The 227842-nt window shown below is 41.8% G+C and overlaps 1 long non-coding RNA gene across 2 annotated transcripts; it reads right to left on the bottom strand.

Moving 5' to 3' along the window:
• Positions 1-74170: 74170 nt before the first annotated feature.
• On the bottom strand, positions 74171-226122 carry LOC308195606. 2 transcript variants are annotated; one of them, XR_013951664.1, is made up of 6 exons: positions 224397-226122; positions 219381-219521; positions 170813-170886; positions 100447-100594; positions 89795-89889; positions 74171-75101 (listed from the first exon to the last, which is right to left on the bottom strand). It is a non-coding gene; the product is annotated as an uncharacterized lncRNA (long non-coding RNA). The 2 variants fall into 2 exon arrangements; XR_013951665.1 differs by lacking the exon at positions 100447-100594.
• Positions 226123-227842: the final 1720 nt, after the last annotated feature.

The raw sequence follows: 227842 nt of genomic DNA, 5'->3' as shown, positions 1-227842 counted from the left end.
GCTCGCAAAGTGTTTGGCATGGATCCGCTCGCTCGCTTTGTTTTCCATGGCCGGACACAGGGGGAAGCCACATTCAGCACATTAACAGCTGCCACCTGTTGCTCTGTGCTACATCAGAGGAACCCTGAGGCTGGGGAGTCACACTGTGCTCTGGCCCTTGATCTCCAAGGAAGTTTGAGATACCAGGGGTGGTCACTTGTTCCCATGTTTTTCTTACTTTGCAGGCTTTTCCAGGACGTGAAGCAGATAGGTTTAGGAGTCCAAATGCTCCAAATCTTTGGAGCAACTTGAGCACCACTTTGGTGCAGGTTACTATGAGGGATTTTCAAATTCCACTTGGTGTGGCTTGCCTTTAAGACAGACTTTGCTTGGTTTATCACTGTGGTCAGAATTTTTGCTGCCATGGACTACTCTGTTTAGAAACTTATGTAACTCAAACACCAGCACAAGGAATAGCAAGAGATCACAAACAGAAAGATTTTACTAACCTTCTCAATGAGGTTTGTAGGACATCGACCAGATTTCTCCCCTCCTCTGTGCAGTAGAGGTTAAATCGATCTCCATTCGTATGCACTTTCCTGTACATATGTGAAGAAAAAAAGAAGGGTATCACTAATGCAGCTAATTCTCAGTATCTTGAAGCAATCGACACAAGTACATGAATTAACTCATCACTTTATATCACTTGAGGCAAATGTGCTATTTGGAGTACCTCTTGGTAAGAATAAGCAATTTAAGATCCATTAGTATTTGGAATATTCTGCCTTGTTAAAACCACAGTCATCCCTAAATGTAAATGAGTGGAGAAAAAGGGCTATCAACCTCTTGGCTGTACTAGACAAATTAAAAAACTCTCTATATTGCAAAGTACTGTAAAAAGGTTCTCATACAAATACAAAAGAGGACTTAGGTTTCCCCAAAAGAGGGCTTCCTACCTTGGCTTCAAGTCTTTCATAGACTTATTAAGTTTGAAAACTACAATGCAGATTGAGGGGAAGAAAGTTGTTCCGGCAAATAGCACTTAAGTTTCAAGTTTTTAATATCATTCCAGGGTGGTTTCATAAGACATCGTATCTATATTGCATTCTGCTACTAACAAAACCAAATTCTTTCTCCTGATAATGACCACAGTGCCTAAGATTATGGGAGACCTGGAATTATTATTTTTAATAATAAATGCTTATCTTTTGTTTTCGTTCAAAATTTCCAAATCATTCAGGGCCCCCTTGCCCTGGGCTTGACCAGAGGAACCTTTAGACTAAATCTTTTTTTTTTTTTTTAATTTATGATAATTATGTCCTTATATGGTATTATAAATCAAATATAAAACCATTAGTTTCAGATTTTAATCAGACTTGTGATACATCTATAGTGCACTAAACAAAATATAGTATTACACTGATTTGCTCAATAATTATGGTAACAGAACAAGGAAAGAATCCTGAAATACTTCTAGAAAAAATGTTCTTTTTGTCCTTAGCTCAGTTAAATTCAAGTCTCAAGAAGTTCCTCAACTTTAAAAAGCTATTTTTGTCTAAGCAGTAAAGGTAGGGATGTTACAGGAGTCACAGCGATTTCTGGAAAAACGAAGTCCTTTCACAGTGGTGCCTAATTTAGTCTTAAGTCTTTTCCAAAAGTTGAAATACACTTTCAGGGCACCAGACCTTACAATTCAAAACTGGAATGCCTGCAGGTAACGGCTAAAGATTGAACAAGAGATGGGTGCTGTTTCATGACTGAAGAGTGAATATTTTGATCCATGCTAACACAGTACAACCTGCCTTTCCCTCTTCACCAAAGGACCAGTCCAACTTTCCCTGAAGCCACAGACTTAAGTGAAACAGCCCCCTGCAGAGTAACTGGTACCAAATGTGTCCCTGATGGGACACGGTGCTACTGGAAGGGACATACAAGGTGACTGTGTCCATGCAACGCTCTTCCCTCTCTTCCCTTGAAAGAACATCCCCTTGCTTCCTGCCTGACACAATTCAGGTGCATGTCTTGAGAGGACTTGTGCCCTGTTGAAGCAGAAACGCAGTGCAGAGCTGAACTCACCAGCTGGTAGGCTTCTAGGCAGGTACAGCAAAAATAAAAGGTGTGCTGAGCATGCATCGTAAGAGCACAAAACATGTACCAAGAGTACTGTATGGCCCCATATGTCTTAGACCAGAGTTAGATTAACTCTGAAAAATCCAAAAATAGTTTCCATAACCAAACAAAGACTGGACTCTGGTGAATCAGGATTAGTGTTCTGCAGCTGTAGGGAAGATACATTATAATTAAGCCTGCACCCTCCAGCAGATCTCTGTTGGAGGTACCAGCAGTCTTTGGCAAAAACTGGTTTGAAATCAGCCCAGCTTCCGGCTGAATAGCTCGGCTGGTGAGGAAGAAAAGCCTGTGTGTTTCTACGGCTCCCACATAGCAAAAGCTCACTTAGAATATCTGAAAATGTAGACCCAATACATCTTTATTATCTTGCTTTTTAATTTCTCGGCAAGATTTATGATTCTGTAAAAAAGAGGCTTATTTACAAGAACAGTAGCAAATTAACCATTATTTTTCTGTTCAAATGGATATGATGGCCACAATGCAAAATGATCCCTAAATAACAGAGTGGAAATGAGGGTAAATCTGAAATTCCTGTGCTTTTTGCTTACTGATAGGTGCACAGATGCAATGGTGGGCTGGAGCCACAAGTCAGAAAGAAGGCCTGGGCTGGCTGGATTGCAAGAACAGAGGTGCAAAGGCTGTTGGCCTAAAGTTGGAGGCTACGTAAGTAGGACCCTGCACCTGACTCATAAGTATTCCATATCAATATCTCTGATAAATGTCTGAAGCATTTGAATGCAGAAATAATATCAAGGGTACTTCCCTCATAGCTGAGTCAAGCTGTGACAACAGGTCCTGAAAGAGGATATTTTTATAATACTTTATCATGTCCTCATCCTTTTTTTCATTGTCTAGTTGTTCAGGGAAGAATAGCACAGTCCTTTCATGTTGAATGGGTTTAAGGGCAGCTGGTTGTTTATTTCCCTGAAGGTACGCAGTGCCTCATGTCTCCGCATCAGAGTGAGACCAAGGTTTGTGTCAGGCAAATTTCACAGTAACGTTATTTTTAAAATCACTTTCAGTATTGGTCTATCCTCACTGCTAGAAATGCCCTTCTTTCCATCTCCCCCTTACTACACAATCTGGCAAACAATAGCTCAAATTTGATAGCACTCAAAGCTATAAATTTAGTCAACTGTGGGTAAAAGCTGGCTCGTTACCGTGTCCTCAAGGCGGCCCATCTCCACAAGCCTTCGCTTTGGTAAGGCAGGGCACAGCTGGCTTAGGGCCACCTTCCCTCCTGACCTGCACCCGCTCCTTGGCTATCAGCGTCACATTCCTATAGGTCCCAGCTCTCCCTGCTTGCAAACTGGCCCGTAGCTCCCAAATCCCAGAGCCTGTGGTGCTGTGTTAGAGGTGTGCTGCTGGGAAAAGCTACCGGACGAGAGGCTGTTGCAGGGGGCTCCTGGACAGGGGGTGACAAGCGGGGCTGGAGCAGCGCTGTCAGGGCCACCCGTGTTAGCACAGGCAGAAGAGCCACGTGTCCGTGCTGCGAGGCATTAAGGTGTCACAGCACCAGGCACTGGACTCCTCACCTCCCATCACACCACCATATTTGGTGCCAGGCCCAGCGACAGCAAATTCCAAAAGAAAAACTCCCACCAGTGTCTGCTGGGGCTTTTGGGCATTTGGGCAGCGTCTGCTGGGGCATTTGGGCAGTTTCTTGCACACAGACTTATGCAGTCCAGGTCCTGAAATAAGACCTAATAGAACAGTTTGCAATTCTTAGAGCTCTTATTTTAGACTCTCTCCAAACTCAAGTGGACCTTCTTACTTCATTGCTTCACACTCAGTTCATATTTGAAAGAGATCTTGGCAACTCCAAGAGCAAGAAACATCTTTAAGTGACAGATAAGACTGCACACTTAGAGCAAAGGATGACTCCTGCAGGATGCTGCCCACATTTCCTGTTAATGTCAGATAGCAATTCATCCAAGCAAAGTAGGTAACAAGTGGATTTTTTCATATACATCGATAACAAAGCCCAAACAACATGAACAACAACAAAGTGCTTAATACACAGTCATTTCAGACTAAAACAGATTTAAAAACACTCTCTGAAAGAAAACAAAGCTATTCATATTATAAGTTCTCCACCTAGGTCTCAAAGACACACTTTTATCTACTTAAATACATACAACATTCAGCTCACTTTTCATTTTCCCAACAACTCTACAGCTGCCTCTGTGACCCGTACTATTCCTACCCGCCCTCGGACCGGACAGACCATCTCCTGCATGTCTTGGTGCTGCTGATATGTGGGACTGTGCTTCTTCAGACGAACTTCTGGGGCTCTGGATATCAAAGTACCAAAGCCAAATCTCACAGCAGCCTCTTGAGCTGTAACCCCTGCCCTCCTGGAGCTGACTGGGACCCAGCTCACGGTCTGGCAGAGTCCCCAGCAGTGTCACTGCCGCTGCCCAGGCACGGGAGGGGGATCCTGCTCTCTCCAGATGGCCCGCATTTGCTGTGCGCAGCCAAGGGACGTGTACCGCTAAATGGCAGGCTGTCTGGCTGGAGGCTTGCAGGCTGGTACAACCTAATGGGACTGGGTACTGCCATGCATCCGCACACTGCTTCCATGGATTGCAACAGTGATCCTCAAAGGCAGGCCAACTATTCACTGCTGTGACCAGGTACAGCTGTATTTGCAAGCTGCTTTTTCTACTTTTGTTATTGGCATTTTTAATGAGAAAACCCTGTCATTGCTTTCTTCACTGCCTGTGTAGATACCCACTCCTCCTTCCCCCCAACAACCCCCCCCCCCCCCCCCCCAAGGATTAGGCATTTCTTTGCTATGATTTTGGATACACTTTTTTTTTCCCAGCAACATGGTGGCAAAAAATTCTCTAGCCACTTCACAGTAATAATTGCAAAGCTCTCCCTTGTTTCCTTATAGCAAAAAGCTGTCTGTGCTCACACTGGTAAAGACCATATGCTAAGAAATCCACTGTTGCTTTTGTGCCCCATATAGCATTTCTCTTTCTTCCCTTAGGGAGGAGCAGTCACAAAGAGTCCCCTTACTTTGTGTTAGGAGGTGGAAGCACTAATAGTATCACCTTTCCCAAATATGCTAAGATACAAAGAACTCCAAGCTAGTCCAACTGTAGAGGTTGAAATGGATTTATAAAAATATCTAACTGTCTTTATTTATTTATTTGTATATACATTTCTCATTCTCATATTTTTTTCTCCCTCTGGTAACCTGATATTCCTGCAAGTCTATTCCTTTGTTGCACTTTGGCTTCACTTCCTGTCAAATTATTTCATCTTATTTAGCTTCACCTGTCAAAATACATGAGCTAATTCTCTTTGTGATGACCTGCCACTGCTTCTTAGTCTCCAGTGACAGGATGCAGCAACTGCATCCCTGCAAAGCCTGTGCCATGAAAATCACCTGAGCACCTTTACATACACATAAGCAGAGAAGACAGGCCCAGACTGAAATGCCTTGACCGGCTTAGCTCTGCTCTCAGGTGCTGCCAAACAAGCAACCTCTGCTCACGAGCATGGCCCTCTCACAGCTTTCGACTCCAGGCTGCAAAACATTGGATATATAAGTATGACACAATGGACACCACCGTCTATCTGAATTCATCCCTCACCAGTTCTAACACATCCTCTAGGGAAAGTTAACTATGGATTTTGGGGAGATGATAGGAGATTTGTGCATAATGGGTATCCTGAAATAATTTCTTATTCTATGAATCAACTGCATACTACCTGACTAAAGATAACGGCAAAGGAATAAACTCTTTATAATACTATGATATTTATTTTTGTCATTTGTCCTGCTATGATGCTGGGTGTTACAAGTTATCTGACTCAGCGTGCAGAGCTGTGATAGCTCCACGCCACCTTGCAGCACAGAAAGTCCTTGCCTGGCTAGCCTGATGGTCATCCAACAAGTCATTGTTTGCACTTGGAGTGGTGAAACACAAAGCCAGAGCATCGTTTTAGACCTCTTCGGTAAACAGATACCTCTTTCATCTCCCCCACAGAACCGAGTGAGTGAGAATTGGTATTACACAAGACTTTGTGTTGATGCTGTTCAAAGTGGTGAGTTTTATCCTTAATGTTATACTGAGGGAACACATGTGGTGACCGGTGATTGATTATCTTCACAAAGCTCATTTTCACTCAGCAGTGGTGAGTTTCAGAAGGGTGATAATAATGGATATCACTGGCTAAGTTCTCTCTCACATGTTGCCCACCATCCCATGGAAATCAAAAAGTGATTAACTCCTCTAACAGCTTTTAGAGTACACTGGAAACATCAACATGAAGTGGTAGATATTGCAAATATACCTATAGGAGCAAAAGTCCATGATAGGCCCCCTTTAACAACAAAAACTGAGGATAATACATCTGTAAAAGAACTGGAAGAATATCTGTAAGGAAATAAGATTACTGATAGAAACAAAACTCTCAGCAGGGATTCAGGACTTCAACAGACCAGGGATGAACAAGGAAGCTACATATAACCTGTGTGCTTGGAGCTTGTGTGCTTGAAGAAACAGAATTGAAGCTGGAGGCTTTGAAGGGATGCTTGACTGACCTTCCAGATGCAGGTTACACAGCCTGAATAAGGAGAAAATAGATGGCTCATGTTATCTTTTAAAATGAAGAAATACTCCTCTTTGGGAGACTTTAGTTGAGATGCTTCCAAGCATGCACCTTTCTTTAAAAGGACACAAATATAGGGATCACCAGGGATCCAAAAACGTGTGAAGGTAGCACCTGGGGATGGTTTGCCAGTGTCAGTCTGTCAGGAGTGCACCAGGACACCATCCTCTATGGCAAAAAGTGCAGTAGAGGAGTAGATTGCAGTGGCAGAGGCAGGTGCACCCTCCTGTCTAAGGGGGACAAATTAGCAGCTTGCTCTCGTAAACGGTACCAACTGCAGAGGCAACAGTGCTGGGTTAGGGCACTGTTGTAGCTCATCCTCTCCTGCTTCCATGGAAAAGGCTGCTGCTCGACCCCCTGCCCCTGATGCATGCCTGAGCAGCGCCTCACAGGGTGCACAGTGTCAGTAGGAAATTGGAGTAATGAGGCTCAATTAAGCAGCTCCCCATACAGTTGTGGATGAACTTGTCCCAGCAAGAGTACCTAGATCCAGTGGCTCACTGGGGTGGTCGTGTGATGTGCATCTGGTTCAAAGCCATTTGTAGGACGCTGAATATTCCTCCCAGTGGGACACACTTGCCCTTTTGAGTACCACACACATAGGGTGTAGCCAGGGGTCCACAAAGACAGAAGATTTTAATGCCACCCCTTCCATTTTTATGCATACCTGTTTACCAAGAAGCAAGAATAGACAAAGCAGGAGAATGTCTCCACCACCAAAAAACTGGAGAGACTTTGGCTGATGTAACTTTGGTTCACTTCATCAATTAAATTTATGTATCACTTAGCTTTGCTCTCATCAGTGTGTATATAGGACAACACTCACCTTTACAATGAGAGCCAGCACAAAATTCTGTGTCTTTTCTTCTTCTGAAGTAAGTCTTCAGTGTAGGATGTAAACATGGTCACCAGAATTTTTGCTGCCTTTTCCCAGCAGTATATTTCTGCAGAAATATACAGATCTGAAAAGAGAAACCATTTATTCCTATTAAGAGTACTTAGGGAAGAAAAAAAAAAAAGTCTTGTTTAAATCTAGTATCATTACTTTTTTTTTTTTTTGCCAGGGCTTTTTTCTCCAGCTACTTTCTTCTAAACTGTGCTCCTAAACTTCCAGCCACAACAGAAATGAGAAGTCAGCCTCTGATCTCTCTGAGATTAGGCCACAGAAGCTGCACCTCCTTCAGGGAAGAGATGCTGCTCACAGTAGACTTCCTACCTTTGCAACGGCACGCAGGTCACTTGGTTTATTTTTGTTATAGCACATACAAAGTTTGCAGACTTGTACATATATAAGCTTGCACCCAGTAACTAGAGAAGCAATACTGCTCATTGCAGAACACCACGCAGATGGACAGCCGTGTAGCAAGGTGACCTTGGTGGACAGTGGTGGAGCCCTTTGGACAGGGAGGGAACTGAGGTGGCCCACTTGCAAGTTGGCATTCAAAGGAGGAGATGACAAGTCTAATTAATTCAAGGGTCCCAGGTATTCCGGGAAAGGTTTTATTGACTGACAGGAAGACAATGTTTGCATAATTGCCCAAACATGTAGCTTTTGAATAATAATAACATTGTAATTCTCTGCGATATACTTTATTTTCAGGAGTGACCTGATAACAGCAGAAGCAAAACACTCAATTTCACAGTTACAATGAAAAAAAAATAATTACAGCACACATACAGAAATTAAAATCTCTTACAGGCAATTTGTGCTAGGAAACTAAACATCCCCTAAAGCCAGACAACCTCAACCATTCCAGTTTGGTTTTGCTGTGATTGGTTATCCTCTCTGCGTCTCCATTTAGGAATGAGTTCCATTCTTCATGTGTCTTCTAATCCCATTCTTTTGATGTTTTCCATCATGCTAGAGATATTACAAGTCCTAGACAATGTAGATATTCAACTCAGATAATGAAAATGTTACTACAACTGTCCTTTTCATTTTCCTCATCACAGAAAAAAAAACCCTCACATTTTAAATCCTAACAAACTTAACAGACTTATTTTCCATTTTGTGCCTTATTCATTACCTACTGGAGACAAATGGGACAATTTCCAAGAATTAGGCAAGCACTGATACAAATAGTACAGTAACAACAACAACAACAAAATATCATAAAAATAACTTGTAAAAATTACAAGAACACAAGAATCTCCTTGACTGAAAAGAAACGCAACCCCAGAATAACTGAGGAACCTATTCATTAGTTTACAGCCTTCCTGATAGCACCACACAAAGAAAAATAAGCTTTTCTCCTCTAACCATATTTTAAGCTGCCCAGAAAATCATAACTACGGCTTATTTTTCCATACACACGTCCCCTCCAAAAAAAGCACCACAGCAAACAACCAAACAAGTCATTGTTAAACCACGTTAAGCCATTTGAGGGATCCTTTTCACACATTCCTGAGATTATTTTCTGTTCACCCTTCAGATCTGTAGAACTTTTGCCACCAGTGCCAGAAACATGATCAGCTCGTCCTTTCTGGTACTCTGACTGACCCTGTTGGGTTCATAGCCAGAGTATTTCTGAAAGGACAAGAGAGCATTCGTTCCAATACCGTATGTGGAAAGGCAAACCTGGGCACCGATACGCTGCATCCATCCTCGTTCCTTTAACAGGCAGGCAGAGTACCATGACTGGGACAGCACTATCACGTCCTGACAGAGCTGGAGAGAGTGGCACCAAGCTGTCCGTCAGGCAGCGGAGAAGGGTCTTACAGTGATTTAGAGCTGAAGGGAGTGAGATAGAGAACATTTGCCTCAAGTGCTGAGCAATCAGAGAAGATAACTACTGTAATTTGTGGCTCCGCATAGCGACCTCCTTGGCTACACACAGTTCTTACTGACACTAAAGTGGCTGCAGTTAATGGGCTTTCACCACTGCCACCAAAGGGAGAACCTGCACATCCTCTCTTCCTATAAACTACTGCAGATGATCCTGTCCTCATTCTCACGGCCGAGGGCCAGTTTGCAGATTCCACTTATGCTATCAACACCATCAGAGAGTAACAAGTTGCAGCAGGGCTGACCTAGTGCTTAGTACGAGGTACGACATCAGTCAGCTCCTCGGCTTGGTGGCACTGAGAATCAGCTAGTGGGAAGTGTGGGGCTGAAAGAAAGTATTTAGCAATGAATCTAAACATTTGTTTCTCTCCTCTGCATTTCCCCCCACTTCACTTGATAGGTTTGCTGCCAAGGGCTGTGGAGGAAAAAAAAAATGGTGCAAGTCTAAAAATCCATTTTTGGTAATGAATTTTGGTACCAAATTCCCAGCCTGTGCTTTTCCAGGTGCCTTGCTTCCAATTGCACACACCATAACCTAGAGGTATCCTACAGTTCCTCTCCTGACAGAGTGAATATTTAAATGCACAGCCATTTATACTTTCAAGAATTCAAATCTGCAGTTTCAAAATGGAATTATGCCAATCACGTAGGCCATCTGGCTAAGTCCATTGTTAGGAAGTCGTAAATAAAGATGACGTGGGGTCACTTAATGGAAAAGCGCTGACATTTCATCCATGGTTTATTACTATCCTCTGGTCCAAAGTGAAGTGAACTTATGGTCTCAGCTTAGTTTCAGTGGACAAACCACCTCTGTCACAACTTCACTGCCCCTACTGCAAAGAATCCATAGGCTGCAGAACGGATTTTATGGACTCCGTTCTGTGGCCCGTACCCTAGCGGCATGCTTACCGACTTAAGCAGCACATTTCCCACATCCAGAAGAGCGCCACAGATATTTATTCTGTACAAGTGCAATGCTCAAGGAGGGAACATTCACAGACACTTGCCATTACAAAATCATAGGATTCAACACAAAGTTAAAGAAAAAGAATTCCCCTTGCAAAGCAAGAGTAGGTCACTACTCTTGGGCTGTAAGAGTAGGGCTTAAGACATTTGGACTCAGCAAGACGATGCTGCTCACACAAGCCTGCATGCAATGTCCATATTTTCAATTACCTCTAGGCACAAAGAGTAGCTTTGATTTAGGAAAAGGCTCAGAACTGGTATAAGAATCTCACTGTATTCCTCCTAGGAAATGTGTTCTCTTCTGGTCTCCTCAGAGGGATGGGCCTTTGTAGCCAGGGTCCGCACTGCCAGGGGGCAGAAGAAACCATCTGAGGATTGGTGTAGTTTCGGGACTCTCCTTGGCTGCGCACTAGTGCTCGTCTATTTGCGTGTGTGTCTGGGGGAAAGGAGGGTCTCAAAACATGCGAAAGGTGAGAAGTAAAGGAAGAGAGTAATCTCTTCTGCTCCCTTACACACAGGACAAGAAAGGGGCTTATCTGCAGCCAGAGATTCGGGTTAGGCCTTCAGAAACAGGCACGCTGGAGAAGCCCTGAGAAAGCCTGCCTGAGGAGGTGTGGAGTGCCTGCTGGTGGAGGTGCTTGAATGGAGACTCCTCCTGGAGGTATGGCTGGAGACAGGACAAATAACCTCTTGCTAGACCTCCCAGTCCTATGATTCCATGACTGACAAAAGTGGTTTACTCCCATCCACCAGTTTACTGGTTTTGGAGATCTCTGAGCCTGCTCCACCGAGAGCAGTGACAAAATACCTTGGTCCTTGCTATCTGATCTCACAGGAGAGCACGCCAGGAGCAGCAAGGAAAACAGACGTGGAAAACGTAACCTCAGAGTGTGGATCCTGGGACCTCAGGACGTGCCGAGAGCGTGTGAGGCACCGGCAGGCTGCGGGTGCGGCGGTGCAGGCGTGCAGACAGCCCGCGCCTGCTGCCGCGGGCACAGCTGGCAGCACAACCAGCCTGCGGTCAGCCCCGCAACTCGGCACTCTCATAACCTTTGTGAGTAATTATTCAGCAACATCCAATAATTAAAAACAAATATGCTGCAGGTAACACGGAGAACAGCTGACAGATTCCTGGAGTAAAGACGCCGCATAAAAAATAAACACACCAGGCTGCCATTAAAATGAGACAGACTCCCCGCGAACCCCTCGCGGCCAGAGTCACAGGCGTACAGCTAGAACTCTTCTTTTTTGGTGGCCTTTAAAAGCAGCTGAAAATATCCGCTAACCCTGCGAACAAACATATCATTTTAAAGCAGAATAGGCCTGTAAGACTTTTTAACACTTGTTCGTTGATTATATTAATGCCAGAATATATTAAAGAAGTGCAATATAAATTTGATTTTAATTGTTTTGTACACACGCCAGTGAAAAGGAACTGATTGGATACAGTTCACAGGCGGTATGTTAATACGCTATTTTCATATGATGATAGCTTTGCATAATCTTTCTTTTTCCAAGATTTAGAAGAACCTGTTGTTAACCAAAGCACAGGAGAGAGGAAGAATACAATTTACATAAAATCGGCTACCCTACACATTAATTAGTAATGTGGCTGAGCGGAAGGTGTGTTCACTTAGTAGAAAGTACACTTTATAATTTATACACCAGCTGTTTCAGTGCTTTCTAGTCCATTTTCCTCCCTGCCTGCCTCTAATGAAATCGTGTTACTGGAGAATTGACTGGGGTGAATTGAGATTTTAATCCCATTGACGCTTCTCTATGGAAAGGCACACTGGTGGGAACTTTTAATGGAAGGTCTGTAATCAGAAGACACTTGTATTCAGTCCCCCACTATAATGACTCTCATCAAATGTTAAAGCCCAGGCAGTGTGCAGAAGGCTAGAATTTCAAGGTTTTTGACCAACCCCATTTGAGGCATTCCTCTGGGAGTGTGTGATTACTCAAGTTTAGCAGTTTATTGCCTCATCTTTCAATATCCAGTGAAGCACAAAATTCTCATCTAGGTTGCTCTTTTTACTTAAAGAACAGGCCAAAATAGACTGCAGAGCTACTAGCACTGTCATTGAGGTTAATTCTTGCTTCTCAGTTAACAGGAGATCAATGGAAAGGCTTTAAAATATTAGAACACAAATGCTGCTTAGTCTCTAAGTGTTCGGCAGCCTTTGTAAAAATTCTGGTTTGCACCACACTTCTCCAATGCGCAACTCACATTTATTTATCACTAAGTGTTCCTTTAAGGCTGGGAGTAACATTAATTGAGAGGTGGTGCTGTTCTGCAAAGAAGGATGTAAACATGTATTAAAATCCAGCAGAGCGAACAGTTTTCCTATTCCCCAAACTTTGCAGTCAAGAAAAGTACAGTCATTAAAAGAGAGGTGGTCAAAAAGCAAGCTGAATTGGGAGTTAATGGGACTCATTATGTCGGCTGCATGTTAGTAATGTCTCCTTCTCTACCAGAAAAACAAGCAGAAATAGACACAGAAAAGCAAAACCCACTTAAACAAATGCCTGTTAAAATCCCTGTGAGGAGAATGCATTTGCTCTGAACAGACACAAACACATCAATTAATACAGTGGAAGCCACTTAAACAAATACATGTTAAAGAAATAAACTGGAAAAATGAAGGAACTTCTGACAAAAGATGTCAAATGCTGTTAAAAGGAATAAATCTATTTAAAAGACAACGTATTTTTCAAATGCAGCAAGTCAAAATAGAAGGAATAATAGGAAGAATGCCTCTAAAGAATTAGTGTTAGACAAAAAAAAAAGTCTTTCCCTTCCTTCTCCTTTTCCCTCCTCCCCCCCAAAAAGGATCAAGATGAGGGTTTCTTTAATAAGCATTTCTCTGGCAACTTAATGAATACGTTTGAATGACTTTCCTTATTCCCTGTTCCTTTCTTATTGAATCGGTCAGACAAAGGTCTAATTTAGGAGTGTTTTTACTTGAAGGAGTTCTTTCTTTCTGACACTTCTTCTGGGCCAGCATGGGTTCAAAATTTTCTCCTCTTTATGTGATTCATTCCCTCTGTTCCTTTTCCTATTTTACTTATTTCAATAAATGCTAGGATCCACTTGTTATTAGAGGTTACTCTTTTGTGGCTTCCAATCTGAATAGGCACTTCCATTCTCACACATTTCCTAGCAGAACTCATTGCAATTATTGTATATGTACTATAATTCATACAGGAGAGAGTATAATGCAGCTTTTCATTGGATTATTTGTGTGCATTTTTCATGGCTTATTTAATGTCGATATATGTGTATATATTTTTCTGTGTGCCTGAGTGACTTTCAGGAGGCCTTCTTTTCGGCTTCTCCTACTCAACTTTGATGGGATTATTTGAGAACTGTGAGTCTCCAGATTCAAAGGGAACATCCAAACTTCAGATTTCTTTGCAATTTCCATAACAGCTTATGAATGCCTTTTGTTACATCAGCCCCAATTCACTTTTTCCACGCTCTCTCCCACTTCTTTTACCAGCCTCCTGTCCACTTCTTGGACGGTTTTCCCACTCTCAGCCTGGCAAGCCAACCTCCTTCCTCAGCAAGCTTGCTGCTGGTGGCTCTCAGAAGTACCGATCCTTGCATCAGTGATCTGCATGCTTCACAGACATCCATTAATTTATTTTCTCAACACCTATATTAGTCATGTAATATTACATCAGTCTGGCAGAGAGGGAGCTGAAGAGACAAAGCAACTGATTCACCCAAGGGCGAATCACCACTCAGAAAACCTGCTCTAGAGCCAGAAAACTCATCCAGACTCTCCATTTTTAAACCCAGACTTTACCACTCCACGCACTTAATCCACCAAAAAGAGCAAGATGCAAATTCAGACATTCTGAAGTTGTGCCTAACCACATGATACTAACATCTTACTATGGGAGCTAACAGGTGATCTTCCCTAGCTCTCCAGAAGTAAACAACAACTAATAAGAAAGGCCATTAAGAGCTGCTTTAATTTGCACATATTTGTCAGGTTCTTCCTGTAAAGGGAAGGAGCACAGACTAGCACTCCACTGACTCCTTGCTCACCTTCCTTACCGTTGCTGTATTTATCAACTCTCATTTCTAAGAGGATGCATCAAAGAAAATACGGAGGCTGCTGTGAGATAAGTGTTGATCAAAGAGAGAAGGAAAAAAAAAAAAAGAAGATACATCAACACAATAAAATAATTGGTGGGGCTGTAGCATTTCTGGAAAGGGGTCCTGGACCATGAAGGGATCAAGGCACGGGTGATATTTTTATCCAAACTAAAGACAGAAGTAGGTTTAATAAGTAACAGCTGCCATATAAGAAAGGAAGAGGAGAAAATATGCTCCAGTGAAAAACCCAGGGATAAAAAGTACATCTGATCTTTCAGGCCTTCAGAGCATCATTTTTCTAGAATGTTTATAGGGCCTTTTGCCCTTAGGTATTCAAAGAGCCATGTGCTGGTTGGGGGCTTTCTGTATCCCTAAACTAAAACTGCAGAAAGAGTAAACAACTTGGTTTTCTAATTAGAATACAATTATAGACATCTCTCGATTCCAGCATTGCAGTAGTGCCTTCTACATAAGCCATTCACAGGATAATCTGACCCTATACTTAGCCTAAAAGATGAAAAGCTCCAGATCCAACTATTTTTTTTTTTTTTTATATAAGACAACCTCAGTGTTTTCTTCAGATCTATTCAGGTTCATTTGCTCCATTTTCTTCAGGTGGGTACTTTTTGAAAATGTAGTCAGCAGCACGGCAAACTGCCCGGCAATAAAGATAGCAAATTTCTGAATGTGGCAGAGACAGAAGATACAGAGTAGCACAACCATGACAAAAATGGGCCTGTTTTTAAAACTGGGTTGTTCTTACCTCTACTAAGGCATGAATGCCCACGTGCTATTCAAGCTGTGAAATACAGCAAAGAGGGTCATGGGACCAACAAGACCTTCTAACAAAAATATTGCTGTTCATAGCAGGGAAGCCCTCTTAAAGACATCCGTACAGCACTTAGCACAATGAGCCTTGGTCTTTGGTGACACAACTGTAATATTTGTCAATAATGCTGTTTATGGACATTTTCACTTTTCAACAACATAAGGATTTTTTTTTCTTTATCCACAAGGCTATAAACTTGAACTATTGCACTATACCTAAGGGCAGAAGTGAGACCAGAGATCATGCAGATGAAGCGTGTCTTTTATAATTTATCTGCTCACTGCCACCACCTTCTTTCCGCAATGAAACCATAAGGAGGCAATGATCAGTGCTTGACCCAAATGTAAATAAGCATAACATATTCTGGGGGCCAAAGCAATAACCCCATTCAGACAGATATAAAATTGATATGACTGGGAAGTATAAGCCATCTACACTTCCTGTATAAGGTAGCTATAAGGTAATTTTACAGGAAAGGTACAACCTTTATTCTGTGAAAAATCAAGTTAAACTACGCTAGACAAAAATGCAGGACATCTATGGTAGGAAACAATCCCCTGTAGGCCCTAGGGGATAGAGTAGCCAGCTCAATATGCCATAGGTTTTTCAGTTCCCCAGACTAGTGCTATAGAGTCCATGGCATTCATGAATTTCTCAACCTTTGTTAATCTCTAATAGTTTAACACACCATATGTTCTCCTCAGGACAGGCTGTCTTCCCTGACAACTTCCTAAGGAGAAAGTAAAAAAAAACAAACCTCCAAACCTAGTACTACTGTTCAGAGAGAAAAGTCAGCAGACACAGAAAGAAGAGATGTAATTGAAATTTTGTTGTGTTGAATCACTGAAATGAGATCATAAGCTACTATAATATATTGATTTTTGTGCATTTCCTGGGAGGATGCCATTTGAAGGAGACAAGGTCCTGTGCATTTACTTCAGCTTTAAGACCAAGTTTTACTCTTTTATGTAGAGATTCAGTTGTGCCAGTCAAACTTGATAAGCATGATTTTGTCACATTTGCACGGGTAGGACAAGGCCACACAGCTCAGAGCTCTCTAATATGCAGCAAGTTTTTATAAATTCCTGTGACTTACAAAGAACTTTCATGTGTATGTATCTTCAATAGATTGATCTAGTTTCCCTTAGTATTTTATGGCTGTACGCGTTTAACTTGGAAGACACTTATAGTGACAGTATTTTATAACCCATTTTCTTTAATTACTTGGTAATTATTCAAAATGCAATTCCATGGTTTCTTACAGGAAACAGTAATAGCAGCAGTAGTTATATATGTGAACGAAGCAAGGAATAGTCTATTCATGTCCTTCACAGAGCAGAAGGAAGAGCACAAAAAGAAATAGTTGTCTTAGATCTTTCAATTAAAAAGATATCTGTGCAAGTCAAATACATAACACAGCATGTTTCTACGATTGAGGCAACACCATGCTCTTTCTCAGGAGTTTCAGTACCACAAACATCCCTCTTCTGTAATAGCATTAGCTCAGACCTTCATGGTTTGGTTTGCTTTCTACAAAGGGTAGTCATTTACCTGAGCAAGCCATCCAAAAGAGGAAGAAATGCACGTGTTGCTATTTTCCACATGAATCACTGACAGGGTGACTCAATTTTCAAAGAGGGTGGAATACAACACTACAGAATTGATGTAAACCTAGCAAGATGGGCAAAGGGAAAGGAATTTGCAAAGACCTAGTAAACAGCTCTTCTGCAGATAGTGACGAACAGCATAGGATATATCTGACGTCTAATATTTTGAACCAAATGCTCTACAATCATGAATTCACAACATTATATTCCCTGGAGACTTCTGCAGCACTCAGCTAATTGACTTCAGGGCAGATAACTTGCAGGAAGGGGTATTTGTCCTGCAGATACTCCATACTCCAAAATATCTTCAAATTCCAGCTTCAATTTCTTGATTTAGGACAGAACAACTGAAATAGACTACTCACTTAGAAAACTTAATCCAAACTATAGGCAGAACTTGCTCTCTCAAAGACAAATGTACCCCCAAAAACAATAAATGAAAAAAAGACTAGAAAAATACACAAATTACCCAAAGGTAATATAGAGCATTTTTTTTTTAAAAAAAAAAAAAAGGAAAGATTGCATAGAGCATGTCGTATCACCCAAAGAGGCCCCACTGTTTTTTGAGGTACCTGTACTCAGTTGATATCAAGATCAGCTGAGGGTACAATGCAATTGCTGATAGAGTCATTTGCATTTAAGCCCCTCAGTATAGCATCTGCTAGAGCAAGTCCCACCTGCAGGACGGCTGTGGCAGTGTCTGTCACAGCAAATCTGTGCCCATTTCTCTGTAGATGCTTTCTGTGCTTGTTCCAACTGCCCGATTGCTGACAAACCTCAGCGGACACCAGAGATGACAGATCAGCAGCACCCCTCTTGTGGCTTCCACAGGTAGCTATCGATGGTGCCCAGGCAGTTCCTGCTGGGCTCGGCCCTCTTAACAGCCTCCTCCAGCAGGTGCTCAGCTAGGGAAGGCAGCTCCTGGGAGAAGGACTAGCTGCAGCTCAAAAGGAGTGCGCTGCTGGGGAAGCAAAGGGTCTGGTGGAGCACAGGCAGCTGGCCCCAGGTACCTACAGCTCACCGGGACGACCAGACAGCAGGGGGGCTGAGAGACCACTGAGCTGACAGGTCCCAGCCGTGTCTCAAGGCAACAGCAGGGAGCAAGTGCTGCTGCTGCAGGGGCTTAGAAAGAAAGGCCTTGATGGGCACCTACCCGTTACCTCAGTCAGGTCACTTCTCCCACTTCTCTCTGGCAGTGCCAGACCTCTCCTAAAAGGGGAAGCAGTCCCAGGTGTGCCACGGCATAAATGAGCCCCAGCAAGCACCCCCATGCCGCTGGCTGCGTGCTACGTGCAGCACGGCCATGGCCTGTGCTGAGACATGGGACCACAACTGTGGCTCAGGAACCAAGCCACTGCTACGTGTTTGCACCAAGTAGGAAGTGAATCCATGAAGCAGCACATCTGTTTGTCTGGTAGTCGAACGGGGATCTGACTGCAGATCTTCTGGGGAAAGTCTAGCAGGGAGGAGCTGAGTCTCTGCCTCAGTCCTGGCATGCAGTAGTGCAGCTCCATTGTCATTAGGGATTTGGCATATGTCTGGAATTAGGCACACTGGCAATCAAGTCACATCTTTACAAATAACTAAAAAAAGTGAACAAACTGTTTGTTATCAAATTGATTCAGGCATCTGGGACACAGTGGGTGAATAGTATTGATTATATTCATTCAGGTTTTAAAGTGAATTTACTTTGGCCGACTGCTCTCCTTTCATATTTACTTGCCATGAACGTTTGAGTGATCAAGTTTTACTAACACAGATGTGACCTTGACCAAATCCTTTTACCCCTTCATGCTTCCATTTCCTTGTTCTCTCTTACCTGTCTCAGTTGTAAACTCGAAGGGAAAAGGACTGCATCTCGTTAGGTGTCTGTACATTAATTACATAGGATATGGGACCCTGTCTTGTTTGAGATGCACAACTCCATTGAAAATTAGAATAATAATGAACTGTGCAAAATGCACTTTGAAGTCTCATATATAGTGGGTGTGGGTGAGGAAAAAAATGGAAATTCAGGGGCGATATCTGTGCCAGATGCACTTGCTTTCTTGCTCATCCAAACCTGTAATTCATCTGACCAATCACGGTGAGGCCACGCAGCCCAAATCATGAATACTGAGCGTGGGCTGTTTGCATCAAATTGCTTCCCTGTGAAGTTGAAAAATACATGAAAAAATTTGAGAAAAATGGTTGAGCAGAAAGCCAACATAAAATCAAATTCTGATCTGCTCAGAGAAATTTCAAGAGCAGAAAAGAGCAACTACTTTTGTCCAATATATTGCAACTAATTTGTTCTGTTGCTCCCAGTGCTTTTTTAAAGGCCAGTAATCTGCTCAAGTCGCCTGATAATCAGGCAGTTTATAAAGAGTAAAATAGAAACAAAAATGGTAATTAAAAAGCTTTTTTAACTTATGTGGGACCAGACACATATGCGGCCTTTAGCTTCCTCAGCTCCAAAGAGCTGTTGCTCAAAGAGCAGATCTCGCATAAAGCCCCCTTTGTAGGTCCCTCGTGCTCCACCACAGTGCCCCTAGCTCAGTCCATGGCCTCTGCAGTCGTAGAACACTCCAGCTCCTTCCAGATTGCCTGGTTTCTTTCTTTTGCTGGCTGGAGAGAAGCCAGCACATAGAGTAGCTGGTTTAGGTATCTACCTGTTTACCTGCCTGTACTTAGCAGGCAGCTGGCCATGACCCAGCAGCAGGGATAATGGCTGTTCCACGTCTCAGCAAGGGGGAGATGGATTTTGCCTCCAGTTTTCTGTGACTCCACATTGTCCACGCAATTGCAGGTGCTAAATAACTCGGAGACCTCTCCCTCAACCAGTTTTGCTGAGACTGTGCACCAGGTTCAGGAATTAGCAGTAAGGCACACAAGCAGGGACGGCCCTGTGTAATCCCGACTCCCATAGGAGCTCCGGCCTCGTGGAAGCTGCTTTGCCACGGGCTGAGCATGGCTCTGTTTCCATAGGCGTGGGCTATAATGCCCAGAAACCTGCCATACAGCACAGCCACCACCTGCAACATCCCTTCCTTACCACAGAACAAGACAGAAAACTAAGATAACTCCTGCTTCACAGGGATCAACACCAAAATTGTGTTTTTCAGTAGCCCAAAGAGTAAAACCCCTTCTGAACTGCAGCTTCTTAGCAGAGAAAGCCCTGAGCACCCAGTCCTTGCAATTTATCACCCACAATGGTGAGCCGCTTCAGCCTTCCAGACCACTAATCTCCATCACTGAAATAGGGCACAGTCCCAAAGGCTAGCTGATCTTATATTATTTAAACCCTTTAATAATGAGGGCCAAATTCTCAGCTGCTGTAAATTGAGACAACTTTACTGAACTCACTCAGGCTAGGTAAACTTAAACCAGCTGAGGATCTGGTTTAACCAATATAACTTCTAAGTGCATTTGCTAAATAATGAAAAAGAGAGAGGAATGTACTTCTTATTGGGGATATCAGGTTTGTATGTCTGGGTTTTGTGTTGGCTTTTTATTTTTTAAGGAAGGATTGAGGTGAGAGGGACTGGTTTTGGCCTGCTCAGGAGTTGCGGAGCTGAAGCTGGGAAGCAATGCAGAAGAACACTTTAATAAGTAGAGAGTGCCAAATGAAACACTGGCTTTACTTCTGTGGATGGAGAAAGCTAAATACAATATTCATGTTACCTCAGTTTCTTCCATTGCTCCAGACAAAACCATTGCCAAGACAAAATAACCCCCTCTGCTAATTGCATAAACTCTTCATGTGCAGTTATTTGTACTAGCCAAACAGAAAGAAATTAATCCCCTTTTGAGCGATGAATGTGTGGCCAAAGATTTCATTATATCGTTAGCATTTGGGGCAAACATGCAGGAAGAAAGGAAAACTCTCTGCCAGCATTTCAGACTGAAACGTACGTTTAAAACTTAGCTCATGACTTCCTGGGGCCGTCGTGTGTTTTTTTCTAATGTTTCACCCTGGAGGCATCATGTTGTGAGTTCAACAGGCAAGATGTTGCCATGACATATACCTCGTGAGATCAAAGGCATTGCATAAAGTGCCAGGGAGGGATATGATTCTTTGGACTAATTTTATTATTGTAACTCCACTGACTTCAGGGCGTTACACTGATGATGAATTTGGCTCATCGTATCCCAAATGAAGCTTAACATCTTTTGTTCTAAGCCTTCCTTTCTATCCCCCTCCTCTGCTACCACCTGCTATTGCTCTTTGGGTATGTTTATACCACATATTGGAAACAGCCACGAGCAAGCTCTGCCCACGCTCCAAGCTGACAGAAGCCATGTGACTGCGCTGGCACCAAGCCTGGGCTAATAATCCCTCCTGAGAAGGATTTTTTTTCAGTGAATAGCATGGGCAGGATGAGCATACATTTACCCATGCTATATGGTATCAACATGCCCGAAGAGTGATCTATCCTGGGAATCTCTGCGCAGGTCTGGAATCTTCTCCTGTCTTTCTTTCTGCAGACAGACTTTTTCCCATGCCCTGTAAAGAAATCTCGTACCCACATTCATAATCCTCACGGTCAGCAAAATCCTCCTGAGTGGCATGGAGGATTGCTGGTTTCGTTACAGCCACTCATTGGCACAGAGCTATCCAGAGATGGTCTGTCACAGCTATGTTTTCTGCTCTACCAGTTTAAACAAGTTTTTTACCCAAAAAGTTGATAAAATGATCCCATCATTCAAATAAAACCCTGTCTCTCCCTCTTTCTACTGTTCCATTAGTTTCCTTTGTCTTTCACATCACTATGGCTTGCTGAATGCCATGCATGGCACCATTCCTGCGTATAGTTCATCACTCTTCTTTGCACTAATACCTATTATATTTCCTGGGTTGATGCCCAGCAGCTTCATCTTTGGCTTCCAAAGACCTGACAGAGCACTCTCCCGGGGTCTCGCTGCTCCACCACATCCCTGACCGGCACCCAGGGGAAGACAAGCCTGTAAATATCACACTGACTGCAAAGGTAAATGGAGGCTCCCTGGGCCCCTACAGCAGGAGGGGAGCAGTGAGATCCAAGGCCTGATGGTGGCTGAGGAGGTATCACGTATTGCTTGAAATTTATTTTCTCTGCTTTAGGGAGAAGCTGGGGGGTTTCTATCACATTTGCAAACAATTTAAAGCTACCTCAACTCAGTGGGTTCTACTTGTCAGTTTAAACGAATGACCACACACCACTTTTCTCACCTAGATGAACACCATCAGTTATCCACCCCATGACGGTTTTCTACACAACCTTCAGTCGCTCACTCCTGTATCAGAACCTTTGGGCTGCCCAGCACAGAAGCAGAACTAAGGCATATTCACATTTTCAGTACACTCTGCTACGAATTCAGGCTGAGCATTTACATTCCTATTTCTGGGGAAGGAGGCCCATTGCTCAGTAACTTGAAACTCCCTCCTCCACCCCATATACAAGGTAGAACCAGGAACAGTCTCAGAGCAGGGGGTACTAATTTTAACATTAATTATTTGCATACCTGCATGGTATTTTTACATTAATGGAAGCTGAAAGAGAAGCCTATTTTTCACTATTTTTCCAGGAGCCTTACTAATAGATTTTGAAAAAAATACCCTGTACAGAAAAGATCCCCAGTTAAACAGAAGAAGCAAAGGAATGTGGTTCAAGAAAGAAGAGACAACTAAAGAGTGTGGAAACACATCGAAATGACAGAATTAAGATAAACATTTCACCTTCTTCAGAGCTGGCAATGAAAATTCTCTGAAAATTAACATTCTGTGTTTGCATCCTCATGGCCACATTTACTATCCTTGTCAACACCATCCACAACACTGAAAGGTTTTAAGTTCAGAAGATACAGTATCACTTGATCTTCCTTCAAATCTGAGACCACTAATGAAAGACCTTGTAAAAGTTGTGTGGAGTTTGTATTGGCAAAGGATTATAGAGATACCTTTCCAGAGCTTAGCAGTAGCTCATGAATTGTCCATTGATGCAGGGAAAGTGAGCCAGAGAATCCAAATATCACTCTACAACTTTTTTTTTTTTTTCCATGGGCTGCTGTTTCAAGTGAGCAGCTCTACTGCACAATGTTAAAGGAAAATGATTTAAAAGCCACTTGATCTGTGTTGTCTCCATTCAAAAAGAATCTAAACTGATTTATTGTTCCTCAAATGGCTGAAATACTGCTTTGCTTAATGTCATTAAAAACCTGATATCGGCACCCAGCCCTAATAAAAGTATTGGGAACATGGTAGTAACCTACTCATAGAGGGAAAATGAAGCTGTCATTTTTCAATATAATTAAACCTGGTTTCAAAAATCCAAAGGTCTGTAATATGAATTACACTAATTACTTCTTGTGGTTTAAACATTGATTTCAATGTTAAATTTAATGGACTTAATGGATGTTGCTTTTCCCATCAGACTGGTGGCCAATGTTTGTCTTGTTTCTTGACCACTTATAGATTTCTTTTGACCCTTTAAACATATTACAATCGGCAGCCTGCTCATTCTTCGTGCATGAGAGTACTACTATTACTTTCCATGGATAATCCCAGCTTCCATGTAACGTGTCTCTCGGAGTTATTTTTGGCAGCCAAAGGCATACATAGGCCAGGAAATAGAAAAAGAGATCATTGGACTAAATTTTCAAAAATGTGCAGGCAATTAATTTTGCCTAGGCAGTATGTGAAATCCAAACAAACATTATGGAAATAGCAAAACGTGCAAAAATTCACAGGCCGGTCATGCTGCAGTTTGCTGCACACCAATCTCTTCCCTGCATTTGTTCATTGCTGAGCAGAGTCGAAATGCGGGAGCAGGGATGCTGGGCCTCATTCTGAATCCAACTGGCGTAAATCGTGAGCCACATAAATTTTATCCACAGAAAACACGCCGGGACTGGAATCTTGAACTTCGTGCTTACCCAGAAAACACTCAAAACAGTGCTGGGGTTGAACAAATAAGAAATATGTTACAAATAATAAATCATGGGCTTACTGTTGACTTAATGACAGGACTCCCATGGCTTTCAAGGAGAGTCAGATGAGATACACTTCATGTGTGATCCATGGGAAAAAAAAAGGCCATCTCTGTGTTTGAGCTCACACCCAAAAGACACGGAGTGTAATGGTTGATAACACCTTGATTCTCTTCAGGTGTTAAAACTAGGCGATGTTTTCTCCAGGCCCATGTGACTAGTTTCACTGTGAAGAACACAAAGCCCAATGCCTGCAGATCACAGGGCATGCCTCCATATGAATTTACAAGTACTGCTTGGGAGAGGAGCTCTAATCCCAAAGGTCTGTGTGAAAACAGGGAGGAGTGCTGATTGCTTGGCATTCTTGGAAACGAGACTGCTTACAAGTACCTAAATAAAGAACTTAGGAGAGGATTTTTAACATACCTCATGTTGCAAATCTTGTTCTCCTAGTACATCACAGTTGCTGAAGGCAGTACAGGCATCCCTTAATACAACAGCAGAATGCCTGTTTTCCCACCAGACTGTTTTTTCATTTGTTGTCCACAGACAAGGGAACATTGATACCAAAAAGGAATCGATACTTGAGATATTTGTACCATTTCTTTTTCTGCAGGAGAAACTCTAGTTACTACATAAAAGGCAATTGGTAGGAATGGAAGAGAAGCCTACAAATATTCATTTTTCACTTTACCAGGAAAACTACAACTGCAATGAAGTCAAATAGAAGACTGCTACGACCACAGAACTGCTAGTGGTGGTGAAGGACAACAGAATTATTACACATAAATCTATGGCAGGCTCATTACAGTGACGATGCCAAGTGGGAACTCTCATTCAACAAAATGGTTTTCCCTCTGTTTATGGCATGTTCCTGAGCAAAGTTAGGCTGCTGGATCTGTCACTGGCTGTGGCTGAAAGAGTAACTGGTATGACCTATCAGAGAGTAACATTCTCACAGGGAAATTCTGCCAGCACCCGGTCTGTCCGGGGACCAAAACATTTGTGCGCAAGTAATACACATATATATATTATCCATATGTGGATTGAAAAATTCAAGAGAGTCAAAACACACAACTCTGGGAAAACCTTGCTGTGTTAAGGGCCAAGTAATCAGCATGTATAAACTAGCAGCATTTCACTGACACCGGTGAAGCTCTGCTGATTCACATCAGCAAAGGATCCTCATCTCCTAACCGTGTTTTTCTTTCTGTCTGGGAGCTCGGTCAGCCCAGAATTAAAGAGTACGTCATAATCCTCAAAGTAAAGGGAGAAGATTTTGGAAAGGCGGCTTTATCCTTTCCATTTAAGGAATTCAAGCCAAATAAGAACACACTGTGGATTTCTGAACTGGATCCTCCTGAGGGGGACCCTCTTTTCTAGAAGTTAGAAAAGCTGACGCCTCTGGACTGACCTGCCTGTACCAGCCTCCCAGCCAGCAACTCCTGAGGGGTGACAGAGCATGGCCTGTTGTAGCTGCAACTCTGAACAGAGAGTTTTGGTGGATTTTTATACTGGCGTGTGCAGATCCTATGTAAACTCTGCAGTATTACAATTTGCATAAAGCTTTTTCATAGCTAGAAAATATTTTGCTTCATAACGCAAGCCTTCCTAGACTAGACAATAATGGCATTCTTGATTATTTTCTGTCTTAAGATCAAGCTGCAGAGATGACAGGTTAATAAGCACTTCTCCCTCCAAAGGTAACTTTGTAAGAAAAATAATTCAGAAATGGAAGAAGTTGCAGAAAATGGCTCTCTAGTCACCACTAATGGTTACAGTCCAAAGACAAGCATATATCCAGCCATCAAAACTCAAATTGGTTTCGACACTGGATGATGAAGATACGTTGGTCTCATTACTTGCTCAACTTTCATCCCCTCCTCTTTAGTAACTATTGACTCCAGACACCATGTTCCTTCTAAGTACTACTCAGACATTTTTCTGGGCCAATAACTGCATTTCCATAGACTTGCACTTCCCCTTTTCCCCGCCGAGTTCCATATTTTAAAAGGCACACCCACCTGCTGTCTTTTATCCCCAGGGAGATGGCAGGTCCTCGTGCCTGCAGGCTTCCAGCAGGGTCGCACGCAGCCCCTGCACCAGGCAGCAGTGCAGATGCTCATCACCATCCCTTCTTGGGTGCATCCAATTTCCGTATCACTTCTTCCCCACAATGAGTATTGCACTAAACCAGAGACAGGTGCCCTGGAGAGAGATGCTCATGCACCTACTTTAACCTGCCACTCAAGTAAAATGCATCCAGTGGAACACCACTGGCTCTGAGAGCATTGCTTTGGAAGGGCAGAGAAAGAAATCACGTGTGCTTGTGACTCAGGAATAGGGTCCAGGCAGCCGAGCTTCAGACCAGCAGCTCTGAAATGTGGTGGCAGGACTCCTAGTCCTGTCACTAACGTGGAAATACTTGGGGTCAGAGCTGTGCCACCATTCCTCGCTTTCGCCTTACAAAAATGAAGTAACAAATACCATGTTTTCTCATGTCCTTGGGCATGAGGGGGGACAGATTCTTTAAAATAATGATTTTAATTCACAGTACATAAAAATAAGCACTTAACTCTATATGCTGGCATCTAAATAAAAGCAGCCTGACTTTGAGAGGTGCTAAGCATTTGCACTTCTCAGCAATGTGCACACGAGCTGTTTTAAAGATCTCCAAAGATACAGATTTTCTTCCCTGCCAATACCATTTCTCTCTCCTTCAATCTAATTTTATAGGCCATCCATTTTGACATTACATCAAATTTACACTAAAAACACACCTACCATTTTGGATAGAGGTTTTAAGAACCCACTCCGCAAAAACACAAGGCAGGAAGCCTATTTTGTGTTACATACAAGTTCACATTTAACTTTGAACATGTGCAGAAGTCGTGAAGAATTCATTTTGACTTCTGTGTTGTCCTGAACAATGACATTTTCCTGAATCGGGGACAAAGAAAGTCATTGGAAAAGCAGTGACAGCAGAATGGAATATGCAATATGCAGTTTAGCAGGGGCATCTGTTTCTCTAAATGAAAGACCCCAACAGACAAGTAATAATAAAGAATTAAATTTGTTCAGTAAGATTTGAAAACTAAACAAAACATTTCCTCTAGCTCCTCTGGATGAATTGACGAATTAGCCCATAGAGACAGAAATGCTGAAAAAAAGGGAGAATGCATTGCTGTGAACTTATCTGAGCTTTTGTATCTCTTTCATTAGGTAACTTTCAAGTAATGTTGATTTAGCAGTTTCAATTTCATTCAGAGGAGGCCAAACAATGTTAGATGTTAAAGTCTTCCTTTCAGGTTTGCTTTACAATTCACTGTTGCTCTTTCTACTCTTAAGTCTGTGCTCCGATATACAACCAGTTATATATTCCTTATTAAAAATGTACAATGTTTCAGAAAATTGAAATAGTTTTCAAAATTGTCCCCCACTGGTAATTCTGCATTTGATTGTCAAAAATGTTAATCTTTTCTCAGGCCTGAAATTATGAGCCAGCTTTATTGGTCAAAGGCCATAATAATTTGAGCTCTTATTTTATAAACTCATTTCTGCCGAGTGATATCCTGATAGGAGCAAGAATAATAAATCACAAACATGTCCCCCAAGATTGCATTGTAAATGTCAAACTAGACAGGAAATTGTAATTAAAGAAAGGAAATTGCTACAAAGAAGCACTTGATTTTAAAATGAGCTAAGCACAGAATTTTCTAAGCATTTAATTATAGACCAATTTCAACTGACTGCTTTGCTTTTGCAGTCATATTTCTTATTATAACTCTTCTACATAATAACCAAATCTCCATGCTTACGCTGGTCAGGAGTATTACTACATAACACTGCATAAGCACGAGGATTACTAACTTTACGGGAACTATTATCGCATTTTAGTATGACGGACAGCAATATCAGAATTTTAACTTGGTGACAATCTGACTTTAACTAAGTGACTGAGAGGATATCTTTTCATAACAGCTACTGCACCTCTTGGCACCTCACTCTTAAGCAAGCAGCAGGACCAGTTCTGAGCCCCTGAACTGACGAATGCCTGGACGAGAGAATAATTTGGCCAGGGACACTCTGCCATCACAAAAAAATCCCCATTATCCATGAAGACTGCTGCAGTTCCTATCACTCTAGACAGAGCCTTTAAGTGCCATAAAAAGGGTGCTATTCACATCCTCTCCCATGCACCTAAGTCAGACAGGAAAGGATTTGGGGAAGAAAACAGTATGTTCTAGCAACACTGGACCTGCAAACCACTTGAACGTATAGGTTGTTGTATGTTGAGCAATTCAGAACAGCCTTTTGGAGCCCTAAACTCTGCTATTTACCCTTTATTTCTTACTGATCATCTGGTTCAAGAGAGTTTACAGGCCTTAAAAATCCCTCTTGCCATCTTCTGACCTGAGACTCAGCCAGGCCCAGGGGTTAGTCCTCAATCGCCCAACCACCTCTTTCTACTTCTCAATACCGCAGTGGTATTAGTGGTGAGGCTGAACCACACAGTTCTTTTCTTCTTCAGCATAGCCTGAAACTTTATTGGATGTAAAATATACTATGTACCAGCACACTATATCTTTTTTGATTTGAAAAGACAGATATGCAGAAAAACTTTTCTACAAGACTGAAGCTGGAGAAAATCATGATATACTGAATCCTCATTAGGACCTAGCAAAATTCACTGAATACTTGACACTGCATATTTCCAACTAGTGAGGAATAAATCAAGATGCAGATGTGATCATTTGCACCCATAAGCTGACTGCAATGGAAATATTATGCTGCTGCAGGCGCAGGATGGAAATGGATAAAGCCTAGTCAACTGGCAGATACCTACCAACCAAGGAATTTACTTGTTGCCTTGTGAATCAATATACTGACCTAAAATTTAACTACTCAAGCATTCAGGAGAAACAGGTTAATAGAAGCATTCTGATCTTTTACTTTCCTGGGGAATAAAAAACCATCAGAGTGGATGAAAACAGTGTCACAGTAGAAACAGCATTTTCTTCAAAGTGCAGACATGCAACTGTAATTAATGTAGTCATTATTTGGCACAGCTTCTAAAGACCTCTTAAGCAGAATGGGGTTACATTTTTAAGAATAACATGCAAAGGAATACAGTCTAATAGGTGTGTTGATAAAATATATGTCCTATAGTCTAGCATAGTTTACTTGCAGATGTCATCAGTAACCAGTGTTCTGGGGGAATGAGTGGACACAGAGAAGCTGGTAATTTCACGGGGAAAAATGTACTAAGTTGATTGGAAGGAGGTGTAAAGAAATACGGGCGGTCAAAGAGATGCGTCTTGGCAAGGGAACACACAAAAATGGTGTGAAAAAAGCAGAAAATGTTTTGAGGTTGCTTTTATTAGAAAGAACTGTTGAATTCAAATTAAATAAAGATGCTGTAGGTCAAGTACTGTGCATCATCTTTGAGACATGTTTGTACGAAAAGGACAGAGAGAGAGCATGCAGGATGATGTAGGTGCTAAAAGAGTAGGAAAAAACTAAGAGGAACCAAGAAATGAAGAGATGAGTAATTAAAAGTAAGTAAGAGGGAGGGGGAATCCTATGTGGACAACGATATGGATGGAGAAGACAAAAGGATCTTATAAGGAAGCGGAGCCTTTGAAGGAACGATTCCACCGAGAGGTGTAAAACCAGGCACAGAACAGAAATGCCAGAAGGAAGCAGTGGGCGTAAGGCAAGAACAATGAGGACAAGTTGCATTCTTTGGTAAGGTTTGTAGCAAAAAGGCTGTCATTGTGCCAGCCAGGAGGGCACATGAACGACAGAAACATGACTGAACAAAAGCCCTGTTTGCTGAAGTTGGTATACTGGTTGTTCGCTGCATCTGAAATTTGGTATAATGCATTGAACAAGAACAAATCGATGCAGCTGACTAAAATTTACTTTTTGGGTCATGGTGAATACATATATACCTAGTTCTATTGAGCATGTGAAGGAACAGGGGCTGCAGAGATGAGGAAAAGGGGGATGGAGATGATACTGTGATTGAGTAAACAGCACAGAAAAATAATCATGTCCAATAAAACATGCTTTTACCAGTGTACCTGGAGAATTCTCCTGCTTTACACAGAATTTTCCTCATTATTTCCTATTTCTATTTCTCGACATGGTTATGGCTTTGCCACAGAAGTGGCATTACTAACACTCAACTTAAATCCTCTCAAGTTAGTTTCACACCCAGAAGAGAGTGGCAATTTTTACAAAATCATAAATTAAGCTTCTCAGAAGGACTGGATTATCTTGTAGAGCATGTTATTACTAGCAGAGAGGCTGCTCTGGCCAGGCTGTAGCCTGTGTCCAACAAGGTTCTGCCACACTGTGGGGATGCTGCCAGCATTAGGGTCTGGCTGTTGATGAGATTAGGGCCAACACAATTAGGATGTAGCTTCACATAAGGCTTACTTCAGCCTAACCTGGCATTTTTATCAATTCATCTAACTGCCATTACTTTATTTCTTGCGTATTTTTCATCTCCCTTCTACTTGCATTCACTTATTTGTTCCCAAGGTAATTTCAACCAGATCCTGCTTTCCTAACTCTTTTCAGAAAGACCACTACCTGTGCTTAACTCCAGCAGTACTGTGAACACGAGTTTCCCTGTGTCTTCTACCAGCAGTGACAGTGGGCTTCAAGTGGCACTTGGGGGTGATGGCACCAGGGACCGGTGGTAGCCAAAAGGGGCTCGGTGCAGGACAGAGCTTCCCTAGCCGCTCTCTGCTCTCACGCTCCATCTGCAACTCTGCCACATGAGAAGGAGCTCCATTCCTCCTGCCCTCCGCAGCACTCGGTCTTTCCAATCACCAGCAACCTGGAACATGCTGGGATCACCACACAAACGCATATTTATATTTCAGCTTAATAAAATGGCTTTTTTATAACCTGCAGTCTTATGTACTCGCCATCAGGTATGCACGCTCACAGGGGACAAATCCCGAATTAGTTGGCTGGTATCGCTAACACAGCACAAGGAGTCATTAGTAGCAGCAGACTGTTGTGAATGTGCAGAATCAACACGAAGGCTCAGCGACATATAAAATGTGTACGTACACACACACACTTGGACCGAGTGCATTTAAAAAACCTATGCGACAGAAAAGCTTCTTCCAACGTAGAGGAAAGGGAATTGCTTTGCTTATTGCCACCACTGCCCCCATGCACCACAACCCATGGTGTTGGGGCACATCAAAGGCCACAGCTCTAATTCCTCAGGGAAGTCCCGCACCAGAATGGTCCAAAATTTCATGTCGGGCAAAAATTCCAGCAAATGAAAATATCTGCCTGACTATACCAAAGTCACTTTTTAGGACATAGTTCCAGCGCTTCCTTTCAATTGAAGCCGTTCCACCCCATGAAAGACTTCAGCTTTATCAGAAGGAAACATTAGCATTATTTCTCAAACATCTTGATCAAAATCAGCTTGCTCCCACAAATTTTTTGAGGCTGCTAAATCTCTATTTCCCATCGTGAAGGCTGGAGTGCTCTGTCACTTGTCAAATGCTGTCATGCAAATATTTTAGAATAAAAAACATTTTATCTTTCCTGCACTCCTTTTTTTCCCTAATCAGTAACAGAAATAATCAAATTAGTGAACAAAGTCTGGCCCTGTGTAATAGCTCCGTTATGTCTGCACCAGGGGTACAAGAAATCGGTGTAAAATTGTCTATTAAAGCCGTAGCTCAAATTGTAGAGACAAGACACCTGGTGTAGACATGTCGGATAACAGATCCATGGATTTGGTGGACTAAATGCTGAAATCATGCTGAAGGAAAGGCTGGCCTGTGTTTGTAGATTTCTCCAGGATTCCCCAAGAAGTTAGTGGAGAACTAGGAGACTCATTAATGCCAACTATGTTCATCAATAGGCCTCACTGGTGCATTTTTAACTATTTTTTTTCCAGGATGTGGCTTTATTCTGTGAGTTAAAATCTCCAGATCCACAGATTGGAGTCACATCATTGTGGTCAGAGGGGCATGGACATATTTACCATCTGGGCATGCACCCGTGGAAGAGGTGTCTGTGAGTCTGCTTGCTTAGGCAGGGCTAGTTGAGTTTCATTTCTGTCCTACTTGAGCATAAAATCCAGATCCAGAGGATCCCAAGCTGCTCTGGGGAACTAGCAGTCAGAATGAGGGCACAGTGAAGCAAGCTCAGGTCTTGCGAGTTCCTTTTCCCAAAGCTACTGAGCTCAACAAGACACGAAAAAAAAATCTTGGAGATGGTGCTGCCTACATATGCCATAAACAGATGTAGAGTTGGATTTTGTCCACATAGCATGAACATTTAAAACTCAGCAGAGGCAAGATATGCAAACAAAGAGAGAAACTTTGTGTATTCACTCATATATTGACTTATAAAACTCAAACTGATGGGTCATAAAAATATTTGAAGATGTTTACATGAAAATTTCACTTTGCTTGCAGCAGGAGCTGTTTCAGCAGCTTATTCTCCCAATAGACTGTATATATTAAGGCAACCTTTTTTTCATTACAAGTTGCAGAATGATATTGCCCAATTCCAGAAGATCTAAGCCAGTTATACAGTGTGTTGTGTAAGGCTGCACAATTATTTCTCAGCGGTGCTTTCTGCAAAGAGGGCAGAAGCACTCAGTGCCCTCTCTCACCACAGAAACACGAAAGGACGGCCTGGCCAAAGCTTCCCACCTGTGCCGGGCACCTCGGGGCAGCCCAACCGTGCTGTGCAGACAGATCCTGTGGGTGCTGCAGGAAAGGGCTCAGCTCGCTCCCAGGGGCCGGGTTTAACCTCGGCTGCCCTTTTGTACCGCTGCAGCCCCCCGGCACAGCCCCACTGCACGCAGGGCTATGGCTGTGCCACTGCTCTGCACAGAAGCAGGCGCCTTTCTGTGCAGCCTTTCTGGCTGGTGTAATTTCTGCACTGCAATGTTTTGTGCCAGGACAAGGCTTTGGATCCGTATGGAGAAATCCAAGCGGGAGCGAGGCTGGATGAGGTGGTGAGGGGCGTGCACCTGGCTTTGGGGTACCAAATGAACTAAAGGGAACCCATGTTTCAGAGCTAGAGGCAACCCCAGGACTTGCCGTGAGGTACCTGAGTTGCTCAGAGAGGACAAAAGTGCAGCTAAGCCTGAATCAAAGCGATCATTTTGAGGAAAATCTCCAGCTCCCATTTCTTACTCATTCCAAACATGAACGACGAGTCGGAAACGTGAACTTTCCCCAGACCAGGTATCCACAGAGAACTGCTCGCTTGGCGAGCGCCCCGGGGAGCCTGCCGGGACAGAGGCAGAGCGGGCAGCTGCCCAGACCGCACGGGGGCTCGGAAGCCTAGGCCGCTCCCGGTGGCCGGGCCATGGGGACGTGCGGCGAGGCCAAGTGCCAGCCTCCCTGTGGCCAGGGGAGGCCAGGAGCCTCCCAGCACCTGCAGCTTTGTAGTTTAGAAGCGCCAGGTCTAGCAAACTCCAGTGAAAGCCCAACCGTTCCAAAAATGCACCTCTGGCTCACGTGTAAAAATGTGAAATAAAGCCTCTACCACATGAGAGCCGGCAGCATCCATATCGCTAGATACGAACCAGACGATTCCTACAATTAATGAACTGGGAAAATTACAGGTAAAAGAAAAACGGCTGTGTGAAAAAGACCTTGAAAGGCATGAAACAGACAATGAGTTTTTTCTACTTTTTATTTCTCCTTTCCTCCCTTCTCTCACTCCAATTTTATGCATAATTGTTTGGTCAGTTTGTTCTTCCCTGAAACTTTTACTGAAATGGATTAGATAAACCATGCTCTGAAACAGATTGAAAATGGAAAATATGTAAATATATAGCATATAACTTATAAAATTGTATATATATGTGTGTGGGTGGGTGCTGGAATAAAAAAGCTACTGTTACTTGCTGGTAGAACAACATATCAACAACTGTTAGAGCTGACTTGAAGGTTAAATATTAGGAAGGAATCCAATTTCTCTTGTCTATTCAGCTCAGCGGTGTGTTAGATTGCGGTTGGAGTGTGCTTATGGAGTGTGGGATATGAAGTAGGCTAATCAATCCCTGCTGCTTCATTCTCAGGTTCTTCTTATATCAGGTCCCTGCCCTCAGGCAGCCTTCAGCTTTCCAAAAGCCAATTCCATACAAATAAAAATTGCGACCTGCAGCTAGAGGGTGAAGCTGAGTTTCCCCCTCGTGATTAATCTCTTCTTGGGTGGCTTTCAGGGAAAAAAAAAAAAAAAAAAAAGGGAAAAAAAAGGGAAGAGAAAAACCATGCGTGCTGCAGCCCTGTGAAAGAGTTTTCCTATTGAATGAGCCCAGTGCTCTGGAGCCAGCTTATCAAATGAAAGAATTCATTTTTTTAACAGTGCCTCGTGTTGACATTGAGAAAATGAGCTATCAAACACTATGATTAAACTTCAGCTGCCATAATTGTCGTCCGAACAACTGCATGGTGGAACTGAAAAGCATTTTTTTTAACCAGCTCTATATGGTTCACCAGTAATACTCAGTTTAAAAGGTTGTTGCTGCTAGCAAGAGAAACAAGGCTTGAAATTAACTTTTTCCAATCCATAGACAAAATTAAACATAGGTATTTGAGTCACACAAACAACAGGTAAATCAGATGTGCTTTAAATTTCATTTTCGTCATTTTATCTGCCAAGGGTAGCTCTGGGGTATTAAAATATCTGAGCATTTTCTTGTCTCACTGCATTTGACTGGATAGATCCTTCTTTTTATTTTTAGAGAGACAGACAGATAGACAGACAGACGAACAGAAATAAAAAGAAAGGTGGCTTAAATACTCAACCTGGTGCAAGTGGGGGTGGAAGGAAGGGAATCTAGAGATTTGTGGAGCATTTTCCCTGCAGCTGAAATTAAAGATTTGCTATGAGCAGGGGACAGCCTCAAATGCAATGGCCAGGTTGCATGCAAGGACTCCTCAGCATCCTTTATGGCACAGACTAGTGCATTCATTCAGACGAGGCTTACAGAGACACTAAGGATTTTGTTTTAATTCTCAGTCACCATTTGACACACGTTCTTTCAGAGACTGTGGCTTAGCAAGCAGGCTGGGGAAGTCCTGCAGGAAGGGTGGTTCCAGGCACGGCATCCCAGGAGCACGACACCCCCAGGGACAGCAGCCCTCTGGCCAAACGTCACACTTTTGGAAACGAGCTGTTGCACAATTAAATCTCTGCTTAAGGTTGCCAAAGAAATTCAAACACTACCAGACAGATGACAGCGCAGCGAACGTGAAGGAAATCACTGTGGGGAATGACCATGGGCCAGGTTAGAACTGAAATGGGAAGGTAACCCCAACCCCCCCAGGGTGCCTGCCCCCGTTCTGCTGCTCCCGGCGTTGCGAGCCCTGCCACCGCGACTGCCCTGTGCCAGCTCACCCTGCTTCCGCCCGTCCTGCCATCAAATTAATGTCACATTCCTTTTTGAACCTAAAAGCTTTTATTTTCCCCCATTTCCACCTTAATTTACCAGCTCAAGAAGTTTTTTTTTTTGCAAAGTCAATTACATAACCTGACCATCTTTCTGCTTCCTGACCATATGGAAATACCATTCAGAAATAACAATAACATTTTCTTCATTTTTAGTCTCTCTCACACTCTGAGCTTTACTTTACCTCTTTCCAAGAGGAAAGCTGATAATAACTAGGGCTTGCTCAGGATACTCGGGGGTGGAGGCTATTCCTTATGAACAGACTTCATCATGTGGGCCGAGCTGCTGAAGGAGCAGTAAGGTGCAAGAGGACTTAGGCATGGCTAAGAGCTGGGAGCAGAGCTGCAGAGAAAGGGAGAGGTTCCAGAAAAGCAAGTTTAGCAACAGATTGGATGCTGTTGATGAAAAACAACACAGGTCTGCAAATCTAGGGAATGGTATTTACTCAATAAAAATAAAAAAGAAAAAAAAAAAAACAAAAACAACCGGTATTTGCACATGTAAAACTAAGAAAACTGAAGTCATTCAAATCTGCTGCTTCCATCACACACTCAACAGCCTATTTAGCTATGCAGCAATAGGATTGTTCCCACCTGCTGGACTGCACACACCAAGTTATTATTGGAGGGTTGTTTATACATGTCGGGCCACATTCAGATGTTTGCTATTTGTAGGGTCACTCAGTCACGCTGGCTGGATCATGACTATTTTCAAGCATCCTGAGCTGCTGGAAATTATTCATTTATCAGAAGCAACAGCAAAGATATTTGTGTGAGAAACAAAGATATGAGAAAGGCACTCTAAGCCAAATTTTGGGACAAGCTGCTAAGGCACTGGGCAACATAGCATTCATTCATCATAAGCTTTGCAATATGAGGATGGCAAAAGTTACAATCAATTAAGAAAACAGAGTCTGACATTGCAATACTCTTAGCTTAAGGAAACCAAATAAAATATCACAGCTTGTTCAAAAAGCTTATTTTGAAACCTTGGTATAAATAGGAGGTATAAACACACATTCATCCAGCTAGTTTTGGGGTGAACTGTATGATACATTTGCTGCTGTGCAGGAAGCTATATTAGTTTTTCAGATAAGTCTTTCATAAAAGGCCTCAAAGTTCTCTCTTATTCTTTGTCTCCTACATTCAAAATGTCTTGATTTAAAGACCCCAGCCTTATTGTTCCTGTAATAAACTCAACATTTACAAAGAGATGTGTCTAATACAGTCACCTTTAGGAAGGGACACAATTTTGATCTCATTTTCAGGAAATCTTATTGAGCACCATTGCAAATGAATTCCAGATATTACTGGAGATGTGGGAAAACACCAGAGCCGCGCGCCTGCAGGCTGCTCCTTTGGCTGGGATGAAAATCTGTGTTTGGGCTAGCTGGCTAGGAACAAAGGGAACCCCTCTGCAATTGCAAACTGCTCCGAGGACATCAGCCCACCAGGTTTCTCTCCGGGTGCCAGAAGTGCCGGGCTTTAACTTGCACGCGCTGTGCTAAAGTAGCAATAAAACTGTGACAAACTGACAAAAGCAGGTCAATTCACAGCTTAGGCTGACACCACTTTTTCAGCTTGTATTGGTCGATTACCAAGGCAAACTACAGGTACCAGAGCGGCAGCGGAAGACAAAGGCAGCACGGTCTGATAGGGCTGTCACGGCTCCCTGAGGCACCCAGGCACCCACCTCTCCTGGCCTGGTTTTTGGCAGCCCTCACCGCTGTAGGTACACATGTGAAGCCCTTGGATGCCCACAAACTGGACATTTTACTGCCCCCCGAAGCAGATGGAAGTGTGTTCCTGCAGAGGAGAGCCCAGGCTGACAGTGCGTGATGGGAATGCTTGCAACAGGTTTCTGGGACGATTGGACTGGTCTCACTAAGGACTACGGGCTTATTCCCATGCACATCAGTGCCTGAGGGTCTCTGGTATGGGGGGTTTCTTTGCCCCCAGACTCCTTGTGACTGGCATAGCCCTGGACAAGGTCTAGAGGTTACCACCCAATATCTGCCTGTCAGTTGGCATGCCATCGCTGAGGATTCTTTATTCACTGTGTCCAAACATTGGTTAAATTAATACTTTACAGAAAAACATAGCTAATCATACACTGCTGCATGAGGATGGCTGTGACTGATAACCCTTCTAAAAACACAAGCCCGTGACTCAGTGTACATGACACAATTTGTGAACAGCAAAATGAAAATTACTTGTCAAATAACTTCAAAGAAGGAGAGGAAAAATAATACACAGAATAAGAGTATAAGAGACAAGCAAAAGACTTGCTAACCTCCCAGATATTATCAACTTTCCTGTTACAGGTTGTTCAGAGGAAAGGACACTACATCCTCACGCTGATGCTTAACTACATTGCTATCTATATTTTTACCTTTATGTGCAACTTGGTTTGCCCCACTTTTGCCATATTGCTTATAGAGAAAGTAATTGTATTCATAAAGTATTTTATTCTGTCTCTTATGTTGCACTACCACACCCAACTGTCCATCCCTGGCTTTTGAGCTCCTCTTTCCCAAAGCTGTAGGAGTGAGGGCTGGACTTCAAAACCGTTCAAAACCAGTTTGGGATCTTTGAGTCCAACCTGGGTATTGCAGGCTTAACATCACATAACCCCTTTCATAAACTTACTTTCTAACTGGGAAAAAAGTCTCACACTATGGCTGCTGCTGTAAAGTAATAACAAGTAAATCCAAGGAATATTTTGCCTTTTTAAGGGAAAAATATAACAGAAGTAAACCAACTCCCCTCAATTAAACAATGACTAAAACACATAGTAGCTTCCTTTAGACAAGCCCAAGGCAAAGTTCAGAAAAGTAGTTTGCTTCATCCAAAGGCCAAGAAATACTTACTCCTTCCCTGACTCATCCATTAACTCAGTCATCAAACCTCTTTCTTTCACAATTAATGGGAATCAGGAGGTGGTGGTGGTGGGAAATAAACCTTTGTTTTGTTTAACCTGGTTTCTATACCAAATATCTACACAGAGCAACAACAGTAAGAGAAACAGTTAACCCATTTCCCACCAAGCTTCCAGTGGTGCTTATGATTATGTTTCTGCCAAAATACAAAGTAAATTCATCTCATCACAACAAAGAAAAGAGATGATCAGCACTTACATTGTCTTCAATCAGTTTCAGGAAAGCTGAAGCAGGCTGAGTCACAGTCCCAGCAGAAGAGTCCAAGGTATCTGTGAAGTACCTGAAATATAACAGATGGAAAGTTCTCAGAAAGTCAGCTCGGGCTGCTTGCTGTCATCAGGAACTTCTGGAGCTCCAGTGGCTGAGCAGGGAATGCAGAACAGAGAGGTGCATGCTTCTTGTGAAAGAACAGCGATGGAGACATCGAGAGCTGGACACACAATTGATTTGGTGACATTTACACTGAGTTCTGGTGATAAATTGTGATTACAAAGAATCCCTTGCATCCTACTCAGCAATTCCAAATGTAAATCATTTTTTATCTCATAGCTGAAAAAAATAGCTGAAGCAAAGAAGACTACTAAAGGCTGTTGGCATCCAAGCACTCTGGTGGTGTATGTAATTGCAGCTGTGCTGGTTTTAACAGAATTCACCTATTTACATCAGCTGTTGTGTATAGCTGTGCTTCTCCAAGATGAGGAGCACAGCAGCCACTTGTACTAACTGCAGTTGGTAGCATCACCAGCTCCTGAAGCTGCCTGACACTTCCCTGTGATTGCAGTTGCCCTTACCTTTGCCAGGTATCACTGACGCTGGCTAGAATCGGTATGCTGGCTATGTGCCACCTTGTAGAAATTATCACCAAAACCAGGTGCCCCTTCCGAGGGCGAAATTAGCGAAAAAATATACTGCTTTGTCTTTGTTATATATATATATGTATATATATATATCAGTATGTTTTCCAGTTTGGTTTCTGCCATCTAATTGCAGTGCTATACTGTTTCCACTACAGCAATTTTGAGTTTTAGCAGGAGAAAAGGAGGGGACATCCCACAGTAAAACTGTGGGTCTTGCTGCCCACTGAAGAGGATCATGTATCGACCAGCTCCTTATCAGTTCTCCTCACACTGGAAGGAGGCTGTCTTATCTTTCCAGTTGGGCTGGGCTCCCTCGCATGTGATCACTGGAGGGAACCTAAACATGGCCAAGGAGTGGGACACGAACATCTCCTGGTCCAGGTTTATCGAGGACTGTGCAGTAAGGCACATCTCACCAGGAACAGGGTGTCAGGTTATGGCCCTTAGTAAATTACTCATCAGCCATGATTGAGTGAGCTGTGTTAATCAAGAGAAATGACACTATGGCCATAAAAAGATCCTTTCCAGACTTGTGATCGGTTATATTATTATTTGGGAGCATTCTGCCAGCTTTACCAAAGTGTTTAAAGACTCCTGTGTGTTTGATTTCAACTTCAAGAGAAGGAGAGGGTAAAATAGTCTGCTAAAATAGATTTTATTCTATATCGGGTATTATTCTATAAAGTAATTGGTGAGATTATAGAGACAATGATTACCTTGTGATTCTACCTAGAGAAATTACACTCAAGACCTGCCAGCCTGTTTGACAGGACTGCATTTATTCTCTTTTTGGGAACCACCCAGCACCGTGGCTATTTCAAGCCCAGAGGAGGGTAAGAAGACATGTACCCCACTAGCAATAAGAACAATCTGACCACCTTTTTATTTTGGACCGGAGTGTCACTGCTGTGAATTGACATAGCTCCACCAATACAAAGCTTTATGCAGATTGGAAAATGAAGTGCCAGTCCCTGCCCCTTCACTCCGAGGCGGCTGTGCTAAAATCCACTGAAGATGTAGGGATTTGCTTGTAAACATGCACAAAGCATCATTTCCTGAAAATCATTCCCTTTGACTTTAGGCCTTTCAGAACAAAATAAAAACAATAAAACCTCCAAAGGCAAAGAAAATAGAAAGGTTGAAGAAAAAATGACTTAATTTAGCGATATTAGAGATACACAGAGTGATAAAAAAAACTTCAAAAGGGCTTCGGTGGAATTTAAGATAAATACATTAATTAAGATATAGTTAACAAAGTAATCTAAAATTTCCTGGATACTTAATGAGTTTGGAGCCACTAAAGCTGCACTGAGCACAGGAGACATAATCAGAATCAGAACTGACACACAGCTCAAAATCATTTCAATTATCTCTTTCACTTACATTAGCCAGAAAAACAGTAAACAGCCATTGGGTTATAAGAAACATAGTCAGGCAACATCAATGGGCTGGAGACAAAGACTAGGTCATACAGTATACTGAGAAGAGAGCTTGACCTTTGGAATTGAAATATAGGCATTTTAAGCTCCAGTGGAATGTATCAGAATGGCCTTTTTCAACTTAAATGCATAAAAGGTCAAGGGGAGGTCATATTTGGCTTTGGGTTCATCAGCACAGAGCATATCCCAGCCCTTTCTTTATTCATTCTCATTTAAAAAAAAATAAGGGTGGGGGGGAGAAGGGGGGGGGCGTTCAAACCTCCCTGGCATGGCATAAATATTCATTCTCCAGGGCCAGACTTCCAGTTGGTGTAAAGCAGGGTAACCGCACTGATGTAAGGAACCGCTGCCAATTTCTGCCATCTCCGAACCTGGCCATCCTGCTCACATTCACCTAAGACACAGGACTGCAATTTTGAAACTTTTCCTGGAGCATAATGCCTCCAACAATAATGATGCATGTTAAAATCTGAGACTTTGACATTTAAATTGTCTCAGGTTTCCTTTGAAAGGCCTGGCAGGAGGCATCCTCCAGAAGAACCAAAGAGAGAGTAAATACTGCAACAATCTAGTTTACTCTTCTCTGCATGTTTGCCCTCCAATAGTAGTTTTATGTCTTCTATAATATTCCCACAATTCTTTTTAGACAGGAAAGAACTTTTCCCTTCCCTTATAAACTGCTTTGAGAGAAAGCAGAAAGACAGAAAGGCCACTCACAAATGATATTGCCACAGAAGCACTGCGAGGAGACCCAGAAGCCTGCAGCAGGACTGTGCATCCAGAGCAGGCACCATTTGGCCTCCCAAACCCAACTGCACAAGTATATAGAAATTGGAGGAATACAGGCGATCGGCCAAAATCAAAAGAGTGGCCACCTTAACGAAACAAGTACCCACAGCTACTTAATTTGGGTATCAGTTACTCTTCTTTCCGAGGGAAAGGATGAAATCAAACCCGACACTGTTCAGGGACTACTTCCAAAGGGTCACATTCTAAGTAAATTTCTAAGGTATTGGGAAAGAAAAAGTGCCTCTTTTTTAGGACAGAGAATTCATTTGAACAAATAATATCAGACTTTTGGTGCCTTGGATAACTATTTTTATCCTAAAATGGATAATAGATAGGAGTTTTTCTTTTTTTCTTTTTTCTTTTTTTTTTTTTCTTTCTGAAGAGTTTCAGATGACACTATTCAACTATTTTCAGAGACTCTTGGGAAAAACAGCTCACCCCAGGTAGCATTGGTTTTCATATGGCATTTCTTAGTCTTTATCCAATTTCACTTCTGTCCCTCAGCATGCAGGAGAATCAACACAGAACAGTCAATATTCCTCCCCATTGATAGCCACTTCCAAGGAGGAGAATCTCATTTTATTTTTTATTTTGTCTGTAATATGCTCATTCTTAAATGAACATTTTAGACACAGATTCCAAATTATGCATTCATTGGAAAGATTAACTCTGATTAACAAATTCATGCTAAACAACTGTGTTTAATTGGATTTTTTTAAGTAGCTAAATGTGACTGCCTCACTCAGTTCTTCTATGTGCAAAACAAAACAAAACAAAAAAAGTAATTTTAAAATATTTAATGGGGAGCAAACTCTGTACTGGTGACCTGCCTTCACTGGTGATGTACCCTTTTCCCCTGCATTCCCATGCATATAAAGTTCCCATAATCTAGTCCTAATAATGGTTAAAGTTATCTGTCTAATCAAACTAATTAGCACTGGTGAACGGAGACATAATCATAATAGAAAGCAAATGCCAGTTTTACAAAACGAAAACGCCATATGTGCAGTAATTAGTGAACCACAGGCATTTTTTATAAATCATATTTATTAGTTCGTAAACAAATCAAATCCTAAATGAAATGAAAGTTACCGTTAACAAACACCAATGAATAAACAGATACAATGACTAGTCCTGCTGCGTACACTGAGCAAGGAGCTGCGTAAGGTTAGCCCCCCTCTTCTGAAAGTACCCTTAGAGGTGCTCAAGGGTTTTTCCTGAGTACGGCTGTGTCATCTTCTTTAAGTCACAGCATGGATGTATTAGCTGATCTAGGGAAGCTGCAGCTCGATCATATGGGCTGTTCTTGTCTGCAGACCAGATGGCCATAAATTAGGGTATGCAGGTTACGTCCACGATCAAAAATGAAGTCCTAATAAGTACTCTAATAGTGCTCTGCAGCAGACCAGGATTCACCCGAAACTTAATGTGGATTGTGTCACCTCACATAAATGACGATACAGTGTGAAATATATTTAATAGCTGCCTGTCCTGCCCCTCCTCGCCCCCCTGCCAAAAAAATAAAAATGTTGAAATGCATGAACCTCTGTGCGTGGCTTTAAAACCCAAATCTTCCTCCTTTCATTGATGGCAGTCAGGTCATTCCTTACAGGCGATTATTAAAAAAAAAAAAGACAAAAAAGGATTTGTAATGAGAACATTTCTGCAGGTTATAAATTCTCCTAAAAACTCAGCTTAAAGGAGTTTCAATTACACATTGATCACTTCTTTCTCACTAAGCAGCTCAGCATCTCATTGATAAAACCTAGCCAGCAGAGGCACACTTTCAGGCAGCCTCGGACTGAACATACAAAGGGCTATCTTACACCTCAGACACACAGCTTAAATATACAGTACTGGAGAGACACACGGGCAAAACTTATAGTACTAGAGGCTCAAGCTGAAAAATCTGACTCAATACTCACAAGAAGACTTAGTTAAAATTAAAAAGGTTTGTAATAGCACATATCATTACATATTTGATCAGAGTTTTCACCGCTTCCCTCTCCCCACAGGAAATACTGGCAGCAGGAAAATAATGAATAGAGATATTTTTGGAGGTACAAAACCAACTTCATTCCTCCAGCCACTTAAATAGTCTATAGACTGAGACCTCTTCTTTACATTAAGTGTTCTTGGATTTAATATATCCTGGCTCTTTCCAAGCTTCTGGGCAGCGACCAGGTTTCCTTTCTACACTTCTGCTTGAAACTGCAGAACTTGGACTTTTGGATTCTTGAACCCTACTGCTCTTGACAAAATGAAGCCTTCCATTTTTCAAGCTTCTGGAGTCCAGATCTGATAATGAACTTTGCTAAGTCTGCAGACATTCAGACTTAGTCTTAGTCACACCCTCCTTTCTAAGATGAGTGTAGGACGTGGTGAGGTACAGTTTGTGAATGGGCTGCGTGCATTTGTTCCATGGGGCCCTGGTACAGGGCGTGCTCAAATCCCTACCTTTGGAGGTGAGAGCACAGCACAAACTTGGGAAGCAGAAGTACAAACCAACTTCACTCTGAGTGGTAAGTCATACTATTCCCTCTGGTGTTCATTCTGAAAACATTAATTAGAGTATGTATTTAATGTGACTCTCCTGTAGTATGTACACGAATAGCTCCAACTAATCTCACCCCGCCCCGGCAATTCCAATGTATGCTGTAACAATGTCTGAAACATTAACAGTGAATTAATTATAATTGTGCAGTGGCGCCTGGCCACTTTGCTTTCTGTCTAGTTTATCTTTATTTTAGACTAAAGAAAACAACAATGAAAGAACAAACACGCAATAAAATCTGTGCAAGAGATAGAAAGCAGAGTATCCCCATTTTGGTTCCCCTCTTGGCTATACCCCCGTCTGGGCGGGAAGCATGCTTTTTACATTTAGAAGTGCAACACAGAGAAAACAGACCCAAAGCTGCAAGCATGCTGTGCATTTAAATTTGATCCTTTTTTTGTTTGTTTATTTTCCTGTACTTCTTTGGATTGGACAGGAAGCATAAGCATTGCAATACAAAAACAAAGGCCATTTTCATTGTATATTTGGCCTGGCAAAGATTAAGAGGTAATATGAATATTGTGAAAAAGCCTAAGCAGGCAGGGTTGATTTTTTTTTCTTTTTTTATTTTTTTTTCCCAAAAATAACTGAAATGGATCCACACAATCATCTGAATACTTGTGGATTTTCCAAAACAGCATTACCAACCACATATGGTCCAAAATAGCCACTCCGACTCCATGGAAATCATGAAATTGCCTTTAAAATTATTATATTTAAAAATAACAATAACACAACAGTTGTCTTCCCTTATTTTCGGTCCTCTGATCTCCTTGGGCACTTTTATTTATTTACATGTTCAAGCCAAAGCTCTCACGAAACCTCTTGTTTCCCAGACGTGGAGCTGCAGGACCCTTCCCCAGCCTCCAGCACAGGCCCCAGGACAAAATCCAGAGAGGCTCAGCACTGCGATGTGCCCCAAAGCCTCCCAGCTCTTACAGACCACTGAAGCTGGCAGAAATGCCACGAGAGGAAGCCTGAAGGGCCCCTGGGGTGGGATTGTTACACTCACACCATCAGGAGCTAAGGTTAGTCCTGGCTGCATTGGAAGAACACACTTTTTGAATCTTGTTGTCTCTTAAATAGGTGTGTTGAAGCTGTTTGCCGACGCGGTACCGGTAAGGAGAGGGAGGAAGACCTACGATATGCCTGGGAATCGGAGGCGAGGGGAACCTTCGTGGCAGAGGCAGAAACCAAAGACGAGTCACGCACAAATATCCACAGGTTCCAGCTGGTCAAGCCCCTCCAGAGCGCTCAGATGCTATCAGCTTTCAATTCTGTTGTTTCTGGAGAGCAGGGTTAGCCTCATCACCATGTGGAAGGTATGAAGCAACCTGAACTCCCACGAGAAATGCCATTCCAGAAAAAATGACGGGACACTCGCCCCGTGCTGTGGTGCTTCAGCAGGACCAGCCCCATTCCTGTTGAAGGCCCAAGGGGAGTTTGCCAGCATCTGCCGTGAGCTGGAGCAGAGGAAATACCTGATGCTGCCACGGGCCGGTGAGCAACCACGAGAGGCAACGAGCAGACCCCCATCGATTTAAATAGCCATTAAGTGTTTAACTGACTACCTAAATGGGGTTTGTGGCTGCTTCGCATTAAAGCTGGTAGATATCAGCGATCTGACCCCGGCATTGTAAACAGCAAGACAGAACTTTAATTTGCTTATCCTTTGAAGAGCGGCCTTTTAGCGTTCTAATAAAGCAGGATTCTAATCTGCACAGGATAAACTACAGCATGTTTTAAATAATTATACTGCATGGTTAAACAGTCATTACTGTAGGAGGACAAAGACCAAAAAGATTAGTTCATACTAAATATTTCTCTTAAACGATGTTCTTTTCCCCTCCTAATTTGGTTTCCTTACAACAAACTTTGCCTTCACAATTATTCCCTTGATTACTGTAACGGTGCCAACATAATTTAGTATTTGGGGCTGGTACACAGAGCCTGGCAAAAACCTGACTCAAGCAAGTTTTGCTGCAGATTGGAGTTTCGGCTTACTGCACAGAAAGCAGTTTTCTATATGAAAACTATTAAAGTATATGAAGAGTAATTAAAAGCATCAATTACAAATATGAAATACAAATAATTTTATATTAGCCAGGAAACTTAGCCTGAACATACTAAAATGGGTGCTTAAAAGAAACTGAGATGTGGGCTGCCACTGATTCAGAGCTTTAAAATACTGCCAAGTGGTGTCTAAATGTATCATTTGATGTGGTATTTATAGGGAAATAATTTATTCTTACAATTTAAATTAGTCTAATACACTGTCACTGTGTTCATCTGTATGAAGATACCCACAGGTCCCGCTGCTGTGCTGACAGTTACACCCAGTTCTGCAAGCAGACTCGTCTTCTTGCGTGTTGCAAAGCCGCAACCCGATACACTTTACACTCCCGCTTCACCCTGCCAGGAAAAAGGGCAACAGCTCTATCTGCTGCCCCCCTCCTTTGTCATATTTTGCTGAAAACATTCATTTTCACTGGGAAATAGTAACCACATAACTGATATTTCATCTAAAAATCAACCCATGAGAATTATGAACGCATATAATGATCCTGTGGCAGGAATTTCCTGTTTTACATATGGCTGTACAGCTTTTCCTATGGAGATTAAGTGCAAAAGGATGGACTCACTGCTTCTGCAGAGAAGAACGGCCAAAACACTTTCCAAGAACGGCCGAAACACTTTGCACCAGCCCTTGGCAGAGAACAGCAAAGCAGGCCGTTATCCACCATCTCACACACAATGCTCAAAAAGGTTGTGACTGAGATTTTTATGGAAAACAAGAGTTCCAACAAACTTCAGTTACCTTGCTATTGCTAAACCTTGCTACTGCTTGGGAGATTACTGCTATTAGTCTCCACAATCGGATGCTGCTTGTCTAGATGCTATCTACTTATCAGGTTGCTGGCAGCAAGACACAATCCTGCGGGAGAGAAGGCACAAAAGAAAATTCTGGATCACTTCATGCCAAAGTGAGAATAATCTCTCTTAGCATGTGTGCACACAAACACACGTGCAGTATTGAGAGAAAGACAGAGGAAGCTGCTGCTGGAAAATGCACGACACCATTTGCCTGCTGGCATTCACGCTTTGCTAAGGTTCTGCTCAACAAAACGAGCACTCTTCTGCTTGTCTCACTTTTACTTCAACTTCACAAAAACAAAGAATTCTTCATGGAGATGAAGCAGAGCAACTTTTTTGTGTAACACCCTCCATCTGAACTGAAAGACAAAATGGCAGTAGCCTGACATAAACACCAAAAAGGGAAGGTTTCAGAGAAAAAAAAAAAAAAAAAGCTGTCCTGAGGGATTGGCCCTACAATGTATGGCATCATGTCCATTGAATAGTTTATGGATTTATTACCAATCCATGTATAAAAAGGGACTGTGAAACTTTCCCTAAACCTGTTAGCAGTTTCTCAGGATAGGCTTTTTGGGGCTTCACGAACCGAGAAGTTAAAAGAGAAGGAAATAGATATATGAAGTATTCACTCATATTGATGTGGGAGAACAAACACTTGGGACCGCCTACCTCACCTACTGACATTTAATACCGTAGAAGAAACAAACAAAGTTTTGTCTTGGTTTTTCAGGTAAATGGATGGTGTTTCAAGAACCAGAAGATCCAGTAACTGCACGCTGGCATCCTGTCCCAAGAAGAGCTCAGGAACTGAGTTTGAACTGGCAGATTGTTCGTCAGGTCCTTTCAGGATACCACCCCCCACACATCCCCTCACCACGTGCTATGGTCTGCCCTCTACTCACAATCAACTCAGAAGCTGAGAGGCCCTTACCCGGGAGTGCAATTCTCAAATGCCAGGAACAAAATAAACATGAGCAAGCAGCTGGGATGCATTCACTAGTGACACACTACATCCAAGCAGGGGCATGAAAAGAGGAATTAAGGGTAAGAATGGCCTGAGAAAGGGGCTGTCTGCTTTGGAAATTACACCTGCAGCAGAAGTGAGGAGAACAGCTTACTCAGAAGGCTGCATCACCAGCATGGAAGAAGAATAAAACCAGCAGCTGCCTTCAAATTTCATATTTTCTGCACGTGTAAACATGGAGAATCAAATAAAGAATAGATCAGCAGTGGCATCTCAGCTATTACATTTTGGGCACCAAGGGATTTTGGGTCTTCACGAAACAGAAAAAAATACTCCACTGCATCTAGCCAGACCAAAAATTTCAGGTGAGCTACAGCAAACACGACCCGAAAAGCCAACTGGATGGTTTCAATGCAAATAATGTAACATGCCTCTATATGGTTTGCTGTCCCTCTGCACCTACCTGTGCAGGTGGGCACCTACCTGCTCCTCATTTTTGACTACATAACCTTGAAAAAAAGCCTCATTCTCACCTCCTGAGTTTAACCATTTACAGGTCTTGCTGTAGCTTTAATGAGGTGTCATTAGAAGAAAACGGAGCTACAAAAATGGATGGTTTATTTCGTCAGCTCATCAAGGGAACCATCCAGACTGTGAACTCATGTCCTAACCTAGCCCTCCTCAAAGCATGGTAGCAGCAGGCAACTACTTCTCTTGCAAATCACAGTCAATCCATTAAAATATGTTTTAGAAACGCATATGCTGGATCACCTGAAGAACAGAAGTCTCATCTCCCTTGTATTTTTAAGCAGGACATGATGGTAAATCTTCCAACCAGAAGAGTAATGCATTAACCCACTGTGCCACCTAATCCCTAAGAGTCTCGTTTTGATTGTACAAAAATAATTTAGGGACCTAACAGTTTAAAACTGTCTTTTCTGGTGCCTAAGTGCTTCATTTTAATAGATATTAGCTGTTAAAGATACTCATTTTAACAATGACATTTACAGCTTTAACCAGTCTATCATAGAGCACAAGTGCATCACTTAGCTGGATAGTACTGTTTAAAAAATAATCTACCTGCTTTAATGCATATTGAAGTGTATTAGTTGATGTTGAATTAGGTCATTTTAACCCTTCAGCTTTTTTCAGGAGCATGAATACATTTCAGAGCCATTTAGCTCAACACTGAACTGAAAGATTCTTCCACACAATCATAATATTCACATTTACTTCTCTTCTTCCATTTAAATTCCTTTCCATTAATTCTTTTCAATTAATTAAGCCTCATAACATCACTGCAAAGAGTTTATGAGCTACCATTCCTCAGCTTTGGACTGCAGATTTAATCCATTCGAGATCAATGGAGTAATACCCCCTTTTTGAAGCAAGCCACAAAACTAGCCTTCTTTCTATCACAGAGAAGATTCCCACCTCCTTACTGGGGAACTGGGTTGAGACATAGGTGACTGAAGCAAAGCCGCACACCACCACACGGCATCGTAAACCTTCTGAGAGATCCCAGATGTTCGAATTCCAGTGTATCTGTAACCACGGCCCTACCCTTCTTTTGAAACAAAATCATGAGACAGCAGATGATGAAGAAAATGTCAGCGGTCTGTATAAACATGCACTAGAAATCTAAGAAGCTGATTCTTCCTTTGTTGCTAAAAGCAAAAAAACTGCCACGCTAGATCAAACAGCAAATCCAATTAACACAGTATCTCCTCTCTCGTAGTGGCTAGCTCTTAGGAAAGAATATGAGAATTATGTTACACCATCTCAGCTACTCAAAACCAAAAATTTAAACACTTCCTGAGCCAGACCTTGCATCCAGACCAAGTACCTTTAAACAATCCTGCAGCCTTTTCTGCTCTCTCTCTATAACTGCTCAAAACAGAGGGTTAGGAAATTAAATGAGAGTACGGCTCCCTAGGGAGATGGAGCCTTGGGCCTGCTCAGAAGTTCTCAGCTGATCCAGGGTCATCTGCCGGCCCTCCAGCATTCACAGGCACTGCCATTGTCTCTCCGGGAGCAACTGGTGGAAGGTATTTTGTGTCTGTGGGAGGCTGTGGCCCTCCATTTCTCACGGGGTTCTTGCAGGGAGGGGAGTTGTGCCCTGCCCAGCAGCACAGGGGGAGACCCTGAGGAAGCAGAAGGCAGTCCCCACGAACAGCCCGGTGCCACTCGCACGCAGAAGTAGGCTGCTGTCGAGCTGCTGACTGCAGGCACCTCCCAGGACTTCAGAGCAGCAGTTCGCAGACACTGCTGGGCAACAGTTCTCCAGACGTGTCCGTATGGGCCTGTCTGAAATAAGGAGGAGGCAGCGTGCATGGCCGCATGCACTCCTCTCAGTCTGCTTCTATCCCTTAGAGGTGGGTGATGAGAGCTACAGACAGCACCCAGAACGCGGGCATGCCACCAATTTGGACAGTGGAAAAAGTGAAGTTTTCTCGTCTGTTTTCTACTTTTTGCCTAATAATTTGTAAAATTCTCCTGGCTTTCCAGCTGCTGTTAAACAGTAAGCCACTATTTTTAGAGAGCTGACCACTGTGACTCCACAAAATTTCTCCTGAGCTGTAAAAAACTCACTTGCCCTTGATTAATCTTGCCCAGTTTACTGTGTAGGTATTGTCAGGGCTCTTATTTTCCAGCGGGCGTTACTACGACCACACTGCCATTGAATTTCTCCGCCATTTGAGTTTTTCAGTACTGGGAAAGCCATGGTCATTAGGTGACAGGACACCCTCCCACAGCTTCTTGTAAGCGAATTTATGTTTCCTTCTCTTGAATAATATTTACCCATTGTGCTATATGCTCATGTTCTACAGATGTGAACGGCCGTGGTGTTCAGAGTTGGGAGAAAGACAGCTGTCTGGATGGGGAGTATCCTTGTAGATGGAAATTTTGATAAAGGTATCTGCATTTTTTTTAATATCACATACCATGTTTGAACTAACTTATGAGGAACAGAGCAGAAGCGGTTATTTAAATACAGGTGTCTGAAAACTATTAGATTAATAGTTAAAACTGGTCTTCCATTGGTCTGTCTATACACTGAGTTTCTTCAGAGGTTATCACGCTTTTCCAGGAGAGCAACAGAAAGTAAGCAGGACCACAGAGCACATCAGATATATTATTGCTTAGTAGCTAGAGGTTAATAAAGCCATTTTCCAGATACAGAATTAAAAGGAGATTAAGAAGTCATCTTCTTATCCTGGAAATGATGTAACACTGTGTGCAAAATTCAAGGTTTGACACAAGGGTACAACAACACATGAAAAGATAATTTATCAGGCCCACTTCAGGAAAGTTTCTTGCTACAGGAGTGCAAGCTTCATTTTATCACTTGCTAAAGCTTCTCTGCTTTTCTGAATATATTTAAGTGTCTGACGTAGTCTGCTGAACAAGAAGTTCTAATGCCATTTAAGTTCAACCCACTGGGTCTAAGGCTACTTACCTGAAACAAGATACTGATACATTTGCATACAGCAAGTGACAGCTTGAGCATCTGCAGAAAAAAAGATGCCAGTCCTCTGATAAGTTGCAATTAAGACAAAAAGAACCGCAGGATACTTTTTCCTTCAATGGACCACGCAAAACTAAACAGGAAATGGGCTCACATTTCTACCAGAATGCTAAGAATAGCACCAGATAATTCATCCATTAGTATTCACAGAGTTTTAGCAAACTTAGAGCTCTCTGTGTGAAGTGCTGGGCAGCCCTGGTGGAGCTGGATAAAAGATGCAGTGTGCTCTGGTGGAGCTGGATAAAAGATGCAGTGTGCTCCCATGGAGCACAGAAGACTTGCTCATAGTAGCCACCGTTTTGTTTGTGAACTGAAATAAATCACCCAAATGGGTCATGTAAGAAAACAGTAAAAAGGAAAACAGCAATTCTGAAAGCTAAAAACGAAATTCTCTGAGTTTTTCTTGGACAACTGTCTGACACTTCTCAATACTTGTGTACTAAAACTGAAGGTCCTTTCTCAGCTTCACTAGAATAAAAATCACATAGGTCCTGCCAGACGTGCTCTAACACATAGTTAGTAGGTCAACTTTTCTAGAACTGATATGGGATAGATTTCTGAATAAACAAACTTTTTTCAACAGTTTGGAAGAACTCTTCCCTCCCCTTCGTATGACTGCACAATTTATTTAGTGAGAAAGATACTACATTCCAAATGCCGAAGCGTATAACTATCGAGGAAGAACTAATTTCATAGATTTTAATTACAAATATATTTTGAGATAAGTATACATAACGAACTATGGACAAGTGACAAAACACTGTGCAACATGGTGCCAAAAGTTTGTGTGGATGTGTGTACATGCATGTCTGTAAATACGTTATGTATGAAGTTCTAAGGAATAGATATAAAATTTGTTAGATAACCAAAAATGGGTTATAATTTGCATAATTCCTGGGGTATCACTCCAGGCATATTAAAATAATGCCAAACTGCCCGAAGTGCCAGCTTTTGGTTCAACAGCTTTGTGTAGGCTTGTTTTACATACAGGTGGTGGTTGGCTTTCAGCTGTAGCTGTCCTAAGGAGCTGGTATCAGGCAAGGCATTCTGAATTTCCATGTATTTCACCAGGGCAAGATGTGAAAAGCAAAGTATATCCTATTACCAAAATCTCAGAGGGTTTCTGAAGTGTTTAAGTTCAGGCTATGCGGTTTCTATCCATGTATGAGAGGGAATGTCCAGGGTACACAGTTGACAAATGTAACCCTCCCGACAGCCTGTAACATGTCACAAAGCAAACAGAAGATTTAAGGTGAACATGAAGCAGTCCAAACTCTACTTTTGTTTCCCATCTGGCTTTTTGCAAGAGAAATATAAACAAAGGAGCTGACAACTGCCCACAGGGGACGTCTATACAGCTCAACTACGGGAGCAGCATGGTTTCAGGGACCAGGCGTTTCACCCATCTAGCTGGCAGACTTCGGATCTCAACCTCACTAGCAATGATTTGAGGTCAATCATTCTGCTGTGTTTCTTCTCATCCCTTGTCTAACCTAAGTAACAAGACAGACGTTTGTGATTTTCTTGTGCTAAGTGTTTGGATGGTTCCTAGCCCAGTAAAACCTCAAACAAACAACACAAACAAAAGCAGTCCATGCAATTCACCCCCAGAAAACAAATAATGCCTTAGCCTGAGACATCGCTTCCTCTCAGGAACGTCTTGCCTGGGAAGCAACAACCAGGTGAGATACTTAGCTAAATTAATGCATCTCACTTCTGCTAGGACCTGTTTCTACCCAAAACACACCAAACTCTTTTCTTTTTTATACTCTCTGGAAGTGAGCCTGGGACTGCCTTCTACTGTAGTCATTCAGCTCAAGACCTTTTGGGCTCTGGGATCCTGTAGCTGACTTTTTGTCAGCAGAAGCCAGCATCAGCCGGGTACGTAGGAATCTGCAGCTCGGATTTTCAAATTCCTCGACATCAGCATCCACAGTGCTGTTGATTTGTGTCCCTCCAGTTATGACACCGAGGTTGCTACTGTGGTCATTCCTGTAGAACTCATATCCGATTAGCTGAAAGAACAGATGTGCTGCTTCTAAAATTTGCATTACCCATTTCCACCTGCGAGAATAATACCATCAGCTCGCCAATTACTCATGGAGATTTGAGTTTGAACTCCAGACCCAAATCTTTTTACAAGCAGTAAGTTTAACGAATCAGTAGTGCACTCTGCAAAAATGCAACCGAACTAGAGTTGGAGAAAACATCTGTCTCTGATGTGTGCCATTGTGATGCTTTATGTCAGTTTGCATCAGTCAAGCTTGCAGTTTAACTCTGTTTCAGGGTTTTTTTTACATGCATCAAAAGGTTTGTCATTTTTCTGTGATTTAGGTAAAGGTAGGTTAGGTAATAAAATTCTGTGGGCTGCAAGCACTGAAGCAAGCCTCAGCTTTTAGCTTTATGTTCCCAGATGCCTAAATTTCCAGTGGGTAGTGTGTCATATGTCTAAAGAAAATGAATGCTAATGAAATAGAAAGTGGTGAAAAGCTGCTATAATGGTAGAAAGTTGCTCAGCTAATAGAACAGATTCTGATAGAAGCAATTGATAGAGCTTTCCCATAACTCTAAAAAATAATTATTTAAATATTTATATGAGCAGAGTGGAGACGTGGGGGTGGAAAGGGGAGATCCATTTGAGAGTCTGCTGTTTAAGTAGTCTTCTGGCGGCCACCGAAAATGCGCTCTTGCTGCCTTGCGGGTTCCAGGGAAACACTGCTGCTCTGTTCCCTAGCTCAGAAACCAGCCTGCTGCTGAGCCACACTTCTGTATTACGTTAGGGACAGAGTAATGGATTTTGAACTGTGTGTCTTCAATGGAAATCCTCTCCCACCAGCTGGAAAGCAGAAGTCTGCTTCAGTCCAGAACTGTCATCACATAGGAACTGACCCCAGCCTTTTCAGAAAATTCATGGATTCCCTCAGCTTTTCTATTAAACTGTCAGATTCTTCTACTCTTAAACATTTCACTAAATGCAAGAGCCACAGGGGGCAAAACATTGGCCCTGGCAAAGCCAAGACAAGATTAGAACCCTAGAGTCCATTTAAATCGGTGGAAATGTTTCCATTTCACTGAAGGGATGGCAAAGGGGAGGGGAAATTGCAACTATTTGGCCAGTGCTTTTCCCAAGGACTTTTTAAAATTGAAAAGCTGGAAATCTGACGCGTTTTCATAACTGCCACATACATGAGCATACGGTTAAGAGAGAGTCAACTTTCCGATCAACCCCCTAGGGCTCCAGAGGTCTGCCACCTTCAGCCAGTAGCTTTTAGAGGATGATGTTTCACTGGTGGATCAAATCCAGACGTGAACTTGAATCCAGCTGGCACACGCAAGGCCTTCAAGCTGACAAGCTGCTCCTTGGAGCGTTAGCAATTCTTTCCTCTCCTGCCCTGGCTTTAAAGCTGAACATTGGCGGTACGGTGGACTATTTCATCATAGTATTTCACAATGATGTTATAACACCCACACTTTCTGATCAGAAGTGCATAGAGCTCCAGGAAATTCTGCACCACAGCTTAGTTCCAGCAGTTATCGATAGGCCCGTTCCCAAATGAGTCAGGCCCTCCTGCCCTCTGAGAGTAGGGAGCTCAGGTCAACCACCCTGTCCATCCCTGCCAAGCTGTTACAGGGCCTTCCCGAACCCCCTGCCAACACCAGCTCAGGCTCTTTTCTCAGCTCCTTGTCCGGTTTTACTCTAAACAGCCCCGGCGATCTGGTGCCAAAGATCATGTGCAGATAGTGCCCCAGGCTGCTAACAGCTGTACCTGCCTTCTCACACCCTCCTCAAGTACTCATTTATGACCAAGCAAGTCTTATTTTCAGGAGAGAAATGTCTTACCTTATTGCTTGCGTTGCTTCCCACCAGTGCCTTCATTGGAATGTAATGGGATAGGTAAACAGAAAAAAAAATGTTTCTTCCATATGGTTTGTAAGCCACCAAAATCTTTGCTTTCAAGCATAGCTCATTATACAAAGAAGCAGGTGGTGATGGCCTGTGCTCAAATAGCAGTACTCCGTATGTATCAGTGACAAAGCAGGGCTTATTCTAACAGAAAATGACCCCTCGAATGCTTGCATCTTTTTTTGCCTTAAAATGGTGGCACAGCACTTCTCGCACACTGCTAACTAAAACGATGGACTAGAGCTGAGATTCAGTTTCTGGTGATAATTGCCTAGTGCCAACTGCCTTCTGGGTCAGCATCTGCCTTCACACTCAAAAACCAATTCACACAAACACTGGATTGCTTGCTGGTGGTGAAGAAGCATTTCATGAACTTTGAAAGTAAAGACAGAGCTTCAGGGTTTCAGTCCAGGTCCAAAATTTATGATGTTTTCTGTGCATCACAGTGCAAGGGTGTGTAAGCCAGTCTTAATGGAAAAGCTTTGGTGGCATTCTAGTTAGCTTTGATTTAAAGCTTAATTTAGGTCCTGAAAAGGGTTAGTGCATCTTTACAGCCATCTTGTAATTCTCCAAGAGTCCTGCCATGAAGTTAGCCAAGTCCACATTTCAACACGGCAGGGTCACTTTCAGATCAAAGAGGTACTTAGACAACTACCAAAATCCACTGAGAAAAGGCTTACACCTTGTCCAAAAATCTAACAAAAATGGAGGCAGGCAATTCACGCTACTATTCAAGTGTATTCAAAGGAGATGTAATGAAAATAACGTGTCATATATACATACATATATATAGTCACTCATGATGTTAAATGAAAACTGAAATCCTAGGCTGAAAGTGGATCTAACTAAATATTTAAAGCCGAGTATTAAAGCTGAGAATAATTGGCAGCAAATAATTCACTGGGTGAATTCAGCTTCTTTTTCTGCTTGTGGAATGTCTGCATACAGATTGCCACTTCCTTAGATTTGATCATTAGTTTAAATGAGTCTCAATTTTATAGTGCAATTCTTTCCCTACATAGGTGGATGGTGAAGAGTCTCCGCTGCTTTCTTGGCACTTTGTATCTGAAGTCTGATCTGTGATTGTTAGCTGTGAGCAGCTGCACACATAACACAGCATTGCTTGGACCCACAGTTTGATGTGCATGTCCTGTTTGAACATTTGAGCATGCCAGCTCAGCACTTAGTTTTTACAAGCACTTGTGTGGGTGAGAGTTGACTGCTAAAGTATCAGGAGAAAGAAAATAATAAGCAGAAAGTACTGCTGAAAGATGCTCACTTTAAATACTAGCAAATCCTCAACATTAACTCAAAGGGTGGAAGAAGGCTTTTCACCTCTCTTTAGTATAAGCACTTCTAACAATAGCCCCTAATTAGTTAAAAGTAGAGAATACAGTGTTCCTGAAATCAACGCCGAAACCCCAAGCATTTCTGCAGCTGGGATGGAGTAAGCCCACAGGCTAGGGGCCAACAGGATGGAAAGCAGCTTTGCAGAAAAGCAGCTGGAGGGCTGGTGCAGGACACGCTCAGCACCAAGGCAGCAGTGTCCCCTGCAGCCAGGGCGGCCAGCTGCACACAGGGCTATGCTTACGGCCAGGGCAGCCAGCTGCAAAATGGGCTGCATTTGCAAGGGCATGGCCAGTAGGTCGAGGGAGGTGGTGATTCCCCCTCTTTCAGCGCTGATAAGGCTGCATCTGGAGCATGGTGTCCAGCTGAAGGAACTGGGTTTGCTCAGCCTAAAGAAGAGGAAGTGAAGGAGAGACATTACTGCTTCCTAGTGCTACCTACTAAGAAGGTACAAAGAACACGTGGTCAGACTTTTCTTGGAGGTGCACAGCGATGAGACAATACGCAGTGGACACAAGTTACAACTTGGGAAGATGCAATTAGGTATCAGGAAAAGCTTTTTTAGCTCAAGGGTGGACAATTCCGGTACAGATTGTGTGGAGAGGCTGTGGAGTCTCCATCCTTGGAGATGGAAGCCCGACTGGAAACAGCCCTGAGCAACCTGTTCTAACCAGACATGCTCAGAGCAGAAGGAAGGACTGGATGACCTCTGGAGGTCCCTTCCAACCTACAAATTTCTATGATCCCTTGATTCTTTAATAAATATTTCTTTAACAGATATTTTTCCAGTGCTTGGAGCAACTACAAAACATTTTTATGTCCTTGATCTGTACTTCTATAAGAATTGAAAGACTTTAACAGCAATTTCTGCCTATGGAGAGATTTTAAATGTTAGAATCCACCCCACTAGAGCTGCATCAGTGGCCAAATGCAAGTAATGAAACCAAAGGTGTGAAATTCCTTCAGAGGCACATTCCCTGTGAGCATCTCAGCTCAACACAGCTGACTTACAGCTACCTGGATTTACACCAGCCAAGAATTCTGCATTGGATCTTGAGACTGCATAAATGAATGTGCTTCACAGTTAACATAACCTCATATATAGTACAGCTATTTTTAAAACCCCTGGAAAGCGCTGTCTTTCTAGGCGTTGTACCATAGTAGGGTCCTAAATGCAGCTTCTGTGATCTCCGGCTTGCAGTATTATTGTGTCTGATGCAGAATTATTAGGTACTGAAATAAACTTCAGCTTTTAATGACTAAATGTCATGCAAGTAGATGCTGGACTTGAAAGCCAGCAGAAAAGCCCTAGGCTATTTCAGAATTCAGATTCAAATTATTCAGTTATCTGTACTCCTCCTAGATATCTATAAATATCTACACTCCACAGGGTGCTCATGCAATTTCTGATGGTTTACCAGACTGAAGCCACCTCCTCAACTGTAGGTTAGAGTTGTAACTCTTTGATATCGATGAAAAGGCAAGGGACTTAGTTATGAAGGTCATTTTTCAACCGAACAGTTAACTGGAGGGCACCACAGAATGAGTTTAGCTCTCTTTTGTCTCACAAATTTTGCAATCAAAGAATATAAACATGAACAAAGCCGTTAAGAAGACCTCTTCTTGCTGAATGCTCCGGAAAAAAATTTAACTAACTTAATAAGGTAAAAAATTAGAACATTTTCATTAACACAAAATGTTCTTTTTAATTAGGATTTTGCAAGCTAAGTCTCCTAATGAATGAAGGAATGGAACTTCAAAATGATTTGAATTGCTTATTTTTTTTCCTCTCACTGAGAAGAACAAATGTAACTTTTTTTTGCAAAATAAATTCAGTTGGTAACTGGAGATTTTCTAATTAACTATTTCATGCACTGAGTTTGCATAGGCCTATACCAACGAGTCACTATGAGATGGCTGTTCTCCTACCCGATCCCCAGGAGCTCCGAGCATGGTAAGAACGCTGCCGGTGCACACCATGCTGATGCACCCACAGTGGGCAGAGGCATCAGTGATTTGCTCTTGCACAAAGCGGGTGCAAACCACTTCCAGAGGATGACTCCTCTCTTTTTAAGGAAGCGGCTACCTGGCAGAGGTGTGAATGACCCCAGGGACAGGCTTACGGGCAGGACCAACGGCACTGCAGCCCCCCAGTAGCACCAGCTCCGTGTGCTGTGGCAGGAGGCACCTGGCGGGGCTGCTCGGCCACCATCAGCACTGGGCCCACGCCTCTGCTCCGAGCAGTGCTGAGGAGAGGGCAGGTGGCTTTCGCAGGAGGGCCCTGCATGAAGAAGGCTCCCCTGTGACAAGGTGCAGCAGCCCCAGTGCCACCACATGCTGGCCGTGCCATGCGATAAAGCCCCTCCTGGCACCACACAACTGGTACCGGCATGCCGGGCCTGTCAGTAAATGTGAAGCAAACGAAGCCAGCTGAACACCTCACCTCTGGATGTGAGACGTGAGGCTGGTAGGACCAGGCCGCTACAGGGCAAGTGTGGAGGGTGCAGTCAGAGTCTGTGCCTGCCATATAGCAACTGCAAACACCCCTGCATGGAGCCAAGCTGGCGGCTCTGGAGGCACGGTGCGGCCAGCTCTGCTGGGTAGGAGCCGTGCGCAGTGCCACCGGCCCCAGGGGCTGGGCCCGCTCCTCCCAGCCCCAGCGGCACAGGCAGCCCTCGCTGTCCGTGATGCACCTGCACCCAGCAGGCTGTCTTCCCCAGGGAACACCCAAGGGAGCAGACACTGCTAGGAAATGTCACCATCCAACGCCAAGAGCAAAATGGGTCTTCAGTTACAAGCCTAAAGCTGGCAGTTCGGCAGAACCCTATGTAGCAGGTAGGGGATGCTGCTTTTGACCTAGAGCTCTGCAGCAGATACGGAACCTTTCATATGGGGCAATATGCCCACAGTACCACACGCTGTCCCAGAAGATGCTATAAACCAATTGCCAGATGACACCATTAACCAGAGAAATGCACTTGATCACAGAGATCAGATGGGCTTGAACAGGTGGGCTAAGGCAGACAGAACCCTTTGTGAGATACAAGCCAGGTCAAAGCAAAGTGGAGGGGATGGGCCTGGATATTTGCAGAATTAGTGAAAAGAAAAGAAAAGAAAAGAAAAGAAAAGAAAAGAAAAGAAAAGAAAAGAGAAGAGAAGAGAAGAGAAGAGAAGAGAAGAGAAGAGAAGAGAAGAGAAGAGAAGAGAAGAGAAGAGAAGAGAAGAGAAGAGAAGAGAAGAGAAGAGAAGAGAAGAGAAGAGAAGAGAAGAGAAGAGAAGAGAAGAGAAGAGAAGAGAAGAGAAGAGAAGAGAAGAGAAGAGAAGAGAAGAGAAGAGAAGAGAAGAGAAGAGAAGAGAAGAGAAGAGAAGAGAAGAGAAGAGAAGAGAAGAGAGAAAAGAAAAGAAAAGAAAAGAAAAGAAAAGAAAAGAAAAGAAAAGAAAAGAAAAGAAAAGAAAAGAAAAGAAAAGAAAAGAAAAGAAAAGAAAAGAAAAGAAAAGAAAAGAAAAGAAAAGAAAAGAAAAGAAAAGAAAAGAAAAGAAAAGAAAAGAAAAGAAAAGAAAAGAAAAGAAAAGAAAAGAAAAGAAAAGAAAAGAAAAGAAAAGAAAAGAAAAGAAAAGAAAAGAAAAGAAAAGAAAAGAAAAGAAAAGAAAACAGTAAGAGGATGAGGTGCAGGTAATTATGAACATAATACATGTATCTCTGCTTGCTATCCCAACTCCACACCTTTCAGGTTTCTAGCGCTCATTGAGTTTTTAATATTCATTAAAATCTCAGTGGTAGTCTTCAGGATATGGAGAAACCTGGACTTTGGGACTGGGAGACTAGGGTAATACTTCCATTAATGCCCATCAAAAAACAAGAGAGGTTTGTCTAACCTTTTTATTCTTCCCTGAAAAATGATCAGATGAGCATGCAGTACGTGTGGAAGCACTCCTGCATCCAGCAGAGGATAAGAGGGCAGTGCTTATCCCTTTACTAGATGGGTCTTCCTAAGCACTGTGTATGAGGTGGAGGAAAAAGAAAAACAAAACAACAGAACAAAGCATGCTGATAAACAGAATACTGGAAAAGCAAAGGTATAGTGAAGGGAAAGGTCGTGATAAAACAGAGATTCTGGTCAAATGTCTTGATGTATTTACACAGCAGGATGTTTCCAACAAATTGCATTGCAACATTAGAAACTAATTAGCATGTTCTGAAAACAGTCACTGAAGTGCAGGAACACAGAGCAAACACACAGCATTCATACCAAGCACCCAGCAACAAAATCAAAACCTAAGCGTTATTTGATGCATGGGATGGGAAAGCCCATATATTGTCTGTCTGAAAAGGAAAATACAGGTGTTTCAAAATGCTGTCAAACTTATCAAATAAACACAATACAATAGATATTAAATAACCTAATGAGATATTTAACATATTAGAATTAAAGATACATCATGCTGAGACACATTCTAGTATTCAGCCAAAAATACATGCACATGCAGAAGATTTTGTTAGACAGTTAGAAAGGACGTTACATTTGGACTTTCCTGGAAGATGAAGTTAGAGAATTCTCAGCACTTGCAAATTGCATCTCTTTAAGTTAAGAATACAATCACTTAAATAAGGGCTTGAAGAAGCACAAGATTCAGAACGGGAAGACTGTAATGCAGAGTGCAGTCCCAGAAAAACAATCACTCTACTTTCCTGCAGACAAGAAGACTAGGCAGATCCTAACACCAGACGTACATCCAGAAAAAAATACCTGCAAGTATTTTTTCAGACAGTTTTTTTTCCTCAATGCCCACAGTTTTTATGGTCAGCTTCAGACAAGAAGCAAATGAGATCCTGTCACACATGGGGTGCTTCGGATGCGATCACATTATCCCAGATGGATTTTTTTCTACTTGTCTGGAGCCATTGTGGCAAAAAGAACAGGGAGAGTGGATCACAGGGCGCGGTTACAAAAGCAGCTGCAAACAAGCCGGAGGGAGCGCAGCGGGTCCACCAGGGAGCAGAGGTGCCAGGGGCTCCTCAAGGCCAGCTTGGGTGACATCGCGCAGAGGCCTGCTGGAGCAGGGCCCGGCCAGCGGGGAGGCCCCGGCAGGCACTTTCCCGGCCACGAGGCCAACCCTGGCCACCACCAGCTGCCACCACGCCTGCTGAGAAGCAAGCGGGCGTTTTGAGCAAAGGGACGTGCCAGCGGTACCTGGTGGGCTGGGGAATGACGCAGGAGGCCAATGCTCGGCAGAGTTGGCCCCGCTCCCTTTTTGCTCCACAAAGACGCGAGTAGCTGGAATTGGCTTCAGTGGGTCTTTATGTCAGCTGAAAGTCTGGGCCGGCATCTCTGCCCGGGAAGGAGAACCTGCCCCACGCGTGCAGGATTCACGCAGCTCTGCCCCGCTGGAGAGCCAGCTGCAGGAAACAGCACCGGCCTTATGCTGGGGACGCTTCTGGGTGGTGGTGGGTATTTGTATGTTTTCTCTCATTTTGTCCTTTGTTTGCTTTTGTGCGTAGGCTGATGGCTGGGTGCCTTTCAAAAATACAAATATCTCTCCCTAGAGAGCGCGCATCCCATAGCGCAGCACAGCACAGTGCTGGCTGCACAACCCTTTCTGTATTCCTTGTGCACTGGGCAGGGATTTTTTCATTTCATGCATCATCCATAACTTGCCGCAGCGATTCCAAAAATCTCTACCATGCTCACATGAATACGAATAATTTAAATTCACATTTTTGCTTTTGGAAATTTATCATCATAGAAGTTGGGCTCATAAAGCAACTGTATTTCTGAAATTTCTCACAGAATAATCAAGTGATGGCACTGCCAACAGAACAGCCTAACCGCACTGGTATCATGCAGGCACTGTGAGCTACAACTCCATCTCACAAGAAGGTCGGCTACCCACATAAATCTGTCACTGGTATTACTTACTGGTGGACACTTTACTGCTTTGATGCCGCTTCATACAGGCTAATTTAAAAAGCGACTAAAAAACAAAGGAACTGTCACTCAGGGTACAGGTAGGTATCTTTTCTCTGCCAGTGACCCACAGCAGATGTTTCAGAGGAATTTACACAAAATGTTGCCGTGGACAGTTACAGAACTCCTGGCTCAGAGCAGACACTCCTTAGCCCCCCCCCCCCCCCCATAATGTCCACTGGGTTTTGGCCAAAGAACAAGATACTGCTTTTCTTAAACATAATTGTGAATACAGCTGTTTAACCCTCCCTGACCTCAGAGAAACTCCTGGCTTTCAGAAAAAGCAAATCACATTCTAACTTTGACATGAGCAATGAGTTCCACAGCTTCTCGATTTTAAGTGAAAAACCCTTAAGTTTTTCCAACAAACGTGTGCTGTGCTGTCACCGACCTGCTGGTGGAAGCGGCGGGGAGCCCTGGGGTACGGGTCTGGAGCTGAAGGGCTTTTGTCACAAAGCACACTGTAACCCCCGCCTGCCAGACACCAACGCTGCCCGCTGGCACAAGGAGCCTTACCTAAAAATAGAAGCCGCTTAAGAAAAATGACCACTTCTTTAGAAGAACAGTCAGTTTCTCTCTGAATCAATTTAAGCCTGAGCACATCAGTGAGATAGAGCTTGACCTAAAGAGCTCCACAGAAATCAAGACCTAAGGTAAAGGTGTGCCAGTAATATGGAAGAAGATAAGGAGACTATGGGCCTGATCCAGAGGCCAGGAGGTCAGTGGCGAGCTTTAACACTGATGTAAATGGGCACTGGAACAGGCCATACTAGAAAAAAGAGCACTCCTTACTACAAAAATAAGCTGTTAGAGTGGAAGGTAAGGGGCATTTTTTTTGCAGACAAAACTTCCTTCCATTTTTCCAGCATCCCAGCAAAGGACAGGGCTGTTTGGCCCCATGAGTGAGCAGACACCAGCATGCTGCACCTCGCCCAGAGCAAGCACCCAGAGCTGCAAAGACGCCGGCTGTGCACCAGGAGTGGCTTGCACAGCAGCACACGGGGGCAGTTTGCACAAGCCATTCCCACAGCCGAAAACGTGCTCAGAATTGGCGACACCCTGGTCTGGCTGGGCTCGCAGCACCTTTAGGTGCTTCATTAGCACCGCTGCGCACCCAATCAGTAACACCGCACGCCTGAGTTATTGCATGCATCCATTTTGCATGAGCGGCGGCGGGAATCCATTCCCAGCTCCCCAGGGAGCGGTGATGGCTGCAATAACGAGAAAGGAGCTGGGTGGTGGCAGCGAATGCTAAACCCTCACCCAGCCCACCCCACGCCGAGCTGCTGGTTACCAGTGGGCACAATGGCAGTTTTTGCCTCAGTTGTAATAGGCACTAAGTTGGGGAGAGAAAGCGAACGTTTACTCCTTACTGACGAGACAAAAAAGTACAGCCTTGATTTTTACCCTCGCTGGCCCACACTGAATATTCTTTGCTGAAGCCTTTAAACTGACAAGGTTGTTCCACTGACAAGGTATAAAAGAGCCAACGTTCTGTAATTCAATACCTTGTGCCTTACCCCAAAGAAAAATAATACAATTCTCTCAGAGAGAAAATGAAGGCTATACGAAGATAGTAGTGTTAAACTAGCTTACTAAGCTAAAACAATGAAGAGAGAGAATTTCCAAGTCACCCTGTTGGCTATAATATAATTGGCTTGTTAGGGAAACGTGTACACGTGGACACACGCGAAAGAAACAGGAGATTACAAAACACAGCGACCTGCAAAACAGCAAGAATTCAGGCACATCTTACAAACGCTGCCGCTAAATATGGGAGCCGATGATGGGACGGAAAGTGCATTTGCAAGCCTTGCTAACCAGCACACCAAGCTGCACCCAGCTGGCCGTGCTGTTTGTACACCAGGTTCTGCAGCGCACGTGCCACTGATGGGTGCCGCTCCTCTGTGACCCCCCAGGCAGGAGCCATCCCTCGCCAGGAGAGAGCTGCTCTCTGCTCAGGAGCTGCTAGTTTGCCTGAAAGTATTAGAGCAGCATTATATTGATTACTGCTTGATATTTGCAGGTCTACAAAATGTCCAAGGAGACACAGGGAAGTTTAGAGACTTTTAATTTGTTGTACCAAAGCTTTTCTGATGGTCCCAGAAGATTACACATTTATGAAGAAGGGCAGCAACAATAAAAGCTTATTGTTTGCACTCAGCCAAACTTCATGGATTTTTTAAGTATGACAAAAGAGAAAATGAGTTACACAGATTTTCAATAACTTGAACACCAATCTCTGCTGTCCAAAGGGAATTACTCCGGTGTTCTTTCTTTGTCTACCTTGGCCTGGCTTTAAGGGTTTATCCTTGTAAACGACATCAGTAGTTACAGTTAACAGGTCCAAAATGAAGCTGTGGGGCTGAGATCCCTCTTGTCCTGATGTGCTAGATGCCCCAGGGAGAAGAACTAAAGATAGCAAGAGAAACTTTGTCAAGATAGACTCACCGTGGAAGATAGGAGCAAGTAGTGTGCATAGCCCTTCCCTTCGCTCCAATGACAAATCACAGGTACCAGGAGGATTCTCTCATCGGAGGGCAATGGCACGAAGTAAGATTAAGGCAGCAAGCCATTTTGCTTTTATGTGTTCAACTAAAGAACAAGGTCAAAGACATAAAGTCTTAAAACTTTTAATTAAGTGACAGTGGAATTATTCACTTGCTTCTGGATTACATTGATGCAATCCAGCATGAAAACTGCTCTTTGACGTTTCCCATGACTTCCGCTCCCCTTCGGTGGGGGGACACAGTAAATTGCTTTTGGATGCAAACAAGGGTACAAGGTGCTTCTAAAACTGTCTACACACCCAGCTTTACTGAGATGGCAGAAAGGTGCCTAGGCAAGAAAAAGAAGCGTTTCTGCACTACAGACTAGAGTGGTTACAGAAAAGTACACTGCAAACTGGGGGTGGGGGACAAACATCAGGCAAGTACAGATATTTTCTTTAAGAGCTATGTGTGAGAAGTCTCGTGACACTGCAAAACAATGGTTCCTAAAATGCCCCTTCTGCTTCCCATGGTCGATGGACATTGAGCAGCCCTTTGGCTGGCAACACTGATGTGCCCACGAGTGCAGCAGATGGCTCGGAAGGGTCAGCCTGGGCCCTGGGTGAGCAGCCCTGCGAGCACCCAGCCTCCAAACGGGTAGGGTGCAGCAGAGTGGGCCCCACAGCCAGGAAACAGAGCATAAAACGCATGGCTGTGGTAAGAATCAAACTAAAACGTGATTCTAAAAAAGAGTAGTGTTTTGGTTTCTGAGCCCTTTATTTTTATTTGTTTTTATGCTCCTGTAAGTAAAATCAACAACTTCTTTTTCCCCAATAAACTGAAATTTTGCAGACCATTAATCCATAATATGGACAAAAGCCTTTGGGTGCGTGCGAAACACAATGAAAAATGGTCACTCCAGTTCTTCCAGGAAAGCTGATACTTCACAAGAGCAGTAAAGATTTTCCAGCAAGCAGCAGTACACACATTTCAGTGCAGACCCACAGTGACTGCGTTAGCATGGTAGAGGGTAATGGCTCTGAATATCATTTATGCACACTTAACTACCATTTAGTTAATGTTTATGCAGCATTTTGAAAATGTAAAGTGCTATAAAAATGCCAAATGTTATTATTATTAATAATCCAAGTGATAAATACAACTCAAAATTCTATACTCTATCCTTGTCCTTCAAGTCAAAGGGATGTTTGCACATATAATAAGGACTGCAATTCAGCGAGACACAGTGTATGTGTTACTTAGAGTTCATGAGTTTTACACATAAGGGAATAAAGGACTAACTGGTTTTCCCCCCAAGTTTACTGAGTGTTACAAAAATACAAATGAAGATGAAAGATTACATTAAAATCCTGCTTTTAAAAATGCTGGGTCAGAGCTCTGCTGTAACATTTAAAAGCCTATTTAGCAAGCCATGGAGGTCAACATGTTTTAATAAAAAATTTTTCTCTTTCAAATGGATGTAAAAGAGGGCACAGAAAAGCACTCGAAGCCAGAAATATATGGGAGCCTGCTGTGTTTCCACTGCACCTACCATCAGAGCCTGTCCATACCTGGACCATGCAAACCCCCAAACCTTTCCCTCCTCATATCATCATTTCATCCCTGCCAGCCACTGAGCTGGCAGTCACAGAAAGAACGACTCCCTCAGTGACTGCCCTGTTTCTCTAAAACACTTTTCGATTCTTTGCAGCCGAAGCGCGGCACCAAAAAGGCGGATATGAACCACCCGTGGGTCATGAGGGCTCCAAGACATGGGTCCACCATGAGTGCTTGCCATGGCAGTGGATTATGCTTACTGCATTAAACTTCACCAGGGAAAATAATCTTTGAGAGAAGGCCTTTGGTCTCTCCTTTTGTATTCACAAGGAAAACTGTTGCTTTCAGAGAAGTGGCTATTATTTCAAGGGGGTGATTGGCTTGTGAAGGAGTACTAAGTAAATACATGGATTTTTTATTTTTGTTTTACACGGGTTTTTCTCAGGTTTGGAGTGGCCTTTGCAATCACAGTGGCTTCACCACTGCAACTGAATGTGAAATTACTTCTGAAAGAAACATCTGCCATTCACCTTACTGGATAACCAAAAGGAATAACAGTTTTCTAAAACAAGATCTTTGAAATATCTTCACTTGCTTCATCAAACTGGATTTTCCAGAGAGTTCAGCTTCCATTCCAGTTTTCTGTGTTTCTGTTTTCCAGTTTTCTGTGTGAAGTGTTTGGATGCTGAGCTCTTGGACGTTTGGTCCAGCCCTTGAGACTGGGGACACAGGTATAGAACACGTGGCTAAATCCCCCTCTTTGAAGGCTTTCTCCAAGACTTTAAAGAAAACTATCTTAGTTTAAAAAACGGAAAGTGAGAAAAAAAAAATCCCACAGAGCCAGCCTGATCTTCTACTTGCTCACACTGGTATAAATCAAGAATAACCCCACAGACTTTGTGGGTCTTGCACAAGTATAAAACTGCTAGAAATGAAAGGTTCACATTTCCCAACTTCAGCAGTTGGCTCAGTTTTCTTTAAATAGCTTCATTAATAAATACTTTTAAAAAAAGAAAGAAAAAAAGCACTCTCCCTCCCCCAGTACTAATTGCTAGTGCTCAGATTTAATCTTCAGCATTTATTGTGCTTCACCAAATCCCTAATAATCACCCCAGAAGACTCCTTAACATTGTTGTATAATGGGAAACAAGGGCAGGGTATTACTTTTTCATGTACAAAGATGTTTCATCAGGAGGCCGGATTTCTTCTATGCAGCTAAAGTACATAGAGCCTGACACTTTTAATTTCTTCCGTAATTGTGTCACGAGAGGGGGTTATGTCACTGTGCCTCTTTGCTGAATTCCAAGAGGCTCAATGCTATTCCCATGGTCATCACCTCCTGCCTCTACTTTAAAATAATGAAGATTTGGGCTGAAATAAATTTGAAGATATCAAATAAGGACCCCTTGAGTTTCAGGGAAAGAAAATAAAGCAGCTTTTATTAAACTTGTTATGAGACCTTTCATGACCACTATTCTCGCTGTTCTCTTTGCTCAAAGCCTTTAGAGAATGGTCTCACTTTAGCCTAAACTCAGCTCTTTCTCAGCTCTCTAAGCCTCTGTGAAATTGAAGGACATTCACTCCAACACACGTCTTTAATAACTCAGTATGATTTAAACTTTCAATCTGCATTCCTGATTTCTGTAATAATTGAAAGGAATGCATTAGCAGCAGAAAAAAAAAAGCCACTTTTGCTTCATAAACTTTACCTTCATTGCCTCAGATTTTCAGTAGTTCTCAATATGTAAGTTTAATGGCGTGACCCTAACAAGAAACGATCAGCAAATGAAACGAACCAGTGTGTAGCTGCTCCACACGGCTACAAGTGTCAGCTGTGGCCTGCCTGCCATTAATTTTATTGTAACTCATTTCTTCAGGTTGAGTACAGCACGATTTAATGTTCCCATTCTCCCATTCCTGTTCTGCATGACAAATTGTTTTAATAAACATAAACCGGGTAATAATAAAGTAATAATAAGCCTAGCACTCACCTTATATCACTGCAGTTAAATTCTCCCATAAGCCAGCACTGGTTACAATGACAATTACAATCGAACCAATCCGCAGCCAGGCAAGCACAATGGACAGATTTAATATAGTTTGTAAATATGATTAGTGTGCTGTCATGTTATTGCAGCCTGGTATTTACATTTCTCTCCGGGGTTATTCACTACACCAAATCAACATTAAATAGTGCTCCCTCCCTTTCCTCTTAAATCAAACATACCTTTCTTTGTGTTCCACTCAGAAGTTAATGAAGAAAATGGCATCGATTGTTAATATTCAGGGATCAATCAGTGCTTTACATATTTATTTTTTGAACAGATGTCTGTCTGTCTGCATAACCCTGGAAGATTTCTTTTGAAATTCATAATCTCCCTCACTTCCACCTCCCCCTCCACACGCACCCTTTAACATCAACACTCGTCTGCTTACTCTCTTATGAAAAATGTTCAAATAATGAATGGCTGTTGTTTACAGAAGTAATTTCATGCTACATTTCCATTATTGCCTGGATTTGTTTAGCTTCTCAAGCTTCCCTATTTCCCTGCAATGAACTTTTAAGGAAATATAACCAGCTTTCACTGTTTATGCCATTATGTTTATAATAGAAGCCGCTCTCATTTGTGACATATTGCAACACTTCATAACTGTGTGCAAATAAGCATCCTTAAACTTGTTAAGGTCAATTAATCATCGTACAAAAGCTTTTTTAGCTGGGCCTTCCACCAGCGCGAGCCCAGCCGCGCAGCAGGGTGACGCGAGGGCTGCAGCGCGGAGGAGGGCCCGGCAGTGCCGCAGGTGGTGTGAGCGCTGCCCACGGAGTCCGCAGGCCTCTCCTCCGCAGCTACTCGACCCCCTGCTGCTAGGGGAGGTGAGGACGGTACCGACCACCTGAGGAGCGCCGGGCCCAAGCACTGGTGACAGAAGGAAGGGGCTGTCGTGAATTAGTAGCGACCTCCTCCGTACCCAGGCATGGCGCACGCGAAGCCTCGCTCCTGCTCTCTGTGCAGCCCAGAGGAAATACTCGTGTTGTTTATAGCCACGCTTCCGCTCCCGGCAAACAGGTTCTCATCTCCTGCACTTTGGATTGAATCAAGGCCTATGTTTGAAATTTAAGATATGCCTTAATCAGACTAAATAGCTTTTCTGCATGCCCCAGGCTTGCCAATGTCATGGTGCCTTGGCGCGTGTAAAATAAGCCTGGTCTGTGTCACTGGACTTTGCCTCATGTTTTTAAAACAATGGCAGTAAACCACCGCTGCCACCTCAAAACGACTGCAATAGCAAAATTCAGCGAAACCTTTAATACTAAAGGAAAATTAAAATCTATGGGACACTCCCATTTCTGAGGATGTACATGTGCACGCACGCGCTTCAAGCATTCACTAACATTTCACTTACACTGATTTTTTCATGCAAATTGGAATATAAAGAGATGCCCCCCCCTGTGAGAAGTCAAGCCCCTAAGCAAGGCCAAAGCCTGTGGCAAAGACCAATAATTAGGTACTTGTAATAATTAAAAAGCTGACGCATGCTTTGTCATTTACTGCAAGTAACTTTCCCATAATATGAGTTTAAGTTAGAAGAAGGGGAAAGAAACACGATTTAAAGAAAGCACGAACAGTCAATCAGAGAGCAGAGATATTTTGTGGGGGATGTAGATAATCTGGAGACAAAATGGGACATTTTAAAAACCTAGCTCTAGTTTTGGCTTTATTGAAAATGATAGATTTAAGAATGTGACTCATATGGTCACCCACGGGCATGGATCAGACTTGCTGAGACTTACTGATATTATTTATTTTAAAAAGTCAAATGTCACAGCAAAATATTTCTGCTAAAATGTGTATTTACTGAATTTTCCTTTTAGAGCTCGGCAAGGTGACAGCTGGAGAGGGGTGTCTGTGCACGTGTGGAAAAAGAAGAGGGGGAAGAAGTGGGGTGTTACCAAACACAAGATCACAGTACTTGAAACATCCTACTGAGATCAGAAGAATTGTGAAGCATACCGAGGTGGTACTCCAGCTATTCATTAACCGCCTGTATCAGCCAGCCCGGAGATTAGAGCTTAATGCAATGGTGAAGTAAGTGTCCATATCACAGTAGCCATGGAGGAATAGCGAGATGTAATGAAACTGAATAGCTAGCCATTGAAAGTTGAAAAATATATTGATTTTTCAGTGCTTGATCACCCAGGAGACTTTATCAGGTATGAATACTTGGGAGCCATCTGCTAACTCTGTAATGGTATTTTAGGATTTGTGACAGACACCAGCAAAAATAAAACTGCATGTTAGAAAATAGCACAAAGTGAAGCCTGCTCCTCTGCAATACATTTGACTGCTTCACATCTGGTTTTCTCATTCCTGCCTTTTAACTATTTTCAAATTAGGTATAGCTAATGTGCAAATACAAATGAAAATTAGCACAAGATTCAATTTCTCCCCACCTTCCATACCAAAGAGAGCTCAGACATTTAGAGTAGCATTTATCTCTACATCAGATTGCATTACTTATGTGGTAAAGATTTCTCCCCTCCCCAAAGGAAGTCAGCAGGACCCCCCTTATTGTGTTTAGCTATTGAACCTCGTTGTCAACATTTCTTAGCATTCATTTGTGTAAGTCACAGAACAAAAACGAACAGGAACAGGCTTGGAGGCACAATATCTACATATTGTCTGATGTAAATAACACTCCTAGACATGATTGGCATTCTCCAAACAACAATCATTGTTATTGAAATGTGCCTCTATTCCCCTTGTTTTAATACTGAGAATGATTATGAAATCTCTTTGGGTACGATAAATCAGCTGAAAGATGTAATAACATGTTTCAGCTGTTGGAATGGATGTTTGATTACAGCTCTGAGGGTTTTTTCCTCATCTTGTTTCTAGTTTAATTCTTAATCCATTCTGTGATTTGAAAAAAAAATATATTCTACACATCAACAGCAAGTACTCATTCTTGTTTACAGACTGGGGGGAGCTGAGCAGGAATCAAGTTGCATTTTAACAATGTAGAGAAAATATTTTTCTATTACAGTTTTGGTTAAAATTGTAAGTTAAACTGTCATTTGAAATTATATTCGGTAAATACTTAACTTCAGCACCTACGTAAAAATAGAAAAGATAAAATAAGGAGGGAAAAAAAAAAGGAAAAAAATGAGAGAGGAAAGGAGACTTTGGTCAGACTGTGTTTGATTTCCAGACAAAAAAGGAATCTGCCTTTCCTCCCCCGCCTCCCCCAACGATCCTGCACGCCTCTCTGCAAGTACATGGTAGTAGGAGAATTAATTTGCCCCAAGATGCTCAAGTGTAAATGGAGGCAAATTAATTCCCCCTGATTTTACACCGTAGCAGCAACACACAAAAGCTGAAGAAAGTCAGACCACGGCACAGAGCGAGACAGCTGGACAGAGGCTTTTGAAGGATCTGAGCGCCTGTATAGAGCAAAGGAACCACGGCTTCTCCAGTTCACTCTCCCAGAAAAGACTCTGGCAAATTATTTCTTTTGCTTAATGTATTTTTAGAGGAAAAAAGTGAAGGAAAAATAACTAAGGGAAACAAAAGATTAGCGTGTGGGTGGTTTCGTACTCCGACCAGCTTTCGCTCCCGTCCCAAGGGGCTGACCCTGGGTAGATGGGCACACTGCGGCGGCTGCAAGCGCATCCCTTGATGTTCTCTCAAAGTCTGCAAGGCCAAAGAGACAACTTACATTCAAGGCTGGTGGTGGGAAAATTCAGAGAAATTTGGGGCTTCCTGAAGTCTTTAGAACTGCTCAGTGATGTGTTGCCAACATTTCAACAAGAGGCTCCTGAGAGAATTCCCCCTTTGGCCTGTGATAAACCCAGTGCCCCAACAGTGTGTTTGCTTGCCAAGAGGAGGGGCGAGGGATGAGAAAACCATTCAAGCATTTTCCTCTTTAAATGAAAACACTTTCTCATCATCATAATCAAGAAAAGAGGCTATCCTATGGGAGAGCAATCTTACACCATCCATGTGGGTAGGACTGCGTACGCTCCATCTCCCTGCCAGGAACAGAATACGCATTTGCATTGGATAAATCATACTCTGGGTGGCGAGAAGTCCGCCCGGGAAGGAGTACGCAAGCACCCCACCATTTTTCCCAGGGGTCTGCAAACACTTCTGGTGACCAGGAAAACAGTCAGGGAGAGACATTAAGGGCAACTCCAAGGTAGCACTCCTGTGCAGAGCTCCCCGGGGCCTGATCCATGGCATGCTACAGTCAGAGGCCCCCTCCAGAGCCCCGCTCTTACCTACACAGCAGTACAGGGAGTTTTCCCACCCACCTTTACTCCTCCGTTTAGTGTGTAGCCAGTCTCTACTCTTTGGATAGGTGGGGTTTTAGATCAGGACACAGACCTCTCCCCTCCCCAGAGCCACCTGTGCAACAAAGAAAACGTTACTACCGCTCAGCGGCGTTACAGAATACCTTTGAACAGGTATGCATTGGTTAATTCACTCCCCTCTTTTTGACCTTTTTTCAAGGGGAAAAATGCCAACTGCACAAAATCCTGCCAACTCCAAGAGGCTTAATTGTGCAGATTATGGTCTGTTTGTAACACAGATTATTAAAAGCACACTTAGACCCTTCACATCCCTCCGTTTGATTCAGTAATAGGTTCTGCGTTAGATAAAGGAGATTTGTTTTGATCCCCTCCTCGCAGGTGCAGAGTGCCCCACACCTTCTGTGTTCCCAGCTCCATCAGCCACGACCTCTGCGTAAGCGACCGAGTCGCTCCAGGATGCTCTGTACCGTAACTGTGACCGAACCGCGCCGGGGGGAGACCAGGCAGGAGGTTTCACTCAGTCTTTTATCTGGTGTTCTTAAATAAAACACGAAATACACTTCTCTTATGCTATAAAGAGCACACTGTCCGAGATGCTCTGAGACTGTGTGGCACAAAAGCCAAACACAGCCATTTTGAAAGCACAGGACATCGTATTTTCAAAACAATGTGAAAAATGCCATACAGATTTCAGAGAATAAGGTGAAACACAGAGTCAGAATGGAAAAATTATTCTAGAAACAACTGAAGTGAAATAGTTTCCTTAGGTTCAATACTTTTCTCTCTCTCTCTTTCCCAGTTTACTGAGAAAGTAAGCTCCTCCCCACCAAATTAAAAAATAAAAAAATTGAAGAATTTACTCTTGTAACCTGCCTACAGAAGCACAGCTATCACCTTTTATTCCTAGCTATCATACGGTAGCTGCAGACCAATCTTCTCTGCCCCTCAATTAAGGCCTGCCCCGTAGACCACCATCACAGGATGCCAGAATCATTTAGGGTGGAAAAGACCCCGTAGACCAAGTCCAGCTATCATCAGGGCAGCGACTCGGCGGGAAATTTCAGGCCCCTGGTGCTGGCTGCCCCTGCTCCTCTCCGTGGGTGCTCTCCCACAAAGAAATTCAAAGGTGGCAACAGCTTTCCTGGTGCTCACGTGCTCCTGGCTGTTTGATAAAAATATTTTCTTCCATAATCATCGCACAAAGCAAGCATAAGTGCAGAATACATTTTTAATTTGAATACACACTTGTAGCTGCGCGCCAGTTCCTTGCTGGTGTACTGTTGATGAGCAGCTGTATGTGGAACAAATTGAAGGAAGCCACAAAACTAATTTCCTAAATGTGTTTTTTTCTCCAATGGTAAGGAAGTGATGAGTTTTAGATGAGAAAGAACATCTATCTGCAGCTCAATGAACTGAAAACTCAGAAAGAAAGCTCTTACAGTCTTCAGAAGTACCCAAGAGTGACATGAAAGTACAAGTCTCTTCAAATTTGATGATGAAACTAAATGGAGTCAGCAAATCGAGAGGATGACAAGGACGGAGGAAGATTGAGACACACCTGAAATACTGTAATAAACAAAATCAACAATTTCTTGTCTTTAACAAAATAGTGCTATCCCTGTGATACATACTGTAAGCTGTCATACCACTTTTATTATACTTCAGCAAAAATTGTGCATAAGTGACAGCTCCTACACGTCCGGTTCCCTGGTTGTGCTTCACTTAGTGAAAAACCAAGAGGACAGCAGCAGTGATTAATCCTTTTACTGTGTTGTACTTGAATCTCCTTCTGCTATGAGACACAAATGAACTCATACTGGGCACTCATTTAAGAAAATTAACTCCTATAAATGTGATTTTCAGCCACAAAGAATATTACAGTCACCTGAGAGCCCACAAAGCTCTTCTTTTGGAGCATGGGCTGCCAGCACTTATAAATTAGCTGCAGCGGAACAAGCTCACGGCCACACAGGGGACCTTTTGGTCAGCGCACCTCTTGCCCACAGGTCCAAAGGGACGTCCACGCCTGGTGGCACCGGACGCGGGGCACTTGCCCCTCCTTGTTTTGGCTGGCACGTTACACAGGTGTGACAGCATCAGCTGTTTTTCTGGGTAGGTAACTGTTGTCTTAGAGGTCTTCCAGTGCTGCAAGACAAAAAAGTGGCCTCTATGAATGTTAATTAAGAGGGCAGGACGGGTTAGTCCCATTGAAGCAAGGATGAAGTATATTGTCCTTCAAATTCAGATCAAATCAACCTCTCTTTAACCATCCCTTGACATTAACATTACGCAGACAAACCTGTTCTCTATCTGCTGTGCTTAGCGCCCTGGTAAACCACCTGAGTTTAGGCCTCTGAATAAATGCTGAGTACCATCCGCGACGAGACCCTGGTGGGAAGAGACTGGCCTCAAAGGGAAGGATACCCACTGTCCCTGCCGCCTCATCCAAACTCCTTCTGGTGAGGCACACAAACTGCCTCATTCAAAAGCACGATGTTTCAGATGGGTGCCATCTAAAGGTATCAGGGCTCTTAGGCAATGACTTATTTGGGACCTTTGTGGAGCGTGGGGCCGTGTGAGGGTCCTGAAGCTACAAACTTTGCAACGCAAGATGATGTGATTACTGTCACGATGAGCTACCAGGGAGATGCTGAGAAGATCATGATCATTAAACCATAAAATCAAAATCAAGAATTTTAAAATAAATTGCCTGAAATTTAAAATCACCATCTGCAATAGAATATTTTTCCAAGTTTTCTTGTAAGGTATCAGCATTTGGAAAGATATTTTAAACAACATATTTCAAAGTTGAAGGAGTGAATGTCAATCCCTGCTGATAGCAGAACAGTTATTTTCACTGCATAAGTGGTACGCCAGTGGCAAAAAGGGTTCCTAAAAGACAGACTTTCAACGTGTCTCCATATTTCATGTGTAAATAAATATTTTTTCTTTAAAATGTTCAATAGTGCTAATTTTTATGTGTTGCAAAAATTCTGGGTTAGTTGCCAGTTCCTGAAAGCAACCCAGAATGACTCCCTGGTTTTAAAAAGAATTTTATGGATTCAGATAGAGCAAAAAGTATTTCTTACGTGAATTTAGATGATCATGTGACTCCTACTCAGTCCAAGAAAAACAGACAACTATCAAATATTGAAAAATAAATAAAAGCATTACTTTTCTCCTTCGTTATTCCCTCTGAAATCATTTGGGTCCCGATTCATCAGAACAGGTTCCACATCCTCATTTTTATTTATAAGTCCATGCTTGCTTTATTGCTATGCAAAGTAGGTATAAAATGCTACTAATTTGAACAGTAGTATTTATAAGCACCTCGCAGCAGTATAAATAATGAAAACTCATAGGGAAACATTTTTTCACTCCTTCAGATTTTATTTTTTTTTCAGATTCTATATTTTTCTAGCCCCAAATCTGGATTAAAAGTACTTTACAAATCCTGAACATGTTCATAAACTAAAAATCCGAAGACTGAACACTATGTAAAGCTGCTGAAGTAGGCAGGGAAGCCATGCTACAGCAACACCACAACCAACAGGTAGACAGTCATAATAACCGCAAAGGAAACCAGTGCAACATAACGCAGCTCCATCTTCCCCCGAAGTCAAAACAATCCATCCTGTTGACAGTCACATTTAAACTATCTGCAGCTAAGATATACCATCAAACCATTAACAATTGCTAAAAATGACATGATTTCAAAGCTATGCTATGTTCCAATGCTTAGCACACTCCCTGTTCTGATTGTTGGCATACCCATCGTCCCTATCTTTAAGTGATTTGCTAGCAGAAATAGCCTTCTACTGAATAAAACAGACACTATTCTACAAAAATACAAACTGTGAGCCTAAGTAATGGACATCATACCATACAAGCCAACTATGTTAAATTTATTACGAGACCTCAGTTTTTGAAGAACCATAAAAAGGTACTATGAGAATAAACTCTCTAAAGTAAATAGCCTGTCTAAAGTTTGGAGCAGCATCTACAGTAAATATACAAATTTACTTGAACTTCTTACATTCAATGGGAGATACTCAGAAATTCTTTATTTTTTACCATTTTTGACTGGTTTTAGTTGCAAGTTCTTTATTACAATGCAGAAAGAAATTAATTTCTGTTAGCCCATGAACTCTTACATTGGTATTTCTCTCCATCTTCTTCTCTTTTTCTTCTGTGTTAAAATTACATTCAGTTTTTTACATAAAATCCATTTTCTGTTTGTATGGAGAAAGTACATATCCTCCAAGTATTTAGGTTAAGTAATCTGTGAAGAAAGATTTAGTTATCTAGAGGGCTCCTTAAAAAAAAATCCATAGCCTAGAAGTACATTAAAAAAAAAAAATTGAATTTTTTCAGCATCTACCTCTTCTTTCATGGTTGTTTAATTTCTGGCTGGATATCCATTGTGAACTTCTTGGAACTACTTGCCTACTTCTTTTGAAGAAATTAGCTTTCTAATTATTAAAGAAAGCTGTTTCCCTAGTTTTTCCTCTACTACCAAAGCTTTTCTTATTTAAGCATATTATTTCCTGTATCTACAGTTCAAATTGTTTTGCCCTATGAGACTACAGCAGTTATAGCCTCAACATCCTCTAGCAAAGACAGCTGCTGTTTCCCATCACGTCTTAATAACATGGGCATCATTAAGATCAAAATGTAAACTAAAATATAAAGCAATGGAGAACAATAAACAAACTATTTGATAATTACAAATTTCTCCAGATGAGGGATGTGCACCTTGGAAGCACTGGAAGGCAGGGTTTGTTCCCTGCCTGCCCACGGCCTCCCCTCCTGCCCTGGAGGCACGGCTCTGGTGGCTCACGTCCCAGGTTTGGGCTTCGCTCAGCTGGGAGGACACAGAGCTGTGGGGCTGGGTACAACCTTCCTTTGGTGGCCTAAGGAAAGGATTGTTTCCCCTCCTGGTCGGGGCTACACCTCATTCAGTAAGGAAAAAGATCTTGTTTCTAAAGATGACAGCACCTAACCTAACAAGAGCGAGGAAATACAGAGATACAAAAAGTCACTGCCTCCCACTGCAGAGGCCACAGTGGGACAAAGAACAACCTCTTAACCTACCCCATCTATGGATGCCCAAGGTACTTCACATTTCAATTAGCCACGTCCATGCACAACTGACAAAGCTGAAGTGTTATTTCTATAATTATTTTATTCCCTTTCTCTCCATTTTCCAGCCTTCCCCACCCCTGGGCTCTTTAAAGAAAGACTCCCAGGAGCTTCCATTCAAGTGGAGTGAAAACAGTGTCAGTGGGGGCTAACTTCTGCAGCACAGGTTGTTGTCACTGATGACCTATTCGACAGCAGCGGCACCAACCAGGCTTTGTCTTCTGCACCACTAAACAAACCAGTGGAAGACTCAGTCCTACTGCAGAAATACTGAGAATTAAAGAAAGCACAAAGGGAGCAGGCAGCAGGGTTGAAGCATTTAGCAAAAAAAGGGGAGCTGGTCAATAAAAGGGGATGGAGACTGGATCAAAAGGGGCTGATTTACAATGGGACATAGGCTAAAAAGTGGTGTGCACTATCTCACAGGTCAAAAATGACAAAACATTGTGCTCCCGAAGCCGTCACCTTCTGCACAGTAGGGAAGGATCCAGAGCAAGAAGAAACGCAAAGCTAGCAACTCAATATATGGGCAACATACAAAGAAAAAACAAAACAAAACAAAAGAAAATAAAGGGTGAAATTCTGTGGTGCTTGCAACAAGCTGAGACCATGACCCTCAATGAACCAAACAAAAGAAATGTTTAGAGAAGATATCGGAAAGGAAGTATGATAAGGAAGAGTGGGATTTTGGTTAAGGCCTTCATCTGGGACTTGGGAGAGCTACATTTCAGGACTCTGCCGTGTATTTCCTGTGGGACTGTAACTGGGGTATTTAATCTCTCTGCAATTCAGTCCTCATCAGGGAATAAAAACTCAGGGAGAGGATATGACATACTTCGGGTGTGTACAGTGCCAAGCGCTGGGGTCCCCTAAGCTTAGCCATACCTCACTTGTGTAAAGGAAAAAAAAAGGTTGTTGACACAGGGAGCTCTGAAAAATCCCAGTTTGAATTTTTCTGTTTTGCAGGAGTTTAAATGGGACATGTTTATTCTTAACTAAGTTTTCAAAGCATTAAATTTCCAATCACACCTTTCTATCATTTTCTACTTTTGAGCCACTGAATGCAAATATCTGACTGGAGTCCAGTGAATACAGATATGTGAATGCTACCCAGAGATTTTTCCCTCTGCTCTTTTTACATGTTTCCTATTTTACTGTTTGCTCTTCTGCCATGTTCCACCCCCCCTCTCTTCTGAAGAGATTAGAGTAGAAGAGAAAGAGTGAAATTGTAAAGTTGCTGATTTACCAAAATTGTGGGAAAATGAAGCTAAAACATTAATGACATTTGAGAAAAGCAATTTCCTTATTTTGAAAGGTTTGGGACCATTTTCAGGGAAAGGGAGATTTTCTCCTCCTTTCTCCTTTCATGCAGTTTTATTTAATTTAAATATTTTTCCCTCCTCAACATTTGCTGAAAGAAAAGAAGCCCAGAAAACAGCTAGAAAAATAGATATGAAAAGACCCCTGCACATTTCAGTAACGTTTTTGAAATTAAATCCTGCCCCCAACTCAAATAATGAGGAAATGCTTCCAGTTATACTCTGTTCTAAACGAGCATCCCTACCAAGAGTAACAGAGGCTTCTGGACCTTGTCAACAGCCTCCTGCACCAGTCACTGAGGGTAGCTGCAGCCAGAGGGGAAGACAACAGAGAATCATCCAGGTTGGAAAAGACCTCTAAGATCACCTAGTCCAACCTTTAACCTAGTACTAAAGTCCACCACTAAACCATGCTACTGAGTTCTACATCTACACGTTTTTTGAAGACCTCCAGGGATGGTGACTCAACCCATTCCCTGAGCAGCCTATTCTGATGCTGCACAACCCTTTCAGTAAATAAATTGCTCCTAATATCCAACCTAGGAGAAATTTCTTTACTGAAAGGCTTTACTCAAGGCACATCGCACCTGCCTTGAGGCAATGGCAGCACTGCTTTCCTCTGTCACAGGAGAAAATGAGGGTGGCAGGTCCTTATGCCCAGACTTGTAGAGCTATCACGTGTCCTGGACAGCATGGAAGATCTGCCTGCGTCCTTCATGCGTGTGTGGAGATGCACCAAGATCGCTGCCCCCACGGATGAGCCGCTCTTTGTCAGACCGCGCGCCTAAAACCTACCTGAGCTGCTTAATCATCAGCTGCTCCTTCCTATGGTGGTTCCACAGAAATCAATTCCCAGATCTGTCTTTGGAGTTTAAATGCCAGCCACCTGGCTGATAGTCTCACAAGTAACAAAAAAAATTCAAACAGGCCAAGTTACTAACTCAGAAGCAGGGTTTTGCTTCCTGCCACAGAGAGGAGAATTTCCAGTCTCCATTTACAATTGGTTGTCATTATTAAATGCACACATGGATGGGCTTTTTGGACGTGATATAAATGACTTAAAGCTGTGATTCAAATAGGTCTATAAAGAGCTTCTGTGATGTTCCTCTCCCTTTTTTTTCCCCCTTTTTTGAAACTGTCTCTGCTCCACTGTTCTTTGTAGAGATAAGCCCTTGAAAATCACCCTTCTTAAGGTGTAAACTTGGTGACTGTACGTTATGGTTAAACATTTGATTTGTTATAGGCTAGAAAAATAGAGAACTTGAAATCTCTTCATGGTGTATTAAAGGTCACACAATTATAATAAAATCCTGCTCCAGCAGCTCCAGTCACAGACAAAATCAGCCTCAAATTTCCAGCGAACAATGAAGTCCCCACAGAGCTTCTGCTTCCCCGGGAAATCAGGGTATCTCAGCCTGTGTTGACTTTAAGGATGTCCTGAATGCCCATCGCAAAAAACGTGTTCCTCAACACAGTCATAGCTCTTGTGGGGTCCTCCAATTGAAAATGTGCTTTTTATTTCATAGCCATTTGGGGCATCACATTTTTCTGGCTTCAGAGATTTAAAAAGCATGCAGCCATACTCTGGTCGGGTGAGACACTACCACTCTGAATGTCATTTTGTAGTATTCCACACATCCAAATAAAATAAGAGTAGTACAGAAAAAAATCTACATCCTCACAATACAAACTAATCTTCAGGCTTCTCATCAAGCGAAACATATTGACAACTGACAATAGGCAATTAATAGATTAATGAGCATAGCTCTTATCTGTCTACATTATGAGTTTATCTGGTTGTAACAGGATGAACACAACACGGGCCTGTGCTCACAGGAGTGCTGTCCCAATAGGAATGAGATCATTGCAGCGAGATACGAATGCAGGATTCTGATTACTAGGTATTGCTCAACAGAACAGCCCCCCCACCCCGCACGCTATATTCTATACATTTTAAAATTATTCAAGGGCAAAGAACAGAATATAATTTACTAGAGAGAGAATTAGAGGAAAAGGTTTTACAAAAGCAGGAGAGATTAGGTTTTGATCCAGGGTTAAGAAGACTGCCTCTGGCACGCAGAGACTCTGTCAAGATAGATGATGGAACATGAAAAAACTTTCCACCTAAAACGGAGCCTAAAACTGGCGATGGCTGCAGTGCTAAACAATAAAATTAGCTTTAGAAATCCTTTGATAACCCAAATACAAAAATCAGACATAAAGTAGTTTTTCAGGGGGTCTAACTCCTGAACATGGGGCGCTGTACCTGATAGGGGCAGACTCACTCACACCATGGACAAATTTAATCTGCAGGACCACCGAAGCGCAGTGGGGGATGCTGTGCTTTGAATGAAACCTGACGAAAGGCAGCCTTCCCAAATGACGGTGCTAAGAAGGCGAAGAAGCTATGAATTTGGAGAGCCAGAATACCAGTATCTCAACTGCAGCCTGACGTCTGTGCCCTGGTCCTGCCGCTATGCCTCCAGTAGTGCCTCCGTGGCTCTGTACCTCCACTCACCCCATTTCCACAGAGGGGGAGGCGAGCTTTGCTCTGCTGGTGCGCAGAGCCAAGTCCCGTCTGCTTCTGCTCGCGTGCGCAATATCTAAGTTGTCTCGACGGGGCTATTTGTACAAGTAAAGTGAATTTGCCCTTGATAGCATTATAAAGTTTCAGAATAAATATTGTGATGTTTTGTGGGTTGGCAAACACAATCTGCAATTTGCTGTGTGGAAATTGTTGTTCTGCTCCAGAATTATGCGGGCTTTCATAATGACTAACGACATGAGACAAATGCAGCATGACAGTTGCATGTTGATCATTCTATATAATTTTGTTCATAGGCCATTTATTGGGTTTCTTTCAGAGCCCAGCGCAGCAAGAAGAAAAACACCAGTACAGGGAACTTTGGATCAGACTTGACATTATTCTGTTGTAATGCACTGCACAATAAGAACCCAGGGACTTCTTCTGGTTTGGAGCAAGGCTCCGGAGGTGCCAGGGAGCGTGCCATGCTCCAGCCACAGCCACAGGGCTGCTGGCCCCAGTGGCGGGACAGGGGAAAGCCACCAGCAGGAGCACTGAAAGCACCTGAGGACATCTCAAACCTTCATCGCCCTCACTACACCTGGCCCACTGCCGCACTGAACAACTTCTGTGTTCAGCAGCAGGAGGGAACGCGGAGGCTCCTCTGCACATATCAGGTTGGGTGACAGAAGGAGCTACACAAGCAAAGAGACACACAGCGTTATTATATACTGCACTGGGAAGAGAATTCAGTTTGTGCCTCGTTTTTAAGAGCTAATATTCTTTTATCTGATCAAATGGTAAACAGCATTGATAAATCAAGTTTTGATGGAATATGTATTTGCAAACAAAACTTTATATTCAACCTTTTCTGAGACGATCCTGCAAATCTGTGTTGATATCCTCTGGGCTCATTCTTTAAGAGCCCAGAAAACAGAAGAGCCTCCCGTGTACTGCTTTAAACTGTGTACAGGCACTTCTGCACTTCCTAATTGAATGGGACCTTCTAGGCATGCAGTGGAAAGCAGCTTTGGAAAATCAGCATAGAGAGGGACAGAATGTTTTCCAAATGCTGATTTTATTACGTTCTCGGGTATTCTATTCCACAGGAATCCAAACAAAAACTGTGCCACTGGGAACCACAGCGTGTCATTCAAACCCATCCCTCACAGCAAGGCACTCTGCCTCGGGGATGACGTGCTCATGGATGGCCCTGAGGGGAAGGGTACAGACAGCATGCCACAAAGGCTGTGAGATATTACTGTTCTTGTAAATCTTCTTTTGGCACTGCCAGCCATTGTTTTAAGCTGGATGCCTCAGGAATAGTCCAGTATAACAGCCTCATCACTCCTCTTCCCAGGACTGGAGACACCTGGCACCCTGTAAGGCAGCACAAAAGCACCTGTACCTTCTCCTGGCGAAACCACAGCAGCAGTGTCTGATGCAGCTCTGTGAGCTTGCTCCCTATGTCCATGGTAAAGGCATGAAAGAGTCCCAGGTGTTCACTCTGAGGGGGTCTCTAGGATCCATCTCTTGCTGTCTCTGGGAGAACTGCTGACAGAACCATTAAGAAAAATCCCTGCCTGTTGGGCTGGGAGATATATCCCAGATCAGTGTGTAGGAAATGCGTTCAAGTAGACCAGTTGTGACTTGCTTGCTTCTTTGACACTGTAAAATGTAGTATACCAAGGAGAGCACTTATGAACTTTGGTGTTTATGAAAAATAACGGTAGCACTTCTATAGAAGAAGATGAACAGCCCTTTGGTCACAAACTTATTTTTGTTCTTTAAGCAGGTGATGTTCACTTGTTAAATTTTTCCTAAGGAGAATTAAAAATCATCCTCCTGAGACTATGTTTGAATACAAGGACACAAACAGCCTCATTAGAGAAAAGAGGGAAGAAAAGCACTGTCTGAGTGCTGCCATCACTGACTGGGGTAGAACTGTTAAGAGACAACTGCCTTGGTTGACATAAAATGGCGCTGCTCTGCCAAGGTCCGTGGAAGCAGCAATGTTTTATACTAGCTAAGAGCATCTGGACACACTTGTTCCTCACTTTAATATTATACTGAATACTTAAAGATGTATATATTTACAACGTGAAACATTTTCATGTGGAGGAGTTAATGAAGCCAAGCTTAGATCTGTGGACACATCTACCATCCTTTATTAGAATACCGGGAAAAATAAGGTCCTTTAAAAGATCAACTAAATGAAACACCAGGAGCCACTATCCAAAACAGACAGAGAGCAAGACATTTTAAGCAGCTGCTGAACGAAATGGCTACCTTCAAATCTGATATTCCACCTGAAACAGGCAAGACAAAGGATTTCAGACACACTTAAGCATAAAGCTGGAGGGGAAAAAACAAAACCAAAAGTACCAGGCAAGAGCAGATAAGAGTGTTGGCTCAGGGATGCCTTAGACCTAATAGGAAGCACAATAACCATGGTAGAATCTTTTCTATGCTCAGGAAAGGTAACGGGAGTTTGTACCTTCTTGGCAAATAAATAGGACTACACTAAAGGAAGAATTGATTTTGCTATTAATTTCTCCTTTCACTATTGATCTCTGCACCTCCCTGCCACTACACCTGGAAAACCAACTAGCAACTCGACTCAAAAGGAGAGTGCAACACAAAAGAATCAAATGCCAGTTGAAAAGAGCTATCTGCACACTCTCCTCTCACCATCAAAGCACAGCCCTGTTCTCTCAACCTTTTTGGCCCTCTGTTTCGGTCTGCAAAATGGAAATCGCATTCCAGAAGAGAGGGAGAGTCACAGATCGTGAGCTCAGTCGGTGAACTCTGGATGAGCAGGCTGCCCTTCTGGCCTTCAGCATTTTTATGTCTGCAATACCTACCCGTATGGCAAGTGTACCTACATGGGGAATATCTTAGCTCTATGCACTGTAGAAGCTACTTAAAATATTTGTGGAAAAACACCAGTTTCAGATACGTGACTGACAAGCCTCAATTAAAATAGAGGAGGTTTCAATACAAATATAAAGCTCACTATAGATCTGTGTGACATGACATCAGCTGTGAATGTAAAATAGTATATAGAAGTCATTTTTGCAACAGCAACAACTTAAAGACAAAATATCTTTTCCTATTAGATCTCCCATACTGCTTTCTGAGGAACTAATAAAACACAAACTATGTTTGCAATGGAGGATGTTTGCATATGCTTCATTAATTACTTTGGCAAGGCGTTTGATACCAAACTCGCACATATTTTTACATAGGCTTAGGCAATCCAGTTCCGATTTTTTCACTACTTATGTTTCTGCACTAGTTGTGCTCTGCATCATTTCACCAAAAAAAAAAAAAAAAAGAAAAAAAAAAAAAGACATCACCGAGCTTGGAATTTGAAGTTCTGCTGAGATTTCTAAAAATATTCTTTCAAGTTCCACTGAACTTAGCTGGAATGGGAGAAGTGGTGCATACTTATCTTCATGTTGGAGCCCCATAAAAGTCCTACAGTAATGTTGTCCTTGCAACCTTGGCATCACACGTAACACTAGGCTTATGATGTGCTAAATTTTCTGTAGAACTGACTGTGAATTTTCAGATGAAACGACTTCTGATTGGAATAAATCAGCTTGTTTAAACAGAATTTTGGGGGCTTTGACAACCTCACATCTCAACAGAGATCTCTTACAAAACTGTCTGTGGGATCCTAAATCACCATCCTTTGGCAAGGAGATGATGGACTTCCTATGCTGCCATTTCGAACAGAAACAGGAATAAGAAACGCTCATTTTTCTAAGGCAGTATTTCTGAATTTTCTTGCCATCTCCAACTCTCTTGTTGCATCCCAGCCCACAGCAAAACTTCCCACAGAAGGTCTCCCAGCAACACGGAAATGTCAAATATCACCTCCTCTGGTCACCCAGAGGAACAAGACGGCCACGGGGAGGCACAGAGCAGCACTGAGAGAAGCAACGCAGCAGAAGGCTCATTGAGTCTTCTCGCGGGGTTTCCCAGCTGCTGAGGCACTGGACAAACTCAATAGTTTTTTCCATGTAGGTCTAGACCAGCTTTCACTTTGGGTTCAATGCCAGTTACTTGTGGCTGGCAGTGCTTAGCATTATCTAACAGCTCACAAAGGTTCTCTGCAACACCCCAAAGAAATAGATGGAGAAACCCCTATTAAGTAACTGCAATGCACCAACCCCCCAAATCAAAGGGCACGTCCTCATGCAGAGCAGGTCCTATCACTCCACCGCCAATGACTGAAGAATCTGCTACGTTAAAGAGGCGCAGAGAGCATTTGGAAGGGAACTGCAGAAGGGAAGAGGGTTGGGGAAGTTATTTTTATGTATTTATTTTCACCTTCTCACAAACATAAGCGTACATTCATATACCTTTGTGTGGTATTCCAATCCCTAGTAAATATCAAATACCCAAAAAGAGTTTCAGAAATGAGGAAGAACTTGCTCAGGGCTCACATGCTCCCCCTAAGAGCACCACATCATTTCACTGAAGAGAGAGGCAGGGTCCCAACAATACCCCGAAGTGTAGCATGGTCTACCTCACCAAATACATTACTCCTACTGAAAACCAAATACCTGTCAGCCTCAAGGCCGCAGACCTGGGCACCATGTGCAGCCATTAATTACAGCCCCCAGCATTTCACCGAGCCTGGACAATCACACTGAACAACATACCGGGATCAATGCGGGAGATGAGGATAAAGACCAAACAGTGCTGGAGATGTCCTGGAGAAGACTGGTAAACAACAGGCCTCCATAGCAAAAGGCAATAGAAAAATCAAATCACACTGAAATTTATTGAAGCTTAAAGCTGCTTACGAAAATGGCTTAAAGGTGAACGATTAATTTCAAACCAGGCCAAATTGAGGAAAAGATTCTTGATGCACACACCAATTTCGTCCCTCAAAGTCAAGAATTGCCTAATCAATAGCAGTGCTAAAAGGAGATGGGCACTCTCAGGGGTACCATTACAAAGAATTGCACTGGGTTTTAGCCACCTGGCTCCCAATTGCTTTAATAGATGTCACATGGCTAAAACCCAGTCCAAAGCTTTAAAAACTTAGCCCTTGGTCTTCCTGAGCATCAGTTCCTGTCAGGTGGCAAATGCAAAACAGCAGGAGAGACTGGGAGATTTGCTCCTGTACTGAGCAGTACTAGAACATGCCCAGGAATTTGCAGTGCTGTCACAAGTGTCGGTTACTGGGCGAAGCAAGGGAAAGCAGGAGAGGGGGAAAGGGGTGAGTGAGAGAAAGTGGAAGAAACTGCACTTAACCCTTCCTCTGTTGGTATGTTGATAGCAGTCTGCATCAGGTGCTCACATTGTTGGGCTAATCCAATCAGCCTTCGTCTTCCATTAGCTAGAAATAAACTAGGACTTTTTAGGTAATGCTCTGACTGCTCCCCCCATTCCAAATTGTGCTCAACATCTTAATGGAAAAGCTTCAAGGGGTTTAAGGTTTTAAATCAAATAAAGAAGCAGACAAAAGGAGAAAAATCCAATCAGAGCAGAAAGGGCTGGCTTATAGAGGAACTGATTTTCTTTCCATTTTCACCAGCACTGAACTCCACAGGAGCAGCAGCTGGAGAGTTGGAAGGAGGCTGACAAAATGGTAGAGGAAGGAAGATTTTCTTTCACGCTCATATTATACTTAATTTTACACAAGGAGAGGTGGCATCCTGTGAATAAGATCCAGGTTTGACTTGGTTCCTGGTCCTGCTAGGGGTCAGCTATGGGACAGTGAGCACTTTGCTCCCTTCCTCAGGCAGCTTGTTCAGCTCCAGAGACCTCTGCGGACAGGAGTGTGCGTGGCAGACAACAACAGGAGCTGCCTCTGGTCAGCCGTCTCCTCACACGAGGTCGCCTTCTGGTGCTCCCACAGACTGCATGACTGCCAAGTGATAGCAAGTACTTTTTAAAAGGAGGTGGGGAAATATTGTTACAGAGAGCAAATCAAAATGCACACGTGGAAGTGGGTGGGGAAAGGAAACAGAGAAACTAAGTAAACAAAGAAACTAAAAAAAAAAAAAAAAAAAGAAAAACAAAGGAAAGAAACAAGTCCAGAACAATACTCGAGCTTCCAGTTATGACAAGGTAAAAAAAAAAAATAAAGACCCGTGCTGCCTAGCTTCCTGCCAGCCTAGAGAAACCTGCACACCTAAAGTTTGCAAGTGTAATGATTAGATGCTGGTTACAAGAGAAGGAAAGGAAGGGAAAAACCTTCCCCCAAATAGCAGGTACTTGTTATGAGCATACAAAAGCTACAAAGTGATCTCTTTTGTAGGGGAGCCTGAACATACTTCACAATATGGCCCCTTTCCATCGAACCCTGCAAACACTGTATGTGCTTTAGAAGAATAAAAAAACAAAAAGCAAAACAGAATGCTCTTAGCTAAAGTAAAACTGTATACTGAAGAAACTGAGAGCAATGAGATTTCTATTCAAATAAAGGACAGAAGTCTGATAAGATGTAAGAGTGTAGAAGATATTGCTTGCGGGTCTGATTCAGATCCCATTAATTTGATAAGCTTTGAATCCAACCATGAGTGTAGACCTGGTTCATGAGCCACAGAATATTTGTGAGTGCTACTGTTACGCTGGCTTTTCCAGTATCTCACTTCATAGACATTGGAGCCAAACCACATCAGTTCCCCTTAGTTGAGCTGGATTGGCACTTTGGAAATCCTAGTACACAGGAAAGGTTTAAATCCTCACATCTGAGGAGTAAGAGAAACATGGAGTTCAGCTATTGGCTAGAAATGGCTCAAAAAAAAATGAAGGGAGAAGTGGCAGAAAAAGGAGAAACAAAGGGCAGAAAAATGTAGACGTAAATGAAAAGGAAAAAAGGTTCAACAGGGAAGGCTGAATACGGGAGAGTATGGAAAACAGCAGGGGAAAATTGAAATAACCAAAAATAAGGAAAAGAATTAAGGAAACAGAAAATGAGAAACAGAGGAGGGCACTAGAACTCACAAAGGAAAAATGACCAAAAGGTTAGAGGTAAATTGGAGGCAAGAAAAGGAAATGGTGAGGCAATGAGTGAGAGAAGGAAGAGGGAGGGGGAAAGGTGTGAGGAGCTGCAAATGGCAAGGCAAGGAGAAAAAATGGGAGAGAGAGAAAAAGAGAAGTAAAGAGAAGGAGCTGTGCAGGGAAAGGACCAGAAAGAGGAGAACAATCCTAGGGAGCCTGCTGTGGTGGGTCGCAGAGGAGTTCACAAGCCCATGCACTCCAACTATTTCTTTTTGATTCTGTGTCATTGTCAGGCTTCAGACTGCAGCTGCAAATTGTTTGTCTGGCAGTTCTGGTAGGTTTGATTCAATAACTCCTATAAGAGGGCAGGCAGGATATCAATGCTGCTTTATTGCCTTTTTCTCTGCCTACAATAGCAATCCTCCAGTTATACAGTATTATAAAGTGCCATCACTGGGGGTTGTATCTCAGCATAGTCACGTCTCATCTTCCTAGGCTATAATAAGCTGGCAAAGGTAAAAGTCTGAAACTATGTGAGCCTCATGAAATGATTAATATTGAGATTGGCATGAGGGACTGGCACTGAGCAAACAACAGACCCTCGCTTCCCAAGTACCACACTGAGGGTACAGCTCCATCCTACAGGATCAGCCCCACCAGAATGTGCTTGGTAATCTGTGTCAAGTCTCACTTCAGCCTCTAGCGGACAAAGCATTAACGCTCCAGAAAGCTGCAAGCACTACTGGGAAAAGAAAAAAACAAGCTCCACAGCCCTGTCAGTAAGGTAACTTCTCACACCTCTCTCAAAATCCTTCGGATGCGAGCTCTTTAAAACTAATCACTGAGTGACATTTAACATAAGACCGGACGGACCGACATGGTCTTACCATTTTTCCTCCTGGAAGCTGGTCTCCTCAGGCTGCATGGCTGTCCCTCACCAGGCTGACACGGAGAAATTTCCCCAGCCTTGACTGTGCATGATCTGTCAATAATAAGAGGCTTTCAGTTACACAATGCTGTCAAATAGCACCTTTTACAAACGCTAAATTCAAGTTAAAAATGTCACAGCAAAACAGGAAAATCACCACAGAGAAAACCGCCTGTGAAGCATTTTATTGGAGTGTCTTTTAAAAAAGAAAAATTCCTGGCACATTGTTCTGGTTAAAGCCACACAAATCAGAAGAGAACTTCTCATCCAGGCCAGGTCATCACAAATCTTGGGAGTAGCTGAATAGAAAGAGGCCCATTTTGTCTGCTTAAACTTTGTCTCATATATGGGTAAACAGAAAAAAAATCCCTGCTTCATTGGAAAAATCGTAGGCGGATGTCTTTAAGGATGCGTTTAAAAATCATCATGACTTTATGCTGCGGTTTATTCCGTATATTTCCATCCTTTTGAGTCACACTGTTCAACCTCCTACTTATTCTTAATAGATTAATTTGCGATTGCTCCCTCGACATTTCAGCCTTTCATGATGGAGAGCAGTTCCTCTCATTTCACTCATCAAGGCTCCATACAATAATGAAAGTTCTCATAGGTCACCTCTATTGCGTCTTATTTCCTTAACCCCTTTAGCCTTCCCTCCCGATGAGCGTTCTTAAACCTGGAGCTGTCTGGGCTAAGGGAAAATAAAATTTCTCCTGTAGAAGCTACTATGATTGAATCCATATTGCATCAGTTCTACAGAAAATTTGGGTATAGCCATGTGATTTCAGTTCTCTGACACCTTTGCAATGTCATAATAACCTGTTTGTTTCTTTTCCAACCAGTCATACACACAGAATTGCTGGGATTTTTCTCCAATAACCCCAGGTCTCTTTTTTCTTTGGTACACTGAATAATATGAACTCTGCTGTGGTTCACTAGCTCTAGACTTACTGTTATAGCCAAATAAAAGATCCAAATCCTCCTCGGTTTGCTAAGCATTGCTTCTTACTGTTTGCTTAATCTTTACATTTGGCAGAATAATCAATGCCTGTTATTTTACTTGTTACAATCTTTCAGAATAAAACTGTTAGGCAAGATTCTGAGCTGCTCTAAGTTGGCATGTCTCTAGCATCACTTCAGCAGTCCAGCCTCACACATTAAACAGATGCTTCAAAACAAACCTGGAGGGCAAGCCGCCAATTTGAATTTTCCAGTTGTTACTTATGACCAATAGCTGTTTCCTAAGTTGTGGCCCAGCTTCATGATTTACATTCATGCAGGGGAAAGTCCCGATACAGCCTACAGGCAGGTAGGCGAGCTCCCGCAGTGCACAAGAGGTGCAGCTCAGCGTGCAAGAGAGGGGTAGCTAGAGGTGTCCAAAGGCAGCCCTCTTCTCCAGGAAATCTCCATTAAAAAAAACAAACCATCGTGTTTTTTTTTCAAAGAACATTTTTACATTGGATCCTATTCCAGTATCTACTTCTTTAGTGCAATCTATCCATTCCATAGAAAACAAGATGGTTCCTACCAGCAACACAGCACCATATGAAAAAATGCCATTCACAGGCACAGCCGCGAAGGTTGTGCATCTTTAGGGGAAGGAGACAACAATTAGTTCAAAGTAATTCAGTGCTGATTGGGTTGGGGATAATTTCCCGGCAACTAAGGATGGGATTGAGACCAAAAAAATCATTTCAAATAACTACGAAGGAGTCACTGGATAGCAACACCTTTCAGTCTCTGGAGACCTAGAATTGATTTGAACTGGTCTACCACTTAAATGCAGAAAAGCTATTATTCCATCACTAATCTCTTGAGCCATTCAGTCCCCCTTGAACCAATCTTTTCTTCAACAAGCTATTTTACATATTTCACTCATCATCTTAGCCCACAATCTTCATGGGAGAAGCTTATCAAATGATTTGTGTGAAAAGGTGAGTACATCTCCCTTTTGCATTTCTGTTTATTCTCGCGTTTGTTACTAACATGACCGAACTTTAAATGTGTTCCTCTTCTCCTCGCCTTATGGTACCCCGCTTTTCTTGCTACCATTCACATAATATAACAATTTCTTAGTAGTTTATCAAAGAAGAACTAGCCTAGAAGCACCTGCTCTAGAGACTTTTTTCCTGGATAAATATAAATTTATTGCCCTCAAATGTCCTAGCAATCACCAGAATAATGCTGATGCCTCCTTAATAGCTCTGCAGCCCAAGAAGGGTCAGATCCAGGATTTGTAGAGGAAGAACTGAAGCACAGAATTGCTAAGGGCTGAATTTGCAAAAGTAGTCTTCATTTTTATGTGTCTTCGTGGCCACCAAAATGTGGACGCAGCACCCACAAGTATACAAAGAGGGTGTAATTAATAATTAAGAATGCCTGAAAAATTGAGCCCTTGGTATCTAATAGCAGGCTTGCAAAAAAAATAGGGCATTTACAAATGGGGGGCTGCAAATGAGGCCATCCAGTCAGTGGGAGAGAAAAGCTCAGAGCTGGGAGCTACAGTTAGTTGCAGGACCTCACCAGCTCCGCGAGAGAATTAGGAGAGAAAGCAAGCAGGCATCCGCACCCAAACCTTACCAGTTCTCTTGCTGGTTTTCCACTATTTCATGCACTCGAGCCACCTGTTTCATCTGCTTTATGCTTTCTCTTCCTTAAGCATTTTCCTTGTAGTTTCTCACACCGCTGAATTTCCTCCGCCGCCTCCACCACTCCCGGAATTAGAATCCATGCCTTAGAAAAAGATGCGACTTCTTCATCTCAGGCAGCTAATCCCCCTCCCGCTCACCCTGCAGGTTACACGGCCGGCGCAGCACCACTTTGATACTGCTCCTCTGGCAGCAATTAGAATCAAATCAGCACCAGGCTGTTTATAAAAAGGGATGTTGCTATAATGACACTATCAATTCTTCCAAACATTGTAGCTATTTATCAAGTGATTAAAGTAGAGTAACTTACTCCGGTTTTACTAGCCTATTTTCCATTGGAACTTAAAAGGTTTTACTGCCTCAAGTATGGCACTTGGACTGCTAATAATTTCGATTTTATTACATTATCATATTTTTTAGATTTATTTCTAGGTTTTGCATAAGATTCAAATTGTTACCCAGTTTATAAAATAAGATAAATTTATCTTGGTCAAAAATCACATTAAGATAATTATCTTGCCCTTTTGGCAGATAATTTTGTTTGTAATATATTGAAAATGCTTATTTTTTGTTTTTCTAACCACTCATTCTTGCAAAAGTGGCTATTTTTTTTCCCGTTGCAGGCACCTCTATCTCCCTCTCACTGTCAAGGGCTGTCACAACTCTTCCTGTTTCCCCTTCCTACTGGGGAAAAACCAAACCAAACACACCTGCTCCTGGCTTGGCAGTGAGGAACTGCAGGCACCTGTGTTTCTGCAGGCGGGCAGGGCTGGCTGTCCTCCGGTCATGCTACGCTGCGGCGCTGGGCCTGTGGGGAGGGTTCCTCCAGACTCTCGAAGGGCTTCAGGAAAAACACTTGTGCGGCAGGGCGCAAGTCAGCCTCCCAGTGCGCTGTGATATGCAGGGCGCTTCGCTGTGCTCCTGGCCAGCTCCCTACCCCCCGCCCCACCCCATTAATGAAATACCATCTCAGATGGCTGGCCGAAAAGACCCTTTCTTAAAGAATGAGCTGAGGTCACTGCCTGATTTCTTCTCTGCTTGCCCTCTCATCGAGCTCGGTGTCCCTGAAACTGTTGTACAGCCTCCTCTCACAGGGCTGCACTTCTCTTTCCACTCCTGAAAGCAGCAGGCTGAAGATAACACTGGAGGCTGCCAACGCAATTAAGTCAGAGCTAATTTAGTCAGGTACTGAGTAGCTCCTAAAACTCCCAAATCATCAGAAAGATACTAATCATCAGCTGTCAGAAGAAAGTTGCAGCTCCTAACCCCAGAGTAAGTTGAAGTTTCAAATATTTATTTGGAACGTATGGAGTTTCCTTTGCAGCAATACGATAAAATACTAATTTTCACTGATGTCCTAACCTGACATCAATAACTAGTTAAAACAAAATAGCTAGGTTAAAAATTATTAAGAGCGGGTGCTGCTTAGTATTGATGGAAATAACTCTGTCACGTAATAGGCTGAGGGGCATGCTGGTGGTATAGAAAAAGCGGGGTGATGCCCTGAGTTTTCATGAGGACAAACAAGGTTATTTCAATTATCCTAATATGCTAGCACATCAAGTACTGATGACAGAAGTACCAACAAACAGACACTGGCTAATATCGAAAGGTTTTGAGGTATGATGATGAAAGATGTACGTTTTTTTGAGTGAAAGTCTTCGTGTTTCTCAATATCTAATTCAGCTTTGCAAAAGCAATTCTCTCCCTGCATTTTCCCCACTGCTTGAGGGCCCAGGAAGGTATGCCCTGCCCAATCTTCTCCTGCTTTAATGCAGGAGGAGAAAAAAGAAGCAAGACAAAATGTGAGAATGTCTAAGAGAAGTCCCAGAATAGAGTTCAAAAATATTTTATTTTATAAGTCCAGGCTAAATGTGAGTTTGGGGTTAAAATGAGGATCTGTTCACATGTTTATGTTATTTCTAGTGACAATCCTTTGGTATACACAGAGGCAGAAATTCACTCATTTCTAGTGAGAAAATATCTACCTTTCTACTTCAGCGCTGCTCAGAGCCCAGGCGACAGCAGCGTCCCCTTTGTGCCACCCCACGTGTAGGCGCAGCCGGGAACGCGGGGACAACAAACACACGGCAGAAGGAAGCGAAAGGGGGGCAGCTGGGACTCCCTGCAGTGAAAATGGGCTCAGTTCTACTGATTTTAGTGCAGCCATCGAGAAATCGCACCAACAATTTGTATAAATCACAATCCAGATGGGCTGGCAACAAAAGTTTGGCTGTTTTGCATACTCCATATCTCTGAACATTTTTCTCTTGTAATGACATGGTGAAGAAGCTGATGATCATAAATATGGAGTGCATCACCCTGTCCTTTAGCTCCCTCCTCATTGCTTTAGCAAAGTAATACATGCGTCTCAAATAAATTAAACATGTGACATATAAAATCAGTCCGTGTTTTTTGGGGGTTTGTCAAAAGCCTGAGAAACCAAAACGTTGAAAAACACTTGTCAAAATGTTCTGGGATTAAGTAGTTAAGCTGTCATCGACAGCTTAAACACTGTTTATTTGAATATGTAAAGCAACTTTTCGAAAACCTGAAAGTACAGAGTCTGTTGATCAGAGCTCTTTCTCCATACATCTTAATTTTGCTTGCCCGATCTCTTGGGAAATAAAACTTCACATGAAGTGTGAGGCCATATACCCAGGCAGTGAAGTACCCTGCTCTAGTGACACAGCTGACGAGACCAAGTATGGCCCTGGCATTACCACGGTACTACGGGACTATTACTCGGCAGTGTCCATTATTTGAAATGGAGTTACTCTGCGCTTACCACAAAGCACAAGTAGCATTTTGCAGTAACACAATAAATAACCCGTGTCATCTCTGTATCTACACCTTTTGCAAGAACAGATACAGACCCAATCTAAAAGCAAATCTAAAAGTGCTATAATAATGCTGGAATGACATGCCTCTTAAGCTGTTTACAGCTGACAGACTAAGTGAAACGGTCTGACAAGGAGGAACATAGTATGTGTTGACAGCCTTGCATAGTTCATATTTGAAAGGCAAAATTAAAGTCATACTTTCACAAGGTGCAGAATTCTGCTCACTTGAAGGACATTCTCTTAAGCAAGGCACGATATTGAACCTCTGCCATCCTCCTCCTCCCGTCTCCCATTTTTACATGTAGGCCGTTAAGTGGCACACCTCAGAAACCAGTCCTGACTCCACACCTCCGTAATTGCCTGTGAAAACGTATCATTTAGCAGGGGACAGAGATGGAGCAACAGTGAGAGCAGCCATAAATGTTCGCCCTCTATAATTTAAGGGAGCACTACAACATATGGGCAGCATTTGGCTTTCCTTACCCAGGCAGCACCACTAGGAACGAGCAAACATCAAACAAAGGCTGAGTACAAATCCCCTCTATCCACACCGGGGCCTTCCTCTTGATTACAGGATATGAGAGCAAAACATAAAAACATGGTGAATCCTAAGGAAGAAAACAAAAAAAAAAAAAGTAAATAAGAGCTAAGATGGAAAAGAGGGAAGGGCTGGAGACAGGCTCTGGGCAAAGCAGACCGGTTTGGCAGCTGCACAGCTGTAGTGCAAGGCGAGTCCAAGCGGTGGCCAGCAGCCGCACTCTGGTTTTGGCCGTGCCCTCGCTACCCTCGGGCAGGTGGCAACCACAGGCTGTCCTCAGCCCGCGCAGCGGTCAGTGCGGGTGCGTTGGTGGGCTCTGCCCAGCGTCCTTTGAGCAGGTTTCTCTGCTGTGAAAGCTCTTCCTAATACTTGGCCCCTCGTTGTCAGAGGCCATGGGAAGCCAGGAGCGTTCCCTGCCCCTCTGCTTTTGGAGACAGCGACTCCTTCACCGGAGGGCAGAAGCAGCGAGGAGAGGAAAGCCAGCGCCTCACACCCCTTTCCTGCGGACAAGCCCAGAGATTCAGCTGCAAGCAACGCGAGTCAACCCAGCTCTTCTGATGAGCCCTATAGCTGGTGAAAACGAGGCCGAAGTTGCCAGATGAAATCAGCGCACTGGGGCGACCTACCAGGCGAGCGTTAGGACGCTGTGTGGGTAGGGCAGGACGGCGGCAGCACCTGCTGGGCAGCGAGGCGGAGGCGCGGACCCAGCGGTACCCCAGCCCGGCTCCCCGGAGCGCCGGGCGCAGCTCCATGCCCACAGCCTCCCGGCCGATCACAACTCGGGCAGCTCAGCAATCTGACCGGTGTTGAGTGGAAGCATTTTTTCAAACTAATGGAAGTTTTGCCTACATATTTCTTCCCACACATGAAGGTCATCAAATGTTTGTGTGCCAAATGCTAGAATTGATGCCATCCTAATGAACTCTGAAAACATTTTCCTGTCAAAGCAAATAGAACAACTTGACATCACTGATCCCGGCATCGACCAAAGAGGAAAAACAAACAAACCATCACTTCAAAAACCAGAGGGTTTTTTTGTGCTCTGAGTTCAAGGATGTGAGTCCAGCGGTGCAATGACAAAGGGGAGCACGGTGCAGATGACAAAAGGGTTGCGCTCACGGCAGAGGCAGTCGGTCTTGAGCAAAAGAGATTGCCTCAGCATCGGGGGCAGAAGTGCCTGGGCGCTGCCTCCTCTGGCCTTGGTACAGGAGATCCCTCGCGCTGAGCAGTGCCGGATCATTACCTGGAACACATGCCACAGGCTAGGGCCTGAGCAGAGACTAAAACCTACCAGACCCTGACAGGAGTTGCAGACTGATTACACGCTTAAAATCAAGCCAGCAGCTCTCTACTGGGCTGCCGAGAAACTTTGTCTTTCCAATTGGTGCTCCCCATTCCCATGGCTACCTCCTCCGTCTCCCAGGGGACCTCCCAAGCCACCCACCCAAGGCAGCACAACCCACGGAGTGACAACCCTGCTGTGGCCAGACGCAAGCACGGAGGAAGTGTATCTTACAGCTACACTGCTAAATTGGGTTTCAGGAGATCCAGACTCATTTCTTCCTTCTGACACAGGATTCTCGCACGTCCCTTGGCAAATCTGAAATTGTTCCACCTGGGAAATAACCGTTCCTCCTCTTCTGCCTCTCCTGCTCGTTCAGATATTTGGGACAGGGTTCAGCTTGCTGTGCATGGTTTCTAGCAAAGAAGCGCCCAGTCACAGTCTTTCTAGGTAGCTCGGTGTTCAGTACACAACTAATCAGAGCTAATTTCACTACCCACACAGCACAGAGGAAAAGACAGTTACTTTCTGCAGAGTACACAGTGGGTCCTCAAGCCTGGTGGAAGCAGGTAGGTGCTGAGTGCCGACGGATTTCCCAAACTCATGTCTCTCCCCAGCTGCCATGACCATTTTGTTAAGGAGATTTTTCACAGAAATTGCTACCGGACAGAGGTACCATTGAAAAGCACAGCACTAAAATTGGGAATAATGACAGAGGAACCAGAGCACAATTAAAATGATGAGGCATGCTTTGATGCTCCCTACATCAAATACATTTCCATTTTATTTACTGATTTAATTTCCAGTTCTCCCATGCTCCCCCTGTGCCATCACCCACGGCTTTTGAACTGGAAGGTATTACCTCAGCTCCCATTTCTCCAAAAGTCAGTTCTAATCTCAGTCGGTCTCCAGCCCTGCAGTTTTCCTTCTCCTTGACAAGCCTGACCACTTAAATTTCTATCAGCTCAGACAACGTTTACCCACTCCCCTTTCTGTTCCTATCTCATTTCTTCCCCTTCCAGTTTTTGTGACGCCACAATACATCTATGCCAGCAGGCAGAGCATGCAGAAATAGCCATATAGATCCTGACTATGTTCAAGAAAGGGGAAAGGTTGAAGTGAATAACATCCCACGTATGAATGATTCCCTTGCTCGCTATATTACAGTGAGCTGCGCTTTCATATCCTGTGATGGATGTGAGTTATGGGTCACTCCCTCAATTGTGAAAATAAATGTACGACACTCACCAATTGTTATACTGTGTATTACAAAATTCTATCACTTAAGATTTATGCACTGAGCAAACCAATCATACAGACAATACAGGTAAAGCACAACTGCTCTACTACCAATTTTTTCATTGATAGAGGCAGATGCAAAATCACCCGTAGCAATAAGGTGATGCTCCATTATCCAGAGGGGAACACTCTGTGGACAAAGACTTTATCATATCCATAGTTTGCCTTGGGTGCAGTGGACTTAGCATGTGTTAAGTGATGCATAAGTGATCTGCTGAACTGGCCTAATAGCACAAAACACTCCTGGCTCTATTTGCTTATAAATACATTTCAAGGCACTGATTGAAGTCTGTGATGCCCTAAATGGTCTGGGACCCAGTTACTTGAGAGATAGCATCTCCCCTTATAAATCTTCTGTGGTAATTCAGGCCCACCAGATTTTCTTGCTTTCATTTTCTAGGTGGATGGTGCCGTGTCTCCAACATAAGATGCACGAGCCTGGTGCCTGTCCTCATCAGCCTTTGTGCACAACAGTGCTTCAGAGGACTGTTTCAAGAAGAAGTACAAGCCTGGTCTCTTCCGTGTGACAAACATTAGCTAATCTCTTGAGCAATCTTTTACACCATGTTAGCAACAGAGGGCCTCGCCATGCCTGGCCATGTGCTCAGGAAAGCTGTTCAAGAAGCCTTTTTTCTCTTCCTATTATAACCACAGAACCAGTGCAAGGGCTGAAAAATCACACTCTGACATGCACCACCTGCCCAGGAGGTCTGAGCTCCTGGCATCCAGGTAAGATCACCAGGCTGGCAGCCCTTGCTGATCCCGGCTCCAGCAAGGTCCCCGTAAAACACGCACAGTGCCACCGGCACATCTTAGCTAATGAGAGCAGGTCCTGGCCAGTTGTACTTTATTTAAAAGTCTGTTTTCCATTTTAGGTTCATTTTAACTGGCACGAGCTGCTGAAGCACTAGATGCCCTTATCTGCTTTCCTCAAGGGAAAGAGATACATAAAATACGTAAGATTGCAGGTTTTTAAGATTAAATGTTATAAACACAGATTGAATTACATGCTTTTTATCCCTTTAAGGAACTCTTCTTGTTCACGGCATTCTGTTCCAGGTTTCCAAAATAATTTCTATTTACATTCCCATTTAAAACACAGCAAAGAGAAGATGCATTTGTGGGCATACCTGGGAACAGAAAGCCCTGGTCTGACTCCCAGCTACCTCCAAAACTCAGAAGGTAACGGGGAAAACACCCGTCTTTTGGCTGACAAAAACCTTGGGCATCAAGCCGCCCTTTCTTCAGTTACACGAGAAATAAAACAAATGGTGCTCCTGAGAAAGCCTGTTGGACATGAGAATAAAGCGTGGCTCGCTGACAAACTGAAGCAAGAAAAGGGCTGTGCTGGATAGAGGAAGAGGGCAGCTGAGCCCTGCAGGGATGCCAGAGGGGTGCCCAGTGGTGGGGAGCAGCGCCCTCGGCATGGCCTTTAATCAAAGCCAAAAAACTGATGCTCTGGGAAAACGGCAAGGAAACTGTTGCCTTAATCTCTCTGGCAGCACAGATGCCAGCAAAGACTGTCTGGTCACCTTCTTAGAGGGAGCCTGTCTTTTTGGTAAGGCTGCCCTGATGAAAAGGAAATGAGAGATACAAATAGTCACCCGCACGGTAACAGCCTCAGTGAGTTGTTTTGCTGTTTGCTTTAGTTCACTTTTATACACTGCCTTAAAAGGGTCAGCAACCTTCATCCCAAAGACCCTATTAGAGAAGTAGCTTTGAGCAAAACATATAATTAACCCTTGGAACTCACTGTAGCAGGATATCATTGTGTATGAGAGAGATTTCCATTTTTTTAAGAGGGATGGTATATAAACAGCTCTAAGAATGTACTCAAATATTATCACAGTATTTTTACTAGTGATAATTCATTGGTAACGGCCACTGTGTTTTTGGATATCAACAACAAACAAAACCAGGAACTAGTCACTGATTCTTCAGTCACCAAGTGGGAGCTGAATAAGATGGGCAAAACCAGTCGGATAAATCCAGTGTACTTACAGTCTTCAGAAACAGCCACTCCCAGAGCCAGGAATACAAGCTGCAGCAGGTGAATGGACCTCTGGCCTACTCCAGACATCGGCTTTTGTGTCCACCTCTGCTTCATGTCTGCTTACTTGCTAGATCCCATGTGATGGCCCTTCACAACCTTAGAAAGATTAACCAAAAGTACATAAAGCCCTGGCTGACCACAAAGGCTTAACAGAAAAGTTGGAAACAGTATACGTATAGAGAAGATTTCAAATGGAAAGTATCAGGAACCAACTGAAAACACTTTATTTCACCGCCCAGGAGACTCAAACGGCTTCTGCTAAGAAGCGCCCAACTGACAAACCTGTGTGACAACGACATCCTTGAAGTGACTTCTGTCACGTTCAGAAAAGACGTAAAGTCCCTGGGTCACAGGGACAGGGCAGCAGAGAGGAGACATGAGATACCTGGAATGAGCTGACATTTGGAGTACTTTGAAGCCACAAGACTCACAACTCTCCTTCAAGACAGAGAAGGTGACATCCTTTGAAATGTGCTGGGCCACCTGGTTACAGCAGCAAGAGGGTGTGCTGAAGATCTGTGCAGACAGGATGCCACAAATTCTCCCATTCTGCCATCACTACCATCAAGGAGGAGCAAGAAAATGCATCTTTAGCCCTACTGGGTGAACTTATCAGACAGGCAGAAATTGGCATAATTGTACTTATTATGCTGTGTAACTAACTGACATCCCCAGGGCTGTCCTCAGCAGCATAACTCACCCTTGATCCTTCCTCATCCAGTTTGAAACAGGGAAGCCTTTGGATTTGATCTGAAGGACCTTCACGAGTTAAAAAATATACAGCTGTGGTTTCTGCTTTAACACCTCGCTACACAAAACCAAAATGTCGTCACATGTAGTGGGGTGAAGGAAAAAAAACACATACAAAAGCCCCTGCAGCCTTGTGAAACACAGAAAGGGAAACTATGCTGTGAGCTCTGACAGTAATAAAAACATAACTGAATTGATTCTAGAGAATTTATTGAACAAAATTTAGTTAGGGTCTTTTTGTTTGGTTTTGTTTTTAACGATTGCACACCACTTAATTTTTATGAGCTCGATGATGCCTTTAAGGCACATTCTAGCAGAGGGCTGAGGTGAAAAAGCCTCTCCAGGGAGGATGCAGCAGAAAAGAAAGCCTCTGGGACATGCTGGAGTGGCGCTAATCCGTTCTAGGCATGCGTTCGGCAGGAGCTACTTGCAGCTCTCAGGCTTCCCAGTAGAAAAGCCAATCTGCAGGCCCACGGCTAGGGATTTCCTACCTCCTTTGGCACACTGTGCCCAGGAGTGTGAGGGGGCTGATCCAAACCCTCCTTCAGGTTGCAGACCGCCGCAGACCTTTTCATGAACAAGTTATCTGAGCTGGGGGCTTTGTCTTGTCACCACCACTCCATCACCAAGACCTGGCCTTTCTCAGTAAGCACAGAGATCACACAGCTTGTGTATCCTAAGGCAGACAGGGCTGGCGTGCTTGTTTTTAACAACTCTTAGAAGCCAGAGAATATCACGACCCACAGCACCAACAATATTAAACTGAGGAAGGAGCTGCTCCTCTCACCTGCCCAACAGAGCAAGCCGTAACCGGGACCGAAGGTCCCCAAGCCCCTCTGCCCCTCTCCTGCCCCAGTGACAGAGACGAGAACGATGGCTAGCACAGGAATACTTGGGTAGGGGGTGACAGAGCAATGCTCCTCAGCCCCATAGCACTCACCTCCTTACCCTGCTCCAGCTACTCTCCTTCCTGAAGCAGAGGCCAGAGCTCTGCCTTTCCGGAGGCGATTCGCAATACCAAGCCCCAGGGCTACTGTACCCAAACCTCCCTCCAAGCAGGCACCACTCACAGCACTTCACTTTTCAAATAAGAAGGTTGTACGCTTCTCTAGCAGAAGAAGCTTTTAGTGCCAGGAGAAAACACTAGAAATGGAATAAACTATTGTCTATAATATTTGGGATCCTTGGAATAACTTAAAAGCAAATTCCATCAGGAGCTAAAACCATCCCGGTTCCTCAAGTGCGGCTTTCCTCCCAGCTGCTCACCCCTGTGCACAGAAGCTGTCACGCTGTGCGTTCAGACCATCTCTTCTTTCCTTTTGCCCCTCCTCTTCCCTCTCTTTTGGGTCTCAGTCAAGTACTGCATCATAGGGACGATTTGGAGAGGCAGAACGTGACCTCTGTGCAGGTCTGTGGAAATTCAGATTGAGTTTAGGAACAAAAGACACTCCCCCACCTCCAAGAACCAGAAGGAAGACGAAATGCCCACCGTTACTAGCACCTTGCACAAGTCCCACCACCCGGACCACCACCACGACCCCTGGAGCTGGCTGTCGCATGCCTCCTCTCCTGCCAACACAGAAGGAGCAGCGCCCGGCTGCCCTCGCCTCTCCTGCAGAGCTGGCCCCGAGGGTCCCGGGCGGTGGCACGGCGCTGCCACCCAGGAGGGCTCCTGCGAGGTGCGGGATAAAGGAACAGCGGGACCGATACTGTGTCTAATGCGGCACAAGGTTCCCTCAGCACGACGTGCCCCGGCTAATGAACGGCAGTGCCCCAAGTGCAAACAAGCTGGGAAAGGTTCTGTTTTCAAAGTGAGCGTATTGCACTTCAATGAAGATTTTTTCCCCCTAAAAAGTTTTAATATGCACACTAAATTAAGCTTGAGAAAAGGGGACATTTCATCTTTAATCTATTTACTTCTGAATATTTAACATACAATTCTGGCACCAATCACCAGATTTAACTGGAAAATTACTCACTAATCTGTTTGCTTATTTGGAATAATTGGGTAGGCTGCCAGGGAAGAGGATTTCCTACCCTGTTTAATATCTCAGTTAGTAGTCCAATTTCAGCTTGGCGGCATAATTACTCTGACAGAGCTGTAGCCACAGGGCCTGTGAGTGGGGCTGCTTTTTAAACCGTAAATTATGGAGGATTAGCATTTATGAATTTTAAATCAGGGCTGTGGTAGGAGACACTAAAGCTGCTTAGAGCTTGCAAACCACTGCATTCAATCACCAGTCATTAACACATTCCTTCCCAGGACTTTCTGCAATCACGTTTAATAAAAAGGTATTTCTGATTTGCTTTAGAATATCACAGCTCTGTGTCTCCAGCCTAACACCAGGGATAAGGAGATCCCCTTTCCAGGAAAAAAAGCATCACCATTTGAGCTGACCCTGATTTACCTCCCGAGTGAGATGTTACCGGGCTACCTCCTTTGCTTCATTCCTGCCGTTTCTCCTGCCAGATGGGGAACACGTGGTTTGATCCCTCCTATACTTAAACAATTACAAAAATTAGAAACTGCTGAAAATCAGAGCTGCAACGTGGCTGATCAGCGGAGATCTGAACTCTGCCATTCCCCTAGCTCAGGAGCTTTGACTTGTGAGCTCTCCACTGTTGTGTTTGCCTGTCAGGCTCACGATGAATCATTATGGGGTAAATCCTTCCTTTGATGTAGGCATGTAACTTCTTTTAAGGCCAATGAGCGTTACGTACATGCACTGAGGGCAGAATATTTTATGCCCTGAAGAAGCAGCCTTAGAAAAAAAAAAAGAAAAAAAAAAGAAAAACCTACCAAAAATCACACTGCTTTGAACTTTGGAGTTGCTCCACTCAAGAGTCTAAAGAGCTCTGAAGCCCTAAGACATGCATCCAAATGCAAATGCTGAGCCCTTCCTCCTAAGCATGTGCATCTCTCCCCCTGTGAGCCTACAATTCAGCAAGGTATTTAACTCAGTGCTTTGCATGACTGTTTTAGACACCAAAGATACACATAAGAAACCCACAATTTGTATGCTGAGAGGGTTTTTGTATGTTATATTATACCTATATAAGTTAATAAAAATAGAGACCTTGTCTGCAAACCAGAACAAAGGAATGAATGAAACAAAATAAGAAAAGCAGAAAAACGTGGCAAATTGGTCAGAGCAATACTTGACATAAAACCTTTCACTAAAACCTGAAGAAAACAGACGTTTCAAAAAGGAGCCTGCCTGACCTCCTCCTGCTGTATCCCCAGGTAATTCTCCCAGAAACCCAGAGGAGCTCTATGGCCTCAGGACCACCTGCAGGAAGGGACAGGAAGAAGTTCCCTGCCATTGCCTGCTGACAGGGATTTGTGTCCTCCCGAGTCACTCGGCGTTGACCTCTGACATCGGCAGGGTACCAGCCGATGATGCATCACACTGCAGTCAACAGGGCTATTCACCAAAGCAGCCCGATGACTTAAGATCCCCCCAGACCTCATTGAAAATCACTGGAAATTAGGCACTTTGAAAAGACGTCACTTTTGAAAATACCTTTTAATCTCCTAAATTACTCATGCTTTTGAAAACTTTACTTATGCTAAGTACTCTGAGGGCCTCAGTCAGCAAAAGCTAAACCCATAGACGCTAGGGAAGCACTCACACAGGAGCCCGCTCAGCTCTCCTCTCCCCTCTGTCCTCCTAGCAACAACACACAGCCCTTCTGAGAGCGCAGCTCTTGGCGACACCAGCCCCATGCCAAGAATTTGGCTGACAGTGGCAGGCCCCCCACCCCTAAGACTACTCAGACAGATGGATTTGCTTCCCTATTGCACCCAGACCAGACTTTTTCTAGCTGACCTTCTTCCTCTAAGGGCTGAGTGGAGCCACCACCTCTCTGCCAAGCCACGAGGAAGCTGGTGGCACCTTCCTGCCACGGGAGGCACAGTCAGAGCGATCCTCCAACACTGCAAACTGCCCATGGCCCAGGCCCCACTGAACCATGAATGAGGTGGCAAGGCCTTGGTGTAGATGTGATGTCTGAGCCTGGGGCACATCAGGGAAGAAGAAGAAACACCGTCAGCCTCAGGAGCTTCAGCACGTCTCAGGACTCCCGTCGCCCCTCGGGAAGCGGAGCAGTGTCCAAGCCCCAAGTGCTGCTCTGTGCAGGTGAGATCAGAGCGCAGCCTGAGCCGCCCGCACCTTATCAGAAACACTTCTACACACACGTCCATTCATATCAACTATCATGCTGTGGGAGGGGAAACAGGCATGAGACAAGGAACAGTGGGGGAACAAAAAGCCATTTCAGTAGCTTTACGTTGCTTGGAAGAGCACCGAACAGCAGGATATTCCTCAAAGGGCTGTTCGAGTTGGCTTTGGGAGTGTTACTGTGATCTGCGCAAAGACAACATAAGGGCTACAACAAAGACCAGATTCAAAACCCTGACAGTCAAAGTCTGACAGGAAAAAAAATAAACAATTTGGACTGAACTCCTACACAGCATCTCTAAGCAGCTTCAATTCCTTAGCATTTGGGCAAAGACCTAGGGCACATTCTTATTCCCCCTGTACTATATAATTGCCTCAAAATGTTGGCTGCAGCCAGAAGTTATATTTTAGTCCTCATAAATCAATGGGAGAGGAACATCCTCTATATTCAGTGTTTATACTGCAATATTTCTAAATGCATCCAAATCCTTTCTCGTCCCACATGGTTTCTGTGGGGCTCTGAAAGTATCTCAAAACTTGCAAAAGAAGAAAACATTTTTCCCCCAAAGGCAAGAAGGAAGGAGGTTGCACCGTATATATAAGTGACTGATAAAACTTTGACTTAGAAATCTCTCCTTCAGTAGGCTTAATATGCTTCCTCTGCCTGAGAAATGTATAATGTATAAAGCAATCCTGCCTGCCTCCTCCTCAAAGCCACCTGAACAATCTCCTTTCATTGGCCATGGGGCTTTACATGCAGCTCCTCCATACAACCAGGTGGCTCAGCATATGGCCTTGCTTTTTTGCCACCGCAGCTAGAAGCCTTTTAGGTTTGTATAAATCTACAATTAAAAGGTTGGTTGCTAGCAAACAAGAGTCAACAGCATTTCCTCTGACACAGGAGAGATCCAGTATTGTTCTGGATTCCTTCCAAGTCTGTACAGAAATAGGATCTTTCTCCCCTTATGCCTTGATGGGGAAAATGGTCGATGAGATGCTGTGGACAAGAGCCCCTGAACTGGCTCATTTAAGAGCCTCACAGGTGGTTATACTGAGCAGTACATCAGTACTGCATCAGTACTGCATCAGTACTGCACCAGTTACATCAGTAGCAAAACTGCAAAAATACTGCAGCATACATTGTTTAGCTGGGGAGAGAAAGCTGGAAGGTAAATAATATGGTGATGGCCACTAGCAACTAAATGTTCTTCAAGCATTTCCTGAAGGAAAAAGAAAATTCTTTGCAGATGCTGCGTGAAGACTAGTAGCACGAGCTGCACTGAGTTCAATACTTGACAGACTGAAAACATGCATAACTTTACAGTTGTGCAAACTGTAACCTCTTGGCATTAGTGAGAAGGAAGCAGAGGTTTCAGCTTGCTGTTCTAAGGAAGGATGAATCCATTTTAAGTCTTGTCTTCCCCATCCAGAGCCAAAGACCTCGATAGCCGTGGAAGGCAGGTTATATCCTTCTGCAGAAAACAGTTCCAAACAACCTTGTTCAGGGCACTGTAGTGCCACCAACTCTACAGGCCAAGTGCACCAGCCTGTCTAGTCCTGCTTCATGATACCATGAAATCAAGTGTTTCACATTTGCATATATCGTGGTTTTGGCCTTATGGCACATGGTGAAATGGCTGTCTCAAAATGATGCAGCATACTGAACACTTTGCCATAACCTTTCACGTTTGTGTGTGAATTCCTCTTACTTCTGTGGAGCCAAGTACTTGATGAATGACAGCTGAGCCTATTTTCATTAGTGTTCAGGGGATGGTTAAAGAGTCAAGGCATGCAAGTCATTTCTCATGTACACCTTGATATACCTATATACTGTAGAGAGCATAATCCCATAAAGCCCAAGTTTGAAATAATTCTCTCGTTGGAAAACACAAGGGACACATCACTGAAAAATATATTGGCCAGGACTGTAGATCTGCGGAAATTCTGTGAGACAGGAGATCAATGGGCACGCCACCTAATCACACCCCAGGCAGCAAAAGCCTCAGCATTGTCCTGGAAGCAGTGGAGTCGCAGGAGAAGTTTTGCTCTGGTTTGTCCCTCACTGTTACAGACAGAAAAAGGAAGGAAAAAGGCCCTGTACACCCTGGGAGGACACCTAAGATAAGTCAGAAGTGCACCATTCAGATACCTCACAGAGGGTCAAGTCTCATGTGTTCTTTATTTAAAAGTTAAAATTCTTCAAGATATATTTGTCATGCTATAAGAGGTTGAATGATTCTCTTTGCCTCCTGGTTTAAGTTGGGGAAAAACTAGTGAGGCAGGGAGGAGAAGAGGAACCAGCACAGTGAATCTCATATGGAGAATGATGCAGTATAAGGTTTGAGGTTCATTTCCTGTAAAGGGCTTGGTGCACATAGGTAATAACGTGGTCTGTGTATGAAATTGGCAAGTTTTTACCATGTTCAGATGAAAAAACACTTCAGTTGCAAACGCAGTTTCCTCCTCCTGTATCTCCTTGTACATAACGAAGACAGTCTCTCCCACAGGCGAGCTGAGAGAAACATCGAGTCTTTGTTCCTTTGCCAATATCTGCCAGATGGTACCAAGGCAGATATGCCTAGGCATCGGAATTACACTGCTGAGGGAAATGGCCCTAAGGAAAGCAGAGTATAGCAATAGGGTCTTTGGGACGCAGCCCACTCCAGCATCACCCCCTGAGTATCAGGAGCGATGGGATGGTCCCTGTGCTCTTCCTAAAGCTTCTGCCATTAGTGTGCACAACTGTGGTTTCTATCTGGTGTAGCTCCAAAAAGCCCCCTTAGCCCTCCAGGTTTCAAAATGCAGAAAGTTTGAAGAGTAAAACTCCAAGGTTGCAGATTAAAAATGATCTCAGATTAAAAATGATCTGTTGTGCTGAATGGATCCCGAGTCAGATCCGCAGCCGGTGAGACTGACTGCAGTGCTGCTAGACTGATTTATGCTGCCTGAGGATCCACTCCTCCACAGCTAGCGACATCTCAATTTCCTTTCTAATAAGCAACAGGCCCTCTTATCATGGGAAATATGGAAGGAGAGATGTAAAAGCTTATAATGTGAAAACTGGTTATCGTGTACTTTAAACTATTTCCTGCTGTGCCCTTTGTTTTGGTATGCATATTTCATTTCATTACTCTGAGCTGTTTCACCATCTCTGGACTGCACTATGAAATACATTAATTATCTCATCAACTTTGGGGCAAAACCTTCAGTCCTTCTTAAAAACCATATTCACTAAAAACTGTCTTTGGGCTTCGTTAGGGATTCTGAGTGTGATGTGAGAGGACAGGACTAAAGCTACATCACAACATACTCCACTTAAAGTTTTGGTTCTTTTTGTGCTGCTTCAACATTAAAAACAAACAAAAAAAAAACCACAAAAACAGCTCAGTGTGGTTTTGCTTTTTTTTTTTTTTAATGTTTAAAATAAAAATTGTTCTCAGGTTCCCACCTCATATGTCAAAGTGTGAACCCATAAGAACTTTTCAAGGTTTAGTCATAAACTTCCAAAATAGAGGAGAACAGAATGGAAACGACAGGTAACTTTACTTATAGCCCTGCAAGAGGGTGCTATAGAAATATGGCAATGTCGGCATCCCGAATTAGCCTCTATATCAGATAAAAATGATCTACTACTTTTATTTCATAAATAAATCTTAATTAAGGTAGCATCTTCTCAAAGCATAATATAGAAGAAAGTAGGGAAAAAAAGCCCTCCACGGTCTGTGTTTCCCACACTCCCACTTTGAATTTAGGATCGGGTTGGGGTCATTTTATAAAGAAAATAATGTTCCAGGCCCATCACAATTTGTGAAAGTCAGGTTAGAGTAAAAGCTAAATTCCCCACCGTCCTCACAAGATTTCTTGCCCTGTTCTTTTGTGAATACGCTAGAATGGGTGATGGATGGGAGGCTGCCCCTTTCTAGAGTTCTTGCTGTGTTTTGTGATAACTCATTATATTTCTTTCTTTACAAATAGCCCCATTAACGCTCCAGAATTGAACAGAATCATAAAGCTTGAAACATCCCACTCCCATTCCAGTAGAGCTAGAGGTATTGTTTCATGAATTACAGAGCTGCCAAAACCTGATTTATCCAAGCGAAGCCTTCAAAGCCAAGTCACAGATATTTATATATTTATTTAGGATTGTAAGAGAAAATACTTTTTACTGAGATAAGGATGATATAACCTAGCTACAGATTTATTTAAATTGAATTATATGTCTTTTATATTTCTTCAACAATATGGTTGATGGAAATGTTTTAGTCCTCATTGTTTTTGGTGTTTTTTTTTTCCTTTTTTTTTTTTGGCTGAAATAAAAATCTTATTAAACCATTTACAGAAAACTTACAAAACAGAAAAGAGTCAAGCTCTTTCAAAGTCTCGGTGGCCTCAATAAAACCTTATATATTCTGAGATTAGAAGCCACTCTTAGTCAGATGATTCTAAACAAGACTACTATAATCCTCTCTGTTATGGAGATATTTATTTTTGTCTGAAAAACTTCAAAGCAGGCCGTGACAGATAATCAAAATCAAAATTTGCATTCCAATGAGAGTTTCTTTTTGACAAAAAGAAAAAATAATTCTCACAGTTCTTCCGTAAAGGAGAACTGTGCTCAGTTACTTGAAGTTTTGGGGAGTTGAAGCGTATGGGTTTTTTGCCTTTTTTGATTTCTTTGTTTTAATATACATCCCATTATTCAGTAAAGCTTTTGCCACTTTGAGGCAGAAACGCTGCACCAAAGCAAGAAACACATCATTAAACCTCAACCATTTCATTTCCCTTTAAAATCTTCGCCAGAATGAACCAAAGAGTCAGGGATCACTACCAACACACAGTCCTACAATGGCCTTCCTTGGTGGATACTACATGGAGATGTAATGGTTTCCTTGGGGAGCCAGGGTTAACTTCCAGTCTCAGCTAAAACTGCCAGGGAAGCACGTGAGCCTACTCTTCTTCAAGCGCCCAGTTCTATGAATATTTTTCCTGCTTGTGTTTGAGGCAGCAGTGGGGAGCTCTGTCAGTGGGCCAGGACCTCAGCGTGGCAAACTCCTTGTCGCAGAAAAGTACCTGATGCTCCAGAGGCATTTGTGACCTCTCTTTAGGGGCTGCGGAAGACATCCTGTGCTTGCAGGCACGCATGCACACACACACACACAGCATGTGTGCACACAGTGGGACTGGGGGGACGAATGAATGCCAAAACAGTGATACCGATCCCCTTCCCTATGCAAGGCCATTTCGGGAGTGCTGCTGAAGCACACGCACACAAAAGTGCGCGCACACATTACGTATGGGATTGCTGAGATTTTGTCTACCTGTTAACAGCTTACAGAAGTGGAGAACGTGCAGACCCCTAATCACCAAGCTTCTTCAGTTACTTATTTAAACCACAAGTTAGGAAACTCTTTCTAAAGAAGAACTTGGAAGTGGAGCAGAGCTGCAGGAGGAAGGAAGAACAGCAGCACAGTAACCAGGGTGGTCTAGCAGCTCTACAGCTCTTTTGCCAAGAGCTCGGGAAAGGACCGGGCAGAAACGCCCTCAGGCTCCCAAGTACTGTCATGGTGGCTTCCACTTTGGCCCCTGAGAACAAGTGAGGTGCCAAGAAACTAGGTCCTCTCTGGCGGGACTCTTCAGCAGCAGAACGACTGCTCGCGTTTCTTTGGAACAGCCCAGAGAGGCAACCGCTGGGCACCAGCCCGCCGGCGCTGGGTGGCCGGGGAAGCCCGGTGCCAGGCATGGCGCTCGCTGGTGGGCAGCCTCGCAGAGCAGCCCCTGCTCTCCGCGCCCCTCCTGCACCGCGCAGCCCTCGCAGACTTGGGCAGTCTCGGGTAGGCAACGCCAGTCGGTACCTCCTTTGTTATGCAGATGAGATACTAAAACACTTAGATCCTCTGAGGCAAAGGGGCTGACTATAAACTGCAAAATCCCACGCAGTGTGGCAGGCCATTCAGCTGCTCCAACCAATCCCTTTCCAGTTTGCTGGGATTATTTTTACATTTTCTTCCCAGGCAATACAGCACGGCCCATGTTGCTTTTCCTGCAGTGTAGTACGATTGCTTTTTTAGCATGTCTTTTTTAATTATTATTATTATTAATTGCTTTAATAGTGGTCATTCCACAACGAATACAAAGGAAACTTGAATAAAAAAAAATGTGACTGCACATTGCACGGACTGCTTTGATATTCTGATCTCACCCCACTTAAGTACAGTTCTTGAACGTGAAGGACAGCGGTGTAAGTCAATCTCAGTTAAATGCTAGCTTTGCTCATTTAACGATGCAATGGGCACACTTGGCAGTGTTCACTAAAATCTTGTTTGATACCAATTAAGCCCTAAAAAAATCCATTAATAGTCTGAATGCTTCTCAAACTCACTCTGCAATTTATTTTGAAAAGACTCAAACTTAGATGAAACTGCAAAAATCTGCCAAAAATTCAGTGAAAAGGGGCTGATTTGGAACAAATGGTGGTTTTAATAACGATAAACCTCTGCATACCTTTAAAGTGTGCTCTAAATCTGTCTCTATCCTCTTTACACCTTCAACTTTATCCTGAATAAAGCATTAAGCACAATTTACTTCCTGGAAGGATCTGTTATAATTGAACCTTTCTTAAAGAGCTACTGAGCAAGAACAGTGAGATTTCAGAGCATGGATTCCCTTTCCTCAGGTACACCACCGCCATTTCAGATGTTCCATCTGGGGTCTATTCAGAAAGAATATTTCCTCATCCCCCATGCTATCGTACTACCTCATTGATCAGCAAGCGCTCATTTCATGGCTTGCTGAAACATAATTTTTGAGGCCATTTACTCCTTTGGTAAGAAGGGCTGCTTGTTTTTGTCTTTTATGACAAGAAGATTGCAATCACTAGACCCAAGCCTGCAGCCTGTCTTGGTTTATTTTAAGTTTTTTTGGGTTTTGTTTCTTAAACTTCCTCAGGTCCAAATTCCTGCTGAATAAGAGCATGCTTACATCTCACTTGCAAAAGTACACCACAAGAATGGCTTGAAAAAACAACCTACGCTAAAGCAGAGCCAGCATTTTTGCTGAGGGCTGACAGAGTACACCCTTGGGACAGCAGGACCCTGATGGCGAACATGACAGACATCAAGCAGAACAACAACCACTTTTGGGGAGCTGCCCTGACAAAGCTTCAAGTGGCACCAGGGTATCTATTATGACTGCTCCTCTATTTCTAAGCAAAATGATATCAAACACACAGAAAAGACAGCCAATAATGAGAAACTTGCAGCTGTTCTCGAAGAAAGAAAGACTTTTTTTATTGTACCCCAATCCAAAATACTTTAAACCAGTTTTATCAATAGCGATAAATCAGTATGATGATATGATGTCTCTTTAATCTTTTCTAAAACAAAATTTTTTGAACTTTTGAGCATGGCCTTCCCAAATGGGTTAGGTCTTCTAAGACAGCATCAAACCTTCTTTTCCTTGCTTCCCATGTCAGCCCGAATCCCAATAGTTATGAAGCATAAAAAAAAAGTTCAAAGTAAAATATAAATTACCATCCCCTTCAAACACAAGTAGAAGTCTTATTAAGTCTCTAGTGCTTGAATCACGTCCCATGTCTGTTCTTTAGACCTTTCTTCCTTTGTGAGGCATAAATGGACACATCTTATTGATTTTCTTTCAACCTGGATCACCTCGATTGCTGTGAATATGGCAGACAAATCCAACTCATTCTCCCGCAGGGAACGAGGAAGAATGCAGACGAGAAGCTGGGGAAAGTCTTCTCACAGTGGGATACCAGGAGTCATTACGCAAAAACCCAAGTCTAACTGCTTGTAATTCCAAGACCTTTTTCTTTTCAGCTCCTTCAAAAAAATTTTTTTTTCTTTTTTAACGCTGAGAGCTCTTTCTTAAATTTTTTATGAATACCATTTTGGCTACGGTATCAATTTCTAAGGGTGTTTTCGTTTAAAAAGAGAAGTATCAAATAGGCCAGCGATGGCTGCAAACCCTGATAAATACGTATAGTTAATGATGAATGAATGTAAACAGACACTGGCCAGAAAGAGAAAGTCAGAATCAGAGAAAGCATTGTTTGAAGCTTGACAAAAAAGCTAGTTAAAACTTTTTCCTTCTAACTTGGCTACACTTTGTATTTTTTTTTCCTCATTTATAGACTTACTTTTCTAAGGACAATTGTATGAAATGAAAGGAAGTGTAAAAGTAGAAAGATTTTTGTGCCTTACACCAAACCACTTACTGTACATGAAAAAGGGATTTACTGAATCAATTTAGTTGTGTAGGGTTTTTTAAATCAAGTGAAAGATTTCAGTGAAGTGGAAAAAGGTGGCAAGAATGTGCAGCACCCCAAGCTTTGCTCCTAAAAGCAATAGAAAAGACACAATTGAAATGCAGTGGGACCTCTGTGGATGAATTAGATAGAATGTGTACAGACACTTTGCAGTGACAATCTGCTTCTGAAAGGGATATATTAAGTGCTAACTGCACCGAGGACGTAAATTGAAGACACGATATCCAAGGACTAATTTCAAAGCACTCCTTGTTAAATGAATTGCTGAAAGCGCAGGGTTTAAAAGACTTTGTTTTCTGTTAAAGGATTTGAACTACACCTACTATGAGCAGACTGCACCAGCAAACTAATGCTAACATAATAAACCCACCACTGTCTCATTACCATCCCCTCAGTTCATCACAACTGTAATGAGCTGGATTTCTCCAGTGGTTCTCAACACCCCATGCAAAGCACTCTGCCTGTGTTCAGTCTCTACCACACAAAATTAGCATCAATTTTACAGGGTAAAGGGAAAAGTCTAGATCATCCGTAGTTTAACCATATAAAACTCCAGAAAATGAGATCATCAGCAGCAGACTTTTAATGTTTTTTAATGAGACATTTAGATACCAGTAAATATATTTTCAGTTATTTAAAACTAGTTTTGAACAACGTAAAAACCGATCTCAGAAGATGCAGAAGGAATTTTCACTTTCTTGACATACAAGTTTTATATTGGCCTCTAGTTACCTCATTTCAGAAAGTAATTCTGATATCAATACGGATGGAGCTTGGAGGATATCTCGGTATAATTCTTCCCACAAATATCCATCCAAGTAAATGATGCTGTTAGTCAAAATTCACCCAGCAGGCTAGCACCAAGCCCTGCATCACCTCTGTGCTCTCCATTTCTGTGAATACTCAATATATTCACTGATCAGAAGGTCCACAGGAATACTGAGGGAAGACAAAACACTGCAAACAGCACGCATAAATATTTCAACGGCAGATAGCACGTTGTTCATAGCACGGTACTTGAATACAGGAACCAGGGATCAGTAAGAAGAACAGAAAAAGCACAGTTAGACAGGAGGCCACGTCTTCTGGATGTATGAAAACTATCAAATGAATGGCCTGTTCTGTAACTGAGAAACTTCCTCAAGAATCAAGACTATAGATGATTCCATAAGAAGAGTCAAAGGACCAGTGAGTGGGATCAAGCCCAGTAGCCACAGCACTAGCCAGAGATGCCCAGAGACACAGTCAGGCTTTCTTCCACCTCAGGCTTCTTGTATAACCTTGAGCATATCATTTATCTCTTCAGTACATCAGGTCCTCTAGGCACAAATGAATATTGTAGGGCATTATTCAAATACTACAGTAGTGGGAATTACACAATAATCTAATATAGTAATTTCAAGATTGGCTGTTCAGAAGAATTTAGGCATATTTTCCCTGTTTTAATTTTTAATATAGACAGTAAAAGCAATGCATACAGCTCATAAGATCCAGCTACAGCACCTGGTAGAAGAATCCAGATGTTCCTCCTTCCAACAGCATCATTAAACATGAGGCTGATGTGAAATATTTATAATGAAGGTGAATCATAGCCCACAGAGGAAGAATCTAGGGCTGTACCTTCCGCTAGCATCAAGCACAAAAATGCAAATACACTGAACAAATAGTGCATTAACTTTCAAATCACACATTCTATGTTTCACAGCGTAAGGCACCGTTTAGTCCTGATGCAGGTGACGGATGGTAGCAAGAGACCACCAGTTTGGAACAAAGCGTAAAGACCAAATTTCAGAGGAAACGCACCCAACGGCCCAGGATATAAGAATCCAGGACTGCCAGTGAGCTCACAGGTAAGGGAATCGCCTTCCCCCTTCCATAGCAAAGGGCATCGCAGAATCCCTTTGTCAGATCTGCCTGTTCCATCTTAAAATTATTTTGGTCATTTGTGCCAATCACTCTCACTAAGGCTGTTCTGATGATTAAAGATCTCCTTATTTACAGACCATTATCTCCATGTTCAGTTCATACCTATTCATTCCTGAGCCAGCACTGACCCCTAATTTAAACTGCTCTTATCAACTCCCAGGGTCTGCCCTCAGCACTTTACAAAAAATACTGTCTTCCTCCAAGCTTTTGTTCTGCAGAGCTAAACAAGACAAGGTGTATGGTGTCCTCTTTACCGTTAGGCTCTCCATTTCTGTTGTCATCTTCACTGCCTCTCTGCATCTCTTCCATACCCAAGTAGTCCTTAAACATGGGCAACCACAACTGTACGGTTGCTGCATGCCTTACAAGGTGATTCAATACCTTCTTCATCTCTACCAGCAAGACTTCATCATGTGCATCCAAGAGCCATTTCAGCCATTTCCACTGCCATATCATGTCGACAATTCATAACCATTGACATCGTTGCCTCTAATTCTCAGCTCATAAGCTTACAGCAGATATCTTATTATTAGTCCCAGGTTGGCAGCAGAGCAAGGCAGAGAATTTGCATGTGCTGACTGCCATTTCGGTTCTGCATTTGGTTGACTCATTTCACTCCCGAAATCATTCAACAAGCTGAATTACCATCCCATCTACATACTTTCCAAGCCGTTCAACTTTTCTTAAAGAACAGTAATTCACACTTCCTGGTGCCCCAGTGAAATATAACTCTATCAGAAGCACCTTTATGAGAAAATAATTAATACTGTTGCACATGATTCATAAACTCTCCATAAACAGAGACGAATGATTTCCACTTTCACAGGCAGATCTAAGTAGCACACCTGCCCAAGAGTAGAAATCCATACAAAACACCGACCCATTTTCCATGCTCTCATCATCCACGCTCAGAAACCAAAACTATTTAGAGGATGGACCACTGACTTGCACATTTCTGTAATCAAGTAGCATAAATCTCATTACGTAAGGAGAAGAAAATTTGTAAAGCCACCCGCATATTCACAAGCATATTCATGACTAAGAAACAAATGAACACCAATACCCACTAGGTCCCCTAGAAGCTCTGAGAAATGTTTAAGACAATCTCTGTCCTCAAAAAAATGCTTGGCAACTGTGACTAGACTTTAGTGCTAGGTCAAAATTTGCTGTCCTCAATTTTAAAGTGTGTCTACAGCCAGACATGTAGTTAGTGTTAAATACATTCAGCTGTTTTGTTGAATAAAGTGTAGCATTTACATAAAATAAGAACTTCAACTCCCGTTTTTGTATAAACTGTAATTTAAGAACTTAAATGGAGACTGGATTGAAAATCTAGCAACTATTTAAAGCATACTATCAGACAGAGCTGTTGCCCAGGAAATTCATTTAAACTACCCACTTTTTAAAAAAAATCTTGTACTTGATCAGCTGCAAAGTAAAAGTGCTGTTTAGCACAGAAGCTGGTATTGAAGAGTCCCAGGAGGCCAAGGAAATTGAAGAGACCTAGAATCCAGCCCTTCTGTTACAACAGAGGTGCACGGCGAGCAGAAATGTTAGCACTGCTCCCCTTTGGCTTTTCTATTGATATCTCCTAGGCCTTTTGCATATATCTTTCCAGCAGCTATTTATTTGCTTGTAGTGGTACCTGCTCTGGTTCTTCTGCTTCCAGATCCAGTTCGAAAACACATTCTGGATCTCATGTCGCTTTTTATCTCCATTAATACTGCTCCTTTTTCCTCTTATGCTTGACCTCAACCACGTTCACTGAAGCTGATGCAAAGACTCCAGTTGGCGTCAGTTAGTACCGAAGCACACTCCAGAAATCTGGCCTTTGATAGGAAACAGTCACAGAACAGAGGAGGTTGGAAGGCACCTCTGGAGACAGAGCAGTCTGCTCCGCCCTGCTCAAAGCCGAGCCAACTACAGCACATTAGCCAGCGCTGTGTCCAGTCAGGTTTTAAGTATCTCCAAGGACGGAGACTCAACAAGCTCTCTGGGCAACTTGTGCTAGTGTGTTTGATCACCCTCACAGTACAAAAGTTCCTGCTTATGTGAAAATGGATTTTCCTGTATTTCTGGTTGTGCACGTTGCTTCTTGTCCTGTCATTTTGCACCACTGCAGAGTCTTAATCATCCTCATGGCCCTTTGCTGAGCAAACTGCTAGGTCTGTTGGCTACTCATTGTTTCCTGCACTTGAACTTAAAATTACTAAAAAAATCATCTGATTCATAATCAATCCTAACCTTGTATAAATGGGTCTAAAAGCAACATGAGGGAGTAGCAACAGGGCTTTTGCCTCTATTTACTTGTCCATTAAACTATCCGAGACTGGCTCAGACTGTGCTAATTTAGAAACTGAAAAATTATACAAGTCGTCAACTGGCCCAACCATTAAAAAGTAACAACTATCAATACACACAGCCTGAGGATTTCAAGCACCAGCATTGTCTACAGTAACAAACTGATTATCCGTTTGGCTAACAGTGGTCCTGAAAGGACTGATATGCAGTGAAACAAATTGTATTTTCAGAGAAGTAAGTGGTTCATTAAGCCAAATGCCAATTCCTTTCTTTCCTGGCTCTGATAAAAATTGTGTTAGACATTATTAGTTATCACACACCTTTGCAATGCCTCACACACTGATGGACAGTGAAGATCTACAATCCATAATAGCAAATTGCTGTCACCCGCCTTCCAACCCTAAAAAAAATCCCTTCTGGAAATCTGTTACTGCTCTTCAGGCAGCTACTGAGTGCATCTCAGTGACATGAGACATGGGCAAGTTCTTATGCTCCAACTAAGAAACTTGCTGCTCAGTTCAGAGAAGTAGAGTCAGAATCCACCTAACCTTACTTGAGAACCTGAATAAACCTATTAACATAAGAACAGCTCATGCAGGACTTTTCAGCATAGACAGAGATACAGTGCCTCCCCCTCATGCACTCTTGTAAACTTCAAACTATAATCACTTAGCTAAACAGCTGTGAAGTAGATGCTTATGTAGAAGTTGGAGAAGAAAGACGGGTTCTAGTGAATAACTGTAACCGTAGCATGAACTGAGTACTGCCTTCAATGAAGTTGCACATGAGAAAGAGCCAATAAAAGCTGGCTGGAAAAATATTGATTAAAAAATGGTCTGAATTTGCTAACTTATCACCACTGTACTATTTCACATAATGGCATCATTTCAACAAACTTCTGGCTCCCACTTTCTCCCCAGCAGGAGGCCAGGACTTTGGGATGTGGAGCAAGACAGGGACGTGTGAAAACCTTGCAGGTGCCATTTGATATGGATGTTTCCAAGGGGTGCCATTGTTGCTTATATCCATCAGGCAGACAACTAAGGAGCCAGGAAAGCATTTTGTTCCAAAAGTTCCATTTTCCCATCTTTCCAAGAAGAATATTCCAGAAGTAAGAGTATACAGAGTGGCTAGGTGCACTGTAAGCATGCTTAACGCAATCAATACATCATTTCAAAGGCAGAAAACAGATGATTGGGCTTCTGTATAGGTAAGCATGCAGTAAGGGAGGTGAAATAAGTATAGTTATCCCTTTTCTCTTTGTATATTTTAAAAACATTTAGTGATAACTGTAGCATCTTTACTCTTATTTTTGAGATTATCTTTCTTTTCTACCATTTCTCAACTTTTTTAGAGTCTCCACAAACAGATATTTTTCAAAATCTACTCTTTATCCCATTACCCAGCCTTGAAATTGCTACAGTACATGACTGTGTTGCTCAAATAATGGCAGCTTCTAATTACTTGCCCTTTATCCCAAAGCAAGGTGTGATATTTTGTCATAATGTTTGTTAAAGCCCAGGTATTTCCACATATAGAACACCACAATCCTCCCGATTTTACGATGAAACCAAGCCCTTTATCTGCATGGACTCTTTCCTGAAGGATTATGTTATGAAACTACTGCATAACAGAAGTCCACTTCTACTTCTCTTCTATTCCAGTCAATATTTAATGAAATTCAGCAGCTTCCCAGCTCAGCTGGAACTTTATGAGCTACTTCAGATCTCTAAAGATATATGTATATACATATATGTAATTATATGCACCCTCCTGCCCATGGATGGTGCTATATTGAAGAGGGCAGTATTCATCAACTTCTGTCTTATTTTGGATGCCATAGACTGAAAATACTTGGCTGAGGCTTGTGTGTGGATGATTCTTGGATCTTAACTCCCAGGAAACAGCAGATTGTATTATTGACCTCAGTATTAATTGTGTGTCCTGTACATTGATAGACTAGGAAAGGCAAATAAGATTTCCAACTCTTTATGTTTCTCTAGAGGGTAAAGGCAGACAGAACATAAAGGACATACAGTAGGCAGTTAATTTCAATCTTAATGTCAATTTAATGTCACGTCTGTTCCTACTTATATCAAAACAAAATGATATTTTTAATACAATAATGGCAATGATAACTACCATAAAAAGTGTAACTACAACAGTATAAAATATTTTCAGGTATTCATTTTAAGGCATTTATGGCTACCCATTTTTAATATGGGTACGAGATAAAATTTCCCCCCATCTATTTGGTTATTTCCCCAGTTCTAAAAATCTTTATTAATTAGGTTGTTTGGCTAAAAAATACTCATTATATTCCCATTAGGAATAAAAGCCCTATATCTATAAGAAAAAATGAGTTGGAGTGATGTAGATCCTGGTGGATAAAGAAATGTCAAAACTTGTCATGCTTACGGAAAAAACAGAGGTCCTGCTCCCTGTCTTATACTCCAGTCTGCTTGGCTAAGGATGGCTATATCTCGATGGAATGGGCTATGTCAGGAAACATTATTTTTCTTTATCTTTCTACCATCTCTCTTATTATTGATCAATTCCATCTTGGATTTCAGAACTTCATCTGATTTCCACATTTAATTACTTCTCAAGTCATTTTGATGACTTAAATTTGTTAGTTCTCCAGAGTACAAACTATATCACCTGCTTGGAATTAATTATCAACTATCTTCCACTACCAAAAAAAAAAAAAAAAAGGAAAAAGCAAGAAAAAGTCTACATTAAGTGTCTGTTTCATAAAAATAATTTCAACTTTTTTTCCTAGTTATAAGGAACCTCCAGTTCTAAATCCACTTAACTTCATATTATTTTCTCCTTACAAGTAGGGATAGAAATCCCTAGACAAAAAAAAAAATAAAAAATAGAATTGAATGTGTGAATGTGTAAAGTTTTAGACTGTGAAGTATTTTACAAACCTAAACAAAAGGTTAAAAATAATAATAATAATAATAATAAAAAGCTAACTTACAATAAATGATAAAACTGTTTTCCCTAGCATTTGAAAGAACGAACTGTATAAATTATTTGTGTGAAAACAGCAGCATTTCTGAATGTAAGGCATAGAGCCCTTTTAAAAAAAAAAAATCTAAAAATTAAACAAAAGAAGCCATTTTTTAAAAGAGATAGGGCTCAGTGGGATTTATTAATGCACATCTTTCAGAGATATTCTTACTTGCACAATGCAAGCAGTAGGTTAGCATGGACTTCCAAATTATATTTAATTGGACAATTATTCAAAGTGAAAAACCCAACACAGTAAACTAAGGAGGTCTTTAATAAACACCTTGTCTCTTCAAGAAAAAACAGGGAAGTCATTTCCTGACCCAAGAGGCACAATTTTGTCTTTGGTAAATTTATTCTAAAGTAATTGCCGACTCCAGGAGTAACAATTTTTTAAAGAGGAACATGGTGCTCTCAGGCAGAATAATAAATTGTTCTGTGCCCTGTATGACGGCCTAATCACATTACAAAGATGTACATGTAGTTGTCTGAGGCAAATAGAGGATGTACATCACCTGGTCTATGAACCCACTAAGACTCATTTAATGACATATAGTTTCTCCTCTCTCCAGATCAGGACTGAATTAGAGGGCAAAGACAAATGATAATTTATAGGCAGGCTTTATAGCTCTGCCTTCCTGTCCCCACTTCCCATTCCAAGACGACTTTCTACAGAAGGCCCCGGCAGTCTCCTGAAGCTTTTCACTGCTCTGCCCTCTCCCAGCCAGTACTCCAACACAAGGAGCAGGCTCCTTGTTCACAGCGTTACCTTTGAAAAGCCATGGTCTCCTCATGGAACCCAAACACCATGAAGCCCACTACGAACAGTGAATTAAAAGTACAAATCAGTATTTTAGACGTTAATGTTCCTTCACCTCAGCTGGAGGAGGGCTCTACCAGGACTACTACCCTGCCTTTCCTCTGACAAGACATTCCCTTCAGATACAATGTTGCTGCTATCAAGACTTTAAGGCCTGGCCATATAAATGTGGAGGACAGACCACACCTCCACAAGTAGTTTGAATGCCTTCCGTACTAGCACAGAAGTACTAGAAACCCCTGAAGAAATAGCTCCAGGAATAATCCCTGAACTCCACAACTGACAATAGTACTTTCTTGCATGCACTGTTTCACCAGGAAGTTTCCAACTTCAAAGTCTTTTCCCCTTGTGAAGGTTATCCTAGACATTGGGACAGTGATGCTAAATAAGTATGCTTCAGTGATTCCCCCCACCATTTCTGACTAAAAAGCTGGGACTCCGCAGTGCAGATTACGATAAAAGATTTATTTGTGGGGAGTGGAAGATGGTGTCTTTAGTGAAGTTAATAAGTTGTTTTTCATTTCAGATGCTTTCATTACAAACACTGATAAATCTTAAGGCTAAGAGAGTATGTAAGAGTAATGAGGAGTTGAAGGGCTCCTCAGCCCTTCGGTGATTATCTCTCTCTTAGCGCATTACCATGGGACATCTGGCTTCCAAATTTGTGCCTCTCCTCCGCAGATCTGAGGACCAGCCTACCAATTATACATTCGCATAGGTTGTAATAAATCAACAGCAGCCAAACTCTGACAAGGTGATGGCTGTTGACAGATAAAACCGATACACATTGTCGTGCTGTTCTCCAAAAACAAACACATGCTTTTATCAGATTTTTTTTTCTTTTAATCAAAAAATTGCCTCTTTCAACATAGACTCACCTAATTTCACAGAGGACTTGTGCTACACAAGGTTCCCCTATCTAAACCTGAGCTGCATGTAAAGCCAGGTTCTAAAACAGGCCACACATTCACCCCCCACTGCAGTCAAGGAAAAAGCTGCTGTGCTGATACCGGGCCAGCCCAGGCCCAAGGTTCATTGACCTTTCACTCTGAGATGCACGTTTTGTACCCAATAAAGGACTGAGCCAAAAAATCCAAGGATACAGAAGACTTGGGTTTATTCATAAGCCAGACTCAGGCTGGAAAATATATTTTCTTCAACAAAGGACAAGTACAGCAAGGACCTACCCAGCAAGCAGAGGTGTGTGGTGAGTGCTGCCCACTCCGCAACCCTGGGGTCTTGGAGGAGGCTGGCTGGCAGTGCTGGGTCCCTGAGAGCTGTGTGCCTGCTCTAAGCTAACGCCCCACACCAAAGGCAGATCAGCTCTAAAGGGGTGCTTATACAGGCAACGTGAGTGCTGTTCCCAAAGCACCTAGCGCTCTGCAGTGGTGACACTCAGATGTCAAAGAGCTCACTTACGCAAACCCCTCAAGGCAGGTGGGAAGACTTCCACGGCCTTTTGTAAAACTGGTCACCCTCTTTGCAAAACCAGAATAAAGACCTTGTGCTGTCCCAGCCTGAAAATGTGATTTAATGACAAACTTAAATGCTTCCCTCCACAAAATGTGATATAAGTTATAACCCTTTTGTGCCAGGCATTTCCAACAGCTGTAAACTATGTGTGCTGTTACAAAGATTGGATTACCCCAGAAACATACGGGAAGCAAACGACTGTACTAATCCTGCTGGAATCTCTCAGCGGGTCCCATTCAAGGGAACAGGGTTTTACCCCAAAGCTTCTTAATTTATCCACTGTCTTATCCTCCCTTGAAGAGACCAGGACTATTTTCACACCAAATGACGTGAAATACCTTGATCTCCAGAAAAGTCAGAGAGATCATCCATTTCTGGCAGTCCCCTTGTTAATGGAAACAATTCAGCACCATACAGCCCACCAAAATACTTAATTCCACCAGAATTTCTTACACATCATGGAAAATGGCATCTATCAGATGTCTCTACAGAGCTTTGAAGCAAACACAGCCTTTTCTAGTGAGCTGACTGGACAGCAAGGTAGCATGTTACCCTCCAGCTCAGTTTTATTCTTTGACAATGTTATCTCTTAAAAAGAGTTCATCAGACGTATGCTTTGAACCCTTTCTTATTGATTCCATCTCTTTCTTTTATCTTTCTAACTTTCTTTTCCACTCCATTCCCACTAGTTAGCATCCTGCTTTGACCCTAGAACTGACAAGTCCCTCAGAAATAAAATAGGGCTATGCAAACTTACAGTTTAGGTATCTGTTCCCTTTCTGCTAAGGGAATATGATTCCCTTGACATACACGCTTCCCATTCTCATTCATAATTCTGGGGAAAAAAAAGGAAAAAAAAAAAAAACACATTAACTGGGGACAACCCAGACAGAAAATTAGTCTGCATTGTGACAAATGCCATTCACTTTCACTTATTCAATGTACAGAATAAGATACTGAAACTTCCAAGTGTATTCTTGGCCACAACTTTTTACGTCTTTTCCCATTTAAAGGTCAGTATGTGGAAATTATAGCCACTGCATGTTCTGGAGATGTTATGTAAAACAGTGTGTCCATCTTTTTAGTCTTCAGTCATACTCTTTAAAAGCCATACAGCCTAATAAAGGTGTGAGTTTTGTTTACAAAAGCTTCTTACAATATGACTCCATAAGTAAATATGCTTGTAATTAATATGATTCTAGAAACTCATGCATTGTGGATTTTTAGCTATGAAACACATGCAGCAGAGTGAATAATATTAGAATAAGAATCTGAAATTTTCAAACAAGTCCAAGGAAATTATTCAGCCAACTCACATTGTAATTCAATGAGAATTAGGTAACTCATTCCCTTAGGTACTGTCAAATCTTAAAAAATGTAAACTGAAAAAGAGATTGAAGCCAAGTTCAACTAGATGGGGTACAAGAGGTCCCTGTGGGGAACTGCACTAAAGTAAGCACTCAGGGAACCTTCACTGACTTTGGTACAGAATTTAGTGCTCCTGATGTGAAAACTAGAGCAGAGTGTCAGACAAAACTGAATGGTTCATTCAACTACTGCTGGTAAACTGGGGAACCTCAGAAGGGAGATAGCCTGAAAACTCTTAAATTGATATTAAAATTAAGTATCATTATTCAGTCAACAAAAAGAGACACTAGAAAATAAATTGCTGGGATATTACGGATTCCTTAAATTAAACTAAAACTGTTTGCGGCACTAGAATACAGAAAAGAATGACTTCTCCTAGGACGCTAGGCTTAGGTTCCAGTAGCAGCAGCAAAGCCACAAAGTCATGAAACTACTTCCGTAACTTTCAGAACAGGTTCGCCATTGTGGTGGGTTTGTGTGGCAAGGTTTTGGTAGCAGGGGGCCATAGGGCTGGCTTCTGTGAGAAGGATCTAGAAGCTGCCCCTTGTTAGGTAAGGGCCCCACTGCTGACCAGAGCTGAGCCAATAAGCAATGTTGTTTGCGCCTCTGTGAGAGCAGATTTAAGACAGGAAAAAAAAAAAAAAAAAACACTGCGCCACACAGCAGCTGGGAGAGTGAGAGGAGTGAGGAACAGCCTTGCAGGTGCCAAGATCAGTGAAGGAGGAGGGGGAGAGGTGCTCCAGGCGCCGGAGCAGAAGTCCCCGGCGGCCTGTGGTGAGGCCCATGGTGAAGCAGGCTGTCCCCCTGCAGCCCAGGGAGTACCACGGTGGAGCAGGGTTCCACGCTGCAGCCCGTGGAGGAGACCACGGTGGAGCAGGTGGACCTGCACTGACGGAGGCTGTGGCCTGTGGAAGACCCCTGCCGGAGCAGATTCCGGGCCAGACCTGTAGCCCGTGGTGAGGAGCCCACGCAGGAGCAGGTGAGCTGGCAGGAGCTGCTGCCTGTGGGGGATCCAGGTTGGAGCAGTTCGCTCCTGAGGGATGGACCCCGCGGTACGGACCCATATCTGGAGCAGTTCTTGAAGAGCTGCTGCCTGTGGGCAGCCCACGCCGGATCAGTTCAGCAAGGACTGCATCCCGTGGGAGGGACCCCACAGCACAGGGGACGAGAGTGACCAAGAAGGAGTGGCGGCGAAGAAGCGCTACAGACTGACCATAACCCCCATTCCCCCGTTCCTTTGCGCCGCTGGGGGAGAGGAGGTGAAAGAGGGTGGATGGGGGGGAAGGCGCTTTTGGTTTCTTTCCTTTGTTTCTCACTTCTCTAGCTTCTTAGTAATAAGCAATAAATCTTACTATCTCCCTATGCTGAGTCTGTTTTGCCCGTCATGATAATTACTGCATGATCTCCCTGTCCTTATCTCAACCCTTGAGCCCTTTTCATCATATTTTCTCGCCATTCCTCTTTGAGGAGGGGGAGTGAGAGAGTGGTTGTGGTGGAGCTTGGCCGCCCACCCGAGTAAAACCACCACAGCCATTTGCCATTATCATCTCCTCTGGACAAATGTAACCTTAGGCAAGGTTTTAGGCAAGATATTCAAGAAAAGTGCTCCTCTAATGGCTACATGGTTTTCTAATTTGGGCCCGCATTTATTCATAGCTACTGCCTTTACTAGTTTTTCTTCCTGCTTCCTTGATTTTAGTCACCAAAATCTTTATAGATTTTATTTTACTACGCTAAGCAAGCTGGATTCCATTATTACTTCCACCAAGAAAGGTTTTCCATTTCCCTGATCATGAGCAGGTTCCTCGCTGCATCTCTACCTTCTGTTTTAAACAGAAATGCCCAGAACTACACACCTGGGACATGTACAATGACACACTTTCTTATTGTTACTGACAATGACCAGCCATGAATTGTTCACCTGGCTCTACTCAGTGGAATGGCATTAGAGGCTTATGTCTACACATGGACATTATTAATAACCAGGCACTCTTTTTAAGAGTGGGGTGTGAACCCCATGTTTCCAACTATTTTCCATCTGTGAGAAAAACATTCCCCACTGACCACTACTTTTCCTGTGCTCCTAGCAGGTTGTGATGCTCCTTATTTCCATTCCTAGACCATTCTTCATGAAACACTTTGAGACTTTTCAGGATGTAAGACCCTGTACAAGTACAAAACAGTCACTCTTAATGTCTTAGAAATAATTAATATCAAAAGAAAGGATCATGCTGTATTAAACACTCCACGTCTCGGTCTGAAGAATACTGCAAATGCTCTGGAAATGTTATCTTCTAGTTGCAAATACCAAAATGTAAAGATATCCATGACAGTCCCTGTGAGCATATTACCACTATCTTTACAAACTTTTTCTATAGTTTCTCTAAAAACAGTCCACAAAAATCCTACAAAATATATAATGCATATATCAGTATTTCCAGACATGGCTTAGAAGAAAGATCACCTCAAGGATTGTAACAGCTGTAAAAGGTAAATGTCAAGAATCCAAGTGTAAGGTAAAACTTTTACAACTACCGAAGGGAACCAGTGTCTCATCTACGGAATAATTTAAACACTATAGCTATGTCTGTGTGGTGCTTGGCAGAGCTCTAGCCCTGAGAGGGTACATTTGTTTGGAGCTAGCTTGGATATCCATACAAAGTGGATACATGCAGTGCAGAAACCACACAGAAGCAGAAAGGCATCTTCTGAAAATACCTTCAATTCAGGAACATATATGTGCTGAAGGAGTTCTGGACCTGTGACTGAGAAAACTCTCTTCATCTGTTTGATTCTAGGTAAGTAACAAGGATTAGGACAAACCTGCAGGAGATCAGATTTTGAGCTTCTCAGTTGAATAAAATACGTGAATGACCTAAACAGTGGCTACACTTTTGGGAAGCTCCATAAATTATGTTTAAAAAATGAACAGATGAACATGCAGGAAAGGCAAAGTAGATGAGATCGGAGAAAAGAAAAAAAAGTTTATGACAGCAGTTATGAGAAAACGTCAGTATTAGCAGGACTAGTAAGAGAACAAAGGACTGGGGAGGGACTGAAGAACTGGATGAAATGAGGTGGGAAGGTTAAAATTGGGAAGGGGAGGGGAGATGACAGAACCTCTAAGATCAAAGACAACTATGGATCTAGATTTTCAGGTGCTCAGGAGACCAGACAGATTCACAAGGCTGAGGAGATCATATTACAGTTTTAGGACAGTGATGAACTGCGTGAGCTGGAATATAACAGTTCAGGAGGATTCTAAAGAAACTACGGTAACAGAATAGGCTTGGTAAAATATATATATGTATATATGGAAAATATGGAATACGGATGAGTTTATGATTAGGGCTACTGGATCTGGCTCTTTCAATAACTTGATCAACTTCTTATTCCGCCACGGATCCCTTGTATGACCTTCTTTGGCAAATTTATTTGACCTCACTTCATTGCATCCATTTCCTGTTCACAAAATGGAAGTAACATTTTCCTTTCTTTCTCCTCTTTTGAAGGCATAAGCTTTTCAGAGCAAGACTCTGGCCCTAATTATGTACGTGTACAGCTCCTAAAATAATGAGGTGCTCATCTTAGAAACAAGCAATGAACTAACTTACCAAAACCAAAGATATATTGTGATAAAAAATATTTCCTTAGGGACAGTAGCTATTTAGATGGCATGCTGTATGACTGAGTCAGTGGCATAATGATGGTGGCAGACAGTAAGTAACAACACGTTCTCTCTCAAGAATAACCTGTTAAAAAGAGTCATGTACAAGAGAGGAAAGTCAATGCGATGAGTCATGACTTGTCTCGCCTACTACGTTATCAAAGGTTATGCTACGCACAGCATGAAGGACGGTAGGAATTCCCTCAATATACAGTCAAAAGGAACAACAACTGCTCCTGCTGCGAGTTCCGAGGTCTCCTCCATAGGTGTCACTCTAGTTGCTGATGGCCACAGATAACAACAAGTTAAGGTACAGGCTAACCAGGAAATGATACCACCTGCTACCCAATATAAATTACCAACCCCTCTGGGTATAATTACTCTTGTCAACATGTCACATGGCTATTATATTCACTCTTATGCAGAAACACAGTCCAGGAGCAGATTCTGCTGAAAGAATAGGCTTTGTGGCACTTCCATGTTTTCACCAGCAAAAAACAATGAGTTTGTTCCTGAGATGGAAAAGAAATAGGGCAAAAATCCTGTAGCACAGACCACAGAATCAGTCCCTCCGCTAGCAGTCTTAGCAACTGCACAGCTGGTTCCTCCTGGCTCCCCCAAAGCACGCACCTCTTCTCACTTCCAAAGACCAGGGCTTCCAAACTGTGATTCCCCAGGAGACACTAACACGCATTATTACTCGATGCAATACCATCGCATCAAAACTCAGCAGACTTCTGCTCAGCCTGCAGCTGAAGTGACTTTCGCAGCACTTTTAGACACCTGTTTGTGAAACAAGCAGCTGTATCAGAGAGAGCTGAAGCATGAAAGTTCAGTGCTACTGCTGAAACAGCTCAGGTGTCTCTGAACTACCCCATGTTGTCTCCAGCCTAATGCTACACTTCTCGAGCAAGATTGCCTGCTATGCTGTCGGCAGTTCAGTCACTGCCGTTCTGTTTAAGTGCTCTAGAATGGAGTCTGACCCTTAAGACACTCAGAAGGCCTCAAACAGTGAAGAAGTGAGCAAGGCTTTTCCCATACTTAACTGTCTGTGGCTGAGCACGCTGACCACCTGGTTACAAAGGCCTCCTGGGTGCGCTGACAGGGAAACTGCCCCGGTTTTCTCCAAGTCTGGACTAGGTCTCTGCTTGAGTCTAGTAACTGTATGCTGGGGTATGAAGAACCTGATTTCTCCAGCTGCTCTCCAGCAGAGGTGGCATCAGAACCATCAGGCCATTCACCCCATAGTCAGCAACAAGGACAGCCTGTGATGCAAATTCACTTATAAACAATTGAGATAATTTACCCTGATTTAAGTTTTAATTCACATTTGTCCTGTGCAGAGCCACATATAAGGCCCAGAAACCATACTTCAACCAGAAAAAGGCTATTTACTGAACGATGTGAACAGCACAATATGCCAGTGCCTGCCAAGGGTCTCTCTCGAAGATTGCTTATGATTATAAAGGTAAATTATTTGCTTGTGTAAAATAATAATTAGAAAAAGTAAAGGTCATTCATCCAGATATAAACCTGGCTGCAAAAAATCATCAGCATACAGAGTTAGCAGGCATATTCACTGCTTTATAAACAGCAGGCTGGGATAACATTATATAGTTTGCAATCTGTATTTGTTCTATGTGAATCATAGCTTTGCATAATTTTATCACATTCCTGCCAGGCAAAAGCAAACATTAAAAGAAATATTAGAAGCCAGCCAGTTAAATATCCTAGAAGAAGAAAAAATCCTGCAACTATCTCCATTTTAATGACTGATGAACATTATTTTATCGGTGTGATTGGGTAGCTTGTGTGTATATTTTTCACAGTATCACTTTAAAATAATTTCTAATATGTGATTAGTTTATTTTGATTGGTCTGACATTGTTACATTGCACTAAAGCACTGATACAATAGCTCGGACTTTTTATATATCACATGATTGATTAGGTGCAGATAAAGTATTACTTCAAGAGACCTGACCTTCAGTGAATCATCTGAGATGAAGAGAATTTAAATGCTGTATTACTTGCACTCAGCACCAGAAAATGTTACAGAAAAAAAGTAAAAAAAAAAAAAAAAATAAAAAAACACTTACTGAAAATTTCTGCTATGATTAAGAACATTTTCCAGTAACATTCTTCCTCTCCATTTCCCCTGCTGGAAACATTCCTCAACCCCAAACCCTGCTGCAAGAGCAAGCATGTGCTACAAAAGCCATCCAGCGCTTCCCAGAGGCGCAGAGAAGCACCTTCTGCACCCCTCCATTTCTCCCGCAGCCCACGAGAGCGCTTTCCAGGAACGTGGGGCTCCCCGGGCTGGCTGTGAGGGTTCAGCCCATAGCACACCTCGCGCTGTGGCTTCCAAGTGAAGCCCTCCCACTGCACCAGAGGCACCGCTGGCCTCTCTCACCCCTGCCTGGCCCGCGCCCCCCGAAGCCCCGCTGCCCCCCCAGGCTCTGCGCCTCTGCTCCCCACAGGCCCCGCTGGCTGCAGCTCAGGGCAAGCTTCGTGGTCGAAGGAAAAGCCCTGCCAGAGCCGAGCACTGCCCGCCCCTTCTTCCCCGGCGTGCGGTCTGTAACTTCATCTTCCCTGCCCCATCACCCAGGGGACAGCGAGAGAGAAGGAAGGAGCGACTGGCAGTCATGGTTTAGCCAACTCCGCGGGTTTCTTTTGCCACTAGTTCTCTCCCACATACTGAAAAATCCCAAACTCCCACTCAAGCCTCTATCTAAATGCTCTGCAATATCCACGAGAGAGAAACCGGGCACAGAGATGGGAGCAGGAAGCTTAGACATATTTCGTCACACCCACTGCTTTGCTCTAAATATACCGGAATTTAAGCCTGTCCCCAGTAAAAAAAGGATTTGTCCTAGGAAACGGCTACCCGACTCTCCCCCGACTTAATCCTTGTTATGCTTTCCTTCAAAAAGAAAAAAAGTAAGAGGAAAGAAAGCACTGCGTAAAGCTAACCATTTGGCAAAACTAGTTTGCTACTTTCAAGAATTTTTCTCTGAACCATTTACCTGAAAGCGTGTCAGAGCAGGCATCAAAGGCAGCCGTGGCATTGGCGGAGCACACGCTGCGCACCCTGTCACTTACTGTGATTGAAAGGACAGTGTGTTTTCAAACAGCTCTACTTGTGTGAAGTGTCATCAGATCTGACTGCTTAATCCCGATTAAAGAGAAAAAAAAAGGGGGAAAAAAAGGGTTGTTCCACTCAGAGGTGAGACTACACTGATGACATTGTCCAAGAGTACTTTGATGGAGCCAGTGGCTAATCACAGCAGCCACCAGCGACTAGATTAGTGACAGGGTGCATCTCGGAGTCATCGCCATAGTGAACATACAGCTCAGGCAAGGAGGAAAACCAAGGAGAGGTGGTTTAGAAGTTGCATCTAGCAACAAGCAAGACGTGCCAGGAGGATTTGTGTTCTGCAGATTGTTTTCCCTTTCCCACAGGATGCTACAAAAATTCAAGATTCAGCGCTATCAGAGGAGCCTGAACCAAAAAAGAAATGGCATTTTACACAGCATCTTTAAAAAATGCCCTTGTCCTTCACGAGAACCCTGCTAAATCCCAGTAAAAATAAAATAAAATAAAATAAAATAATCAAACTCAAAAGAAAAAATCAGGAAACCATGGAAGCTGTTGCTTAAGATATTTAAATTGATGTAAGAAAAAATACAATATATACCACAAGGAATAATTTAGGGTTGGCAGGGGGGTTGAACTAAAACATTAGACAAGCTATTTTTCTGTTTATGATTTAACCTAAGGCAATTACTACTTCTACCAATTAGGGCCGAAGTACTGATCACTGCACAAAGTCACTTAAAAGTAACATCAGACTCTCGGTAGCGCCACAAAAACAGCGTTCTGCCTATGTGTGATAAGAAGGCGTTTAAATTTACTCATTTACACAAGTTCATCTGTTTGGGACCTAACCAGCAAACGTATGGCATCTTGATAATTCATCACGTTAAGGAGAGTGTGACTCCAGCAGACTTTGTTCTATTCCACTGCATGTTATCTCCCTGTGCATTCCCAGGGCTATGCTATAAAAGATTGCAAGGTGACAGAATATGTTCATACAGCCTCTAAGTGCTACTTTGCAGGATGCATTGTAGTCTGTTACCCCGAGGCACTAAAGTGTTTAATGACGTTGCTGTATGTCGTTGGTTAGTATTCTCTAAGTGGATCTTATAGGAAAGTATTCTAAATTATAAATCGGGAAGCTAAGTTAATATTAGTGAAGAGAAAATGCTAAAAGAGGCTGCTTTTGCAGGTCTCTACACAGGTGGGCACAGCTTCAAAGTTTACCAGAACCCCTCTGACCAGCAGTCAGGTCTGTAAACCTTAAAATGATCTGGCCCTGCTACTGTCCAATCCAGACAAGCAAGACTGGAAGAGTATCATGTCTCCTGACGTTTGCCTTCTGCTCTTACCTGTAGCCAAATACAAATGGACAAAAGAAAGCTTAGCTTTTTCTTTTGTATATATATACAATTTGCTTTCCAGGGCTCTCATATAAGTGAGATATCAGACATCATAACTATTCAGTTAACCAGCATTTTTATTAAGTATCTATTAATTTCTATTTGCCACGTTCTCTAATGGCCACAGTAATTTGCTTGCTTCCAGCTATTATTTGTCTCGTACTTCTCTGCATGTGCACGCATGTGTGTTAGAGAGACAGAGGAGGGAAAAGAGAGAGAGGGAAAGACGGAAAGGGAAGGAGGGAAGAAGAAGGTGTCTGGAAAGTGGGGGGTCACAATAAAAGTGGAAATGGAGCTGCAGAATTATAGGCACAGTTCACAGTGACACCTAGAGTCAATCCTGCCTAATACTTTCCCACTGCAAGTCCTTGTTACCACTCTGTCTCTCTCACCCCCAACTCTCTCAAAAAGCTTTGTTTATAGCTTTAACTGATGTTTCTGTGCTTAGGCTCTACCTCTGACTTAACTGAAAATGAAAAATTAAAAATAATTTAAAAAAACACAAACCCAAAGACATTCCATTCAGCAAAAACATCACAGCTGTTTTCAATGAGGCTAGAAAAATCTGGAGAGATTGCCAGCACAAACCACTTTCTTAAAACAAAATGGAACATTTTGGAGATTTGGAGAAGAAATGTGGGAATTCAGCACTGAGATAACCCTGAAGCAGACAGAGAATTTTTTACTTTCCCCATAAAAAGTCCTCTTACTTTAGCCGTATGCAGTCTTTTCCATGTACCATCCGCATGTGCGCACACCACACATACGAGCCCTCGAGAGGCCAGCTGTTGAAGCTGACGGCCTCCCTACATGTGGGCACCCGGAGCTGCGCGTGGCAGGCAGCAGGGCTCCTCGGCGTGCCCAGAGCACATCCCACGTCCTCACCTCTGCTCTCCTTCCTCCTGGCACTGGTGATCCGATCAGAGGTGCACGTGAAGTAGGCTATGGAGCTAATCTATCTTGATTCTGCTATTTCCCATTTTAAAGTTCAGCTTTCAAACTAACAATTCCTTAAATATTTGTGTGCAAATATGCATGATGCAAAATCCTTGCGTGGCAGCACGAAGCCCAGAAATAAACCTGCTGGGAATATTCTTGATCGTGACTGAGAAAAAAATGGAAGCAGTGATGTTCAAGACATTATTCAGAGCTATAAGAGTACAATCAAATATAAACATGAGTGACAGCAAGTAATTCGATCAACTGTTCTGACCACTGAGATGTTATTCAGGCCTTAGTGTCTAAAGAAAGGCAGTATCTTTTGTCCCTTTGACTTTGAGTATGTCTGATTAAATGAAAGAAATTCATCTAATTAAGATATCCAGAGGACCATATTCAGCTTTTTATGATTTATTGCAGAATTTTAAAAGTTAACTTTGTTTTACTGTGACTTTTATATATTAAAATTCAGGACCATCAGCACAGACTTTATCCATGCATATTTCAAACTCTGGAAGAGATCAGGTTTGAATTAGTGCTGATGTGTGGACATTGTTCATCATTAACACGCTGTATGTGTGCCCAGAAGAAAGGTCAAGGGATCCTGAAATATAAAAAAACCTCCCAATCAACACCTGCTACAGAATAACGATGTTGTGCCAAGCCAAGTCTAGATACCTGCTTGTGAAACGGGTGACTGGGAGAAAGAGGAGGTGGATGAGGGGGCAACTTTATATAATGCACTTGCCAACATTTGGTTGGTCATTTTTTTGAAAGCTGTACCAAGTAGGATGGATATAACTTGAAAAGGACAACATGTTGGGTGCGATGTTGAAAACGAAATAGATAATGGAATATCCAGAATCTGCCAGGGTGTAAAATGTCATTTTGCATGGATAGTGTGAACATTTCATTTCATAACTTGAACTCCACAATAAAGGAGAAATGAATACAAATGTTAGTAGAAAATATGATTTTTTTTTTTTCAAATCTACATGTTTTCCCTATAACTAAGTGATATTTAAACAAACCCAACCTTTGAGTTGAATGAAATCTCAGGGAAAATCACATGGTAAGCTTACTTTCCTAAGAATCTCTTAGAATGTGTCTAGTCTCAGCCCCCAAATCTGCAAGTTAAGCCTTCTAGACTTGCTTATCTTTAATTATGTGCTATTATTCCATCAAGTGGCATTTAAGGTCTCACTAGATAGTTGCTGTTAGGAGGAGAAGCTCACGCTAACAGACACTGTTTAGTGCAAACTTGCTTTTTTAAACAAAATTTATAAAAGGTCTCTCCCTGAATCACAGACGTAAGAACAGGCCATTTCCAGCTCAGCACTTCCAGAGCTCCGAAAGAGCTCTGTACCTCTGCTTCCTCCAGACCATACATATGGTTGCCCTCCTCTCCTCCATAGGCACATTCTTCTTCCTTCCTTCCTACGTCTAAGGCACAGACATATACTGCTGCCAACACCTCACGCCTCATCTGCTGCATTTGATGTCTGCTTCCGAGAAGGCAGTCAGAGTGCCATAGGTGGGCACTTACCCTGGGGTGGCTACCTCCTGTGGCATGTACTCCAAAAAACCTGTTACTGCTTTTCATAGCAGCAATGGTTAGCAGTCTTAAGCATTTATATTTTCTAGAATAAGCAACCCTTTCTGATCATCTAGGTGAATCCCCTCCCTTTTTTCCAAAAAGGGAAGCAATTGAACACAAGTTCAGTTTTAAAAGCTGGCATCTACATCTGAACAGTGTTACCAACACCAGCCCAAATCACTATCCAGTTCTGTGATGGAAATGCACAGTTTAAAAATCCCTGCACCTTACCTGCCCAGCCAAGCTGAAAGGTATTGAGCTATCAATCTCTGATCAGATGAACAGTGACAACGTCCTTATTACTCGCATATGACATTGAGGTCCCCAAAGAATGCCACTATCAGTTGTGACACAGCCCCAGACAATAAGAGTTTATTTGGAGGAAAAAAATAAATAAATCTAAAAATGAATAGTTTGTGTGGCCCCATAAAAATTTCATTTATATAGCCATTACACAGCATCTCTTTTTGTAAGCCGAACACAGTGCATGTCAACAGGAATACTGCATGAACTAGAAGACAGACAAACGCCATCCTTCAGAACAGGACATCTGGTGGAGCAGCGGTATGCAGCCAACCACTGCAAAGTTGCACACTTCTCATTTCTCCTGCCAATTCACGGCTTACAAACCGCACGCAGTAACCCTAACACAGTGGCCCCAGGCAGCACAGCCTCCATTGCAACGTCACCACTGGCCAAAGCCTCCTGCTGCCTTCCCTCTCGGTACACAGGATCATCAGAGGCAGTGGGAAGGTAGGGCAGAGCTCCACGCCCTCCCTGAACCTCAACGTGACTTCACAATGCCATCCACTTGCTTTAGAGCATGCTGTGGCCTCCCACTGCCCAAACTGGAGAGCGTGGAAAGAGAGTGAGACGGTGATAATTTGGAGCCTCTGTCCTCAGCCACGCCAACTGTACTGTATTTAGGGACGTGTGAACAGGATATAGCTAAAGAACGCTTCTGTTTTAGGTCTGACTTCAAGCAAACTTTCCAAAGTAATCAAGTAACGCATCTCATAGCATCAACAAACTTTAATTTTCTGTTCAGATTCATACCAACTCTATTTTCAATCTTCTTTCAACTGCTTCCTTACCTTCCACCTCCAAGTACTTCCCTCAATGATCACATCCAAAAACATCAAAGGAAGCACCTAGGGACCTGTACCCTCTGAGTTGTCTGTAATAAGAGACATAACGGGTCTTTCTGGACTGCACCCAGAAAAGATGATGTTGAGGGCCATGGAGATCCAAGAGTATAAAAAACATGTACGTTTACTGCATTGCATGCCATCTCAAAGCCCTACTGGACACTCCGAGACCATTCACAGGTACTAAATGAGGACCTAAGTACTTGAGTTTATCTTACAGACTATAACAACGTACCATCAGCAGATTATTTTCACTTCTTCTATTACACCTCTAGCAGACAAAGAGAGTTGGGCTCTCAGACTGTCTCTCTTTCATATAAACTTCACGTTCGTAAGTTTTAAACACTTGCAGTTAATGTTTCTAGCTTGGGAAGCTCATTGAAACAGCTTTCCCATTTTTGTGCAACAGTGAAATGTCAGGAAAGGCAGAGCATCAAAAGTTATCCCCCAGTCTCTAACCCTGTTATTAGGGGGTACAGTTCAACTGGACATCCTTTGATTTTTGACCAATTAAATCATAAACCTGCAGGAATTCAAAAAGTCAAAACTGGCAGATGTGGGATCTTGGGCGAGCACGCTGTTCAGGTGAACACTCTGAGCACAGGTTTACTTCTTTCCCTTTGAAGTAGGCTGTCATCCATTTGGATAGAAAATGAAGTGTGAAATACAGAAGCTTTACAACATGTAATGACTGCAACAATTTAGTTAAAGCTGATTTTCAGAAGGCAAGAGCTGAGTTTCAAATTAAATTCCTTATCAGTGGCCACCATGACAGAGCGCGTATTTAGGAAATTATTTACTCCAACATGACATAATTAATTGTAATATGTTCTTTAGCCTCTGCGTGGCATTCTAGGCACTGGACAAATAACATATAAAGTTGGAACTCAAACCGTGTGGAAGCCTATCAATTCAAGTATGTTGCTCTGGGCATTCACTTAGCAGGTTTTTGATGAGAGAAAACCAGACTCGATCCAACATTTAGAATTTTCTAAATTTTGGTAACAAATTCATTTATTGTTCTTTGACTAGTTTAAAGAATGAGTGAAAGGGTTTATTTTTTTGTTTGTTTTTAAGTCTGTTTCCTCTCAAAATAAAGCAATGATATTGTAATGTCCATGACATTTTGACATTCTTGCTAAAGCTCCGTGGTCTTGCTAAAGAAATAATGAATTTTGTGCATGTTTATGTGTGTGTATACTTCACTATTGCCCTCTAGAACCTGCCCAGAGAGACTGAGAATTTACATGAATTTCTGGGAAAAGGAAAAAGTCCTTTAGCTCCGCTTGCACATATTGGAAGACTACCACACACCACAACAGGAAGGGTAACTGCCAGTGAAACTCGAGTTTCCCCAGCACAGCTGTAGTGTTTGGGTTCACCCACAATTGCAATTAACCTTCAGAATGATGAGATATAATGTGAAGCTTTTCAGCAATGAACCCTCAACCTAAGTAAAGGCCGAGAACCTCCTTGCACCACTTAGGCAGCCTCCCTGCAGAAACCTGCCACGTTGCTTTACAGTTCCCAGGGGATCCCACAGGGCTTCGCTCACAGGAGAGAACTGTAAAAAACGTTCCCATTACACCCAGGCAGATGTTGAAAGCTTTGTGGTGGAAAGGAAGAGTACTCAATTCAACAGAAACTGTGAGGTGTGGGTCACCCACATCAGAATATTGCAAGGATGCTGAAGCTCAGTGTCTAAGAAGCAGTTATTTAGTACTGGTGAAGATTCATTCTCTTTTGCCACCCATCTAAAAGATTAATCAGATCAATCATGGCACATTTCTTTGCAGAAATCTATAACTAAAGTGCTACAGACATTAGCAACATTTCAATCTCCTGTCTCTGATCCTGAAAACATCATCTGCTAGGGGTTTTGGCAACATTATAAGGAAAATCAAGCTGCTTAAAAAAAAGAAAAAAACATTTCAGGAGATACCAGTGTCAATCTTTACACTTGCTCTCCCTACCTCTTTGCAAAAATTTACATAGAGTCAAAAATACAGAAAATTGGCATGGTTTGTGGCACTCTATAAACCTCATTCAAGACTCAAAAGCAAGCAGGGAGAGAAGGTTATTGAGCACTGCAGTGATAAACAGATCTCCTGCTTTCACTAAAGATATTTGAAGAAGCTACATGTCAAACCATTACTGCACTACCACAGAATATCCATATGGGATTAAAGTAGAGAAAAAAAAGCATGATCTTATTAAAAAGTGCAGAGAGTGGCCTCGCATTACTGTTAGCACTAGTGGTTCTGAAGAAAAGCTCTTTAAATTCAGATTATTTCTCATTTGCATTTGCCGTTACTGGGATTTTTCCTACAAGGTCCAGTTAAGAAAAATATTTCTTTTCTACAAGGCAAATTTATCAAAAATTCAAATAAACTCTTTGATGCATTTTCTGCATAAACTAATCATGAATAAACATAATCCTGTTGCTCTAAGAACAGATGCCATCCTGTAACTCCCTGCCCCCGACAGTTCTGCTCCCCAGTCATGAAGGAGAAGGAAATTGTTTGGCCAAGTTTACAGAATGAACCATAAATCATAGACATCTTTGCCAAAGCAAACTCATGTTTCTTTTATGAAACAATTGCTTCTAAAAGAATTTATATTCATCTTTATATATATATATATATGCATTTTTTATAAAATGCATAAGGAAAGGAGAACATACTGTTCTGTTTCTCCTTTAGAAATGCTTGATATTTTTCAGTTCTGGTTGAGAAAGCAAACATTTGCATTTTCACGTGGCTTTCTGAGGCTGGTTGCATGGACAGAGATGCAGTGTTTTGAGGGATTTGAAGTACATTAAAATCGCTTTGGAATATTTGAGTCACCATTATTCAAAAAAGTACAATTTGAAACTAGAAAACCTTAGGGATTTTTGTTCAAGTCAGATGCTGGAAATATGAATGAAGAAAGACTCGTGCATCTTCATGTACAGGGTAAATTTCAAAGGTAGATGCTTTCTCAGGAGTTTTTTTTTTTTTTTTTTTTAAAAAAAGGGTTTTTTTTAAAAAAAGAGTTTTTTTTTTTTAAAAAATCCTCCAAACTCTGTGAAGAATACAAAGAGAGCCCAGTTGTTGCAGAAGTACACATGCAGCCGTGCTCTCTGACAGGTTAGGGCACCTCCCTCTCTTCCCAGAGGGTATGCCAGCTTTCAGAGAAAAATCTGACCTGAAAGGATCGTCATGAGCCAGTGCTGCTTGCAGAAAGGCGCAGCAGGACAGGGGCAGCTCTGCTGAGCACGGGGACACTGCGGGGCGGAGAAGGCTCCACGCTTGTCTGCGTTGCTCCATCACATCTCCTGCTCACCCAGTAGGGCACGCTGCTCCCCGAGCTGCTTTCAGCAGCGGCGCTGGTGAAAACTTCGCACTGGCCTGAGGCTTTGGCTAGAGGAACAGGATACACGTCTGAAGTAGAGGCATATTTTCACTGCTATATGATTTGGCACAGCCAGTCATCTCGATGCAGCTTTCTAGCCCTCTAGCCGAGCTCGGTGCTCAGTGATGCTCTGGCTCCACTGCTCACATCTAGAACGTGTCATTCAAACTGTCTCAGTTCACAGGAGGCTGAGTGCTTAGATCTGTCCAGTGCGCTGGAGTGGGATCTGCCCTCAAGGATCCACAGGAGTACTTTTCTAGGGTACACAGAGGGGTCCGAGCCTGTGATGCTGTTTTATTTCCTTTGAGGCCGCCCCCCTACTTTGACACAGCTCTTCTGCTTTTATTCTTAAAGAGCTTCTTGTCACCCATCTGACCCAATCTGTGCCTCTAGTTGCTGGGACGGACAAAGTGGGACAAGACCTTGCTGCTCCTCCACGTCCACCACTCTCGTGTCAATAAACATGGCCGCCTGTGGCAGAGTGAGAGCTGATCTTCCCTTTCCACTCAACACTTTGTCCCCTGCAGTGCTGAAGATTAAGGTTTTTTCCCCAGCCACGATAACTTCAAAGTTCTTCACATCTCATCTCTTTTCTGAAACTTGCTTTGCTCCCCTCTTCTGCATTGTACCTCTGGTTCCCCTCTAACCAGTTCCTGTGTTTTCCTACCTCAACATGCTTGTGGCCCTCTCTCATCCTTTCTTGTCCTTTCATTTTATACAACTGACAAATCACAGTCCATAATAAGAGCCCCAGCATGCTAAGTTCTGTGCCAACACCTTGAAAAAGCCATCCCTGTTGCGAACAGCGCAACGCTTTTGCTTGGTTGTCCTTACCCTTTTTATCCTATGCAGCAACACATCCTTACAGCTACCTACCACCTCCCAGTCATTAGGATTAAAATCTCTCCTACAGCAAGAACACATTTTAGTTCCATCAGGTATTAAAACCAAGTGTGTTGTTGCAGTCTGTGTCCTTTCTGCAAAGCAACAGAATTTATGACAATGACAACACAAGAGCCTAATGCCAAAGATCTGAGATCACTTCTATTTTGCTTTGCACTTCTTTAACACACTCCAAATGAAAGGCACTATTTATTACACATTTTTGCTTAATTGATGTTTTCAGATGAGACAATGGCCACTGGAAATGATAACTTTTGGCAGGAAAAAGTCATATTATTTCCTGATAAGGCCGGATATAATGTGTGTCATTCAGAAGATGAGCGATTTCTTCCATTCAGAGTTTTTCATCTGCTTGTTTGTCATACAAAGTATATCCATTACCTGATTAAATAACTCATGGCCCCATAAATCGTTAAGCATGTGTACAGTACATTATTCAGTGATCTGCAAACTGTTACGATACACTACTTTAAAGCTTTTTGCAAAGTTAAAAAACACCACCACCACAAAAGCTTTGTTCGCCAAACACTGTGCCAGTGACCTTTCTCTCTAGTTTCCATGGCATGTTTGTTCAGTTAAATGCTCAAAACATTTTTAATGCTACATTCAACCCCTGCAAAGTCAAACTGACGCATGACAATCCATCAAAATCAGTCAGATAACAGAAGGCACATTCTGATTCCAGAATTATTGTTGTCTGATTCTAAATGACAAGAAATGAAACAAAAAGGGAACAGAGCTTGATTTTCCAAAGCAAAATTAAGCCCAAAGAATGATAAGAGAAAAATTCTTTAGACTGAGATCCTACAGAAATGTGAAATTTAACAGGATGGGAATGTATGCAACAAGACAATTGCACTGTCATACATACAACCTTTGTTCAAATAATAGCATGTATAGCTATAGCTAAAAGCACATCCAACTGAAGACTCCCCAAAACTGAAATTAAGGAATTGTTTTCTGACTATTAATCAGGAATGTGTTTAAGCCATTAGGTCTAAATGCAACCTCTTTCCCCAGGGTCCAACTCAAATCTAAAGATTAAGTATGTAGTGATGAAATGTTTCAATTATCTCCATTCACAGCACTTATTACTAATTAAAATGTATAATTTGGAAAAAAAAATCAAGTTGTTATACAGCCTGCTTTATGTAAAGCCTTTGTTAGCACTGTTAGTCAGCATAAGTTATTAGTAAAAAATGCAACCTAAAATAGCTACTGACCAGTTAAAAAGAAATCTTCCGATTTGCTTGAAATGAACGAAATAGAAGTATTGCTGTTAAGAAACATCACTGCTGAAGCATTGTGCTAACTCAGATAGGTAAACAGGATGACAACACACCTCTCTCTCTTCCCTTCCCCTCCAATCTCCAGACCGGCATTTTGGTGCACTGTCTAGTGGAAAGGACAATGCCATCCAGGCAAGCATTCTGCAGGTCTCACTAGGCTCTTTGGAAGCTCTTGCCTCCCAGAGTCTCAGGTCTCCCAGTCTGATTCATGTCCCCTGGTGACAGTGAAAAACGAAAGACCACACTCACTCATGGCCTCAAAAGTAGCAAACAAGTCCACGGAAAGCTCTGAAAAACCTTGAGACTTTGAACCATATTCTGCCTTCAACAAAGAGCGAATCAGTGGTGGGTAAAGCAGTAAGAAGAGTCCCAGCTGCGGGCTGCTAGCCACCTGGGACACGTTGAGCAAGCTACATATCCTGGACGTGACCACGAATCTAACTCAGCAGGGCTGGGCATGACATCTGGGCACCCGATCCCAGTAGGAGTGGAGTCAACATGAAGAAGCGACACATTTGGGGAATCCAGAGGAACGCTTTACTTGGGATGTGAGGGTAAGATAGCGCTCACAAAAAGCTGTTGGAAAAGCAAAAGGACATAGGAGAAAATGTTCTTTAAAAATAGGTATAAGCATGGGAAGCAATTGTGATTTCACCGTTTGCTTCCTGATGGGTGAACATTTCAAGATTAAAAGTAACTAAAGAGATGCGATTTTGAACAATCGTGCTGCAATCCTCATGAGGACTTGACACCTATGCAAATGTTCTCCAGTTTAAGTTAGGTTGGAAAGAGTACAGTACAAGAACCTGTCCTTTGATTTCTGAACTTTCTTTTGTGATTCAAGCTGGAAAAAGGAGTTGTGGGGGAAGCAAATTTGAGATGTGTTACTTTCCAAATCATTTCCCTATAAACTTTAGGAAAAAAAACGTTAGGTTCCACCCACCCTCAGTGATCAAGCAATAACCCAACAGCTCACTTGTCACTCCAGACTGCCAGCTCCCTGCCACCTAGACACATGCCTTCTTACTTGCCTTTTTCTCTAATCCAACGGCAATGTTCAAGCAACTCCTCTTCAGCACCATGGAAATTTCACCATTTCACGTTTGTCTGACCTCTGCCTTACAGCACTTCCCACAGCATTTTCTCTCTGCCAACAGCAGCAATATTAAAGTTCCTCTACTTGTTTCTCCTCCGTGTTCCTCTTCCCCTCCACACCTCTCTCCAGGATCTTGTTCTGCTATAGGAGCTGTAAAGAATTATTCAGTTGTTATTGGGTCAACACACTGGGGAAGGAAGGGAAAACAAACAGTCAAACTCACTGATTTGTCTAGTCAAAGATATAAGCTAAAGGTGTTATTCTCAATTCTTTTCTTTAGTCAGAAAGCCTTATCCTGGCAAATACACATGCAGAGCAACAGAACGAGTGCTATTCATGCACGAGCATCTTTTAATACACCTAAGTGGCATGACAGCAAGCAACAAAACACAAAAGGAACTCTTGCACTAACTTCACAGAAAACATAGCTTTTAGGAGAAAGCGCTGCCTGTGTGCCTGGATAACGGCGCCCAGCAGTTGTGCAACAGAAGCAACTAGTTGTAGAACTGAGAAAGCCCGTCAGGATTTGGAAAAGGCACATACACAGTGCTCCTCCACGAGGGCCTGTTCTAATGGCTAGACCCCAACGTATTTGTGCACCATAGTGAATTTCCTATAGGCAATGATCTCCTGCCTGTTGAGACAGACATCAGCTCATTTCTGCAAAGGGCTACCCCAGCAGCTCTTTTTGCAATGGAATTAGCCAATTTTTTGTTGCAGTGAAATTAGCCAATTCCCAAGGCAGGCTGCCATTGCAGCTACTGTTCAGTATCTAATTGCTGCCATGCTTTTACCCATAGGAAAATCTGTTCTGTGCAAAGAACCTTTACACACTTCAACCATGAAAGCCGGCATCTAAATCCAGATCCAATTCTAAAAGAAAAATAAAGGAGAACCACATTGAAACGCCCAATTGTCACATTTGTTTCTAAGGCTAAACAAAACTTTTGTTTTCAAAAATCCCTATCTGTCTACTACTTCTGAGTTGTAGCAGTTATCCGATGCAATAAAGGAAACACATCATGATAAGAAGTCTGCAGACTGCTCACCTGCTACACACAGACCTTATCCCTCTGTGTACTTTCAGGCTTACTACTTTTTCTAAAACGATACAACCTGAAAGGCTCTCCTTTCGAACTGAAATTAGGAAGCGATAGCCCCAAATCATCTATATCTACGTCATCAAGGATGATTATCAGAGCACCTGGATGCCGTTTACATAATGTAACCCAAATCGAAATCACACAAAACACTCCGTGTCCCTCCCAGCTATTGAGGCAGCTATAGAAGTACCCTGAAAAGGGTAGCCAGGATACCGATTGCCAAGTGAAATTCCTGCGCCTGCCGTTAGTGGAAGACTTGAACAAAGAGGTGCATTTAACACAGCTTCCTAAACTTTGCCAGATTCAGGCTCAGACAGATTTCTGGCAGGAGTGCGGCCCGAGCCAGGAGCCTGGTGCTGAGAATGACCTGCCCCCTCGTTCCCACGAGCTCCTCCCTTGGGACAGACGCGGGAGAGGTGAAACCCAGCCATTAGCTGGGGAGCGGAGCGTGGGGCGAGAGCAACCCTCGCACCCAGGGCCAGCAACGGCCAGGCTCTTTGCACTGAACAACAAACCTCATGGAAAACCCCACAGGATTTAAAGAGCGACACCACAAATTGGGGTCTAGGATGCATTTGGCTCCCACAAACAGTCTTCCAAGGTCTGCGTAATTTAATAAAGAAGGGTGGCCTCTCAGTACAACTGTTTTATCCTGTCCCGTGGAGCTCTAACAGAGGCACAGTTCTGGTTTACATTTTTGGGAAGATTTTGAAACCTTATACAAAAGGCATTACTGTTTTTTTTCAGCTGCTTGGGACTTTGCCAAGGAAATCAAGTTTCTGCCGGCAGAATGCTGCCCGTTCCTAGCGAGGGGAAGGTGGCACTGGTCCTCAGCCGCGGGGCCCCGCTTTGGTGCCGAACCTGCATGATCACTGCTAGCTCACATCGAGGCTGTACAACCACAGCTTTGACTTACAAGTGCCAGACTTTCTGTGTAAATCAAAATGTGGGAAAAGCATGCTTTTAATCTCTTTATCAGTTCCTTAAAACCCTATTTTAATGCAATCCTTGCTCACAAACTGTATGACCTGTACAAGTAACCTCGCGTACGTTAGTTACATTGAAAAATGACTAAGATCCAGTTTTACCCTGATTTCATACAACCAATTGAATTTGTGAAATTTCAGCCAAAGATTCAAATAAAATCATCACAAAATAAAAAAGAAACCCCAAAACAGATGGAAAAAACACAGTTGCTGCTTGATCCATAGGCAGCACATATCCTGTAACTCGGATGACACATTGCAAGTCCAAGTACGTTGCACACAGCTCCTGTAGAGCTGTTTCAGCTTTGCGCACGCTTGCAAAGAAATGGATGATGCAATCCTAAATTACCTCGCTGGAGTGTGTTAGTTATACTGATTTTCCACAACTTGTAGCCCATGAAACTCACACCTCCACTACAGCACAGAACCACATTCTGCTGGGCATTTTCCAGTGATGAATGTTTTAAAAGATCATTAAGAAAAAAAACAAACAATGGTATATTTTAATTTTTAATAAATATGCAAAAGGTTTAGATACAACACTTTCTAATTTCTGAATAAAATTGCAAAATGGAAATACTACACCCCAGGCCTTCAACACCAATGGTTATAAGATACATAATTTCTGAAAACATTATTTTGCAGCGAGTTTTCTTTCCTTTTTAATTTTATTTTGAAGAAAATGAAAGTCTAAATGGATTCAGTGAAAAAAAATCACAACAGTATTTTGCAAACTTCTTGAAGTAGAAACATCTCCTGTAAGCAAATTCTGAAATGTCACGTAAAGGTATACAAGACATTCCTTATTGGCTTTTCAGCTCTATTTACAGAAGAACAAAAATCAGGAACATTTGGGTAACATCTAATCCACAGGGCTGACAGGAATGCTGCATGATGCAAGTAACATTTTACTAGACAGTACGTAAGGATACTCTAGCATGTCTTGGTCACCCTAATAAGTGACTGCAGTGCATTACAACTGTGGGATGGCTGCTTGTGGTGTGCTGCGCCTCCAAGCTGCCTGTTAGCTACTGGGACTTTGCCGGGACCGCAAGGGTACCGCAAACCCCGACTCTCAGGTAGGACTTTACTGCCGCAGCTTAGGCACAGCCAGGTGTCACACCCCCGCTGCCCTGGTATTTAGGCAGCTATGGATACACACACCATTGGGAAGGCAGAGTTTCAGAGATCAAGCAAACCTGGTGAATTTGGGCAGTTTGGTAACCATACAGAACTGTCACATTCATTTCAGTCCATAAACTTCTTACTAAGGATTGTCAAAGACAATCTAAGAAATGAACATGGCTAAACAGGTTGGTTTTTCGTGCCCAATTTTTCACAAATATTTAAATTTGCAAAACTGCTAATGTTTTGGCTTATTTTTTTAAAGAAAGAAAGGAAGTAGTTATTAGCAGCAAAAGAAGCTGTGGGTAACAAAATAAGTTTACACTCCAATTTAGTGTGTGTTCTCTGACAATTCAGGCTACCACAGTCACATTTTCAGGGACTAGAACTTTTAAAGGGGTTTAGGTTACATGAAACGCATGATGTATGTTAAAAAATATATATTTTAAATAATACCATAATGTTTAGGTTAGCTCAGTTCTAATATTTGAGGGGGTGAGCAAAACTTAAAGCATCTAACTGAAAAAACAGATGCTCCATACTTCAGCAAAACTGTATGATCTTTTCACATTAAAATTTATTCTTGTGGTTTCTTCCCAAGATTTTTAAATTCTGTAAGGTTTTCAATTTTTTACTGCCAAAAGCCCATGAAACTAGAGGTCAGAAATGACATTACTCAGTACAAACGTTTGTGGGATTAATCTTCAGGAAACAATTATTCACTTTCACAAAACTGGAAGACAGACATTTGTTAGAAAGAAAATAAGCTTTTACCAATGAAAAATTTCCAACTGGCATAGCAGAAAACATGACAAAAGATAAGCTAAACTAACTGCTTTGCTTTTTTGCAAAATCTAGATAAACACAATTCGACACAAATTTATCTTGTAGGATCTGTGATTCTCAATTGTAATGCAGCACAAGAAACATCCTGGTAATTGTCAACTTGAGAAGCTTCAGCACATTATATGTAAACACGCTGAGGTCACATTTACGGCTAATGTAAACCAGCACAAATGTAAAACCACAGTATATCGAATTCAGTGCGTACATAAAACATGAAATAGATGTGCCAACGTACAGCATCTGAAATCTGTTCCTTGAACTTCATGTATATTCCATAAAACACAGATTATATCCAATTTTCTATACAATGTCATACTTCGTACTTTACAAGCAATGCACAGCCAGCACTGGCAGGCTGAGATCTCGCCACAGCCGCTGGACCCCACGCGGGCAGGAGCAAAGGCTGGCAGCACCGTGCCACGCCAGACCCGAGCTGGCTGCCCTTTGCGTGCGCTCAATCCCAGCCGAGCCTTAGCCAAACCGCGCTGCGCTCCCCCGGCACTGCACTCGTACGCTGTTCTTAAAAACTTCTTCTGTGCTGTATAGGTCTTGGCTGCCGTAAATGCCATCTCGCAAATATACACCCGACCTTCTCCCTTCACAAGGATTAACTGCAAGAACTATCCTGCCTAATTTTGCAGTGCAATCCCAGTTAAAACAGCAGTAACCACTTCCATTCAGACATACGCCTTGATATGCCTGAAACCCCCTGCTTAGACCTGTATGCCATAATCAGATATATGAAGCCAATATTTTGAGAAGTAGTAGGAACCAGACTGCTAGCAAAGGGGGTAAATGAAGGGATATGCAGAACCTGTCAAACAGCGCATGCTCCCCTAGAAGCATATAGAAGATTTCTTATTTACTTGAATAAGATGCAACAATTCTAGGGAGTTAAAACGAAAACTCAGAGCAACATTTTTAAAGAGACCCACGCCCAATTCTTCACTGTTTGCCTTTTCTGGTTTTCTGAGAATACCACTGAAACTCGAGATGAAACGTTTAACTTCAAGTCCTTTGCCTGAAACAAAACTAAGAAAGCCTCGATGGTCTCTCGGTTCCTCCTGCTGGCATTACGTTACCACCCGCACACAGCTCCACGCTCATTGTGGGGGGGGATTGGGGCACCCCTAGAAACTCTGCCACCATGGGCAGCGTGCAGCAGCCGGCCAGTGGACTGGGGACCCTGCCCCGAGCCCCCCGAGGGACACGCTTCCTTCCCAGGGCTGTGCCAGTACAGGCATGTCTGCTGGACAAGTGGGACACGCACGCCAGGAGAGTTTGGTTTTGCTGCAGCGCAGAATGGGATCAGACCTGAATTCCTGGAAGTTCTGGCAGGTTTGGAAAAGGTTCCCCCCAGAAGCCACACAAAAACCAACTAAACGTTAAGTTGTCATTCACTACAGAAGAACAAAAGGGAGAGCTTGTATCACCATTTCTTTTGATTTTTAATATTCCACATCAAAAGAAAATATTTTGGCATATCTGTTTTACATATTTCCATTCCTGAAATAAAACATCTGCTTAACACACTAATCATATTCTATTGGGGACAAATTCTGCTTTCGCAGATACCCACACAATTCTGGTGAAGTTAGTGATGAGAAATGTTAGAAAAATTGGACACACTTCCCGGGATTCTCTTTCTGAGCTGCTTCTCTTGTGTTTTCCCAGCCTCTGCTGCTTTTTTTTTTTTTGCTCTCTCTTATATAACTCTTTGTCCCAGTTTAAATTCCATCTGCTGCATTTATCGAGACGGTTGTTACCTGTGATACGAGGCACCACCTGCCTTAGCTTTCATTTAGTGGCCTTTACGAACTCCTTGCTGCTCGCCTTCTTCTCCAAGCTCATTTGGATTTGGGAAGTAGCACACAGAAATTTGGCCGGATTCGCAGTAAGCGAACCCACCGTGCTTACAGTTCTGTGCCTGTGACTGCACGATGCTACTTTAACTTACCTGAGATAACAACTCTACTAAATGTGTTTCATTTTTTATCAAACTTGGGCTTTTTTAATATGAAATATAAAACATTGATATTCCTATTACATCCCACGAGGGAAAAGAAACACCATTTGCTATAATCAGGGGAAATGTTTTATTGCCTCAGACATGCATTTATCTCCCTCACAAACAGAAGTCATAAAAAGAACATACAACTGGTTAAATGTTACTTGATGTACCTTAGGTCCCAACTGGTTTGCTTTAGGTCCTGCAGTGTCTTGTGGAATTAAATCCAGGCATGAACACAGGTTAATGCTTTTTCTTTCCTTTTAGCAGAACCCTGTCAGCCTGGCCCACACCCCAAGAGCTTTCACTTCAGACTAACCTGCAAGCAGCACTGTGGGTCTCTCCTTTACTTCTCCTTCCCAACGCTCCACCAATTCACCACTGACTAATTAATTATAAACCTCTGTTCTTAAAGCTCTTATATAAATCGCTGTCCTTGTTGCCTTCCTGCGGATCTATTCAGTGATCACACTCTTACTTAAATCATATAAGAAAGCCTGGTCTGTCCCTTTCATCTGAAAGGCTGTTAAGGAGGCCCAAATTCTAAAGCTTTTTGTAATGAACTGTTCTTTCTTGAAGACAGTTTACCATCAAGCTTCCTTCCAGGTCTCATGAAGGGCTACACTGCACAAACCTAGCTGGCAGTTGTCAGAAGAGAAGGCTAGTCCTTTCCTGAATGGAAAGAAGAATAGACTCGTCTTTTTGCTTTCTCCGTTGTACTATCAAGGCACAACTGGAGCTCCTACAGCAATAGGTATTTTCCTTTGCTCAGATTCATTGTTGGAAGCTCACTGGTATTCTAAGTTCCTAATTCCAAACCCACTTCTCTCTTTTTTAAAGCCTGCACATTATTTGTATCTAACGGACCTTCTTTGTAAAGGCTACAATTTTCAGAAACTCGATTCTACTTTCTTCCAGGGCCTTCTGTCTTCCTCTCCTCCTCGTCTCCACAGCAATGATCTCTTAAAAATTCTCTCACGTGTGCTGCTATTCAAAAATAAAATCAGGTATTTGATCTTTTCTGTCAAGACTTCCATCTCATTCTCTGTTTCCCTGTATTCTGCCACACATTCCACCGTGTGTCATATGGTTAGCCGAACAGCCACTGTTTAACAGCATATATTGAACGTACCGGAACAAATAAACATATTCAACACAATGCTTCATTCTGAAATCTGACATGAAACATAAGCAATTTGTGAACTAGAATACTTCCAAGCTTTTCAAATCTAACTTGAAATTCCATACTGAAAAAGATGGGCTGAAATCGTAATGACAAAGCTAAAATTTATGAACTTAAAAAAAAAAAAACTTCTACAACAGCCATTGTTTATCAGTCAGGAAACATAGGTTTTCAAGACTCAGATTTTAAGTTGTCCTCTGTGCCAAAGACTGCTTTTAGAGACTTAAACATAGACATTGTCACTTGTCCCTTTGAAGCAAAAGGTTCGCGTCCCCTTCAGCTAAAATACATGCTGTCCAGAGTTTTTCATGCTCAAGGTCCATGACTCAAACTCTACTGCAGCTCATCTAATATCCAGGCTCGAACAATATAAGCTCTAGCTCATGAAGAGCTGTTCCAGTAAGTGTGATTGATGGACAACGTAAGACAATTTTCATCTTGATCTCAGAATCCAAGAAAGCAAGTTTGCATGCAAGTATTGCTTAGAATATATGATGCAATAAATTGATCTTGTCTTAGCTGACAAAAATAAATGATTTGTGTATCACTGTTTTTTAAATGATCTTCCCAATATGGAGTGCTTTTTTGTTGTTGTTTTGGGAGGATTTTTTTTAAAGGAGAAATTTACCTGAAATTTTGGAGGGCAGTGAATAATAAATGTACCAGCCTCTGCTCAGACGCACCTGAGCATTCTGGATTTCCAACTGCAAACCCATTTAACAGATTTATGAATTCCCTAATGCACTTTTGTCATTGCTATACCTTCAGGCCTATGACATTTTGGATGCACGGGAATGCCAATTCTGCAAAAATTCACACAGCTTATTCACACAACAATAACAGTTGACATTTTCAGCGACATGTGATCAGGTTTAACTGTGACTTAAGGTTGAAAGTCAGCAAATCATTCCTTCATTCCTTTCTTCTTTTTGTCCCTCTTCCTTGATGTTAGGCTATTTTTGTTTTAATGGTAGATCTGTATTTACAATTTAACTGAAAAGTAGAAACTTTGGATATCTGGACTCAAGCACATCCCTACTATTCACCAATCAGCTACCAAAAAGCTACTAGAGGCTTATGCACGAGTTTTGGATCAGATTTCTACATCTCCAGTTCCAAGGAGAATTCATGAAGGAAATCAGAATGAGACGAGTTCACCAGTCTAAAGAAACAGCTCAGAAAATAAATTAATTCTTTTATATTTTTAAGCATCACTCATCTCTCTTCAACTACGTAAGACTTTGGCCTGCAAAAAGCATCTAAGTATGCCCTCTACAAAGTACTTTTTGCCATTCACACTCAGGTGTTTGTAAAATCTAACCTCTATTCATCTGTCACCATTTTGCAACAATTCCTGTTACAGGGGAGCATTGAGAACATTTAAGTTGCCTACTGGAATTCTGACACCTCACGAGCATTTAACATGTCATTTGAAGAACACTAAAATGCATTTGCAGAAATACACCGAGAGTTTAAGGCAGTGGGGAAGTAGAAAAGATACAAACAAGTTTTTTCCTACCTCTGCCTTTGAAAATTCTACTTCTGGGAAGTACACTTTAAAAGAATAGCTACAGCTTCTATCCCCTGCCCTCCCAATTAGGAGAACGAACAAGATTTCATGGCTCTATAGCATGCTTTCTGGGCTTGCTATGTACTACCCCCATTAGTTGTTTGCTGGGGGAAATAAAATTAGAAATGTTTTATTATGATTTCCAAATTACTGTGTAACAAATGCTTCAATAATCCTTACAATGCAAAAAAAGTCTGTTTTGCCTAACAAGCAACTGACAGCTTTCTAATGCAGTTACATTAAAGTGCTTTCCTGAGTGTGTGAGGCACTTTTTAACTAGCTCCTTGGGGCATTGTTAGATATCATTGCTTACAGCCACTGAGAGAGCCACTGTGCTGTAATAGCGCTTCCCACTTTCTCCTGATCAGTCAAATACAAGAGGTGACTTTAAACACAAGAAAAAGCCTCAGCAGCCAAGGATACCAGACACAAAACTGTCTCTTTACATACAGTGGGGAGCCCAGAATGAAAACACAGCCTTCTGGAAGAAGATGGCTTTCAGAGCACTACAAGGAAATAACAGCTTCTATGGGTGCCTCTTCTTAGGTTAGTCATTTGCATGTGTGCAGAGCCATTTTGAAAGGGGAAAATAGGAGTTTCTTAATTTCTGCATAAAACATACAGTAGTCTACTAAATGAGTAAACTGGAAGTAAATCTCAAAGTCATCTTCACTGAAGGAATGAACACATTTAATTTAAGCATGAAAAATTAGGAATTAGAGAGGAAAGAGAATGTATATTTTTGAAGTAAAGAGATTACTAAAATACTTTATTAGATACTTATTTAAGAAACTAACTGTCAAAAATTCTACAGCCCTTCCAAGTCAGACTTTGTGGAGATCAGATTCAGAAGGTATTAAGTTACCATCTACAGTAAAAGGCACACAAACTGTTCTTGTTGAATAAATCCTTGATAGCTATCAAAAATTGCATCCAAAGTTCAGAAGCTTCTTTGCAAGAAATCATCAGCTCAGCACTGTCAGCTGTTATTGCCCAGTATGCTGTGAGACTGCTAATAAAGCAAACATGAAATCTCAACCAGTGGGGCTATCTTCAGGTCAGATGAGACACTGCTTCCTAGACACAGCTAAGACATAAGACTAACCAAACCTAGCCAAAAGCATTCCAAAGCTATATGACTCCCAAAGCATTATTTCAGAAAAGGAGTGTAGGGGTTCACTCTCGTTATTACCTCTTTAGCAGATCCTGAAGTTTTCCATCCTGTCCTGTTCCCACCTGTTGCCAGGGGATCTGCAGGCAAAGCCTGGGCAACCTCTCCACAAGTGCTCTTTAATACCCACGTTTGAAGGCCTCCTGCCAGTGACACAAGGGATGTTGTCAACACTAGTTCCGTATGCAGGGTTTTGCTGTTGTTTTTTCTTTAATTCCTCAAAGTCAGAATAATTGACCTATACTGGGCAAAGTTACAAAGATAAATATGAACTCTTCCCCAGCATTCAGCCCTCATAAAAATACAGGACAAGAGAAGATATTCCAGATACCAGCTACAACAGCGCGTGGTAGCACAAAAGCAAAATATTAGTCAGTTTTGGAGAATGAGACTGATATGATTACGATGCAATTGAGTTTTCCGCAATGGAGATAGATGACCATTTACCATTAGATAGATGACCATTCATTTATCCACCCACGTCTGCACTTTTACATTTCAAGAAGTTGAAACTCTTGCATCATCCCATTTATCTAAGGGATCAAAGGAAACAGACAACCCACATGGAAAAAAACATGGCCCTGGGATATATGTTGAGCAGTTTTTCAGTAAATCTTATTTATTTCCTCTGAGTCTTCAATATCTAAAGCTTTTATGTATTCATTATCAGCAACATGTCGAGTAGTGTGATAACTTGACAAGGTTCTATTGAAGCAGCTTAGTGGGACATACAGTACTTACGCTGCCTGATAAGAAAACATTCAGAAAGGTCACATCCTCTGTTGTATTCCCTATCTCTCTGGGCAGCAGCAGTTAAGGTTGTTTTTGAAAACCAAAGTTTCAAAGTAGTCCTGGTAAAAGTGAGTGAAATGCAGTTTGGTTGCATTAGCACGCTATCAGTTACTATTGCTATTTATAACACTTCCTCAAAACTAAATATTAAAATAAAAATCCTTGCCAGAAAGTAAACCAAGGAAAAGGAAATGGGTGGCTGGTCAGCTCAGCGTAACTGTTAGCTTAGGGCCATAATCCCACTGAGTCCTGGAAGAGGAGATGGGTCCCCCATTGCCTGCTCACCGTGATCCCCCACACCAACTCACATAGCAGGTCAGATACAGTTTAGAATAACACGGACCAAAACAGGCATCCCGACTGGGCTGACTCGCCTTATACAGATAGCAAGGAAAAACGCTATTCTGAAAGTCTTGTGATGTTTGAGGCCCACAGAGCTTGTTCTGTGCCACTCACTTTGCAGGAGGCAGCCAGAAGTCAGGAAAGGGTATATGGTTGGATTTCACTGAAATCCAGAGACTTTCTGCTGCCTGAGCACGTAGCGACTGGGGCCAGCTCAGGGCAAAGAAGACAAGCAGCAATGCTCAAGCCCTTCATGTGCCTCAGAACTGGCGGTTTACAAAAAGCTGCTCTGCAGCCATCCTTGTCGCACTTTCTCCTTCCTTACCTGCAGTTTCTGCGACTGCAAGGCACGGTTGGCCAAACCAAAGAAATTCTTGCTACTCGGGTAAATAGCCCAGCTACCTCTGTTACGATAACACCACCAGTTAAAAATAAGCTGCTCAGACCTACTGCTCTCCTTTGAGTGCATACTCTATATATGATGTATGATATTGCCAGGAATGCACTCAGTTTGCTGCATACCTTAAAGCATATATGCTTAGTTACAAAATCTTTATATGTAGATCCACTATAAATATTAAAAAGAACTTTAAAAGACACTTTCTTTAGCTTGCAGTTTCCAGCAGTGAAAAGCTACCTATATTTTCCAACACATCACACTGCTTATTTCATTGAACAGCTTGAGCTGATTAGGTCATCTATATGGTTACCTCCCTCAGTCATGTATTTTACCTCATGCATGCAGAACTCCTTTGAGTGACTTTTACATGCAGAAAATTATAAATGTCATTATTGGATGTTATTAGATAAAACAATTCCTTTTGATGAACTAAAAACAATGGTCTGACCATCAATCTGGATGCCAACAGCAAAATAGTGAAGTCAGTAATAGGAGCAGGAAAAAAAAATCAACATTATTAGACAAATTAGAGAACCACCATTTACATGAACACCTGCTCATACTTAAATATTTTGAAAGAGAATCAGTTTAAATGCTGGTAGGTACCACAACTCAGTTTGTTACAGCTCAAACACACTTGTTTTTCCCCCCTTGCTCAGAATGCTGCTGGGATCAGAATCAGCAGATCAAGGAGCTGCTGTCTACTGCTCTGCCCAAGGGAGGATTTTTCTTGTGATATGATGAGGGGCTGCACATGAAAAAGTGAGAGGAGTGGAGGGGGTGAGTACTCATAATGACCATTTCTCTAATTCTGACTGAAAAGTCAGCTATACCATTGATTCTTGGTATATTTTCGTTAAGTCTCACTTAATGACAAAAGCCTAATAATTCCTCCAGTTGACAACTCTCATACATAAAACTAAAGTTGACTCTCTAATTCAGTCAGTGAATGGCAGCAGATTCAGGATGGAGGATGAAACACTCACTGCCCTTAACTTGTGATGTCAAGCCCTCTATGGCCACCACGTATGAGAAGTTAATCAGAGATACCATCTCAGGTACCATGGCAGGCTTCTGCTGGCACTCAGAAGCTGCTAGACACCAAGGCGCAGCTCCACACGAGCCATAACTGAAGACAGAATGCCACTGTGCACAGCAGGGGTGCAGGAGCAGGTAGGAGAATTCTCCTGTATCTTAGTGGCAAATAATGATTTTATCAGATCAGAGGGCAAAGTCTAGCTCAAGGTGAAGCTGATATCATGCTTCTTTTGAAGATAAAAGGAAAGGAAACTGGCTTTGCCTTTGTACCCGTCTCTCTTTACAGCATCTCAACAGCATGCCTAGGACTTTAAGAATAGGCAGATTCTGACTTGGCCTGAAATCTTGTGCTAGGGCTCACTTCAGGTTAAGACTTAAACTCTTTGGCTTTTCAGAAACTTCATCTGTGGTCTTGTTAAGCCTTTTTTTTTTTTTTTAATAGAAATTAGTAATAGGCAATTAAGATCCTTATAGCAATGGTGTTACAAGTGTAGACATGGTTCTAATTCAATTATCAACGGCCTCTGCATGTTGCAGTATTCATATTGGGGAAAACAAAAAAAAACAGGTAAGCTACCCTTTCAGTGGTAGCTTATAATTTTATAATTTAATTGGTAGCTCATATAATTTTATCATTTGCAGAATGTCTGTACACAACCAAAGACTTATTTTAACCTTTAGTGTCTGAGCAGCTATTTCCGCAGGACACATGCTTATTTATCCGGTATTCTCTCTCTTGCTTAGCAAGATACTGACTTGCTTGAAACCTTTCCTAGGGAAAAAAAAAAAAAAAAGGAGGGGTCAGAGACCAATGTCCTAACTTGTAGTACTAAGACGTTAATTTGGGATTGAAACTGTTAATAAACTATATCAAAGACAGTTTTAATCACACGAGAAAGTCTAATTAAATTAAAAGGTTTTCACAGGGAGTGTTTTTGACCTGTTTGTTCAAAGTTAAGACTAGCGATTGAAGTTTCACTGCAGGGATTCCAGGATGTGAAAGCTTTGGGATTCCCCTCTGGCCACCTTTGATCCTTACTAGATTCCCTGCCTTGTGCAAAAACATCATAGAGGGAGATCTCCAACCTCCTGGCCTTAACGCATCTTTAGTGGGAAGCTGCTCCGCTGCCCAGTTCACAAAAGCAGCCTAGAGCAGAAGGTGTGGGGCACAGGAAGGGGCAGCTCCAGCCACAGACAGAGGCTGCTAGGACCTTTATGACTTCTGCATATGCTGGGAGATGCTAGCTGTCAGCTCATGCTCCTGCTGTGGTGCAGAAAACTCCCAGAGAGGAATTACGATTTACTGCACTTAAGAGACAAAAAATATATTAGCTTTTGCATCATAAGCTGCTCTCCTCCTCCAGAGTTTCCCATTTAGAGCAATGATCCTTAACATTCCTTCCCAGTTGCAGGTCCTCAGACTGACTGCTGACGCTCGGTGTAGTTCCATCAGCAACCTCTCCCAGACCCCAGCAAGCCAGAGAGCAGAGCTCTAACTGGTAAAGGCCACTCAGCAAGGGAGGGTCTCTCACATACCTGCCCTTCCCTGCCATCTAGATCCCTGCGACTCTTTCTGTGCATCTCAGCTCACCCACGCCCCAGAATGAGAGAGACTTTTTTTTTAAGCATCTTTAGACAATTTTTTAACGTTCAGAGATGTATTTGTTCACAGCTACAAGACAATTCTTTTAGAGACATTAAATTCTCCATTAGTTGACCTAGTGGACCATAGCTTCTCTAAGGTGCTTTAAACTGGGAATGACATGGGAGGGAGCTGACGACCAAACTGATGACCAAATGAGGAAGAAGAGGACAGGGATGGCAAGCAAAGCATGTGGAGTGGTGTGGAGAGGAGGGACCTTGCAACCAACAAAACAGGGCTGATAGGGGCCTATGTCACATAAACAAAGAAGAAGAGGGCAGCATTATGGGGGAAGCGGTCACTTTCACTTGGAAATCAGCACAATGGGGTGGCTCTCTCAAGTGCCTGTTAACACTAACACAAGCAGCATGAGAAACAAAGGGAATAATTAGAGGTCTGTGTAGTTACAAGGCTGCAGTCTCCTTGGGATCAGGATAGCTCCCCTGACGGGAGCCCTGAGATGGAGAGGTGCAGGCTCCTTCAGAAGCACAGGCTGGAAGGGTGAGGAGGAGTTGTCCTTTATGCAAGAGAGCAACAGGAACGCATGGAGCTCTGTCCCAGATTTTACCTTGAGTTCCTGAGCAGAGTTCTCAGAAGGTGTAAATCAGCCCTGCTTCACTCATCCCAGTGTTTTCACTGAAACCTTTACATCAAGGGACAGAAACCCTAAAGCCCAGTCAGCCACCTTCTTCAGAGTTACGGCTCCTTCTCTGGAGCACAGCTGTCAGTGTGTTTGTACAGCAGCTAGTACACCCAGGCTATGACCCTGATTGACTAGGATCCCTACGACGTTAGAAACAAGAACTGCTAGGTGGCTGTGGAAATAACGTTATTCCATCTAAGCTTAGGAATAATTTAGGGAATAATTTAGCCTGCTAGAAATTAGTTCAAAGGTGGAATTCTAAAACAGCAGAGTGGGGTCTCCCCATGACTACCATCATGCGCTGCAGTCACACATGCGCTGTAAACATGTTTTACGTAATATCCGTCTCCTGAGTTCCAGCCGGAGAAACAACAGAGCCCCAAGACAGAGCTAGGTGGTGAGGAGAGCACCATTCAAGTCCCTGTGCAAAAAAGACAGAATTGTAAAGCAAACCTCGCTCGTTCTTGGAGATAAGCTCCTACAGATAGGTGCAAGCAGGGGCCCTTTAATGTGCATTTCTGTGTGTATTTGAGCTTTTATAGGGTGTACCTCAAGGAATACAAAACATGAAGTTTTCTGAACACGTGAATTAAGAACCCCAGGGAGCAGTAGCAATATCGATTTGACACAGTATGCTGTTCGGTACAGAAGAGTACAGGAGATAATCATCAAGGGTAGCTGCTTTCAAACGCGCATGAAACGCTAGGGTAGGACCTTTCATCACCTATTAGCAAAGCTGGTAGTGCTCAAACAATTGACTCATTCATTTTAAAATGACTTTAAAATAATTACGACAAACATAGAAGGGGCTGAACACCTTCATCTTGACCAACTGCAATGCAGGCCCTGGAAGATGCTGTTTGATAGAATCAGGTCGATCCTCAGTTTATAAAAACAGAACAGCCAAAAGATTTTTTGTTTGTTTTGGAGTCAGTAAAGGCTGTTGCATTTTGAGTATGAAGGAAAGGTTTCTTTTTTGTCTGTTTCTAAAGCAAGAACTAAATTAGACACAAAGTCTTCAGACGAATTAAAATAAATGAGTCTAGCTCAACCTTATCAGACCTATGTTATAAATCAGTCTGCTCCTCCTTTTCAGAAACTAAGGAAATGATTTCTGATGAATGGTCTTGAGTTTGATAGATTTCTGATAGCATGCAACTCTCAGGCCATTTTAAGTGTATGTTTTTACACACATCTTTCCTAGGGAGGAACAGTGAAACGAGTGTGTGATGGAAACCTGAAGAAAGAAAGGCTGATGATGGGCTGAATGGAGGAAATAAGGCAAACTATTTGAATTTCTATCTTTAAACCATTTTTCAACAGGACCACGCTAATGTTGCATTTTTACATTATTCAGAAATATACAGACATGAGGTGTTCACTTGAAAAACTGTTTGGGAACCTTATGCAGAAAACTTCATTTAAAAACCGTTCATAAGAAATTACAAGCATGTGAAAACAGAAGCTTGGCAGCGTAGCCCCAGAAAACCTCAACCCCAGCATTCATTTTCCAGAGAAGTCAAAATATCACACTTAATTCCACGCACTCCTGACACATTGCACAAAATCTAGTTGTCTTTGAAAGAATAATCACCATTTACATGAAAGACTTTTTAAAAAAGTTCTCCTCGCTCTGCAGCAGTTATTGCAGAATTCAGTATACAGATAGGATTGGTAAATTCCTCCAGAAACCTTCCAAGAAAAGATGTGGAAAGAACACTGATGTAGTCATGTGAATCTTCATGATCCACACCAACAGGAAATCACAGTTAATTTTCAAGCAGAATCCTGTGAGGATTCCATACAGTTACTAAACGAGACCGAGTGCCCAGCCTACTTTTAAAAACTGAATTAGATAAGCCAAAAAGCAGTGAGAAAAATTCCTCCTAGGCTTCCATATCTCCTCACATATGGATCAATAGAGCATTCATGAGTCCAACCTGTGCGATACCAAGGATCTGAGCAGTCTACATTATTACTGTTCTGTAGTTCATTTAATGCTGCAACTATAGCTCATTTAATGCTGTGCTGGCTTCTCTTGCATTTTCCTCATATAAAAGTTAAGTATCCACTACAAAAATGAATCATCTAAACTCCAGGTAAAAGCTATCACAGTATGAAAGTAGAGATCATGCTGTGAAAATGATATCAAATGTTATATAAAAAGAGCTATCCTATTGAAAGTGTTTGTGGTTTGTAGTTTACCTCCTGTTAGCGGCTCTCTCTCTGTATTGATTTCAAATACCTGTTCAGAAAGCTAAACTCAGAATTTTTGTAAAGTATTTGAAGTGCAGCCCATTAGCATCTTTTTGTAAGCAGAAAAACAATATATATTAGACACATGTACGCACGAACTACATTAGAAGAACGTTAAGATTGCAAAGCGAAGCTCTTGGAAGTTTTAAGATGCCATAATTAAGATTCAATCTTAATTCAACCCCCACCCCCTGCATGTTCATTATGATACGCTGCTGGACTGCATCACCTCCTCCCCCAGGTAATCCCAATATCATTCATACCGAACTAATATTCCAGACCTGGCCTGAGCAGTGAAGGAGATTGCCTGCCCACCCCATCTCCATTCGCTCTTTGCAGAGACCAGGAAATATGAGGTAAGCAAGGCAAGGGACTAAGCTGGGGGTGAACAGTCACAGGATTAACCCTAATCTGCAAGAGCAGAACTCAAGAGTCGGTCTTCAACATTGGTTCCTGTGAAAACTCAGGCAAGTCGTTTGCATTAACCTTCTCATAGCAGTCACTACTGGTAGCATCTTCACTTTGTGTCCTAAGAAAGAACACCCAAGAAAGAGCTCCAGATCTCAGAAGACTGCACTCACCAGCTGCAGCCTGGAGTCAGGCTGCAGCTCTGCACACACTGCTTGACTTGCACCATGGAGAACTGGGAAAGCATCAGGCTGCTTCTACCTCAAACACCCTGCGTTCGCATTTCCCACACGTGGGAGCAGAAGAGCCTTATTGCTCACCTCAGAGAAAGTGTGTCTTGAAAATAAGTGTTACTGTTTGCAAAGCAGTTAGCAATGAAGAATGCACAAGGAAATTAGCAATTCAGTCTCGAGCAGCATACAGTAAAGCAGGCCTGGGACTACCTGAGTCACAGTGAGAATAAAAACTTAAAGCTGTGCTCATTCAGCAGATATCTTCCACTTAGTGCACAGAATGATGCAGGGGTCCACAGGAAAAAGCAGTGTGTGACCATTTAATTAGCGACAGTATCAAAACGTATACACACAAGGGGGCCCAATTAAGGCTTCATGGACAGCCTTTTCTATTATTTTAACTTTTGAGCACTTGGTTACACTGTAATGTTCATGTGTTTGTACCCTTCAATCTGTAATTTGACAGATTGTTAAAAATACAAAATGGGAGAGAAAAAGAAAGCCAGGAAAGATGCACTATATGGAACATCACTGACACCAAAACACAGGGCACGTGGTAGGCACAAGAGCAGCCTGTGCACAGAGCAGGCTGAAGGGAGGCCTGAGGGGCATACAGGTCTCCCTGCTGGCAGACTAGGAGCACCGGGTACCACAGATTTGGGCTTTCCTTTTCAGGTCTAGAGAAGAATCAGCTTTGGTCCCCACCTGACACTTGCCATCACAAATGCTTCTCTCAAGTTCTTCCCTACTCACAGTCCTCGTCCTACACCAATCTCTTTGCACGTGCAACCCTGACTCTTCCAGTCCAGGTTCCCCACCTTTTTTCTTTCTGCTTCCTGCCCCAACCCATATCCACGCTGACTCCTAGGTGCCAGTCCCAGCCTAGTCCTCTTACAGCTCCTCAGTTCTACAATTACGTAGATCTTCCTCTCCTTCTCAGTCTGAGTGACAGTAAAGAGAACCCCAAAGCCCCCAGAGCACCTCCTTGCCGTCAGCCTTGCCATCTCGTGCTGCGCTCAGAGCACAGAGCTGAGCACCCAGCCCCAGCGCCCCCAGAAGCACGCTGCACCGCGCTGGGTGGGCACGCGCCTCAGGTTCCTACACTTGATTCCACAATAGCCTGAAAATCTGTGATAAGTAATCCTCAGTGAGATTTGCTCAACCCCTGCAATGCTGTGCTCTGTGTGTGCTGTACGGACAATAATTTCAAGGAATTTAGCTACTACCAACTCTTCACTGATCGAGTGAAAAAAAAAGATTTTTTCACTCTTCTCCCTAATGGATTTTCACTGGACTAGCAAAAGACAATGATCCCACAGATTTTTTAGACTGAGCCTAAAGACCAGTGTGATGGAGCTTATCAAACAGATACAAGAACACACAAAATGTATTTTGCCTTCTTTTCTTCCTGGAAAGAATAAAACTTTTTCCCCCTTCTAAATTTTCAAACAGGCAGAAGTAGATGATGCAGGCATCCAGAATACAAAGTTGCAGCAAAGATAATGCTGAAGTTATTTAATGAAAATTATAAAAATCTAAGAAACTGCAGTTGAAGTTTTAAAACAGATCATTTAGAACCAACACTAAGCATTATACTATTGCCTTTTGTTAATTCTATCTATAAAAAGGAGGAAAAAAAAGCAGATATGGGCCTTTATAGACCTAAGTACGAAAAAACTAACACCTAAGCTAGGCACCAAGAACCCCTGCCTGGCCTGCCTCAGGCCAGGCCCGAGACTCTCCACCTCCTTTCAGTACAGAGGTCAGAGGTGAATACCCCAGCTTACAGAAGTCCAAGCACTCCTTCGGCTTGCACAGGAAGACATCTTTGGGTTTCTCAGCAGCAAAGAACACAGGACCAGAGCAGTCAGTAGACCAGCAGTAAAGAGCAGAGCCCTGGCAGAAGCCCCCCATGGCCTCCTGGCGCAGAAAGGGCTGGCCCTGCACCAGGCTGCAGCCAGGCCCGCGAGAAGCCAGGAGGCAGCGGGCCCAACATGGCTGTACGGTGCTGGGCAGGTGGAAGGAGATCTCCACAAAGAGGAACACGGATTCATGAGAGGCCGTTGCCAACAGTTAGAGAGCTGTGTGAGCAGAGAATCCACTTGCACAGCTGGTGGAGTATGCTATGGTGACAGGACACCATAATTAACAGTGTTGACTAATATAAGGATCTAAACCAAATGAACAATTCCTTTTGTGAGGAAACAGACCTTATGCTTCCAAACAAGCAGCTAAAAACACTGATGTGGTCTTCACCCAATCAAAGAAACAAGGAAGTGGCAGCTAAAGACTAGGAATTTTCTGTATGTCAAACACATTCCCCTTCACTTCTACAATCTATCTCCAAGACTTGTGTGCACCTTTTCCCTGTGTATCCACTCCTCCATCCCTCCTACCCAACAAGGCCCTGTAGCTAGCCAAGGAAGCTACTCCCAAGGGCCAGCTGCCCACTGCTCTAAGAGGCTGTGACCCAGAAAGCAACCAACATGGTTACACAAACAGACCTTGGAGCTGTAACTCCCCCTTACCTTCCTGCCTTACACTACGGCAGAGCCAAGTGCTTAAATGCAAGACAAAGGGTTGCTCACTTCACTACAGTAACTTACAGAGCCTCCATGATGCCCAAATATTTTATACATCTGACAGCATTCTGAACCTTTTTGTTCATCTGTCTTCCAGGCCGGTAAGAGCGGCATAGATCCAGTATCAATGTATTACAGAGGGCAATAACACACCCTTCTCTGTCACTCTCAAAACAGAAAGCACAATCATCCAAGCCCAGTGTCAAAGCAAGAGATCCAGCATGGCTGAAACTCAGCCCTGGTAATAACAGGGTGAAACAACCTGGAAGCTGTCCCCAAATCCAGCTGTTGCGAGAGCAGGCTGTTCTTCTAACAGCAGCATGGAGCTTTCTTCACTTTGCTACCTGCACAGCCAGTGGACCAAAAGGCTTTACTTCAAAAATGGGGCTTGTTTCCGCTCATGATGCATTCAGCAGTTTCTTGCAACATCCTCTACACTGGCTACATCTCAGAGCTATCTTGAAAATTGCACTGTTGCAAAAAACATGATCTGTCACATGCCATTTCTGAGGGTCAGCATGCGTCAGCAGATGTATGCTCATCTACTGATTCCATACTATGATACGATACCTGATGCCTTTCCCTGTGTGCCAAAGAGCTATTGAACTTGGAGCTACTCTCTCCACGACCATCCCTGAAGTCATGCTAAATGCATCTCTTACCAAAACCAGCGAGGTGTGCAGGTAGAGCACTCTAACAGGTAGCCTTCAGCACTGCAACAGACCCTATCTCTTGCCTAGAATAGGCATGGAAAAGCTACGTATTTATTGTATTTACAGAGAAGTGGGGTATTACTGGAAACTGCATTTATCTAGTGGAGGGGGATGGGAAAGAAGAAAAAGCCTTAATTTCATGTATTTTGAGGACCTTTAGAAACATCTCATTCAGATTCATTGAAAAGAAGAAAGAGTAATAGGCAAAGAGACACGTAGGCCAGGTTCAAAGCACCAAGTCAATCAGCAATGCAAATACATCGCACAGCTACCACAACACCAGAGATTGTTATCATCACCTCTTCTCAGGAAGAAGTTAAAGGGATGTCTCCATCTACCACAGTCAGAAGGAAGAATATGTAAGAGCTGAGCCTATCTCAATGTTAAGGATGAAATTAAACTGGCCTATGTCATTAGAAACTCAGTTCTTTGTGTACAGTTCTAAACAGAAAATTTAGGGATGTGAATCTAGCTATTTATCATGGGATCTTTGATTAGTCATGCAGTAAGCTAGCTTAATGCTTTGTGATTTCCATACGCATTAGCCCATGACAAGGCATTCAAGTCATGACTCCACTTAGTCAAAGAACATCTGCAGCACATGTGAACAGACATGAATGCAAAACACACACACTCTCCTCATTGCCATGTCAGGATATTTTAAAGAGGGGTAGGTGGAAACACAAGGAGAGTTCATGAAACACTTTGCTGAACATATTCCCCAGTTTTGAGATGGAACTTGGCTGCAGTGCACAAAGGAGTGTGTTTTCCTGTAATTACGCAGGGCTCCAATAATACCAGATCATTTATAAAAGACCTAACTGGAATTACTAGATAGTTCATTGAAACTATTGTCTCTTCAAAGCTATTGTAGCACAATCTTCCACTGATTAATTGCACAAAGCAAGACTTTTGACTTTTAAGATCTTTCCCGACCATTCCCCTACAGTATTGCCATCAGTTCCACGAGATGCTAGCAATTTAGCTCATGAAAGGTGGTGAAGTTAAAAGCTTCTTTCATCAAGACAGTTCTGTTAAAATTAAGTCATGGGGTTCCCAAACATTTTTAAAAAAATCTCAATAGAGCTTTGTAATCTTTTGAAATACTAGAAGGTCACTTATGTTTTCAAGGCCGTTTAGCAAGGTCAGGTTGTAATGAGCTGCAACTACTTTATTTGTGATTTGTGGCTCTGAGGGATTAATTGTCCCCACTCTGTCTCATCCACAATCTAAGGCCGAATTGTCAAAATGATCCATGGCTTTCGTCCCCAGGCCCATGGTTTCATTATTAAGGTGCGTTCTAATCGATAGTAGCATTTTTAACATTTTGCCCCTTACGTTTTATCAATCCTTATTATCTAATGACCAATACTGAACTGGCACAAGGTTTTTCAGAAACACACTGACAGATTACAACAGGCAGTCACATGCATTTGTAATTAGACTTCATTACCATTATAAGTGCTGAATGGGAGCAGAATAGAAAGGCAGAAGGAATGCACCCAGTTCAGAGCTCATCCCATTTCTTAGAGGCCCTGCACAAGTCTAAGTCTTAATTTAAAAAAAATGACGACAAACATTTCAGATCTTTTTCATGTTCATATATTCAATTTACTCCACTCCAGTGGCCCAAGTGATATCAGAAGCTTTGAAGACTGACTGTCTAGAAGCTACAAAGTTTTGTTTTGATAAAAAAACCTCATTGCAAAACAAAGCACATGATTACATTCAGTGTTCTTAGATTTGCTTATTTGAACTACTTTGATTCCTTCTCACAGTTTAATCTGTACTCACGTTGATGATGTAAATACTAACATGAATTTTCTTTTCCCCTGGAAACTGGAACTATGGCCAATGGTTCCCTTATCTAAAGTCACTACTGGTTTAGAAATAAAGCTGAGGGGACAGATCCTCAGATGGTGTAAACTGGCTCAGTTCCACTGAAGTCAATGGAAATCCACTAATTTACATGTGTGAACATCTGGCCCAACAGTGGTCATTAACAGAATATTGCCCAAGAGGAACGTTTTCCAGGCTAGAGAAAAGCTGAAATAGTTATTTTAAATTCCATAGCATTCATTTTCCCTTTTTTTCTGTAAGAAGGGAGTCCTAGGCTGCCTGATGAAATAGCTTGCTCTGGCCTGATTCAGAGAATCTTGCCACCTTTCCAGTCTGCCCTTGTCAAAGCAAGCAGTTTCTGTCTCCGGATGGCATGTTAAACTGCCAGCTACACACAAACACATGCATGAAATGGAAAAAAGTGAGACAAACTCAGTGCATACAATGATTTAGGACTACAGCTAAACACAGTAACATCCATGTATTTGTTCACACTATATAAAGAAAAACCACCACCACAATATTAAGTCCAAACTGAATTTTCAAAACCAAGTCTGAACGAAGTCCTGATTTGTGAATTCTGTAAATATAAAGTTATTTCTGCCTCCAATTTGCTCAAAATTTTATTTATTAAGCCTTCAAATTTGGCATTTTTATGAGAACCTGGTCTGCATACCTACGATCCTCATGATTATTTTTTTTCAATCATATTTCCATTTTCCAAAGTACTTCTAGAGCTGATTGGGAAGAAAACCTCCTAAACAAACTTAGTCTGTAGACACCTGAAATAGAGGAATGGCTGGCATGACTCTCTTGATCTCAGCTGAGACTTAGCGATGAATTCTAATACTGGTATCTTAAATGCAGTTGCTTCTTTGCTGATCACTGCAGGCAAGAAAGAAGTGTTATGAAGACTTGAATGATGTACTTTGACATCTCATTTCCTATCACAAATTAGCACTACTAAAAAAAAAAAACAACCAAAAAACTTCCACTAGTATTTTTTCACATTAGTGCCTAAATAACTGGCTCAGACAGTCCATTTCCAAGGCCCAGAAATGTTTTCCTTAAAACAAGGGACTGACTGCAAAGGGAGACATTTCTGCTGTACCAATTCTGTTGTTTACACTACTTGTGGCTATGGGCTCATTTTCTCAAGTCCAACCTGAAACATTCTGTACACAGCATAACAGTCACGATTATGACTATATTCTTAAACTTTTTGAAACATGCAGTGAGGTCCTACAGAAAGTTTCTTTGTTAAAGGACTGATAACTTGGGCTTCTCCTGACTTGTGCCTGCTGAAGAACCACCCCTCGCACAAACACTCCTCCAAATGAAGTGCCTAATATCTTACCTCCTCAGCTTTGTCAGATTGATCATTTTCCTGGAGAATGCATTAATCCTGTTAGCTTCTCACCATTATTGTCAAAGAAGCCCAAAAAGGCAGTAATAGTCTTAACACTTGTGTAGTGTATGCAAACTTTTCTGCTTTAGTCCATACTCCATAGTGAAGGTAAAATGCTTTTCTCTAATCTTGAGAGACTTATCCCAGTATTCACTGTCATTAAAGGTGATGTTTCTATTTCAAAGTCTCACCTGTCTACAGATTGCAAATAGTAACTGCCACAGAAACACAAGGAAGCTTGCCCTTCACAAGATTAATATATTTGGTTTTATTCAGTTTTGCTCATCTTTCTGATGAAGGATTTACCCCATTAAGAAGGTTGTGCATTATAAGAAATACATTCATTAACAGAAATCAGAGCCAGACTTTATCTTAGTTGTTTGCCTATGTGGTCAAAACATGCCTTATAATAGTGATATTATCACATACACATATTAAAGTCAAGCCTTTAGCAGTTCTCAAAGCTCTTACACAGAGGAGGCTGCCTTCTGCTCTTGTTCTCTTTGAGGACATCATTTTCAATGGAGAGAGATGATAAGAGTGAGGAACAGACTTCAGAGATTATTTTTGCAGACCTAACACAGGGTTAATTCAAAAGTAAATCCAGATGAAGCAGCCCACTGCATGGAGATGGTTCTGATAAACATTTTTACTACTGCACAACTTCCTCATTGAAGTCCAGGACCTCCTTCGTTGACGTGGTTGTACACACAAGACCAATTAGCAACATGCTCTCAACTCCAGGCAGTCAAAATTACCTCATTTCTGAATTGTTCAGAGAAGGATGCAGAGTATTATACAACATACCTGCTTATATCTGAATTATAGAAAGGTTTATTGCCATTGTTTAGAGATCCTAACACTATTGCTGAAGTAGGCACATGAATCCAATTCAGAGAATGAAGCCTGCCTTCCCTATGCATTTTCCTACTGAAGTATAAACAGCCAAATTCATGGCTATATTTCTCCATAAAAGAGTATTTGGGGATGGTAGGTAATATCAGGCAATGTTTAAATAAGGAGGGACTTAATTTAAGGACATACAAGCAAGTCTGTGCAAATCCGAATTTTCCGGAGTTGGTAAAAGTTTGGTAAAAGCTCTCTCCATATGCTTGGTTGGATTTGTGTGTTTGGATTTTTTTTTTAAAACGAAATTAAAAAAAAAAGAAAAAAATTAAACAAAATATACAAGATTCTTGGGCAATCTATGTTCTCTTTTAAATATTCCTCAAAATATGAATAAAAAAATGGATGGAGGAGGGAGACTAGCAGGTTGAACCATTGAGCCACTTTGGCCCATCTGTGGCTGTCAGAAGATTCAGAACAGTCTAACTGAAAACATCAGCTTGGGTATAAGTTCACTGAACCAGTATGACCTCAAGCACAAAGTTCTGATTATTATATGCATGGCAGGTTCTCTGAGCAACAGAAAATACACAAAAAGTCAGATACTACTGGGACTTTTTCCTTCCTCCTACATCTGGGGATTTCTGGCAGTAGTAAAAAGCCCTCCTGCTCCTATTATGTTCAAGTTGTTTTGTACTTGCGGTAGTTGAGCATGAAAACTATTCTGTGACCTAAAAGACTGAAAATATTATATCACACCATAGCTGAATAATCAACTGTTGGCTATTTCCTTTTTAAGAAAGAGTACTTCTGATCGTTCTTGTTTACCTAATTTGCAGACTACACACAATCATAACATATCTTTAAATCTTTTTGTAACATTACATCCTTCCTGGATTTACTCCATTAATACCCAGTGTTACATACGACAACAAAAGGATTCATTCACATATCCCTCTTAAAAAAAAACACAGTTTTCTAAAACATGGTAAAGATTTCAGTGATGAAACTACCTAGGTGTTCAGCTTCACAGATGTTCTCCAAGAGTGGCATTCTTTGCCAGCCTTTAAAAAAAACTTCTTTTTCTCCCATTCCACTATGCTTACCAGGCTAACAAGGAAGCAGCCATCTACTTTGCAATACAACAAATGGGGAGAGGAAATTTGGACAACACATACCAGACAGTTTTCAGCTTTTGCAGAAGTTACACAGCCACTTTAACACTGCACAGAATAAAATATTAAGATTCCATGGGGAAAAAAAAAACAGATTAGTCTTTTTCCATTTAGAATAAAACCAACTACCACCAATGAAACTAAAAAGGAAAATGAAAACCTAAAATCAGCATTGGGAACATTCTGCTTGGGGACCCCCAGAACTTCTCAGTCAGACCTTCTAAATTCACTCCAGAAATAGCCCCACAGAAGTACCCGAGGGAGGTGTTATTCAACACTGGTACAGCTGACAGAGCCTGTCCTTATCAAGACGTGTTGAGATTCATCTAACCTAGCTTTAGACATCAAAAGGTTAGGCATTTAATTCTGAATTTGTCACTGTACGTTTTTCTACAGTCAACGGAGAGAAACAGGCATCTCCAGGGGGCAATTCATCTGACCTGCCCATTTCAGGCTAAGATGAATCTCTGAAGGTGCTCATTTTTCCTCAATTGACTGTGAAGCGAATGTAGGGTGACTTCCCCTCATTTAGACATCTACATTTATGATACTGTAGTGAAGACACCTGAATTCCACCCACAATTTTTAGAACTCAAACCAATATATTTGGCAAACCAGCAGTGTTAAGTATCCACTCTGTAAAACTCAAATTTTCACACCAAACTACCAAGTTACATTTCTGTTGACTCTCACAGTCCTAGCACTTACAAGACTACTGCCTTTGTTTTAATTATTTGCAGATCCAAGCCAGTAGGACCCCACAATAAAAAAAATGAAAAGGCAAAAATGAGTGTAACTGTCTGTTGAAGTATTAATGTTTTTGTTTGTTCTCTCCTGTTCAGAGCTGACTTCCACAGGATAACTTTCCGGAACCACCAGTGAAGCGCTTTCAGTGTGTACACTTCTATTATTATAAAGCGTGATGAGCATATCTTTCATCAGTAACTGCATTTTGTCCCCCGACAGTCCCGCTAACTTCTTCTTCCCAGCCATGTCTATTGATAAGGAACTTTAGTTTTAAGCCTTTGTAACTTCATAGCAACATACAAATTAATTACAGGATACGCTACCGAAAGAAGCAGTTCCATGCATATCCCTTTCATAACAGAAGTCTTCCAGCTACATATTTTTCCAGTGGGATAAGGTGATGTTAGACATTCAGGAAGGTCCTTTCAATTATTATTTTTGGACAGATGATCCCTTAGAGCAACACCCACCATTAGCACTGTACTCACGGATATACTCTATACCTTAAGGCTAAATGAGCCCTCAGATAGAATCTAATCCATGATCCATCAGCATTTAACTTAAATGACAGTCCTATATGTTTTCCCTTTAATGGCAAACTCTTACCATATGTCTTCTTCCACCGATGTACAATGTATTCCCATCTCTCTCTCGTCAAGTCTGAACGAACAATGTTATTTCTGTAATACATAAATACAGCGTTCTTTAAGTATTAGATTGCCACCTTGTTTATTTTAAGTATGCTTTGGGTGTTTTTTCTTGTTATAAAAAAGTCACAGCTAATAAAATAACTTTGAACAGTAATCAAAATGACATACAAAAAAACAAGAGGGAAACCAAGATGAAAAAAATGCTACTGAAGAGATCTTCTTTATGAACTTGTTCATTTTTAATATATCACAACTATCATCACTAAATAAAAAAATTTTGCCACATGACCAGCTAAAACAAATCAAAAAATTCATCAGTTTCATTCAACTCTATCCATTTATTTCAGTCTGCCTAACCACAGTTTCACTCTATACAGCGTTGCTACGGAACAATCTATTTGCTCAAAAAGGCGCCTCCAGCAGTCAGTCAAGTTATTAGTATCTGATTACTGATCTTCTTGCAGTTACCCTGTGGCAGACTCTCCTTTCCTGCTTGTGTGAATGTAGAACGCGAACCCCATCCCACGTGAAGCTGTGAGTAATGCCAGCTCTGAAATTGGAGCCGTCATCTACCGATGTCCTATTCACTTCCTGAATTTTAGCAGATTTTAAACACTGCTGTGCTTAACTACATGCAATCAGATGCTACACTTAAGTGTATTTTTAGGGAAGCTCTCTGCCAATGATTCATAACTGTCCCACATAGGAATGCATTTAACCAGAGGCTTAGCTTAAAACCCATGGCTGATCTCAAATGGGAATGGCAGCATGTTTTTCTCATAAATATTGCAAGTACTCCACATGCGGATCTAAAGTGTAAATTGCTAGCAATTTATTTCCCAAACAAGTGTTTTATTTACATGGCTGCAGAGTTGCCATGAGGGATCACAAGGACTACACACCGAAGTTAAGAGACAGGACAAAACCAAGCTCCTCATTTACCAGGACACCGAAAACACCAACGATTACCTAAGAGGCTGAGCTGTCATGCACCGCTCCACAGCACACCAAGGTGGCCAGAGAACCCCAAGGACCAAACACAGCAGCCTGGGGCTGTCAAGGGGGCACCTGCACTACGCTGAGCATCAGGCTCTGGCTGTTCTCAAAGGGTCCCTCTTCATGTCACGCTAAGGTCTGAAAAACTTATACCTGAAGGTTTAAAATGGTTTGAACTCTCATAGTTCTTGAAAAAGTGCTTAAACACAAATTTTGATTCCTCATTGTATCTTACTGCCAACCACATTTTAGGAAGCCTCATCTCAAAGAGCCAACAGGAACAGAGGCAGAAGCAGACAGCTTCGGCCCAGCAAGGGCCCTTCAGAAGCAGCCAGCCAGCACGAGCATCCAGGTGACAGTTACAAGGCTGTAGCCATACAGCCCACAATAAACAGTAGCAGAAAGGAAGCATATATGGGTTTAAATGGCCTAATTAAAGTTAACAACTGAACTTGACAAAACCACTCCTCTGTCTGAAGGTCTCTCATTCCTCTGTGTTCCCAAATCTCACAGCTCTGGTCTTTTTCTAGGTATCACTCTCTGTACACGGAAAGAGCAAGTATTTTGTTCATGGCATTATTTTTATAGATTAATTTAGGATTGATTCCCCTTCACACTCTCTGTACAGAAGTAGCTAGTGGTCTACATATTTCAGTTTTAAAAATTCATTGGCTTTGTGTTATACACAGAAAAAAATACAGAACATGTTTCTGTAGGATGAGGGCAACATGTAAGAAAGGCTTTTCAAATGCAGTAAAAATAAGAATAATTCTGCCTGTATGTGGAGACCTTCAAGTCATGTTTCACAGCAGGACAAGCTTTTATTACTAAGACAAAAGTCCTGAGAACAGATTTATAAGGGGCATGGTGGCACTGATTAGAAATCCTTATGAATGCCCACAGAGTACAATATAAAGGCATTGAATGAGTCCAGAAAATTAATCACAGCCACTGGGAAATGTTTACCTCCATGCTACTGGCCACTGGTGAAAGCCAGTCAAGTTTTAGGAGCAGGTACCTAGTTTTTAAATATACCCCATAAAGCTCTTAGCTTTTGGTTACTAAAGAGAAAGAAAGAGGCAGTAGTCACCCCAGTATACACACCCTATCAATCACTGCACTTGGAGACCTGGCCCTCACAGTAAAATAAAATGCCTTGATATAAAATTAATAGCAAGACAGAAAATACTGTCCAAAAATGGGCATTGGGAGGTACTGGCACAAATGAGCTAAAAATCTGTTAAATTTCTAAAAGAAAGGTCACAAGCAATCTTGTCCCCCCAGAACCCACCCACCCTCTGTCCAAATTGCTTTCATAGTGGCAATACCTGAACAAAAGCTAAAGACCTGGAGCAAAATTTGGCCCCACTGAGGTCAATAACAGGATTCCCACTGAACTTGCTGGAGACAGAATTTCACTTGCAGAGAGTAAAATATCATCTTAAATCAAGTTTTGGTCCCCCTTGATCAAGTATGCTTATACAGTGGTGACTGCAGGACACCTGAACTGACACATTCTGTGCCATGATTTTCCTGCGCATGCTTAGGAAAGCAAAGTGCCTGTTTTAGGCAGTTTGCAATCTAAAACCAAGATCTGCGAGAACTTCCCTATTAAAGAAAAAGACACTCCTCACAGGAATTACCCTCAGTCTGGAAGCTGTTCCCAAATGAAGAGGAAAAGACCAGCTAAGAATGTGAATCGTTTTGGAAACATCAACTAACACAATGTTAAAATAAACATCGCTTATCTTCTAGTGCAAGCTTGCACTTTCATTTAACTTGCAGATTAGCTGGTTCTAATTCATTTTAGGATGGAACGCGCTCTTCTAATTAATGCGTGATCTGAAATAGATGTCTTTACCAGCATGTTGGACAAGCCAACCAGAAATGTTTATGAACACAACTGTGCCTGTGAACGTTCACATTGGACTGGAATGACCATAACAGCAACAGTGCTTCTTCCCTGGCCAAAGCGTTTCACAGTGGCAACCGGTCCAGCTGATCAGTAGTCATGCCTGGCTATCAAATCAGCAGCAGCAATTAGTAACATTCAGCCCCTAAAATCTATGAGAAGGATGACATTTTGAAAAAGATAAGATCATTTATGACTATGGTTAGGAAAAAACTAAAAAAAAGTGTTTATATCTAAACTAGTTTGCACTAAACAAGAAATCAACTCACATCATTAAACATCTTCCATGGTCCAAAAGTATCAAACATTACTCAACATTATGGGCAGCCTTACATGATCTTATAAAGAACAAAGCAAAAGAAAAAGGGCAGAACTCATTCATATAATCCCTTATATATTGTATTGCTGACCAGAGCTCATCGCATCCCTCTGATACGAGACTTCTCTATACTTTGTGCTCCACTGAATGATTTTCAGCCGCATGGAATGTTATTAAAGTTTCACACAGTATGAGTACATGCAGAACAACGCTTTTTCCACACAAATATATTCACTTGCATTCCTCAGCAGAATAACAATATATTATTCTGGACAATCAGCTCTAGAACCTTGTTCCACAGACTACAGGAAACACTTAACAGCAGAGAAACAAAACCTCCTTACAATTCATATAGCACAAGTGTTAATTGTGCAATGTTGCAAGAGGTTAAAAAAAAAAAAAAGAAAGGAGTCACCCTGTCACTTAAGCCTTCAATTTACTTTCTTAAGGATGAAGCACTTCACCTTACTTTTTAGTGTGAGCAACTAGAAATAATTTTACAGTGTCCTCATGTATGGAAATCCCAAAATAAAAAAATCCCATGTCAAATGCCAAAATAAAAAAAATCATTCAGTAAACATAAACCTAAGGTGTTCAGATACTTGGAACAGACTGCAAATGGGAAATATATGAAACACTTAAGAAACACATCCAAAAAACCTCTATATTCTGCAGCCTTGAATGGGAGCAGACAAGAGATGGTTTGAAGCCTTTCTGTAGGTACGCAATTCTACATCTAGAGTAGAAAATAGCTGTGATCACTGCTTCCTTCTTCCATAACAAGAGGAGCTGGCAACCCCAGGAGCAGACCAAGCCAGCACCACTGACTATCAGCAGCTGAAAGAAACCACCACTGCCTTTTTCAAAGACAGGCTGTTAACCAGCTTCAGTGCTTTTCAGGCAGCCTACCTGGTTTGTTTGCAGCTTTAATACACTGGTGGCTACTTATGCAAAAAAGGGGAAAACTAATTAAATTTGTTTATGTATGTTATCGTGTGGAGCACTCATTTCCAGACATCACGCTATGAATCATTAAGTAACTGCTAAATTGGTCTCCGGGGATAGATGATGCCTCGGCATTGGGCAGGCCCCCATCCCGCCAAAGCCAGGTGTGCTCCGCAGCAAGCAGGCGTTCAAACCGCTTTAAAGGCCATGGGCTGGGGATGCAGCCAGGTCTCACACTGCGCAGGAGTGCTAGGAAATCATGAAAACAGTGACAGCCCTCCTGTCAGAGTTACTCCTCTGTTTGATTAATGAGGGCATTTGAAAGACAATTAGCCAGAGCAGGTTTGGCTGCAACTAGCTTATCAATCAGGCACCCTCTATTCAAAGCACTAGTGCCTTCTTTTGTTTTTCTGTTGCAAAAGAATTGTATCAGTGATGCACAAACAACCAGGGACCTTCAGGTGGTATTTAAAAAGAAGGGAGCAGAACGGAGCAAACCACAGCTGAAATAGTAAATAAATAAATAAATAGACTGCGACTTCCACATCACTGGATTTTTAGCTTGTGTATGGTGAATTCAAGGCTGCCCGACTACATCAAACACTTTCAAGTTTTGGCTAAGTTTTCAACAGCAAAGAAACCCAAATATGAATGATCATATCTGTAATGAAAAAAAAATAAAATATTCCTTCATTGGAAAGCCTACTGTGGACCCTACTCTCTGAGCCTCAGCATGTTTCAAGCACATATTGCTTCAATTTAAAGAAATGCATTTGTTGCAATAACTGGTCGGGTTGATTTATCTGTTAGTGATGCATCCTTACCGCTTTTCAACTACCAGCCTGGGTGGAATGCAGCAAAGCAGCAACTTTTCTTAGACAGATGCTCTCCCACAAACACGTTTCACTGTTTTGCTTTAGCTGAGAACTTTGCCTCCACTGGGGCAGACCTTGGCCCCATATAAGTGATCAGCAATAGGGAATGGACTATTTAAACCATGTCAGAGCTTTTCCTGAAGATCTGCATTTCCATCAGAACAATTTTCACAAAACTAAGAAAATGACGACTTTTTTACCTGTGAATAAGTAGAGCTGAATTACTGACTAATGTACTTAAATTGCTCAGGCACTAGATCTGAATAAATCCATGCTTGAAAGAGTGAGTCTGAAGCGTGATGTACCACTTTTCCTTTCAGTTTACAGTTAATTTTCCCTGGTAATACCAGATCAGAAGCATTTTTAATGCATGACTAGTATTGTACTAAGTGGATATATCTGCAATGCTAGGAGGCTTTTTTTTTTTTTTTAGCATTGCTATAATCTGTTTTAGAGGTGAGCTCACAAAACAGCTACATCATGTGTGTTTGACTACTGAGCTAATAAAGAGGCAAATTAATCTCTGATTAGTTTAGCTGGAGTACAAAGACAGAGGGAGCTTCATCATAGCCAAAAAAACTTCTGCATGTTGGAAGTATGATAGTCCGGCAGACACAGAGAGAGAACTGTAATTGTTTTTAAAACTCTGGAGCAATTCCCCTGAGACCTCACAGCTTGTCACAGGGTTAACCTGCCAAGCCGCTTTTGTGATGATCTCCAGCCACCCCAGTAACCCCAGCAGTGGCACCCACAAGGGGAGCACTACTGTAAGCTTGCCACTAGCAGTTTACCCCCTGGCCCTGATCCAGGATCCACTGCAGAGAGCCAAAGGCTGTTTCAGTGGATTTTAAATTGGTCCCCACGCTCCTCTAAATTAGAAAGGTGGTAATGAAGTACAGGGAGATGCCAATCAAAAAATAAAGACAACCTAAGACGGTGGTGGGTATCCAGTGAGTCCCCATGACCTTACTCAGAGTGAACAGTTTCTCATGTGTCTTTGGCTGGAATTGTAAACAAAACCAGACAAAGGCCTACATGGTGTGGCATGGCTCAGCTCTGGGCCAGGTTTTTGCCTCACGCACCATGTGGGCCCTCATCCACACAGCTTATTGGAAAACCTCTGGCCAGTGCAACCCCCTCACCCCCACCTGGGCATCATCTGGGAGAGAGCTAGTTGGCATCAACATCACATCATCAACATGATAGCAGCAAAGCCCTACGAACACTTGCAGTGCTGTATTCGAGTCCGTGCCTGGCCTTGCTTAGTTTACTAGTGCAGACAGAGCTATTATATTCTACTTTAACTGGATTCAGGACATGCTAATTGGCTCCTTGCAAGACAGTCGTAAATGCTATGACAGTGCTTTGGCGACAAAGTGGAAGTGCTGGGATAAATGCAGGCTATAACCTGCACTATTAGCTTGTGATCATTTCAGGGTAGGGGAGATCAAGTGGACAGAAATAGGTCCACTATTTTTATACGGATTAATACAAGCTGCCGGCTTCCTCCGAATAACAAAAGGTTAGAAGGACCCTGGGCAACCGACAGAGACTTTGGGTTTTGTCATCACCTCTAAGAGAACAATTGCCTCTTCCTCCTCTTATTCAACAGTCAGAAAGCATCTGGACACTTTGCTTTCTCAGCAGTTTGATGAAACAATGGCATGAACAAGAACAAATATACTGCTACATTTCCCAAGTATTTCAAATTTGAGGTTGATAGATGGTTAAAAAATGTAGGGCACTTCACAAAAGTAGACCCTTCTGTTTCCCATCAGGAATCCCCATCTCCAGCCACTGCCATTTACTTAGCTGAAAATGCCTTTTGTGCCAAACAAGCGGAGATGTTTATTAAGCAGAGATGATTAGATTGCAGGTTATGTGGATTTAGATCATGCTACCTACTTCTCTGTGATGTCCACAGTGGGTTTTTATAAAGTATTCTGCCTCAGAGGCAGAAACCCAAGTCAAATTTTAAAGAAAATGTCAACAGTTATAGTGAAGAAACACCTTACCCTTAGCTTCCAAAAAGATCAGATTGCTTTCTAGACGACTGCAGAAGTTTTTTCTCCCTACAAGCCCCGACATGGCTCCCCTACTGGCTCACCCCTTTAGAGTGCTCTTAGGGAGGCCAGTTTCAAATCCAGGGGCAGTTTGGTGAAGAGCACCAAGTTTTACAGCATGTCCTGCTATCTGGAGCAAAGAACCTGGCCAACCAGCAGAAGAGAAACGGTGCCTCTCCCAATATGCCAAAGGGGATACAAGAGCCACACAAAATGTAGGCTTTTCCCAGGATAAAAAAAAAAAGTGAGGGAGGGTTGTAGCAATGACTGAAGAAATTTATTCTTTCACTGTCTATTTATTTGAACCTCTGGCTCAGGTGTAGTAGTTTAATTGACTTTCATAAATCAAAAAAATAAATATATAATTTCAACCCTGATCACAAGGTGTATAAAAATGACCTTGGATCCTTCTTCCTTGTGAAGAGTTGGAGAAATGCTATCTGTATAGGACAGATGGTTTTCACCTGGGCAAAAGTGACAGAATATGCATCTTCGCTGACATTTCATTAACTACAATTTAGAAATTCTTCCTTAGCCTTATGCATTTTTTTAATGCAAGTAAAGTTTACCTTGCTAATTGGTTCACTAAGTAACACATCATTGTTATTAAAAGGAGAAATGAAAACTTGCTGACCTAACATCCATGGCTATGATTATTCTTGTCAATTATTTTACATTTGGAAAGCCAAACAAATGTTGTATATAAAAACTAAATACTGCATTTGGCATAACTTCAAATTAGCTGTCTCACCGTGCTTATAGCAAGCAAATTAAATGTCCTGAATAAGCATTAATCATCTTAATAGGCTAATTATTGTCAGTTAGCTATCGAATTACTTAGCTACTACACCTTGCAAAGAATTTGGGAAAAAGTGTTAGTAGGAAGATTCTGGCTACCTAAAAGCAAAAACCAAATATTAGAAGTTTTAAACAGTAAACATTTTTTAAAACAAATAAGTACTTATTTTGACTAGTTTGAACATTATTCTGGTTTTCTAACATATACACTTATTTCTCTGTACATTACATTTAATCCCAAACCATTTTTGTATTAAGATATCTTTGCATCTCTGTTATTTAAAAAGCCTTGGTGAGGTTTAAAACATTACTTATGTTAATAAACAGCTAATCTTTGTCTCCCTTACCTAGGCAGATAGCTACCACAGTACTTACAGATAGCAAGGAAGTTAAATGTTTTACACAGAACTAAATGTTTTAGAAGGGGTAAAGTACACATGAATGGAGAACCACTACTTAGAGCCAGTATGTTAGGACCTCAGAGTGTATATTTAATAAAGAAGTGATGCATTCTTGAATGTAAATGGATATCCAATGCGTACAAGGAACTGAAGCGCTTACATGAATACACAAAAGCCAATACATTCAGAATTAAGTCTTAAGCATTTAAAAGTCTCCTTAAAACAAATGTGCAGTCAGCTTTCAAGACGACTGTCTGGTATTTTTCTGCAGCATTTGAGAGAAGGTTCCTCCCAGATGATTCACTTTTATCCACCCGCCTCATACCACATTTGTCTCGTTTACTCACAGGTTTCCCTAAGGTGCTCACTGCTGCAGGATTCTTACACTGTTGTTAATGCGTTCACCTTCACAGTGCCTCCAAGACTGGGAAGACACATTAGCCTTATTTACAAATGGAAACCCAACACACAGTGTGATTTCTGCAGTGTCCCAGAGGAAATCTACCTCAAGAGTAGAGACCAGAATCTCATCTCCCTGACCACAATGGGATGCTCCAGGAGGTTAAAAACAGCTCTAAGTTGCACAGAAAACTTGCACAAAACCAGTAACAGCTCCAGGACACCCAAGTCTTCCTTTACTGCCTCAACCACAAGACCATTTTGGGGCAGTATTTATGCACTTTTCTTTCAAATAGCGTGTGTACCTCATTTTTTTCTGCTTCATAACATTCTGTCAATAACAGAGTTAAAGGGGCATGAAATACAATAACAAAGACAGGATGCCTCCACAGATAATACTAGGAAGAGAACAGTTAGCAAGGTATTGATTGGCAACCTCTTAGTTACTCCTAGGAGGTAAGAGCCTACCAGCCCACCGCTGCCAGGTAAGCATCCAGGGATCCCACAGGCATCTCCCTAGGAGCTCCAGTTTAGCACTCCTTCTACTGCAACCTCAGCATCTTTTAAGGCAATGACTGTTTCACAAGACACAGTTACCCCTTCTGTTTAAACTTGCCTCCTTTGTACAACCTTATAACTGGGTACATCAAAATACATATTACAAGAAGGCCGAGTCTGTATGATATGAAGTGGTAAAAATCTAAGGATGTCCTCTCTCAATTTACCACCAATCGTTGCTCACACATGTTCTTGGCCATATTTGTCATGCTTGCTGTCCAGCCACTGAGGATGACATTGAACACGGCCAGAACCAATCCCAACAGAATACCCTTGGAAGCATCCGATGCAATGAGGGCTCTCTACTGAGATCTGCTCTCCAGCATCTGTCAGTGAGCCCATTTTCAGTTTCCTTGTTTCATACTGCAGCAACAATGCAAAGTGCTAGCATCCCTCTTAATCCAGACACAGCATCCAAAGTTCTTTGAAGCCTAAATACTCGATGTGTACACCATCCATTCATTAGATTTGTAATTGCATGAAGAAACTGAAAGCTTCCCTGACAAGGTCTTTTCATCATAAAACTATGCTGACAGCCATAAAGCAAGCTCCCTTTATGCAATTCTTTGTCTGCTGAATTCACTACCAACTTTTCCATTAGCTTACCTGCATTAATTGCAAGCTGACTCGTCTATACAAGTCAAAACCATTCTGCTTACAGTTCTAAACACCAGCACAGTATCATCACTCCATGGTTTAAAATAAGTGCAAAATCACATACTTCAACAAACACAGGTAGACCAGAGATCAGCTCAGCCAAGTCCTTTAGGACTCTTGCAGTGAGGTCATTTTAGAAAAGTTTTTTTTTAATGATTTTTTTTTAGTTCAAGACTAATTAAACTACTAATTGAAGTTGTTCATTGCATTGACATGGCATTTGGACACAATACCATGTTTCTTTCAAAACATAGCATAAGTATTTGAAGGTTTTTTTCAACCTTAATGATTCTATGATTCTATTTATTTGATCATATCTGGTGGGTTTTTTTTTTTTTTTCCCTCCAGTATAAACAATCTTGAAGTTTCCATCTGTTAAAGGATCTATACAGTTCTTGGGGCTCAGGGGATATTTTTTGGGTCTCTAAATAAGCTACAAAACCTATTGTCCTGGATACTGTCAGCAGGATCCCTCATGTCTTAGTTTTCCTCTTCAATTTTTATACTTCATTACTTCTAGTTTATGAGAACTTAAATAGAGATATCAATTGATAGATAAGGGTATATATAGCTTAACTGATTTATTCCAAGGGTGCCTTCTATTTCTCTCTGATACAGAACAGAAATTCTGGCTTTTTCAGTCTCTGATACTCTTAAAATAACTCTCAATTTTCATTCCCATTTTTCTGCTTGCATTTTTCAATTTCCACTGCTTCACAATGTAGCTTTGCCATTCTCCCCAGACTAAGATATTCCAGTTTAGAGCAGCCTGCCAAGAAAGTAAGATTTACAGCTAAGATGCATCTATTTTATCCCTTTATGGGAAGGCAGCATTTCAACTTCGAGCTCTGCTACGCGCCACCTGATGAGCACATAATCTTGGCATTAACAATGAGATCAGGATACCTCTGAGCACTGGTATTCTGCAACCTCAGGTACACTACCAGCTTCAGCCAGGCTGAGGTTTAGAGAACATCAACATTCAAACATCAAGTCACCACCAACAGTGGCAAATGACCTACCTAACTGCTTAGACTAATGAGACCACGGAGGCATTCTTCCATGATAATATTACTCTTTTTTGCCTTGCAGTTTACTACTACTACGAGTTTGCCTAGTGATAATGGACTAAAGAGGAAGGAGATGTGACTTAAAAGAAGAAAAAATGTGTTTAGGAAGGAAAGGAAATAAATTTGCTCACCTGAAGGCCTTAAAGCAAATCTTCCAGATGAGGATCCTATTTTCATTTGTTAATATAACTCTGAATGTAAATAATTCTCTTTTGAACAAGTTTATGTCAGAAGACACTCAAGAAAAATACAGCTGAGGGCTAACCCTGCTCCCTTACTCACCCACACAGGCACACACCATTTTTGATAATAAAATATTTTTAGTTCATTTTAGATCAAAAGTCAGTCACTGCTGAATGTCTATGCTAAGACACATATTGCAAAAGCCCTGTAAGAAATGGGTAGGTTTACAGTGTCATTGCTGCTGAAATGAATGTGAAATTGAATATAGTGTGTAGTTTCAGAGACTTTCTGCAGGGAAAAGAAATAGAACCAAGAGAACTGTGGAATATTTTGTCATAAAGAAGTTGCCCCTTTGTCTTGAGTAGCTGTGTGTACTCATGAAATCGCCTGGACATGGCAAATACTAGCATTGAAGCGATCAAGTACTTCTACCCTAAAGACAAGGCTTCCCTATTGCAAATTATGTTGAACTACAGAGAATCCATTAGATAACAGCTAAAGAAATCCCAAGTCCATCCTGCTCACGCACCTCAGCATGATCCTTTTTATCTTCTCACAAGAAATAAGTTTAAAGTAATTATATAAATTAAACTATCTCTTTTGATAAATTTATCATTATATTACCTTTTTAAAAAGTCCATTCTGAGGGTTAAGGAATATTTTGCAATAGCTGTTTGAAACTATTACAATTCGAAAGACGTAATCTTCTTGCTGCTCCAGTAGAACTTGATCTCAATAGGAGGAACGATGTAAGATGATGTGGGAAAATACGGAAAACAAATATCAATAAAGCATCAATTAGATAAAATCTCCAAAATAACTTTTCCCATCATCTTAAGTATCAGGAATCTCAACAGTAGTTTTCCCACTTGTTGAACTGATCAGACAAAGCCATGTAAGACCTGATTGGGTTTTCGAAATATCAGTGCAACCACACAGTTATAGGCAGTACCTAAAATAGAACTGTAACACCAAGCCATTTAATATTTTTTAATTCCTCAGTCTATTATGCAATGCACACTGGAAGAATTGCTGCATACTTGGGCAAAGTACATTGATAAGATGGACATATCCACTGATCAATGATTTGTTGAGTATTATATGTGTTCAAGTAGTGAAATAGACTCCAGCTGTGCTTAGTAGCTCCTGGGTGATATAAAATAGTAAGTATTCATTATGACCTTTAGTCAGCAGCTTAATGGTAATACTAATGGACCTGCAATAAAATTTAGCTGACATACTGCTTAAGAATATTCTTAGGCTATTTTGTGGCATTAAGTTGGCATATGTAACTACATTTAAGCTCTAGATTAAATAACAAGTTTTCAATTATGAATAAATCTTACAGCTAAAAGAATTTTGATAGGTTTTGATGTGACAAAAATACCTGGTCACAAAGAACACTTTCTAGCTAAACACTAGCATTTGAATTTTAGCAAATAGGGCTCACATTCTCAGATACTGAAGTTTAGCATGAATCTTACTGCTTATGTAAATGGCAGCCCATGAGGAAGCTTGGTTTTTACAGACTCAGCCTGATACAACCAACACCACAAATGCGCTACCCATCACAACAGAGGCAAGGTGGTCAGGCTGCTGTGTTCAGTCTTACCAAACAACCTTCCAGAAGAACCCAACCTTTTGTAACAGCGAGATTTCTTCATCGCAATTGCCCACATCTGTGGTGCCATTTAGCAGAGACTTCGTTATCCACTGAGACCCCGCAGTCTGACCCTGACATCTTCATCTCAGCCACCTTTGCTTCTCTTAAGATTTTACCAGACAACTGAGTGGGGTCTTCTCAGAATACCTTGTGCATACTGTCACAGACTGATAGAAGAACTTACTAAAACTTGCTTTAACTACAAGTATTATAGGTCTGGCCTTCTTCAATTGCTACCTCTCCTTGTCACCATGACCTTTAAAATCTTAGATTTTCTCATTATTTGCTCCCATCTCTCTCTCAAATATATTCTACATATGCTCCAGTAATTTGTGTTACGCATTCTTGGGTTTGGATCACCTCCGTATTTGCCGCCCTGCTTAACCCCACAGTTAAAAAAATCTCATAGAAACACTCTTCTAAAGATGTTTAGTTCTCTGTCCCAGCTTCGGGGTAGCATATGAAAGAGCCTTGCTTCTGTTACACTGAAGTTCAGAGATTTCTGGTTCTGAGTTGGATATTTCTGTAAAGTGACAGACGTGGACTGATCTGGTACGGATGCACCTACCCACCTAAAGACCAGAGTTAAAGAGATTTTTTACAGCTTCAGGATAGCTTTCTGCAGAGAAGCTGAATAAATTATTGAAATTGCAGTCTCTACATAACCATAGATATGAAAGCAACAATAATTTACTTTCAGAAGGCTGAGTGGAAAAATACATTTTCTTCCAACTTCCTACTTTACCCTAGGATTTTATTTGTCTCCATACAGTACAAAACCCTATTCATTATTTCCAAATTTTCACATGGGTCTTTCTTGTAATGTTTTATCTGCATATTATTATTTTAGGGACACATGTCTCTTTCAGAATAAGTTCACGCATCTGTTATCCTTCTAGCAGCATCCTCCATTCTTCCTTCTGGTATCACAGCCTACATCAGCCCTACGTTAAATCTAAACTAAGGCAAGCACCCAGCAAGTGTTGCTTTATTTTTATACTATATGATATGAATACATCTTTTTCTCCTACAAAACTCCATTTAAGAAGTGTTTGGAAAGACCTGATCAATCTGATTTGGATACAACTCCCAGTTTTACACTCCTGCGCTTGCCCTTCTGAGCATTCAGCAGTGTACCTGTCTGCTGTGATTCTGGCTTGTCTTCTACACACATTTGCACTAACAAAGTGTAATTTTTAAGGGCTTGCATTCACAAACATCCCAATAAAGCCACTGACACCAGTTTTATCTTTTAAGTTCCTGGTGCAGTTTATTCATGTAAAAGGCAAATGTAGTTGGGGGCATGAAGCCATATTATTTGCGCATATTGAAATGCTAAAGTAGATCTTATTGGAAGGGATTTAAAGAAAAGGGGAGTCACAAAAACATTGACTTGGGGGCTGCAAGAGAACGATACTGAAAGACAAAGTTTTTGCTACAGTATTGCCTATGAAACCAGGACAAGCCAATGCATACAGCTAATAAAAAAAAAAAATTTCCAGGAAGGATTTTTTTAAAGTGTTGAAAACGGGCTTAACTTTGTTCCCACACAAGTCTTACCACTGACTTCAATAGCAATAAAGCTAGGCTAATATCAAGTCCTTTTTAAAATTCTGTCTGTTGTATCCCAGCTTTAACTACAAAATCACTGCAGAAATGATGGGTTGTTGAGGCACTATCACAGCTCCTGGGATATGCAGCTGAACATTATTTCCCCTCGGAGACTGAGGAAGATGGCAGTAGAAGGCAACTTGCAAAAGCAAGATCACAGGGGTACTAACAGCTCAGATGGGCCAGGAGACAGGGTAAACACAACCACGGTACCAGCCTCCTCCTTACTTCCCTACAGGGCATTTCGCTTTCTCTGGGATAGGAGAGACTGAAGCAGTCCCAGACCAGCCACCCACTTACCAACAAAATACCAGGCTCTCATGACAAATTTATGTCCTTTTTGCAAGCAGAAGGCATGCTACACATACTACTATAATGCAGTTTATTTTGTGCCACGTGACAGAGATAGAGAGTAATAAACAATATTGTCTCCATAGCTGTCATAGGGAGCGAGGATTGCAGTTTCCAAATCCCAGCCTACAAAGTAAAGGTTGCATCTACTGTGCAGTTCTCAGAAGCTCTGGCATAACCTAGAAATACCCAAGTCAGCAGTAGAAGCAGCAAGTTCATTCCAGCAGCATGAACTCAACTGAATTTGGTGAGAAATGACTGCCATCATACCCATACCCAAACAAGAGAGTCCGTGTAGAGAACGTGCATTTCCATGAACGACGCACAGATGTCTCTTACCCATGATACACACAGTGGGAGCTGTGGAAGGAAAGATGCTCTCAAACTTCACTGATGCTAGAAAAGCCCCATCTCCAGGAAGCATCACGCAGGATATATCTCACAGGCAACACTACACATTATACATGCTGCTGCTTAGAGGATCATGACACAAGTTTTTGCTATTTTATTTCTCCTCCAAATAACATGTATCAGAATGCACGTTGGTTTTATAGGTGACTGGTTAGCCAGCACACTGCAGAGGCTAAGCACAAGCCTGACTGTAACCTTGCTCCTCTGTGCAGCCTTCTCAGCACAGGCCAGATGGGGTTTTGCCTTCCTATGGCGGTATGCAAAGCTGGGAAGCAGACCATAAGCATCTATGTCTCTGATAAGCACCTGTAATAATACAGATGCATTCCTGTGAAAACAAGGCTATGTGCAGGGTCCATGCTAAACACAACAGTGCCTACGGTCTCTGCTAAGAGTAAATTACTCAGCTCACACACTTCCCACCACAGTTTCTTTTGAGAAACACCCACGTACAGTATTGCTTTGAATTGTTTTCTCTTTTTCCAGATCAGCTGCTAGAAACTCACCCATTTTCCATGCTTTCAAAGTTTTCTTTTTCTGCAAAGCGAAGGCATTATCATCTAGTCTTTAAACTAATTAACTATCCCTTTTAGCTATAATTTCTCTTCATATAAAACATTTGTAAAAGGTCTGTTTTTCCCCATGCCCTCTTTTCTCTCTTTTGGCTCTTCATTATGACCATGCCTAATTGTGATGAGCTGTCCACCATTTACTCTACAGGATTGTATAGAGCTTTGTAATGTGCCTGCCACTGATGTATTTACAATTGGAAGCAGTTAACTCTTTAGTCCTGCTTCCTTGTTCAAAACAATGAACCTCGTGAAGAAACTAGCGCTTAGCCCCAATTAAAGATTTTTAAAAGTCTCTATTTTAAGCCTGAGCACTCCAAATTGAGCATTTGTCAAAGGCCTGGTCACAGCTCCAAATGGAGAGAGGGAAATCCTACAGAGGAGAAGAATAAGACTATCACATCAGTTAGGGTGAAAGTTCTTCTCAATCAGCATCTTAACCATGTAATCAGTATGGGATCTGTTAAGTCTGCCTTGTCCATACAAGCCTGCTGTTCCCTCTTTGTCAGCACTGCTATCAAACACTAAATTCACTGATATTCACGATTTCTTTCCTGAAGAGAATCTAACTCAGTGGTTAAAACGGAAGGGGTGGTATGATACAAATATGAAACCACCTCTTCTTTCTGCCTTAGGAATTCTAGCATTTATGCATCATGGAAGTTTCTCAGAGTGGCTCTTGACATAAACCCAGCATAATACATTAATACATCAGGAGAAATGACTCTCTTCTACCTCTCTTTCCAGTTAAGACACCACACCCAAGAGCCATTAGCAGTTTCCCCAGTTCCAAGAGTATTTTCCCCAGCATACAGCAAATCTAAATGCTAGCTCCTTCCCACTCCAATTTCAGGGAAAACTCCCTCAAAATTATATGAGAGAGTTCTAAAGACCCCAGATATTTGAATAGTTTTATTATTTTCTTATAAACAACGTGGATCTCCATAGTTCACATCTATGGACAAATATGAATTAATGGTTATACCTCTTGATCAGCTTTTCACTGAACACCGATTGTAACACGATGAATGATTCTTTTCCTAAAGAAAACAGAACATTTGACAAATGTTGCATATGTGAACAGACAGACATCCTTCTGAGCAAAACTGTCCATATGTCAGTAACTTGATATTGACTGCATGTCAAAAACAGACCCATTTAAAACTTCTGTGCAGTGCTGACAAACCACGTCATTGAATGTCTTCTTGTCTTACACATTTTCTTTCTGCTAAGAATCTCTGTGCAGATTGAAGGAACATAGCTTCAGAATACAATTACATAATGGGCAACTAATATCTACACTTAGCAAAGGCAGAAAGAAGAAAAGGACACAATTTACACCTATAAAGATGAAATTGTAATGAAATCTTCTGATGTATGGAAGAATTATGGAAGAATTGCTGAAAAACTGAAGCTTTATTTTGGATCCGACTCATATCAGGTAAGTTGAGGCAGCATAGCCACACACCTTTGCCACAGGTCACATTTCCTCAAAAAAGGACAAATTAAACTCAATCACACAATGCTTGTTTTGTAACACTTGGAGATTAAGATATTAAAGCAATATTTATAGTGGTGCTTGCTTTAAGAAGTAGATCGCATATATTTTTATACAAAAAATACCTCACTTCCAGCTAGATTCCTGGATTTTGGTCTTTAAGCTGTATAGAACTGCTAAATTACAGTCACTGTAAAATTACATGCCATAAAAGCTCTCTTTTTTTTAAAATAAAAAAAATGTAGTGTGATCAAACTGGGGAGAGTACTGTTTGCATGCTGCCTGTCCAGGACCTGACTTGCAAATAGGTAAAAACAATGGACAAAAAAACAGAACAGCACGTGAACTGAACATCAAACTACACTTATCTCCATTCCCCTGAAGGAACCAGGAGAACACTAACACAGCATATCTGAAGTTCACGCACTTCTAAAAAAAAAAAAAAAATGAGGAATTACTTTAAAATAAAAGATACTACGTGAGACATGAGGCTAACCTCTTCCTTTTACACTTCCCCTTTAACATATTTGTTTATTCTGTTGTAACTGCTGTCAATAGCATCAGGAACTAAGGTGACAGAATTATTCCTGCGTGTCAGCATAACCTGCTGTCCTGGGAATTAAAACCAAAAGCAACAAGGACCAAAAACCATCTAAGTTTCGTTACCCTAGCAGCTTTCACAAGGGAGCACCCCAGGCAGAATGACTTTCTAACACAATGACTCCGCTACGTTTATTGCATTCCCACCTCTGTTTACCCACCTGAGGAAGGTCCACACAAAACAAGAGCTTGTCTACAACCACAGACTGCAGCAGTTCCTCTTTCACTGTTCCTCACAGTAGCTAAAACATTCAGTAAACACCATACCAAGTGCAAGAAGTGTTGTTCAAGTTTTAAGACTAATCATGAAGCTTTATCTGCTCAGAGAAGTGGTCTAAGATACCTCTTTCCTCCTTCTCTAATTTATTCCTGCAACTCTGAACACCAGACCACTTGCTCACTGAACATAATTAGGCCCCGATTATCCCCACTCATCCCTTTGCACTCCCTAGAACCACTTACATGTTCAATCAAGGAGTTGACACAACCACCCACCAGCAGAAAGCTAAGCCTCTTGGCTATAAAATTAACCCTTCGTTCTTGGATACTAAACTCTCAAGGAGCATTTAATATACAAGTAACCATTGCACATGGTTTGCATCAAACCTACCAAAACCCACAAGCCCTTAGAAGTTAACTCTCCTTGGAGATACACCATACACATGTAATAGCTGCCAGCTTCTTCCTTATCAGAAGCCAACCCCCAGACAAGTTATAGCCCTTAAAAGAAAAGGCGAAAAAGCTATCTTCACAGAAAACTTCCAACCTACAGAAGAGGTACGGTGGACCCCCCCAGCCCTGACTGCGTAGCTATTCCAAGGCCAACAAACCTTTTACAGCAGCCAACAAACCCCTTCCTTCCTACTACAATTCCTGTCCCCAGGAAATCAACTTTTATCCAGCACGCAGGCAGGCTCTGCCCCTGTGCTCAATTATTGACCAGCTTGATCAGATTTCTCAGCTGTTAGGAATAACTGGTAAGAGCAGCACATCAGCTGTTCTCCAGCTTTCACGGGAGAGCTGTGTATTTTCTACATTCTCTTTTTGAAGGGCGAGAGGGCACAGTTTCTGGGTTTGAATCCTTTGAGTTCTCTATTTCTTCCTCTTCCTTATTCCATTTAGGAGAAATGGATACTGGAAACTATTCTAGCCTGAACAGTGTCCTGGGAGAAAACATACAACGCAGCCATGCCATTTGGCACTTGCAAAGCAAACAAAAAACCAAACCCTTAATTTTCAGCCAGGGAAATAGGTTTCCTTCTAGCCTACAGAAAAGCAATGTATTTCCAGTTTTTAGGTTTTAGAGACAGTCTGTGCTAAACAAAAGGGTGGATTTTGTTTTGAAAATAGCTGTTGTTCTTCATTTGTGTAAATGAATAAATACCCCTCTTTTTAGAGCACAGCATGCTCTATGTGAGCAGGCTGAGGTATTGACCACGGTGCAATACTGCCTGGCAAAGCAGTGCTCACAGAAAAGAGGAGCAGAATGTGCACCTATAGGAAACTGTCTGCATCAAATTCATTTCACATTAAAATTTTTATGAATAATATTTTCATAACCCCCTTGGTTTCCAATATGTTCCAATTATGGTTGTGACAGCCCAAGAAAACTGAACTTTTCTACACAATTCTCAATAATATGGCCTGCTACTTGGTCTTATTGTTATTAGAATAATTTGCTCCCAAGTTCTGAAATGAACTCTGTGCCCAAGTAATTAAAGCTCTTAAAGTTTCTAGTCCTTTGTTTAAAGAATTCGTCCTTGTGCTCTCTATGCCCCATCAGCTACCTAATTAGCAGAGCCTTTGCGTGATTAAAAATTCTCACAGAGATTCTGCTGGATATTTGCCTCTCTTAATGAGTGTTTGTGGACAGCTGGGAGCGGGAGCTGGTTCCCTCCTCCCAGGACCTCCAATGAATTCTGCAGACCTCTGTCAGGGCCCAGGAGTGAAAGCTGTCATTTTAGTAATGTGGATGAAAATTGGTCAAAAGCACTGTGGTCCTTGAGGAATGAAAGGCCTTGAAATATAAATGAAGATGAATATTCATATTTGGTTCAATAAGTGCCAACTATTAATATACATGTCTGTCAGTAAGAAAAGTCAGAACTTATTCAATTGTGCCTGGCATAATTTGGCTCCTAATTCACAATTATCCTCCTATTCTTTGCATTACTTTGCACTTAATTTTTTTTCAGCTAAAAACTTGCAGGAAAATGAAAGCATTGCTATTTCCACAAAAATAAGTAATCTTTTCTGTCCTTCTATTAAAAATCACCTGTGGCTTTTTCACACACAATTCTGACTGTCTTGCTCTGATTTTTCATATCTTGTTCTCTTTCAATATCAGCTTTCAAAATAGCCCATCATATATTTCATACTCTGGAAGTATACCAACTTTCTTTATAGAAATTCTCATGAGATTCCATATCCCCCTCCACTTTATTTCCAACCCAGTTCTAATTTTATATCTGTTATGATTTTTAAGGATTTCTCAGTTTTCAAGGACTGTAAAATTAAATTGAAATAAGGTGGTTTTGGGGGGGGTTGTTTTTTTGTTCTGCTGGTGGTGAGGTGTTTTGCTTGTTTGGTTGGTCTGTTTTTAAAGTGTGGTATGTCTGTTTTTGGGAGGAACATCTGAAGACACTGAAGAAATGTTGTCCTGTTTTTATTATTAGCAATAGACTGTTGATTTTTGAAATGGAAGACCAGGATTACGGAAAAATCCTAGATGTATTCAAACTAGGCAATCCAGCTTCACAGGAGAGTGATCTCTTATTCAGTGACATTTGTGAAATTAGAGCTAAGTAATTTTCCTAATCAATATATTCCCATTTATCACTTTGCCCAAAGCCCATGTGCACAGGAACCAACACACATATTAGACACTGCTGAAATCACTTAGTTCTTAGAAGAATAAAAAGTACTGGAGGAAACATGGCAAAGTGGGATTATCGCTTGGTTTATGAAATTAAGATGATCTGATCAAACCAAAACCTTCTGTATAAGAGGAGGAGCTATATAGATCAAATGCAAACAAACTGAAATATATTTGGAGGGGGAATGTTGGGAGGAAGCAGTGAGGACGGCATTCATTTGTTTCTTTTACCATGGTATTACAGATCACCTTACCGAAAAAGAAGCCTAGAGATAAAACTACCACAAAACCTGCTACATCACCAAAAGGTTACAGAGAGGCCACACACTGATTTAATTCAGCTTTACGCAGAAAATCTAACAGGACCAGATCCTGCAGAGACATGCTTTGCTGAACGACAGAGGAACATTTATTGTTTTAAACTTTACTTGGTCAGGTTCCTGCTGACTTGTAATGGGAGTTTGCCTGAGTAAGGCATAGGTAGGAATCAGAGAGGCTCTAGCCTAAGGAACAGCAGCTTGAGAGAAGGCTGTGAAACAGAGTCATCGTGGAACGAAACCAGCACATAAGAGGAGAAAAGAGGCCCTGGGTGTTCTGACACAAGCGACCAAATTCCTCTCTCATTTGTAATGGTCCCAGCCCATTAGCTTCAAGGTGGAACGTCTGGGAAGCCTGAAAGTTAAACAGCTCTCTATTCAAAGCTGTCCAGCTAGCAAACTTTGCTTCCAGACCATTCCTGCCTACATTTCATAAGGCTTATTTTTGTTTGTGTCAGTAGCATACTCTTATTCACTCTGCCTTCTAGATGCAGATTTGTTTCAGCAGAGACTGGTGATCAGCTGTTTTCACTGGCTGTTTGAAAAATGGCAGAAGTAAGTTAGGACAGGTGTGGGTGCACATTAGCAAGGCAATTAGGTTTGGAAATATTAATTTATCATTTGTAATAAGGTCGTGGATTATAGATCTATATCCATGATATACCTATTATCTCAGAGGTTCCAGTTCAGAGGATCCAAAACAAATCAAGGGGAAGCTTTTTTTTTTTTAAAGCCTTTTGGTTTGCATGTTTTCAGACCACCTGTCAAAAGCTAAACTTTGCTAGGACTGGAATTTAAAAGCCGTGACTCTACCTCTGTTGCATGATATTCCAAATAGAAACCATAGGACAGACACAAGTTCAAAATTCACCTAGAGTGAACTGAATTATTGTGAACATTTTAGGCTTGCAATTAAAAATTACTGCAGGTCCACAAACTCTGTATTTATGTGCACTTGTTTGTCCAACGTGCATAGTGCTCATAAGTCATGAGCCCACCTGCAACAACAACATGCATTTTTTTAGAATCCTTCTGAGGTTATTGGACTTTCTGGGGATTTAATATCCAATCTATATTAGGAAAAGGTGCCATTTGCATTGCTACTACTATTGGTCAATTTTACCCCCAATATAATGAACATAAAAAAAGGGAAAAAAGGTAAGTTGAGAAAATAACAGAAAAAAAAATTGCGACCCCCCCCCCCCCCCCCCGTTTTCTGTGATTTCATGTAGCACATTACCAGAAAGTACCCTGAACACAGTAATTGCCATAGCTGCAGACCAAAGGTCAACTAATTCTGTCTCATTTGCAGAAATTAGCAGCATACAGCTGCTTTAGAAGACTGTTCAATAGTCACATGTGCAACTACCAAATAATCCACCCCTTCTTCATTTCCACAACTTATCGTGCCCACAATAGGGGAGTAGTCTGTATTATTTAAAAATATATGTATCCTCCTGTGATAATACAGAAGCCAATAGAGAAAATAATAAATTACTCAGCTAAGTGAAAAGTATGAAAGGAATGTAACCTATTAACTTAATGTTTGGCAAAGGCTCCGCTGAAGAGGTAGGGTTGGCACAGCATGCCAGAGTATGGAGCCCTGGCTTTACCAAGCTGAGCAGAGGCGAACTCTGAAGGCAGGAAGCCTCGCCAAGGGCAACCTCCTCTGGTTCTCCACGGGGCAGGCAATGGTTGCAAAAGCACCCCAGCTGCATACTCAGCCCTGAACACACCTGAGCATTGAGGGATATAGGCAGCAAAAGCAGGGAAGAAAAGTTCAAGAGGGCTGCAAGAGTCAGCCAAGTGCCAAGGATTATGGAGGCATTCAGCCTCTCTGCGCTGCTCTATGCGTTTGGATGTGGAGGGTACCACAAGATTTTAATAAAGAACAGTGCTCATATTTAAAATATTTGCAAAGCAATTATCATTCATTCTGCATATTGAGAAGTTAATCTTTAGAAGTTGATCTGTTCATTTACCTTGCTTTTAAAGTAAGCTTTTTTGTTACAGAGGTACAGTGAAAGAAGTCAAGGGGAAAAAAAAAGTGTTTGATTTTTTTCTTAAAGATTTTTTTTTTCAAAACTATTCTGAACACAGCAGTATTAGGTTCAGAAATTGTGTCATCAGCCACACGTGCTACAGTAGATGAAAGTCCTGTCTCACATCAGTATGGATATCTTGGGGGGATCATTATAGGAAATGTGCACAGAAGAAATCTCTTAAGGAGGGATTTGAATTGAGACAGGGAGATCATTTGACATACAAAGCATTGGGGGAACATTGGAGACTGTGAGATTGAGAGCAAGGGAAGGATAAACAGGAGGTAGGCTTCTTTCACATAATAAAACCATCACACGTAGGAAAGAGACTATCTGTGACTAGATACCGTCACAAAAATGCACTGAAATTGGCCATAACTGCAAAGTCAATAAAATGCTCTTAATCTTTCAATAAACAATTTATTTTTAAAAGTTATTTTGGAGCTATTGAAGCTCCTGGGGTGGGGAAGTAAATGCATTTTAAATGTGCTGTACAGTATGCAGTATCACAGGTCTAAGTTTCGTTTTATCAGATGCATGGTTTAGTCATTTGAACTCCGGATTAGAAGCCAAAATTCCTCCACTCTAACACCAACTCCTTTTCTGGCTTTCAACAAATCATTTAAGGTCAGATTCCAATAGCTCGCCTCATGCAGGAGGGCAGGTACTATGCAGTACAACAGAGGAAAGCAAGTTTGCCCTTCAAATCAGCCCGCTGCTGTAACTAGTGTAAAATATTCACTTAGTTTCTTGCAAGGCAGTTACCAGAATGAATTAGTGTAGTTAACATTTGGAAAGAGCTTTGGATATGAAGAACACTAAATAGGGCTGGACAAAGGTTTGGGCTAAAAAAGGACCTTTCCAGTTTTAAGATAAAAGTCCCTTAGAAAACGGGTGCAATAAAAATTGCTTTGCAAACATGCTACTTTTCTGAATTTTCCTATCATTTTCTGTACTTCCTCCATATAGAACGACTACAAAGAGAGGAACAAAGAGTGAAAGAATAATGGCAAAACTATCAATATTTTCAGGTGTCAAATCCCCCTAAACAGTTATGGCATTTAAATACAATCTTTCATTGGGCATTTGCTTTTAAACATGCTGCACAATACGCTGGGCTCAAGTAGTTACTCAGACTGGAAATCATCCCAAGAACACGGCATTACAAGCTCTCATTTGCTAGCTTGATCCCATCTCTGTCACTTTAATGTCTCAGCACCAGCTAGGAGGGCTTGGGGAGGTCATTCTAGCAACTGACTGTTTCATCAATTATTACTAAGCCATTTAAAAGATGCTGTGACACCTGCATATATTGTCATTACACAACCAGCTTAAAACAAAGCTCACTGCCCAACCTGGAGGTAGCATTGTACCAGGCAGAAATCTTCGCTCAATTTTCAATATCGGCCTCTTGCTTTGGAGATGACTTCAGCCTAATTTTAAAGGGACTGCACACTTCATTAAAACACTTTACTTCCTCCTCACTGCATTCTGTACTAACCCCTTCTGACAGGCCTAGCACAAGACTTTGTAAGGTAAAGGCAACCAATGCAAACCAAAATACATTTATCCAAGCAAGATGCTTTTAGAAGAAAAATGAAGATATGTTATCAGGACTGGCATTATAAGCCACTTCCATGAGGGAAGTGAACTAACCTAGATTTGTATTCATTTGCAACAGCCAACCATACTGCTACAGCACATTCTGCCGCTATTTGATTGAAAGCTGTGAAGCTGTCTAAGTCCTGAGGAGGTGCCAAAAAAATCCAAGATGTTAGGAAGTCTCTTCCCCAGGTGACAGAAGGCCCACCACGGAACACAAAAAATGAAGATGAACAGATTTGCAGTTTATGAGGTCAAAGTGTCAGATGCAAGGTGGCTATCAAGAAGCAAACCCAAGACAACAGCTCCAGCTCAGAGAGTCAGTTCAGAGCAGCTGATGTATATGTACTCCTGTGCATACGTAAGTGCCTGCAAAAAAGGACCTAAAGGCACCAGTGAAACACATTCGAGCTTATCCTTTGCAGCACATTTATATTTCTTGGTAGCTTTGAAGAGAGACCAGGGTAAACCTGTGATCTATATCCTGAAACGAGACCCAAGACATTCCATTTACGTAGCTATTAAAATTAGAGGCCAAATCATAAACGTGCTCAGAGAGCACCCATCCAACAGCGCAGCTCAGCAGCATTTGGAGACATGCCCACAGCTGGTCGCCTCGGCTGTGTAAGCACGTAGTAACGCTGCGAGTACCAAGGGTGGTCCCTGGATTGCAGCCTGCCTTCATAGCTTGCAGAAACAAGCTCAGGTACCCAGGGAATATTGAAAAAAGTTACACTGGAAACATCAGGGAAAGTTAACACACTAACTCTTGTTGACGTTACCAGGGGACTCTTCAAGTACTTCTTTCTGTCTTGAATCACAGCTTCTGCCTTTAACCATGCAGAAAGGAGACGAGTGGTGACCTAATTACTATGAATTCTGCCATTACTGCCCTGCTAGTGTCCCAGACCTGGGAAAGAAGATACTGTTTCTTATCCTACCCCTCCACTTGCTGCACTTGATGACCTCTGAAGAGTTCATTTCTGAAAACAGGTATAATTTACTGTGGTGGGTAATGTGCTTTATTCTAGGGTTTAACAGATGCCCTTTAAGTTTGCCATCTGATTTGTAGCATAGAAAAGTTCTGTGGAAGACTTCCTTTCCCTCCCCTTTGCCTGTGTTAGCTGAGCTGCCTTTGCAGCCTATGTCAGCCTGGAATCCCGTATGCACACACATTGTATATACCAAAGAATATTTCCCAGCACAGCCCCAGTTTTCTTCACAGATGTCCAAAAATCATACACGAGGAGCCAGACTCCAACTTTGTGCTTGTATTACTTTGTTTTATATTACTTTAGTATCAGTAACTTTTTGTTATGCAGATTGAAGATTTTAATAAGCCGTTCCAGCTTTCTCTGTTTCTTGGGTATGGCAAGCAATATCTCATTGTTTCATTTGTCATTTAACTTGTTTCAGACCTAATACTTGCCTCATTTCTTTGGATGCAGTAGAGAAACGGTTCCCTAATGCTAAGGCCAACATTTAAACACGCAGCTATCGCAAACAATGTGTTTGATTCCCAGAAAAAAAAGTTACACCCAAATCCTTCCCAATTCCTGCAGGACTGGAATCCCAAACTCTGCAAACCCAACCCATTTCTTCTGCTCTTCTACCTGCAATATCAAAACAAAACGATCCTTGATCACATAATGACTGTAGCTTTACAGCTTCACACTAATCTCATTCTTAGCTACAGGTCAATGCACTGTTACACGTTCCTAGATATAGGAATGGGTTTTGTTACAACACTGATTTCTAGATTTCCCCAAAATTTCCAATCGTAAGAAGTTCACTTCAAATCTAGGATTTTTGGCTTGACAAAAGATTTCAGTGGGGGTAGCGGGCAGAAATAAAGAGGAGCAGTTCAGGAAAACATATAAAATAGTGATGAAATTGGTGTCTCATGTGCCAAAAGCTCCCACCTCATCAACTACTGTATACAGGCAAGCAGCTCCCCAGAGACACTTTTCCAGAGACACGGACTATAACAATACATGTGTACATGTATCAGACTTATTACTGTGCCTCTTCCTCTAAATATTTTTACAATAAGAATCGGTTTAAATATCTTGCTCTCCTTGAAAACATGTTGTGAAACATGTATAAAGGGGAAATAAGAAGGAAGCTGGAGCCTGTTTTTTTTTTTTTTTTTTTTTTTTAAGAACAAGGTCACATCTCAGCAACTGAAAAGTAGCAGAGCTCCTTTCATCAAGTTTTTAACTAGAAAAATAGTATGCCCATTTCTTTGTAATACACCTCTGGGCTTTTTTATTATGACTTCATTTCCCCTTGTAATATTGGAACGTCTCTATAATTGTAAAAGTGTAATAGAATCTAATAGAATTTCATTTGGAACTCTGAATGGTCTATGCCATCTCTGCTCATTTTGAGTAAAATAATGATTTTTAATGTCCACACATGGCTTCCCATGACCTTATTCAATCTTTGGGTTGATCAGGAAATATATTGATTCAATTACATACTGATGACAAATGAACTAAAAGAAAGAGGAAAAAAAGGTCAGCATATATTTGAAAATGTAAATCTTAGCAATGTCTTTTGGGTTTGCCCAAAAAAAAAAGTCATTTCAAAATGCCATTTGTGGCTAATAGTGTGGAGTTCCAGTTCCTATCTGTGAGCAGCAAAGAAATCATTAAAGTGTAAGAAGCATACTCTCCCCTCCTTTTATCATTACAAAATCCTCTTTCCTTCAGAGGTTTGCATGGAATGACCTCCTTTGGCTCAAAGACCCTTTTCCCCCTCACTATGGAAAGAGTTCATAAATACATCATGCATTAAACTAATTTTTATTCTCTTCTTTTTTCTTTGTCTTCTTGCCATTTTGTTTTCCCTGTAAAACAATTATGAGTGCAAACATTTCATTATCACCCCTTCCTACCCGCACTGCTTTCAGTATAATCACACCTTTATCCCCTCATCTTCAATCTCAGTCACATAAAGTGACAAATGGGACAGCATGCACCAGTGGAGTTATTTCCAGTTTAATAAGCTGTAAGCGTCCATTTGTAGTGTTGCAGTACTTGATGGCACCTCACACAAAAACCCTTTTAAATCTAGACTGCAACTTTACCTCTGCTTTGTGAATCTGGGCTGTGAACCTTAGAAACAAAACATTTAATTGCTCTGAAGCAGTAAGACGTGAATAGAAATAAAAAGCAGTCCCCAGGTGAAGCACTCACTGCGTCATTAGCTTACTTGGTCATGTGGATTTCACAAGGTACGTGCGCACCCACGGCTTTGGATTAGCTGTCTGGCTAGTCTTATTAACTTTTCTTTTAAGACCAAACCATGGGTCTGTGATAAAGCAACCAGCTGACAGCTAGCCAGCCTGACTTCCCAATTTTCACCCAAGCTGACAGGCCTGATTTTTCTCCCCAACATGAAAAGCCATTCTGCCCCAAACAGTTCAGACCAGGGGATGTGGTCAAGCCCCTGACCCAACACTGTGGATCCCCTCCACATCTGACAGTAGCTTTGCAGAGCCTCAAGTTTTTTTTGCTATGAAAATTGTACTCAACAGGAAGGACAACAGGACCATCATCTATCTTCATGTAGTTCACTGAAGAGCTTTTAGCAGAGAAAATGCAGTAACTTTTATCCTGCCCTGAGACTGCAGCAGAAGGGTATGCCCCTCTGCGAGCCTTCTGTGAGCCCCCTTGAATCAGCCTCAAGCCTTTGGTGAAGGGAACAGCAGAACAGGGTACTGACCCATCATCTCATCCATGGAAGTATTAGCCACACTCTCTCTTTCTGCAGACAAATCTTGCTTTTTAAATATTTCCTGGTGTATCATCAGGATACACACAAATACTTTCAGACAGAAAAAAAAATTATATATATATATATATATATGACCACATAGCTGAGCATCTAAAAGGAAGAAAAAAAAAACAAAACACAACAGGATATGGGCACTCCACTAAAACCACATCAGAAACAAGATTTTGTCCAAAGCAGTGTATTTTGTTAATGCAAATTTTTAGAAAACTATATGCACTAGAAAAGATCAATCAGGCATTGATTTTAAAACGGAAAAAACGTACATGGAGAGAAGTGGCTGCTTTCTAGAGATTAGTGTTGCAAAATAAATTCAAATGTGTCACAACAAGATTTCTCAGCAATTTTTTTTCAGACTTAGTCCAGGACAAAAACAGATACAGTTTTCAGGATCTAATCAGCTTTAGAACTGATTAGCACCACATAACATGAAAGAAGCTGACTTTGTAATTTTAAATCACTTTTCTTTCCCCCACAATTTTTATTCACATACTCAAAGGGGAAAAGGTTAAAACAAACAAACAAACATGCTTCCCAATCTTTGCTTATTTAGGGCAGAATTACCATGGGAAACATTTAGATGGCTAGGCTGTTTTGCCGTTACCATTCAGTGGAAAAATACAGTTCATTCACAATAATCTCTTGAAAATGCAGGCATGCAATAACACCGTCAATCTGCAGCATTTTTTTGATTGAATGAAACACTGTTGGAGGATTAGTTTTCCTACAGCAGAGGGCTGCTTTATGCTACTAGTCTTTGGAGTGCTGACTTTGGAGTACTAGAGTCCCTACAGCCTTTTAGGACATACTTGTCAGTCTCCTGGGAAATGAACATAAATTAAGCATCTTATTTTCTGCAAAGAGCAAGGATGGCACAATACAAAAAGAATTTTAAAAAATATTACCATTTGCTTCAGTGCCACATATTGGATAATGACATATTGGATAGTTCCATGAAAGCTCTGAAAAATAAAGTTAAAGATCTAATCCCAGACCTCTGTGTGTGGTGAAATTCAGAACGAGTTCATCCTTCTGGGCTAGGTATTGCAATAAAATGGTACAGCATGTGACATCTCTGAATGTGATTAAATTGCTTCAGCTACTCAGTGAAACTAAGGCAAGCAAACACAGCATTCTTAAATACACTTTTCTTTTTTTTTCTAATAATTCTTTTGCTTTTCAAAATCAATTAAATACTACACTTAGTCTAGCCATAAAATTCTGCAAAATCTTTAAACATTCAAAGCATGACAAAGACAAGCCATTCCGATTTAAACATTTTGTATGTAACTTTATAGTAATCAGCATGACACAGCAAATGTGCAGTTACATTGAAGTCTAGCAGAATATTGCAGATGCACATAAGACTAACCAGGCTTCTTCATGAGTCAGCCACCATAATGAACTGTGTCCTGTCCTACTTCTCAGCAAACATTTAATGGCAAAGTGTGATAGTGAGGTCTCATATTACCATGACCTCATTAATTTCACAAAACAGACTACAGTATATTTGCTAGCATACTCTGAAGTATTGTAAATAATTTAAGCTAAACTACACTTGTCAAACAAATGACTAAATTACAGCTTGTGATGCATAATCCTAGATTTTTCACTCTGGTCGTGCTTCCTAGCTTGCTAATTGTCCAAACAAAATAAATCTGCCTGCTGGACTGTTTTTATACCTGCCTACCCTGAAAGCAGTAATCCTGAGCTGATGCCTTGTTGCACTTAAGTAGCCTTGTATACCACAAGGTCCAGATGAAAACTATATTAAAGCCCTTGGGTTGTTTAGCTCAGGTGAGGCTTGAGCAGGTTGACCTACGGTGGAGGTCAGTTTTCCACATGCAAGGAGGCCTTCGAAGCTCTCAGAAGCCAGCCTGGGGTCAGCACTGGGAAGACGAGTTGGAGAGAGAACAAGGAGGCCCTTTTCCTGAAGTACTAATACATCTAAAAGAAATACTAATATACTAATAAGGTGACAGTGGCATACAATAAGCTTTCACTGTGGCACCCTTGTGCTGTTTAAGGCGTGCTCCACAATGCTTTGTAATGTGGTGCTAGAACATAACAAACAAAAAGTGATAAGCAAGATAAGGGGAGGTGCCAGTATCATAGTTTCTAAAGTGTCTCTATAGCCAAAGCACTCAATATTCACCATTGCCATGTTCTTACCTGCCATATTAAATTACAAAGATATTTAGAGGAAGTTGCAGTGGTCTTGACCTATCTTTGATAACTTGATCATTCATTTTAGGCACAAAGAAACCCACATGTAGCCTCCAGAGGTATCTTAGTAATGAAGGGTGAATGAAAGAACTTGTTTGCTGTGTCAGTCAGGGTACAGACTGAAAATGTCTTAAATTAACATCATTTAGAAGAATTGAAACTATAGGTTATTAAATATCAACTTTGTGCCAGCAAAATTAAAGACACTAATTTATTTTTATAACACTTTGAAGTATTATATGGCATTTTATTTCTTGATAACCTTTCAATGTCTAACCCCATTTAATTTACATACATAGTTACAAGCTCATTAACAGCTCATTAGAAACACCAGGAAAAACATGCAACAATAACAAATCCAGTGCAGCAGAGGGGACCAAATATCTATTTCGGAAATTATACAGAAATTTCTGCTTCTAAATGACAAATCTACGGTGTTTTGCCAGCACTAGGCCTGCAGGGCTCACAATTATTACACGAAAATAGTAAAAATAACTCAATTTCTATTGCTGACTCTTCTCATATTTATTTAGACAATACTAGAGGGCAATACACTGAGAGATGAGCACATGACACAAGGCAGGGAAGACACAACGGAAGACAAATATTGCCACAGGTAGAGTGCTGCATTAAACATGTTGCAACCTGGTAGTGCACTGAGAAGGATCTCCAGTTCACCACAAGTAAGCTTTTCTGAAATGTTATTCCTTTTTAATTTTTAAATCATCTGCTTTGTTTATCACTAAAAGCAAACGTGCATAACCTCTGCTCACAGACATCACGAGAATGGACATGCCAGGTCAGAACACAGCCTACATCACCCAGCGAGCTTCATCAGTGGAGAGGGGCGCACTTACAAGAGAGCACCATTGAGACACATCTTGCTTGGGGTGTTCCTGGTGGCAAACACCAAGAGACTTTCCATGCTGGATTACAGAGTGTCCAGAGTGTCACGTTGACTAGTGACAGACCTTTCTTTCACGAAACTCTTTAGTCCTTGGCACAGAGTCTTCATTTATATAATGAAAATAAGGGTGCTGCTTTCATAAAGCACCATTAGACTTCACAGGAATCCTAAAGATGAGTATTTCCAGGAAACAGTGCACACTGGAAGTGGAATATAGCAGCACAAATCTCATCGATAATCTCAGATAACATAGCAGACTAGTGACACCCAAAGAGTTGATGGAAGGGAAACTGAAGGTACATAGGTCACAGAGCCCACATGAGAAATTTCCACATTAGAAAATGAAGCATATATTTCCAACAGAGATGTCTATTTTGAAATGCCAGACCCCATCAGGTTCTCTGAACCCTCTCAATTCACCTCCTAAAGTACTCTGTTAAGAACGGTGTACACTTTAAATCTTTTCTTCCTGGAAGAGATTTGTCTCTTGCTCCTTCCAATCTCAGCATAATCCTTCAGCTTGCCCTCCCATACCATCTCATGACTTTCCTTTCTGTTATACCAAGGTCATATACCAATACATTCCATAGTTTTGTTCCTGCTGCCCAGCCCTCCCTTCTCCCACTGTGCCCTAATCTTGGAAGAGTAAATAGTTTTTACTCATCTATTTTGTCATTCCCAAATCTTTCCTTCTACATTATTTCTGATTTAAACAATCATTGCTTCAAATCTAGATTGTCCAGAATGCTATTGATAGAATCATAGAATGGCTCAGGTTGGAAGGGACCTTAAAGATCACGCAGTTCCAACCCCCCTGCCATAGGCAGGGATGCCACCCACTAGATCAGGTTGCTCAGGGCCTCATCCAAGCTGGTCTTGAACACCTCTGCAACCTCTCTGGGCAACCTGTTCCAGTGCCTCACCACCCTCTGAGTGAAGAATTTCTTCCTAATGTCTAATCTAAATCTCCCCTCTTTTAGTTTAAAACCATTCCCCCTTGTCCTCTCATTATCTGATTGAACAAAGAGTCACTCTCCATCTTTTTTATGTCCCCTTTAAGTACCGAAAAGTTGCAATGAGGTCACCCCAGAGCCTTCTCTTCTATAGGCTGAACAAGCCCCAGCTCTCAGCCTTTCTACATAGGAGAGGTGCTCCATCCCCTTGTTCATTTTGTGGCCCTCCTCTGGACCCATTCTAACAGATCAACATCCTTCTTGTGCTGGGGGCTCCAGACCTGGACACAGCACTCCAAGTGAGGCCTCACAAGTACAGAGTAGAGGGGGACAATCACCTCCCTTCCCTGCTGGCCACTCCTCTGTTGATGCAGCCCAGGACACAGTTGGCCTTCTGGGCTGCAAGAACACACTGCTGGCTCATGTCGAGCTTTTCATCCAGCAGAACCCCCAAGTCCTACTCTGCAGGGCTGCTCTCAATGAGTTCTTCTCCCAGTCTGTCCTCGTGTCTGTGATTGCCCCTACCCAGGTGCACCTTGCACTTGGACTTGTTGAACCTCACTAGGTTCATGTGGGCCCAATTCTCAAGCTTGTCCAGGTCCCTTTGGATGGCATCCCTTCCTTCTGTTGTATCAACCGCACCACTCAGGTTGGTGTCATCTGCAGAATTGTTGCAGGTGTACTCGATCCCACTGTCTACGTCATTGATAAAGATACTTAACAGTACTGGTCCCAGGATAGACCTCTGAAGGACACCACTCATCACTGGCCTCTGCTTGGGCATAGAGCCATTGACCACTACTCTCTGAATGCAGCCTTCAAGCCAATTCCTTATCCACTGAATGGTCCACCCACCAAATCCATCCCTCTCCAATTTGGAGACCAGGACATCAGGTGGGACCGTGTCAAAGGCCTTACAGAAGTTCAGGTAGATGACATTGGTTGGTCTTCCCTTGTCAGCCGATGCAGTCACCGTCAACTGATGCAGTCACTATACGACACCTTATGACAAGGTGTCACCTTATGATAAGGTACTCTAAGATAGACTCTCACACGTGCCTTTCTCCTCCTTGGTATTATTTCCCCATTTCCACGTGATTCTGTTTAAAGTTTAAGTAACTTCTAGCTATCACCACCTTCTGTGGTGGGCAACCAAAGCACCTTCTTAAAAGTTTGCCAGATAAAAACACCTCACATTTCTTTCCCTGCCTTCATAGTGTCCTGTATCCTTTCTACTCTTTCTACTCTACAAGTTAGGCTTCTTCCTCTGTTCCCAAGTGTATTTCTCACATTACCTGAAACTATTTCTAAAATCCCAATCTGACAGACCCACCTATAGGATATGAGTACGTTCCCACTTCTCAGGAAAGTCACAGCGCCAGGTTATTTGGGTAACTGAACTAAGCAACCACAGCCCTATGGGGGTGTAAATGCATGCATGGTTACGCGTGACTCATGGCCATCTTGCTCCTCCTGGCTTCAGCCACATTTCCCACCTTCCCATGCTCAGGTCAGCTTGCCGCCTCCCACAGACCGAGGTGTGTCTGTTGTCACTTACTTCGTCGGCCACCTGCCAACTCTGCAGCCGTTTCGGTTACAAGGCGCCCCGGAGCGGGGCGGCCTGACCCGGAGAGTCCCCAGCTGCCGAGCGCTCAGAGACGCCTTCCCTCCCCGTGCCCTTCCCTCCTCGGGGCAGCCCTGTCAGCCCCGCGGCCCCGCGCACCGCCCGCTGACAGGCGCACGCCGGGCCCCGCGCTCCTCTCGGCGGCTGACAGGCCCGGGGCGCTGCTGCCACCTGCTGCCGGCCGGCCTCCCTCCGGCCCCGCTCCCGTCCTCCTGCCTCCCTTCCCTCCCTCCCTGCCGCCCCGAGGTGCTGCTCGCCCCGCCGGAACTGCTCCCGCAAGGCCACTCGGAACGCGCGGCCCCCGGACGTAGGCGGCGAGGGAGCGGTGGGCGCTGCGCGGTGCGTGCAGGAATTCACGGCCGAGCTACCGGAGAACGACGAGTGTAGAAGCGTTACCGAGTCTGCAGAAAGATTGCTTTGCAAATGGATAGCATTAGCTGAAAAGTACCGAACGTGAGATTCAGAGGGAAATGCAGTTAGGCCTACCCAATCTGTAGCCAGGGGACTTACTCCCTTGCGCAGTGTCGATGAGCATCCCTGGCCAGTACAACCACGTTTATTAACGTGCAGCTGATCGTTCATTGAGGGCTTCTAATTTCAAGTTAGTCTAAAAGTCTACACCTACACTTAACATGATTGCAGTTCCAAGCTTAAATTTGCAATAAAACTTCTCAGGAGAGCAGGAAGGCTTTTTAATTTTAAGGTCACTTACTTTTAAGCAACAGAGAACAAATTAAACTAGAAGATAACCACCTCTCTGTGAATTCTCCCACTACCTTAACAATTAAGGTGTTTCTTACAAATTTGTGTAATTAAGAGGCATCTTAACCAAGCTGTAAACACTGAAAAGTTTTAATAGAAGCTATGCACCATTATTTAACCAGCTACCACTCTATGCTCATTGCTTACCCACTCTAAATCCTCTTCTACATGTTAAGATGCATCTCATCCTAAAAGCCTAATAATACTACTAGTAGCTTTTCCAGTACTAGTACTGCTTTTCCATCAGCTTCCAGTGGATCATACCCAAGGCCTTAATGACATCTCTACACCTCTTCTGCCCTAGTCTGTCAAATGCTAAAATATTAAAAACTCATCTTACAAACAAACACAACTTTTCTGCTTCAGTTTTACATTGATGGTGTTTCTTCTTTACAGCAGAAGAAAAAAAATTAAAAGATTGGCTCCCATGGCCAATTAATGAAAGAACAATTTTAGGTTCTGGCAAATGGGTAAGTCTATGCTGTAGCAGAGGATGACAATGTGTTGTGATAAAAGGGAAGAATATGAATAAACTGGAAAGTTAAGCACACGCTATAATGTAAGAGAGCAGGCTGATGACTATGGTGATCTTGCAGTTCTGCACTGAAATAATCATGAGTGTGGGGAAGTCTCCAAATTACCTCTGCATGAAGCAATTCACCACAGTATGCTCCCATGCAGGACTTTCCAAGCATCCATGATCAAAACACATAATTCTGTGGGCAGATGTAACTCTTGGTATGGAAGTTTCCTCCATGGTTTTGCATAGCTAGCCTCATCTATACACTTAAATATATCTGGTATTCTTGGAAGCCTCTACAATCCACATTGTTTTACCCAAGACAATAAAGGCTTAAATCATTTATTCTATCAACTCATATTTTTTTCAGCTTCAGCAATTGCTATCATTTGAGCATTTAAATCGCGAGTTTAAGTGAAGCAACCTCTCAGCTACCAAGCAAGACACTTTGACACCTTGAAACAACATCAGCAAGAAACCTAAACTGGCCATGGCTCTTTCCTTGGATCAGAATGGCCCCAGATCATTACAGTGTGGAGCTCTTGTAGATTTGCATCAGCTTAAAATCACAGTTGAACTCAGTACAGAAAGGAAGAAAAGTTAGTGACAGCGAGTTACCTCCAAAATTATACTGTACCCCCCAAACAGTCGGAGTGTGTCTGTTCTCTGGGTAAATTTCGGATCATTTCTGCTATACGCTACCATAAAGTAGAAGGTGAGAGGGAAAAAAAAAAAAAAGTGATTTCAGACATAGTACTCAGGGGAATCCTTTGAACTGGCCTGGCACAGATTCACACTCACTACTTGCCCAACCGAAGTCACACTGGAGGACTGCGTTCCCATTACACAAAATATACACAGTGACCATTGCTCGCTGCTATCCAGCAAAGGGCAGCTAAAAATGTGCCACACCACAGGAGAGAATACAGAGCAGAAGAGGCTAGAGTCCTGAGGAATAGAGAGATTTAGCACAACAGAGATAACAAATGACTAAACTAGTCGCACAGGCATAAAAGATCTTCATAGTTTTCATCTTCTATAGAAAAGCATTTGAAAATAGGAAGTATGCAGATGTCAGTGCTTGGAAAATAAAAGCCTCCCTTTTAAGATCATTGATCTGAAGTGTATACAGAAATAAGATACGTAATGAGGATCAGATAGGTACTGAACTCAGTCCTTGTTCCCTATTGCATATTTGTTAGATTTCTTTTTATTACTTTTTAATTCATTATTGTAAGTGTAATCTCAGTCAAGTCAAATCACTTCATTAATTAAAAGGGATTGAAAAGGTCCTTAGCTACTGGATTCCACGAAGGCCCAAAAGCTCAGGCCTGTTTAGAGGAGGTCATATTTCATTTGCTGCCGATGTCAAACCAGTACCCGTCAGGCCTTTGCCAGGCCCCAGAGACGAGCCAATCAATGTCTGCTCACTAAAGGCCCTCGCATGAATCCATTTAAGCAATGTGGATGCTTCCTGTCGAAAAAAGAAATGGTCTCTTGGTATCTCTGATAGAAATTAGCCATGAATTAAAAGAGAAGCACAGTTGTTTTGGAAGGAAGCCAGAACCAGAATTAATAGGCCATCTGAGCCTCTTGAGTGTTGAATCCCATTTGTTAGCAATTCTTTATGAAAGGCTTCCCCTCCCTCCACCAGTTCTGACCAAACCCTGTACATTGTCTCCTGAAACCAAAATCATTCAGTTAAATCTTAACCAGCTGGAAAAATATTAAACATACTGACTTTACTTGGCATAATTTTAGAAACTTGCTTGATATTTGTACTACAGTAACCCATTTGCCCTTCATTTCTTTTCAAATATACATTTCCTCATGACTCACTATCTCCCCATACTTAGATGAAGCAGGATCACTGACACAGATGGATTTGCACTAGACATGAGTTTGGCTTAATATAATTTCAGTAATTTTGGCAAAATCTTGTAAAGGCTTTCACTATATATTTAATGACTGTTATCCAGTGTGGATGGAACAGTCTATCTTGTTGCCAATCCTCCTAGCCTCAAAAGCTTTTCATATAAATTTAGTGGCACTGAAATTAAAGAACTTTTAGAGATCTCATCTTAAAATGCTCTAGACTCCCAGTTTTACAATGGACAATTTAGTTCAAGTCTAGGTTTCCAAAATTAGTTAAATTTTGTCCAACTTTTGGTGTCTAAACATAGCAGCTAGGTTTATTTTTCCACATCATGGCTTCATACTCTGTTGCCTAAATATCTAATTACCAAAAAGTTAAGGTTCTCTAGAGAAATAGGTGTTCAGTTCTCAGAAAAACTGGTGCGGACTTTTTGTGCAGGATGTCTCAAAAATCCTACTCCTAATAGTTATGCTGCTTAGTCCTTTAAACAAAATGTATGATTTGGTAGCTCCAGTGGTGGGCCTCAGTATCCAGAAAAAATAAATAAATAAAATAAACGTTCTCTTCGGTCTCTTTGTTTCTTTCAGTTTTGCTATATTCACACAAGGTATGATATTTCTCTTTCAGACTGTAATGTTTACCATGGTCTGCTTTTATTCTATTTGTGTAATCCCTGGAACAGTAACACATTAATCCAGGTTGATGGTTTGTATGCTTGGGCTATGCAAATCAATCATTATTATTTCTAATACTTATAAGCATAGAATCAAGAATGTGATTAGTTTTAGAATCATCAGCTAGCTCAAATGGTCTCACTTGGAGGTAGTGAATACTTGGAGCATTAAATGTTTTTTTAATCACTTTTTCAGAACATGTTGATTTTTGGTTAAACATGACCTTTACTGGCTTCACTCCTGCAGACAAGTAGGCAGGTCTACAGCTTATTCTGTCTTGCAAATTCATACACCCCACGAACTTGCAGGACAGAAGACGTTATTTGTGTAATTTATTTTTTAATGTCACTGGGAAGAATTTTCTGGTGTCTTTGAACAGAAGCAGTCAAGTGATTATTTGGCTACCTCATGACTTCTCATTTGTTCTCATTTTCAAAGGCTTTTTTTTTAATTGATTATATTTTGAAGACCAAATAGCAGAATTCTAACAAATGTCTCTGCCAGTCTTAATTCTATATAATTGCACTATCATTTCATCATTTAGTAAGTCTTGGCAAAAGTATTCCACACATTAGAGCACACAGAAGAATCTTGTAAACAACTAGCCTGCCAGGCATCAAATCTAATTCATTTTCACTTGATTTGCATTGTCTGATTTCATTAACAACCAGAAGATACCCAGTCCACCATATAAATGCTTTTCTTCCTCTCTGAAGGAGGCCTCGTTATTTCTATGATCTGTTCATGTTTGTCACAAAAAAAAAAGCACATGACAATTTACTACACATTTATGAAGAAAAAAAGAGTCTCCAACTATTTTTTTTCAAGCTAAGCTATTTCAAATCAGTTTAATTATGACTGTAGAACATGTCTATGGACACAGTCCCATCAAAAAGGTCAAGAATAAGTCATCTTTTCGAAGCATCTTTTCCTAGTGTAAATGGAGCATCATGAAGACAACGCTTCCACACATTGACAAGGATCAGGCTTCCTACTAGAGAGGTGCCCTGTGCCTGTCTGTGTTTAAGAGGCATTTGGATAACACTCTTAATGATGTATTGTAACTTTGGGTCAGACACGAAGTAGTCTGTAAGTTGGACTATGACCTTTGTAGATCCCTTCCAATTGCAACTATTTCGTTCTATTCTTTACATGGCCAAAGTGGCAAACAAGAACATTTAGAAAGTCCTGAAGTTTGCACTAACTTCATTTCTTGCACACAACAAAAATAAACAAACCCCGGCCTTCTCCAATGCCTCTTTCAGGTCACTGACGTCTCTTCAAAGATGCACTGACTGCTCTTATCTTGGGGAGAGGACTCGGCCAGACCTTTTTAAGCATCAAGTTGACACAGATTAGGTAATGAAAATGTGTGGAGGAAGAATACCACAGCAAAGGACTCCCACCAAATATCGCACCAGCTTGGTCAATGCCTATTCTCACCCTCACCCAGAAGAGGAAGAAAGGCAAAGTGCACTCTGTACAGCCACGCCAGTACACCTAGACAGTCACAAGGAGTTCTTAAAACAGGTAAATGGAGGAACTGGCTCGCACTTGGATTAAAGTGGTTTAATCAGTTATTTCCCAGAGCTCACCTAGAGGCAAATTAAGGAACCTACAGCAAAACAAAGTGAACCACAAAGGTTTCACAACCATTTTTCCAACGTAAGACTGAGGAACAAAAAAGAAGAAATAAAGATTTGTCTGGTTACAAATTATACGTAGCCTAGAATTCAGACCAGCTTTTAAGAATTCCAAATCCCAGCTTTCCTGCATCCTGGTTTGTCTCCATCACATGCTTGGTGGCCCTTATCCACACAGCTCAGTGAGACAATGGCACACAGTACACATATCCACAATCTCTATAAAACACCTTGTTCTGGCCAACTGCTTTGGTTTGCTTCTGTGAACCCTGAGCCATGTCACAAGAAACCACCCATTCTGCCTGCTCAGTGAGCAGCCACAGTCCTAGCACCACGTTCCAGCCTGACAGCTCTCCATAGCCTTCAAAATCCAGTAAAGTTGTGCCAGCCCAGTACAGTTGGTCAGCTTTCGCTGTTCATTTATCTTACAGTCTCAAGCTAATTCTTTTCAAAGAGCTATTTTTGGATTTGCTGTTCTTTCCTTCCTCTCAAGAGAATTCAAAGGAATTAATGGATTTGAAAAGGTGTTGATGCTATTAATATGGCTATTATTTCCAGTGTGGCTCTGACAATAGCATAGATCATTGTTGCAGAAAAGTATGAACCAAGCAACATTGTTTTAAAGACATCAAGAATACCAAAGTGGCTTAGAAGTCACACCAAGCCCTGCCTTTCAGGAGTGTTTACAGAATACATGTGTAGCAAAGAAACATAGGATGCTTACTACATTTCTATATTAAAAGTAAAGCAGGATGCATGCCAGAAAAAAATATCACTTGTAAATGGACACAAGTGTTATGCAAAGTAAAAATATTTTGTGACACAAGCCAGCAGAAACAACAGCCTGCCTTCAGTTGGATATAATCCTCTGGAAGGCAAGTAGCATACAAGATGCATGTAGCAAGTTACTGAGACGGGGTATTTGAAGTATTTTGATTTTAAGCCACTATTATTTCAGCCAAATACAGAGCAAATCAGAAAGCACAGAAGCTAAGCCAGTAAATGGACTGAAGAATACTCCCAAAGTCTACAGGGACTCCTCAGATTTCACTTTTGTATCTTTTACAGGTACAAAGAGTAGAAATATTTTCTCATCTTTTTCAGAAGTAGAATTCAGGAAGATACAGAGCAGTCTCAGCTTCCTTAGCCAAATCAAAGGCATCCCCAGAAAAGGCTTTTTGGCTTTTTGTACTTTCAGCAAAGCTGAAACATTAGAGCCTTCAGTTGGATCCTGTCTTTCCTGGCAATTTATGCTATGCTGAGGACAAAGCAGAAGAGTCTCTCCAGCAACTGAATTTTTGCATATGTACTTTAGAGTTGGTAAACTGTGCTATTTGTCAGATCCATCTTACACCGTAAGTGCAGACAGGACTTCAGAACTTTTATTGCCATCAGGCTAGGCTACAGCATAAGAGCAAACATCGTAGATACAGCTGTATACTAGTTCAGTGAAGGACCTTTATAACACACCGGGAAGTCATAAAATTAATTTATTCTATTTGCAATAAGCAGCACAACACTTCCCCTATCTCCAGGCAAGCAGTTCTGGAAGCAGGAGGTCAAATAAAGTTTCCAAACACTTTTATCCTGCGCATCTAGCGGATCACATGCCAAATAAATTTCTCCTATGGTTTATAAGTACTCTTGTCTTTAAGTACTCTTCAGTATGTGATGAGCGTTGCACAGCAGCCTGCGTGCTTGTTAGGGCACCAGCAATGTCTATTTTCATGAAATTTGTATTAACTTAATGTTTTGAGACCACTGAGCTTCTAACTAACCACTTAATTCAAAAGTTGTTGGCTGGAGATGAGGAATGAGAAGACTGATGCGTAGAAAAGACTATATCCACAAGGAAAAAAGTTCCCAGGGATTGCTTCTCTAGGAAGCCAGTGAGACTGCCATCCTTGTCCTGCTAACTACTTTCTGAACACTTCTCAGTTTTATATCTTTAAAAGGTGTGGCACATACCCTGTCATCTTTCTGTGGCTTGGGGTTTAACACATTGACTTCAACAGTCTGTCAGCCCCATCCAAACACTGAGAGTTTCATCAGCTGCAAACAAAAGATGAAATCTTCAGAGGGAGAGTCACTATTTGCTATTCCAAGTAGCATGGTGGAAGCAATGTCAGATAAAGACATACCCAGGCAGGACTCTTCTCAAATTTCCTTTGAATGTCTCTTTTTCTCTGTGTTACTGCACTTTATGCTGTCCTATGCTAAGAAAACCGGCCTGTGGTATGATTGTTACGTAAGAAAGTCTCGTACCACATGGCATTTATAGCCACTATAAGGTCCCCTTATACTTCCAGGGCAGTTGAACGGGCATGTGTAATACATAAGAAGTGTAAGCCCTTCATTAATATGGCAGTCCATGACAGTTGAAGCCTAAGATTCTTGATTTGCTTTGGGCACTTTTACCATTGCAGCCAGGCTGAGGTCCCAGTTCAGCAAGGCACCAGGCCTTACAGACAAAAACTCTTTTCCACCCCTTTTCAGCAAAGCACTTACACTAGCTCTTTCCATCCCTTCAGAGTGCCAAAACTGCAAATGCTTCCTGTTCAGGTGCCAAAAACACTAACTTCCCCACATCATCACCTAAGATGCTGTTCAGGTTCATTGGGAAACCAAAATAGTTCCAGTGAACAGCTAAAAAGCAATTTTTCTTCTCATTAGATTCCTTTCCCCCCCTCCTTCTCCTTATGTTTCTTTGTTTCTTTCTCCTTCATGCTATAGCAAACTTTGGCAGCAGTGCAGAATGCTGATGAGACACACACTCACTGGGTGAAATCCCAACAGCTCTTTTGGCCAATACCTGGCACGAACTGCCTCCTCTCTGAGGGCTAATGGGGTTTGCTTATCAGGCTGTCTTGAAAAACTTTAGTGCTTCATTATGACTGAAAGGCTCGCAAGTTTTCAAAACTAACACCACATTAACAACAAAGTCCAGCACCTCCTTCAGCTTTCCTAGCATTAAGGCACCAAGGCACCTAGCATTAAGGCACAAAGCTTTTCCTTTCAGAATACAAAAAAATCTAATAGAAGTATTTTTATATCACCTCTTAAAACAAGATTAACAGCAGATATATGAAGTCCCTCTTCATTTACTTTGTCATTGTTTTCTTTCTAAAATTTGCTGGTCATGAGTAAAGTTATCACAAAAAGCAATTATACAGTCTTTGCGACATTGTATTACCAATGTCTGTCAGTCCTGAGTTGTCACAGTCCTTGGAGTGCCCCGAATAAGGCTTGTCGCTCATGGCCTCCTGTCCGCAGGGAAAAGATATCCATCAGCACCCAGACTGAAGACTTGAAAAGCATTTGGAAGAAGTTATTTATCTGATCTTCAATTGTGAAGGGCTAATTCCAAAACATCTGAGGCTTCCTTAGGTCCGAAAATTTACAGTTTTCCAAGCCCACTCCTGCTATTTCTCAACACGAAGACTCAAGGTAAAAGACTCTTCTGTGATGCACCTGAACGAACAGTTCAGAAAGCATTTGACTTCAATTTTAGCAGATTGCATTTTTATGCTGCCCAGTGTCCAAGTCTTATTTGAAAGAGGAAAAATTCAGAACCATTATCAAATAGGGTTTTCTAGAGGTACTACTGACTACGTGAAGTTGAAGGTTGGAATGTGGGAAAACAGACAGCTTCTATCTAATCTTTTCTCATCTCTTACCTACCCATTTTAAATACAATTTCAGAAAGAAAAATAACTGAGAAAAAATTTGAAGGTGATTTCCAGAAACAAAAAGTTATATCCCATTTGCACATCTAAAAAAAAAGGTTTCTAACCCATTCTTCTTGATACCCCATTCATTTCTTTGGTATCTGGAGCAAGTCCCAGACTACTCCTGCCATGGGAAGGGTTCTTGCGGCTGTGAGCTTGGATCAGGTTGTTTTCACTATTTTCCTCCATTAAACTAATGAAACACAGTGGTTTAATGTTGGGAACTATGAACAGCAGAACGTGCTACATCCTCCAGTCAACTCATTTTATGAAGTTTAGTCAGGAACTGTATCAGAGACATTTTTAATTAAAAAGGTCACAAAAGGATCTTCTTTTTTACCTCGAAAAAGATGCGTTCGCAACTTTAACTGAACTGAAAGGTTTGAATTTCATTAGGGCTTTAAAGTTGTTGGTTTTTTTCCTCCGAACATAACTAGCAGCCTTTGTTCTACACATCAATATAGCTATTTGCATAAAGTATTGATTAGAAGTCATTATAATCACAAAATGTTAATTACACCAATTAATTTCCAATCTGTTTGTACCTTAAGCTTGTTTGCCTTCAGCACAGAAGGTTAAAGCAAGAGTGAACCAGTCTTGGCTTTCTCTCTGGGGACAACTTCTGATACATTGAGGACTTTCATCCTATTAATAGCAAATTCTCTGCATGACCAAGCTTATTCCTCACTTTGTTCCATATCTCCCCCTACTATTTTCACGTATCACACATGGACAGCAAACCCTTAGCCTCCTCACCACCAAGCAGGTTCCGTACAGTCATAATTCGTTTGGGGTTTTGTAGATAATGGAGAACAAGAAAATGTTCTAAGGTGGCCCAGCTATCAGGTGTAGGAAGTGTTTCTGTGGGACAGGTACTAACTCAGAGTGCTGAGCACCTCTGAAATCAGATCCTGCAGTGTTACTGATCTGATCATACTCCACTCTTTCCCTTCTACAGAAAATTTAATCAGTTTGTAGACACATGTTGGTTCCTGCAACATCACAGGTTCTGCTCCCAATGATGGCACTGTCATATTTACTCCAAATACTTCAACAACCCAATCCCATCACATCATTTAAAAATTTTATAAGGGTGTTAGCAGCCCTCTTCCTCTTACTTCCATCAAAAAGCAAAATGCTTGTCATGTGGGCACAGATGCAAGTCCACTTTCCCATTCCTTTACTTGAGCCATCAGTTAAAAGTGATTATCTTTTTAATAAACATTTATTGGATCAAAATATCTGGTCTGTCATATTTAAGGAAATATTATAAAGCTCTGCTTAAAAGGATGTTACTGACTCAAATGAAAACAGTAAGGTGATGAAAACTTATATTTAATCCTGATTCCTGCAGTGCCTGGTTTGGAATGGTAATATCTCCAGATGTTTAAAGATTTTGCCACTACTTGAAGAAGAAAGTCACTTCAACGTAATGCGGAGGCAGCCTATGAGCCCTGTCAAACATACGGGGAGATCAGCTCACGAAGGACAACATTCCTGTATCAGGATTGCAGAATTCAGAATACAAAAACTTTCACTGAACACACTTTTTCTCCACCAAAAATAGAGATAGTTTTTTATCAACTGCATGCAGCTTACCACTGTTTTAGCAAGATTCATTAGTAATCCCTCAATCCTATTTTACATTTACCTCAGATGTTAGAAGTCTGCACAGCTAAGTCTCCTCTATTATTCGGTATGAGAAGCTGCAAAGTTCAGGGGAAACCGATCAAATGAAACAACCACTTAAGATATTCTAAGATACTGAGATAGACAGCTTACCTAAACTCAGACTGAGCTCCTCTGACTTCCTAGATATTAGTCAAATATGGAAAATACTTTCTTGAGACATAGCCCTGGATCTTAATATTCCCTTCTGAGGTTATCAGAGCACTGTAATATTCGCTTTACTGAGGAATAGTTTGGACTTTGTACTTGCATAACTCAAAGTCATAGATCAAATACCTGTCAAAGTCATTACATAAACACACATGTAAGAGTTCATGCAACAAAAAAAGATAGAGAGTGAAAAAGGAAAGACAACAATAGAATACCCTCTAGCTAACATAGTCGATGCAACCAGAAAAAAAGTCTCTAGAGTTTTCAACTATCTGATTAGACCTAATTGAGTGCATAAACCTTTGCACTTGTACCCATTCCCTTTCAGAACTCTAGGGTTCTGGCTGCAGGCCCAGTCAAAAGGGGAAAAGCGAGTGAATACAACAGACACCCGCAGCCTAAAGCTGGGGCTGTGTTAACTGCTCTCTACCTCCTCTCTTTGAAAAGGAATGGCAGCAGCCAGTGAGAGCCCTGGAGCCACAAATCAGTGGCACCGAGGCACCAGCAGAGCAGTGAGAACTCAGGCTCGAAATGCACACTTCTGGCCTTTCACTCATCCAAAGGGGCTGAAGACTTACTTGGACAGGAATGAAACATACATACTGAAGGGTTTTGTCCTGTTACATTCCCTCGTTTCTGTCGGAAGAGATGATCTGCATAAGGAGCACCCAAACCACCAGACTATTAATGTCTTCTCAGCACTGGAAATCATGACCATCCATCAGGGGATTATCAAAGACAGGTTTACGAACGAGTCACACTACAGACCTAATATCATTTATGAGTTAGGGAAGACATACGGATATTTCATGCAGGTCAGACAAAAAGAGCATACGATTTCCTGTCATGATCATTTATGAGGTCCTGACCTTAATGTAACCACTCTTTACAGTGCCTGTGGCTTGTTTTCTTTGGTAATTCTTGTGAATTAGCTTTTTTGCTTAGCTGTCTAAACTAATTTTTATCACATATAAAAGCCTTTTTCATGAAGTAACAGAACAGCTTTGCTTCCTACCTTTAAAAATTTCTTCTTTTTCCCTGTGTATTGATACAATTTCATAGTGAGGACAACTTTACATAAACTATTTTCCACTCCACTGAATATTATGTCGCTCTACATGAATATATTTCTTGGTTGATGCTAAGGCAAAATATTGCTGTAAATGCTGTATTTTCATAAATGCTATTCTTTGACTTTTTAATAGATTCATTCTATGCATAGTATCAATACCAAGTGTTACTGATGGACTTGTATTAAGCTGCCAGCATAATTTCCTCTGTTATCCCCAGAGCCTTCACCTGTGAGGCAAAGGGAAAAAGAGATCACTAGCTCTTCTGTATTTCAAGGCAGTGAATTGATCAAGATGGAGAGAGAAGCTCCAATGATTTGAAAAACTCCAGTCAGTAACACAGTGACAGAAAAAGGAAATTTGAAACTCAAAAGTAGAAAATTGGAAGCTGGGAGACCAAAAAAAAAAAAAAAAGAAAAAAAGAAGAAAAGGCAAAAAAGCCCCTGAAATAACAACAGGACAGAATGGCCAAATTCAGAGCTGACTATGGATGTGGGTGTGTAAGTTAAATAGTGATAAGTGAATGCTAGGTCCAGCAAATGTATAGCAACTACAGGTTTCTGATAGCATATGGCCTACGAGAAATCCACATGATCATAAAGCTAGCAACGCAAGGGATGAAAGACAGCATGACTTTCCCAAATTTAGACTCATCTTAGGTATTATTTGGCTCACTTTGAGACATACATTTTGTTCTCTTTTACATTAGCTTAAATCTAAATTTTGAGTAATTGACTCCAGAGTTATATTCTTCTAAAGGAGACAAAAGATCAGTGCTGCCTAGACTTGTTTCTGGAAAAAGCCCAAGAACACTAGCAATAGCTACATATTTTATTCTAGCTCTCCAGCATGTTGGGAGCCATTAACCAAAGTGCATTAAATCCAAATGCAGTGACTTTGATTCTTCATTAACATACCTAAAACCGATTCTTCCTTGGCCTTCTTAAATTTCTGATTACGGACATGTTCTTGTCTGAATATATCCATTTTGACCTGACTATCTATATACCTTATGAGTATACCTTCTAGACCTTATGAGTCACCTCAGCTTTTTTAGGGTTTCTGAAACATCACACTAAATTCAATCCACTTTTATAAATATATCCATTATTACAGAAGACTGAACTTCTGAGATGCCAGTTTTGTCAGCTTCTGGAAATAAAAAAAATCCATAAAACTGTATTTTTAAGCTATGCTATAATTGTTCCAAGCTACTGCCAAATATGAGATAGCAAAGCACACATATACTGCCTTTAATCACCTAGCCTTTAAGATTGTATAATAAATGCAAACGGAGGATAGGTTCAGAGACAGTTCTGTCCAACTTCCTATTTACCCACCAAAATTGTCACCTTTTAAAGGCAGTGCCAAAACAGTTCTGCTGATACAACTTCATAGCAGTAGCAACGACCTTGGGAAGAGATGTTAGTGAATTCCTGTTCCATTTTGCTACTAATTTCATTCAGAACAAGAAGGGTGTAAAATACATATCTTTGTAGGAGAGTTCTGCAACAAGACTTTGTATCCACAGAGACTGCAAAGGCAACAGATTCTTGCATATTTGAGTTACTGTTAAATTCAAGTCTTCCAAAATGCATAGTTGAAATAGGAAGGAATTCAGAACTTGCAGCTACTTTTAGCCTGGGTTGCTCAATGGTTCATACAGGTCAACTGAAAACGTGGCCCTCTCTGGGGTTGGTAGCCAGGTGTATATATAGAAGAGATGAAGTTGTCACAAAGCAGACAAATGCATTTGATCGCACCTATTCCTGAAATTGCAATCTCTTGTAGTTTATTTTGCAGTTGGTCACCACAGAAAACAGATGACCTTTCAGGAAGAGGTCTTTAGCCACCATCTTTAAGACAACTTTCAAGACATGGAGTATAGGAAACAAGTTTGTGTAATGACAGCATTAATTGCAGCAGTTTAATGTCGGGGCGAGAGACAATTTAGAAGAACCAATAAGATATCTTACTAAAGCCTTCCACACGTGAAGTTTGGGACACAGCTGTTTCTCAACCTCTGCTTTTTAATGCTCCACCTCAAAAAAAAAAAAAAAAAACAGTGAAGGGAAACATTCACATAAAGTATTCATTTCAGCTTTGGAAGACCAAACAGGAAATCCGTAGGAAGGGATGCAGCTTAGAGGACTGCCCATTGAGGCTTAAGTCAATTTGCATAACATTACCTTTAATGTTGTGTTATTTTATTTCTTAAGCAATATTTGATTCTTTCATTTATGAAACAGATGGTAGCTCTGAGGTGTTTGCTGACAGGGTGTTCAGTTTGAAAGTTCCCTCATGGCAACCAGTATGGCTGCTGAATTGGCCTGAAATGGAGGAGAAGGGGAGTCATTAGCAGTAACTATGCATACCAATTAGGTAGTTCCTGGCACAGAGGCAATGTATCATCACCTTGACTTAGCACACAGAAAATTTCAGCTTCTACAGTTTAAGGTCTCCATCATCTCACTTCATATCATATAGTGCTGAAATCTTTATACCTAAAATTAATACCGGAGCTGCAGAGATTCTGAACAACCTGCTGCCCAATGAACATATTTTTATGTCACTTTTAAAGCTATTAATCCAGGAACACTGTGTAGCTGTACAGGGTATGGGCTTCTCTGCTGTGGAGCACAAATTGTGACTAGGACTTCAGAGTCATTGCCAATAATCAGCTGAGCATGAATCCTAAACACAATGATGCTGCCAAAGGGCTAATCTGATTCTCATGTGCTTGAAGAAGGGGAATACCAAGATGAAATCAAGAATTTCCCTTAGCTTTGCATTAGGGTGATTAGTATTGGAATACAGAGTTTAATTTTAATATCCACAGTCCAGAAAGGCAATTAATAAGTTAGAGATGAGAATAATGAAAAAATGGAGGAGATATATATATATATATTAATCATCACTTGTGCAGCTGAATCTGAGGATTCAGGCAAGAGGAGATTAAGATTGTTGTCTTTAGGGACATAAATGAAGAAGAAATTCTGGTAACAAATGTCTCAAAGGCAAAAGAAAGTGTCTGGCAACTAAAACCAAACATTGGTAGAAAAATACTAGAAATTAATCCTATTTGAGAGTTACTTTTTACTTATTAACAACCAGATATTGGACCTGATCAGCAGCTTTGGGGGTTTCTTCCTCACTACCAATTTTTAAGGATCTTTTCTAAAAGGACTGTGAAAAATGTAATCAAGATCCAATGGAAATAAATTCAAGCTATCCTCTTCACACAATAATAGATTTGTATTTAGTGGTCCTCTTCTCTCTTCAAAAAAAAAAATATTCCATTCAAAAATAAAGCATAATCCTAATACATCCATTTCTTTCTGCCATATCCAGGTATTCCCTTTCAACGGATTTACACTACTTTTTCTGTACATATTTTTTAGCCTAAAACCTTTTAGGACACTGTTCTCACATCACTATTGAAGTCACCATTCCTTCCCAGTTATCCTGATGCTGGTATGACATCTGTGAAGTGATTGATAATGAAACATTATCAAATGTGAAACACTGAGTGAATTCCAATAGCTGGAAGATTTAAGAGTTATTTGCTCAATCTATTGGCAAATTTATATTTGACAGAATTTTGTCAAGTCAAATGAATACAAAATTATTTCAGAGGCTCTTTTCAGGACAGAACTGCACATCACAAAACCATATTTAGTTCAGTATGTCTCCATAATCTCACAGAAGAGCTTCTATTGCTCCAGCTAGAAACAAAAGCAGTAAGTACTTCCTGTAAGAATGTACATAAGCATACGTTATTCATAGTAAAACCGTTCCTAGAAAATAACTAGTTCTGGTTGCTTGTTGTATAATATAACTTTTGCAAAGGCGGTAATAATTTTTCTGTACAGTAGGGTTCTAGATGAGATGAGATTCTACCTTCACCTTGCATATAAACGTCTTTGGATCCTTCTTTCGTCCTGTTCACATAATGCCTGCTGGTATCCATTTGCCTTAGTTTTACTGCAGCCACATAGTGAGCTGATCTTTTCAATGTAGAAAAATCTTTTTCCTCCTTCACCTCACTATTTTATAGTTCTTCAACACTGGTACCTTCAGCAGAACGGAGATGCTTTATCCAAATAACTGATTGCACACACTTTAACTTGCTACTGTATTACTATATATCACAAATGGAAAATTACTTCAGAAAAACAGAGAGCCAAGTTTTCAAACATTGGCTTTCATTTTCTTGCACATGCAATTATTTGCTGGCACAATCTATCACACGCAGATGGCTAAATATATGATTTTATCTCACTATAATTTACAGAAGCACATTAGATGCAAGGCTGAAACTGTAGTTCTAAAGGCTTAACCTGAGCCTCAAAAACTGGTAAACTTAGTTTAGTATATTATGACTTAGCAGTATGAGACACGTAACACACAGAAGTTTGTAATCCTCAAGCTCACAAAAGGATGCATTATTGTTGTAATGTCAATCTTCATTGCAGAGAATCCTTTGTCATCTCAAGATCCTTTCATTTTCCCCTTTTTGATGCTCTTGACTATTAAAAAGCCTTATAAGCTGAGAGTCCTCAGTTAATCAGAGGAAAAAATCAGGATAAAGTTCTCTTTCTCTCTTTTTCCATTCTGCATCCAAAATTACCATACATGCTTCTGGCACAAGGGTGTACTCTTGTCTCTACTGTCTGTCTCTGTTGCTGGAGGTGGAAATGAAGCTGCTCTGCCATTAGGATGGGCTGCATGAGGTGGAGGATATGTGACCGAGGGACGTTTAATTCACACAGTGCCACTGCTGAAGACTAAGACCAGTTCTCAGAGCCAAGGCCCCACAGTGCAGCTGCTGCCCTTGGATACCTTTGTCCTGCGCCTCCACTTAATGCCTTAGCTGGCCCAAAGTGGACAGAGTTGTACAGGACAGAGTTGTACAACATATCACTCTTCCCTCAACAGCTTGAACAGCAAGTTCAACAGGACAAGAGGATTGACGTACTATGCTGCAGCACTAACCATTAATTTTAATAACATAAAAATTCTAAGGACTAATTTTTGAGATCTGAGATACAGCCCCCTTAAAGGAATGAAAATAAAGTCATCCAGTGTCCACAACAGCTACTCAAGGGGTTCAGGTGGTTTTTGTTGTTGTTGGTTTGTTTTTGCTCATCTGTTTTGCTGAACATCAAGGAGCAATGGAGCCAAGTTTTCTAAAAGCCCATAACCAACAATAATCTCAGTAACTCGATCAAAAACTTTCTTATAAGTCCATGTTCATTACTTTATCAAAGTATGCACCATAGGCTTCTCCTTTGTAAAACCTACAGAGCTGCTTTGCCATAACTAACTGTTTTATATTTATTTGCTACATTTTTTGTGGCCATCTTTAGACTAATGAGGTAAAAAATAAGACAGGATCAAAATTATTTCAAATTAACAAAATATCAAATCCTTTTGTGAGGAATATTTTGTAGAAATTTATTAAATTTTTTGGTGAAATCCAGTTAATCTAATTTCAGCAGAAGAGATGAGTTTTAAAGCCTGTCTTTTCTTCCCTTAGAATAATTTCATTAAGTAGGCAACAGCATAGAAAGGAATCTGAGAAGAGAGGATGCCCATGCAGTTAAATGGAATAGCACTACACCCTTGTGTTCAGCCTAAATTAGCTAAGAGCAAATATAGCACAAAAAAAGATGTGTCTAGCTGAGTTGCCTGTCTTAGCTCTGATCAACGGTGGATGAAAAAAGGAGAATGTAAAATGAGGGAAAGAATATTTGTGAGGTACTTCAGTCTTAAGCCATTACATCTCCTTAAATTTTCTGAGCCAAAAATGGTTCTTTTTATCCTTTAGTTCTAGATGGATTTTTTGATTCATGGATTTGCTGAATCACTTGGAAACCTTGTAAACTTCACCATGAACAACACCCTGCAGCAGGGAGTAGGAGCTTGCCTACATGTTTAGGAAAAATAAAAATTAAAAAAAATACAAATATGTGATGCTCCTTAATTCTTGCACTGGAAGGAACAGATGGGGAAGGTGCATAAAGAAGAGTTTTAAGATCCAGTCATTGTCATTAGGTTCTTTCACTCTCTCCCCATTTAATTAAGGCAAAGAAAAGAGTCAAACAATAACAACTTGTAACTGAAGAAGCACAAAATACCTCCAACCTTCCATAGCCATACATGAGACTCTGTATTTTGACGCAGCTGTATTTGGGGGGCAAACAGTACTCCTAGGTTCCACAGTGAGACTCTTGGTGTTTCTGGACTGTAAAAATCAAACTTAAATATTATGGGCACTTGCAAACAACTATTCTTGCCACATTTGCCCTAAGTAAGATTACCTATAGTATTTATCTGCTTTGTGAGGAAGCCTGCAATGTAAGTAATCGTAAAGTGAGTTGGAAATATGACCTCCACCAATCTACAGTACATGCAAATGCTTAATTTAATTCTCCATCAATTTCCAAATGAATGAGGCCCATTGTATTGAAAAATAAAAACAGCTTGGCCTTTGACTTTCTTTGAGATTACTCTTCCACATTAATGTCCTCAACAGTTGCAAGCTTTAGAAGAATTAGATGAAAAGCATTCAGGGAACACAGATGATATCCATTTGATCTTTACACATTTCCACCCACACTTACGTCTGACAACACAGAGAAGCATTTAAAATTACACATTCAAACATCAGCACAATATGCCTCAAGGAGAACAGAAGGCATTAGTGGTAAAACCTTATTAAGATGTATTGTCAAACAAAAAGAAGAACATACACAAAGATCAAAACATCACTTCCAGGGTGTGCAGCCTTCATAATACATTGGTAGCCTTGTCTCTTCTGCAAAGAAGTTTTTCATATTTAGCATTCCTGAAGAGACTCATTTAATTAAACTCATAGATTGAAGGAGGCTGTTCACTACAACCTGAATTTCATTTTGTTTTGCATCCATTGTCAATGAGCATAAATTGTAGAGCTATTAAAGACAGTCAAAGTTTCACAGTGCTTAAGCAAAGCAAAACAGAGTTTAACTACACACATATTGACACTGCAATCAGCCAGGGCATATGATTGGAGCATAGTCATATATGCTAGTCTTAATCAAGCTAATTTAATCAACAGAAGGGAAGACACATTAGATCAGGCTTAATGGAAGCTTAGGGTAAGCAGTAAGGCAGAGGGGTATTTGGTAAGCCTGAAGAGCTCACATCGCTGCTGTCCGTACCTCTCACAAGTAGTGGTTGTCAGAGAGTGAGCTGCAATTCCTCAGTCCTTAGGGAGGACTTGGGCTCTACACAGACTACGTAAACAGTTGGGGGTCAGGAAGGAAGAGGGCTAAGTGCTATCAGCTGGCAAGATGTGTTTGCTGATCAGGTTGTAAAGACCATGTTCAATGCTCAGCTGCCAATATATGCCTTACATCAGAGGAAATGAGATGATGCAAGAGTCAGGTGTTTGGCTCAGCCTTAGAGCCCTCACTCCGGGAATTTCCACCTGGCCAGGTGTCAGATTTAATCCCTTTTTGTCCATCAGGTTGTTCAAAGCATGTCTTTACATTCAATTTTTATTCCATGCAGACAAAGTGCACCACATTTACTCAAGAGATACAGGAGAAAAAAAGCCCACATGTTAAGAGGCTGATAAATGGAACGGATGCACCTTCAGCAGTGGCAGCATCTGGAACATTACTATTTTAATATTTACTTTGTCTAAAGTGTTTTATTTAAAAAGCGTAATTCTTTCTCACTTCTAGAAAAAAGCAACATGATGTAGCAAATCATTTTTACAGATTCATCACTAAGCATGTACTTCAGAATAGTAAATGACATTCAGAAATGAGTCTGGCCCCAGTGGTGGTCAACAGCAGATGGGAGGGTAACAGATTCTACCTAAAATGTCACAACATGAAATGGAAAAGTGAATACATGTGAAAAACTAGAAGGTGTCAGTGAGAGCATCCAGCGCCTTCCATTGTTGCCATGCTAAGAAGAAGAAATACTGCAGGCTGCAAAGCTCTTGAACTTTCAGTTCCAAAGTTAAACCTCAAAGTTTAGAGAATCTAATAGAAATCTTTCATCTCATGGAAAATGAACCAAATTCCAGCACAAGGAAACAAACAAAACAAGTCAGCTCTCCCAAATGAAAGTATTTGGCTCGGCCTTGGGAATTTGGCAGCCAAAACCTCAGCCCAGTCAATTTATTCAGCTCTGACTTTAGACTCATTTCTAGACTCTTATTGTCTTCCAATGCCCATGATTCCTTTGCTTAGAAGTAAGTAGTAACACCATTAAACTTACAGAAAGCACTACAGTCGGGACAATATCAATGGACGTCTTTCTAACCTTTCCAGAACATACTAGGGGGCAGCGTGTCAAATTGCGACCACAGAATAAAAATGGAAGAAATTCCACAAAGCCTTTCCATCCAAATTATTTCTCTAAGTGCATCAGTAGAGCTAGGAACTGCCTCAGATTTCATTGAGGAAATACAGCCAATCATTTTCCAGTATTTTTAAAGAAAAAAAAAAGTTTAAAGTACTCTCATTTCTTCATCTAGTGTAAGTCATTCAGTTTTAGTTGCCTGCCTAGCTCTGAGACATATAGTCCCATTCTGTACATCCTGAAGTTGTGTATAAGCCTACATACAATTACCCATTTTTGTACTTAGACTCACTTACTCCTCTACTGTTTCCCACTGTTCTCAATAAAATTTCACTTTCTGCTGGATGGCACGAGCCTACCTATCATTAACACAGGATAGCACAGTTTTCACCAGACAATGACATAGTTATACTGTGAAATCTCTTATTTGATTCTGAAACAGCACCAGGATGAAAACAAATGCCTTCCTATTCAATTTCATGAATTTAGGCCCTTCAAATACAAAAGCTTAAAAAACCTTTTTAGCAATCCCTCTGCTATTTTAGTCTCTAGCTGTTCTTCATTCACTTTGGTGAGAAAGATACCTCAGTAAGCCTCCCCTACTTTGCTGGTCACGAGCTGGCTGCATTGCTGTAGTCATGGCAAACCAGTTCTCACAGTGCCGATCTCAAGCTTCCAGCAAAAGGTTTTTAGATCTAGAAAGCACCATTACTGCTGACCAGACCTCCTCAGATTCCCACCCTCACTAACTGCTTCCTTTTTCTTCTGCAAAGGAAGAACACATTTCAGAAGAAAAAGGGTATCCTGTGACTGAGAACACCTGACAGAAAGGAGTTGAGCGTTAGCAACAGCTGTCACTTCCACCAGCACAAGTTTTGGGGCAACTCACCATCAGGACAGAAAGAAGCTTTTGTCTGAAGACCTGGAACAGCAAATAATGTCAAAGGACCTCTGACCTGTGCAATCATTGCAGCAGAACACTAATAAGAGTTTATCACACTTTGAAGACTGCTATGCAGGAATGAAAAACCAAAAGATAGCAACAGCTACAAAAGTATTCAAAGGTTACAGATACATGATTTCTCATAGTAACAGTGTGTGCTAATAGCTGATATCAGGATGACGGGGAAGAAATGGGGAAGAAACCTGACAAGCTTTGCAGCTGGACCTGACCTCTAAAAGGACTGACCTCGAATTTTCACTATTCTGCTCCACTGGCAATGACAATAGTAAATATGTAATAATAAAATGGGAAGCAGGGGTGAGTTACAATTCCTCTGCCCACAATGTTCTGCCATCTTTACTTAATGTAGCCTCCTGTTACATTAAGAAATCACCTACCCTTAGTAAGGATAACTGAATCTTGTCTTGAGGAAATTTGTTTTCAAGTTACACCCAAAGTTTTGTGCGTAGAGGGAAATAACCACTCCACCACAGACCTTTCTCTGCCCTTGGAAATAAAAAGCCCCAAAGCATGCTTCTGTTCCCAAGAGGTGGAGGATATCCTGCAACATCCTCTCACTCTATTCAAGGAGTCTCACAGACCACTGCTGAGTACAATCTCTTTTCTGCATCGGCAGTGACTGCATCTCATGTCAGGCAATTTTTGGATTTTTTTTCCATATAAAAATCCAGCAAGAGAAGTCTGCAAAGGTGTTCTCTATCATTTTGCTAAAAACAGCAACCATATCTTTTTCACTGCAAAACTCTTCATTTAGAAAGAGAAAGTGGAAAGTACAGAGCCAAGTCAAATGAAATATGATGTAAATATTCTTCTTCCTAAGACTGAATAAGACTGAATTTATAAAATCATCTTACAAAATGCAATTTATTTCTTAATGAGGCAAATGGAACGCTCCTAGTTTAGAAGCACATGGATGTACGTAGTTACTCATGGTCTTACTTGTTTTTATTTAGTGTCTTTTTTCTGTACCTTTGCTTTGGCTAGGAAAACTCCAAAATGTTTTATACTGTTTTTTTCCCCTCTTTTTTTTAGTCCCACTAAAGTAAAAGATGACAGGTAATAATATAATGTGTGGAAGAAGGAGAAATGCTGACAGACATTGTGTTACTTTGGTTCAATTAGGCTCTAATTACTTCTTCTCTTCAATTAGAAAATCACATGAACCAATTATGCCAGATAATGTGTGCTTATCCTATTCAAACTGCACAATGGGTAAGGTCTATTCACATTGATTATCTTCAATTTATGCTTTTAGCCTTTTTTTCCCCTTCTGTCTGCATGGCCCATTACAGTTTTAAAGTGGAAGCTCTTAAGCAGTTCACAGTA

Source organism: Anser brachyrhynchus (genome assembly GCF_964034855.1).
Source record: "Anser brachyrhynchus genome assembly, chromosome: 5".
NCBI classification, from domain to species: Eukaryota; Metazoa; Chordata; class Aves; order Anseriformes; family Anatidae; genus Anser; species Anser brachyrhynchus.
Note: the sequence above shows the minus strand (reverse complement) of the source record. Positions and strands in the feature narration are given on the sequence as shown.